At 45.9% G+C, this 288,358-nt stretch overlaps 1 protein-coding gene across 2 annotated transcripts; it reads right to left on the reverse strand.

Moving 5' to 3' along the window:
- Window positions 1-41,469: 41,469 nt before the first annotated feature.
- On the reverse strand, window positions 41,470-237,543 carry SMG9 (SMG9 nonsense mediated mRNA decay factor). Of its 2 annotated transcripts, XM_085615738.1 has the most exons (14): window positions 237,420-237,517; window positions 215,027-215,279; window positions 193,851-193,925; window positions 148,730-148,955; window positions 145,471-145,568; window positions 136,931-137,043; window positions 136,294-136,405; window positions 123,032-123,127; window positions 122,485-122,570; window positions 116,921-117,024; window positions 71,093-71,200; window positions 70,704-70,829; window positions 45,690-45,831; window positions 41,470-43,366 (listed from the first exon to the last, which is right to left on the reverse strand). In XM_085615738.1, the coding sequence occupies exons 2-14, from the start codon at window positions 215,177-215,179 to the stop codon at window positions 43,288-43,290; spliced, it is 1,518 nt and encodes a 505-aa protein (XP_085471864.1). In that variant the 5' UTR covers window positions 215,180-215,279; window positions 237,420-237,517; the 3' UTR covers window positions 41,470-43,287. The 2 variants fall into 2 exon arrangements, with proteins under 2 accessions (XP_085471864.1, XP_085471865.1); XM_085615739.1 differs by lacking the exon at window positions 215,027-215,279 and having other exon boundaries at window positions 237,420-237,543.
- Between the last annotated feature and the right edge of the window lie 50,815 nt (window positions 237,544-288,358).

Raw genomic sequence — 288,358 nt, forward strand, 5'->3', positions numbered from 1 at the left:
TTTAATACTATGCTCCAGCTTTTTATCGACCTTAAGTAGTGCTACTTTAGTGTTTTTAAAAATGGATTTGGAGGTAAGTGGGTATAATCCATTTGTTGTTAAGAGTTCAAGGGGGCCTAGATTATTAAGAATGGCCCTCTCAACCTCTAGCCATGCCGGGCTGTAGCTGGCAGGTGGAGTAATCCAGTAGGAGTCTTGTTTAGCCAGGAAAGCTAACTTATATAGCCTGAAATCCGCGAAGTTCACCCCTCCTAGTGTTTTATCTAGCCTTATTTTTTTTATACTGATCCTTGCTTTTCTCCCGCGCCAAAGGAAGTTGGATATGAGGTTTATCTATTTTGCGGTGGAAGTCTTCTGTAAGGAGGAGCGGGAGCATCCTGATGAGGTAGTTAACCATCGGGGTGATCATCATTTTGATTGTCTCTATTCTGCCCCACCATGTAATGAATTTTGGGGACCATGCTTCCAGAAGCTTCTTTATTTTCCCTAGTAGTGTTTTCTCATTCTGGTGTAGGGTCTGTATCATGTTGTTACCAAATTCAATGCCTAAGTATTTGATGTATCCTGTTTGCCATGTTAGCCCCGACTCTCCCAGGATATCTCTTGTGCAGTAAATGTTTAGTGGCTTAAGTTCTGATTTCTCTCTGTTGAGTTTGTACCCCAAGAGGCTGGAGTATCTGGGTACTGTGTCCATCAGGGCATCAATTGATGTCCTCGGTTGTTCTGTTACAATTAGTTTGTCGTCTGCGTAGGCGGCAAGTTTTATTTAAACGCCATTGAAATCCACCCCCTTAATGTTAGTGTCTGCTTTGATGTCCCTGATAAGAGGTTCTAATGCTAGCAAAAATAAGGATGGGGATAGTGGGCACCCCTGCCTAGTACCTTGTTGTAGCGTGAAAGGCTCAGAGACCGACCCATTAACGACAATATGGGCAGATGTATTTCTATGGAGGGCCATAACCATGCAAATATAGTCCTCTCCTAGGTTGAAGGCTTGCATGCAGCGTCCTAGGAAAGCCCAGGAAACCCTATCGAAGGCCTTCTCGGCATCTAAGGTGATCGCTACTACGGGTTCAGCCTTAACCGCGGCATGCTCTATGATGTGGTACAATAGGCGGGTGTTATCGTTAGACATGCGAGTACGGAGGAAGCCTACTTGGGAGTTGCTTATTAGTTTTGGGAGAACCGAGTTGAGTCTGACCACTAGGATCTTAGCGTAAATTTTGCAGTATACGTTAATCAAGGATATAGGCCTATAGTTTTTCGTTGAGAGATGGTCCTTCCCTTCCTTCGGGATGACTATTATGTTCGCTTCCGTCATAGTTTGGGGCGTGGAGCGTTTAGCAGCTGTGTGGTTAAACATTTGTTTCATGGTTGGTTCTAGGAAGGTTTTGTAAAAAAAGGCTGTAAACCCGTCCGGGCAGGGGACTTGTTGTCTTTTAGGGATCTGACTGCCATTTCAATCTCTGTGTAACTAATTTCCTGACCTAGCTTATTTTTCTGTTCTTTGTTTAGCTGCGGAAAATCGAGTTTTTCGAGGTATTTGGTACATTCATTTTAGTTCAGGGGCTGTTCATTCTTATAGAGTTCCTGGTAGAACTCTTTGAAGGATCTAAGTATATCTTTGTGTTTGGTATGTGTTCTGTTGTCAGGGTCTTTAATGGATTAGATAAACTGGTTGCGTTTGTGTTTGAGATAGAATGAGAGCAATTTCCCCGCTTTGTTATCTTCGAATAGATTGAGAGCTCTAAATTTATTAACCCATAGCCCTGCCCTTTAACTTAGGATTTTGTTGTGCTCCTATTTTTTTTGTGTTAGTGATGCGAGAAGCTTGCTATTCTGTATGGAAGTAGCGTGGGCTTGCTCCAAACTTTTGATCTCCTGTTCCAGTTGGTTTAATCTCAGGTTGGACCTATTACTGATTTGTGTCTTTATTCCAATTAGTGTACCTCTGATGGTGGCTTTTAGTGCGTCCCAGAGCGTATTAGTGTCCGGAGTGTCATTGTGTTTAAGGTAGTCTGTTATAGCCTCCTCGATCTTTTATCAGCAGGGTCTGAGAGTACATCGCTGTTAAAGCGCCATCTCTTTGGAACATCCTCATTATGACACCCAGCCAGTTTTAGGCTAATACACAAGTGGTCCGACACCAGTCTAGGGGCTAAGTCTGTGTGTTCGATTAGTCGTGTGTGTGAACCGGAAATAAGGATATAGTCTATCCCGGTCTAGGAGTTGTGTGGGTTAGAATAAAAGGTGTAGTCTCTGGTGTCTGGGTGCTGGAGGCGCCACGCGTTCTTAAGGTTATATTTGGAGCATATGTTTTTAAGTACAGCATGTGAACTCGTGGAGTGGTTATTGGCAGGTGTATTGTCTATCTGTTATGTGGTCTAAAGGGATGTTAAAATCCCCTGCTACCACGAGGTCGTTTTGGGGGAACCTTTCCAACGTGCTGGACACCTCCGACCAGAAGGCTGGATCGTCCGTGTTAGGGCTGTATATGTTTGCTACGTGAATTGACTTCTCCCCTTCTCAGGTGTGTGACCAGGAGTCTGCCCTCATGGTTATAGGACTGGGAATCTAGTGAGCTGTTGGATCTTTTCAATATCAGGGTAATTACCCCCCGTTTCTTTCTAACAGCAGGCGAGCAAGCCATCTGTGAGATTCAGTTACCTCAAAGGAGTTTTTCGTCTTCCCCAGTCAGCTTAGTTTCTTGTAGAAGGATTATATCCCCTTTGGTTTTGGCTAGGTAATATAGAATGTTCCGTCGTTTAATTGGGTGGTTAAGACCTTTAACGTTTAGGGACACTATGTTGAGGTCAGTTGCCAGGGTGAGTGTGTTATTGCAGGCCATCAGGTGGGATGTTCTGTGGTGGATACAACAGCACTATTCACCATGGATCCCCCATTGCTATATGGGTCCAGGAGAGGAAAAGTGATGCTAGGAGGCCGCTCCCTCTCACCCCGAGACCTGTTTCAGATGTGTTTTCCATATGTCTCAAGTACACTCTGGGAAGCCTTTTCTGGTACACTTGTGGACCGGACCTCCCTTCTTGGTCATACAATAAGAAGTGCCACCCACCGTTTATAGGAGAGAGAAAGGGGAGTAAGAAGAAAAAAAAGCTAGAAATATGAGCAAGTAGAGAAAGCACAGACTGAGAAGCACGTCAATACTTGAAGCATTCTGCAACCACTGGGATTCCTCCCCCCACTCCCACCCCTCCCCACCCTGCAGACCTCGTATGTCGGAGGTGCGACGGCAGGATCGTCATTCCGTCTCTCGGAGAATAGCTGATCGGTAAACTGTATCGTTAGTCTCCCTACGTGTGTACCTGGCATGGTTACCTGCAAGGCACTGAGAGCGAAGTAAGCACTCCGGCCCGAGGCTGAAGTGGTTTGACCTTTCACATCATAGATATCGCAGATACCTTGCCCTCTAACCAGAGTCATGTTATAGCCAGTTTAAAGGATATGAGTGTAATGACATTGAAAAATTAATAACTTCACTTGTCGTGGGTAAAGCATCGTAGATTGCATATTCACACGAGGTAGCTACTGAGGTAGTTCATGAGGTAGATGATAGGGTAGCTAAAGAGGTAGGTGTTGGTTTGGGTTCCATATTAGCTGTGAGTCTCGGTGATGCTATCAGAGGGCTTGGTCTGCTCAAAGGCGGTGGTTGCTGCCTCCACATCACGAGCCAGGGTCCAGAGACTATCTGCTCTTGCTAGAGGCGGATTGGGAAGCCTCCATATCTTGAATTATCGGGCCTTCCAGAAAAGACTCTAGCTCCCCAGGGTCATTGAAGTAGTGCTGTCTACCTCCGTCGGCTACCCTGAATTTTGTGGGGCCAACGAAGGAGAACTGCATATTCCTGCTTCTGAGTTTATCACGTAGGGCAAGGAACCCTTTCCTGGTGTCTACTGTTGTCTTGGAGTAGTCTTGAGTGAAGATGATCTTGTGTCCATTCCATATGATCTGGTGATTTTTCCGTGTGTGGTTAAGGATAGCTTCTGTGTGTTGGGCCCTCAGCGGCTTGAAGATGATGGGTCGGGCAGCTTTTATTGCCATGGGGTTAAAAGTGGGTTTATAGGTGGGCACTCTGTGTGCACAGTCTAGTTCAAATTGGCGATCAAACTTTAAATTGGTGAGTTTTGGAATCCAATCCTCAAGGAAGGTTAGGCATGAGCCTGCTTGGTCTCCCGCCCCTTCCGGGACCCCTAGTATCCGGATGTTCCCTCTTCGATTTCGTTCTTCCATCTCTGCTGCTTGACGCTGTAGTGTTGAGGTAATTTTTGTTAAGGCCTTCATCTCTTTGATCTGAGTTGACGGTGGTGTCCTCCATATCGCTAATTCTTTGTTCGGCCGCTGTTTGTCTGTTGTTCACTGTGGTCAGGTCTGCCCTGACAGCCGCAATTGCGAGTTGAATAGCATCAGTGGTTTGCTTTGTGGTTTTCGCTAGCTCGTGGACGTCGGCTCGTTTTTTTAATATCATGTCCAGGGTGCTGTTGAGGTCTGGCTTCATTTTGAGCGTGGAGTCTGAGATTGCCAGTTCCCCCTTGCTGTTTTTTTACTTGTTGTAGCCTTGCTTCCCTGTCCGCCATTCTTGCTTTCCTTGCACTTTTTCTTTCTATTTTTGATTCCTTAGTGTTTGCTTTATTCTTCCGGTTTCTCTGAATACCCCCTGCTGCTATCTCCGCAGCTGTTATCCTCCGGTCCGGCCCCGTGGTACCCCCTTGATGTGGATGGAGCTTCCTTGCAGCTATGGCCTTGCCCCAGGGAGCTCTTCGACGACACTTCTCACCCGTGCATGTCTCACTCTGTACACGTCTGTTTGTCCTTGAAGGGGAGAGCTTCTACTACGCTTGTCCTCAAAGCAGGGCCCGCAAAATCTCCGATTGTAGTAGTGATAGTATTTTACGTCTAATTGTAACTGTTGTAGCCAGAGTAGTGCCAGCCAGCCCCTCGTTTACACGGCCTTTGTTTTCCCCTCCCTACTGAGGGCTTATTGCAGCTTTCTTCCTTCCTCCTCCGATGAGACCTAAGGGGGTGCAGGTGAGCACAGGTGGGCATGAGCTGGGGCGGCGTGCTTGTCTAGCGCTGCTTGGTTAGGGAAAACAACTCCAATGCTAATAGGCCTATGTGAGAAAGTCCCCAATGCGGCAAAGCGGCAGTATGAATAAAGATTGGCGGGAGCCTTTTGCACGTTGAGCGGTGTGTAGTTCTTGTGGGCAAGCGCGGTCTGCTTGTGCGGAAATTTAAGAGTTGAAAGGCCGGTTTTCCAAAGCTGCTGGTGTGCGGTTGTCGCCATTTTGTTGTGCAGTCCCACAGTACCAAGCAACCACTTCACTTTCAGTTTCCCTTCTTTTAGACATACAACCTGAATGATCTACCAATGAGCTACAAGATCTCCGACATTTCAGCAAACTGACCGTTTCTTTTTTCTCTGTCTCCCTGTGTGTGCGCTTCGCCCTGCCCTTAGCAGATTATACCGGCGCTTTTGTGTTCATACCTGCAGTGCTCAGCTGATCTGAGTCGCCATTTGTGCTCCGCTATTCTGCTCCGAGCCCTGGGTTGGTTCTGGGCTGATTCAGGTGTAGATCGCAGGTCGCCGTAATCCCTTTAGCTCTTTAACACTATTTAGTGCTGATTGCGCTGACTACGTTGGCACTGGCGATGTGGTACATGCCCCTGTATCGTGCTGCAGTTTCACTTTCGACCTTCATTCTTTCTCCCTTAAGCGCTAGTCGTGAGGGAAGTCTAAAATCCCTGACCATCTCCCCTTGCATGGCAGACTTTGTACCTCTGTCTTCCTGCGTGCTGTCGCCTTTCTCCTTTTCAGCAGGTCAAAAACAGTTTTTTTATCAACGCCTTTGTGCCTGTGTCAGAAGCGCTCTGCTGGTCTGAGCCGCCATTTTACGTGCCGCTACTCACTCTTGGCTCGTTCTGGTCTAGTTCCGGGGGTAGACCGCTGGGCCCTTCCTGGTATCTCTTGGAGCTGATTTTACGTCTGCGCTCTGTGTGCGTGCTAGCGATGGTGGTTTACGCTAGCAGGCTCATTCTTTACCACGAGGGAGAGGCAGGCAGCATTGTCTGGACCTCACCATCTGCTCGATCGTTCAGCCTTCCAGCTAAAATTGTCGTTCAAGGTGCAGCGCGCTTTCTGTTACCTGCTCGCACCCTTCAGCGTGCCCCTCATCTGGCGGTGCTTGCGGTGCCCACAGCTCCCAGCGGTTTTCCTCGTAGGTTTCGGTTTCACATTTGAAAAAACTGGGTCACCATTTTCCTCAGCTTCTCGCTCTTTTTCTCCTGAGGGTCTGCCGCGATTTTCCTTCCCTCTCAGGCACTGGAGATCGTAGCGGTGTCACCCCCCCCTTGGCAGTGGTGTTTCCGAAGCACAGATATTCCATTTTTATGCTCCTCGCGCTTGCATACACATCAGGAGCGGTGTTTCTCTCCGATCCAACGGAGCGACGGGATCAGGCAGCCATTAGCTCTGCCGTCCAAGCCACGCCTCAAGTCTCAATCTAAACAAAGATTTTAATACAAAATTTCAAATGCAAAGATGATCACTTACACATGCAAATAAATATATTAACTTATAAATCCTTTATTTACAAATTTATAGTTTTTATTTATTTTTAACATATAATCAAGAAAAATATCCCACAGATTAGGATGGGAGGGCGGGATAATGTTAGCCTCCGTGTCTTTAATAAAATTCAGATTCTCTTGGCATTTTATTTGGAGAATGACTATTTCATTACAAGACGGAGGCTACCATTATGCATGTTGGTAGACCTCTAATACCACATCAGACATGTTCAACTGGCATTAAACCAATCTGTTCTCATTATATCTTCCAGACTACCACCTCTCCAGAAGGTTTGAGTAACCAAAGAGAATGAGTGTGAACCTTTTGCAAATGACATCAGTCTGCTGCATGGAACATTTCACCTATCTTGCAATATAAACTGTGGTGACTGCCTAAAACGGTTTCAGAAATTTAATACAAAATTGGTCAACACCATCAGGTCGACACTCATTTGAGAATCATATTCTTTCATGCAATCCACTACATACAATTTGTTGCACAGATCAACTATTGGATAAAGTTATCCGTAAGAGTTCATAGCACCTGTTAATTATCTCCAATGTCTAAATATCTGAAGCTCTGCGACAAGAGGTTAGACATAGCAATTCTTTTCCCCTCTAAATATCTTTTACCTGGCCAGCTAGTAAATGAGAACAAGAACTGAATTGACATCCCACAGGGTTTCATATTTTGGTCTAGTAGGCCTTCTCAATCTGATGCGCTTATGGACTCTGAAAACTAAAACATAATACCCTACACTCTTGCCATTAATCAGACTGTGACCCACAGTGACTGCTGATCTGTAGTAGAGAACATCTCTATTACAAAGGCCCCTTACAAAATGATCAACCAGAACGATATCTACTTCAACTATAGGACCGTCCACGGGACCCACATTCCTTTTCATGCACCAAGGTAACCAAATTCTTCAAAATTCTCATATACCAGTAACAGGTTCCTGGACCCCGACATCTGGGAAGATCTCCTGATACTTCAAAGTCCCTGACTGTACCAGAGGACGTTCCTCTCCATCTACGTCTTTCAACAGACCCTCCATAGCAGGAAGAAAAAAAGTGGAATGTCACAAGCGAGCTTCAAAATCATTGGAAACCACGCTTGAGAAGTCCAATGAATGCCTTCACCGCTAGGACTTCTGAATTTGGCATCCAACTATAATACTTGTTCAGTTAAAATGTCAGTTGAGCAGCTGTGGGAGTTCCTTGAACAAATTGAGGAGTCAAACATACAAACAGAGGTTTTCAGAATCCACATACTAAAAATCACCTCTCTAAAACCTTACCATGGCCGAAATCACAGGACTAACTTTCTCAGGAGAGGAAGTAGTGAGAATTTTAGCCACAGTTTCTCCCTTTGATGGGACAGCTACCTCGGAAATGGGTGCTGATAGTACAAGTTGGGACGAGTTGACAGAACTCAAAGAACACAAATCAAGATCATGATACATGGCATAATGACGAGGGAGTACCTATGGGTGAATGCCGCACCCCGGGGCCTCATAGTACAAAATTAGCCTTTTATCTTTCAGAATGATAAGATCTTTACGAAAGATTGGTCCCTAATATTGTGGCACTGTACTAGAGGTTGTCTTTTTTTTTTTTTTTTTTTAAACAAATTTTATTCGGCAAAATAACACTTATAATGCCGATCTCTGAATCCCAGAGACAACTGCCGCATGTACCATACAAGAGATATCGACTTTGACCATTTTACAAATTTTAAAACAGGAAAATATGAAAGGCGATACATATAAAATCAACCCCTGCAAACACCCAAATCCCCCCCTCCTGACCCCCCCAATGCACGGTCTCCTCATTCCGGAAAAAACATATCTTTAAACCAAATTGCCACTGCTCTACATAAAACCCCCATGTTAGAATATCGGCTCCTGGCGGGAAAATAGGGGCAACCCATGAAAGAGTAATAACAACAGAGAAGGCCAACAGCTCACTCCAGATCCTGGGTCCGGCCTCCCCGCGGTGGCACCAATTCCAAGCAGCGATAATCTGCCCAGCGCCTCCAGATCTTATAGTGCTTACGGGGGCACCCCCTAGCTTCAAAGATGGGAATCTCAAGACCCATACAGAATTCTAAACCTCTTTTCCAGGCCGAGACTGAGGGAGCCACCACCGCCTTCCAAGCTCTAGCTATATCTCTCTTTGCTAAGGTAAAGCCTAGTATCATAAGGTGGCGCTTATAGATGTGAGATGGTCTTGTTTTAATTATAAAAACGGCAGCTCGCCTTTCTCAAGAAATGAAAAGTGAAATACACACAAAAGAAGTGCGGCTGAAATCCTATCAGTCTGTGACAGAGCTAAAAAAAAAAAAGACTTGAAGAATGGAACAAGACGATGAGAGTATTTGAAGAGTCATTGAAACAAACTATGTTTCAAAAATTCAAGAGTGATGCAAGCAATTTCTCACATGAACAGGTGTACCCCTACATAAGGGATGATTACAATACCTCTGGGAGAAATCTGGGTTACAATACTGACACTGAAGGCTCCGACATAGGATCAGAAAGCTCTGACTTCAACACGAGCAGAAGAGGCAACCAAAAGGGGAGGAGGAATTACAGAAGAGCAGCAGGGCATATGTATGGCCATGGAAGAGGCTGGGCCCTATACAATGGCCCTCCATCTTTCCCTGTACCATTTTTCTATGGCCCTCCACCTATGTCACAGCATCCACAAGTGTACTGGGCACCTGCCCAGGGACAATACCCTGGGTATATACGACAACCCAGGCATTTTTTAGAGTGAGGCTGAGGACAACAGAGGGGGCGAATGAAGAAAGGAACCCAGGTGCACTGGGCCGATACACCGGAACAAACCAGGATGACTACCAGAAGTATGGATTCGACCAGCCATCTGGGCACAAGCCACCTACCAGCCTAGTGGTGAACTTTTCCACAAAAATCCTTTCAAAACCACAATTAGAGGTTCTAGAGAAAGGTCTTGGCTTTGTCCCTACAGCTAGCCTAGATAAAGTCAAGCTGAGTTGTGAGGTGAACAAATTCATTAGAAAGATTAAACTGAACGTTTTCATTGCAAATAAGACACCCCAGGATGAACATCGAGGGGATACTGGGGTACAACCAAAATCTTCATTCACCCCACCCAAATATGGGATACCACTGGAAGTTCTAGCATTTGAAAAGGCGGTCCTAAAGGAGGTTAGCGACAATGACTCCAGGACTATAACAGTCTTCCATAACACCACCAAAGAAGAACAAGCAGCAATCCACATTAGAATACGGATAACCAGCATGATTGATGAAGGCCTGGCACATGATTGGATAACACACAAGGAAGGAGACTTACTGAGCAGCAGCAATCCTATCACCCTGTACTTCTACACAATTCCCAAAATCCATAAATCCTTGGCCAACTCTCCTGGACACCCCATAGCATCCGGAATAGGGTCTATATTGGAACCTTTGTCTAACTTCACGGATGCCTTCCTCAGACCACTTATTCAGAAGACTAACACATATCTAAAGGACACAAAGGCAGTGCTGTGCCTCCTAAAAGATATATCTGTCCTAAATACATTTACTGATTGGACTCGATATCGAGAGCCTATATACGAGTCTACCACACCAACAGACTCTAAACATCTTTGAAGAAGTGCTTATTGAGGAGGAATGGTCCTTCCACACACCGAGAAATTTGGTTTTGGAATGTTGCAAGTGGGCCCTAACTTGAGGACATGCTGTTTCTTCAGCAACAAAGGGACCAGCATGGGGTGTACCTTCGCTCCAAGTATAGCAGACTTACATGTACACCATTTGGAAACACACAAAATCCTTGACCGGACCAATCCTTTTCTGCAACACATAAAACTGTTGAAAAGGTATGTTGGCGACATCTTGCTGATCTGGGAGGGTAACGAAACAGAAAATACTTCCCTAACTTGGCTCAATGAACAGAATACATTTTCGGAATTCACCTACACCTTGAGCAAAGAGGAGTTGGTGTTTCTGGTTCGTAATATAGTGGCTGATGAAGGGACATTAAAAACCAACCCCCATGAAAAACCCACAGCAAAGAACTGTCTTTTATTATATGACAGTTTTCTTCTTAGACACCTGAAGGAAAACTTACCCTCTAAACAGTTCCTAAGGATTAGGAGGAACTGCTCAGAAATCAGTTACTATAAAAAGCAGGCCAATCACCTTACCAACAAATTGATGGCTAGGAACTATCCTAAAAAGATTGTATCCCAAGCAAGGAAACGTGCACTGAATAACAACAGGGATGCTCTCTTAGAGCCTCGTCAGAAATAAAACAACCATGAAAAGAGACCAATTTGCATCACCACATACAGCATAGCGTCCAATCTCGTAACAAAAATCATCCAGAAACATTGGCGCATACTGAATAGCGGTAGCTTGTCAATACCAAGACCCACAATCTCCCATGAGGGAGGAAATAGCCTGAAAGACATGTTAGTCCATATCGCCCACGTATGACGAATAACAGGGCAATGATCCCACAGTGCAGTGACTGCAGTGTGCGCCATCTGACAAAAGTCACAAAAACTGTGGTTTTCAACAATGAGGTGACCTAGCAGCTCCGCAATTTGACCAGATGCAACACACAGAGAATGGTATACCTTATAACTTGTCCCTGCAACTTACACTATGTGGGAATGACAAGGAAGATCAGAACTAGAATATGCGAACATCGAAGCAACCTGAGGTGTCGCAGAGCGACAACAAACATGTCATCCCACTACCTCGAAATGAGTCACACAGCATGGGATTATAAGTGGGTTGTCCTGGAATACATAAGGGACATTGAAAACTCAGAAAAAAGGCTTTTTGAAAGAGAGCAACAATGGGTGTTTAAACTTAAAACGCACACCCATGGCCTCAACAAAAATATCCAGTGGGGCCAGTTCCTCCAGTGAGGAGTTTTGTTAAGCTTCATATCCAAACTGAGTTAATTCACTATCAGATTTTACACAAGTAGCCAGACACTCACACACACCGGTGTATTAATAGAGCAAACAAAGAGATCGGGTCTCCTAGAATGACGTATGTTTTTATAATCATAGATTAGTTGTGATTATCATTGATTATTCCTAGACCTCTATGACTCCCTTTTGCTAAAAACGTACCCTATGGCACCCTCAGACTGCTCGTTTTCCTTGGACTATTCATTTAGTGAGTTGGTTTTGACATCTTGAGTCATGCTATATAGTATATATAAAAATAACCCCAATAGACCCCGAGCATCTAGCCATGTGTACCCCAGCAATGCTTATCAAAAGAAACATTGGTGTAACTATGGATCTTGAAAACAATCTTTTTTTCGTATTAAATAGTACCCTAATGGAAGCTAACAACTGTTCCATTTTTGTCGGCCATTTTGAAAGATCAATTACGGTCTAGTTGCGTGTTTGGAACGTACGCAGGAACGTCATGCTACGTCCCAACAAATAACAACCGGGCAGAACGCGCATCGGCAAGATGTGGTCCCCGGGAGAACTGCACAGGTACACCGGCCGAAGGTTGGCCTTGACAAGGTAAGTGTTTTCTCAGAAAGGGAGGATGATTGCCCTTCTGCTTGACAGTCTTGATCATACGAGCACCGTTCTGCTGCTTTCTTACCGGCTTTATGGCTGCCCGCTGAATCACCCAGTCAATCTTCCTTTCTTACTTTCTTAGGGTGCGACTACAGGCCACCCTCCCCTCCGGAGAGACCATGACATAATATTACAACGTCATATACGTATGTGTTTTCTGTTTGTAAACGTTCCGTTTTGTAATGTAATATATATGTGATTTACCTAATTACCAAACTACGCCCCATAGTGTGTATTTCAACCGCACCTCTTGATAATTGGTTGTGGGCATTGTTCAATTAGAACAACACTTGAAGTTTTCAGTTACTTTTGCTGTGAAATTGCACTTTTGCACGTAAAGTGTTATCACAAATGCATAATGAATTAACGATAGCCTTAGGCTGACATTTTTTAGACTCTCCTTTTATGTTTTCACAGACAAGCAGTAAAAGAACACCATTTGGTGATATATGTATGTTATGTTTTGTTAATTGCATGGCATGCAATTTAACGCGTTCCTATTAAGGAACCCATAGGAGTGGTGCCAAAGGAACTAGGTTCATATGGTCCTGATGAAGAGCCAATAGGGGCAAGGCTCAAAACATGTTGACCCTGAAAAACGTAGGCACAATATAACATACTTTTTTCAAACCAACCCCTGATTTTTAACCATACCGACTAGAGGCAGTAATAAAGTAGATAGACCTACTAGTCAGGTATTTTAAATTTATTTTAGCACTTTCCTCCACTCCTCTCCTACAACATCTTCTTTATCATATTATAGAATACCATTAAGTGCTCCCACGCAATCATAGGTCACAGCACGCCCCGATCTGCAGCGGATTGGGAAGGACCCAATAATGGATCATAAGGACCTACTGCTATCGTTCTGAGTTTGACAATAATCCACCAGTTTTCCGTACACCCATCGCGTGCACCCCAACCAGTTAAACTTGCATCTGATTCCAGAATGTAGTCTGGCGAACATCCAAAGATTGCCCAGCTGTACCAGGCATCTAAATTCTCTACCCACCAAACCCGTTCCTCCTTTGCCTCCTGATCTAGAGATATCTAATCTCCAAACCGTAAAGCTCCCAGAAGGGCACTTGCCTTATCCTTTGCAGAAACCAGTAGTGTAACAGACCACAAAATAGTACCTGAATTGAAGAGAATAGTAGATCTAGCAGCCTTGCAAGCTCTCTTAGAGTTGTAGCCTGAAGCAAAACCAAGTTGACCGTTCCTATTGTGAACCCTAAAAATCTCTAGAGAGTGGGAAGGGATGAGGATTGATTTCTCTGTGTTCACTATGAACCTCTGAATTACCTGAAGGCTTTCGGACAATAATTAAAATTGGCATTGGAACATAAACAGAAAATTGTCCAATTAAGAAAGCCATGCTTACGCCCCTTTCTCTCCCTCATAGCGTTTGTGAAGGCCAAATGGAAGTGAACAAAATTGGTACAGTCCATTCCGGCTTGTGAACTAAAAATGAGGTTGGTAATCCTTCGCCATGGAGATTGTAAAAATAGGCATCCTTCAGATTCTACTTACCAACTAATTGTCGTTTCAGCAACATGCCTCTAAAAATATGGATCCCTTCTATCTTGTAGTATCTGTACACCAGGAATCGGTTCAAATCCCTTAGGTTAAAAACAGATCTTCTTTCCCTGTCATTTTGCTGTACTTGGAAACGTGTACTTACGAAAACTCTTCTTTCTGTGCACACGTCTAAGATCGCTACCTTTAACAACAGTGTATATCTCCTTGTGTACTACTTTTTGTTTATCTGCATTAAGAACCAACACCCTTGGAGGAGTACACTGAAAAAAGGGAGGGTTTCTGAGAAATCGAATCTGAAACCTTGGACGGTTTCCTAAAACCCATGGTTCCTGTGTAATGGCTTCCCACACTTAAGTAAAATGTTTGAGGTGACCACCCACTCTTCCCTAAGAAGAAGGAGAAAACATAGTACTCACCCTGGTAGCCAGTGTGGCCTTGGCCCCTTGCCCAGGGTTATCACCAGGTCTTTGCTGAATACAAGCCCTATATGGTTCTCTGTGGTCTCTTTCTCCGCTAAAGCTCCCAACGTTGAGTTGCATTTCTTTAGGGCCGCCTTGCGCTTTAGGCCTTTAGTCCTGTGTTGACATTACCCACGAGAAAAATAGCACGCAGGCTCCAGCCTCCAGGTCTAATGGAAGCCCCTAAAATATGCCTCTTCGGACATATCAATGATACTGGTCGGTGAGCCTCAAACATTCAGCCTTGAGGACATTCCTCTCTACTTTCTCTAGTGGAAATATGACCCACTTCTCAATGAATTTTCCCACATGTTCAACCGGCCATCTTTCAGCACTTCTAGGATGTTTAATGCTGTGGGTGAGAATATATTCCCTCCCAATGGATTCCTGAAGTCGTCTTTAGAGGCAAAAGGAACTTGATCCTCACTGAAGAGGTCATCAATAAACAATTATTGTTACATTAATTTTTGAATTCCTAATTAGTAATTAGTATATTTTATAATTCATTAATAAATATACTGTATATTTAGGTATTTTTAACATTGTATTGAATTTATTTACATTTTAACTATTTTAAATAATTTAATTTAACATTATTTCCTATGGGGTTTAAATTTAATTTCCCCGCTTCATCATTTTCTATTTTTGTTAGTTGAAACTTACACTAGGATTTTGAAAAAAAGCAAAGCTCTGTACACTTACTCAAAAGTGTAAGTTACCTTTGTGAATCAGGCCCTTAGCATTGTCCGCATATGTCATAAAATCAGCCCATTAGATCTAATTAAACAGGAAAGAGGGGCCTCAGAAATGTTGAAAAGAGGTGGGATCAAGAAGTATCCTTGAGGAACTTCATCTGAAACAAATGTAGATGTTTAGGGTGGTAACATACCTGTCTGATATCCGTCTTATAGAAGGCAGGTAAACCATTCTACTGCGCCATCTTTTACTCCAATTTAGCTTAAATGTGACATTAGTTTTGAATGCGATACAGTGCCCCTCAATGCTCATTTTCTTTACCCTGCCCCATAGAAAATGCTTTAAATTCAACAGCTCCTTCTACAGCAAAATGGTGTTCAGTAATGGTCATGAACACAGAATTTTAATACATTCTACCTGGGCTATTAAATAAAGGTAATTTACACTTCGAGTATGCTACGCATGTATATTTAAACATAACTTTTGAGTAACTTTACTACTTTTGTCGATCCACCATTTACGAGTGTATAAATAAAAGGTGAAGACTTACATGTCTTCACCGTCAGATATGGTGTGGCAAATTTAAGAGGAAGGTACTTCTGACAAAAAGGAGTTGTAGTATGTCCAGCACTACACATGGCCAAACTACAAAACTCTCCCATAGAAAATAATTGAGGCAGGGAGTTTAAAATAGAATCCCACAGAAAATAATGTTTGAATATATATATATAAAAAAAAAAAAATCACACAAAGATGCTCCTACCAGGATCCTTGGCCCTGAGGTGGGTGCGCAGTGTCTGTGGAGCCAGCCGATGAACAATATCCCACAAAAGAAATAATTTTCCGCGCTCTCTGGAAGTGCCAAAGTGAAGTTTATTACACCAGGTAACTCGTTTCGACAGACTCGCTGTCTTGGTCACACAAAGAGTAAACAGGAAATGTTCCAATACATAGGGGTCAATTAGAATGTCGGGCTGATCGCCACCACCCGCATGGCGGTGGTGATCCGCCCGACATTCTCTCCCGCCTGCATGCCATATCCCCGCCATATTACTATGGCGGGGGGAACCCCGGCAGACGGAAAGACCGTTAACCGGTTTTCCGCCCGGTCCATGAGTCGACCGGGCAGAAAAGGTTTTAATATGGTGGCGGTGTCTGTTAGACACAGCCATCCATATTAGGATACATGCGGGGATTTGCCTTTCCGCCACGGAAATGCATGCGGTGCTTGCCATTGGTGGCCCGTATTGGGCCCCCAGGAATTTTGGGGGGTGGGGGGTGCACACGGGGGGTACCTATGATGCCCTCCTGCATTTGAATGCACAACAATGCAGGCACCATGCGGTGCCTGCCACGTTGTGCATGCAAATGCACAACATGCATTTTTGGCTTCGCGGCGGGTGGTGCTGGAAGCACCGCCTGCCGCAATGTCTAAAATGCAGGATGCACCTGCCAGTGTGGCGGGAGCATCCTAATCTCCACAACGGGACCGCCACACTTATGGCGGGCGGTCCCATTTTACGTCTGGATGGCGGGATAGTCCCACAATCATAGAGAAAGGACAACAATCACAAGTCTGGCAACACAGTATTACTGCTGCAGCAATCTTAAAGCAATACAATTCTGAGTGAGAAAGCATTAACGAAGAACATGTTAGTTCAAAATTATATACTCTGAATTATATTATTTCTACTCACAATATAACAGATATGCATGTAGCTAATTATAGATACATATCTTGAGACGTAAATGATTATTAAACATAATTGTTGTATTCGGGTATATCATAATACATTATAAGGGATGTGAACACAGACAATATAAAGAATTTTACGCGCTCTCAGGAAGTGCCAAAGTGAAGTTTATTACACCGGGCAACTCGTATCGACAGACTCGCAGCAGTCATCTGGATAATCTGAAATGGAGCATACCATATGGAGAACTGCTGAGGGCAAGGAGAAATTGCAGTACTGAGGAATCATTTTAGAAGGAGAACATGATGACCAGGTTCAAGAATAGAGGCTATCCGAATTGGGTGTTGAAACGTGCCCTAGACAAAGTCAGCAAGATCAGTAGATCAGATACTCTGAATGATCAAGATCAGAATACTGAATCACAAGAGACACGGCTCATTACTACATACTATAGGAATTCTCAATATATACACAAGATACTTACCAATCATTGGCCCATACGAACGAATGATTCGATTATTGGCCAATCGATTCACACTCGTCCTAGAATTACCTATAGAAAAGGCCATAGTCTCCGAGACATCTTGGTCAATAATGATATTACCCAGATTGAAACCCAAGGAGATCACACCTTAAAGGTTTTTTTTGCCTGCGGACATTGCAAAGCATGCCGTAACAGTCATATGGTCAAAGACTTTTCTGTACCAGGTAGAACTAAGAAGAAAGAAATCACCCAATTCCTAACATATAGCACCACTTTTGTGGTATATGCATTAGACTGTCCATGCGGCTTAAGGTACACTGGCAGCACCACTGTAATGGCCAAAAAGAGTTTTAGAGCATATGCATGCTATAAACAATAGGGATGTACACTATCCAGTTGCCAGACATTTCCAGGAACATCATCTTTCCAACAGTGTCTTGTTGAGTTATTTCATCATTGAACAAGTACATACTGGCCCTAGAGGCGGTAATAGAGTTGACATGTTGCACAAACGCGAATCCAAATGGATTTTAGAACTAGAAACCAAACAACCAGGAGTGCACAACGTAGATGAGGAACTGAGCATACACCTGCATGAGAGTTAAACAACTATCTCCTCATTTCTAAATCTTCCTTGATTTATTGTACTGTGATGTAGAGTATTTATGTAAATTATGCAATTAAGTAAAATGCATCATCTTGATTTTAATTAGTTTTTTCTCGTTTATATTTTGACAGCAGGAAAGGAAGGGGCCCTCCGCCAGGGACGGACACTTTTTACGCGGGTTCCTTAACATTTTTGTACCAGGATACGGGCACTACGTAGTCAGATAAGCTTTATTTTCACTTTTTTCACTTGCTTTAAACTTGAGTGTACATGTTCCCTCGAGACATCTCATGTATCCATTTAGCCAGATTCAAGCAGAGTCTGATTAATTCTGTCTATATAGTTAATTCACTTAAAAAACCATAGGTTTCACACACGTTATAGTTAGGAATTAGCATTTAAAAAACCTTGCAAATTCACTTAAAAAACCATAGGTTTCACACATGTTATAGTTAGCTGGACATTTCCCTCGTAAAAAACCAATGAAATTCCCCCGTTATAGTTAGTGCAGGCAACTATAACTCACGCGACCACAATCCTCTGCTGATGACGTCAGATATTACATCACTGATTAAATATGTGTCTTTCTGAAAAATAAATATTTGTAATATATGTATAGCTAAAGATTAATGGAAGAAGACATGGGTAAATAGGTGTCTAAATACAGTGATGTAATATCTGACGTCATCTGCAGAGGATTGCGGTCGCGTGAGTTATAGTTGCCTGCACTAACTATAACGGGCGAATTTCATTGGTTTTTTACGAGGGAGATGTCCAGCTAACTATAACATGTGTGAAACCTATGGTTTTTTAAGTGAATTTGTACGGTTTTTTAAATGCTAAGTTATGTATTTTTTTTTTTTTTTCAGGTTCTTCACCTTTTGCTCACCGTGCGCGTACAGTGTGCGCACGGTGCGCTTCGCGCTGTGCACCGAGCACCCACGATGCATTGTGCGTGCCGTGCGTGCACCCCGCGCTTTTTCGAAAAAAAAATAAATGTTTTTTCCATCCTTGGGGGTCCTTCAGTGACCCCCTGACAAAGGCTAGGGGGTCAGGAACTGTCCACTCTGCCCCCTTTTCACATTCTCCACCTTTGTTTTTCACTGCCTCAGACTGCAAGAGACAAAATGGCGGCCGACACTTCCTGATTTCGACCGACTGGAATGTTTACTGTCATGTAACCACCAATCAAAATTACGCTCGCGCACGTCAGCGTGCGCGTAAGGTATGCTTACCGTACGCGCACGGTGCGCGCCTATAGATATATATGTACTTTTAACTGAAATTTTCTCAGGAACTACTGAACAGATTGACTCCAGATATTCAAAAGGCACATCCCTGACCTGAGGACTTTCTCTTTGCCAAATTTCAAATAATTCTGTTCAGCCGTTCAGGCTGTACCTTGGACTAAAGGTCCCTATGGAAAAATGCATGGGGAAAACGCGTTTTGGGACCCCCCTTTTTTCTCGGCCCCCGCTTGACTAATCACCCCGAGACTTTCAGGGTAGGAGCCGGGCGGAGCGCCCCACCTATTTTGAAAAATTCGCGAGGATTCGTCAACCGGTGCCAAAGTTATTCAAAATAGAATTTTCAGATTTCCTATGGAAACACGGTCCTAACTATAACTATCTACTGGCGACCGCCAATAGATAATATACTAGGTAGCTATATTTCATTCGGACTGTTTTTTATCCACATATCCTTGTGTTGGTACTCATGTCAGGTTTACAACAGTGGATGTGTTTTTAGCCACTATGGCGCTAAATAAGTTCCCGCAATTTAGGGTAGATCTGTATTGACAGATGCTTGCCTGCTATTGTTTTAGGCATGCACCAACCCACTATGCTGGTTATCAATGTTATTTAGACATTATGTCTCCTTATATTGTCTGTGTTCACATCCTGGTTCCCGCTATTCAGGGCGGATCTGTACTGACAGATGCTTGCTTACAATTATGTCAGACATACACCAATCTACTATGTTGGTTATCTAGTTTATTTAGACACTATTTCTCTTTATATTGTCTGTGTTCACATCCCTTAATATGTATTAACAACAATTATGTTTATTAATCATTTACGTCTCAAGATATGTATCTACAATTAGCTACATGCATCTCTGTTATATTATGAGTAGAAATAATATAATCAGAGTATATAATTTTGAACTAACATGTTCTTCGGTAATGCTTCCTCACTCAGAATTGTATTGCTTTAAGATGGCCGCCGCAGTAACACTGTGTTGCCAGACATGTAATTTTTGTCCTTTTGCTATGATTACGTGAGACTATGTAGTGGAACTGTTCCGGTTTACTTTTTGTGTGACCAAAACAGTGAGTCTGTCGAAACGCGTCACCTGGTGTAATAAACTTCATTTTGGCACTTCCAGAGCGCGCTGAAAATTATTACTTCTGTGGGATATATATATATATATATATATATATATATATATATATATATATATATATAATCAAATTAATGTTAATGAATGTTAACGTAATTAAACAATAATAAAATAGGTTTTTAAATTTAAATACACATGTAACTATTCATTCAATACACAACTTTTTGTAATTTTTCTTACATAAATAAATGAACATTTTACTTCAGGTGGAATTTTTTAAATAAATCTTTTAAAAATGTTATTTAATTTAATAGATTTAAATTAATTGAATATTCACAATTAAACTAATAGTGCTGTATCATTTTTGACACAAATGCACAACATTAATTAAAATTAATACTTAGGCACTGATTATGTGTAGCGGCACTTACACATCGGGCGCACGGTTATCATGCACCATGTCATGAATGGCACATAGTGCGCACACGACAGTGCTGGCATGGGGGGGGCATAAATTGCCCCCAACCACAACTCTCAATGGCCTAAAACGCCCTAGGGCTCTGCTTGGGGCCTATTCCCTGCCTTTTTAACAACCTTTTCATGACTGGGTCCCCGCCTTGAAAAGGTTGGCAGAAAGGCAGGTCGTGATCAGCACGTTGGTGGCGGCATCGCCTCTATGGCCTGCAGCTTTTCTCATCACAATGGGATCCAAGATCCTGGTACTGGCAGCAGTGCCATGCTTGCAATGGAGCGGTACGACTGCCGATGAGGTGGTGGCGGCAGCAGCGGTCGGACCGCCACCGACTGAAAGATGTTCTTGGAATACAAAAATATTTTTACTCATTTTTATTCAAACTTAATTAACCTTTTAACTTTTCCCTGTATCCCAGTAACAGAAATGTCCCCATGGGGAAGCTTAAGGTAAAGTAATAGAGTTAAACTTGAAAGACTTTTATGTTAAATATTAATGTAAATTAATTATATATATCTATTTTAAATGTTGAACAAAATATAAAAATGCTACAGCACTACTAACAATTTTAATTTAGAATGTGTTTATTTTGAATACATTCAATTAAAATTAGTTTTTTAAAGATTCAATAAATAAAATCCTCATCTACATAAAAATGATTGATTATGTACTAAAAGCAATAAAATTAATGCATATAATAATTAAAGGTAATTATATTTTAAAACAATATAGTGTTACATAAGTGTTTCAATAAAAAAGTTTTTTAATATAAAAGAATAAACGTGTTATTTTTAGAACATTTCTTCTGAGCTGGAGTACACTACTGTCTTGTGTCCTTTTTGGCTGTAGTAACTTTTAGCACTGCAGTTTATGAACGGCAAAGGGCTTACTCTTATGTGGGGGGTGCATGTCCCTCCTTAAACCGCTTTTTAATCCTCCCTAAACTTCCCTCACTTAGTAGTAAGTATGTCTCTTTTTCAAGCTCCCCCCCGTCCTAATGACTAAAGTCACAGATGCAAGGATCTCCGCGTATTTACACATGCGAGGATCTCCCTGTAAAAAAGATAGGAGAGATGGAGGTGGATATTTACATGTAGGTTTGTGAACTGCATTTTGTGATAAGTAAGCACTACTACTGTAGTAGGACTTCACGTATACAAAATGCAGTTTGTGAATCAGGCCTGGGTGTTCATGAGAGCTCTGCAGACTCTAGGTATTCATTAGTACTGTGTTGTGAAGCTACACTAAGGAATCAACTGGTACAGGTTTCAATAAGCAAACCAGACTTTATTACTAACATGGATGAGAAACATATTTTCTAGACAGAGACTCCCGTTTTAGCTGTCTGGAGTACTAATTAACATTTCTATGAGAAAATGAAGGAAGCTCTTGACTTTGTTGTAGTTTCCTCACTAGGAAATCTTTTACAGTTCCAACGCCAGTAACATGGCATTCATATGTACCTCCCTTTCGTCTTGAAGTACAATGTTAGCGCTCTAGTTGTTCATTAAAACTCTATGGAGAAGCTACATTAGAGTACTGGGGAATTAACTGACAGATTATTGCTGCTGTTGAAGTAGTTTAGCTCAGCATGTCAGTCTTTTTTCTCACATAGATGAGGAAGATATTTGTGAATTTACAGAAAAGTGCAGGAAAGTAAGACATGTTTCTCAGGCTGCAGTAAAGCAGAGACTAGGTGCCTCTAGGGAAACAGCAAGGTAAGCATCAATATTAATTGAGCATCTCAACGTAATGACTTACAGTAAAGTGAGTAAACATGGTCAGGTCAGTGGAGGTTGCAAGCTAAGTACTGGGGTGCAGAGGGAGAAATGTAGCAGAAGGAATTGGAGGCTCCATTAAAATAGTACACATCTCCAACGTGGTCACATCTAGACTGGTGGCAAGCTCCAAAGACTCTGGCAGCTCAGTCATATCTCAAGCAGTGGCAGTGAGGAGCTTTGACTTGGATGCTTCGCCCTTGTATCAGTCATAGCACTGTTTTGGTGCTAAACATTGACCCAGCTGTTAATGTAGGCAGAAGATCTAAGAGTTTGCTTTCTATAAGTGTACAGCTAGGACAGCAGTAGTGCAAGCTTCTCTCCCATGACGGTAAGCACAGACCCAAACTGGATGTTTCTGCAGAAAAGAAAGAGTTGTAAAGGAGAGAGCTGCAAAGATTTCTGATCCCTCCACATTAGAGGGCGCCCTGCAGCACCTGCAAAAAGTACTGCCTATGCCCTGGATGAAGCGGCTGTGCCCAGGAGGAGGATATGAATAAGGATGGGTTAGGAATGGACTCGTGCCTCATGAATACACAGGCCTAGTAGTTCTTGTCAACATATCACATAACTGAAGCTGCTGCTCAGGCGAGTCGAGCAAAACAGACCCCAACATTGATGATAATGTTGAGGCCCTTATCTACCACCATAGTCTATTTACTCTTTCTATCACACCTTTTACGTCACACCTCATAGAATTATTTATACTTCCGGGTTGGGATCCATAGCGAGCACCTTTCCCGCGCACCGCTGGTTGTTACGAAGACTTCACTAACACTGGGTAAGAGCTTAGCAACGGGCTTCCGCGTATTATCCTTTTAAGACCATCACGTCACGCTTTAGATTTCTATCTTCTTTCACCTCGTCTGAACGTTATCACTCGATTCTGTCAATTGTCACACATTCCGCATTTCTAATGTTACCTACCACGGGTGTTTACTAGTCACCGAATTCAGTTCACCACACAAGGGTTTCACCTTTACTAGATTGGTTTGTATACTTCACAGCTTTTTTCGGTAGACAACATTCACGTATAGGTTAACTTTATAACCATCTATAGCTTAGATTCCTACTGCTTTAAACTAACAACCTACAGTCCCCACGCCCGATTCTTATATTTACTTTTGTCCTCTTTAGATTTCCCCTGACGAAGGCATATAATGCCGAAATGCATTGGGAAACAAAATATGGAAATTCAAACAATTGTTTAAAACGTATATGAATTGCCACACGTTTTCAAGCTTTATGAAACCTCTAATGAACAATAAAGCTTTGAGTTTAAAAAAACTCGACAACAGTTTTCTTTAAATTTGGAAACCTCTTCCGAGGACTATTATCTGTGCCAGGGGGACACACCCCACGTTGGGGGTGCACCTCACAATGTTGAGGCCCTCACACTGCCACCACAGACTTTAACATGGACAGACAGTAACCCGGCAGTCAATATCTTTGTGGTCACTGGAGCCCAGCCACTGACAGAAGCTATTCACATGCACCAGGTACAGTGCAGCCACACAGCAAACCAATGCTTATCAATATCTCCTCATACTATGGCAATAATCTCTCCAAACAATCCAAGGTCACCACACTTTGCCACCACTAATACAATGTATGCCTGCCTGCATGCTAGGTTGTGAGCCCCTACATGCTACATGCTACAAGCATTGACCATGCACATACAAACTGCACAGCTTTATAGGGTTCCCCAGAGACCAACACATTTGCACCTTCGGAAGTTGAATGGGCAAGAAGGAATGTTACTCACCTTGTAAGCATCTGTTCGTAGCATGCAGCGCTGGAATTCACATACTCTGCATACCCCTGCGATCTAGTGTGGGCTTGACGTTTGCAACTTGTATTTCTTCCAAGAAGTCTTTCAAGTCACAAGGTACAGAGTCCTCATTTAGTTGGTGACACTGGCCCCATTGTTAGATTGTTTTCAGCACAGTGGGTGAGCATAAAGATAGAGGGTTAGAAGAGTGCGATGATCATGCAACAGAGTATACACCAAGAGTTTAAGAAAAAGAAATGCTCATCTGCAACAACCAAAGGCTTTCAGGGAGGTGACTGGGCGCATGTGCATCTACAATACTACATGATACAAAAAGATGTTCGCAAGGTAACATATTCCATTTGTAGCATATGTGGTTGTAGATACACGTGCACTGCATAGACTATAGAGCAAGAGTCCAGTAAGTAGTGGCTAGCTGGAGGTGGACAAACAGTTCTTAAAACAGCCTGGTCAACTCTTGCTTGTTGGCAGGCTAAGGCATCCAAACAGTAGTGTTTGGTGAATGTGTGTGGAGTGGATTATGTGGCGGCCTAACATGTCAGCTATAGGTATTTTTCCAAGGAAAGTCATAGTGGCTCCTTTTCTTTAGAGTGCTATCGGGCCTAGGAGGGGCAGGCACATTTCTTCTAGCCTTCATGTAGCAGGTTTGGATACATTAGACAATCCATCTACCTATGCCCGCCTTTGTTACAGCATGTCCTTTGGGCAGCTTGGAAAAAGCAACAAAGAGTTGCCAAAGTTTGAAAAGGGCTTGGTGTTATCGATGTAATACAAAAGTGAACGCTTGACATCCAGGGTGTGAAGAGCCCTCTCTGACAGAGAGTCTGTTGTGGGAACATCGAGAACTCAATGGTTTGATTACAGTGGAATGGGGATGCCACATTGTGAAGGAATTTAGATTTGGCTCCAAGGACAATTCTGTCATTATGAACCTGAAAGAAAGGCTCGTCCAGGGTGAAGGCCTGCAATTCACTAACATGCATTAAAGATGAATATCAATACACAAAAGAAAAGGGGTATAAGGCAGAGAATGATTGCACTTATCATCAAAATCAGGTCAAAAGTATACCTTTTTGGGTGCCAAGGATCATGAGGTTAAATACCCCTAAACCCCCTTAGGATCAAAGATCCTACAAATCGTAAACACATCACTGTGATCCAGCACTCCACATAGTCATTTTAGATTATGATCATAAAATATATCTGTCCATTCAGCAGGTGTTGTTTCAAAAAAATGTTTTCTTTATTGAGTTCTTCTCTTTTTTTGATATATAAAAGGACACATACAATGTAGCCGACGCGTTTCGTCCCAGAGGACATCTTCAGGGCAAGAATTGAAATATAAAGGGGCCTCGTCTTGTTCCCCTCCAACACTACAAGTTGTAGCTAAGCCTTCCTTTAATCGGCCAGACTAGATAGATTGCCTTTTATTTTTGCTTGATCGATCTTATTTTATTAGTGTGGTTTCACCCTATGTAGATTTTTAAAAAAAATATCAGTATAACGGAGCAGATTCCCCTCTTCCAACGGTCCATGCAGTGGATCACAGTGATGTGTTTACGATGCATTAAAGATGAGATGGCGACAAGCAAAGCAATTTTCCAGGAAAGGAATTATAATGGGCACAAATGTAGGAGTTCTAAAGGAGGTCCCAAGCGTCTTGTAAGATCAGTGTTAAGGTTCCAGTCAGAGGCGGGGGAACACTCAGCGGTATAACCCAACTGAGTCCTTCCATGGAAGCCTTGCTGACAGGGCTTCTGAAAAACGAAGAGTTATCTCTGTTCTGCATATAAGCTGTGATAACGGCTAAGTGAAGGCATAGGAAATTATAGTAGACAATGCAGGTTTAAGCAGATGCATGTGCTTAGGGATGCAGCAATGGACCAACCTCTTCCACGTGGCTGCGTAGCAAGCCTGCATAGCGGGTGGGTGTCCTTCTTTAAGAATGGACATACACCCTTGAGGGAGGTTAATTAGATGAAATCTAGGACCTCAGGAGATTGCTAGATTGAGTTCCCGATTGTGGCGCAATTCAACATGAGAAGGTCTGGCCTGTTGGGGAGTTTCTTGATAATCATCGAAATCTCCAGAAGGGCGGAGACTCATGTGGGAGCCACCAGGATAAGAGTGACGGATGCTTGCCAAAACTTCTGGATCATATACAGAAGGAGTGGAAGAAGAGGAAAAGCATAGGCAAATATTGTAGGAAAGTACCTCTTTTTGACATGGTCACCCACACCTTTTTCTCACTGGTACTGATGCTTTTGATCAGAAGTGCACTGGGTCCCTGCTAAACAGGCTCCAGTGCCAGTGTTCTTTCCCTAAAATGCTACAAATGTTGATTGCAACCCAATTGGCAAGGACTTTAGCTCCCATGTAAGACCCTGGTAAATGGCACCTGGTACCCAGGGACTAGGTACTAAAGAGGGTCCCTAAGAGCTGCAGCATGTATTATGCCATCCAAAGTGACCCACACAAACTGTATGCAGACTGCCTTTGCAAGATGCGGGAAATGGTGCAAGCCATCCTGAAAAAAATGACATTGCCCACTCCCTGTGGCAATGTTGAAGTACACCACATGTACTATATGTAAGTCACCCCTACAACAGACCTTTAAAGCTCAATGGCAGGGCGCATTATAGTAAATGTGAGGGCACATATGCATGAGCAGATATGCCCTGTAATGTCTAGTTCCATTGCTAGTCACTGCAAATGATCAGAAAGCCATTTTAAAGGTATGAACTGGGCACTGTTCAATATGACTTACCCAGCTACACAATGGCTTCACTGAAAATAATGGTATTTGGTATCAAACACCTTGTCTTAATTCGTACTGATGTCAAATGTATGTAGACATGCTCCGCGGGGCACCTTAGATGTGCCCCTTGTAACCCTACTAGTCTCTTAAAGTGTTGGCTGACTGGGTTCTCCAAGCCTGCCACCACAGACAAGTTTGACCCCTTGCAAGAGGGAGCCAGCACTTTTAGAGGTCAGGAACACTGCCTGCTCAGCAGAAGGTGTTCTGACCATCTCCTGCAAGATGGCTAGCGTTTTCGCATATTAAGGCAAGAGGCTTTAAATCCTCTCCCGCCTTTGAAATGCAACCCCGGCTTCCCCCCAGACATCCTCCCCGGCCCAGGGGTCCATTTGGCACCACAGCAGGTGGGAAATTAGATATCCAGGAGGCCTATTGCACCCAGAGGCTAGTCACACCCCTACGGTTAGCTACCTGAAGTAAACAACTAAAGAAGGGTTTCACCATCTTTATTTTTGGTGAAATAGGGACTTCTGGGTCATGTTTATTCCCAAACCCCACAGGAAGTGAGCACATGGGGGCGTTGTTACCCTAGTGGCAGATAACCCATTGGCCACTACGATATACTCCCCTAAATTGAGTATTTATGGGTCTCACTGGACTTAAGATGGGAGGTCATATGTGACCTGGGATTCAGTTTGAGAATCGCCCGGGCTGCTGAATTTTGCACTACCTTAAGGCGTTGAAGAAGATAGTCCAGTATTGCCAGATAGAGGACATTGACGTAGTCCAATCTGGACATGATCAGCACCTGCACCACTGTCTTCCTGGAATCCAGGGGGAGAAGTGGCAGGAATTTCTTCAGCATTCGCAATAAGCCAAAACAGGTTCCCACTAGGGCTTGAACCTGGGATCGCATTGAGAGCTCATTATCAATGTAGATACCCAGGTTTTTGACTGTAGATTGGGCAATCCTGGGAGGGGAGAGATCTGCGGGACACCACTAGCTCTCAGCGGGTAGGCCGAGGAAGACAAATTCTGTTTTGTTGGGATTGCACTTGAGCTGGTTCTTCTTCAGCCATCTAAAAACCTCAGTGAGGCAGGATCTAATTGCATCCTCATTGAAGTCTGCGCCTTTGTTGCATGTAAGAATCAGCTGTGCATTTTCAGCATACGAGATTATTTTGGCGCCCTGTGCCTCTGCCAATTATGCTGAGGTGACATGTATAGATTAAACAGAGATGGACTTAATGAGGAGCTCTGTGGGACTCCAACCTGCATGCTGGGCATAGTGGCTGAAAACAGGAAGGGGTCCAGTTGACCTGTACTCTGTCCTCCAAAAAGGAAGTAATCCAGGCTAATGCTCTCCCTTCAATGCCTATGTTCCTCAATCTGTCTAGGAGCATCCCGTGGGGCACTGTGTCAAATGCCACCGACAGATCGAGTAAAATAAGCATTGCTCTGCCCCCATGATCCAGCTTGTCTCTAAGATCTTCCATCACTTCCAGCAGAGCCGACTGGGTGCTGTAATTGGCTCTGAAGCCGGATTACATGGGGTGCAGAAGAGTGTGATTCTCTGCATACTCCATGAGTACTTTGTTAACATGTTTCTCCAATACTTTGGAGAATGCCGGGAGGAGGGAGATGGGTCTGTAGTTCGTGGGAATGTTAGGGTCCGCATTTGTTTTTTTCAGGAGAGGCAGAATTTTAGCTTGCTTGCAGAGTGGCGGCACAATGCCATTTTCAAGCGAGGAGTTGAGTACCTTATTGAAAGGTACATTTAAAGTGGCTGCAAGAGCTGGTATCAGTATATCTGGGCACGCATCTTTTGGTGAGCCCGACTTGAGGCCCGAGAGATATGCGAGTGAGTCCTCAAAGTTCGATGGCAGGGATCTGTAACAGTGGTGGCCATTGTGAGAGTGCCATGGGGGAGGGGTTGAGTGATGCTGCCAACCTGGGTGTAAGGGGAGGAGTTATCCTCCCCTCCTCTGTGGAGAATGACTGCTGGATCGTCGTTATCTTTTCATGAAAGGAACGGGCCACCAGCCAAGGCACTTGCGCCAGCCAAGGCTTGTTTGCATCCAGCCCAGACACCTCCTCCTTGGAAGCCTTCCTGCAAGTTGAGGGACTTCATGACAGATGAGAACCACGACCAGAGTGGGCCAACTGTTTTGTTTTTCTACCCACTGCAGATCTACCTAACAACCGTGAGAGCCTCAAACGCACATGGCCAACCAGTCAAGCACCTCTGCACCCGACCTGAGCCCCCTGCTCCCCCTTTGGTTTCAGCCTGACTTGTCCCCAAGTCCCTCATTGCAGCCTCTTTGTTTCAGGTCGCCTTGACTTCACTGGTGTAGCGCTCAATGCTACCTTCCTGACCAGCACCTTTCTATTGGAAATACATGGCGGTCCTGTAGTCTGCTTTTATCAATACTATGCTGAATCTGGTGAGGAATGACCTTGAAAGATAGCTGGATGGCAGGGGCTGAGGTAATCGGATGGAGGTCTCTTATGCTGTGACGACCACATTCACTGAATGGTCAGTTGCTGAAGATATGGTCCCCACCTGAGAGCGAGGTGTTTTGGTGATGCTCACCTGCAGAACAGGGACTGCAAAGTGTGATGGCTGCTCTCCCAAATCAACACTAATTCTTCCTCCCCGTGACCCTCTGCTTGTGATCATTGTGTAGAGAAATTGCTGAAGTGGATGCATGTGAAGCCAGGCGTGGGGAACTATGGATATGCATGAGGCCATCATTCAAAGAAGACGCATAACTGTTTAGACAGAAATTAACGATTTGGCTGAATAAGAGGCAGCAAATGCTAGTGTATACACTCTTGCCTGGCTGCCATACGCCATGCAGGTGAATGCATTCAGTTGGATCCCAAAAAGGGTTGAATCTAAAGAGGCTGTAGGTGGGACTTGACCTGGGATACACCTATGTGCCTCTGGAGTTACACGGTGACCTGTGAAGACTTGGGCAGCATTTCAGCAACCCCAGATGACTTTTCTCTGCTCTCTACTACTTCTGCTCTCTGCCGATGAAGGGCTAAACCCCAAAAACGTGTCTAGAGATAACAGCAATACCTACATCAACTTTGGTGAAAAACTACAGAAACTTTGAAGTAAGTGTACTGTATCCCATAATGCAATGGAGTGAACTGTGCTGGGATGAGAGGCATTGTGCTCCCTCCCAGCTTGTGTTTAAAAGGCTCCCTTTAGCTGACGAGCTCACCTGTGTGCCTGTGGAGTGGTACTGTGACCTGTGGGCGGCATTTCAGCAACCCCAGATTACTTTTCTCTGCTCTTTACTACTTCTGATCTCTACTGATGAAGGAATAAATCCAGAAACACAAGTCTAGAGATAACAAGCACTAACTGCACCAACTTTGATGAAAAACTACAACTTTGAAGTAAGCATACTGCATTTACCAGTATGCAATGAGGTGAACTGTGCTGGGATGAGAGACAGTGTGCTCCCTCCACCCTTGTGTTTAAACAGCTTCAAACTTCATGTGTATGAAAGATACCTAAATACAATTTTAACTGAGCCCCAAACGAATTCAGTCATCAGACTTGAGTTTTAGCTGGCACATGCTCCACAGATAAATGATTATAACACTTTTGATGCCACAATCAAATGTACCCAACAAAGAGCTTCCAAATCAATGTCCATGTGGGAAGCACAACTTCAGATAATAACGTCCTGCACCCAAGCCACAATCCACAATTAGTGCAGGTCAAACAGGAGCACAATTACTGATATAGTCGCAACGTACTGCGCTCAGTTACTGCTAGCCAGTAGTCCAAGAGAAAGCAATAAGCCTCAAATCACGTTATGCTCCAAACTGTGACTTCTCTACAGATTGTCACAGGGAATTAGGATATGCTCCCGGCCCTGTCCGCAATGCGAAGACTCCAAGAAGATTCCAAAATACGGTACCCAGAAATGGCAAGAATAGTAGATGCTCGCCTGTATATCTCCAACTTTTTTGTACCAGTGAGGTTGTCAACGCCACTTCGCTTTCCATTGAACGTCCAAGTAAAGGCGGCGGACATCTTATACCCAGCATCTCCACCACTTAGGGCCCCATGCCATATGTGTTTTCCCACATCTTGTTGACACTTTCTGCATCTGTGAGAGCGAGGAATGGGCACAACTACCGCAAACTCTGAGAAAGACCTACCTTAGGGGTGACTTATGCCATAAAGGGGGCGTTCAGGCTTTAGCAAAGGGGAAATATTGCCAAGTCGAATCAACAGTTTTAAACTGCATTCAGGATGGAATGGCAGGCCTGGACAGGTTTTATGGAGCTATGCAAGTAGGTGGTATAATAAGTACTGCAGACTCACTAGTAGCATTTATTTTACAGGCCCTGGGTATATGGTATACCACTTTGCTAGGGACTTATAAGTAAATTAAATATGCCAATTTTACCATGTTTAGAGAGAGAGAGAGAGCACAAGCACTTTAGCACTGATTAGCAGTGGTAAAGTGCACAGAATCCTAAAGTCAACAAAAATGAATTCAGCAAAATAGGAGGGTGAAGACAACAAGTTTGGGGGAAGACCGCCCTAAGGCTGATGGGTCTAACAGAGAGCAGTCATGAAGTCGGCTTGTTGCAGCAGAGGGATGACATCCTACAGTGACCATGTTGAAATGTGTGGAGAGGATGTACCTGTTAAGGAGCCTGAGGTTGAGTATTGGTCTTGGAGACCCATACTTTTTGGGGATGAGAAGGTAAAGGGAGTACATCCCCTTGCCATGATGTCCAATACTGGTTCTATTGCCTCTTTGAGGATACGTGCCTGAGCCTCCGCCTGAAGAAGGTGCTGGTGTTCTGCAGGGTGTGTTGCGGGCCGGGATGTTTGGTGGGGTTGTATTGAGCTCCAAGTAGTGACAGTGTTCTATGATGGGGAAGGCACATTGATTGGAGGTGATCTCTTCCTAGTGCAGGAGGAACAACTGTAGTAAAAGGTGTGGACTCTTTGGGGGAGAGTGCAAAGGAGTCCTTGCTTGAAGGAGGCAGCTCCTTTCACCTTCCCTCTGGTGATGTTACCTTTGTACCCTCCTCTTGAATACCAATGTGTTGACTGCTGGTGGTATTGTTGTTGTGCCTCTGATAGGAGCCACAAGAGTCTGGGGAAGTAGTACTACTTCCTCACCTGTACTGTGAGCAGCGATGAAATCCCCAAGGAGTGGCTGTCTGAAGGACACCAATCATCTTGGCTGTGTCCATGTCTTTTTAGGTTGAGCATAACAGCGCTTGCGCAGTTGATTAGCGACCTTTTGTAGATCGTTTGAGAAGTGAATATTCCACCCACTGGTTGCCTTTGCTTTTTATTTGTGTGTGCAAATGTCCTTCGAAAATCCTTGCTTGCTACTGGGCAAGTGCTTCTCTTTTCCCTCCTTTCGGTTTCCGCTTTGCAGTTGCAGAGCACCGATCTGGCACTATCTCCCTACCCTGTCACTGTTTAACTATTGCTCGGAGGACAACTCTTTTTTTGTTGGGTCAAGTTACCATCTATACAACTCGCACCACGATTCGCGCTTTCACTTTCAATAAAGGGGGAATACGTAATTTTTTAGGTGGAGCCTAGTGCAGCGCGCATGCGCTGTTCTAGGAGATGACCTTTAGAACTCAGTCAGCTCTTTTCAAGCACTCGTACTTGTGGTGGCATCCACCTTGCGGGAGCCAGCTGCAGCACGCAGGAGCCATCTGTTTTCAATTAGCATGGCCGCGTGCGCTTATTTACATTTGCCTGCTCGCGGTCGCTTTCACTTTGGCAGACACGCGATCAAAGTTCATGCCAGAGGTGAGCACTGGAAGCCTTCATTCCACTGGGCTATGACGGAGAATTTATGCTCTTACTGCGATAATAGAAAGAGCCTCGAGCTTTGATCGGGTACGGTGACAGAAAACAGACTTTGAACGCGCACCTTCAATGCCTGTTCAACATTTCTAAAGCTAGTGCGCGCTCGAGAGGTGCCATGGGTCACCCGACACAGGTCTGTTGCGGAAGACTCATTTACTGTCGCGCTACCGTAATACATTACCTAATCACCCCAAACACACAATTATGCTCAAAGCGGCCATGCGACAGACTATTAGTTCAATGGAGTAAATAAAGACATGCAACGCAGACCCACAATGACACACGGTGCGCATGCTGAGCTCGCCCCCTTCAGGTCTGCCAATTGAGGCTGCCATCGCAGAAAATTTAAGTGTGCAGGATTTACCATATACAGTATTTCACAGGGACATGTTATGAAAGCGCTCTGTGCTTTACTGTGGAATTGCCACTGTACCCTTATGTGGGTTTCTGGATCAACAATCTAGTAGCATCGATCAAACCAAGGCGTAATGGACGAGTGCTGAAGCAACGGCAGCACTGGGGCTGCCAGGCTCAACTGGCAGAGGAGGGCAGGGTTACAGGCAGCGACTGTGTGGAAGGGAGGCAAGCCTGCGTGGGGGCCTCTTACTCGGGGTGTCTGTGATTAGAATGCACCAATCCTCATTAGCAGTTATCTTTGAAGCCTTACTACAGCATTAGATGGCACTGCCGAGGCCATCTAGATCTGTGGTTAGTGGTCCATTTCCCGGAGTTATAGGCCCAAGCCACAGGTGAGGGACATAAAGAAAGAGGCCTTGAACAGCCACTATAGACCGAGGCAGAAGGGCTGGTGTACAGATGTCGCTGGTATACAAAATGTCAAGAAGCAGCCGCTTGCGAGTCCCCGAGATTTTATTTCAAGATTCATGTACAGAGCCCAGCTGGCCGCAGCTGCTCCCTCCGCCAACTGTCAAATGCTCACCCCTCCATGCACACGCTCACCTCTTGCTCCAACATTCTCATTCACTCACGCAGCCAACAGTCCATGCAGTGGCCATGCAGAAGCAGAGAGCAAAGTGGATGGGCAGCATAAAACATCCTCCCCCCCCCCCCTTTTTTTTTTTTAACATATAAATATATCAAATAACTAGGATATGTGTCTAACAGACAACTTGAAAGAAAAATATATATATCTCATGCGTATAATTCCAGTAATTGTGCTCTCAGGCCAATAACTCCAGAAGCATTCCAATTAGCAACAAGCATTTTGAATGCAATAGGTCTCGTATTTGCAAGAGTTTGACAATGCCTTTTATTTATGTGTTTTGAAAACCTGCAAGTGGTGCGTAAACATGCACTTTGTACTTATAGAACTTGCTTATGAGAAGCAAGGCTGGCAGTAAGTGCTCCTCTTTTACTGCCAGACTTGCTTCTCGTAAGCAAGGACTATAAGTACAAGTTGTGTGTTTACGCACCACTTGCAGGTTTTCAAAACACATAAATAAAAGGCATTGTCATTTACAATGCCAATAGCTCAAACCTTCACAAATGCGAGACCTATTGCATTGCAAATGCTTGTTTTAAGAGCGCTGCGCTTTTCAAAAGCGCTACTGTCTACTTGTACTTCATTACTTGTTATTAAGAGTGCGTCGATTCCTTTTAACCCGAACCTGGCTGAGGCTTGTAGGTGTCCCTATTGCCGCCTCCTGCCCCGGCAGGGCGTCGAACTCAGCAGACGGTGAACTGCATCACCTAGTCGTAAGGAGCAGCCTTAGGGCATTTAAAACCGTCAGCCTTTCTTGCGGCATCCTCTTTATTTGTGTAAGTGGTTGGGGTGATACAATGCCCTTACGGCAAGCCTGCGTAACCAGGTCTGATCCTCCCTAACTCTGTAGAAAGCCTATTCGAACACATTCTATGTGACACGCCAGGAAAAGCTGGACTTTTTCAATGACATGCCATTGCTTGGTCTGGTGTCGAGAAAAAAAAACTCTGTAGGCACAATATGCCTTACAAACACATGGGAAATGGGCAGTCGGAGTTTCCGGTTAAAGAAAGCATACCCAGTCTTAGCTGCAGTGTGACCCCACTCTCACGCCCCCTCCCCCCACGTACCTCAGGAGGGTTTAGGGTACCGGGAGCTGTACGGTTCACTTGTGCACCCTGTACATGGTCTAGACCAGTTTGCAGGACCTGCACATATTGCATTGCAGGTAGTAATTGCTGTTCAATGGTAATGCCCGGCTAGTGGATGGGAATGGCCCGCCGTTTGTGCCCACAATAACGAGCTCTAGTCTCTAAGTGTAGGAGAGTAGGGTCTGCTATCCTATGGTCACCCCAAATTTTTGCTTTTGCTTCACTGGTTTTTGACATATTGAGGCTGTGGGCCTGCTAATCAGACCCCCAGCCTGCTGTTCCCTCTGCTAACTTGACACTATGCACTTTAGGTGCATAACCCATTGGAACTGGATCACCCTGTCAGCCCCTGTACTAGTGTACCCTAGGTACCCAGGGCATTGGTGTATCTGAGGCCTACCAGGGGCTGAAGCATGTATTGTGCCACCCCTGGCCTGGCCTAGCAATTTGACACAACTGGCTGATCACTCAGCTGGGGTAAGTTGGTGTATCCACCTCTTACTTAGGTGTAGTATACCTATACCTAACCTTAAATGGGACACATGTTAACCTATAAGTCACTCCTATGGCAGGCCTTAACAATCCTGAAGGCAGAGTGCTTGGTTCCATGTGAGATGGTGCTCTGGCATGAGCTGAGCCTGTCTGCAGTGGTCGGAACAACTTCTTTCTACCGTTTCCAGATATCGCCATACCATATACTCTTAAGTGCATTATGAACCTCGTGGTTAAATGCTATCTTTGGTTTGGCTTTATCAAAACATGTCGAGTAAGGTGTCATACGAATTGGAATACTAACCCCTCGCCAATTCTGGCGACGGGGCTAGCATTCCACCCTCCTAGAGGGACACGACATGTACAGAACCTGAAACCCGGGTAAAATCAGACATACCCTCAGCTCCACAAAATGGACGCTGCCACCACAGACACAAGTCTGCCCTCCTGCTGCTGGGAGTCCTTCCAGCTTGGGAGACGTGGACAAAGGGTTTCCTGCCAGGGGAGGTGCGAGCACCACCCCAGACAGGATTTTGTGTATTGGTCAGGTAGGGCTTGAAAAAAAACAGACATGCCGGAGGCTCACAAGGAGCCTCGGTGCATATGCCAGTTCAAACCGGTCCTGGGGCACACCCTGGGACACACCAGCCCCAGACCTGGGGCGAGCTGGACAAAAGATTGGGGGTGTAACCACCCCCCTTCCTGGTCCCACCCTTAGGGAGGGACCTAGCAGGTAGTCCGGCCCCTAGAATCCGCTTAAAGGTAGGAGCTGTGTCCAAAGACTTCAGACATCCTGGAATCAACTTGAAACTAAGAAGAAGACGGGAACTTCGACGTTCTGCTGCACAGAAGACTGAAGGAAATCTCCCCTATGGTCAGGGAGTGACCATCTTGCTAACGCAAGCACCATCCAGCGAATCGACGTCTGCTTTGCCGCCGCCGCCTCCTGCCGGAGCCCGAGCCCAGAGACCGACAAGGACTGGACCTCCAGACCTCTCACCGCCCGATCCACAGTTCCTGCAAAGAAGGAACCCGTGGAGGCACCGAGACCCGTGGAGCCAGCCACCTTGGAAGACACTCGACAAGCTGAAAGCGCGACAACAGAGGCTCCCTCCAAGTTGTGCTTTGGGTCCTGAGAAGCCCAACACCCAAGCAGCATCTGCACCAAAGGTGAGCCTGCCAGCATCGCCACGATCTGCGTGGGGCCCCTCTGCACTTCGCGACTCGACGCGCCTAACCGGTTACTGGTCCGTTGACTAGTGGCCATCTTGGCGACCATCTTGAAAAACTACGACGCTGGTCTGGTTGCTCCAGACTGGCCCCTGCTTCCCTCCAAAGGAGCAGCCCCTCTGACCTTGCTGGTCAGAGCTAGAAGCTTTCTTCACTTCCTGCGACTCCTGCTTTTGCCAAGGCTTGTTTGCTTCTTCTGAGTCGCCGACACCGCCGACAGCGAGAGCCTGCGTGGGACAGCTCGTGAACAGACTCCTGGACGTCGTCGACCTTCAGGGACCACGTGGCTGCGGAGACAAGCTACACCTCTTCACCTGTTTGCACCCGACATCGCCTGGTACCTACTTGGTGCCATGCCGGTCACTGGCTAGTGACTGTGAACACTGTCCCCTCTGCTTACAGGTCTTCTACACTTCCGATCCATCCTTGGATCCACCGCATCTCTTCTGGACCAACCGCCTGCAGCATCTTTGTCATCAGGCTCCATTGAACAGATAGACGAAACCCGACGCACTTCGAGCCCTATGCACCCGCTTCCTGTGGGTGAGGTAAAGCTGGCACTCCGGTGCACAAGTGTAGAGTAACATCTCTAATGTCTAGGTTTGAAGTCTTGAATTCGTAGTCCAACCAGAAGACCCTTCTAGCAGTAACTTTTGAACAATTACGCACCCATTGAAAACCTATGGGCGCCCGCGTGTAACTTTCCTCACTGCACACGCGGCCCGTGGACCTCCTGGTCACTAACCAAAGTTAGCTCCTTGTAGGCCCAGCGATTCTAGAGGCCCTAGGCCTTCTCCCTTTCCTGTTCGTGGTACTTATACCACTATTTTAGTATATGGTTTGAGCGGCCACCAGGGCCTATCCATATAAAGTGCAACTTTCGTATATTGTGATACTTTCTTGTTTAACGATTTGTGCTCCTGTGCTCATAAAGAGTCTAGGGGATACTTTGAGTAATAAATACATATATATTTTGAATATATATCTGTGTGGTGTCCTTTCATTGGTATAAAGGGGGGTTACGTATGGTAAAACAGCTTGCTTAACATGCCTAAACGAGTTTAGCTTAAAAGACTGCTTAGCCTACGCTACCACTAGGGCAGCTGGTCCGAAAAGGTTGACTTACAACCACACCATAAGGGTTGCTTGGCATGGTACAAGGTGGTCACTTTAATTAGTGAACATCATATACCAGGCCAACTTCTCACACTAGGGGTGCTGCTGTTTTGGGAGGGGAGACATGTGGTGTTCATTACAGTCTCCTGGTCATTTTACTGCTCCTCGCTGGCAGCACTCTTGGGGTTAATAACAGGAATAACATTCAGCATACATGTGAACCTTAAACTAGAGGGGCTATCAGTGGCTGGCAGCATAGTTTTGGGATCTCCGTCTTGCTTTGCTATATTTGATATGTTCTTTGTACGATTTGTTTGACTGTCACCAACGTGTACAGAGATTTGGGTTTCACGTTGTACATATGCCTTTGTACGTCTAAGCTGGTCATTCTCTGGCAATCTTCACCGCCCTTCTTGAGACCTGGAAGTTGGTCCAAGTGTAACGTTTTCACTGCACTCCCCCAAAAATGTGTTATCAATTATATTCCTCCCCGACCTCAAAAGAATGTCCTTCAAGTTTTATTTTGTTTACAATATATTTGTGTTTTTTTCTGTTTATTATTTTTGTAGCAGTAGTGAAGTTTTGAGGTTGGATGTAGGTAGTGTGCACCTATGTTCCGTACATTGAAAGAGAAGCAGCATGAAGAACACACGTTAATGGGGGATGCGTTTTTTTGGGGGGAGGCCACTAAGAAAGGGTGAGCCGTAGTCACAGGTTGAAATTACCATGGCTTTAACCGTGAGTTTCAAATCCCAGAGGGGGAGGATGTTTTATCTTGACTTTATGAAGGTGGAATCTGGTGGACTGCAAGTCATAGTGACAGCTTGAGAGGTGCCGTTTAGATTTTAGCTGTATGTAGTAGGACACTTTTTCTTTTAATCTTGTGTGAGCTAACACTCATTGAGTATATAAGTGCTTTGCGATGCAAGCCCCTTTTGAATGAATCTTGGCCTGATTCCAAGAGGACGATGGCCTCAAATCTCGTACTGCAGTTCTTCCTGCAGCCCTTGTGTGATCCGTGTGCGCTGCCCACACAGGACCGATCTCAATAAAAAACAAGCATTTGCAATGCAATAGGTTTCGCACTTGCGAGAGTTTAAGCTATTGGCATTGTAAATGACAATGCCTTTTATTTATGTTTTTAAAATTAACACATAAATAAAAGGCAATATCATTTACAATGGCAGTAGCCCAAACTCGCATAAATGCGAGACCTATTGCATTGCAAATGCTTTTTTTTTTTTTTTTTTTGCTTTTGAAGCATCTGGTCTACTTGTGGTTCAAACTGGTGTTCACTGTCGAACAGAGGTTTGGAAGATGCTGTTGTAGTTCAGGCTTAAAGCTAGTGACAAAGCCAGGTGTGATGCTTGACCACGATGCTAGTATTAACACCGCTAGCTGCAGTGTCGGCTGCATCAAGAGTGCAGCAAATGGTGGCATGTGATATGGTTTTGCCTTCAGCAAGGTCTTGTCGATGCGTTCTATACTCCTCAGTGAGCTGTTGGAGGATTTCCTTAATCTCATCCCAATGCACTGTCATACCAGGAGAGAAGGCCAACGGAGTAGGCAATGCACCAGAGTGTGGCTGATTGTACTCTCACCCTCTTGCCCGCTTCATTGATCTTTTACTCTCCTTGTCAGGAGGCTGGGAGTCCCTTGATCCCCCGGCATTGGCATGTTTCTGCATTGAGTGGACAACAAGGAAGTCTGGCAGAACGTGGCAGAGAATGTAGGGCAGGTGGGGTTGTATTTTTATTCATGACAGAGCCTTGATCGGTTCTTTGAAGATCTTGGGCTTTGTTTGAGCATCCTTTTCAGCAAGGGGAGAAACTGGAGAGGGTGTTGTCTACTTTACGAAAAGTAGCATCCTTTTTAATAACCTTGAGGTACAAGGTAGTGTCATCAGGTGTGGAACGTTAGCCAGATAGAGATCAGGATCTGTATCACCTGAGGAGGGGAGGGGGTAAAAGAGGGGGGTGGCGGTCGGCTGACATCATAGTCATCCCACAGTTCATACCAGGGTTCAGGATCAAAGGGGGACTCACAGGGATCCCCTGGATACAATGGGCTGCCCTCTCTATATGAGGAGTGTTGTGACTGCTCCAGTGAAGCTGGAGGAGGTGGTACATATGATGTCAGTAAGGGAGGAGGAGGAGGACAACATCAACATCGAGCAGAGGCTATTGCCCCTGCCCTCATGTTTTTTGCACCACTAATACCACCACCAATATCACCACCACCACCACCACCTCGGCGCCTCTCGCTCACTAGTAATAGCAAAGGCACTGTATGAGGCCGAGCTGCAGCGGAGACCTTCCCTCCATGCCTGCCATAAAGCACAGCCCGCCCTACACCAGGAGATGAAAGCAGGGCCCTACTACAGCTGGAGTGTTCTTTATTAGGCCAAAGATAGCAATGACATTACGCAATGCCACACTGCACACTTAAATCACGGAAAGGGCAGGAAATAGCACCCCCCCCTCCCGCTCTTCCTCCTGAGCCGCGACAGTGTAATCACAGAGTCAAAGGTGTTGGAGATCTTGTTAGTGTTTATAGCTCGGATCATATGTAACTCTCACTTCACACTTTGTGTCTGTGTAATTTACAACGCTTACACATCTGCTTCACTGCACTATTTATCACTACTTTGAAGACGTTGCAGGCTAGTCTCTTCCTCTGATATTTACAAGCTAACAAGCGGTCGAGAAGGCCCTTTATTGTAATGCAATACGTATCGTGCAAATTTACAACGCCAAGAGATCAAACTCGCATGAATGCGAAACCTATTGCATTGCAAATGCTTGTTGTCTTGTATTTCCAGCCCCATGAAACCTAAGTATACTTGCGCTTAACAAATACTAAATACAAATAGACAATAAGCGATAGCGGCCTTTTGGGAAGGAGGAGGTTGACAGTGAAGGTGAAGAGGATGGGCAGTATATCACCTTCAGAAGAATGTGTGGGTATGATGGAAAAGCCTTGCTCTTATCCCCGCTCCCCCCAACATAAACCAAAACAGCATCCGGTAGCAAAGCATAAGAACACTTGTGGTAATTGAGTTGTGGTGCAAGGGTAGTGCTAATTGTTTCTGGGGAAGGGGTAGTACTAGTAGCTATCTTAGTGCTTTCGAGATTATCGCGTAAATTCTCACAAGACATCTTATTTTGGTAAAGTAGGTGAATCTGGGCTGAATACTCAATCGAGGGAAAGAAAGCGCATTTAAATTCTCTTTTCTTTGTTGCTGGAACATGAAGGTCAGGTGGTTTCTGTGGCACTAATATTCTGTTTCATAAATGTACAATGGATCTAGCGTTCGAGATAACACCAAAGGGAAAATATGTTGGCAGGAAGTCTTAGGTGTATATCGACGTGCAACAAGAGTTGCCATATAATCTGACATAGGAAACTGTAAATGGTTTGTTCTGGACAAACTACAAAAAAAGGTGTTAAGTAATACATTTGTAACTAGGTCTGATAAAAGGAGGAGTTCAATGGGTAAACACACTTGATACATTATTAAGGATGTAGAAAGTGTTTCAGCAGAGAAAAGTACACTTCAGGTTGTTCCTGGAAAGAGACACAGGCAAAAAATGAATTTGCAATATTTGGGAGTTTAGCTGCATTCTTTCAGAGATAGGAAAGTGTGGCTCAAGGGGCAACTAACTTTAGCAACTCAGAAAGTATAGGCCAGCATCTTCTCTGGAATCATATAACATGTAGACTCTTAAATGGAGCTATGGGCAAAGCTGACGATTTGCCTACACATCACCCTCCCATCAGCTATTTAAAAGAGTGAGCAGTCTGGTAACTCGCATGCACAAACAGAATTGCAGGACATCTTAATCTTGTTTCTTTTATCAGGTTTTATTTTTTGAAAACATACACAAGACTTTGAAAGATAATACTCTAGGTATATCGCTAGCATGCATTAGGACAGGGGTTCTCCATTGGTGTAGCTGTGCACGCCCCAGTCTCTCCACCTATAAAGATGCTTTCAGAATCCAGTTCATTCGAGGACTCTTGCAGGCTTGAAGAGTTTAGGCATTCACTGGTGGAAGCTGGATACCAACATGGATTCTGAAGCCCCTCAACGGTAGATGTTGAACGCAAGGTGTTCAAGGGCTCAATGACATTCTGGAAGTGGGCATGTACAAGGTCTGTGCCTACCTGCTCACTAGTGTTAGGCTCATGCGATGGCCTGCTCCTGGTCTCACAAGCACCACTGTACTCTGCTCCTGTTGCTTACTCTTACTGGGGTGAAAGCCCTTTTAAGGTTATCTCCTCTTTTCTATTTCTTGCTCTTACTGGTTTTGTCTAGATTTCAACCTTGGAGACATCTCCATTTTACTACTTTCAGCATCTGTAGAGGCCACTTTGAGATGAAACCCATTGGACAGATGATGGTATTGTGAAATAGTGCATCTGAGGCACTAACAGAACTTCATTCAGTTTCTCCTAGCACCTCAGGGGATTGTGAAAAAGAACATTTATAAAAAACACAGACTAAACGAAGTCCTGTGAAAGAGGACCTTTGAGAAATAAATGGTGTAAAATGGATACCCCCAACGTGAGGATCATCAAAATAACATACCTTCTAATTAACTATGAATATTACCTACCACATGTCATCTATTGTTATCTACAGAGAATATACTAACTTGAATGAATAATAACTTACACATGGTACCTTGTTATCTATCTATGTTTAGGGTAAACAGTAAAGCTAAAAACATTCAACGTGGTCTCCGGCCTTTCTCCAGCTGATGTTCACCTACTTTACACCAAGTGTGATTGGTCACCTCAGAGCTAAGTGACACTTTGAGGCAGGGTATTCTGCCTCACTTGTCCGCATACTAACCATATAACCATAACTCCAGTTCCCTCCCTGGAAATTCCAACCTGGAATATTACAGGCCCCACCAGATGACACCAGTCACTGTTACCAAAGAGGACCCCACAAATAACAGAAGCCCACACACTGAGAAGCCAAAACGAAACGATAAACATTTTTGTTTGTGCAAAATCGGCTAGGCATGCATCAGCTCATGCTACTGAATGCACTGATGATGCAAGAGCAAATCTTGGAATACACAGTAGTAAAGCTGTGAGGGCATCCCATTGCGTAGCCTCCCAGCATGTGGTACCACAACCTGCATTCATAATTTTTTTGAAGGGCATGTGAAAGGCCTTTACATTTTTGTAATATACTCTTAAGTTCTTGCTCTCATTATGCACCGTGACCCACTTGGATAAGCCTATGTCTTTTTGCTCAATCTGACATTCTCGCTGGTGTTTTTCTGACCAGTTGGGTAGTGAGCAACGCAAGGCGTCACCAACCTAACCCCAAAAACAAGGATTCAGCCTCTTATATCTGGCAGACGCGGCCATTCCCAGGTTCTAAACATTCAGTGGTAAGAATGTATTGTGTTGCTGGTGTACTTGTATCCTTCTCTCCTCCTTCCAAGACGAACACTGAACGTGGAACGTCCATTTAGAGCTGCGAGGCATCGAACAGCCTCATTCAACGGTCTCACTCCAACTATCTAGGGTATACAGCGTCTTCCACCATTCCCCTATTGAACTTGGCACACTGCCCTCCATAAGGTAGGGTGGTGCTCAATGTAACATGCCTTGTTACCGCAGGACCATAAGCTCTCACACATCTACCCAAGTAGCCGGCTGTATTCAGCAAGTGCAGAAGATTTCTTCACACCATCCCAGATCCGGGCCGCATAATGGAACCTACCAAAAAATAAAGAGAAATAAAATAAAGAAAGTTAAGGCTCAGTGGCAAGACAGCTAAATTAGAGGCATCAAATTATACAAATGCAAGGGAGCCCTGAGAAAAAAAGATAACGTAGGGAAAAATGGACGAAAATGAAGGCAGAGCAAAGTAACAGGAAACAACAACAAATGCAAAACAAAGCAACATGAGATGACGTTTTACAGCAAAATCATAGGAATCAACACAAACAAAAAAGATAATATAACATTAAAAAACAGAAGAAATGAGAGGCCTCACAAAATTGAAAAATGTTACCAATTCTGTAATTGTAGCCAAGTTCACTCATCGCCATTGACAGATTATAGAAATACTGCCACCAAGGTGCTACTACAGGAAACTACACACAGATGAGCGCACAGGGGTGCTGTAACTAGCCCTGGGGTTCTACGCATCTCAGTCATGCCTCACTTCAAAGTCCCTTAGTCTCCGGCGTTCAGTAGGAAGACTTCTCAAGTAAACCAGAGAGAGGGGACGGGGGGGGAAGCACAGGTGTGAAAAGCGGGGCCTAGATCTACAAGTACAGGCTTTACCAATATAGTTGTTCAATATCAGTTTTTATTTGCTGCAGTCTTTAGATTTTTATCTTAACATTACGATTCTGTTCTCTTTTTCTGATATCAGTTCTTCAATGCATTTCTCTGCAAATCTTTTTCAAAAGGATTACTGAATTAATGATATTTAACAAAAGACTTCACTGCATAATCCACCAAGGGAATCCCTCGTAATCCCCATTTTTCCTCCCCAGACAGTGAACTATGGGGCACATGCATCAAGAAATGCTTTTGCGAGTCCTTAATTGCGATTATTAAGGAATCGCAATTAGGCACTCTCAAAAGCCTATGCATGTAGAAATCGCAATTAAAATAGCAATTCCTAAACATTCCTTAATTGCGAGTCGCAATTAAGGAATGGCTTCCCATTCATTCCTATGGGCCTCTGGGTGTTTGTGCAACCTGAAACCTTGAAAAATGCACTTAAGTGTTGTGGGAAAATACAGATCAGAGTAATTTCTCTGTATTTTGTGGCACCAAATAGCGAATTCGCTATTTTTAAGGGGTACATGCATTGCATTTAAGCAATCGCAAATTGCGATTCCTTAAATGAAATCACAATTAAAGAAACCGCTATAAATTATGACTTCTTAAATTGCGAGTGCCTTACACTTGGATGCATCGCAAAAGGCCTTTTGCGGGCGCAAATGGGCGATTTTTGTGAATCGCACCGTTTACGCTCACAAAAACGGTTGATGCATGTGCCTGTATATCTGTAGCCCCACGTCTCCTTCACCACTTTCTTGTTAGTGGATTACGCATGAATACTTGTGTTGCATGCCCCAGGGCCACCCCAACAACCTCGTTACCCTCGATTCGGGAACAAACCCAGCAAATACATGCATCATATCCAGAAAATATAGAATAATGTATAGCCGTAGGTTTCAGTATCATTGTTGCTGGGAGCTCTACAGCTCCTTATGGCCATTAAAGCACTATATACATTAACCGAATGAAGGAACAAAATACGCTGAACAGTATCATAGCTCCTCGTCTGAGAGTTCAGAACTAGAAGTGCAGCCTAAAGAGAATGCAGCACTAGAAACTGCCCCAGCCCTAGACCCTGGGCCCTTTAACAAAAGCAGAAAGAAAAGTAAAACGTAAAACACAACTGATGCGAACTCGACTGTCACCAAGCTACCCTGAAACACTGCTTCTGGGTGGAGGACTGGCCAGGAATAGCATGAGATGGCAGTTTCAAACACAGCATGAGAGTCCAAAACATGTGTGCCCCAGATGAGATTATAATATGGGCACAAACCGAGGGTGTTTGCTCCCACAATCCACAGCAGGTGAACCTGCCATGGAGTGCTCTCTGCACTTAGTGTGCAGCCCCATCTCATCAGGATATAAATACTGCCTTTGTGCACGTCAGTAATGACCTCCAACTACAGAACTCCTGCAATCCAAGCCTCCAGCTAAATTACAAGCCTCACAAAAGGTATGGGCTGCAAGTTATGGGGTGGGCACTGATCCGGTGTGCAGTGTCCGAGTGGGGTATTTCAAAGACACCTCCTATGCATGAATGAGGCATCCCTCGTGTCTGTCCAACACCCTTGTAGGAGGATACAGAAGTGGTCAAAGCGAGACATCCATTTTGGCCACATATTCCAGCAGTGTTCACTGGGTGTACATACCCACTAGGAATGCAGGGGCTGTGTTACCTGTACAGCAATTTAAAACACAAATCACAGTACACAATGTGCGCCTTGAAGCCCTAAACACTCACCAGTTCTTCTCGGTGAGGATGGTGTGAGACAGCTGCGGCCGTGACATTGACATTATCTGGCTCCTCAGTTTGTTGATGAGTGACTGGAAACTGGGGTGTCCCTTGTACCCTGGCAGCATGGAGAACAGGGGGACCCCTGTGCCTGGAAAACAAAGACAAAGGCAATGAGAGAGAGAGCTTAGACATTAAGGGGCACCAAACTGATTCTTTATGACTCAGGTGAGCCAACATTCAGTCTTCCAACAGAGAAGGTTTTCGAGATCAAGGGAAGAAGTACACAAACTGTTCAACTAATTCTAAGCAAGTGTGGAGGTACATAGCAGTGAAACGATACAGGCCACATATCCAAGAGAACAAGTCATCACTAGATTAGCCATAAGATAAGAGATGAGGAACAAAAAACAAAAACTAGACCCTATCTGATGCAGCCTTCCGTCTCTGCTGAAGACAGGTACTATAAATAATGTGGCAGGTGCGGATCGCTGTGGAGTGCTTGCATCAAGACGAACTGATTGAGGTGCACTAGACATCCAATACAAAGTCCAAAATATTTCTCTTCTTTTTTTGTCTTTTATTTCAAAGACGATAAATATGCAGAAAACAGCCAACGCGTTTCGTTCCTATGTAGACAAATTGACGGAACTTCTTCAGGGCTTCAAACGTGAATCAATGGTTTATTAGGTATAAAAACCATTGTTTCAGAGTTGACAAGGCGTCAATTTCAAGCTCAGTCATCAGATTTATTTATAATTAAAATCGGCTGTGTTACACCCGCAAAATCTTGACGACGTAACATTTTGATCGATCGACGCTCCTCAGTAAAAACGAAATATAAACTGGTCACCATATTTCGTTTTTACTGAGGAGCGTCGATCGATCAAAATGTTACGTCGTCAAGATTTTGCGCGTGTAACACAGCCGATTTTAATTATAAATAAATCTGATGACTGAGCTTGAAATTGACGCCTTGTCAACTCTGAAACAATGGTTTTTATACCTAATAAACCATTGATTCACGTTTGAAGCCCTGAAGAAGTTCCGTCAATTTGTCTACATAGGAACGAAACGCGTTGGCTGTTTTCTGCATATTTATCGTCTTTGAAATAAAAGTAAAAAAAAGAAGAGAAATATTTTGGTCTTTGTATTGGATGTCTAGTGCACCTCCATTTGTAAAAATCTTTTGCTTGATCTGTTTAAAGAGGCGACATTAGGTGACGATTGCCGGAGTTCTAGTGCACAAACAGCCTAATAAGACGGCAGTATTATGTAAAGTATAAAAGCGAGATGCAACCATTTATGTCCGTCACCTTTTAGTCTTTTTTTGATGTATCAAGACGAACTGAGCCTGGGGGGCTGAGAAAGGGGAAATCACAAGTTAAAAAGAGAGTTACTCCATTTAAACTATTCCTCCCCAGAGTGGGTATCCTACCCACAGACTAGCGTATTGCCAGGCCACACCCCGGAAACACTTTATTTATTTTTTACATTTTTGAACAATTCCAATCACCAAATGAAAGCATGAGCCACACTTAAATGGAAACTTAAACATTTGTAAAATATTTTTTTCAAGCCCCACTAAGTGGTGTGTATCCATACTGTGTTTCACTTACTCTACACTGCAGGACCGAAAATCGAAAATCTCACTCATTGCTGGTCTTCAGGATTAAGCCCTGAAAGCTAGGATTATGCTGGCATCCTAATAACCTCCCTGGGGGGGGCTCGTTTCCTGACACGTTTGCTACATCTGGGGATATTCTTGGCTTGACGCTCTGAGACAATATCTATTTTATCTTAATATGAGACAATATCTATTTTATCTTTATTTCAGGTATTAATAGAGTACAGACCCAGCTGTAGAGGCAGGAAAGCATGCTACATTTAAAAAACACAGTACAATGATATTTAAGAAGAGGAAAACAAGGAAGCAATCGGAGCTACAGAAGCACTCTTGATTTGTAGCCGGGTCTGGTGGCTCAGTCGACTAATGCGTCTACTACAGGGGCCTGTGTTCGACCTCATGGTCACAGGTTCAAATCCCAGCGGGTCCACTCAGCCTTTCATCCATCTGAGGTCGATAAAATGAGTACCATTGAGTTGGGTAACAATAAACATCTGTTATTCAGCGCCAAGATACCCGTAGTGGTGAACGTGCGCTTTACAAATATACATGTTATGTTATGTTAATGAGAGGAGGTGACAGAGGGGAGAAAGGGTAGCAGCAGACTTATGAAGCGAGGTGGCGGGAGGAGGGGATGTGAAGGTTGTCCGGTGGATAGGGGTTTGAAGAGGTGAGTGTTAAGGTTTTTCTTGAAATAGAGGAGACTAAAGTTAAATCTGAATATTTCAGAGAATTGGTTCCATAATCTGGGAGTGAAACAAGTCAATTTCTCCAACTTTAGCGAGTTGTTAATCCTGGAAGTAGGGTGCACCTTATGTGTTATCCATGTTCTATGAAGTTGTGTCTTTTTAATGATAAACCAGCGGAGTTGTTTTAGGATACTTGGTGACCAGATTTAAAATGGAAATCTATTGTGCTGCAAAGTGTGGGAAAGCTTTGAGAGACACAATTGTAGATTTGGGTAGACCAGCTACCACAGCCTCAATACTGTCATGACGGAAAGCACTTAGCTTGGAATACTGACCTGAAGTCTTAGGGATGGTAAATGTAATCTTCCCTTGAAAGCGGAGTTGGTAAAAAAAACTCTTGCCAGTTTGTTGAAATATTAATTTATTCTAGAGTTCGGATCAATGGTGAAGCCAAGATATATGATGCTGGACCTAGCAAACTGACAACTGGAGAACGGATAAGAAGCTATTTTTGAACTGGTGAAAGGAAGGATCAGTTTAGTGCATTGGAGATAATTCGGTCTTGTTAGGGTTTTGTTTTAGAGAGAAGGCGGACATCCAGTCAATCAAGTTCTCTAGCAAGATGTTCAAGCTTGTTAAAATCAATAGATTGGAGAATCTGAAATTAAACTGAGCGTCATCAGCATTTGGTGGAATGGAGGTCTTTATCTTGGGCCACTGCTGCATTAGCTTCTCTTTCAATCTCCTGACTTCAGGCAAGAACTAAATGATACTTTGACGTTCGTCCAAAGTACTTCTGTCCATTATGGCAAAGACAATGTAAAGGCCTGTTGGGATCATCCAAGATCTGGTGAGGACTAAAAGCCAAAGTGTTAATCCAGTGGGAAAGGGCAGCAAAGAAAGAGTAAGCATGGCCCATTACCCACATGCTTACTAACCTCACCCCATTCTCCTGTTGCATGTTCTCAATTCTTTGTAGCACCCCATCATCAATAGGTGACCTCTTGGTACGGACTCCTAATTGTTGTGTACAGCGAGTAACTAAAGAGCAAACATTTGAGAGCACTAGAGATGACGAGTGACAGCAGAGGTACCTACATCTCAAGTCCATATGCCTGCAGACGAGAGAATAACACAGCCTTCATTCACAGCTCTGAAGACCCTCATTTAGGATGGAGTCCCATTTGATTCACTTCCTTGTAAAATATGCATCCAGCCAAGCCAATGACATTTAACCTAAAGTCTTAGTATCGTGATAGGGAACTCTCACATTTGAGACACCGAGTGCCCGTATCAATAATAACACTGGTAGTGGATTGAATGCACCTACTGTCCTAAACAAGGCAGCTGTAGTAAAACACTAAAAAACTCCCTACGCTCAAGCCAGGACTACTGGCTTTGTTAACACTTGTTTCAGTTTGAACTGTTTTTTTTTTTAAAAAAAAGAGACCGACTTTAGAATTAAATAAATATTTTGGAGTTCTGACTGTGAGACCCAGAATAGGTCCAAAGTAAAAATCTTGAGTGAGTGATAGAACTGGACTAGACTAGATAGACTAACACATTATGAAGAAATTTCAGAGAGAAATAAGCTAGCCAGTAAAACACACAAGCTAGCTATACCATCATGTTTTTCAATTCCATTCTAAAGGATAGAAGTCTTGTCACATTTCATTAAATCTCAGTTTTCTGTGACTGTGTTTCCTCTGAAGTACCCTTTGTATAAAAGAAAGGAATGATTTTTACAAAGTGTGGCTGTGGCTACAACAGGGGACCTTAATCTTTATACATCTCTCCACCGGCAACTAAGGAGATGTCTTCGTGCCTCAGAGTCTGTGTTAAACCCATGCAACTTAAAGATCGTTCTAGCCAACTGCAGCTTTATGAGGAAGCCCCCGATAACTGGCATTGGTGTAGACGAGTTAAGAGCTGCACGGCCACCACAGACCTAACATTATACAAATACTGATAGGAAGGATCTTCTGCCATGGCTTCGCCTGCAGTAAGCTGCAGGAGACAACTATTGATCTGTGGCATAAAACTCAGATCTTTATTCACAGAGGCTTAGGGAATTACCTGCATACAAGAAGACGGTGATAACTTAAGCTGGGGCAAAATGCAAATATTGACGAAAACTGGCAAGAAGGTAGAGCCCAGTGGTACGGCATAGCGTGCCAGGTAGAAAATGGAGCTGCGTGATGGCAGCTACACCATGAATTGTCTGTTTTACATGAATGGAATTAAGCCATAGGAGTGCAAGCTCCTTGATGCTCAACCTCTCAATCCTCATGATCAATACAGCATGGTCTACCATATCAAAAGCTGCAGAGGTCGAGCAGCACGTGGCATACATCGATTGTCCACCTCTAGTCTTAGAAACATAAGGACTGACAGCAGTGCCGTCTCTGTTCCACATCCTAGTCGGAACTACATTTGGGTCTCCACCAATAAATGCTGCTCTTGCAGAAAACTGGACAGCCAATGTAATACAAACTTCTCTCCAATTTTTGCCAAAGCAGTCAAGAGTGAACTACATCTGTAGATACTTACTTCGAAAGGGTCAAGATTAGATTTCTTTAGGACTACCAAATGTCAGGCACTATTCCCTTTGAAAAGAAAGCATTCAGGGGGGATGAGGTAAGGCACTCAAATACCAGACAGATCTTTCAAAACATTCACAGGGCAGATTTGCAGTAGAGAACCTGACCATAGATCACTTAGTATCCTCTTTACGTCCAGTAAGAGACCGAAAGGATTCACCCTACACAAATATGTCCAGTACCTGAATTAACCGCACAATGAGATTCTTTACACCTATACACACATATAGTCCGTTATGGAGGAGGTTAAACACTCTGGATTGGCCAATTTCGTAACAATCCGAAACAGATTTTTAGCACAATTCTCTGCAGCTCCTACATTATGGCAGAGATAGATGGCCTTGGCATTAAAGTGAGCCTTTTTATATCCTTTACAGACAACTTTTAAAGTATTTCTAGCATGAACCTCATACTTTTCCTACAATTGCCTTTCTTCCCGTCTTACTTTTTTAATTTTTAAGTTTGGATGTAAACCAGGGTGTTTCTTGTAGCTACTATTTGTTTTCTTACTAACTACAGAATGGCCAGTTTTCAGGATTTCTCCAGCCATTTCCGACATTTATTCTTTAAAGTCGCCACATTTAATAGTCACAGGTTATTCAATTATTAAAACAGTCATTAGCTTTAGTAATGTCAATTTTGCACAAGTCTCAGGATTGTTATGTCCATTGGAAACTGAACCACCAACGTATAGTTTATCATGTCTACATGTATATTAAAATCTGCCAACATTTTTATGCTGTCGCCTTCCGTTACCAAGCAAGCAAACTGTTCCAAAAAGACCAGGGCCATGTAATCTACATATCTATTTGAAACTGACCAGAGTGCTGCCAAAATGTCATCAAACTCCAGTGACAAATCACTAATGAGTGAGATCTTCTACTCGGATTTACATGCTAACATAACTATCCCACCTAATCTCTGTTCCGGTAATTACACAGGATTGAGTAACTAGGGGGATGGCCAAGACTGAGCTTGGCCCAGTGCAGACTCACAGCCAGCGAAAAAAAATCTACACCCAGAGATTTATCACCTAGAGATTCTGAGACTGCATTTATGTTTTAGTAAAGACATAGTACTGATCAAGATGGCAGCAAAATTATTATTGCGAGTAGTTAAATGGAAGAGTCCCCTAGCTAGAGTATTCTCCCTTTCCCTACAAAATATGTTAGGACAGCTGCAACTAGAACTGCTTCTTACTGCTTCCTCGTGCATGTCTGTTTTAGTATTAGTTCCCCACAGGGGAGACTGTTTGAGGCACTGACTGACCTCAATTCGTCCAGGGTTTTGGAGTTGCGCTGATACCTTCAGCCTCTCCTGCTGGCCCCCTCGGTCCGAGTGCAGACAGGAATTACTTTGGCGCACCCATTGCGTGGCTGCACACCTTGTTCAAATTTGTACTCCTCTGTTCCTTGGTACATCCCCAAGCCACTAGGCTGTCCTCCTCAATGAGCTTTTTACCCTGCCCAAGAGGACACCCACTCTGCTAATCAAGTAAAAGTACCAGACCAATCACATAGGCTTTGAAAGATGAAAGCGCCAAACTAGAAGACTTTTAGTCCAAAATACTCTAGTTATTTAATGTAAAATCTTAGACCCAACAAAATCTTTTAAAAAACAGAATAACACTGTGAGAAAGTGCCATCTTTCTTGCATGGTATGCCCCCACTTTTTGCTGAAAGTAGTTTGACTGAGTGTGCACTGGACTCCTGCCAATCAGGTGCCCAGGGCATATGTTCCTTCCCTACAAAAACCTCAAACCCAAATTGGCATACCCTGGCCACATGTCAGCCCCTGGTAAATGGTACCCTAGGTACCCAGGGCCTTGTGACCAGGGAAGGCCTCTAAGGGCTGCAGCACTCATTGTGCCACCCTTAGAGGCCCTGTACCCTAACACACACACACTGCCCTTGCAGGCTGAGTGTCTGGGCACAAGACCAAACAAAGAGTCGACATGGCACACATCCCTGTGTGCCATGCCCACCACCTACACTGCCCTGGCATACATCAGCCACCCCTCTAGCTGGGTGCCCTATGCCAGTGGTGTGGGCACAGGAGCATGAGCCCTGTGCCCCTACAGTACCCAGGTCCATTCCTGGGCCCTGTAAGTGCAGTGCTGCCATTTAAGAGTACATGGTGCTGAGAGCTCGTCAAACACGAACTCCACAGCACCATAATCGCAACACTGAAGACTGAGAAGTTTGGTATCAAACCTCTCAGCACATTAAACCCGCACTGATGCCAGTGTGGGATTTAATGTACCAAGCACCACAGAGGGCATCTTAGAGATGCCCCCTGAAACCTAACCTACAATCCACGTCTGGTCTGAGAGGCTGCCTAGACTACCACACAGCAGACATGTTGCTGGACCCCTTGGTAGGAGAGCCCCTGCTCTCCTGGGCCTGCACCAATGCACATCCTGGGCGAGGTGCTAGGTCTCCTCCCCCAATATGGACAGGGGGAAGCTTCAATGGCATGCCGCCTCTGTGAGCTTCCCCAGGCCACTTGCAGCCCCAACTCTGGCGGGAAGCCTGGCCGGAAACCCCAAATAAGGACAGGGGATGTGCCAGCGTGCCAACCCCACCCCTCAGGTGGGGGAGGCGAGGTGAAGCACATCTCCGGCCGCTCGCCATCTTGAAGATGGGAGGCCCTACCCAATCAGGACTAGGCTACTGCCCCTCTCCCACAGGAGAGTGGCAGAATAGGGGGTGTACCCACCCCAGGACAGGGACCCATTGGTCCCTGCCCTTTACCTACCCGTAACGCCCCTAAATCTAGTATTTAGGGGCACCCTGAACCTTCCTTCCTTGGATTTCAGATTCCGAAAAACTAAGAGCAAGAAGAAAGAAGACCTGCCGTGCAGCTGCTAAGAAGAGGAAGACACCAACTGCTTTGGCCCCAGCCCTACCGGCCTGTCGACCCTCGAACCTGCTCCTGCTCCATCCCGGCACCTCTTGTGGCCAGCAACCTCACAAACCCCGGAGGACCTGGCTACCTTTTGGCTCTAAGCACCTGGGACTCCCATGAGCAGAGCCTCTGCTCAAAATCAGCTTCTAATCCCTGGCATCAGCCCGGAACCGCGAACCCTGCACGCTCTGCACCTGCCAAGCCTGGCCTGTGCCGGAGTGAACAAAGACCACGAGGACGACCCCCCGGCGAGACTGTGACCCCGAGTCCGGCACCCAAGGACTTCCCTCAACGCTCCTGATGACGCCTGCAGCCTCAGAACCAGCTACCCCCCCAACCGCGATCAACAGAGGGTAAGATTTCCCGACACCAAAAGGCACCCCTGCGGCCCCCTGTGCCCAACTCCTGGTTACCTACCTATCCTCCAACTACCCAACTTACCTCTCAAAGTGGTGGTGGCACCTGAAGAATCCTCGTCCCCGAGCTTGCAGCCTTTTTCCAACCAGGAGCTTTCCCACTGAAATCAATTGAGCGCCCGAAGGCTCAAAAGCACCCTGCACCCAGCCGCCCGAGTGGCCCTGGCAGTGTAACCTCTACACCCATCTACTTCCCCATTTGCCCTGAGCAAGTGACATGGGGCACAGCTCCCACAGCCGTGTGGCCTGCTCTTCAGCAGCCACCAACCAAGGCCCCCCTGCATCCCATAGGATAACATTGGGCCTAACTCACTCTGCACCCGGCTGCCCCTGCGCCGCTGAGGGTGTAACAACTGTACCTACCTGACCCTGGGAGACCCCCGAGTCTGTGGCCAACACCTTAACTTTGCCAGTCGAGTACTTACCCAACAGCCAATAACTCAATTTTCTCCATAGGGTAACATTGAGTGGTTTCTTCCGAAATTTCTTCTAAGTGTGGAGTTTCTAAAACTTAAAATATTCACCAAAAATCAGCTGAGTAACGAAAGCGAAAATACTCACCTGCTTTTAGGAGACATCCCAGTGCTGGATCTTGGTGCCCAGCACTGACCCTGAAAAATATTCACAACTGTACTTATCAGTAACCCAATTTTCTTCCATAGGAAACCACTGACTGTTTTTCTGTGAAATGTCTTCTAAGTGTCGATTTTTGCAAACTTTAAATATTCTTTAAAAATCGTGCTAACTGTGAAAACGCAATTACTTACCTGTTTTAGATAGAGATCCCAGTACTGAGTCTAGGAGCCCAGTACTGGATTACAAAAGTAACGAGAACCTACTTTACCTGCAACTTGATTTTTCTTTCATAGGGAATCATTGAATGTTTTTCTATGAAATTTTTTTCAAGTGTCAACTTTTAAAATCGCTAAATATTTCCTAAAAATCACAACAGTAACTAAGTCGACTTTTATCACTTGTTTCTAAGAACTGTCCCAGGACTGAATCTAGGATCCAGTCCTGGAATTACAAAAGTAATCCTGAATGTAATCTATTGCAAATAACTTAAAATTTCCATTGAGCTCAATGCATTATTGTGTTTGAAATTGTGTTGCTTATTGCAACAACCTGTAACCAGTATTTACAAAACTCAATTGCATATTGCAAAAGTATTTACCTAAAGCATCTCATTCTGAGAAAGTATATTTTAATACCTATTGTTGGTTCTAAAATAAAACTGACATATATATTTTTTTATAAACCACTGGCCTAAAGTTCAGTTATTGAGTGTGCGAGACCATTTGCTGACTGAGTGTGTACAACAAATGATTTACACTGTCCTCTGATACTGCCTTACTGCTCGACCAAGCTACCACTTTAGAGAGTAAGGTTATATCTAACTTTAGCCTCTGCCAAACCCACACTTGTAGGAAACATAAAACAAGGCAGTTAAAAGCTCGGAAAGAATGAATTGTCTACCGGGAAAATCTCTCGGTCGGTGGCGACTTACCCAAGATCGCACAATATGTATTTTAGAGGTGGAGGCGAGACTCCGTTATAGGGCCTTCTCTGACTAGCTGCGCTAAACCATTTGCCAAGTTTGCGCAAATCTCGGACTTGGTATGTTTCAGATACAGTGTCCGAGTGAGTGTGTTTAATGAAACGTTGTTAGCTTCTCATAAATAAGGGGCGAAACATTTCCGAAATATGCTTATAACAAGCACACCACTGCCTTTCTCCGAGGCGAAGCAGAAATGCCTCGGAGAAAGGCAGCAGCGTTTCCGGATTCGGGGGCGTGTTTTTCTTTTTACTCCTCTTGCCATTGGCTGGAGGAGATAATGAGAAAAGTAGCAAAAAACACGCCCCCGAATCCGAAAAGGACGGGGCCTGTTCGGAGAGACAAACCTCTTCTCCAATGGCTGGCCAGCATTCAAGAGGCCAGCCAATGGAGAAGAGGGGAGAAGAGGGGCGGGTTCAAGCCCCTCTTCTCCAAAACATTAAATCTCGGAGCGAGACTTTGCAAGCGCAGCCTTCGTACCGAGACCTAAAAAGGCACCCTAGAGGGTGTGTCTTATTAGCTTTTACCTTTTCTGCTGTAAACATTAGCATTATGCAGTTTGTAGAATGATGCACCGTGTGCCAAAATGATGCTATACTTTATAAGATGTGAGCATTAGTATGCGGAGTTGCCTTTTTTTGATTGGTGAGAATTAAGGCACTTCTTCAGTGAAAGAATTTCACATAAGTATGTACAAGGTGTACAGTATTCTAGTTACTGCCTGTAACTAAATGCACCAAGAAGTGATTTCCTGAAAATAATTAGCTGCGCAAGGAATTCTAAGGCACGAATTTGGAAACTCTACCAAGTAAATTGTATATTAACAAAACAAATGTTTGCTAAAGGACTCTATAGTGGCACTTCATGCAAGCTACAGGTTAAAATAGCTCATCTGGACAGTTTTACAAACAGTACTAGTGTATCTGTGAGGCTTTGTTCTAGTAAATTGGGAAATTGCAGGTTTGCACATAAAGTGTTCTCTTGAAGGTTCCAAAACCTTGCTTTGTGTTTTGTATACTTTGGCATCTGAAAGCAAAACTCTAGGAAGGAGTTGTAACTGTAGCCCACTCACCAAAGCAGATGGCATGCAACATGCGTGAGAAAACCTTGCAGAATAATTTATAAAGATGTGTCCCTGGCACAAAAGCAGAAATTACAAAATGGGGCAATGTTGTTGAAAGTACTCAAAATGACTAACTCAGGTATATCTGTATGGTTGGTCCCTTAGAGCAGTCAGTTTTTTTCCCCAAGTGCAAGCTAACTACATATGGTTTTAAAAAGAACAATAGTATATAGCAATGATTATCAAGCTGTATAGTATACGTAACTCCCCAAAAGTAAATATATACTTTAGTAAACAATATAGCATAGGCAACCAATTATTAAAATACACCAAAGTGTGCTGAGGAAGCACGCTTTAATGTACCATCATTATAAAGAGCAACACTTGTTGTGAGCAACATTTGTTGTAAGGAAATAGCTTGGCATATGATGTGCACTATTTTAGTAAACACCTTGCAGTAGCTTTAATAATCTTTATTGCTGACAAGTTTAGGCAACTTTTATAAAAAAAACTTTGTAGTAATGGCCCTAAATGGAGCATTCAGGCTTAGTATTGCAAAAATGCAAAGTACCTTTTTCACTAATAAATAATACCTTTAATAATTAAATAAAAGCAGAATTAAATTAGATATACGCTGCGTTCGCCAGGCGAGGCTTAAGGAAGTGCAATAGTGCTCTTGGAAATTTTACAGTCCACAATATCAGGTGTATTTTTAAAGAAGATTCTTCATTTTTATCATATTCATATGCAAAATTCCCATTAAATAAACATCAAGCCAATTTCTTTTTATAAAACAAGCATTTGAACTTTGCTAGGGCTCTAATATTCTTTAGACTCCTGGTTGAAAAATTAGTGAGACTAGTCTGCAAATGTATTGGTCAAACTTAGTAGAAATTGCAATAAGAAAATCTCCATATACCCGAGTCTAATTCGCAAGACAAATATCAGCTGGTCCAATAATAAGTGGGGCAATAGTGTCCTCATATTATACCTGAATATGTATCACACTCGATCCTTTAGGAGGAATGTTGATGCAATATAAGGTTAACGATAGGTGTTACGACAATGACAGTTTATAGTTGGAGCTGTTGATCAAAGGTATTGTATCGAGAATCACTGGTCATTGGTATGTACCTTTATTCATTGCTGATACAGTCTTGAGAATTATGGACCTGTTTGCATGGCGCTAAAAGGGTTTAGTAGTTGGTGCTGTGCAGAGAGTATAGGGCGAAGTACAATTTTTATTATTCGGCACAATCTTTAAATATAATGTATTTTCTATTATCTGTATGTAATGACATTCTTGCTATTATAAGGTCATGCTATTTTGCTTTAGTTAAGCATTCGAGAGACTTATTCTACTAAAATGGATATTTCACAAACATTTTCTTTGCAAACCAGTGTCAAAGTGACTGTAAGAGAGAAGGAATCCCTTACATTCAGTTTCCATACAGCATATTTTGTATATATGGCAGCCAGTGTGCATCCTTTCATGTCATTGCCATAACAATCACACACATTTTGGGAAACAAATTGTAATGTTGCCCCTCCCTAGAGACTCCTTGGGAGTTGAGCCATGGCTGGGAGTCATAGTATAGGATGGAGTCACTGATCGCTCCGAAAGTTTGGAGAGCATCTGAAAGGTGACAATATCAATAGCCATTGATAAAGTATTAAGACCGTAGAAGTTGATACCCTGAAACTTTTAAACAGAGACGTTTTAAAGACCTAAACTCTGGAGGCGGGTCTCTCAGAGTGCAGGAACCAGACAACAAAAAAGCTGGACTGTATATTGAGAACAGGTTGCTACTATTTCTGTCCCAAGGGATTTATAAGGGTATTTAAAAGCACCAGTGAATGACGCACTACTGAGGCACTACTGTATTATAGCACCCTATTATAAAAGCCAAATTTATTCATAGGGTGTTTTAAATTTATTATATCTGCAAGCTACACACCAGGGCTGCTTTGTACTCTAATTTTGGGGAAAGTGCCTTTTATTAACAGGGCTTATTTAGAGCTAATTGACTGGCTTTGGTGTTGTGGGCGGAGAGTGTGGTACTATAAAATTTGGGACCACGTAGGAGGCATGGCCCTACCCTGCCTATTCGGTATCAGCGAACCGCGAATGGCTAACACAGCATGTACAAGTGTCTCGCATAACGTTTCATCGATAAATTCATCTTGTATACGATATTACACATTGACTTCGTGGGTTCCATTTTAGAGCGGTAGCCATCTTATGGTTGCCCTCACATAGGCTGCACATTAGGGACAGGCACAGGCCTTCAGAACACATGTACCTTCTGTTGACTTCTCTGTGACCTCTGTGACCTGTGCGAGCTCGCTCCACTGCCCGAGGTCAGTCCGGTCTCACGAGCTCCCCTTCCTACGGCCACCTGTGATTAGCATCAGGGTTTGACACACCATAAAGCCTTTCATCCCACACAAGCCCCCGACCAAATCTCTTTCACACCTGACTCTGCTTCCTGCTTTATTGCCTGTTTTACGAGGAGGAGGTGCCCGTGTTTATTGGGGTCTGCTGATATCCGATGAGGGATCTGAGCCTCGCTGGGTAAATAATTGTGGGCTGGCTGAACTGAAATGTGGGATGGTCATCATGACTCTGCCTTTTCGTTTGTAATGAATACATATGAATGACCATATCGTAAAACGAGGAATGTGTGCCTGAAGCATGATATTTTGTATATAAGGAGAAGACTGGTTTTGTAATGTTGAGCAGTCTCCTGAGAACATACCCGTGTGTACTTCTAGGAGTGCTGTTACAGGCTGCAGTCAATAATAAAACGATCCTTGACGCCACCGCAAGACTCTGTGTTTCTGTGGTCCAAGACAGGAAGAACTCGAATTCATAGGGTGTTACCCCTGGCACCGCTGGGGTCCTAAATAACCCAGTACTTCAAGAGATGTGACTGCTGGTGCACGTTTGTTGTTAAAATCAGCATAATGAAAAGCAGGCAGCAGAGACTGGAGTCGTTGCAAAGGAGAGTTACGAGCGGTCACGCGCTGCGTGCTACTTGTTGCCTGACAGCCGCTATCGTATTTAGTACTTGCCCACTTCAGGAAAGACATTGAAATAGGAGTTTTACAGGCAAGCATACTAATGAGCAACATTATGCGCACACATTCAAAGCAGCAATTTGTACGAGAATGCTAACACAGACACTAAGTGACGCTTATAATGGTGGCTGATTCAACGCTCGACATAAGAGCAGCTGCTGGGTTCACATGGATGCTGTAATTTGCAAGTATTGATTTGTGATAGACTAATTTTTTTGTATAATGTATACAGCTTTATAATGCACTGCTGCCAAAATGCCGATAATACTGCACAACAAAGTAGTTATGGTCCATAGCTACGAGCTAATGTGCATTTTTGTGTGCAATGTAGCAACATTTTGTGTAGACATTAAAAGCAGCAATTTTAACGAGTATGCGAACATTGATGCTAAGTGACGCTTACAATGGTGGCTGATTTGATGTTTGACATAAGAGCAGTTGCTGCCGGCACATGGATGCTGTATATTTGCAAGTATCGATCTGGATAGATTTATATTACCATTAATCAATATAGCTTTATAACGCATTGCTGTCTTTAGACATGCATCTATTTAGTGTGTTGCCGAAAGAGCAACATTTTATAAGCAAACATTTAAAACGCATCTTTATCTGCAGACTATTTTTGCTAAAAGAACGAGCATTTATTTCAAAGCGGTTTGCCACCGCTGAACGTATGCTGGACAAAAAAAAAAAATATCACGTGGTAGTACTTGGCTGTCGTGCTCGTGCACATTGCTGCTGAGAGCGTTTTGCTTTGGACGCCATACACGTTTACAATTTGAATGTTAGCCGGATGCGCACATGGAAGCTCCCTAGCGATGTTTTTTTTTAATGCTGCTAACTGTAAGTACCTTAATATATTATTAGGTAGTTTATATTATATTGTAGGTTTTAATTGCTATTGTTATGTAGCGTAATTTTCAAATACGAATTGCAATAGTGAGATTAAGCTAATGAAATAGCGATGGTTAAAATAGCAACAGTGAAAACTGCAGTAGCGTGCTTTTCAGGGTATAAGTTTTGAGAAATGGTTTTCAATTGTGCCGCAGTAAATATTAGTAGCAAAATATAAAATACCATATAATATATAATATGATATGTGGGAAATATTTTTCAACTTTGCATAGCATTATATGCGGAATGGTTTTGGTAAATGATGCAAAGTAGATGAAGTATAAGAAGACACCGCTCGACAAGTATAGCACGTGTATACACTGACATGTGATTATTAGAAAGATAAGTAGGAGTAGAACTCGGTGGTTAGATGTTTGAGTATGTTAGAAGAGTGATGGCGGAGGTCTAGGGGAAAGACGTGTGGCGCTAACGCGGTAAGAGGCATAATGGGGTAGAGCAGAGAAGCGCGTAGTGTTAGTTTGATGCAGCAGTTGTGGCGGCGGTAAAGCGGAGGAGTTTGGTGTTTTAGTGGGATGGAAGGTATGGTGGGGATAGGGCGGTGGCACTGGGGTGTATATGTATTGCAGGGGGAGAAGGGGATAGACCGCAGGGGCTAGGGGCCCTAGTTTGATAGTAGTGTTAGTGGGGGAGAGCAAAGGGGCAAGGATGACAGTGTGGTTGGAATTTGTGGCAGAGGTCATGTGGAGGTACTGGGGCCTGCAGTTTAATAAAGGCGTCCTGGTGAGAATAGCAAATGAAAGCGAAACTAGTAGTGAGATAGACCGTCCTATAGCGAGTAAAGCGGGGGATGCAGGGGTAGTAGTTTCGCAGCGCGATAGGAATTGTAACATGATGCACAATAATAGTTGTATCTGGTTTGTGTCTGTAGTGTGAAAGCAAGGTGGACCTGCGAAACGAACCCTCGGTATAGGCAGCAGTAAAAGGAAGCTTTGTATGGTTAGCTATATACACGTAATCAGTGGCTACTAAAAAGGCAGCGTGCACGGAGTCAGAAACGTGCAGTAAAACCCAAAAATAAAAGTAAAGCGGACAGCAAAAAACATACGGGAAAATGAAATGCATTTTGTTTATAATATTTACTAAAACTGGCGTACTCTTTTTGGAAAATGTATTTATACTGTAGCAATAACAGATGCTTGTTAACGTAGCATTGGCTACAGCATGCACATAATACAACAGTGGTAGTCGCAATAAAAAACTACTGAGCACGCATTCCTAAAGACACAGCATGCAGTTTTTTAGGTGTATTATGCTTTGGTTCTATAACAGCATAGGCCAAACCATGTACCTACTAATTAAATGTTTTTAGCATATTTTTCTGTAAATAGTTAAACGTATTGTTAACAGGTGCATTATTGTCGTTTTTTTTCTTTAAAAAGCTAATGGTGGTGCACATACATTTGCATAAAAACAGATGCTTCTAAATATAAAAGCAATCCTTTTTAATATCTATTTTAAAAACCATTATACATTGAAACGCATCGTTGCTGTAAGCAATAATATGCATATTTTTAAGCAAGCTCGAAACGTAAACACATTTCCAAGCAAACGAACACTAAAGCAGCATGCATTTCTACAGTGATTGTCAATAATAGAAGCACACATGGCACCAACAAGGCGGCCGCTTATGCCCTCTGTTGGAACTGTAGAACCACAATCGGTAAACAACAAAACAGGAAGCTAATTAACATACCAGGCGCCAGATAAACACGTGCTGTTCTACAACAGTAAACGCTAGCGCGTCTTACAGCGCGTTCACAAACAAACTACTGCCTAGAGCCTAATGAACACGGGACATGCAAGCGCGTCTTCACAAGCGCGTACACCAACTCAAACCGCGTCTTCACAAGCGCGTACACCAACTCAAATCCGCCAAGAGCCTGCGCGTGCCCATCTCCTGTCCCACTTCCGAGGCAAGTCAGCAACAATAGATCTCGCTGGCGACAGCAATGCTTTGCGCTGCGTTCACCAGGCGAGACCTAAAGAAAGGAGAGAGATGGGTTTAGCACCCATCAATGGTGGCAGCAATAATAAAAACAAGGATAGGGAGGAAACTTCTGATCCTAAAATCCCCAAAGGGATTGTCCCCAAATTTGAGGAAGGTGATGACATCACCAAATGGTTCACAGCCTTTGAGAGGGCTTGTGAAATAAGAGTAAAGAAACCTCTCTGGGGGGCACTCCTGTGGGAACTGTTCTCTGGTAACTGCAGAGACAGGCTTCTGACCCTCTCTGGGCCAGAGGCAGGATCCTATGACCTCATGAGGAATATTCTGATTGAGGGATTTGGATTCACTACTGAGGAGTATAGAATTAGATTCAGGGGGACTCACAAAACCCAGACCCAGTCCTGGATTGACTTTGTAGACTTCTCAGTAAAGACACTGGATGGTTGGTTAGCTGGACATGGTGTGCATGATTTTACTGGATTGTACATTTTATTCATGAAGGAACATATATTAAGTAACTGCACAAATGAAAAGTTGCATCAGCATTTGGTAGACCTAGGTCTAATTTCTCCCCAAGAATTGGGAAAGAAGGCAGACCACTGGGTCAAGACTACGGTGACAAGGACAGCCACTGGGGGTGACCAGAAGAAGGTGGTCACAAAACCTCCCCAGGGGAAAGGTGGTGAGAATCCCCAAGATTAAAAGTCTGAGTCTTCCAAAGGGCCCTAAAAACCTGTTCAGGGGGTGGGACCCAAACTACTCCCTATGCGCCTAAACCCTATAGGGGAAGAATTTTGATCCCTTAAAGGCCGGTGTAATAACTGTAAGAGATCAGGACACCTAACTGTAGATAAATCTTGCCCCCACAACAAAGCCCCTAAGGCACCCAGTACAGCACCTCCTGGGGCAGCAAGTATACAGATGGGATCAGAAGTGTACCCTGAGCAAATCTGGGAACACACTGAAGCAAGTCTTGTCTCACTGGGGGAAGTTGAGTTTGCCACTGTAGCTGTGTGGCCACCCAACTTAAAGAAATATTTGCAGTACCCCTGGGTGAATGGAACTAGGGTAGAAGCTCTGAGGGATACAGGTGCCAGTGTCACTATGGTGAAAGACACAATGGTTTCCCCTGAGCAATATTTGATTGGGAAGTCTTACCCAGTCACCAATGCTGACAGTGTCACCACTAGTCATCCCATGGCCATGGTGACATTAGGCTGGGGGGGGAGGGGGAATACTGGCCTGAAACAGGTAGTGGTCTCTCCAAAGTTGCCAGCTGCATGTCTGCTTGGAAATGACCTGGAAACCTCAGCCTGGGCTGAGGTTGAGCTAAAGGCCCATGCAGCCATGCTGGGCATCCCTGAATTGGTGTGTGTGCAAACCAGAGCACAGAGCAAGAGGAAGGGTGAAAAAGTAGGTCGGGAGCCTGAAATAATGGCCCAACCAACCAAGAGAAAAGGTAAGAAGACTGGGGAACCAGCTTCTATACAGCAAAGCATTCAGGACCCCTCTCCACAGGGAGAGGATTTGGATACCCCTGAGGGAACTGAGCCCATGGAGCTTGACCCTTACCAGGTTGAACTCTTGGGCCCAGGGGGACCCTCTAGGGAAAAGCTGTGCCAGGGTCAGCGAGACTGACCCACTCTTGAAAGCCTGAGGCAGCAAGCTGTTTCAGAAGCAAAGGGAGATGTCAGTGGTACCCACAGAGCTGATTGGGAAGAGGGATTACTGTATGCTGAGGCAAGAAACAACCCCACTCCTGGAACCACCAGGAGGGTGGTAGTGCCACAGAAGTACAGGGAGTTCCTCCTAACTTTGGCTCATGACATCCCCCTAGCTGGACATCTGGAGCAATCCAAAACTTGGGAAAGGCTAGTGAGTCACTTTTACTGGCCCCAGATGCACCAAAAGGTGAAGGAGTTTGTCAGCTCCTGTGTTACCCGTCAAGCCAGTGGCAAGACAGGTGGCCACCAAAAGGCCCCCCTCATCCCACTACCAGTGGTGGGGGTGCTCTTTGAAAGGGTAGGTGTGGACATTGTGGGTCCACTTGAACCTCCCACAGCCTCAGGGAACAAATGTATTCTAGTAGTAGTGGATCATGCTACTAGGAACCCTGAAGCAATTCCACTTAGGACTACTACAGCTCCTGTAGTAGCCAAGGCCCTCCTGGGTGTTTTCATCAGGGTAGGGTTTCCTAAGGAGGTGTTTTCAGACCGAGGTTCCAACTTCATGTCTGCTTACCTGACACACATGTGGAAGGAGTGCAGAGTGCAGTACAAATTTACTACACCCTACCATCCACAAACCAATGGCCTTGTTGAGAGATTCAACAAGACATTGAAAGGCATGATCATGGGTCTCCCTGAGAAGCTCAAAAGGAGATGGGATGTCCTGTTACCATGCCTGCTTTTCGCTTACAGAGAAGTACCACAGAAGGGAGTAAGTTTCTCACCCTTTGAACTTCTGTTTGGTCATCCTGTGAGGGGATCATTGTGTCTTGTAAAAGAGGGCTGGGAGAGGCCTCTTCAAGAGCCCAAACAAGACATAGTGGACTATGTGCTTGGCCTAAGGTCCAGAATGGCTGAGTACATGGAGAAAGCATCCAAAAACCTTGAGGCCAGCCAGGAGCTTCAGAAGCACTGGTATGACCACAAATCTGCACTGGTTGAATTTCAACCTGGGCAACGGGTGTGGGTTTTGGAGCCAGTGGCACCAAGGACCCTCCAAGATAGATGGAGTGGCCCTTACCTTATCCTAGAGAGAAAGAGTGAGGTCACCTATTTAGTTGACCTGGGCACTAGCAGGACACCAAAAAGGGTTATCCATGTGAACCGCCTTAAGCTCTACAATGACAGGGCTGACATCACCATGCTGATGGTGACTGATGAGGAACAGGAAGCAGAGAGTGAACCTCTCCCTGACCTCCTCTCCTACAGCCCACAAGATGGGTCAGTAGATGGTGCGGTCTTTTCAGACACCCTCTATGCCCAACAGCAGACTGACTGCAAGCAAGTCTTGCAACAGTATGCTAGCCTCTTTTCCCTGACCCCTGGTCTGACATACTGGTGTACTCATGATGTGGACACTGGTGACAGTGCACCTGTCAAGAACAACATCTATCGCCAGTCAGACCAAGTCAAGGAAAGCATCAAAGCTGAGGTCAGCAAGATGCTGGAGTTAGGGGTCATTGAACTCTCTGAGAGCCCCTGGGCTAGCCCAATGGTTCTGGTCCCCAAACCTCATCAACAAGGTGGAAAGAGAGAGATGAGGTTCTGTGTGGACTATAGAGGGCTCAACTCTGTCACCAAGACAGATGCCCACCCTATTCCAGGAGCAGATGAGCTGATAGATAAATTAGGGGCAGCCCAATTCCTCAGTACCTTTGACTTAACTGCAGGGTACTGGCAGATTGGCATGGCCCCAGGAGTAAAAGAAAAGACAGCATTCTCCACACCTGATGGGCATTATCAGTTTACTGTGATGCCCTTTGGGTTAAAGAATGCCCCTGCCACCTTCCAGAGGTTGGTGAACTATGTCCTGGCTGGGCTGGAGTCATTTAGTGCATCTTATCTTGATGATATTGCTGTCTTTAGCTCCACCTGGCAGGATCACCTGATCCACATTGGGAAGGCTTTAGAGGCTCTGCAAAATGCAAGTCTCACTATCAAGGCATCCAAATGCCAGATAGGGCAGGGCACTGTGGTGTACTTGGGCCACCTTGTAGGTGGAGGCCAGGTACAACCCAAGATCCAGGCCATCCTGGACTGGGTAGCTCCAACAACCCAGACCCAAGTCAGGGCATTCCTTGGCTAGACTGGCTACTACAGGACGTTTGTGAAGGGATATGGGTCCATTGTGACCCCCCTCACAGACCTCACCTCCAAGAAGATGCCCAAGAAGGTTAACTGGACAGTTAGTTGCCAAAAGGCTTTTTACACCCCGAAAGAAGCAATGTGCTCAGCACCAATTCTAAAAGCTCCAGATTATGCCAAGCAGTTCATACTGCAGACTGATGCCTCTGAGCTAGGGATAGGAGCTGTCCTATCCCAGACCAATGATGAAGGCCAAGACCAACCTGTTGCTTTTATAAGCAGGAGGCTACTCCCAGAGAGCAGCGTTGGAGTGCCATTGAGAGGGAGGCCTTTGCTGTGGTTTGGTCCCTGAAGAATTTGAGGCCATACTTGTTTGGTACTCACTTCCTGGTTCAAACTGACCACAGACCTCTCAGATGGCTAATGCACATGAAAGGGGAACATCCAAAACTACTAAGGTGGTCCATCTCCCTACAGGGAATGGACTTTGAAGTGGAACACAGACCAGGGACTGCCCATGTCAATGCAGATGGACTTTCCAGGTTCTTCCACTTAGACAATGAAGACTCCATAGGGCAAGGTTAGTCTCATCACCTTTCGTTTGGGGGGGTTGTGTGAGGAAGTGCCATATTTCTTGCATGGTATGCCCCCACTTTTTGCTGAATTGCTGAATGTACTTTGACTGAGTGTGCCCTGGACTCCTGCCAATCAGATGCCCAGGGCATATGTTCCTTCCCTACAAATACCTCAAACCCAAATTGGCAAACCCTGGCCACATGTCAGACCTTGGTAAATGGTACCCTAGGTACCCAGGGCCTTGTGACCAGTGAAGGCTTCTAAGGGCTGCAGCACTCATTGTGCCACCCTTAGAGGCCCTGTACCCTAACACACACACACACTGCCCTTGCAGGCTGAGTGTCTGGGTACAAGACCAAACAAAGAGTCGACATGGCACACATCCCTGTATGCCATGCCCACCACCTACACTGCCCTGACATACATCAGCCACCCCTCTAGCTGGGTGCCCTATGCCAGTGGTGTGGGCACAGGAGCATGAGCCCTGTGCCCCTACAGTACCCCGGTCCATTCCTGGGCCCTGTAAGTGCAGTGCTGCCATTTAAGAGTACATGGTGCTGAGAGCTCGTCAAACACGAACTCCACAGCACCATAATCGCAACACTGAAGACTGAGAAGTTTGGTATCAAACCTCTCAGCACATTAAACCCGCACTGATGCCAGTGTGAGATTTAATGTACCAAGCACCACAGTGGGCTTAGAGATGCCCCCTGAAACCCAACCTACAATCCACGTCTGGTCTGAGAGGCTGCCTAGGCTGCCACACAGCAGACATGTTGCTGGACCCCTGGGTAGGAGAGTCCCTGCTCTCCTGGGCCTGCAACAATGCACATCCTGGGCGAGGCGATAGGTCTCCTCCCCCAGGATGGACAGGGGGAAGCTTCAAAGGCATGCCACCTCTGTGAGCTTCCCCAGGCCACTTGCAGCCCCCACTCTGGCAGGAAGCCTGGCCGGAAACCCCAAATAAGGACAGGGGATGTGCCAGCCTGCCAACCCCACCCCTCATGTGGGGGAGACGAGGTGAAGCACATCTCCGGGCGCTCGCCATCTTGAAGATGGGAGGCCCTACCCAATCAGGACTAGGCTACTGCCCCCCTCCCACAGGAGAGTGGCAGAATAGGGGGTGTACCCACCCCAGGACAGGGACCCATTGGTCCCTTCCCTTTACCCACCTGTAACGACCCTAAATCTAGTATTTAGGGGCACCCTGAACCTTCCTTCCTTAGATTCCAAAAAACTAAGAAGAGCAAGAAGAAAGAAGACCTGCCATGCAGCTGCTAAGAAGAGGAAGACACCAACTGCTTTGGCCCCAGCCCTACCGGCCTGTCGACCCTCGAACCTGCTCCTGCTACAACCCGGCACCTCTTGTGGCCAGCAACCTCACAAACCCCGGAGGACCTGGCTACCTTTTGGCTCTAAGCACCTGGGACTCCCATGAGCAGAGGCTCTGCTCAAAATCAGCTTCTAATCCCTGGCATCAGCCCGGAATCACGATCCCTGCACACCCTGCACCTGCCAAGCCTGGCCTGGCCTGTGCCGGAGTGAACAAAGACCACGAGGACAACCCCCCAGCGACTGTGACCCCGAGTCCGGCACCCAAGGACTTCCCTCGACGCTCCTGACGACGCCTGCAGCCTCAGAACCAGGTACCCCCCCCAACCGCGATCAACAGAGTGTAAGATTTCCCGACATCAAAAGTCACCCCTGCACCCGGAGCCCTGCGGCCCCCTGTGCCCAACTCCTGGGTACCTACCTATCCTCCAACTACCCAACTTACCTCTCGAAGTGGTGGTGGCACCTGAAGAATCCTCGTCCCCGAGCTTGCAGCCTTTCTCCAACCAGGAGCTTTCCCATTGAAATCAATTGAGCGCCCGAAGGCTCAAAAGCACCCTGCACCCAGTCGCCCGAGTGGCCCTGGCAGTGTAACCTCTACACCTATCTACTTCCCCATTTACCCTGAGCAAGTGACCAGGGGCACAGCTCCCACAGCAGTGTGGCCTGCCCTTCAGCAGGCACCAACCAAGGCCCCCCTGCATCCCATAGGATAACATTGGGCCGAACTCACTCTGCACCCGGCTGCCCCTGCGCCGCTGAGGGTGTAACAACTGTACCTACCTGACCCTGGGAGACCCCCCCTAGGCCCCCCCCCCCCCCCCGAGTCTGTGCCCAGAACCTTAACTTTGCCAGTTGAGTACTTACATAACAGCCGATAACTCAATTTTCTCCATAGGGTAACATGGACTGGTTTCTTCTGAAATTTCTTCTAAGTGTGGAGTTTCTAAAACTTAAAATATTCACCAACAATCAGCCGAGTTTCGAAAACGAAAATACTCACCTGCTTTTAGGAGAGATCCCAGTGCTGGATCTTGGTGACCAGCACTGACCCTGAAAAATATTCACAACCGTACTTACCAGTAACCCAATTTTCTTCCATAGGAAACCATTGACTGTTTTTCTGTGAAATTTCTTCTAAGTGTCGATTTTTGCAAACTTTAAATATTCTTTAAAAATCGTGCTAACTGTGAAAACGCAATTAGTTACCTGTTTTAGATAGCGATCCCAGTACTGAGTTTAGGAGCCCAGGACTGGATAACAAAAGTAACGAGAACCTACTTTACCTGCAACTTGAATTTTCTTCCATAGGGAATCATTGACTGTTTTTCTATGAAATTTCTTTTAAGTGTCAACTTTTAAAATAGCTAAATATTTCCTAAAAATCAAAAACAGTAACTAAGTCGACTTTTATCACTTGTTTCTAAGAACTGTCCCAGGACTGAATCTAGGATCCAGTCCTGGAATTACAAAAGTAATCCTGAATGTAATCTATTGCAAATAACTTAAAATTTCCATTGAGCTCAATGCATTATCGTGTTTGAAATTGTGTTGCCTAGTGCAACAACCTGTAACCAGTATTTACAAAAGTCAATTGCATATTGCAAAAGTATTTACCTAAAGCATCTCATTCTGAGAAAGTATATTTTAATACCTATTGTTGGTTCTAAAATAAAACAGACATATTTTTTTTTATAAACCATTGGCCTAGAGTTCAGTTATTGAGTGTGTGAGACTATTTGCTGACTGAGTGTGTACAACAAATGCTTTACACTGTCCTCTGATACTGCCTTACTGCTCGACCAAGCTACCACTTTAGAGAGTAAGGTTATATCTAACTTTAGCCTCAGCCAAACCTCTGGGGACTGTGGACTCTGTACACACTGTACCTATTTGGGAACAGTATATACAGAGCCACTTTCTCACAAACACCACCCAAATGCGACCTTGAAATTTAAAGGCATTATATATAAAAAGAAAATTTAAAATGTAAAACCTTCAAATGACAGCACAAAAGCAATTTGTGTATTTTACACTAACAATTCTTGGTCGGAAACGCAGCCCGTTCAAATTCCTACCCCTCTGTTCTTCAGAACATGACCATGTCACTAGACTAAGTTCCGTAGAGAACTTTCTGTAGTGGGGCAGGTCAGTCATTTAAATCGTTTTTCTCAATTACTGTACCTGAAATATTCTCAGACTGTGATGGGAAAGGCTCCTCGCTGAGGTTGGAAAGGCACAGGATATACTGACGAAGCAAGTATGAATTTTATTCCCACTCAGAAAGGACTGGAATTAAAGAGACACTTCTGAATGGCTTTTATTTTGAAGGGAGGGATTCATCTTCAGCAGGTCACTGTGCCTACTTCTAGAGGCTATCTACAAAGAAGCCCATTCCTCATGGCCAGCTCTCAGATTACAACATAAAAATGATATTAAAAGTGGTGAAGAGTTTAGAAAGGAAGAATAGGTAAGGTAGAATATTGAGGATCAGAGCCTTACTTGCTCGAGATATGGCCTCATCGTTATCGGTGTCCATGCCGGGGATCAGAAAGAGGTTCACCTCACACTCCAGGAAACTGTGAGGTAATCCAGGAAATACATTGCAGTCCAGCATGGAAAGTGTCCCTGAAAACAACAATAAACACAGACCTGCTTAGGTTTGGGTCCCGAGGTTGAGAGGAAGCCATGAGAGAAAATATCATCTTGCACAAGATCTGCAGGTTCTGGTCTTTTCTCCCAGCCGGATACTCATCGCATTTTTTGAACGAGAATTCACCCCATAGCCCTCTTACAGAGAGAAAGAATATGTTGGTGCTTTATGGCATGCGGTTGTGTAATCGTGGCCTACTGTGGGAATCATGGAGTATGTGGTTGGTACATGGCATTACCTTTATATCTGAGATGAGAGTGCATCATCAATTTATCGATAACTGTGTGCATCTGTTTGAGACTGCGTGGACAGAAGTCTTCCCGCTTTGCCTTGTTCTGTAGGAAGACTGGAAAAAGAAAGAGAGCAGCACGTTAGTCTTAGCACAAGCAGAGACTTGATTAATCATGTGATCCATCTTTTCCTGAGCAGGTTTTCTAGGTTCAGAACACTTTGGATTCCTGTTTCAGACACGAAGTTCCATCTTAGCCTCAAATAAAGCGAGTTACTCGCAATTACTTGCAAAGCAGGTAATTAAAGCTAGTGAAGACTTATTGGGGAACTGCTCCTTCCCTTCTACTTGCCATCTGCCAGCCCTGCCACTAGGGCATCTAAGAGAGCAGCTCTCTTGTGTGACTGGAGCAAGTGAAAAACAGCACCAACTGCTTCCTTCTGATCCACTGCAAGAGGCTCAGCCACACCCGCAAACCTGAATTGTCCTACTAACAAGTTTTACTTTTAGGATGAGCAAATAAATAAAACATTTAGATTCTGATTGACCCCAGAAAGAGAGATTTTTATTTGCCCGTTTGCCCTAAATGCTTTGACACAAACAACAGGGGTCCTGTGAATCTGTAAGACGAGCCCAGAGAACGTTTACGTACATACATACGTTTTACAGTGTTGGATAAGACATGCATTACTGCTATAATAGGCATTCCTCACGCCTTTTGAAATGTCCCTGCTGGCAACAATCTTAAATGACAAATGCCAAAGTCCCACATGCACTATTCCACACAGAGACCCGTTCACTATACAGGCATTACAAATAAATCTGCTTGCATTATAAACATGATGGCAGCTGAATAAACGTCAGTTCATGGAGTTCCCATGCAACTGATGTCCGCCTCACTAAAGCGTGGCTACTGGGATTTCTGATGCACCAAAACAGGAATGTAAATAGGGCAGATCTAGTGATCACACTCCTGTGATCTGTTGCTGCAGGCGGAGTACCCTGAACTGGTGAGCTGCGAGAAGTGGACAAGCCAGGGCTGTACACAACCTAAGATAACATTGCCAGAAAGGCCAGTTTCCGGCGGGGCAATATGGCCGCAGGTTAGGGTCGCTCCGCTCGATCCCTCTCCCACCCGCAGATCCACTACTTAAATCCGCTTCCAGAGTTGGGAATGGGCCGTCGGACGCTTTGCTGATTGCAGCGAACCTAGACCTGAGCCTGCAGCACCTCGGCAGCCTCAGTTAGAGACCTCACTGGCTGCGGCCTTCCGCTGGGCAGAAGCCGGGACCTGGAGTGGCAGCCTGACCTGCGGAGAGTTCACAGACGGCAGGCTGAATCTGGTGTAAGCCCGTGGTCCGGGCCTGCGCCTTCCCCTCTGCCGAGATTTGGAATCGGCCGGCGACGACGTCATTGACCGGCCGCAACTGGCGCGAACTGGGACAGCGGGAGGCCAGCGGGAGAGGAGGCTGGCCTTGTGGTGGTGCGCGGGAGATGCTGAGATCCGGCCCAGAGATCCACAACGAGGGGGAGCACGTACCGTCAACAAAGACACCTGAGATGTGTCACGAGCCCCTGCGGAGACCGCTTTGACTCCGGAGCCGCACCCTCGCCAGAGAAGACAGACTGCGCCGCGCAGTACAGAGCGCACCTTCAGGGCCTAAACGTTGAGGGTTCAGGGGTCTGGAGGCCGCTTGGCACCTGCCTGATTGACGGAGGTGAGGACAGGGCTCCGGGAGCAACAGGGGGGTAGGAGGCCGTAGCCTCGAGCGACAACTGGAAGGTTCGGGGCACTTCCCCCCCCCCCCTACCCCTCCTGCATTCTAGACTTCCTTGAAGACACACTGTGGAACCTGGGGCCCTCCTCGCTCCCCCTCCCACGAAGGCCAGGGAACCCCGAGGGGCTATGATCGTGTGGGTACACAAACCCCCCCCCCCCCTCATCTCCGAGCTGGTGACGGGCGGTGACCAACGAGGCCGCTCATGGCAGGGTGAACCCGGCGCTGGAACCAGATGCAGCAAAGCAAACTGGACCGGTACACTCTCCCAGAGACGGCGCTCCCAGACCAACAACAACCGATGGATAAGTCACCTGGGGGCACAGTGGTGGACTTCCCAGAACATACGCTGCGAGATGTCATGGCAGCGATCACTGGAGTCAGGACCTCACTGGAGCAGAGAATGGATGCCATTTCCTCAGGAGTGATGCTGACAAGAGCAGACCTCGTCAAAAATAGAGAAAAAGTCAAACAACTCAAAATTACTACTGCAAGCTTGGTGGGTGACACCTCACAGTTGCAGACTGAGATCGAAGAACTACAAGCGTTTAGGAAATTTGCAGAAACTAAGCTGGATGACTTTGAGGGGTGCTCCAGGCGCAACAATATACGTATTCTTGGGGTGCCGGAGAAAGCGGAGGGGCAGGCCACAGATCTCTTCGTGGAAAACCTTATAACCGCCCACCTACAACCCAAAGGCCTCACAAAACTTTTCGGATATGAGTGGGCCCACAGAGTTCCCGGGGGACGACCGAGGCCCGGTGCTCCCCCCGCCCGATACTGGCCAAGCTGTTAAATTACCGGGACAGAGATGTCGTGCTACAGACCGCCAGAGTGGCGCCTCCACTTCGATACGATAATGCCGAAATCACCTTCTTTCAAGATTTTACTCTGTACAGCTTTAACTTTAAGCTGTACAGAAGCAGAGGCGCTCCTTCCTTGACATCAAGCAAAGACTCTGAGACAAGGGGCTGAAGTATGCAATGTTATTTCCGGCCCAACTCCATGTAGAGGCGGACGGAAAGGCCATGTTCTCTGAATTGCCAAAGACTGCGGCTGAGTGGCTTGACGGGTGGAGGGGAGCTGAGGAACACAATGCCAATTGAGACAGAGACTGTCCGGCTCGCATCGTTTTGACCTGAAGATCGCAAGATGCCTACTTCTGATCAACATGCATCTGCTTTGCTAGGTCGCACAGGTAGAATGGTAACAATAAATTGTGGGGGAGGGCCGAAGGGAAATATTTTTAATGACCCTAGGGTTACTAATCCCTAAACCTTACATATTATAACAAACAGAAGTAACCTAGGTCAAGTAATCAGAGCCTCAAACAAACAGATTCATAGAATTATTTTACCCTGGTATGTTATGTCGCTACTGATGAATTGAAGGTGGCTATAGGTTTAGAAGCAGTGCAAAAACAAACAGAAGTGTGTGCAAATGTTAAAAACAACTACTGAGTCAGTCCCACAATTTTATTCATGACTGACCGAGTGATGTGGTTAAAAACAGTGCAAAAAGCAGTTCGAAAAAATAACTGCTATTGTCCCAGAGGTGTTTGTTTTTGCACTGCTTCTAAACCTATAGCCACCTTCAATTCATCAGTAGCGACATCATAACATACCAGGGTAAAATAATTCTATGAATCGGTTTGTTTGTCCCTGATTTCACACACTACACATATCTCTAACATAAGAGTACTGTGTGTGGACGAATTCCATATGATGATAACCGCTATTTACAGTGGCTGATGGGATTCAACATTGATGGTATTACTCACATGTGCTTTTTCTCTCTAAATATGTTTTCAACACTATGAGGCTCTGATTACTTGACCTAGGTTACTTCATAACACGCACAGGTAGAATGCCTTCTGGGCGGTTGTGGACTTGATGGACCACTATTAACTGTTTAGTGCCGATTATGTGACCCGGCCCTTCTCGGGGCACTCCCTGAACCGATTTGATGGGGGGAGAGGGAGGAGTGGGACACCGCCTCCCCCGATTTTCTACTTTTAGTTTAATCGTTGAGCGACAGGCACTCTGCATAGGGGTATTCATGGGCAGTTTTGAGCCCAGAGTGCAGGGGAGCAGTTGGGTTGGGATTTTCGTATGGTTGTTTGTTTTGAATCGACGCAGTACTACCGCTCCTTGTCAGAAGATTGCTTACTACATGTAGGTCCTGATGAGTACAGGCTGGGATAAAAGTATCAAATTTAGGAGTTGGAACGTGAATTGCTTGGGGGACAAGATTAAAAGAGGTATGGTGTTTCAACACATAAGACGACATGCTCCGGATGCTGTCGTGCTTCAAGAAACACACCTGGTGGGTAACACCTGCAAGGCTTTGAATAGGTGGGGGTACAAGCTGGTGGCCCACTCTGGTTTTACCACAGGTTCAAGAAGAGTTGGCATAATGCTGCGAAATTCCTTTCCCCTTACTGTGCATTTCACGTGGTCAGATGACTTGGGTATATATATATATATAGGGATCACGGGACAGTGGGAGGAAAGCACGTTAACGCTTATGTCTGTGTATGTACCTCCTCCCACCTTTACGGACCTGGGAGCCATACTGTTAACAATCTCGGATAGTCTCCTAGTAGTGGGAGGAGACCTCAACTCAGTGGTTTCAGGCACACTAGACCGATACCCACCCCTCAAGCTTAGCCCGTCGAACCGCTGGCAACCAGATTTCATAAAGACCTTAGGCTTCACCGACGCCTGGAGGGCTTATCACCCAGACATCATTCAGCACACCTTCCACTCGGGGGCCATCATAGCCTGTCCCGAATAGATTATCTGCTCGTTCCCGCACCCCACATCACACACGTCCAGAAGATACGGCATATGGCGCGCGGCATCTCTGATCACTCCCCGATATGGGCCCAACTACTTATTGGTCAACACAGAGTGGGTAGAGTTGCTCCAATCAATCCCTGGCATCTCCGCAACCCAGAGGTCCGGAAGTCGCTAATTACGGCAATAGACCTTTACTTCCACAAAAATAAGGGCTCGGTACAGTCCCCCCAGATAATATGGGAAGCATTCGAAGCCGTAATAAGCATACACGCACTCTCCCAGATAGCCGGGGTCCGAAAGGAGAAATTAAAGATGGTGGTCGAGGCAGAAAACAATATCCTCAGATTGGAGGAAGAGCTGGGGAAGGAGATAACTCGAGAGACGCTTCACGTCCTGCAACTTAAAAGAGACGACTATAAGGCAATTGTTACTGATAGAGCAAGAGAGTTGGGGAGGGAGAGACAAGGCAGGATATATTACATGGGGGATAAGGCGGGGAAATTGATCGTATGGCTTGACAAGAAAGAGCTTGCGAGTAGACTAGTCCCGGAGCTAGTAGACAAGACAGGTCGATCGATCACCGACCCCCAAGAAGTTGCGAATGCATTCGCGACCCACTATGGTGAGACGTACAGCTCGACTACAACATGCACTGAAAGAGATTCTCTAATGCTACACAGGGACGTAACCCTTCCAACCCTCTCGACCGACGACCTAAAACTGCTGGAAGACTACTTTACCAATGATGAAATAGCCTTAGCCTTTCCGTTCTGGAAAGGCCCTGGGCTCTAACGGCCTACTAATAGAACTGTTCAAACTTAGACCAGACAAACTTGCCCTGTGTCTGCGAGCCATGTATGAAGAGAGTAAGACGCTGGGGGTGCTTCCGCGAGACCAAAGAATTGCGACACTGGTTACAGTACATAAGGAAGAATAGCTGGAAACACTGTACCTCATACAGGCCAATATCCTTATTGAACACAGAACTTAAGATACTGGCCAAACTCCTGGCCAATCGACATGTCAAGTAATCAGTGGATTGGTGCACCCAGACCAGTCAGGCTTCATGCCCCAGTGTAACACTGCATTAAATCTGCGCAGAGTGCATGGAGTGATGGGAAGGGTGGCAACGATCCAGGAAACGGGGATAATAGTTTCGCTAGACGCCACAATGGCATTCGACACTGTTGAATCGTCGTACCTTTTTGCAGTCCTCGCAAAAATGGGGTTTGGGCCTCAGTTCGTCCAATGGGTCAGACGCCTTTACACCTAGCTCAAGTAGTAGTCAATAACAAAAAGTCTGAAAAATTTAGATTAGGTCAGGGAACCCGCCAGAGCTGCCCTCTGTCTCCCCTCCTGTTTGCACTGGCGCTGGAACCATTGGCGCCCTGGATTCGCAAGGATCCGGTGATACAAGGATTGCGCTGCTCAGAAACCTGTGAAGACCGCATTTCAATGTACGCGGATGACATCCTCCTGTTCCTGGCCTCCCTGAAATCATCCCTGGGAAATGTGTTGGACATCTTCGCTACTTTTGGCAGGTACTCCGGCTATTCGATTAACTGAAGTAAGTCTATATTGCATGTCCTTAAGGGACCCCCACCTGCCTTACCAAGGGACTGCCCAATGCAAACAACCACACTGGGCTTAAAGTATCTAGGAATTTTTGTTACAGCAGACCCTAAGGGTCGGTACAACCAGAACCTGCTCCCTCCCCTGCAAAGACTGAGGCAGGACATGGCAAGCGGGAAGGCACTCCCGCACTCTTTGCTAGGCAGGGCCGCTTTTTGTATGCATTGCAAAATTCCCCCGACTTGGTCCCCGCGAGCTACTTTAGGGAGATTGAGAGTCTGCAGAGAGCTCTGTTGTGGAACAGAAAACCCTGTATAGCGCTAGCCAAACTCAACCTCAGACCTCAAAAAATATTATTGGGCAGCGCACCTTGCTGCCATCAACCACGGTACCTACCGACGCGCCGACAATCCAGGCTATGCCATGGACAGATGGCTGCTGCCAGGAGGGAATTACAACAGAGCACTATACTCTAAACTCCGGCGACTCTCCCTGACAGGACCAACTAAACACGCCGTTCAAATCTGGCGCGCCGCAACTAGGAGCTTGGGATGGGAGCAAAGACTAACCCTAGCGACCCCCTTGTGGGACCCTGAAACACTAGGTAACTTATGGAAGTCGAAAGGGTTTGATAAATGGGACCTAATCGATATCTCTAAAATAGGTGTCCTCTGGGTGAAGGGAGAAATTAAAACATTTGTCACTTTACAACAAGAATACTACTTGGCAGACTCAGAGCATTTCCGATACAGACAGGTGCGCCATGCCTTGCAGTCGCAACTGCTGAAGGGTGTCATCCCTCCGGATTCCTCTCCCCTCGAGGACCGACTGCTGGACGGCTACCTGCCAACGAGAGCCATTTTGTTGACTTATAGAAAATTGATTAATAATTCTATTGACCCTCTCCAGCGCACAAGAGAAAAATGGGAAAGAGCTGGGGTAGTACTGGATGACGAGGACTGGCAACAGAAGGTGGCCTCTCCCCGGGAGGTAGCCATCTCAGCCAGGTTGCGGCTCGTTCAACTTAAAATTCTGCCCAGAGTGTACATACCGGGGCCGTGCCTAGTGCGTATGGGCAGGGCGGAGAATGAGGGTTGCAGGAGACACTGTGGCCAGGAAGGGACCTTCATGCATATCCTGTGGGAATGTGAGCAGATTCAGTAACACTGGCGCAAAATACACAAGGTCCTTAGTGAAGTTCTCTCAATTACCATTTGCCCAGAAGCGAAGAGGTGCCTCCTGAATGTGTGGGAGCCCAAAGACCTCAATACCAAGCACGCACTTTGGGCAACACTGGGTTTAATGATGGCGAAGAGAAATATTGCACAATTGTGGGGAGCTGCGCACCCGCCCAAATGGACATGGACTGGTGCATGTTTAGGGAAAAGACAGTGTATGTAGTACTGGAATGCCAGCGGAAAAGGTTCTCTATCGGGAGTGATTGTAATGTTTACCGCGGAAATATCTGTACTCCCCCAAGCGTTCCCACACAAGATGATCCTACGTTGCCGTAAAGGATGTAATAACTCACGAGTAATGATTCAGAACTTGATTGCATTCTAGCCTCTATGTATATTTACAATTCATACTTCATGCTGTACTGTGTAAGGTCGATTCTTTATGTTTAATAAAAAGAATAATAATAATTAAAAAAAAAAAAGATAGCATTGCCAAGCCAGAGAGGAGGAACCCTTTGGGAGACATCGGATACCAAGAAGTGAGAAGAGCTATTGGTCAAAGGTCCAAAGAAAAGTCTATGGAAAGTATTGCAGACAGCATTTCTGTAGTAAATTGAGGGCAGCGAAGGACATGGGTATAAACGGATACTTAGCAGCTGAAGAGAGGATTGGCAAAGAGGATGCCCATAGCCTGAAACTACCATACTAAGGGCATGTGCAACTGATTCAACCCACCTCACTCGCCCCAGGGGGAAACATGCTGCAGCCCTTTCAAATATTGCATCATACCCATTGACTTAAAGAACATGGGCACACCTGGTAACCGTAAAAATTATGAAAGGGCCGAAAGATTACCCATAACTGTGACCAAAGCAAAGCCTTGAATGGCAAGAGAAAGAAAAAACAATAAAACGTCAGATAGCTTAGCTTGGAGGAGGTCGATCTGGCATTTGCGGCACCAAGCCACAAATGTTGTCCCAGGACAAGTATAGACAGTTTTTGTTGAGGGACTTCTGGCTGCCAAGATGACATCAACCACCGCAGGTGGAAGGTCAAAGGTGTTCAGTTGTCGCCACTCAATCTCCAAGCATGAAGGTGGAGATTGTGAAGGCCTGGATGCAGAACCCTGCCCTGTTGCTGCAACACCATGTCCTCCCAGAGGGGCAGCCTGATCAGAGGACATATGCTCCAGAGGACATATGCTCCAGCCTATGAGTACTTGATACCATACTCTCAGTGTCCGATTCGGAGCCACTAAGATGACTTGGGCCCGGTCTGTCCCGATCTTCTGGAGAATCCTGGGCATGAGTAGTATCGGTGGGAAGGCATACAGGAGTCCAGAGTTCCACTGAAGTCAGAATGTGTCTCCAAGGAAAAGACACGCCTTGAAAGCTCCACTATGCAGAAGTGCTGACATGGCATATTCTCAGAGGAGGTGCAAAGATTGAGCCAAGTTCTTCCCTTTCACGGAATAGACCTTGTGCCACCTCTGGGTGTAGCTTCCATTCGTTATCCACCAGGTGTCGACGGCTGAACTTGTTTTCTCTGGAAATCAATGAACCTGCCATGTGGTTCACCACCAGGAAAATTCCTTGGTTGGTCCAGAAATGTCCTGAGGCGCAAGGCTTCTTGGCACACGGTATATATCCTCACTTTGTTTGTTGCAGTATCACATGGCATTGGCCATGAGCACCTGTACCAGTCTCCCCTTGATAGACAGAAGGAAGGCTTTCAGCACCAAGCAAATGGCCCTAATCTCCAGAAGGTCGACGTGCAGCTGGGACTCTGCCGGACACCAGAGGCCTCTGATCTCCAACTCTCTTAGACGGCCACCCCAACCCAGAAGCGAATCCTCGATCACCACTGTCAGCTCTGGGTAGGGCAAGGATAGCGGACTGCCGCGAATCCAATCACAGCCACCACGGCAGATCTTCTGCAGTCTCCACCAAAATGCGAACGTGGTAGGAGAGGTCCCCTTGATATTGGGCCAACTGCGACTTCAGATCACACTGCAAAGCCTGCATATGTAACCTGGCATGCTTGACCAGAAGGATGCGAAGGCCACAGGTGCCAGCAGCCTCAGATTCGACCTCACTGAAATCCAAGACTGAGGTTGAAAGATCAGGATCATAGCCTGAATGTCCTGGGCTCTCTTCCCAGGGAAACAGGAGAAACTGAATGGTGTCCAGAACGGCTCTGATGAAAGGGAGCATCTGAGAAGGAGTCAGGTGTGACTTCGGCATGTTGAAGGTGAACACCAAAGATGACAGGAGGTTCACCGCAATTTGGAGGTAGTTGACAACTGTCTGTCAAGGGGCAAGACAGTCTTCAACAGTCTGTCATCGAGGCAGGAATAGACAGGCATCCCTGGCCTCCGAAGTTGTGCTGCCACCACCGCCATCACTTTTGTGAACACACAAGAGGCATTGGTGAGACCAAAGGGGAGTAGAGCAAACGGAAAATACTCCTCTCCCACCACGAATCGCAGGTAGCTCAGATGGGCCGGTAGAAGGTATATGGAAATAGGTGTCCTGTTGGTCCAACACTACCATCCAGTTTCCAGGGTCGCCCGTACGCGACCTGACCGCGACTAGCGCCAGGGACCCTGGATCTCCGACACTCCACCACTACGACCCATCTGCCCTCCTCGTACTCAACCACGGAAGGAACAACAACTGCCAGTTTTCGACACCAAACACCACCCACGGCCAGTTCTCCAGCCGAAGCTGCCGACTCTCCTTTACCACCAACAGCACCCCCGCTGGACGCCGACACCATGCTGAAGTGCATCCTCCTCAATGTGCGCTCCCTGCACAGACACCCAGTAGAGGTCTGGGACCTCCTCAACATCCTCTCGCCAGACGTCGCCTTCTTTACGGAAACCTGGACCAACGCCTCCTCCGCGCCCGACATCACCACCGCCATCCCCGAAGGATACAAGATAGAGGGAGGACCGTCCCAACCGCCCAGGAGGAGGACTCGCCATCGTACACAAGAGCTCCCTCCGACTCTCCACCTCCATCACGAAGGACTCCTTCCTCACCACCGAACACCTCCACTTTCAGACCAGCCCCAGAACCTCACTCCACGGCACCCTCACCTACAGACCCCCCCGGACCCTGCGCTTCTTTCCCCATCACCACCGCCGACCTCATCACACCACATGCTATCACCTCCACGGACTATATACTCATAGGAGACCTGAACTTCCACCTCGACAACCCCAGCAACCCCAACTCCACCACCCTCCTGGACAGCCTCGCCAACATTTGACTGAAATAGCTCGTCACCACTCGCATCCACAAGGCAGGGCACACCCTCGACCCCATCTTCGCTGGAGCTAACAACATCCACTTCAACCACATCACGCAACCCCCTTGGATAGACCACCACTGCGTTCACTTCCACGTCAACAAACCCACGCCGCCCAAACCTGCAACGTGCCCTCCCCACGAAGGAACTGGAGCAAAGTCACTGACGAACAACTCAACTCCACCCTCATCAGAGACGCCCCCACCTCACCGACCAACCCCAACCTTGCAGCCAAAGTACTCCACACATGGATCTCCCGCTGCGCAGACAAGCTTGCACCCCTATGCAAATCCGACAGACAACGCCCCAGAAAAGCCACCTGTTTCACCGCTGACCTCCAAGAATCCAGACGCACCTGTAGACGTCTTGAGAAGAACAGGAGCAACAGCAAAATGCCATAAGACCACACCACCTACAAAAATGTTGTGACTGAGTACCCCCAACGCATCAGATACACCAAAAGGACATTCATCCAAAACAAGATCCTCGTCAACGCCGGCAACTCCAAGCAACTCTTCAGCGTCATCCAGGAATTCACCAAGCCCCCCAGCGAAGTCAGACCCCTGCTCAAGAAGCCTCAGCAGACCCAATCGATATCAAGAACTACCAACCCATCTCCCTCCTCCCCTTCACGGCCAAAGTCACAGAAAAGACAGTCAATACACAACTAACCAAATTCATTGAAGAAAACTCCATCCTGGACCCCTCCCAATCCGGATTCCGCAGCAACCAGAGCACCGAAACTGCCCTACTCGCAACCACAGACGACATCCGTACTCTCCTCGACCAAGGACACACTTCGGCCCTGATCCTACTCAACGTCTCTGCAGCCTTCAACACAGTCTCCCACCGCACATTCACCGCCAGACTCCACGACGCCGGCATACAAGGAACTGCCCTCAACTGGATCTGCTTGTTCCTCACCGGCAGAACCCAAAGAGTCAGACTACCACCCTTCCTCTCCAAACCGACGGAAATCAACTGTGGAGTGCCCCAAGGATCATCGCTCAGCCCCACGCTCATCAACATCTACATGGCTCCCCTCGCCGCCATCGTCAGAAAGCATGGACTCAGCATAGTATCCTACACCGACACCCAGCGCATCCTATCCCTCACCAAGGACCCCATCACCACCAGACTCAACTTCCAGGAAGGAATGAAGGACGTCACATCTTGGATGAGCAGAAACTGCCTGAAGCTCAACTCTCCTCCAACTGCTACAACACCCTCCGAATCCTCCGAAAGACCTTCAAGTGGATCCCCCAATAATCAAGGAAAGCCATCACTCACATGCTCATCACCAACAGACTGGACTACGGCAACGCCCTCTACGCCGGGATCAACAAGTCTCTTTTCCGCAAACTCCAGACCATACAGAACACCGCAGCCAGACTCCTCCTTGACATCCCTCGACACGAGCACACCACCTAACACCTACGAAACATCCAAGGGATGCCCGTTGAGAAGAGAGTTGCGTTCAAGATACTTGCCCACACCTACAAATGCATCCACAACACCTGACCCCAATACCTCAACGAGAGAATCTCCCTCCACATACCCAAAAGAAACATCTGATCCGCCGACCTCGCCGAAATCCTGCGCATCTGCAGAGCCAGAACAGGTGGAAGAACCTTCTCTTATGTCGCAGCCAAGACCTGGAACGAGCTTCCGCTCATCAGACGTGCCCCCTCCCTGAACATCTTCAGGAAGACGCTCAAGACCTGGCTTTTCGACTGAACGGAGCTGCTTACCCCCCCTCGCCACCTCCCAGGGCCTTGAGAACCTCATGGGAGAGTAGAGCGGTTATAATTCCCGATTGATTGATTGTCGAGGGCGGACAAGATCAGGGCCAGGATGAGCATCTTGAATTTCTCCCAGAAAGTATCAGCAATAAACAACTGCGTCTTATTGGTAGATGTGTCCCTGCAAGGGCATGTAAAGAGGTTTGGCAAGAGGGGCCACGGGGTGGATATGCCTTGTGGTGTGCTGACCTTAGCTGTGGGGGCACTGGGCACCATGGCCTCTACTGCAAAAATGCTGTGTTCCCTGTGGGGATTGGACAGGACGGCGTCAAGGGACGCCTCAGCCAAAGCTGCAAAAGGAGCAATGGAACTGTTGCGATTGTAAAGGTGGGGCGGAGAGGCCTAGGGGGCAAGCGGTAGCCCTGCTCTCCTTAAAACGCTCGAGAGATGAATCTGCTTTGCTGCGGAACACAAACAGGTGATTGCTATTAAAGGTCATGTCTATGAGAGACTGGATATCATTGAAGAATCCAGCCGACTATCGCCATGCATGGTGACGAATGGCAACAGTGGTGCATATGGGCTGCCCCATTGAATCGGTGGTGTCCAAGCCACAACGGATCATGAACTTAACAGCATCATAACCATCTTGATTTGCCTGACAGAGCACGGAGTGCCGGTTTTCGGGCACACCTGGGACGACTTGCACAACTGAATATAAAATGGTGTGCGAGTAGCGTCCCAACAAACAGGTGGTGTTAACAGATCGGAGGGTCAAGCTGGTAGAAAAAAAGACACATTTGCGGAATGTTACCACTCGCTTCGATTCCTAATCCGGGGAGTGGTGGGAAATGTGTTAGAAATAGAGCGGCTGGTGGAAGCCTGCATCACTAGGCTTTCTGGTGAGAGGTGCTGTGACCGAAAAGCTGGGTCGCCAGGAGCAGGGCGATGGTGCCTGGTAATTTGTCTATTGAATAACGGGGCAAAGGCAAGGTTTGTCCCAAGCCCTCAATAATGTATCCGTTAGTGCCCCGGTTGGAGGACATATGTCAATACATTGGTGTTAACCTCAAAGATAAGGAGCTGGAGATCGTGTACTTAGGCCACCCTACGTATGACCAATGTGTCGGAAGCATATTTCTCTGTGGTTGGTCCTGGGGGAGAAAGAAAAAAAGAAAACTGTAACCAGGGAGGTATTGTTCTTGTACCAATTATCATCTTGGTCGGGCAGAGTGAACTCATCACCAAGGTCGCAATCATTATCTGAATCAGCCCCAGAAAGGGAATGCAGAGAATGTTGTTGAGCCTGTGAGAATTCAATTAGGGGTAGTGGTGCGAAGGGCAGATTCGGATGAGAAGCAAGATAGGTTTATGGTTTAAATTTCTTTATCGTAGTTTTCAATGTTATGTTATGTTTTATAGGTTTATAAAGCGCACTGTTACCCAAGGGTGTCCTGGCGCTGAGCACTGTCTACCTGGTACCCTCCACCCCTGAGCCCAGACTGAGACTAAGCTGAAAACAACCAGGTCTTCAGATCCTTCCTGAACGAAAGGAATTCCGTAGTAGTCCTTGGGTATAGCGGAAGGTCATTCCAGGCATTGGTGGCTCAGACGACAAAGCTCTATCCACCCCAGTTAGCCTTTTTCGCTCTAGGAACGATCACCTGCTTTGCTTCCATTGAGCGCAGCGTTCTCCCGGGGACATACCATTGAATGCGCCTTTTTAGGTCTTCAAGGCCAGTCCCCATCAGGGACTTAAAGACCGTACAAAGAGCCTTGAATTGAGCTTGTTGTTTGATTGGGAGCCAGTGAAGGTAACGTAGGTCATTTCTGACCGACATAAACCTAGGAGTACCTGTAAGCAGCCTGGCTGCCGCATTCTGCACCATCTGTAATCTGTTAAGATGTTTCTTATTAATAGTCAGATACAAGCTGTTGCAGTAGTCCAGACGGGACAGAATGAGGGCTGAGACAACTGTTCTGAAACTTTCTTCTGTGAGGAAGAATTTATTTTCCTCAGGGTTCTCAGGATGAAAAAGCTTGTTGACACCACCCCACTGACCTGGTCCCCAAATGTGAGGGTGTTATCCACGATCACCCCCAAGTTCTTAACTTTCCGCGAAGGGAGTGGGGGGAGGCCCATATCACTGGGCCACCATGCTGGAGCCCAGAGGTTGGGGCTGTTCCCAAAAATAATCACCTCTGTTTTGCCTGCATTCAACTTCAGGCAGTTAGCGGACATCCAGCCAGTTATTGCTAAAATGCAGTCATGGCAGCTGGGGGCCTTTTCTGGTTCTTTACCTCTCTGCAGGAATAGCACGATTTGAGTATCATCTGCGTAAGAGGTTAAAAGTAGCCCAAAAGATCTTATAAGGGCAGCCAGCGGTCTCACATATATATTGAAAAGCGTCGGACTAAGGGAGGACCCCTGTGGCACTCCACAGGGGAGAGAGAACGGTTTCGATCTGTCCCCTCCTAGATCTACCGTTTGTACTCTGTGGGCCAGGAATGATTTCAGTAGGTTCCAGGCCACACCCTGGACCCCAGCCTTCGATAAACAGGCCATCAGCACATCGTGATGGACCGTATCGAAGGCTGCCGACAGTTCCAGCATGATCAAAATGGCTGAGCCTCCCTAGTCCACCGCCTCACGAACCTCCTCCGTGGCTTTGATCAATGCTGACTCCTTACTGTGTCCCGCGCGGAACCCATACTGAGAAGGATCCAACGTATTGTTTTTCTCAATGAACAGACTTAATTGCATGTTCATAGCCTTCTCCAGTATTTTAGCTGGTGAGGGGAGTCGGGAGATCGGTCTGTAGCTATTAGGATCGCTGGGCTCTAGATTGGGTTTTTTAATCAGTGGCAGACTTGAGGCAGTTTTCCATGCTGTAGGGTAGTGACCTGCCACCATTATGAGGTTCAGTAAGGGGGTTAGGGTGTTAGAGATGACTTCCGGGGAGATTTTGATTACCGCAGCCGGACAAAGGTCCATAGGAGAACCGGATCTCCAACCCATAAGCAGATTGGTAACCTCCTTGTTCTCCAATGGGGTGAAACTGTTAAACGTGGGAGAGTTGTCGGTTACCAGTATCCTGGCTGCCAGATCACTGGCCTCACCCTGTTGATTGCTGAAGGAGGAGAAAATGACCTCAACTTTCTTCAGAAAAAAAGAGGCTAGGGCATCACAGAAATCTGGTCTGCTATGAGTAATAGGTTTGGGGGGAATTCATGAGACTGGTCACTGTTCTGAAGAGTTCCTTCGCAGAGGATTTAGCTTCAGTGATCTGTTCGAGGAAAAAAAGCCTTTTTTGCTTCCTGAAGTGATTTTTTATAGGATTGTAAGACTAGCTTTATATACTTCCTTGTTGGCCAAACTGTTCCCCTTTCTCCAGAGCCGCTCCAGCCTCAGTCTGATTTATGCTCTTGTAGGTTCTGAGTAAACCAGGGGGCAGAGGGAAGACCACGTCTGGGGGTACACCATTTGACAGGGGCCAGTCTGTGACAAGCGGCTTTAATCCAATTCGCATAGGCCGCTGTGGCTTCCTCTACGTTAACAGGAAGATTTGGGACAGAGTCCATCAGGGTTTTATCAAAATTGGCACTGTTAATATTCTTCCAGGCCTGTGTGGCTATCTTTGCCCTGGGCTTAAAGTTGGATAATTTAAGGGGGAACAGAGCGTTAGCGAAAATGATGGCAGCATGATCTGTCCAGTGAAGTGGCCGTACATCCAAAACGGAGAGACTGGTGGAATTTGTGAAGATTCCATCCAGGGTGTGACCAGCCTCATGAGTCGGGCCTTCTACCCGCTGCATGAGGTCACCTCCCAACATAAATTGCATCAGTCTTGAGGTATCTGGGTTGGTGGAGTCCTCCAGGTGGAAGTTAAAATCTCCAAGAATTGTAAAGGCTTTAGCACAAAACCCCTCCTCCAGCAATGAGCCAATGACTCCAAAAAACCACCTCGGGGGCCAAGGGGCCGGTAGATGAGCATAGCTTTAAACGTGTCTTGCGGCGCGAATAGCACGCTGACTGACATTGCCTCTCAAGCTGTATTGGAGGCAGTCTCGAATGAGGGCACTAGGCTCTTGTGATAGATAACAGCCAGCCCCCCTCCTTTCCTTAAAGGTCAATCCAGCGTGTGGCAAAGGAAATCTGGGGGAGAGGCCTTAATGTCAGGCCCAGAGGCGCTATCCGTCCAGGCCACCGTAATGAAAGCCATCTTGATGTTGTGTTCCTCTATGAGCAGTGAGCATTCCACGCTGTGTTTGACCAGTGACCTGGCATTTAAAAGAAGACATTTAAACTCAGGCCCAACCATCGGCTTCCCTGATCCCATTTTGACACTGGAGGGAAATTTACAGGGGAGCGCCAGGATGTGGGGGAGTGGACAGTGGCAGTTTATGCAGTATTTCGCCATGGCCACAGGTTTGGCACAAGGCAGAAATCTGGGACAGCACGCTGTAGTGCCTAGTGGGTCCAGTTTCCTCAGGGTGTCACTGGCATAAATCAGGCGATCTAGCAGCAAAGATCCAGGGGTCCTGGCCCTGAGCTCCGGCCGAGCGAGGACGGAAGCAGACGGGCTTGCCTTAGGCACGCCTTTGGCGCGCCAACGGCGCGACCATGCAGCGGGCGTGTCAGCACGTGTATTTATGGCCCTGAAACAGCAACTAGCCCGCTAACCTCCCAAAGGCCGCCGCTCACCGCCCCCAGCCCCAGCAGCAGTGCCGGTCGGCGTCCGGCGGCTTCTGCAGTCGAGCAATTAGTAACGGGCAGAATAGCCGAGCTGTCAGGTAGGTTCTAAAATAAAATACAAAATCAGTTTAAAAATAAAAATAAGCACCAGAAGGACAAGCAGCAATCTGAAATGTGCAAATGCGCAGCGTTTAAAAAGGATGCCAACAGTATTTAAATTCTTTAAAATCAACTTTAACCTTCAGCGCGCTCAGCCTCGGTCTCACGCTCCTGGAGGGTATTGAACACAACCCTTCCCAGGCATACAGTGCTGCGTGGTCGCGTAGCAAACATATTTATGGCCCTGAAACAGCAACTAGCCCGCTAACCTCCCAATGGCCGCCGCTCACCACCCCAAGCCCCAGCAGCAGTGCCGGTCGGCCTCAGGCGCCTTCTGTGGTCGAGCAATTAGGAAGGGGCAGAATAGCCGAGCTGTCAGGTAGGTTCTAAAATAAAATATAAAATCCGTTTTTTGAAAAATAAGTAAGCACCAGAAGGACAAGCAGCAATCTGAAATGTGCAAATGCGCAGCGTTTTAAAAGGATGCCAACAGTATCTAAAATTCTTTAAAATCAACTTTAACCTTCAGCGCGCTCAGCCTCGGTCTCACGCTCCTGGAGGGTATTGAACACAACCCTTCCCAGGCATACAGTGCATAGTAGATAACAATGTCTGAATAGCCTGTTGCAGGGTGCATTGCATACAGTTATACAGTCCCACAACTTCCCCACCCCAGGACCCAGTTCCTTTAGAGATAAATACATAGGGTATTATCTCCCGCAGGTTGTGCGCTCCTTGAGAACCCTTTAAGTGGTGTCTTCGGTGGTCTCTGATAGACGTAAGAGGCGTATGTACTTGGGACATGTGAGTTCGCGAAATTCAGATATCAAGAGATTAAAAAAGGGCTGCCAAAGCTTGGGGAATGCTGAGCTTTGGTTCATTTGTGTGAGCGTGATTCACTCCCTCCCCATTATGTACCACATTCGGTGCAGCCACCCCTGGTGTGTGTGAATAGGGCGTGAACCCCAGTGTGATAATATATTCTGCAGGGGCGCTATTAGTGCAAGTCCAATCTGTCTGCACCTACGGGATTGTAATGGAAAGGTAAGTGCATTAGGGAGGCCCAAGAGGATGTAGGCCGGGAATCTAGGAAGTTCTGTTTCAAAATGTGCATCAATATCGTAAGAACCTGTGTCCAGTAAGATGCTACGTTCGGACAATCCCATAGTATGTGTGGTAAAGTACCAGGAAACCCACATTGGCGCCAACACTCTTGGGGATCTAGATGGTGCGTATTTATGTATGCTTGTGGGGGTAAGGTACCAGTATGTTGCAACCTTTGACGCGGTTTCGATTCCCGGAACATTATAGGCCTTTTGTAGTGACCGGTGGTAGATATCCTCCCATTCTTTCTGTGTCAGCTCCCGCCCAACCTCCGTCGCCCAGCGTTTTTGGCCTGGGGATTTGATATCTGTGTTTTCAGCCTGTAAAGGTGTGCAATGAGGCATGAGTTCGTTGAGCTTGAGAGCAGCCAGCGCTCAAATGGAGTAAGGTGTCGCTGCGCTCCTGGGCGACCCAAAGGTTGCATTACCCAGTGATGGATCTGGGTGTAATGCCAGCATTCGCTTTCAGGAAGTCCATTCTCTGCATGGAAGGATTCAAACAGGATGGGGCCCTCGGTGTCGAAAAGGTGTCCGACGGATCTACATCCAAGTTGGTTCCAGCAATAGAACGCCAGATTTTTCAAGGCCGGAGTCAAGGGGGAGGGAAAGGAGGTGAGGTGCCTCCGGCTCGTCAGTTTGTCCCATGAAGTTAGTGTTGGTCTGATGATTGAGGAGAGGTAAAGGTTGGGGAAGGGAGCATTTTTGGAGAGAAAAGGGATCCTCCAGAGAGGTTGTTTTGCTAAAGCTCTATCCATTAAAAGCCAGTGTTTTTCAGATTCCGCACGTGACCACTCGACAAAAATTCTTAATTGAGTGGCCTGATTAAATCGAGTTAGGTCTGGGACTCCCAGGCCACCTTCGAGGGGGGTCAGTAGGCAAGGTCTCTGCGAAGAAGAGGTCTTTTGTCTGCCCAGATGTTGATCTGCTCTTGGAGGGAACGCAATAAACCCGGTGGAGGCTCTGCTAGCAGGACCTGAAAGAGGTACAGGATCCGGGGCAGGATCGTCATTTTTATTGCTGCTATCCTTCCGAGCCAGGAGAAGGAGTGTTGCCACCAGTGGCTGAGGTCGGAACACACCTGGAGGAGTAGAGCGTGAAAATTGAGAGCTAATGTCATGTGGATTGTTGGAGCGATTTAAAATCCTAGATAGGAGATAGGACGGGGCCCAGTAGAGAGGAAATTTTTGTCGAAGGGTGTCAAGCGTATGATGCTGCAGAGTCAGACTAAGGGCCAGCAATTTGTGGACATTCATTTTGATTCCGGCTGCTTGGCCGAATGTTGTTAATTCTTCTAGGAACACCGGTAGGGAGGTGGATCATGTCTCTAGAGTCGCCAATATGTCGTCTGCGTAGAGGCTGATTGTGTGATCATCACCTTCATATTTAATCCCTGTGATCGCCGGATTGGTACGAACTCTGTACGCCATGGGCTCCATATACAAAGTAAAGAGTAGTGGCGACAGGGGACATCCCAGCCTGGTGTCCCTGGCTATTGAGAATGAGGTGGATGTGTGGCCATTGACCCGGATGACCGCTGTGGGGTGGTCATATGTACTAAATATCCATCCTCGGAATCAGTCTCCTAGGCCGAAGTGTTTCAAAGAGGCCTCCAGATAGGGCCAGTGCACTTTGTCGAACGCCTTCTAGACATCGACTGCCAATATCATCCATTCTTGATCGTGTCTTTGCGCCTTGTCTATAAGGTGAAGCACCCTACGTTTGTTGTCACTACATTGTCTTTGCGTGATGAAGCCTGCCTGGTTCGGGTTGATGAGGTCCGGGAAAAGGGGTTAAGGCGGACTGCTAGGATTCCTGTGAAGATTCTAAGGTCAACATTTAGGAGGGAGATCAGCGTATACGAGGAGCATTGTGCTTTGTATCTCCCTGACTTTGGGATCACTGCAATAGATGCCATCTTCACAGATGGAGGAAGGGGTGAGTTGTTCCCCAGAGCGTTGAATAGTCAGGTGAGAAGAGGTGCTAGGATTTTGCAGAAAGTCTTGCAAAAGATGGCTGTGAAGCCATTTGGACCAGGGGACTTGGATGGCTTTTGGCAGGCTATACAGGATAGGACTTCCTCGATCTGGATAGGGTGGTCTAAGTCAGCTCTCTGTTCAGGAGTCAGGGTGGGTTGGTGTGTTCGCAGAGATATGCAGTTCTCCAATGGGAGATTCTGTGCTATATATAGTTTGTGGTAACAGTCCCGAAAGGCCTCTGCTATGTGAGGGTCTTTTTTCTTTATCTGGCCTGTGAGGTTCACCATCTCCCTGAACCAGCGCTCCTGCCGTTTGGTCCTCAATCTGTTGGCTAGGAGACATCCGGTTCTGTCTCCGCCGATATAATATCGGTGTTTGAGACGGAGCGCTGCATATTCTGCCCTATCATTGTCTAAGCCAGCTAGTTGGGTTCTGGAGCTTCTAGCTGTCTCCAGATCCTAGATGCCTCGGTCTGTTTGTGGATGTGTTAGAGTTTGACAACTTGAAGGTAGAAACTCTCCCTTTTGCCTCTTTGAATTTTATTTTCGGCTGCCGATATAGCTATCAGTTCTCGCCTAATCACCGCCTTCAAGGCATCCCACAAGGTGGAGACGGCCGTATCTGGTTTGTTATTAATGGCCAGATAGCTTTCAATAGGTTTGGATATTTGGTTTATATTATCAGGGTGTTGCAGGAGACTTTCCTGGAGGCGCCAGGTTCTAGTGTCGTGGGGCATCTATTTTGACTACCACTGCAGCGTGGTCCAAAAGGGATCGGGGTTCAATAGTGACTCCTTGTACCTGGGAGGGAAGTGCAGGTGAGCCCAGTAAGTTAGATAAACCCACATCTTTCAGCTATTTTACTCCCCCCTGTGGATAGGGTGCCTATCTGGCTGTGTCTGCGAGCTGATCTATCCAGCTCATTATCGAAGACGAAATTTAAATCTCCAACCACTGGAATTGAGTGGGACTGCGACCCCAGGATTTCTGTCACGGTTTTCCAGAGGAAGGGATCCTGACCCTCATAGGGCGAATATATGGTAGCTATTGTAATGGCGTTAGAACCTAACTGAAATGAGTGGGCTAACATCATGCCCTTTATTTCAGCTTCTTTGGCTAGAATCTTACCCTTGAAATGTCAGGAGATCAAAATCGGCACTCCTGCAGTTTTGTTCGGGAAGGATGAGAAGTACTGGAGGGGGATTCTGTTAGAGGGTAGTTTGTGTTCATCCTTAGGGAGGTGTCCCGTTTCTTGTAATAGGCATTTATGTGCCCCAGACTGCTCCAGATATGATAAGATGGAGCGTCTTTTCAGAGAGTGGTTAAGGCCTTTAACATTTAGGGTGAGGATTATCAATGGGTCTGGCATTGAGTAGTGGGGGTGTAATTGCTACTAGGGTCTCTTTTAGTTGTCTGGGCAGGTGTGTGGGCAGTAGAAGCTGTGAATTCCATGATTAGGGACGACAATGTCAAGGGCTCGTGTAGGTGGGTCCTGGGTCCAACATAAAGAAACAACAATTTGCTTACAGTTGTGGGGAACAACCACAAACTTAAACTAACAAGAGTTTTATCATTGTCCATATACCGGAAGTCCATGGTATATTCTGGAAACAGGGGTCGTGGGTGCGTCCCTCCTCACTCCCCCGCCCGGCCCACCCGCATCAGAGGATAGACCGATATGAAAAGACAGGTGGAAGAGAGAAAGGAGCATCACATTAAGAAAAGCATGCTAGTCGCCGAAGAAGCACCCCGCAGTGCCTCGGAGTGTAACTATGATGGCCTGTTTCTCCCCGACTATGGTCTGAGGGTCCGGGCGGTGTGCTGCAGATGAAGGTTTTGTGTTACTCCCACTCTTTTTATTACAGTCCTGCATCTCGCCTTGCATGGGGTCCGGTAGATTGTCTTCCAGGTTTAAAATGTGGCACGCCTCGTCTAATGATCGTTTTTGGTGCAATTTCCCTTTGTGGCGAAAGATTAGATGAAAGGGACGGCCCCATGAGTATCGTACTCCAGTTGCCCGAATACGCATAGTAATTGGGCAGAAGGCTTTGCGCTTCTGGAGAGTCATGGCTGCTAGGCCTTGATATAGCAGTGGGTGGTAGCACTGAAGCACTGATACTGTAGTGGTTGTTTGTCTCTCACCCACTGGAGGATGTTCTCCTTCAGAGGAAAGTTATGCACACAGGTAAGGATGCCCGGTGGTGGGGCGTTGGAGGATCACTTCAGATCTACCCTATGTGTTCTGTCTATTTATTTATTTGCAGAGTTTTATTTAGCGCTGGCTAGACCCGGGGGTATCAGAGCGCTTTACATGAGGATCAGCGAGTTACAAGTTACAAAATTACATCTGTTTCTGGAGCCTAGAATAACATAGGAAAAACACAGTGTTACACAGTAACACGAGTTAGTAGAGCATAGCATAACAAAGACACACATCATATGGGGCATAGAAGGTAGCGGGGGCAAGTAAAAAGGGGTAAGGAATGCAGATCGGGCCAGGCAGACCAGTAAGGGGGAAAAGTACTTCAGGGGGAACAAAAGAGTCAAAATAAAAGACAAACAAACCGGCTGGGAACCAGCAATTTCAACATCCAGTGACTCGTGAATGTACAGGATGAGAGGTGTGTAGGAGACCTAAGGGGGGGGGGGTCGAATTGAGGTAAAGGTCAGTCAGGCGAACAGAGAGCAGTCCAGCGGCAATGAGGATCGGACAAAACCGCCAAGATGGAGGACCCAGGTCACGGGCACTGATAGCATTATTAAACAAGCATTTGCAATGCAATAGGTCTCGCATTTGCGAGAGTTTGAGCTGTTGGCATTGTAAATGACCATGCCTTTTATTTACGTGTTGGTTTTTAAAACATAAATGAAAGGAATTGCCATTTACAATGCCAATAGCTTAAACTCTTGCAAATCCGAGACCTATTGCATTGCAAATGCTTGTTTAGAAAGGTGATATGGTGCTGGCTGAGCTCGTAAGTGTACGAATGCTCTGACCTCAGATTGATTACTTATGTATTTTTTATTTATTTTGCAGTTTTAGCGCGAACACAACCAAAAGGTTTGAGCGCTTTACATGAGCATCAGACACATTACAGAAGTACACATGGATTTTTGTGTGTGTGTGGGGGGGTAGGCATGGGGGAGAATAAGTGATTTGCCCAGAATCACAGGATGTTGAGCAGAGTCGGCAAAGTCGGCAGCTCTGGCCGCTTGAGGCGTGGAGCACTTTCACAGTAAACATGTCGCCATTCCATCAGTGGCGCGCACCTCGGCATCGTCTTACACCTTTCTGGACACATATGATAAAAGAAAATGCATTTCAACTGAATTAAACACCATTAGTATTACCTGGACGCCTCTTTGTGTTCTCGACCCGGGGCACGCTATTATCTTGGAAAAAAAAGCTTGGAGTTCCAGTTCTGCTGCAATAACTGCCAAAGCCGACCGTCCCCTCTAGTACATTAAAATACCATGACTACGGCCAGTCCACTACATTCCACGTTTAATCTGGATGCGCGCGTGCACAGAAATGTTAAGAGCAGAGGCACGGCCGTCCACTTCACTGAAAGATCATTCCTTGATAACTCCGGCGCACCCGCTTGTAACATAACAAGCACCCGCTTGTAACATAACAAGTCTCCGCCGAACAATTTAAAAGCCGAGAGCGGCCTATGTCCGTTTTCCATGCAGGGAAATATAAACACCAGCTAATGAAAACAAAAGACAAGTGGTGTAAAAAAAATCTATCTCTGGTGTTTCAAAATAACAATTTAGGAAGCTGAATTAAACCCCTTGAAAGGAGAATAAAACAAGAGGCGACGCTAGGACCGAAAGGCTCTGCGCATGCTCACATTGCACAAGCACATGCCATGACGTACTTGCTCGGCTTCTGCCAAAAGGTTTCTTGTCTTTATGGGGCCATGTGTGGCCCCATAAATATAAGAAACCTTTTGCGACCAACACAAAGCAAGCGAGTCCGTCCAAATGGGATGGCTCGAAAAGCCAAGCAAAAACGTCATCGACACCTCTGTTCCAATGGCTGGCCACCGTTTAGCATAAACGGTGACGCCAGCCAATGGAACAGAGGGGCAGGGCTTAAAGCCCCTTACAGAAAATACCCTGTTAACACTAAATCTCGCCAGCGAGACTGAAGCATGCGCGCAGCCTATGCCAGGCGAGACCTAAAAATGGCGGGATGTATAAAAATACAATCAAAGAAACCACAAGTGAGCTGACTCCACGGAGCAGGGCTGGAGGGGGAGGCAAGCCGCAGGATCTAGGAGGGCTGGAGATTGCCGATCACAATCGAGTCGTCAACGTGCATAGGCTCGGGGCTACAGGGGTAGCAGTGTCGTCGTTCAGCAAGCCGTAAAGTCCGGGGAAGATAGATAGATAGATAGATAGATAGATAGATACACATATAGCTGTGAATGTATGACATTCTGTGAACTCGAACAGTAACTCCATTCCCCTAGGCAGGGCCATGTGGCCCCCAGTCTCCTCTCGTCCTCATTGCTGTCCAGGAGCAGGGTCCAGTCCCGGGACCCCCAGAAGAGATCTAGCAGCGCCATGAAAAGAGCGTGCAGCCGGCTGTCTAGTTAAATGTCCATCTTTGAGGAGACTTCCAGGATAGATCTGAAGTGCTCCTTCGCAAAGGAAGCTATATCCGATCCCTCCATCCCGGGTGAGACCCCTCGTATGCAGATATTGTTCCGGCGTGATCTGTTCTCCAGATCCTCGGTGTGCGCTTGGAGGTCCAGTTGCTGGTCTCTGAGACTGAGTATCTCCTGCTGCACTTGTTCTATTTCCGCTTCTCCGCTTGTCTCATGATCTTCCAGCTTGGAGACTCTGTCCCAGAGTTCATCTATGTCCTGCCAGATGTCTTACAGCTCTTGTGTGATATCTTTCCTGAAGGACTGGAGGTTTTCGAATAGGGAGATGAACAGTCACTCCTGGTAGGGGTGTGTGATTAGTTCCACCAGGGAGCTCGTATCAGGAGCCCATCTGCAGGCTCTGTCGACTTTGCATCGCTCCCCTGGCCCCCAGGGGTCTTTAGAAGCATGTCTTTGAGATTACGGTCTTTCTTTCCTTTCCCAGACCCCATGAGTGGGGAAGTCCTGTAGGCGCTCATGGTGTAAGCTGTCGAGAAGTCGACAGGACAAGTAGGTCTGCTAGTCCAGTGAGTACAGGGTGGGCCTCTGTTCGGTTCTTGTTTAGATAAATTCTAGATCTGGCCAGATCTCTGGGCTGCTCCTCCCTAGTTTGTTATTGGGTGGATCTATGGTAGGCTTCACAGTAGGCCTGGGTGCGTTTTCGTCAGCGGGAGGTGCTCTTACTAAGTGTTAATGCACTCTTCGCTGAGACTTCTGCGATTGAGGCCGGCAGGCCCCGTGCGGTTTCTATTTTGGGCCTCTACTATCAGCATGACGTAGTAGATCTCACCCTTCTCCCCCAGGATTCCGGGTGCTGTGTCTCTCTTGCCGGTTCCAGTTAACACCAAGGAAGTGGCGAACCTGAGGCCTATGGGGGCTAGGCGGAGACCCAGCCCGTTTCGCCCACTCCAGGCCTCGGTGCTGGGTTTCTGTGGTGCACCGCTTCGGGCCTGTACTTGGCGGGAGCTATGGGCCCTGAGCCCTGTCGGCAGAATTCAGCACCCCGTAGTGGGTGCTGGTAGAGGTTTATGCCCACTGGATGGGTGGGTGGCTGTGTCCTCTCCTCCCTCGGGGTCTTGTACGCTGGTGTCCTGTCCCTGTTCCGGCCCAGGAGATGCTTGCCCAGCCGTGGCTCAAGGAGTCCACCCCAACCGTGTTTTCCGTGCTTCTCACAGGGTAAGCCTGGACCCCCCCAGAACGCTCTCACCGAGTCTCCACGGGCCGGCACAAGCAAGGGGCACTCCGCCGGGTGCAGCCGGGTCCACTTGGGGGCCTCGTCCTCCATTTGCGAGTTCTCCCCCTCAGGGGCGCAGCACTGTACGGCAGGTCTCAGCCGGAGAGTCTGTCTTTGTGGTGCACCTCCTCCATTCCACCAGCGTGAGGAAAGGTGGCGCTGGCCGGCAGACTTCGGATGAGGTAGTTCCTCTGCTCGTCACGCATTGGAGGCTAGTCGTGCGCTGGGCCTGTTGGGATGTAGGTCGCTGCGCCTGTGACTCTGCTCAGTTTCCCCCATGGTCAGGGATCACACACTCAAGCCTCTGCCGAGGTCCGGAGAAGCCCCCAGCAGTCCAGCAATGTGGTATCTCGTCTCTGCATATTACAACTCTTAGTAGCGTTGCTCTAAGTGGGTGAGCCCTAAGGCAGGAAGTGGAGATACCCAGGATCACGTCTCATCCGACCGCCATCTTGGCCACACCCCCAGGCAAGATACGTTTAGAGAGTCTAGCTAGCGCGGAGGGCGCATCTGACGGCGTTTCCCCGGTGGAAGACCTCTCTGCTTCTTGGGGCCAAAGGTGGGCCAGAGGGAGTTGGCAGAGATCCAAAGAGGTGGAGCATGGCTGCGTAGAACTCTTATCTGATGAGGTAGGCTGAAAGTCCCAGAAACCCTGGTTTTGCCGGACCCAGCTGTGGGATCGGCTTTGACGTCGGCCAACTAGACATAATATACACATTCATTAAGAGAGTACGGTTGATGGGAGCGAGATCGAGAAGTGGTGATGACACCGTACTTGCTCAGGCAAATGAGAGTGGGGCGAGGGAGCGGAATCTCGCTTTGACTTCTTGTGTTTCCTACGCTTACCTGAGGACTTGCAGTGCATGGAAGACTAACCTCTGGGGGGCATTCTCGACTCTGGGAACAGGACTAAGAGCGAACATTGGATGCAGGACTGGAACGGTCCCATTGCAGAGTCTTCTTACGCATGGCGACGCACAGTCTCACCTTGCATTTCCTGATAGCTTCGGGTTCATCAAAGTGAAGCCGCTGCAGGCCTTGGAGTCCTGGCTTGACCCCCAGGTACACCGGATGGGGCATGGTCACATAAATTTGTTTGCACACTAAAGAAAAATCAGCAAATATTGAATTAAGTGTCTGCGGGAGATGAGAGAAAGCTCCAGATCTGCTTCTGGTGGGGTGAAAAGAAAGAAACAGACGTCAGCACGCAAGAGTGGCACCTGTATTGGCCCCACACGTCATTGACAGAGCAGAATGGCGTAACTGCTGAGCCACAAGTCACCACCTTCTGGCACGCAGAGGTACTGCTGAAAAGTTTCCGGATCCAGTTCGACGCCTGGGCAATATTTAAAAGGTGACGAATCTGCAGCGACAAGTATTTTATAGAACAAAATTATTATTTGAGAAATGTGAAGGCCTTGCAATAGTTCCCAGAGGGACAGTACATACATACATATTCTAAAGGAATACAGAGGGAAACAACAGCAACAGTGGTTAACAGAACAGGTTTGTGGGTTCCTAAAAGCAAGCCTAGAATTCCCAATGGGAATAGAAACAGCTCATACAGTGCGGTCGAAACCTAGTGTCAGGGCTTTGATCGCCCAAGGGCAATGCTGCAGAAAATGATATCCTACCTGCTAAAAGTATCAAATGGCAATGATCAGAGGACTGATCACCTCACGAGATAACCTGGTGACACTAGAACAGAACTAGGCTACAGCAATGCTTAAGAAGTAATATTTTCTGAAGGTTCAGAAACTCAACAGGAGACAAAACAGTTATATGTGGCAGTTCACAGAGAAACGCAGTCTAAACGGAAAGTGAAAGATCACAATCATGACTAAAGAGGGCGCTGATTTTATATACAAGAAAAGAAGTACCAAAGGAGTCATGAAAAATTGTAGGCCAAAGGCACAAGTTAACAGACACAAGCGCTGGTAGGCGAATGGTGGCACTTCCGACAACCTCTGTGAAATTCGTGTGTCATATAGATTGAAATGTTTGTAAGTAGAGGTTATTTAGTGTAATAACTCATGCCCAAACTTGGTGAGTCATTGGTGGCATCTCTGATCGCACAAAAATAGCACTGTGGTCATGTTGTCCAGGGAGTAGTTAGTTTTGAGGGTTTTATAGCACAGGGAACTGAAACGGCTGAAGATGGGTGTACACAAACAGGACAGGAGCTGGGCAAATTGGAGACAATTTTGACTGGGTACACTACTTCATGCGAATATCACAGAGAAAGGGTATGAATTTCCTAAGTAAATAAGGGACAAAAGATATGGAGCGACTTGAAAATCAGGGATCTGGATATTCTATACCTTAAATTGACATTTGATAAAGACCCTCATGCGTCACAAGGAATACCCCCAACTATTTTAGGCCTAAAGTACATGGAGGAAATCGTCTGACACCATGGCCTGCACGCCTTACATATTAAAGTGAAGGGACCTGATGCGGGTACGTTCTCTTGGTTTTGGACTAGACAATTACACCTACAAATACTTCCATTACTAATTTATTGCATCTCGCCTTACATATATGATAAATCAAGTGTAGAGGATCTCATTATGAGTGCAGATTTCAATTCGGTAAGGACCCAGAAGTAGACAAAAACAATAACTGCTAAAACCTGCCTTATCCCACCCCCAAAAACAAGATAGCAAGCACGAAGGTTAAAAATATGTTTCGGGAATTTGGCCTTGTAAGTATGCGGAGATTCCGGCACCAGAGACAACAAACGACTCCTTCCGATCACATGTCCACAGGGTCTATGGGTAAATGGACCAGATTTGTTTGGTGCAAAGCAATCCGGAGGTATAGGGGAAGCAACACAGAGGACATCAATACTGACAACGGAGGGTGTGAGGGATAAAAAAAACGCTACAATGCATCCAAGGATGTCCATGTCATCACACTTTTTTTGTTGCTATGGTAGGTGGGGGAGTGGTGCAAACAATGACAGGCAATGGAAGGGGCAAGCAACAAAGACAAGGGAGGAGGGGTAGGGGCAAGCAACACAAAAAAAGAGGGAGAGAGGTCGGCTGAGTGTACAAGCAACAGATGAGGGAGGAAAGGCAACTGGGCGCAAGCAACACTGGACGTGGGAGGGCAGTTGGGGGCAAGCAACATGGAGGAGGGAAGGGGCAACCACTGCAGCACAGGGAGGGTGGTCGTAAGCAACAAAGACAAGGGAAGGGGGAGGTATGGGGACAAGCAACATGGATGATGGAAGAGAGGAACTGAGAGGGAGAAGTATACGAAGGAACAAGCTAAAAGGGACATACTCTTGTAGAGTGGTTAAACACAAAGAAAAAAGTAGTGCCTAAATAATAAGCAGTGGAAGTCATAAGTAATGGGTCTATGCTCCAGGGTAGGGAGAAGCACACGAAGAGGAAGGAAGCCTATGGCATCTGGCAATAAGAAGCAAGAAAATGAGAGTGGCAATGCAGCCAACCAGTGGTAAGCAATGGGCTGCCTCTAAGTTCACAGTTAGAAAACAAAAGCTCTTGGAAGAGACAGTTCATGCGCTGTCTGGGCAAGACCTAACCATCTCTGGAGGGACACAGGTCACAGACAAAGCAGGAAAAAGGAGACAATTTTCTATATATTCTATTAAGAATTGAATAAGAAACGGTTAAAAGTGGCAGCAGAAAATACCTCGCTGAAATTCAAACACAAATGAACTAAGCAATTGGTGACAAAGTTAGATATGCCTATAGAAATGTGATAAGGCATTTAAAGCTCAATAAGGATATTGGCCCAACGGTTAAGACAGCAATAGTTTACTAAACATTTGAAAACCTACCCTGGATTATTTAATCTGTTCATTCATGAATTTCTGCTTTCCTACCAAACTGGCTGCAATCTTTTGATGCCGGTCGCCTTACTTAATAGATATGTCACTCAACCATATTGTTTAGGAAGCAGCCCTTTCTGATAGGGTCTGGCCAGATGACCTTTATCTAGGGCAAGCAAGCACAGGGAGGATGGGTAGAAAGGACACCTAGTTCTATTCATGGAAACTGACACCGAGAAAGAGTTTCACAGTATGTGCTTTAATTGCTAGGATTGAAAAGGGCATCCTCATATTAGATTTTAATCATGGCCGAAAGCAAAAATTAGTGCCAATGGTCAGAAAACGAAGACGTCGATATTGAAAAGAGGCAGTTGACAGCGGGGTCCATTATCTACCATTCTTTTTCCTCTCACAATTGAACCCCATGATGATAAAAATAACAAATTTACCAACATTCAAAGACTCACTGTTGGCAAGTGTAAGGAAGTGAGTTATATACAACAAACCCTCAGATTTTTCACTTTGTACCTCAGATGTTTTTAACATTTTTGTGGGGGCGACCCCCCCTAATGAAGGCTTACCCCTGTAATGGGCTATGGAAAATTATTTTTTTGAGCTGCAGTCTTCAATGCCTACTATAAAATAAGGTGAGCTGCTTTGGACGGCAAGGGAAAGAAGCTGTAAGCAGGTTGTGTGTGCACACGTGCAGGCTGAGCAAGAAAGACTTTTCTGACTCAGGATGATATCTGCTGGAAACAGACTGACATTTGCACACAACACTGTGATGGACGGAGGCTCACTTAATATGATTTAATTGGAGACCAAAAACAATCATTTTGTGTATAGTGTATTACTGGTTCACCGTGCACTACATTTGTACATTTTCTTTTTGCTTCATCTTCAGGTTGATACATGGTGCAAACGTCAGAGTGTTTTCTTATGATATGCGGTCAGTTTTAACATATATTTACTCCTTAGCATATTTTATAATTTGCCTTATTTATTTGAACCCTCCAAATGACATTTGTGATTTGGAATGCCTTGCTTTGAGTTAATTACTTCGCTGCTCTCGTTGGTGGGTCAACAACCCAAGGAGACAAGCGGTTTAAGCATCTCCAACTGGAGCAAGTTGATGGGCTTACAATTTCCTTCGCCAGGGTAGAATCTCCATAACCATCCTCTTACCCTTAGCTAGCTAATCTAATTTTGGGATGCTCCAGAGGCTCAATATTAGGACAGCTGCGGCCCGTGCAGGTAAGAGCGGTGGGGCCGGGTGGGGGTTGGGGGGAGGACGATGAGGGAAAACTATTTATTTAATTTTCCCTCATAGTATTCTGCCAAACCCCTCCGACCACCCCCACCCGGCCCCACTGCTCTTACTTGCACGGGTCGCTTCTGCATTAGGAGGGCCCAGATTTCTGGTTCTGCTTCCCAGCAGTAGGTCTCTTTCAAGAGCTTGGGAGGGCAGGCCACGGTGATTGGAGACTGGCCCAGGGGATGATATACCTCTGTTTTTGAGACAGCTGCAATCTTCATTACTTTCCAAAATGCAGCACAGGAAAGGGAAAGCTAGTGAACCGGTTACTGATAATGACACGAAGAGGTGGATGGATGATATGGCAGCAATAGGTTGACAACTCCTGACTATTTATGTCTCTCCAGAGGCTAAGAGAGCAGAGATGGAATAGAGAGAAAAAGAAGAACGACTAGGGTCGCTGCCCAGGACCAGAGGATGGTGGCTTACTGGGGACCCTAAAGAAGGAGGTGCCCTGGATTTCACTTGAACTGCTGTAGGCGCCGTAGCAGTGGGAACTACAGAATCTTGTTATTGGAGACGGTTGGCCTAAAGTGGTGAAAGGACTGGGAAGTTCAGGAGTGCCGGCAAAGAGGGTGATTCGCTAGGGAGAAGAAAGCAACAAGGGCAAAGGTTCATGGAAGGGAGCAAGAAATTCTCATTCTCGATTCTGAGAGTCAGGAGGCATCTGAAGGGTGGCCCTGGTGGCTGGAACAGTTCATCAGGAGCTAACGCAACCCACCAATGTGAGAAATGGTCCAGCTGGGACTGAGCTGTTACATTTTATATTTGCTGCTTATGCCCAAGTTGAAACTCATGCCATGGTGCCCTGACGGCTGATGATACACACCAGGCTAAGAATACACTAGAAATAATTGTACTACAGTGTGAAATTAACGCTCTCTCTAGGACGTCCCGTTTCTCCAACAGGTACGCCCGTTCTTGAGCCTTAAAAGTAGGGGTGGGCGGAATTTGCGAAAGTGACTTTCGCAAATTATCGCGAAAATTTTAAAAATCTCCGCAAACACGCGGAAATATCGCGAAGATGCGGAAGGTTTTTCCCACCCGTTCGCGGTATTTTCTGTGTGGTCGCGGCTCGCCAACTTACCCATGCGGTTGCTCGCGGGCGCGGCCATCTTGTTTTCACTCTTCTCGCGGTGCATGATCGCGAGAAGAAAGACGTGATCGCGCGACCAATGACATTACTGTGGGCGCGAACTGTTGCGAGACAGCGCAAATGGCTACCAACAATCCAACATCTCGTGGAGAACGCGACCGGATCGGGAAAACTTGTCAGCGAACGCGGGGATTCAGGTAAGGTGATCGCACGCGCGCGAGAATGTATTATTTTACAGCGCAAGCAAGAAACAAATTATCGCTAAGCTGCGGAATGCGGAAATTTTGACATTTTCGCGCTCTCCACGGAACGCGAAAATGTCAAATTATCGCCATTTCCGCGAGCGGAACGGAAATTTAGCCCAGGTCTACTTAAAAGTAGAACAGACTAGAGGAACTCTCCTTCAGCCTAGGAAAGACCCAAGGCCCCACCAAAATAGGTCTGTGTGGAGGGGTCCCCTCTGAAGAACTCACGGAAAAACAAGGAGGGAAGGTTAGGGAAGCCAGCTCTGCTGCCCAATTCACTGAGAGAGTGTTAGGCCACATGAAATCCATCAGGACCTGTATGCATCTAAAGCGCTTGCCTAGAGTCCTCCCTTTGGCCACTCTGTGGCAGGTGTTTGTGTGCAGGTGTCCCATGAAGACAGATCACCCTCTCTAGTGGCTCCCCATGCAGGAGCTCCACTGGCACCCCATACACAAATGAGCACAATTCAAACTCCTCTCACACATTTTCAAGGCACTACAGGATAGATGTACAAAGATCAGAATAGTAATCTCCTAATTGTGATTTCCTGTGAATCGCAATTAGGAAATCGCCATTCCTTATGTATGAAACTCATTGAGTTTCATTTTGCTATTCAGAGTGGGTCACAAATAGACAAACCTAATGCATATTAATGAGGTAGGTAGAAATTTGCAACCCACTATGATCGCTGCCATCACAGGGATGGTGGTCTGCTGGGGTCAGCAGACCACCATGTCTGTGATTGCTTTTGAATAAAGCAATTATTTTTAAACGCAGCCTGTTTTACTTAAAGAAAAACTGGATGCGTTTTATATTAAAAAAAAGAATGAAAATTTGAAGTTTAATAAAAAATATTTTGCCATCCATTCTCAATGGGGAAAGGGTCTCTCGGGGGCCCATGCCATTTGCGAATGGGTCACTGCCTTTTTAGGTCTCGCTGAGCCCAGCGCATGCGCTGGCTCGGAGAGACATTTTGTATTTGGCTTTTTTAAGTGCTGCTGGCTGGCCTAGCGCTTGCGTGCACGTGAACATGCACGCCCACTGCCGCCATGCGCTAGGCCAACCAGCAGCACTCAGGAAGGCCATTAGCGCGTTATCGCGATCACTTTCGCTTTCACAGCGATCGCGATGACTTTCGTAGCATTGACCGCGCGCGCACACAACTCCCGCTTCTCCCCCTCCCCCACCACCCCGCGCGCGGCCAATGCTTGTTCTTACTGTCGTTCTCTGTCTCTCTGTGTCCCTTTTTCTTGCTGATTTTCAATCTTGCGGTCTGTTCTTCCCTTCATGTCTTTATTTGGTATTTTTTCTGTCTCTTCATATGGTTCTCTTACTCTTATGTTTCGGTCCCTCTTTCTCACACACACGCACACATGTACTTCTCTATCTCGCTTTATCTTGACCAATCGTTCTCGGTCTTCATCTGTCTAGCTTTCTTTGACGGACCCTTTCTTTCACTGTCTGTCATACTCTGTCGCTCCCTGACATTCTATTACTCTATATTGCTCTGCGTCCTTGTTTGAACAGCGAGCTATTTTCCGGGTCGGCTCGGTGATAACTGTCAGTGACTGGACCAGCTTTTCTGAGGCGGGTACTGTTGTTTTTCTTCTAACCAATTGCACCCTGTGTGGGGCGGCGCAACCACTCAGGACCAACCCAGTGCAGTTCGTGCGTCAGTCAGTATTAAGTAGTTTTCCAATTGGCTATCTTTCCCTTGATTTTTTCAAGCACCTCAGAGTCGGAAGAAAAGCAGATGACTTTTTAGCAGTAAGTCTCAGGTTCGGAATATTTTCTCCTATTCTGTTTTAGTGTGGGCAGCCAGTGTTCAGTGAGGTCACAACGCGTTTCTAGTGGGGTACAAGACCATTCCACTTGGCCTTCTGCTTACTTTCTTGAATAGTCACTTTACTTTTTTGTTTTCCAAAATCAAAAACACAGCAAGTCTACGGAGTACATAAAGTGAAGTTAAAGCACACGAACGAAATAAACTACGGTGCCTCATGCATTAGCCAAAACCGTTTGATGGTATAAAAAGTGTACGTATAATGAACCTATTTATTGGAGCTATTTAGGCAGCTATCTTTATGCTTGGCTCACCACAATTGCAATGTTGCGCTTTAAACAGTGCCAGTCATACTATGTTCGATTTAGCATAGCACCCACACACCTTTAGCCCAAATCAACTTTTGAAATTATTTGTTTTCAAAAGCGGAAAAATGCCAGTTTTAACATTGGCGCCCGTGTTCCCATTTTCAAACGTTTGGTGTTGCCGCTTTTCCTACGTGAGCATGGTTGTTGTGTTGCCTGGACTTAGGTAGCGCCAATATTCCTGGAGCCCCTGCAAACATGCAGTACAGAGGCAGAAGGTTTGCTCACTTAGCTGCTGCAAACCTCAAGAGTTTCCCACCACTGCTCCCTTTTCACAGTGTGGGCTCCAGCGCTGCTGGCTCACACGGAGCGGCACCAGAGAGTCTGCCCATCTTGCCTCCCACAGGATCCTCGCTCCACAACAGCTGTCATTGATCGTGAATAGCAACTGATGGGCTTATGGTTGGTGCACAGCACAGTAAACACCCCTTTTGTGAAGCCTCATTCGAGTTCACAACGGCGCTCGCATTCAGCACTACATGTGTTGTAACAGATTTCTTTAGGGATAGCTTCCGTAGCTGTTGGTGATCGCAGCTCTGCAATGGCTCTTACTATTTCATTAACTTTAAAAAATGTGCCCACGAGTCAAACCTTCTTGGCTTCCTGTCTGCTATCTGCACGCAAATGTCATGTTTGTAGGAAAGGTGCATTTTTTTTCAGACGTGGAAGAAACGACTTTCTTTGTCTCTGTTGCTTATAATAAATAAACAAAGACACGCACTTGCATAAGTCTTAAACCTTGTCCTAGTTTAGTGGCCCACAGCTTATTTGAAAACAGTTAATTTTTATAAAGAACTAAACTCATATTCTTTTATAAAACTGTAAAAATGCAACCTCTCTTCCTGTTCTTTGATCTTGCTAAATATAACCCATGTTTACCTTCAAGCTGTGAAAGGGAGTCTGGAGAAGTACTGAATAGATAAATGTTGTGAAATACAAAAATAAAGCACCACTGTGAACTATTTGTACAACGTTTTTAGGTCTCGCTGAGCCAGCGCATGCGGTGTTTTATTGCAGGCAGGAGTCGGTAGGGCAGTAAGGGTGGCAGGCGCCCTTGTACAAGCAGACAAAATGGACACCCACTCTGCTAGTGGGCTATAAAAATAAAACCATAACGGCAGTTCAGGTGTCGCCTAAGACTCCTGCTACCCGGTGCCACTGCACCTGATGCACCAAATATAGCTCCGCCCCGGCACATTCCCCCTCCCCCTCCCTCTCTCTCCCCCTCTCTCTTTCTTTTTCTCTCTCTCCCTCTCCCTCTCTCTCTCTCTCTCTCTCTCTCTCTCTCTCTCTCTCTCTCTCTCTCCCTCCCCCTCCCACAGTTGATGTTGTTGCACCAAGGATATTGTGCTGCATAACTAAATACTTATAAGGTCCCAAAAGCGAGACCTATTGGCTATGCCAATGCTGGTTTTAAATGGTGGTAAATTGTAAATGTTTTACGACCACATTTTGGTCGCAAAACAATCGGACGTACCATTTGAATTCGGTATTAAAAAGGAGCGCTTTCAACACGCTCCTTCCAAATACCGCATAGAAAAACCCAAATCGTGATTCAGTAAAAAGTTAATATTACTGGCCCAGCATACCTCAAAAATCACATATGCTTTCACAGATCTTCCAGACACCTCATCTCACATACTTGCACACATCCCACATATAAAGAAAAGCAGATCTGGCAGTTGAGCCATCTGCGAACACACAGCAATTGGCTCGAAAGGTGTGGAATAACCTGCTGCTACACATAACAGCCTCCACCTCACTTATGGTATTCCACAAGAAGCTGAAGGCCTGGATTTTTGAGCGGAGCAACTAGGTCCTAAGTTTGGCCAGACTCATGCCTGCTAAGTGCCAGAATACCTTTCTGGGTGGTAGTGCATTCTTACAAACCTGTTGTGCAACATAAAATAAGTGAAAAGACGTGAATGGCCGACGGGCTGAAGCATGAAAGTAAAACATTGAAGTTTTGGACAGCCACTGGAGAAGCAACATATCATTACAGGTCTGCACTCCTTAAGCCATTATGGAAGAGATTTACATATGCTACAGAGGGTGACCTGAGGCACCATGGCACTCACAAGACACCAGCTCTTGTTGGGGTGAATGCCTGGAGTAACAGAGTAGCCCATGAAAAGGAAGACATTTTCAACACTGTCTCCTAGGAGGAAGAATTGGGCACCCTGGAAGGACAAGGCTAGCTACACCAAGAAGCCACAAAGGCCTGTTGAAAGACGTTGGGGCAGAAGTGATGTGGAGTCCCGTATGATGGTCTGGGAACCAGTAAAGAAAAGTAAAATGTTCATGATGAGGGCTGTAGTCTTACTTTTGTATGAATGTGTGTATTATGATACAGGCAAAAAGCCCTTGGGAAGGAATATGCTACTTACCAGTATGCATCTGTTCTTGGCATGTAGAGCTGCAGATCTATAAACTGTGCATAGATCGCCATCTGGTGTTGGGCCCAGATGTTTGCAGTTTGTTTTTCTTCTTGGACAATGTTTGGAAGTTACGAGTTCGGTGACTCCTCCTTCGGTCCGGACTGCGCATGGGCTTCGGCTCCATCCTCAGATTGTTTTTCTCCAGCAGGGAAATGATGGAGCGTAGTGATAATAGTAACGAAACCCATGTGTGTTGTTTCTAAATAAGATAGACTGGAACGGATACAGGTAGCCGGGGAGGCGGGTGGGTGTGTATAGATCTGCAGCTCTACATGCCAAGAACAGATGCATACTGGTAAGTAGCATATTCCGTTCGCGGCATATGAGCTGCAGATTATACACTGTGCATAGATTGTATAGCAGTACCCAACCCTAGCGGCGACCACCGGTATCCGTTGCAGTGGTTTGAAACAGTGTCTTTAGTACAGCCTGGCCCACACTAGCTTGTTGTTTGGAGTGCACGTCTACACAGTAATGTTTTGTGAAGGTGTGAGGTGTTGACCATGTGGCTGCTTTGCAGAAGTCATCTAAGGGTATGTTCCCTAGAAAAGCCATAGAAGCCCCTATCTTTCTTGTAGAGTGGGCTTTAGGTGGAACAGATAATGTTCTTTTTGCTTTGTGATAGCAAATTTGTATGCACTTTACAATCCACCTAGCTATCCCTGATTTTGAGATGGGGTTGCCTTTATGCGGTGGAGAGAACGAGACAAACAGCTGTTTAGTCTTTCTGAAAGATTGCGTTCTTTGTATGTAGTAAAGTAAATCCCTTTTAACATCAAGTGTATGTAGAGCTCTTTCTGCAACAGATTGAGGTTGCGAGAAAAAAACCGGTAATGCCACCGATTGATTGAGATGGAAGGGGGAAATGACCTTGGGCAGAAATTTAGGATTTGTGCGAAGAATCACCTTGCTGTGATGTATCTGTAGAAAGGGTTCTTGTATAGTGAACGCTTGTATTTCACTAACCATTCTAAGGGAAGTGATAGCTACGAGAAAAGCTGTTTTCCAAGTAAGGAACTGCAGCTCACATTTATGCATTGGTTCGAAAGGTGGACCCATTAGCCTTGTAAGAACTACGTTTAGATTCCACACAGGTGAGGGTGGTGCCCTGGGCGGGATTACTCTTTTAAGGCCTTCCATGAAAGCTTTAATAGCAGGCACTCTGAAAAGTGATAAATGCTGTCTGTTTTGCAGGTAAGCAGCAATTGCTGCTAGGTGTAAACGGATGGATGAATATGCCAGGTTACACCTTTGTAGATGGAGCAGGTAGCATATGATGTGCTGTATGGATACATCCAAAGGGTTGATTGTATTGTTACGGCAGTAAAGAACAAATCTTTTCCACTTTGCGGCATAGCATGCTCTAGTGGTAGGACGTCTGGCCTCCCTGATAAAGTTCATGCAATCAGGAGGAAGGTTAAGGTATCCAAATTCTAAGATTTCAGGAGCCAGATCGCAAGGTTGAGCTGAGCTGGGTCCGGGTGTCTGATTTCTCCATGGTTCTGGGTTAGAAGGCATGGGGACAGGTGCAGTTTTTGGTGTGGTACCACCGAGAGCTGTAGTAGTGTGGTGTACCACGGCTGCCTGGCCCATGTTGGAGCTACCAGAATGAGTGTGAGAGAGTGCTGTTGTAGCTTCCTTACCACTAATGGAATTAGCGGGAGAGGTGGAAAGGCGTATGCAAATTTGCCTGACCAGTTCATCCATATCGCATTGCCTTTGGACAATGGGTGTGGGTATCTGGCGGCGAAGCTTGGGCATTTTTTGTTTTCGTGGGTGGCGAAGAGGTCTATCTGAGGATGCCCCCACTTGTGAAAGAATGGGCGAAGAACTTGTGGATGCAGTTCCCATTCGTGTATTTGCTGCGTTTGTCTGCTGAGCAGATCTGCCATGGTGTTTTGTATCCCTGGGACGTGTTGTGCCAGGAGAAAGATTTTTTGTGGGATTGCCCATCGCCATATGCTCTGTGCTAACCGAGAGAGCTGTGGAGAGTGTGTCCCCCCCCTGTTTTTGAATGTAGTACATTGCAGTCATATTGTCTGTGCAAATGAGGACTGCTTTGGCTGAGATTTGTTTCTGAAACAATCTCAGGGCTAGAAAGATCGCCAATAACTCCAGATGGTTGATGTGGAGTAGCTTTTGTTGTGGCGTCCATATGCCTTGCACTGTGAGGTGTAAGAGGTGCGCTTCCCAGCCGGAGAGCAATGCGTCCGTTGTTAGAATTACCTGAGGAACCGGGGCCAGGAACGGTTGCCCTTTGGAAAGGTTTGTGGTGTTCCACCACTGCAGAGAGCGATGGGTGCGACCGTCCACCAACACCAGATCTGTCAGCTGTCCCTGGGCCTGGTTCCATTGGCGTGCTAGGCACTCTTGGAGTGGGCGCATGTGGAGTCTTGCATGAGGCACTATGAAGATGCAAGATGCCATCATCCCTATGAGCTTCATAAACACTCTTGCTGGGAGAGAGTGCTGAAGGATGAATCTTTGGTGCAAGGCTTGTATGCTTGCGATTCTGGCTGAGTTGGGATAGGCTATAGCTTTTGAGGTGTCTATAGTGGCACCGAGGTATTGCTTTGTGTGAGACGGTATTAGCTGGGACTTTTGGTGGTTCACCGTGAAACCTAGCTGGTGGAGTAGTTGGATGGTAGTGTTTGTATGTTGCACACACTGGTTGTAGAACGCGGCTTTTATTAGCCAGTCGTCCAAGGGAAGACGTGGATGTGTTGTCTTCTGAGGTGTGCCACCACTACTGCTAGGCATTTGGTAAACACTCTTGGTGCGGTTGTGACCCCGAAGGGGAGAACCTTGAACTGATAATGTTGCCCGTCCACTACAAATCTGAGGTACTTTCTGTGAGAAGGGTGTATTGGAATATGAAAGTATGCGTCTTTCAAGTCCAGTGTAGTGATAAAGTCGCCCTGGCAGAGGAGAAGAAATTGTAAAAGTTATTTGAACTGTGTCCCAACACGCGTAAATGAAGTAAGTGAAAAACGCGTGAGATGGAAAGGTAAAAGTTCACACGCGCGTGTGAATATTTAAACCAATGAGATTCCACTTCATTGTATTTCCGATTTGGAACCCGGATATTCAACACCCACACTCGCTGTCGAGAACTTTGTAAACCCGTTTACGCTGCTTAACCAAATAAGTGGTTGCTTTTCAACATTTTAGGACTTTACTTTTTCTTTAACTTTTACCTTTCCATCTCACGCTACAATATTGCTACTTACACTGATTTTTCACCGTTTTAGGAACCACTCCGAGTCTGTTCTCGGCACTAGACTCGCACAAGCGCTTGGAACATCTTTTTGAAGCGAGTTTGTTGACGCGTTTTTCACTTACTTCATTTACGCGTGTTGGGACACAGTTCGAATAACTTTTACAATTTCTTCACTGCTTTGGGTGTGTGTACCATACGTCTTTCACTCGGTTGTTCCTTTAAGTTCTAACCACCATCCCTTTTTACACTGCACCACCATTTACATACTGGCATCTGTTTTGTTTTTTTCACCACGGTGATTACCCACTCACATCCACTCCCGATAACAACGCTAACATGACTTTGCGATTATGAGTATAACACAGACCCCCTGATACCCTGTTTCCTCATTTTCACCTTGACAGCCCCTGATGAAGGGCTCATAAGCCCGAAATGCATTGGGCAGCATGAACTGCATCAAGTTATATGTATTTACCTGGAAACAATGAAAGTTTTCTTTTTCAACGATTCAACCATGAAAAATTAATGGATTTAAACGTATGATCAAATAAAGGATCAACTTATAAAGAAAGACTGTTGAACTGTTATTACAATTCTTACGAGTGCAAAAGGGAGACATTCTTTACGATTTAAGGAGTGCATTTAACACTGGATGGATAAAGGTCATCCTGAGGCACATCTGGATTGTGATAATCCTCCCATGGGTCTGGTGTTCCCGGAGGAGTGGGGTCCTGTAGGGCATCTGTTGGATCATAGTATGGATCCCCTTGGTCATCAGGGTCTGGAGACGGGGTTGGAGAGCGATGAGGCAAGGGTGGAGAAGGTGGAGAAGGAGATGGGGGAGGTGGGGGAGGTGGAGGAGGTGGTGGAGGTGGTGGGGAGGGTACTCTGAATGGGGATGTGGCAGAGTCCTTTCGTTTTGGCGGTGGAGGAGGAGCTGGCTTGTCTAAATGTCTTTTCTTTGAAGACAAAGTCAAATGTCCAGTCTTTGGATCCTTTGTTAAAGTCTTTTGACGAGGATCTGGCGTGAATAGCTCCTCCGGCACCGATTCGTCTGTCGGCGCCGATGTTTTCGGAGCCGACGGCTTCTTTGGTTTATCCGTGCCATGCTTTTTCGGGGCGTCCGAGTGTTTGTTCGGTGCCGAGGCAGGCTTCGACACGGGAGCGTTGGTGCAGAGGGATTTATGTTTGGTCGGCACCGAGAGGCCAGGTTTCGACACCGATGGCTTCGGAACGGCGCTTGGTGTGGTTTTCTTCGGTGCCAAAGGGTGTTTTTCGGCGCCGCTAGTAGGCTGGCTCGAGCCCGAGCCGCCGGGAGACTTGTGATGCCTCTTCACCGGGCCCGAAGGTGGGGTGATGGAAGTGGTATGCTTGGTTTTGCCTAGGCCCGGAGGCGAAGGTGTAACCGGAGTCTCTTTCGGTATGGGCGCGGGAGTGGGTAGAGTACTCACGACCCTCTGCGCCGGTGTGATCTCCTCCACGTCGGGGTCGTCGGCCTCGGAAGCGCTGACGATGTCGTCCTCCTGTTCGGGGGGCTGCTGTCCCGAAGCTCCGGTGTCTTCTCCGAAGATGTCAGGTGGAGCCGAGGTCGATGAGTGCGCCATGGTGCGTCAAGCTCGTCGATCCCGAATAGTCTTTTTTGATCGAAAAGACTTGCAGGCGGGGCAGTCTCGGGCCTCGTGTTCGGGAGAGAGGCAGAGGTTGCACACCTGATGTAGATCGGTGTGGGGAAATTTAGACCCACATTTTGGGCACTTCTTAAAGGGAGTCCTTTCCATCGGCCGAGACCGGAGTCGAGATAGGTCCGATGGCCGCTGCCTGGAATCGAGGAAGTGCCGAAGAGAGAGATAAAGAAGATGATTCTGTCTGAAGAATCTGGATGGACGATGATTTTTCGTCGAAGGTCGAACTGGGAAGGTTCGAAGCCGGAGCACGAAGTATTACATCCGAGCCCGATGGCGGAAAAAAACAATCTGAGGATGGAGCCGAAGCCCATGCGCAGTACGGACCGAAGGAGGAGTCACCGAACTCGTGACTTCCAAACATTGTCCAAGAAGAAAAACAAACTGCAAACATCCGGGCCCAACACCAGATGGCGATCTATGCACAGTGTATAATCTGCAGCTCATATGCCTCGAACATAGCGGTTTAGTAAATATATGTTGTTTATAGTAATGACCTGCACCAACAGTGTATAAATGCAAAAAAAGCTAAAACGCTTATGTATTGAAATGAAGCATGCATTTCCAAAGGCCTTAGGCCTACGATATAGATTGTGAATATTTTAGCAAAGTCAGCTGACAATGCTTTTGAAATGGGCAAATCTTGTATGTTTTTGCTGCAGGCATGTATAGAAATATTGGTATTTTTAAGAATAGGGCCAGCAGTTGCGCAAAGTGTCAGATCGTAACTCACAGATACCAGGAAAACACAAGATTAAGGGTTAGTTGCACCAGTACCAATTTGTTAGGGTATGCGATTGGTGGAATGCTAGGACACTGAGGAATACTGAGAACGGATTGGTGGGCTGATTGGTGGGCCTTCTCTACAGAAGCCCGCTGATTGGTGGAAGCAGAGTGGACCAGAGAGGGAACTGTGTCTGCCAAAAGATACGTTTAGCATTGGTCTGGTCAGGAAGCACAGTAATTGGTGGAGTGCTAGGACATGGAGGCATACTGACAGTGGATTGGTAGGCCTTATTCTTTAAATCGGGGATGCCCGGTAGCAAGAGTTAGAGGTATTTTTCCATGTAACTCGAGCCCTAGTGCAAGAAGGCGGAAGGTGAGTGGAGATATGGGAGCTCAAGAGCATAGATACACTGGATTGAGTTAAACTATTAGGTGATTTACAGAACAGTTAATATCAGTAGTGAAGTGGGCAACAATAGAATGTGGATTCTGCACCTAGATTGGTAGTTAAATATTCAGATTCTCACAGGATTAGTGGATGAAATGGAGCATGAGGAATTTATTGATTTAAGGCCTTGACAGGGAAACCAATGGAGCATGAGGAATTTATTGATTTAAGGCCTGGATAGGGGAACCTTAGGGCGACTAAGAACTACTTTTCAATGAGATACAGACTATTAAATGTGATTTTGGGAGGAAGATAATTTATATTATGCTGATTATTGCCATGTTTTAATTATAGATGATTTAGGGGGGTACGACACCACCCGAAAAGGGATGTATTACCCATGAAGACACTGAAACAGGAGTCTATACTTCTTGCTTTTTTTAAAAAAACACAGGTGTGGAAAGCACAAGTGAGTTGAAATTCAATAATGGTTATGTGCAATAATTTTTTATTGGGAAAAGGTTTTTAAAAGAAGCTTTTATTGGGAAATGTTTGATAAGAGACCGACATTTAGATTTGACAAATTTAGGAAGGGTATTTATGTAATCTAAATTAAAATGTGAAAAAAGGTTAAAAAAAGTCCTAGGAAGGTTTATTACAATTAAAAAAAAAAGTTTTGTTAACAGGCAGGGAACCGTGGTGTGTAGGGCTATGTACATATTGCATTAATAAAAACAACAATGGAAAATGGAAATTTGTTTTTCTGTTAAAAAGATAGATTTCATTAATGTGTGTGGAGTCTTGGGGTGCCGAAGGCACTATCAGTGATTTTATAGGAATGTATAAATGTTTTTGTAATAATGTCAAATAGACATTACATATGAGGGATGTATATAAGCTTTTAAAATGAAATACAGTCCTGATGAAGTCCATAGATATGAATTCAGCAGCCCACATGCCTCGAACCAGAAGAGCGCTGCACCTGCAGTCTGTGACCTGGGAGGAGCCCTGAAGGACTGAACTTGCTTCCTCTTGTACCCAAGACAAAGAAGTAGACCTCAAGGGTCAGCGGGCTAACCTCCTATGTCTCCACAAGGATACGAGAAGCTGTAAGAGTCTTTTCCTGGAAGTACCCAACTGATTAGGGGTACCTGCACTGGACTTTGCTGATGATCTCTACCCAACACCTTGAGAGTCTCTAAGTTCCATCCCTTGGGGTCCTGTGGGGCTTAGACATGTACTCCTGTGGAAGTTTGGGCACCAGAAGAAAGTTTGGGAACTTTATATATCAGATATACCGATTCCTAAAACTCTACTAATTTTATCTGGGCTGGGACGAAGACAAGGATAGCCATGAAAGCCTTATTGGTCACAAAAGATGTAGGATGACTGGCTTGCCCAGATAGCTTAAATGCTACCAAGCAGCTTATTTATGTATACACAATAGGTGCTTTAATGAAGAAACAGAGAAAATAATGGGATATGGATCAAATGGTAGCCTGGAGTCTTAGGGTGTCGCAAAGCTACCTGGATAGCATTCACCTAATAATCTTTACTGTAGCCCGGTCACAAAGTCCACACTTGAAATCCGGGATGATATGGCAAACAAAAAGGGTTTGACTACACTCCCATTTGCACTCTCCCCTTACCTTTAAAACACACTTTAGAGCAGCAAAGAAGAAGCCATCATGTACCAAAGACAGTAACAATGCGGATTGCTAGAAGATGTGTACAAGGGTCTCGGGTAAATCATTTGAGACTTGTAAGTGTGACTTACAGGTTCCCAAACAAACAGCATTACCAACAGATAGTGAAGCATCAAGACAGTAGAGGGTCAGAGGATCACTGATATCATCAGAAAGGTTAATGAAGGGGGTGGGAGGGCTTAAGGGTCCGATTTTGTAGCTATATGAGATCCTCTCCGAGAGAGGGGAGGGACAATAGAAGGAAGTGAATCCTTGAGCACCTCCACCAATGTCACAATCAATAAACTGAGACTCATCTGAGCTCTACCACCACACAGTACGGTTACTGTAACTCTAGCTGCTATCTTGAGATAGGCCATAGCCACAGAAGGATATTTTGCTAAAATTAGAGTACAATACTCTATGAAAGACAATCGAACATTGACACCAATGATCAGTCTTTGCTGTGATAAGAGTTAAAGGCAGCATAATCTAGCACTACAAGTTTTAATCGCCAGAAAGCCCCATGGGGTAGCAGGCACACTTTATAAAAGTGTTAACATATAGGAGTACATTCTGCCTTGAAAGAATTAGACACTACCAGTCAAAGCCAACTTTCATAATAAAACTCCTCCCTAAGTTTGACTTTTCTTTATGCTTTCATGATAACCATTCTGGCTCTGTAGTAATGTTGCAGTCATCACTAAGATGATGACACCCAAAGCTGAAGAATAATTAGTTTTAAGACATAGACACAAACAATGAGACATCTTCCCTCTACCCGTAAAATTCCTACCCAGGATCGTTTTCCTACTCTGCCTGGATCACCCAGCAGCTGCTTTAAATGTAATGTTACATTCATCTACAGCAACCCATGAATTGCTCTGCAACTAAAAGCATCTCAGAGCTTTCTAGGACCACAGCAGTTAGCTATTGCCGCTGTACTTACCCACTTGCGGGTAATACTCGCTGCCATTGTCCCCACCAGAGGAGCTGCTCTCATGGCTGGGAGAGGGTGTAGAAGGTTTCAACATCTCTGCTGTTTGAAGGAACCTATACAGGAGAGACAAAAAGAACAATATTTCTGTAGGTACACAATAGTTATCTCCCGGTTCCTCCTCACAAGGCCACAACAGTAATTTACAACTTAGTCCCGATATGAAAAGGGTCATGGCCATAAGAACAACTCTCATGAAATCACTGTTGATGTCAACAGCTTCTAGACTATTTCCATAATCTCTATCAATAAAACAAGAAGCTTCATGCATGCACAGACTGGGAACTCTAGAGAAAACCTCTACAGAATGTAAATTATTAGGATCACAGTATACATGACAAAAAGGGACTCATAAATAGAATCCTATTAGTGGACAGGAGTGACACCCATAGAAAGTGACATGCTGAGGCTCATTTAAATATTTGCATTTTCATAAAGCACAGAGAAGATAGTTTGATAGACAAAGAGCTTTACATAGGAACAGAGGAAAAATACACATGAAAAATATCTGATGCCAAAGGCAGCAGCCTCGTTAAACATGCAGTAACATGCAGCATTCATATTGTAATGTATTGACAGTTAAGCTCTGTTCTGAGGAGCAAAGGTTTTATATCCTCCAGCTTTTTTTCCAAATGTCTGGTGTAGTAGCCTTTTTTTCACTTGACATATTTCTCTTTGTCTTGTCATTAAAAATGTGTTCTTGGTGGCACTTTTTCCTTGCTCTTCCAACAGACTCCTAGAGCTTTTTTGACAAAAGTTTTCATTCAGGGAATAAGAACATGAGAATGATTTTAAGAGCGGTCTTCAGCTCCGAGGGCTATCTCCTTTCTACGGAAATGTTTTGAGTGGGTAGAGCAGAGTGAGGCAAACTGCCTACAAGCAGAACCGATTAACTTTCTTGCCCATTCTAGCACCAGGATGGGGACCAGATGCCCCTCCTCCCTCGGTCATTAAGGCCCTGAATACAAGTTGCATGGTACTGGCAGGGTGCAAAATTTAAGTTACAGTGGAGTAACACTTTCAGTATTAGACAATTTAAAACAACATTAAACTCTCAATTTCGTGGGTCTTAACACAAACATATAACACCTGATCTCAGCAAGTGGTAAATGGCATCTATGTGGGAAAAGGGGGAGGGGCTTGTGGCAAGTAGGGTAAGAAAAGAAGAGCTAAGTTCTGGCAGAGAGAACATTGTATACCCCCTCTAACAGAAAAATAAAAAGGTGAAAGAGGCTCCGCTGATGCTGCAGCCAAAGTCTTGGTGGTTTTTCCAGATGGAATTACTGCCCAGCTAAATTGAGACCGTCGTTCCAACATCCGGAAAAGAATGGGTGCGGGAACACCGGCCCACTCTGAATCAGAAGGGGTGGAATTCTACACTGTAATTACGCTCTACCTGTTTCATACTCAGGTCGTAAGCCTTCTTTTGTACATCCTAAGAGGTCTGCATCAACTGCTGTAAAATGCAAGCAAAAAGAACTATTGATGGATGGAATGCAGAACAAATCAAAACATTCACCCCAAGTCAAGAGATCTGGGTTAAATCCATCATTCTTTTGCTCACCATGCCACCCCAGTTTAGACCTGGCCATATGCAAATCAGTCTTGACCCTGTGCCTCATGGGAACTGTCCAGCCCGAACTGCCAAGCCAGGTCCTCCCTGGACCGGAAACAAGCATCCTAGGGCCGGTTTCGGAGTTTGACCCCTCTTCAGCCAGGATAGCTTGATTCCAGTGGCATGGAGAGCATGGGACTCACGTTTGAGCGTACCCGTCCCACTTGGGGTGACAAATGCAAAAAGAACTATTGATGGACGGAATGCAGAACAAATCAAAACATTCACCCCCAGTCAAGAGATCTGGGTTAAATGCTCAGACGTGAGTCCGGTGCTCTCCATGTCACTGGAATCAAGCTATCCTGGCTGAAGAGGGGTGAAACCCCAAACCTGGTCCTAGGATGCTTGAGGCACAGGGTCAAGACTGATTTGCATATGGCTGGGTTCAAATTGGAATGGCGAGCAAAAAAACGATGGATTTAAGGCCCAGATCCCTGTACTGGGGTGAATGTATGACATTGTTCTGCATTCTGTCCATCAACTGTTGTTTTTGCATTCGTCACCCCGAGTGGGACGGGTATGCTCAGACGTGAGTCCCGTGCTCTTCAAGGAGCTCTCCACCAGCACTAAGAAAATGGTGACGCAGGCCCTGGTCAGCCAGCTGCAGCAACGCACACTATGCAGGCACCACCACCGAACTCATGAAGACTCCAGACGATCCAGAATGCAGCAGCCAGACTGATCCTCAACCTGCCCAGGAGGACCCACATCTCCCAGCACATGAAAGACCTCCACCTGGCTCTTCGAATGATACGTGCAGCATAGCACCTGGATACCCTCTCTGGTGATCAGCTGCGCTCTATAAGTCCTGCTTGATTGAATGAAATAGTCACAGGCCACCTGATTAGGTTAAGAACCGCTACACTAAATGGTTTATTCTGGGTTTTAATTCGGTTTGCATCAATATAAAGACAGGGAATCACTTTAAATAAGAAATTTTGAAATAACATATATGTTTTGCAAATAAAATGTTTCTGTGTAATATCTGTTACAAGGATCTCACAAACTGCTGGGAATATTGAATGGTTATTAATTTAATGAAGATTCCATGACGGATAACAACTAGTGGACCAAAAAAGAGATTGTGTAAAGAGTCCGGGCAAACCCCAAAGGACTTACGGAGCCACAAATGACCCCCCAAATGCTCTCTTTTTTGGTAATGTGGGTGAGTACTTGGGTATATCAGAGGTTAGTGCTAAGCATTTATTACATACACAAAAGCAGTAAATGAGACACACACTCCGAGAAATCTGAAACCAATTTATAAAAACAACATGTACATTTATATAAATTTAGATACCGAGATCAACAGAATCGGGTAAGCACTTTTCGAGCTATGGATTTTTACAATTTTCAAAAATGAACATAATGCAATTTCTTGATCTGTAATGTTATCATATGGAGGAAAAACATATATTGCATTCGACACTTAGCAGCGACGTACGGGACTAGTCTTCAGGACTTAAGATGAGTATGGGGCAAGGTCCAAGGCCACACAAACAGGTCCCTCGTGAGACTCTGGGGCATCCGGGTGCAGAGGTGTCTCACAACGTCGGATGTCCCATTCACTTCAATGGGAGAACGGTCTGGTACAAGGAGGCTGGAAACAGGGACTGGGGCACTAGTCCAGGAGGACCCAAAGGGGACTCGTCCCTGGAGATTCTCGGGCACTTAGGGACACAGTTGGTCCACTTCTACTCGGGCTGCGGGGCACGGGTGCAGTGGTGTCTTTTGGTGTGCTGGAGTTACTCACTGTTTGAGGGGGCCAGCAGAAAGAAGCTGCAGGTGGCAACTGGAAGTCCAGTCTGGGAAAACCCAAGGGTGGGTTTAACTCTTGTAGATCTGGGGACCTCATTGGCACAGTCACCTCCCTTAGACTCGGGCTCTGGAGCGCGAGTGCATAGGTGCTTTGAGGCGTTGGGTGGCTGCAGTCACGGACTCACTCTTTGTCTTTGATTGAAATGAAATGAATGCAGGTCAGTCTTCCTTGGCGTTGGTGTCCAAACTGGACACAACAAGCCTTGGTTGCTGCAAGGAGTCCGGTACCCAAGGTGTAGGTGTTGTGCGGCTCTGATCGGTCCTGGCGTCCCCACACTTGGAGGGAGGACAGATCTGACCTGTAGGCCCACTGCTACTTCTTCCTGGGTGGCTGCTGTGTCAGTAGTCCCCGTAGGCGGCAGGTCAGTGTACTAACTGTCACTTCTTTGGTGCCTTCAGATGCAGGGGAGCAGCTCCTCTACTCTTTTGGCAATTTGTGAAGCACTGGCAGTCCTCTGGGTTTCTTAAGGTCTGCACTGAGGCAGGACGAATCTGTTGCTCCACAAGGCAGGCAGGCTGGCAGGGCTGGCGCCAAGGCAGTCGTGCACCTCGATTCTCCGGTCAGCAGCCTTCTTCTTTGCCCATGTCTTCTTATCTTAAGGTCTGTAGAAATCTGAAGTCGTGGTATTTTTTGGGGGGTGGAGGGAGAGAGGGGGGCTAAATACTCAAGTTAGAGGTGTCAAGGGAAGTGAGGAGTAGTAGTCAATGTGCTACCTAACTCCTTTGGGGAGTAGGCATCACCCTGTTCCACATTTCCAAATTCCAAGACGGTGGAATCTCTAAATTTGCATTCACCTAGGGGTGTGTACACCCTGGCACTGCAACACACCTCCTGCATAGCTAATCTTCCCGCCTGTCCTGGTGCCAGATGGCCCAGGGCAGGGGCAGGGGGATCGGCATCCTCTCTTGTGAGGCAAGCTAGATTTGCATACCAAAGGCGTGGCCACTTTCAAACTTCCTGCCCTGGAACACTAATTTTACCAGGGTTCTTGGAGGAGGAGGGGATGACACCTCTCTCTCCAGAGCAGGCATTTTTCCTAACCTCCTGAGAGTGAAGGCTCTCACCCTTGGGGGGGGAGGAGAGGGGGTCAGAAACTAGTCTGTGGTGGCGCACTGGACTGGGCCGGTCAGCTAGCACACTAGAGGGCTGGTAGGTTTCAGTGGGTACCTCAAAGGTACACTCTGGGCGCATGTATTAATACATCCATCAATGGAATCAGGGTGGGTTTAATATGAGGTGTTTAATACCAAACACCATATGTTTCAGTGAAGACATTATGTGGGTAACTCGTTTTGACCAGTGCCCAGTACATACCTTAAGATGGCATCCCTGTTCACTTATACTGTCAGTAATGGAACTGGCCAGCACAGGGGCATATCTGCTCATGCAGAGATGTCCTTACATACAATATAATGCACCCTGCCGTAGGGCTGTAAGGCCTGCTGTAGGTGTGACTTAGAAATATTACATGTAGTGTTTTAGGGGACATGGCACACAAGTGTGCGTCATGCTTTTTTCCCACTTTTTAGAGCACCTTGTCACACAGCCTGTAGTGACAGTCTGTACGAGTTCGGTGCTGGGTCTACTAGAGTTGCACAAGCTATGCTCCAGCTCTTAGGGACCCTCTCTAGTACCACTGCCCTAGGTACCAGGGGTACCACTTACAAGGGGCTTACAGATGTGCTAAAGGCCTGGCAAATTGGGATCAATTGACCAGTGAACTTGTTCTGGGGAAAGAACACTGGCACTAAGGACCTGGTTAGCAGGAAACCAGTGCACTTCAGTCAAAGTTGCATCAAATACCAAGCACAAAGTGTGTGTGTGGGGGGGGGGGCTACTGCAACAAAAACCCAGTTTCCTACAGACAGTACTTACCAGTATTTGAAACACTGATGTCCTTTTTCAATGATAATACTTTTTGCAAGGACCAAAAGGTGGCTATACCTTGATTCACACTACCATCTTGCCACCACACAAAAAATTTAAAACCAGAGAAATTATAGAAGTTCATGTGGACAGCATAAGGCATTAGAAGACAATGGGGCGAAAGTAATGAAGACATCGATGCTTACAAATTCTCACCTGTACAAGTTGAGATCTGTGAACCAGTCCTGGACTACAATGACAACGTGGCAGACGGTGAAGAGGAAGGCAGCAATCTGCAGAGACTGTGGAAGAGCAGGAGTTGAGAGCTAGACGTTATTAGCAGCCCCCCTCATTGTTCCCCAAGGCACTGCTCCTAAAATGCACAATTCAAAACTGCAAACTTAAAAATCGGATTCTGGATGGCAAACCTGCCATGTAACCCCATACAATTAAAATACAGAACTGGGTATGTTCAGTAGGAAGAGTGTCTTCTCAATTAGGGTTCACTTACAGCTTGCTTTTCCCCACTTTCCACTGTATTGAATGATACTTTCACATGCCCCACCTCGTCTACTGTGCTATCCAGTTAAAGATATCCACTTTTGTATTTGTCTCGGTGCCCATTACACCACACAGAACAAGCACCTTTTGAAAGAAAGACCATGTTGATTTTCCTCAACTCTTACTCATGTAACCCATCAAGCCATCTCGATTTTCAATATAAAAAAGGCTGCGTCCTTGGTGGATCCCACACCCAGCTCACCTGCATTTCCACGTAGGTATGTGGAAGGTTATACTCTGGTGGCAGCTTCCGATCATTATTGATCAAATGATCCAGGATGGCAGGGCTCAAGACCGGCTGCAGAGAAACAAAACAAAGGCGTGATAAACAAGATACTTGTCAAGGATCCACAGAGCAAGTTCAATAATGTTTTTCATATTGATGGTATTTAGTTATTGCCAAACTAACATGGAGCTGCAGCAGAAGGCTGTGTGTGGCAACAGCAACACGCTGGTTGCAGAAGCAAAGTCAGACTTTGTTTTTAACTTTTAAAAAAATATATTTTTTTAAAGGGTTTGAGTAGCACAAGAGTGCCAGTGGGAGAATCCTATCAAAAATGAATGTGTCATTGTGTAATGTAAAGTGCTACAATACCTTCAAGTCGCGTTTGAGCTGTAAAAAAAAAAATGCATACAAAATGTAAAAAGCAGGCAAATTTACACACTTTAGGAGGCAAACAGAGGGAGAGAGTTGAGCTCTTCATAGGTGCGGGGAGGGGGCTGAGGGTTACTGGAAGTAGAGGACGTTTTCAGTTCTCCCTTGAAGGACCGTATCTGATGAATGGCCACATTATTCCAGCTAAAGGAGAGTTTTCCTCTTTGCTATGGAATTCTTATTCAGAAGCACTATGGCCAGAAGCTTTAGATGAGTGGACAGCTGTCGAAAACCCCACCTCCCCAATAATACTGCGCGCTGCCAAGAGTACTTCCTTAATAATTATTTAAGAAGTATTAAGCAAGTTCAGAAAGAAACACTGCAGAATAGTGTGTGAGATCAACAGTATCACTATAGCACTACTAAATTCCTAAGAAATGCGAGTACAGTATTCGAACAGTACAACTGAAAAACTGCATGCTGAATTCACAAAATCACCACAAACTGTACTACAGGGTGCTAAATCGGCATAATACAATGATCGTAGCAACCTTGCTCTGAAACGTGTCCCTCCAGTTCAAAAGCTCAGGATTCAAGAGTGGTCTCCATAGAGCCTCAACACCTTAGCTTCCCGCAAAAAAAATAGTAAAATCACCCTAAACCCAAAAAACAACCACACAGAGTAAAGGTCACATTAAGTAAAAGTCAAGGTAGATAGCACCGACAATCAAGTCTAACAGGAGTACCTATTTTTAACGTCCCATATCTAGCAGTCGAGTCAAACGTTTCTGGTGGTGTTGGGCACACACACAAGACTAAGGGAATCTCCAGGGTAAAAAAGGTTCTCTTTAGGTTAGGGATCATTTATTTCTAAATATATAATCTCTAGAAAAAACAAAGGTGAGAAAGAAGGCTAAAATGGTTCTGGAATAAGGATGACTTACAGCTCCTCTCATGTAGGGCAGATCAAAACTTATCTTCACGACTCGTAGAAGCAAAACATCTTCCAAGGAAAACTTTTACCAGAATAGATTCAAAATCTGGTAACACATTTCCTCTGGGATTTAAAAAACAAAATCAGAGCACTTTCGTCAAATCTGAAGAAGTGAATCTTTCTCTTTGTACTCTTATTGCAGCAGGTATCTGCAAAAAATGCTCGGGTCATATTCTTTGGAAAGTCGAGATGAGATTTATATTGGATTCAGATGGCGTTCAGGAGAATGCCATCACTGATAGGTGACAGCCAGGAATACAGGGGTGAGGATTCAATCAATCAATCCATTTGTAGAGCGCACTACTCACCCGTGAGGGTCTCAAGGCGCTAAGGGGGGTGGGGAGGGTGCTGCTACTGTTCGAACAGCCAGGTCTTGAGAAGTTTCCTGAAGATCAGCAGGTCCTGGGTCTGTCGCAGGTGGATGGGGAGGGTGTTCCATGTCTTGGCAGCAAGGTGGGAGAATGATCTGCCGCCGGTGGTCGTTCGGTGGATGCGTGGAACGGAGGCGAGGGCTAAGTCAGCGGAGTGAAGGTGGCGGTTCGGGTGTAGAAGGGGAGTCGTTTGTTGAGGTATGGTGGTCCAGCGTAGTGGAGTGCTTTGTGAGCGTGGGCGAGCAGCTTGAAGGTGATCCTCTTGTTGACGGGGAGCCAGTGCAGGTCACTCAGTTGGGCTGTGATGTGGCTGTGGCGGGGGATGTCTAAGATAAGGCATGCAGAGTCGTTCTGAATGCGCTGATGTCTTTCCTGGAGTTTGGCCGTGGTTCCCGCGTAGATGGTGTTGCCGTAGTCCAGCCTGCTGCTGACGAGGGCCTGGGTGACCGGTCTTCTGGTTCCAATGGGGATCCATTTGTAAATCTTGCGAAGCATGCGGAGGGTGTTAAAGCAGGAGGAGGAGGAGACGGCATTGACTTGCTGGGTCATTGATATTGATGAGTCCAGGATGAACCCCCAGGTTGCGTGCGTGGTCGGTGGGTGTTGGTGCAGCTCCCAGTGTGGCCGGCCACCAGGAGTCGTCCCAGGCAGAGGGGGTGGAGCCGAGGATGCGGTCCTCCATCTTGTCCGAGTTCGGCTTCAGGCGGCTATTCTTCATCCATTTGGTGACGGCCTTCATTCCTTTGTGGAGGTTGGTTTTGGCGGTGGCAGGGTCCTTGGTGAGGGAGAGATCAGCTGGGTGTCGTCGGCGTATGAGACAATGTTGAGGTCGTGCGATCGGACGATGTTGGCGAGTGGTGCCATGTAGACGTTGAAAAGGGTTGGGGTGATCCTTGGGGTACGCCGCAGGTGATCTTGGTGGCTTCGGATCGGAATGGAGGGAGGCGGACTCTCTGGGTTTCTGTCGGTGAGGAGGAAGGAGGCGATCCAGTCTAGTGCTTTGTCACGGATTCCTGCGTCATGGAGGCGCGTGCGTAGGGTGTGGTGGCAGACGGTGTTGAAGGCGGCCGAGAGGTCCAGGAGGATGATGGCCGTGGTTTAGCCGTTGTCCAGCAGGGTCCTGATGTCGTCGGTGACGGCGTTGAGGGCGGTTTCGGTGCTGTGGTTGCTGAGGAATCCAGATTGGGATGAGTCCAGAATGTTGATCTCCTCGAGGAAGCGGGTTTGTTGCCTGTTGACCATCTTCTCGATGACTCTCACCAGGAAAGGGAGCTGGGAGATGGTCCGGCAGTTCTTGAGGTCGTTTGGGTCCGCCTTGGGTTTCTTGAGTAGGGCGCTGATCGAGGCGTGTTTCCAGCTCTCCGGGAAGGTGGCGATCTCGAAGGAGCTGTTGAGGATCTTCCGGAGTTGGGGTACGATGATGGAGCTCGCTTTGTTGAAGATGTGGTGAGGGCAGGGGTCGGATGGTGAGCCGGAGTGGATGGTGTTCATGATTTTGATGGTGTCGTCGTCGTTGACGTGGTTCCAGGAGAGCAGGAGGCCGGTGTGGCTGGGAGACTGCGAGTCAGAGGTGTCGGGGGGGGGGGGGGGGGGGGGGGGTGACACCTGGGTGTTGAAGCCGCCGTGAATGTCTGCGATCTTGCTGTGGAAGAAGTTGGCTAGAGACTAGAGAGTCGTAGAGGTTTTGTGGCGGCGGGATGTCGTTAGAGCTGGAGCTGGGGTTGGCGTGTTCCTTCACGATGTTGAAGAGCTCTTTGCTGTTGTGCGCGTTGTTGTTGATGCGTTCATTGAAGAAGGTCCTTTTGGCGGTTCAAATGAGTTGGTGGTGCTTGTGGCTGGCGCTCTTGAAGGCTGCGTGGTTGTCCGGTGTCTGTTCGTGGCGCCACTTCTTCTTGAGTCTTCGGCAATTCTGCTTGGATGCCTTGAGGTTGGTGGTGAACCAGATGGCCCTTCTGTCGGTGCGTCTGTTTGAGGGTTTCTTGATCAGGGGGAGAGTGTTGGTGCAGTCATCGATACATTGCCTGAGGTTGCGGGCGGCTGTGTTGGTGTCGGTGGGGGTCGGTTGGTGGGTCTCGGGCGAGGGTGGTGATAAGATGGTGTTCGGTGACCTTGTTCCAGCTGTGGTGGGGGATTCGTTGCGGGTGGTTGTGTGGGATGTGTTTCTCAAAGCAGAAGTGAATGCAGCGGTGGTCGGTCAAGTGGAGTTCGGTGGTGTGGCCGAAGGTGACATGGCTGCTGGCGGAAAAGATGGGGGCGGAGTGGGTGGGTGTCGTGACGAGCTGCTTGAGTCCGAGGTTGGCGAGCAGGGTTGTGGAGTTGCTGTCATTGGCGTTCACGAGGTGGAAGTTCAGGTCTCCGAGGAGGATGTAGTCTGTGGATGCGAGGGCGTGCGAGCGGACGACGTCGGTAATGGAGTCGCTGAACTGTGGCAAGGGTCTGGGGGCTGTAGACGAGGGTTCCTCAGAGGGTGGTGTTGGGATCGATGTGGATCTGGAAGTGAAGGTGTTAGGCAGCACTGAGGGTGTCTTCGGTGCTGGTAGAAATTCTGAGGATATTCCTGTGGACAATGGCGATTCCTCCTCATGGTCTGTTGGTGCGGTCCCAGCGGGTGATCTTGTAGCCGTTTGGGATGGCTATGGCAATGTCGGGTGCCGAGGAGGGGTTCATCCAGGTCTCCGTCAGGAAGGTGACGTCCGGGGAGGATGAGTCGAGTAGATCCCAGAGTTCTATGGCATGCTTGTGGACGGAGCGGGTGTTGAGTAGTATGCATCTGAGATGGTTGAGACTTGCCCTGGTGGGAGGGGCAGGGCGTGCAGGTGTTCGGTGGCTGGTGAAGCTGCAGCTTTGGCAGGAGAAGGGTCCGTGAGTGTGCTTCGGGTGGGCCTGGAACGAGGTGGATGATTGGCCGGTGTTGAGTTCGTGGAGGATGTTGGCGTCGTAGCGGCGTCGGGCGTCATGGCACTCGCGGGGGTCAGGGGGTCTGGCGCTGGGCGTGGTCCAGGCGCGGACGCGCAGACAGGCTTGCGCCATTAAGAAGGGGAGGTGGGAGGGAGGACAGCTGGGAGGCGGGTGCAGGAGCGAATGGGCGAGCAAGGGGGTGGGGCCACAGGGGACGCAGCGGCAGGAAGGTGAAGTGGCAGAAAGGCCAAAAAGTACAAGAGAAGCTACAGAGAGAAAACAAGCATTTACAATGCAATGGTCTCGGCAATATTATAGGTAGAGCTATTGGTATTGCTCATTATTTTTTTATCATTTTTGTATCCCTAAATAAATGGCAGTCATTTCTATTGGCATTAGCTTTTTTTTTTGCATATGTGATACCTATTGCATTAGGAGAGAGAGAGTGAGGTAGTGAGATAGAGAGAGAGAGTGAGGTATTGAAATAGAGAGTGAGGTAGTGAGAGAGAGTGAGGTAGATAGAGAGTGAGGTAGTGAGATAGAGAGTGAGGTAGTGAGAGAGTGAGGTAGTGAAAGAGTGAGGTAGTGAGGGAGAGGGATGTTGTGAGGTAGTGATATACAAGCATAGAGTGATGTTGTGATGTAGTGAGATAGAGAGAGAGGTAGTGAAAGAGAGAGTGAAAGTGAGTTATTGAGATAGAAAGGGTGAGGTAGTGAGATAGAGAGTGATTGAGAGAGAGTGAAGTTGTAAGGTTGTGAGCTAGAGAGTGAGGTAGTGATGTTTTGAGAGAGAGAAGTTGTGAGATAGTGAGGTAGTGAGATAGAGTGGAGTAGTGAGGTAGAGAGAGTTATGGAAAACACAAATTATCTAAGGTGAAGATAAATATAAACGGGACCTGCAGCGTGGACTTAGATGGCCATAAGGATTTTTAACGTAGTTGTTGACGACTGTTAGACCTGGCATCCTTGGCGTGGGTTTTTCCCCTATCTTTTGCCTCTGCTACCTGGATTTTTGATGCTGTGCTGGATTTCGTTTTTGCTGGTTTAGATGCTTTGGACACTCTGCCACTGCTAATCAGTGCCAGAGTGTAAGTGCTCCCTGTGTAAAATATCATATTGATTGAATATACCCGATTGGCATATTTGTATCACCATGAAGTCCCTAGTAAAGTGCACTGTGTGTGCCAGGGCTGGTGATGACAGATGCTACTAGTGGGTCTGCAGCGCTGGTTGCGCCACACACATGAGTAGCCCTAAAATGGTGTCTCAGGCCTGCCACCGCAGGCCTGCTTGCAGTCCCTGGACTGCCATGTCCTCCTGTCCAGTGTCCCCACTGGCCGGGCCTAACCCTTCCCTTTTTGTGCACATCAGTCATCCCTATGGAAGGCCCAAGGTACCCCCCTGGGCAGGGTGCAGTGTATGTAAAAGGTAGAGCATGTACTGGTGCAGGTACCATGCTCTGGTAGTGAACAGCGGCCATTTTGTGTGTTCACTGCTGCAAGGTTATCTTGCTCCATAGGCTAACATGGGGGAGGCTGGTGCCAATGGCTATCAGCCTATCTTCGCATAGGAACAAGATAAGACATGAGTGTTTGATATCCCTGAGCTCAGCATTTAATAACACATCTTTTAGGAGAGGTTGTTTTTAAATCCTGAGTTGGAGAATAGTACTTTTTAGAGAGTAGCTGTTCTCTTGTCTGACCCTTCTGTGTTCCTGGGCATGCTTGTGGATTGACTGTCTGGTTTGAGAGTGACAGGGGCTGGGGATCCCCCAGGAGGTTGGCTGAGTCAGCCCTTTGCTGAATGACGACATTTGAAAGTAGAGTGGAGGGAGGAGGTAGCACCTGGGAGTGAATAGGGATGTGCCTGCCTGCCACAGTGCTGGCTCCACCTCCTGCTGGGCGGCTGACGACTCTGCCCCTCACTCTGAAAGGAAAGAAGAAGCCAGGAAAACAAAGTGCTCCAGCAACACCCAGAACTGGATCAGACCGGGCTCAGGACCCACTTGCACAAAGACTTCAAAGACTTTTAGGGGTATAAGTAAAGGACCCCTGACAACAGATTTTTAGATTCTACAATCAAGAGCAACCTCTGCTGAAAGACGGACTGCTGAAGGACTGAAGGAAGATTGCCTTGCTGTGTGCTCTAAGGGCTGACCTGTTCTGCTGTGCAACTGAAGCTGAGGAGGAGAAGGGGCCTTGCTGTGTGCTGTGCCTCTGCCTACTTGACCTAACAAGACTTTGCTGTGTGCTGTGTCTTCAACTCTGAATCTCCAAGGGCCTGAGAAGAGCTGGCATCCTGTTTTGCAACCCAGGGATAGAAAGGTTGCCAAGACTTTAAGACTCTGCTGTGTCCCCTCTGTGCTGCTGTGTGCTGCAAGGACCGTGGACTGTTCTACCAAGCGTCTAAACATCTGCCCCGGGAAGTGCGCTGGCTGCTCTCTGTTTTGCTGGAGAGTGCAGCGCTGATTTTGGTCTGACACCGGTTGCCGCCCTGAGAAGACCGACGTGCTCATCGGCACGTGTATTGCTGTGGCTGCAGGATTGAGGGCATCCCCCGTGCTAACTAAGCCGCTGTGAGGCTTGGCGGCGTCACGATCGACCCGCTGACACGGGGCGCCGTGGAATACCCTGCCCGCGATACACCGCCGCGGCCCGGGGGCCTGAAACTGATCGAAAGCTGCACTTCCCCGCTCTGCGAAGCCGCGGAAAAGAGAACGAGGAGGCCGCGACCTGATTGGCTGCTGGTAGGAGGCTTGGCTGGAGGAGCCGCGCTGCGAGTGGCTGACTCCGGTGACGTCGACATCGTCACTAGGGGCTCGTCGAGGGAGCCGCGACCGGATTGGTCCATCGCTCGGGAGCGGTGGAAGCCCTGCACTGAGCAGCCGGAGAGGAGCGCTTTAACAATAAGCGTAGAGGCACCGCCAGAGGAGCGTGGCTAACTAAACACCAAGAGCCTACGAACTGATTCTGTTTTGTTGAATACTGAATCCCGCAAGAGACTAGAGACTACCTTCTTACAATCCTAACAACCCATGAAAGCGAGTAATGTGCAACCGTTGATACTTGATTTACACTGCTGAAACTAGATAAAGATATATTTTTGATATACTCACCTGTGTGGTCTACGTTTGTGGTGTACTAGAGGGGTCATTGTAGATGTTAAGTGCGAATACTTTACACATTGACTTGGGGATAAGCCTGTCTGCTCGAGCCAAGCTACCTAGAGGGTGAGCAGGGGTTATCTACCGTGTGTGTCCCTGTACCCTGACTAGAAGCAAGGGTCCCTATTTGGTCTAAGGTGCTTCCCTCTGCCAACTAGAGACCCCCAGATCTAACAACGACTTAATCAGTATTGTAGAGTACGTCATCTGAGTTCACGTATCTGCATGTATAGCGCCAAAGAACATTCTTGAAGTGTTCGCAGAGAACAGCGCTTCTTCGTTCAAGACCTCTTCAGTTTAAAGTTATTTATGTGGCAGCCGGGAACAGAGGGCCACAGTTCCACAAGCTCTCAACGAAAAGCGCGCACAAGACACAAACGACTTCAAGATAACAAATACAATACATTGTGCGGGATTACCATAGCTCCTATGACCAGAGACTGCAACTCCTAAGCGCTGTACAGACAGAGCAATAAAGTGTCAGGCTCAGTGAATGATAGAAATGCCACAACCTCAAAAGGTATAAATAAAAACTATACCCAACTGAAACCTACTGTGCGTATACTTGTGAACGCCCGATGTAAGGAGATAGAGAGGGGATAGTAAGAAAGATAAGTAATGGGCTTGTACCCTGTTTTAACGAGAGTAATTGCCCGGAACTGTCTCTTATAAGTGTAGCATGGACTCTGCTTTAAACTGCATTATTCATCACTGGAAAGTAAACACAGGGCCTTCTATAAAGGTTGTCATATAAAGATGTGATAATGTTATGTATTTCGGATGTGGTGATCTATACCTTGATGTAAAGTCCAATGCATGAGGACATCTCGATGGTGAATAGTTCACGCATAAAATAGAGGTGGATGTAGTAATAATTTGTGGTAAGGTCAGGTCAATAATGAAGGATACTGCAATAGAAAAGAAACTGCTTAATGTTTGAGAGATGGCTACATGATGGGTCTATAACGAGTAATGGAACAGAATTCACCATTTGTTCTAAAGGATGCAAGAAAAAGATTAAAGGCCCCTAATACTTACATCGTATATTTTTATTTATGTCTGTGTAGATAAAATCGACATACAGGTGTCTGTTGATAAAAAAGAAGGAGCCAGAAAATTGGTTTTCTTAGAGATCTGCACTACTGGGCACAAAAATGCACTGTATTCTTCACTCCTCTTCCTGCCATCACACACCTTGGCTAATGACCCAAGACAACAGCACCAATCGGCTTGCTTACATAGAACACTAACATGCTTCCTATGCAGGCCAAACTTGAATTTAACAGTCTCACAACAGAGAAATAGTCTGTAGTGTAGCGGGGTACCCGTTTACAGAATTACTTCAGCACCTCGCCAGGAGGTGGAAAGGTTATATAAAGCGACTACAACACAATAAATGAACCTAAAAAAGGTGCTAGAAAGTCATTACACAGTATACTAGAAGGCAGCTTTGGCAAAGCAACAGTCTAGAATGCTACTTGGCCCTTGCCGAGACTTTAGGTCTGAAGCATAACGGATTACGATACAAACAGTAGCATGTAAAATGGGGTTACACGTGAGAAATGGCGCCATTTATAAATATGAAAAATGGTTGCATCCTTTGTTAGCTCACAACTGTTGGGTCTTGAATACGTAAATGAAGTGGACTGTTCAGTATTAGAAGTATGAGCCTGTCAGAGCTATGGTGGCAGAGGTAGGTAGAGGCTGTGCAAGTTTGCCCCACCTAAATGTAAAATAGGAAACGGAGGGTGGGGTGTAATCCGTCAGCATGACATTGCCTAGATGGACAGCATCCTTATAACTCACGAAGGTGGATTCCAGTTGCCACCGATGGTTGCAGGGGTCTTCATCAGTTCTCAGAGTATAACAACTACTACCGCTGGGTGCAAATGAAGACAGTAGTCACTGGATACAGGGCAGATTAAAGGAGGTGGGGATTTGAAGTTATTGAAGGAAACAGGCCATGGGTGCAATGGGGGAATGACAGCAGCAGCCTCTGGGTACCGGTTGTGATTCTAGGGAAAAGTTCCTTAGAGCAGGTAGTAGAGTGGTTATTGAAGGCAGCAACCCTAGGTGCAAAAAAAAAAAAATGGGGCAGGGGAATTGAATGCGGAGACCCTGGTGCAGAAAAAGGGGAGTGGGGCAACATTGGGGGAGGAGAATTTAAGGCAGCCACCCTGGAAGCGAGGGATGGGCGTTGATGGCAGTAGTCTCTGGTTGCAGGGGAGTGGGTGAACTGAAGGCTTCAGCTCGTGGGCGCAGGGCGGGTAATGAAAGAAGCAACTGGGGGGGGGGGGGGGGAGATGAAAGGCAGCAGCCCCAGGGTGCAGGTGTAAGAGGAAAACAGCAGCCCCTGAGCGTAGGTGGGAGGAAGTAGTAAGACAGCAACAACCTTTGTGCAAGGGGGAGGAAGAAGAAAGGCAGTAACCATCTTGGTGCAAGGGAGAGGAAGAAGAAAGGCAGTAACCACCTTGGTTGCAAGGGAAAGGAAAAAGAAAGGCAGTAACCACCTTGGTTGCAAGGGAAAGGAAAAAGAAAGGCAGTAACCACCTTGGTTGCAAGGGAAAGGAAAAAGAAAGGCAGTAACCACCTTGGTTGCAAGGGAAAGGAAAAAGAAAGGCAGTAACCACCTTGGTTGCAAGGGAAAGGAAAAAGAAAGGCAGTAACCACCTTGGTTGCAAGGGAAAGGAAAAAGAAAGGCAGTAACCACCTTGGTTGCAAGGGAAAGGAAAAAGAAAGGCAGTAACCACCTTGGTTGCAAGGGAAAGGAAAAAGAAAGGCAGCAGCCGCATTGGTGCAAGGAGGCGTGTGGAAGGCAGTCCCCCCTAGGTGCAAGGGTATAGCTGGAAAGCAGCCGCTCCTTGACATACAAGGGGGTATTCAAACCAGCTGTCACTGAACGCAAAGAGAGGCGAAACAAGGTCGCAGTCGGTGGGCGCAAGGTATAATGGGGGTGTGGAAGGCAGCAGCCTCCTGGGTCATGACTGGAGGATGGAAGGCAGAAATCTCTGGGTGCAGGAGAGAGGCTGAAAGACTGCAGCTCTAAGGAAGCATGAAGGGGGGGGGGGGGGGGGACGTCCAACCTAGACCGACCGACCCCCCCCATCCCCTCCCCCCTTCCCTGGGACGCAGACAGGGAGAGAAAGCAGCAGAACCCTGGGAGCAGAGAGAGTACAGCAACCGTGTGTTTAGTACAGCGGGCAGGTTCATGAGACAGTGGTAGGAACAGGTAGGACCCTAGATGGTGGGATGTTTGGTAGAGCAGAGAAAGATTTATCAGGATGAATAAGTCTTTTATTTATTCTCATTTTCCCTTCGTGGTGCCTTTTCTTATGGCCTCGTGACACTGACAGTAAAGATGCATCTTACAGTGAACTAACTGCCATGAGGAGGCGGCGTGCCCCGTCTGTGGTGGGCACGAGGGTCGTACCTTGCACACACCTCCTTACCTGCGGAAATCGAAGCCCATGGCGCCCCCTCTCTCTTGCCGGGTCTACTCCGCCTCTACCCGGATTCCCCTCTTCAAGCCTGCCGGCTACACACAGACTGCCGGATGTGACATCACAAGACGCTCGGCTGCCAGCCATTGGCCGGCAGTGATGCGGCCAGGGTGATAACTTCCGGCACTGATTGAAAGAGACTGCGGGAGGTCCACGTGGGAGCAGCCCATAAGGTACTGACAGAAATGGGCATGTCTATGAACAGGGGAGTTGAGGACTTTTCGAAAACATGTATTTACCTCTGTACAATTACACTCGGAGTTTACATTTAAACAACTTGTACCCTCGAGTGCATTGGTTGAAAAATAAACGATCGCTTTTATTTTAGATCTCTAATTACCGCATTTTCACACACGAGTATTCATCGAGTCCTGCTTTTATATTTCCATTGCCTTCTGATACTTGAATGGGCTGCGTTATAAATACAGGGCTACGAGTGAAGGAACATACAGGAACAAGGCAGAGCAAAAGGCAAGCACACCACTGCCTTTCTCCGAGGCAAAGCAGAAATGCCTCGGAGAAACGCAGTGGCGTTTTCAGATTCGGGGGCGTGTTTCTTTTTCTCTCCTCTTGCCATTGGCTGGAGGAGAGAAAAGCACGCCTGAGAAAGGGCGTGGCTAAAAAGTGGAAAGAACAGCACGAACACGCCCCCGAATCTGAAAAAGACGGAGCCTATTTGGAGGGACGGCTCTCTCCTCCAATGGCTAGCCTCTGTTTAGGAAGCCAGCCAATGGAGAAGCAAAAAGAGAGGCGGGCTAAATAGCCACTCTAAGAATCATTAAATCTCCGACTTCCGGTTCTGCCTTCGGCAGACCGGACGGTCCTCGACCTAAAGAGCAGAAATAGATAGAAATAGGTGGCTAGATTAGAGATACAGCAGACAAGCAAAAAACGGCAATCAGGAAAAACAGAGAGCAATACTGATGGCTCGAACTAGCGGCAGCAGCGAGGGCAGTAACACAGGCACAGTTAGGGGGAGCTTTGCGGCGTGGAGAGCGACCTGCCTGGAAACAGGGTCAAGGGTCACTCTCTTCACCTCGCAGCGGCCGCCATTAAGAAGGGGAGGTGGGAGGGAGGAGCAGCAGCTGGGAGGTGGGTGCGAATGGGCGAGCGGGGCCACAGGGGACGCAGCGGCGGGAAGGTGAAGTGGCAGAAAGGCCATAAAGTAAAAGAGAAGCTACGGAGAGAAAAAGAGCAGAAATAGGCAGATAGATTAGAGATACAGCAGACAAGCAAAAAACGGCAATCAGGAAAAACAGAGAGAGCAATACTGATAGCTCGAACTCGCGGCAGCAGCGAGGGCAGGAACACGGGCACAGTTAGGTTTCCACTAGAGCTAAGGAAACTTGGTTCAAACATTGGGAAGAGAATAGCAACATGGTTCTAATGAACAGAACCAGGGAGAAGTGGGTCCCAAACAACAAGCAGGATGGTGCACGCAGCCATGCCCACCCTGAAAAAGTGCAACACAACTTTTTCAAGACATGAAAATTTATTTTATCCCAATGCCTAGTTAATAAACAGAGTCATAGATAAAGGACGACATTTGATTGTTGAGTATGAATAATAGCAGAGCTAAAGAAACAGAATATAAAAAACGAAGAAGGCAAACCAGAAATCCGTTCTAGAAATTAAATCTAGGTTGGAAAACAAATGCAATGCATATGTGACAGCTCATGCGTATATAGTGCCTGTGGTACGGCCCATCTACCCAACCCCACCCCCAATCTATACATGAATCATGTGAATGACAATCTCATAATGGCCTTGGTACCAATTAATTTGTATTGAAGATGGTAAGCAAGCTACTTGGTATGGTCGGTGTAAGGATGCGCTGCTACTGGTGAACAGTAAATATCGCTGGAACTGTGTTATTGACTGTTATTGATCAAAATGAATAAAAACATATATATTAAAAAAATAAAAATAAACTAGTGACCCACTTGCGTGTCCAGGAAGATAATTCTTTCCTGAGTGATAAAGAAGTCAATGCCGCTTGTCTGGTTGCCCGCTCTCTCCTTCATCTCTTGGCTCTGGGCCCTGAACACATAACTCCTGTTGAGGGGAGGAAGAACACAGAAAACAGGATCAGTACAAACCAACTCTGAGGCATCTGTTCGAATACTACCATGGCAATGGCACGAAGCACTGACTTTCCACTTAATCAATAGCATACCCAGCTTCTGGAATTCCTAATATTCTATAGACAAAGGTACAGAGACTCCCAGGGCAGAAGGCAACACATTCTGGCAGCAAATTTTCAAGGGCAATGACCCCAGGTAGAGGGCAAGGAATACTGGCATCAAATATACTGCCCTTGGTATACACTAGAAGCAAATCTTTAAGTCTTTTAAAAAGAAGACCTACAGCAAAACTAGTTTTCATCATAAAGCAGTGTTCCTTTGTACAATAAACACCTTTCTGGAAAACAAAGTGTTGCAATTTCCAAGCACTAGACTGAGTAAGACAGGGAACTATAGACCCTGTGTGATCCAGCAGCACACACATTGCTCTGACTTTAACTCTTCACATACAGTCCAATCCCACAAGCATTTTAAGGAAGGAGTGGCAGGCTGAGACCTTTGATCCTCCTCCGGGACGTTGGCAGACAAGAGAGACATCATGGTAGATTTGCCAGTGCCTTGGAGCCCTAGGACTCCCACCACAAGCACGTCTGTCTGATCGAGCAGGAACTGGGGAAAAAACAAGCAGAAATCAAACATATGAATGAGGCTATGGCAAGTCTTCCTGTTCATAAGTAAGGAAAAATGCATCAGTATGTCAGTAAGTGACTGCTAAGGGTTTAATAGAAGGAACAGCTCTGAGACAGGAGTGAAATGCATCGACAGTAATTAAGATTGACTGATACAGCTATGTATGCTGATCATCTTATTGAAATAGAAAAGAGTGCTGTAGATTAGGTGTGGGCAATATATTCCTCTCTACCGACTGAGTTGGTGAAGTTTTGGCCACTCCGTGTCATGCTTGTAACGCGGAGTACAGGCCAAATTCTGCCAACACCGCATGGTGGAGTTTCTTCTTGCGCATGGCTCACCAACTAGAAGTTGGCGAGTGAGATTTGGCATCCCCAAGCACGATTTTTGGTTCCTAGGAGGGCACCCGGCAAGATTTCTCCAATGCAAACTTTTGCAGGAGGTCAAGTCAGTTTGCCATCAGAAAGCTGCAGCTCGAGTAGAAAATCTACACAAGCTGCAGCAAAATTAACTCAAGAAGCTGTGTCCTCTGGCCCACAGCATGGTGCCATTTGTGCTGATTATTCAGTGCGGAACAAGCTCCCGCCACTTCATTCCAGCACAATGTGCCTATTTCCACCCATTAGTAGAATTTCACGGAATCTCGCTAAGCAAAAGTGTACTGTACAAACATTTCAAAATAAAGTGCAGCAGTTATGAAAGCCCTTGATTTGTAATTCTGTGTGATGAAAAAAGATATTTCAATAGGGTAAAAACAAATCAGAACACTTTACTTGGTGATGTGCAGATGATAAATATGTTTGCTGAAACCCAATTTCCACAGAATGTTTAAATACTATATAGTTTTATAAGTAAAACTGCATGTATGTGGGAAAGGTTTTGGCCATTTTAATGGAAAATGTGCTGTATATAAAAGACAGTGTGCTCCCACCTCAGGCTTTAGTGATATATTATTTAAAAGTGAGCTTTTAAACATGAACTGAGAAACATTGTCCTGCCCTGAGGGCAATGCTATTAGAAAACCAAGAGGCAAGTCAGGGCTCATGTGTACCCTATATGTGGGCTAGACTCTTATTATGCATGGAGGAAACTTTTAGTCTACTACATCAAACCAAATAGGTATTTTTGTACGGCAGGTGCTGAACTCACATATTGGAATGTGCTCTCATGTGATAATGAAGAAAAAGATAGCTCTACAAAATAAAATATTCGCCTAGGACCACATGACGAGATTAGTTTATGGGTCAAGTACATTACAGTTAGGTCGAACAGAATATTCAAGTTACTAGACCTGCAGGCCTAGTAACATTTTTATGATTTTTAGAGGCCTGATTTTATACAAATGAAAGAATTTACCACGAATCACTGACAAAGCAAACAAAGATTTTAAATAGAATGTTAACATGTGCACACAGTCAATGTATTGGAGATGTGGTGAACTAGAAGCCATATGCGTCATATCCCAGTGATCTTGACCATTATGACATCACAGGAGTACAATCACTGAACACTGCAGTTACTGGAGGAAGATCTTCAGTAAAACGGTATCAAGATGACTGCAAAGTATAAGTCACCAAAAAGTAAAAAGTGCCAGCAGCACGACATCTTTTCAGTCGATAAAACAAATATATCAATGTCTTATTTTGGTACAGCTGTGTTCGAGTCCCAAAACTAAAATGGAAAGCGTGCTGCTGGTCAAGACGGAGGTGCGTTGGCAGACTTGTGTGAAGTGTCCAGTACTGCAGTAGCGAGGGTGCTGCACAGTAGGAATGCTATGCGTTAACAATGCAGGGTTGTACAGAATTGTGGAGTTAATTGGCAGAGCTATGGATAGGTCCCAGTGCTGTAGTGTAGTGCTGTATAGTAGTATTAAAGTGCATTCGCAGATGTGCAGTCAACATTACTAGGAGAGAACGAGATGCTTTGCTGGATTAAGATGCACTGGATAAATGCTGGTGGCCCAATACGGAATTGCGGAAGCTGCTGATTAGCAAGTGGCACAAATCTGCTCAGTATTTAGGAATGACTGGTATTTGTCAGGTTTTTGAGCACACTACAATGTTTGGGAACAGTACCCTACAATATGGGGCTACAGGCAACTCATTTTGAGGACTGGGCTCAAAAAGGAAAGGACTTTCCTACAAGTCAGGCACCATGCCTACAGAGAAGCTCTAGACAGAGTGCAGTGAACATTTACAACTTTGCCCAGAACTCTGATTGCCTCTCAAACTAAGCCAACATGCAGTGCTTCAACCTCAGCCAACATGCAGTGCTTCAACTTCAGCCAACATGCAGTGCTTCAACCTCAGCCAACATGCAGTGCTTCAAGCTCATCCAACATGCAGTGCTTCAACCTCAGTCAACATGCAGTGCTACGGAGGAGGAGCCTAGCGCGCAACCAAGATGGCCGCGTAGGTGCGAAGCTCCCGAGGACCTCCGCGACCTCCTGAATTAATCCTGATTATTTCCCTTTTTTGACGAGGGGACTGTGTCTGTGTACCCGAGCTGAGGCGGCACCCGTTTTCCGTTTTCGAATCGGACCCCGGACACTGGTGGGAGCACCGCTCGAAGATTGCGGCCCTCTCCGCGCCGGCCCCCCGGATTGGAGTTGTGGGGCGATCCGGGGACAAAGCGAACAACAGCGGCGGGCAGGGCTGGGCGACTCGCGTACCCCGCGCTTTCACTTTCGCTTTTGCGCCCTCCTTGCCCTCAAGCGAGGTAGGGTTGCGGAGCGGGGTGCGGTGGTGTGGCCTTGTCCCGGTGCCCGGCTGACCCGCCGGCTGTGAGTTGTCCTGCGGTCCAGTGGTCACCCCCCCCCGGAACCCGTGAACTGGTTTATCGGCCCTTTTGAGGAGATTGGCACGACTTTGGGAGTGCGACATGTCCACAAAGCAAGATGGCGACCGGGCAAAGGTGAAATCGACCCGCCGTGGCCCGGCACTTCAGTCAAACAGTATGGACCGCTACACCCTCCAGAAGGGATCCCCAGAGGCACAGCGTACATCCCCCACGGGCCCGGCTGAGGCGTCTGCTCAGCCCGCAGATCCTACCCTCCGGGACGTCATGGGCGCCATTGCCGAGATGAAGGCCTCGGTGGACCAGCGCTTTGATACTCTGGCGCAGAAGATAGACTCGGCCCTGGTGGAGGTGGGCCTGGTGAGAGCCGACTTGTCTAAAACAAATGACCGGGTCGATTACCTGGCCCACACCACCTCGAGTCTCACTACAGACGTGGCGGCCCTTCAAAAGGAGGTGCACCGGCTTGGCCAGGCGAGCGCCCTGATGGACCGTCGATTGGAGGACGCCGAGGGTCGGGCCCGGAGGAACAACGTTCGCATTGTCGGGGTTCCGGAGGGACGGGAGGAGGAGGCGGCAGATTTGTTTGTGGAAGACCTGATCCTCACCCGTCTCCAGCCCCGGGGGCTGAGTAAACTTTTTGCGGTGGAACGTGCTCACAGGGTCCCCGGAGGAAGACCTAAGGCCGGAGCCCCGCCGCGGCCTCTTATTGCCCGGATTTTTAACTTTCGGGACAGAGACGCTATCCTGCAGACTTCCAGGCTACAGGGACCGGTCAAGCTCGATAATATGGACGTGAATTTCTACCCTGACTTTACTCCGACAGTCAAAAGCAGAGACTGAGTTTTCTCGGAGTTAAACGTCGCCTACGGGACCTGAACCTTAAGTACTCAATGCTTTTTCCAGCTAAGCTGAGGGTGGAGGTGGATGGTCGCACGCACTTTTTTGACCGTCCCGAGGCGGCTGGGGACTGGTTGGATACTCTACCTGGGGATCGGGGCCGGGGGGGTGGGGGGGGTGCGGTTGGCGGGGAGGGCTCGCCGGATCAGAACCGAGGGGTGAATAGTAGGCCTTGCTCTGGACAACATTCCTGTTACCATTCACTGACCGTGTATGTTCCCCTCCCATGGAGGTCGTGCGGGGTCCATTGGGGGCTTTCCCTCCTCCTCTGGGGGACTAGTTAGTTTTTCATCTATGGGGCGACAGGCACACTGCACTTTGGGGGGGCTGTCTGGGCTCATGCAGGGGTGCAGGGAGGGGGGAGTTCTGTTGGGATGGGTGGGCGGGGGTGGAGTGTTGTTTGTTTGCACCGCAAGGCGAACCCTTTACTGTATTGTTGTTTTTGAGAGGCTCCTTGGGGGACGACTGATGGCTTCCATGTATGATGGGGGGTAGGGATTTGACTGTGTTATCATGGAACGTCAACGGACTGGGGGATAGGATTAAGCGTGGTGTGGTCCTGCAGTATCTGAAACGGATTTCACCGGATGTGGTCTTCCTGCAGGAGACACACCTTATAGGTAATTCCTTTCATGCCATGAATCGGCGAGGCTATCGCTTGGCGGCCCATTCGGGCTTCACCTCGGGCTCGCGGGGGGTGGGCATCATGATTAAGAACTCGCTCCCATTGGAGATTGATGAGGTGCGCCACGATGAGAGGGGACGTTACACTGTCTTGGTGGGTAGAATGGAGGGCAAAGTGGTCGTTTTTGTATCAGTGTACGTTCCGCCGGGGTTGCAGTCTACCACGTTTGCGGACCTGGGGCGCCTCCTCCTTGACCTCCCGGGTGGGCTTCTGGTAGTTGGGGGAGACTTCAATGCGGTGGCTTCTGGGTCTATGGATCGTCATCCCCCCAGGGACCTCCCCCGGGCACAGGCGTGGCTGTCCGGCCTTTTAGATACACTAGGATTGGTGGATTGCTGGCGACTAAAGCATCCCGCGCAGCTGCAATACACCTTCCACTCAGGTGCCCATGGTAGCCTCTCGCGGCTTGATTATGTCCTTGTCCCTGCGGCCTATGCTGGGAGAGTGGGAGAGGTGCGCCATTTGGCGCGGGGTATTTCAGATCACTCCCCATTACTGTTGCACATTGATGTCTTCCCGAGGGGGGAGGGCAGGGTAGCCCCAATCAATGCCTGGTACCTGCGCGACCCCACTATTCGAGCAGAATTGATCAAATCCTTGCAGCGGTACTTTGACGAGAATGTGGGGTCTGTCCCTTCGGCTATCTCCCTTTGGGAGGCTTTTAAGATAGTTCTCAGGGGGGAGGCCCTCTCCCTTATCTCCCATGCCCGGAGGCGCGAGCGGGAGGAGGTAACCCGGGTGGAGGCCGAAATTACTGAACTAGAAGGTGACCTGGGGAGCGGGGTGACGGATGCCACATTGCATGTTCTACATCTCAAGCAGGCGGCTTATAGGGCCCTCGTCACGGAGGCGGCCAGGGGCCTCAGTAGGGAGCAGCAGGGGCGACTGTATGATGTGGGTGATAAGGCTGGTAAATTGATTGCGTGGTTGGACAAAAAGGAGAGAGCGAGTCGTGTGGTTCCGTTGATCGAGAGGATGGATGGTGTGGGTGTCACCGAGCCGGACGCCATTGTCTCCTGCTTCGCGGATTATTTCCGCGAGGTGTATTCCCCGGTTTCTCCCTGCTCGGAGGAGGATTCCCATGCCCTGCTTCGGGATATCGCGCTGCCCTCCCTTTCGGTGGAGGACAGGGATTCGCTGGACGCTCCTCCCACCTCGGACGAAATTGCCCTTGCTATCCGCTCGGTCGCATCTGGCAAGGCCATGGGCCCCAATGGCATCCCTATCGAGCTGTATAAGCTGCGACCGGATGTACTGGCGCCCCACCTTCGCGCGATGTTCCTGGCGGCCCGCTCGCGGGGTTCCCTTCCGCCGGACCAGCGTCTGGCCACGATCGTGGTGATCCACAAGGAGGGGAGACCCCGTGAGCGGGTCACATCCTATAGGCCCATCTCGCTCTTGAATGCGGAGCCCAAAATCCTCGCCAAGGTGCTGGCCAACCGGCTGGTCGGCGTGGTGGGCGATTTGGTCCACCAAGACCAGTCCGGCTTCATACCCCATCGTAACACGGCCCTTAACCTGCGACGCTTGCACGGGGTGCTCGCGCGTGTCCCGTTCGTGCGGGAGCCGGCCATCTTGGCGTCCTTGGACGCCACCATGGCGTTTGATACGCTCGAGTGGCCATACATCTGGGCGATGCTGGCGAAGTTTGGCTTCGGACTGGGCTTCATCGGCTGGGTCAAGTTGTTGTATTCCGGCCCACTAGCGCAGGTGGTGGTGAATGGACGAGTCTCGGCTCCATTCGCACTGGGACGGGGCACGCGACAGGGTTGCCCCCTGTCGCCGCTCCTGTTTGCACTGGCCCTGGAGCCCCTGGCGGAGTGGCTGCGGTGGCATCCCTCCATCCGTGGTCTCCGCTGGACCCCCGAGCATGAGGACCGTGTGTCTCTCTACGCTGATGATATCCTTCTATATCTCGCCTCCCCGCGTAAATCACTGATCGTCCTAGTCGATGTTTTGCGCTCATTCGGTCGCAACTCAGGCCTCGTCATCAACTGGGGGAAATCCTGTGTATATGTGCTTGCCGGGGAGGCTCCGGTCCTACCACGGGACTGTCCGATCCAGATTGCTTCCCAGGGGTTTCGGTACCTGGGTATATATATTACTCTGGACCCGGTGGCCCGCTACGAGCGGAATTTGCTGCCCCCCCTCCAGCGCTTGAGGGAGGACGTGGTGCGTTGGCGGCGTCTGCCGCTTTCGCCGCTCGGCCGAGCGGCCTTGTTTAAGATGATGTCGTTGCCGCGCTTTCTGTACGCTCTCCAGAACACTATGGACTTGGTCCCGGCGCGCTACTTCCGAGAGGTGGAGAGTTTGCAGCGTCGCCTGTTCTGGGATGGGAGGCCACGTATTGCCTTGGCTAAATTGACGCTTCCGTGGTACGATGGGGGGGTCGCCCTCCCGGATATTAAACGGTATTACTGGGCCTCCCAGCTAGCTGCGATTAATCATGGCCTTTACGGGCCCGCCCTGAACCCGGCATTTGAAATGGACAAGATGCTCCTGCCCGGTGGCGACTACAATCGAGCGCTCTATTCTGGCGCGCCGGACCCTCGCCTGACGGGACCGACGCGTGTCGTGGTGCGTGTATGGCACGCGGCTAACGCAGCTATGGGGTGGAAGGACCGTTTGACCCCGGCGTCACCGCTCTATGCGTCTGCGAGGTTGGGCTCCCTGTGGACCTCGAAGGGCTTCGAGAAGTGGGACACGATCGGTATCAGCACCGTGGGAGATCTCTGGACGAGGGGGGGATTCAAAACTTTCGAGACGCTGCAGACGGAGTTTCAGTTGCAAGGCAGTGAGTACTTTCGATACTTACAAGTCCGCCACGCGCTGGGCTCCGTCTTCCCGGATGTCGCGTCCATTCCGGAGTCTTCCCCCCTAGAGGACAGAGTGCTGGATGGCCATGTCCCAGACAGCACGATCTCCCTTATATATAAAAAATTGATCAACGACCGATCGGGCCTGCTGACTGGCCTCCGCGAGGCCTGGGTTGCCGATGGGCTGGAATTGGATGACGAGGACTGGATTTCCGCGGTGGCCTCTCCGAAGGAGGTGGCCATCCCGGCTCGCCTTCGCTTCGTCCAGCTTAAGATCCTCCACCGGGTTTACGTGACGGGGCCAAGGCTTTTACGTATGGGCTTTGCTGAGGATGGACTGTGTAAGCGTGGCTGTGGTGCTTTGGCAACTTTCCTGCATATTCTGTGGGAATGCCCCAAGGTGGAGCGATTCTGGCGTGGTGTGCACGAGATCCTGCGAGTGGTTACGCGTGTCGCGTTGTTGCCTGAAGCGAGGAGATGCTTGCTGAATGTGTGGGAGCCAACTGACTACTCGGTTCCGCAGACGCGGTGGGTGACTCTGGGATACATGATAGCTAAGCGTGACATTGCTCAATTGTGGGGATCCCAGAGGCCCCCGGCGGTGTCGGCCTGGAAAGAACACATGGATTGGTGTATGTTTCGTGAAAAGGTGGTGTATGTTGCGAGGGGTAAGCCTGGGGCGTGGGTGAAAATCTGGGGCCCCTGGAACGCCTATCGCGGGGACATCTGCGAGCCGCCACTGCTGCCGGCTGCCTCACCAGCTCCGTCCCCCTAGCCAACCCCCTCCCCCAGCCATGGGCACGTGGTTCCCCAGTCCCTTATCTGTTCTCATTCCCCTCTTCGGAGTTTGGCGATTGGTTGGGGTCCCCCACTTAAGGAGCGCGTGCTGTCACTTGGGACTGCGGGTTGCCTTGCGGGTGTGGTATTTTTGTGTTGTTGTGTTTCAATAAAAGGAAACCGTATTGTGGGTCTGGAGTTATGTGGCCTGCACTGCTGACATCTCCTGATTTACCCTTTTTGCACCACCAAGAGATTTTTCTGTATGTATGTCATATGCTTCTGTCACTCTAGCGGCCGGCCAGATGGTTGTAGGCCCATACCTGTAACTTTTTGAGATTATTGCAATAAACGGTTTCAAAAAAAAAAAAAAAAAAAAAAAAAAAAAAACATGCAGTGCTACAACCTGAACCAATATGCAGTGATACGTACCTCGATGGCACTGTCGCACCAGTTCATCTGGTCGTCCACTAGCTTGATGCTGTGCTTCATCCTTTCGGGAGGCAGAAGCTTTGCTTGGCCAGCCACAGCTGTGGAATAAAAGACAAACCTCTTTTAAAGAGTGGACACGATCCAGCATCCACTGTCACTTCTTTCCTTTACAGACAGACTGCAAGGCATAGAGGGAAGAACCTTTAATAAGTCAGGGGCCCGGAAGGAGAAAGAAGGACAAAGGATGGGAGAGACTTCCATCTGTCTTAGAAACCTCCCTGTGTCAAAAGTGGTCTACTGTTACCGTTTAAAGAGCGGACCATGGGCAAGTGCGAGATCAGTTACATGGAAGACAAGGTACTGAAACACCAAGAATGTGAAAGAGCTGTGGGCCTCTGTGATTTGGGCTAAACCTAGTGCAACAAGGGATCCACATTATCAACACATGATTTTTACTTTTAAGATCAGATGTCCAACTCAGAACTCATTTCATCCATAAATGAACACCCACTGGGAATGAGCATGTGCCTGAAGCGGCATTTTGCTGTGCAAGATTTCTGCTGCTGTTCATGGCCTTTAGTCTACTAAGCAGCAGATAAGAACAAGGTGGCCCATTTAATGCATGCTCTTAACAAAACAGACTCTACAGTCTCGGGCATTTCTAAATTCTAATTTCTCCTTCCATTACTTATCCTCAGAGATTGTTTATGAATAGCCTCAACCATAGATTTTCAGGTGCACCTCTTCACCTGCTCCCCCCATTATTTAACCCAATTCACCTACTTTCGAGTCTCACATTTCAATTACTAATCCTACACAGGCTTCCACTGAAAATGCTTAGTTCTAGAGCTGGGATTTGTCCCTTTAAAATGTGAGTGTCATCATTTCATCGATCATCTGCCCGCTTTCCTTCGATGCACACACATTCCAGATTCATTCGCTTCTCTTCATAGGACTCCCCTTTAAACCAATCACTATTTTAGTTGACCATCTTTCTGATCTCCAGTCAGTCTATATCCTTAACCTCAAAAACCCAGCACAGAGGCGAACTCTGGAAGCTGATACAGTCGCCCAAAACTGTGCTCAATATCAAAGACGGGCAATCCTGAACTGGATAAAAGATACTACCATGTGCGGTCTCAAAAACGAAATATGCCAGAATGATCCTGTAGAACTTTACAATAGTACAACCTTCATTTCCATTGTAGCCAATACCAGCAGAATTTACACTACACATTGCTAGGGTCCTCATGCCCTGCCATTATCAATCAGTGACTCATGTCCTTTCAAAAATACCATATTACACCGTTGAAACCACTGCAGAACAATTAAAGTGGTATATTTTCGTTGGACACAGGATTACCAAATATCTATAGAAAGCCTGAAGGTGGCAGGATGAACATACTGGTCACAGTCTCCACAGTGATACCACAGCTGTTGTCTCACCCTGCACTGCAGATCACAGGCCAAAGAGAGCAAACCAGATAAGAAGGGAATGAAAAACTAAAGTTTCACCAAGAAATGCAAAGCTGAGGCACAGACGTCAGTCAGCTAGATATTTGACCAGCAACTCGACTGGCAGGTACTTCCTTCAGTAGAAGCCGCATGTATGGCCTCTCAGAGGATGCAGCACAAGACTGTTTGTGGGAAAACATATTCTAAATCGCCAAAAGATCCTAAAATGTGCATCCACACCTCAAGGCAAACACTTCTGGTGCAAACTGAATTTCTGAAGCAGCATCCACAGTTGTCCACTGCAGCAGTTCGTATCTCCCAGGATAATGTCCCCAAAATGAACCATTTATGTAGGACAGCCTCTCTCCACAGTACCTAGAGAGATGTGCTATTCCAGGATACAGTCACTGTTACAAACCCATTAGCATTCATGACCTTCACGAATAAGGGCTGTACTGAGATGAGCCAGAGGCTCTGGGCACTGCACACAAGAAACCTCTGACAGAGGGAGTAAGTTGGATATTTTAAAGAATTTAATTTAAACACTTTGGCACTGCAACACTTTACTGTTGCTGCTGCTATCTCACTGCGGCAGTACGCGGTAAACAACCTGAGCAGTTTATTTCCCTTTAATGCGGGAAATGGGGCAAAGACTGTGCTCACAACTTGGGTGGGACTAAACGTTCTAACCACTAATAAATCTCATCATCAGAGGGCCTTTAAACTTGTTATTCACTGTTAACCTCATCAAATATGGCAATCTATTTATATCAATAGGAGTTTATGATTACAGCCTTGACTTTAAGGGCCAGCTGTCCAAACATTAAGAATACCAATTTCCTAATTGCGATTATCTCTGAATCCCAATTAGGGCATCTGTAGTCCTAATATAGGAAGTACTTTCATTCGCAAATCGACCTACCTCATGAATATTAATGAGATAGGTCACAATTTGCGACCCATTAGGAATAGCAGCAATCACAGGGATGGTGACTTGCTGGGGTTAGCAGGCCACCATGGTGGCTTTTTAATAAAGCAACCTTTTTTGTCTGTTTCTTTTTTGTTATGCAGCCTGTTTCCCTTAAAAAAAAAAATAGGATGTGCTTAAAAAGAAAACATTTCACTTTGAAGTTTCTTTTTTTAAGAGTAGGCAGTGGTCCATGGGACCGCTGCCTACTCTTCAAAAATATTTTTTCAACATTCTCAAAGTGAAAGGAGTCTCAGAGGGACCCCTTCCCACTTGCAAATGGGTTACCACAACTTTTAAAATGGTGGTGAAGTAATTACTGCTTTGCAACCAGAATTCAGGCACAAACAGTAATCATACATACCGATTCGGTATTTGGAGGGGATGCCCAAAAGGCACCTCTTTCAAATACTGAATCACAAATTGTGATTCAGTAAAAAGTTACAGAATCGCATTTTGTACATTTGAAAAAGCATTTTTCTGGTCGCAATTGGCCCAATTCTGCCAATTGAGCTGTTTGCAACCAGAGAAAAGCTTTGTACATCTTGCCTTAAGCTCCAGGTCATGTGGACTGATGGTATTGCCCCACAGGCCTCGGTTCAAGCGTCCCCAACACTGGAGGCATTAATGCCTGTTCTAACCTCCTGCTCTTTGTTATACTGGCTCACACATAGGACCACAGTGAAAACAAAGTGGGTTCCAAACACAGGCAAAGTTATGAGAGAGACTAAGATGCGGTTAGCGAGTTCTACATGCAAAAGCTGAAAAGCTCTTAATGCAGGACCAACGCAGTATTAATATGTTCACATATTCAAGTCTAGGCCGCCTGGTACTTACGGTCCAGCATGCTGCCAGGTGCTGAGGTGCCCATGCCCCGGTTCTGGATCTGGTAGACTGGCTGTGTTGGTCGCTGTCCTTCTTTCTCCACCTTGGCTGAAGCTGCAGGGGCCTGGGATGGGCCCTCAGCTGTAGGCAGACCCTTTCCCTCCTCACGGGGTTTCATTAGCACGATGGGCTTCTCCATTGGCGCTGCAGGAGGCGCTGCTGCTGGGGCCTGTTTTGACTGGATGGGGAAATAAACAGTGTTACCTCAACCAGTACAGATCCTGTGGATGTGGAGAGCTCTATGGGTAGTTATAGACGCACCAGCTAATATTCAAGGGCTTAAATGCATCCACTTATGGAAAAGGTACTGCAGCTCATCCAAGAAGCTAACCAGGTACCTCATAGTTCTTCAAATGTAGTTTTTCTTGCCTCTCTGCTGTGATCCTGCTTGACATGTGAACAATGTTTCCCTGAGCTTCATTATTATTAAAAATGATTTAGATTTGATTTTTATGTGCATAGTTCTATTTTTTAGGTCTGGTAAAGCCATACTCAGCCTGATCCAAGAATTGCTAGACCTACTGTGTACAATGAACATAGTGGGCTTTGGATGCCACCTTCAGCCATTGACTTTAGAAACTGTTACTCACAACCTGGTACAGCCCAGTACAGTATGATAGTCGCACCATCACGGTGATGTGTGTTAGGGATTAATCCTTCTCCCTACAGGGCTTTCTCTGACATGCATGATGGACTAGTTCACATCTCAAGACTACATTCAATGATCACACTTTTGAAACATCTAATGAGTTATCTCCTGTTCATTTTAATAATAAAGCAATCCCTTTTACATGTATTTTCAGGGGCTTTTATTGGTGCTTGAGTGGAAGTCTCACTTTAAACTGGATATACCACAGATGTGTCACTTTTTTTGTTTGAACTCCAGGGGACCAAAGCCTAGTGACATTGCACATGTGCATTAGCAGGCTATGCTCACTCCACGTTGCCTTTCCATCCTGCAGCCAGGCTGCTGCAGCTGCTCTTCAGACGCCTGTCAGTTCCTTTTCAATTAGCCACTGGCCCCTGGAAGTCTTCAGGATGTGACTGGGGTCAGGACAAAAACGAGTGGCTGCTGTAGTCAATGCCTAATACCCTTGGCTTCTGGTAAAAGAAACTCAAGTAGGTCTAATATCATACCAGCTATGAAAATAAGGGCTTGGACTAGAACATTGAAACACCTGGAATCTTGTGTCAGGTAACAGACATCTTGGAAAGGAAATCTAAAGCTTGTTTCGGGTGAGGCTGAATATTTCTCCAGTGACCAGGGGGTTACATTACCATTTATGCATTTTGCTGATACCCAAGCACAGCTCAAGAGATGCATCTCGGGTTTGTCAGAAGCACTGCTCCAACTCTCGTCTTTAACTCGAAGACCAGCAAACACAGATCTGCTCTTACAGCAAACAGATCCTCTCAAATAGCAAACAAACCTATGCCAATCCTGATAAGTAGTGTCCCATGGTTATTAAGCACAAACAACCATACAGCCAATGCACCTCATTCCAAATCTAATATGTCATGGTGAAGGGTGGAAACATAATGGAAAGGTGATCGAATAGTCACAGCTACTGTTACTCTTATGGCGTTAGAAGACTGCAGAATGTGCTGAAAAGCAATATTATAGTTTCAAATTATCTTTGTTAACATACTTCTTGTAATCACACTCAAGCAGTTTGTATTTGTTTACCAGCAGTGCCTCTCCATTCGTTTATTCCAACCGGACCATAAACCACCATTACTCCTCATCTAGGTCTCAAACTGTGGTCTTACTGGCTTTCGATGTGAGATTCAACATGCTGGACACACGCCTTGAAGTCATGCGTGGACGGTTGAACCAACGCGAGAACCGGACCGACACTGCCGAGCAGCGCATCTTAGAAGTGGAAAAAACCCAGGCGACAATGGGGAAACGCCTTGAGCGGGTTGAGCGGCTCTTGGAAACGACGGCCTCCAAGACGGAGGATTTTGAGGTCAGATCCCGGCACATTAATATCTGCATAGCTGGGATACCTGAATCCACAAACACGGGCCCCATGGCGGCCTATGTTGAGAAACTACTGGCGGAACGGTTTGTCAGGGTGGCCTTCTCCCAAACGTTTGTGGTCGAGAGGGCTCACAGGGTGCTCGCCCTCGTTCAGCCCCGGGTGCCCCTGCCAGATTGCTGATTGCCAGGCTGTTGAACTACCATGATCGAGACACTGCCTTACGGATGGCCAGGGAGAGGGGTGAACTCCAACATCAGGGTATGACGCTTTTGTTATATCCGGACTTCAATCCCTTAATGCAAGAAGCACGACGTAAATTTCAAGAGGTGCAGCGTCTTCTATTAGTGCCAAATATACGGTATGCTATGCTTTATCCCGCCCGCCTCCGTGTTCAGGTGGAGGGGAAGACTCGCATCTTTGACTCACCCTGCAAGGTCTCTGGTTTTTTGAAGCACCGTAGGCTGATCTCGACCCTCCCTGCTGAGTAATGAGCCTTCGGCTCAGAGTGCTAGACCCGTGCGTTTTACTATAACTGATGCTTCTATGGTCACCTGGTTGCGATTTTCGTCCCGCCGCTGGCAGTTCCACTGCGCTTCTACCCATGTTGTCTTTTTGTTTCTCCTTATGCCTGCTCTCCCCTTTATATGCTGGCTGCATTCAGCTTATAACAGTATATTAAGTAACATAGACATGGCGGTCTCCTTTGAGCGTTGCCTACCCCCTACGAGATCTCCCAAGTTCTTTGCATTGAGGTGATTGGATAACTACCCAACCTGTATCCGATGAATCCCATGTGGGTGCGGGGTGAAGGGTTCTGGGTTATTGTTTATTGTGTTAAAATGTTTGAAGGTTACATGCAGAGTATTATATGTATAGCTACTCAGTCATATGCCAGGATGTAGGATAGCGCCACTTTCTATGTGCTGGGATGCCAGCGATGACGCAATCAAATGGGGAGGCGTAAAGCATTAGAGCAGACTTGTATATCCTGGAATGTGAGGGGCCTATTGAATCCTCGTAAAGGAAGGCAGATACTCGCCTATCTGTCCAGATATGCAGTGAAAATGTACTTCCTGCAGGAGACCCACTATGCCCCTATCTCTACCGACCATTTCGCATCCACCTGGGGAGACCGTTTCTTCGCCAACTACAGCACCTTTTCTAGAGAAGTGTGTATCCTGGTGCATGGGTCGTCCCCTTCAAGGCTCAAAAGGTGGTTAAAGACCCAGAGGGACAGTATTTGTTAGTCGCTGGGCATATTGGACCACAGCGTATACTACTGATCAATATCTAAGCCCCAAACATCAATGCACCAAATTTTTTTCCTGGCATCTCGGCACAAATCACTAGTCCACAGATCGACTCTATAATAATGGAAGGCAATTTTATTTCGACACTGCAACCCACCCTAGACACCACTGGTCCTGATCACGTCACCAAGCCACGCTCTGTAAAGGCATTTCAAGAGCTGCTGCAGGCCCAATGACTGGCCGATGCTTGGTGCCATAGACACCCTACTACCTGGGAGTTCTCCTTTTCTCCCAGCACCAGATGGCACACGGTCCAGGACAGAGCACTGGTACATTTCCCCTGATTTTCTCGTTCACACACTAACACTGGATTAGCTCGCTGGAACTTTGTCGGACCATGCCCCACTGATTTTGACGCTTACAATCCAAAGCGTTGTGAGACAGTTCACACTTTGGCGATTTCCGTCAGAGGCTTTATTGGATGCAGTCTTTAACACCAAAATCAGGGAGGCCATAGTTGAATATTTTCAGGTAAAGGTAGGCTCGGTGCCCTGTTATGCCATTGTATGTGAGGAATTCAAGGAATATATACGAGGAGTATGCATGGCCAAACAGGCAAGAATACTCCGCACAACTCGCTGGGACCTAGACACAACTGAAGGGAACCTTAGGGACATGGATATTTGGAGCTCAGCGGAACTTCAGGAGCTTGCCGTGCGTGAGATTAACAATTTGGGTAAATATAAACATGCTAGAATATATGGAGAGGGTGAGCAGCCCGGCCGGACCCTGGCTGGGCTCCTTAGACCGCGCCAGCACTCTTCCTACATCACACATTTGCAGTTAGATGACAGTAGTATTCTTAACCAGAGCCCTGAGATTTCCACTGCCATCAGCTCTTATTATTTTAACCTATACACAACCTGCTCCCCCCGAATGATACGGCCTTCACTGATCCCTGGCGGAGGTAGCAATGGTATAGATAGAGGGGGGTAATCACCAATTTCTGGCCAAACCCATATCTGCGGATGAGGTAACAAGCCAAAGAGGATCTGGATGGATCACGTGCCCCTGGCACAGATGGGCTCACCGGTATATTTTATAAAAATTGTAAAGCAATATTGATCCCTCACCTCATCGAGGTTTACGCGGAGGCCCTGGAGGCCAGTGTGTTGCCACCTACAATGCGGGAGGCTGTCATTTCTCTGCTTCTTAAGCCAGGAAAATCGCCTGACAGATGTGCATCTTACAGGCCACTGTCGCTGCTTAATCAGGACTACAAAATATTGGCTAAAATACTAGTCACCCGTACCTCTCTTTTGGTGGATCAGATTGTATCTCCCTTTCAAACAAAGTTTGACCCTAACCGATCTACAACCGTCAACCTCCGCACGATATTTGCAGTAATTAATCAGATTGAGTCAACTCTCCCTGCCGCCGCTGTATTACTGGACGCCGAGAAGGCATTCGATTCTTTAGAATGGCCATTTCTTCAAGCCACACTAGGCAAGCTGGGCTTTCCGTGTGGATTCCGGGATAATATGCGCCTTTTATATACCCAGCCAGTGGCCAGAAACCGAATCAATGGAGAACTTATTGATCAATTTATGCTAACGCAGGGTACCAGGCAAGGATGCCCGCTCTCTCCACTTTTATTTATCATCGCGATGGACCATCTCATGCGTCATTTGCAGGAGCGGCACCTACAGAGGGGTCTTTGGTTCCATAGAGGTTCATTGTTGGCTGCGCTATATGCAGACGGCAAGTTCCTCTTTGTCTGGGAGCCAAGTGAAAATCTCCCTCCATTCCTTAGAGAGGTGGTTCGGTGTTTTCTCCGGACTAGTAATAAACTTGGGAAAGTCAGAGATATTCCCCTTGACCGATGCCACCCTTCCGATACAGCTAGACGTCCCCCTATGATGGTGTGATGATCCCCCTCGCTATCTAGGGGTCTTTTTGCATCGTTCTCTCTCAGAGGTTATTCACATCAATTACGGTCCTGCTGTTGACTGTCAGCTCAAATCAACAGATGGATAAAGCTCCCACTCGGTGACGGGCAGGATGTAATTCTAAAAATGGTTGTGCTGCCTCGCTTTTTATATCTTTTCCTCACGGTCCCAATCCCGCTTACGATTAGATTATTTGATACACTGCGGAGCCTGCTTATCAGGCTAATCTGGGCTAGCGGTCACGAGCGTATAGGCTGGCAAGCACTGATAATGCCTTTTCAACGTGGGGATATGGGGTTCCAGATTTTTATTTATATTACTTGGTTGCCCAAGCACAGTATGCATACTTCTGGTATCACCCAGACACACAGCTTCAATACCTGAAGCCGGAGTACTCGCAGGTCTGCCCGGGCTCTTTGTCAACAATCCTTCCGCGAGGACTTCCACGGTCCCCCTCGGAAATCCGCACAATATACACCATGGCTTGTGAAAAATTGCAACGATATGTACCTGCAGACTCTCTATACTCCCCGCACTTGCCATTACACAACAACCCATGGATCCCTCCCGCTTGCAAGGCCCTGACCAAGCAGGCACTGTCCTGGGGTGTGAGCTGCACACAATGGGTGATCTTTTTCGGAATACCGAACTACGGGCCGTAGCGAGCCTGACAGACAGTCAAGCGATATCCTCGCTGTATAGGTTTCTATTACACAGAACACAGGTCTCTACACAAGCTGCAACAGGCTCCTTTATTTCTGAACCGTGAGAGTTTCTCCCACTTTCACTTAATATTACTCCGGCGTATAATTCACATTTAGTCTTCCACCTGTATCAAGTAGTGCAGACACTCCGTCCCCCGGTGGGAGGGAAGGCTCGCGCGGCATGGGCGCGAGATTAGGGTCAACCCATGACCGACAAGATTTTAACTTATTGTTGTGAACAGACACGTTATGTTTCCAATAACTATAGACATAAACCCCTCCATTTTAAGTCCCTGCACAGGGCCTACATCAACCTGCACACCTCACTAGGATGGACCCTTCCAGACCTCATAGCTGCCTCAGATGTGCAAGAGATAATGCCGATTTTAAACATTTGGCATAGCACTGCCCGACGATTCAGACCTACTGGACAGAAGTATTCAGTTACCTCACTTCCATTATTGAGACTGACCTGGCCCCTTCTCCCTTGATGGCGCTGTTCTGATATGTCTAGCCCTTAGCCACTGGAATACAACGCTTCGTAACCATTGCCCTCCTCCTTGAGAAAAGACTGGTATACAGAAGCTGGGGCAGCGCTACGACCCCAGTGGTAAAGGCTTGGTTGAGAGACTTAATTTACTGTGATATGACTAGTGATACCTATGCTTTATTACTGCACCCCACCTCTAGGCCTAAGAACATATGGCAGCCTCTTCGCTCTTATTTGTTACTTCACCCTGAGGTTACTGACAAAAATAACTCATTCATTTTTTCTTACATGGCATTGGATGTTACAACCTGGGAGTTGTTATATATCTGCGTACATTGGGGGTCTGTGGAGACAAGAGGAGAGGGCACTGTTGCCCCCCCACTGCCAAGAAGGGGGCAGATGCGTAGAGTTTCAGGCTTTCCTCCTTTTATTATCCTCCATGTTTATTCCTACTGGGTACTGGCAGTTCGGTGGTTAGACAAGACACAATCATGCTCAGGCTTAGATTGAAAAATGCGGTTTCCTGGCTGGCACCGGCTTCCATGCTGTTTATGTCCTGCCTAGTTAATTTATGGTCATTACCATTGACGTGATACCCTATATGACCTATATGACCGCACAGGCTGATTTATGTAGTTTCTGTCAGACTCTGCTGTATTTATTGCTTTGATTTGCATGTTCACTGCGGCTGCAGTTATGTACCTTTATGACGGATTCATAGTCGAGAAAAAATGCAAAAAAAAAACACGTTTAAAAAAAACACAGACTTAAGTCAGAAGGGAAAATCCTAGATCAGGTTGAACATGATTACAGTATCCAAATCATGCTCCATCGCGGTTAGCGTCTGACTGCACCTAGGGTTCGGTCTACCACGACCATTGACTATCAACTGCCACTTGATGCTTCTAGGTGTTATTCCTACTTTTAAAAAAAATTGAAAATCCTATCTATGGTACCACTTAGTGGGTTTTTGTTCTTTTGGTGTCGTTTAGTTTATTGCATTTGACCCTATTTTTCTCATTCGTTTTGGGATTTTTTTTATTGTGTTGCATTTTGACTTTAGTACTACTCACACACATTTGTTCTAAGAAAAGCCTGTCTGCTCTATGCCATGACTACCACAGGGTTGAGTTCAAGTTAACCGAGTTACTTTAATGGTTCACCCTAACAAGGGCTGCATTTATTCCTTTTAGGTGGGTAGTCACTGGTTCCAATTAATAATATAATGTCTCTTACATTGGGATTCTGTGGTGGGACCAAAAATGTACATTTTGCAGTAACACTTAAATCAAAAAAACACTTTAGTAACTTGGACATCAAAATCAACTTTTTTCTGTTGGAGAGGCATGTAGGAGTTGACTATCATTTGCATGGTGTACCCCCACATTTTTCCCTCGACTTTGTTTCCCTGGATTTAGAACTTTGTGAGCTTTACCTCAGCTAACCAGCGTTCAAGTGCCTGGGCTCCTCCTTTAAAAATAATTAAAATGCTATATACCTGAATTGCATATTTAACTTATCTGTAAGTCACAAGTATATGGTACCAAGGGTACCCGGGTACCCATGGCCTGCAAGTTGAATGCCACTGGTGAAACGCAGCACCCATTGTGCCCTCCACTGCACTGAAAGAGCAAACATGACTGCAGGCTTATCATTTGTAGCTTGGCTGCTACAGCATTTAAAAATGTATAAGTCACCTCCATATAGACCTTATTGCCCATAAGGGAGGGTGCATGGTATTTAAAAGTAGGGCATGTAGGAATTACATTTTTAAACATATTCTTTCAGTGTAAAATCCCTGCACACTATTTTCTCTGTAGGAAGGCTGGCTGGTCCATAGGAAAACACTGGGCTATATGATTATATTTAATAATGATAATTTTGTTTAGGAAACAGCTAGAAAAATAAACAACTTTTAATGGTTATTAAAAATTCAATTCAGTAGTAAAGTTGGATTTTTGATCAATATTAAGGAAAGGGTACTTTTAAAAAGTTAACTTTTTCCTGACGAAAGCATCTGTAGGCCCATTTGCTCTCCTACTTCTGCCAGGTAGTAACTCGCATTTGAAGGCGAGTGAAAACTGCTTTCAGAGCAGAGAACTAAGGCCTTGGTGTGGAGACGTGTTCTTCTCTTGACAGGATGACCATAGGGGTTGGGCCAAGGAACAGGACTTAATTCAAGAGACCTCCTTTGTTACAAGCAAATATTAACTGCCATCTGTGCAGGGCCCTTCCTTTGCCCTCTCCCAGGCAGCCAGGCCCTAATTACAGTGGGCCTCGCTGTGACAGTGTCAAATCCTGTTTGGCAGGTCTGCTGGAGTATACAAGGAACACTGCGGAGCACTTGAAAGTAAGGGAAACAGGATGTCAAAATAATTCTTGTGCATACACTGTCTGGTTGCTCAAAAACTCTGCTTTGTAGCGTGGATACTGAATATCGAATAGTACCTATTGAGGACCTTAATATGGACAAAATATCGGGGACCAAAATATCAAAGGTAAATATGTATAGATTTTCTATGCCTAACTCCACATTGCTGTACCTTGAAGAGATATACATTACCCAAAGGCAGTTGCCACTAGGTAGTTATAGTTAAGTCAGAGTTTCCATAGGAAAGGCCTTCTTTGTTTTGCTAAAATCTTTGGCACAGTTTGATGAATCTTAAAGAAATTTTCCAAAAGCTTTCTCTTTTTTGCCTAGTTAGCGCATGGAAGGTCTTGAGTGATCTATGGAGTGGGAGAGGAGAACAATTGTGGGGGTGGGGGCAAAATCCCAATGCATTTTCCATAGTCTTTTGTAGCAACGCTACAGCGAAATTCCTGAACGGAATTATACTAAATTTGGCAGGAAGCTAGATCTTGGTCCAGAAAGCGAACTTTTTTTGACTTGGTGTAAATCCATTCCGTGGTTTTTGAGAAACTAAGGATGAAAATATTAGCATAACTGGACGACTGGGTTCACAGGACTCACAAGAGTCCTGTTGGCACAAAAATTTAAAAATGGAGCCACTCGATTGGTTGAAAGGCCCTTTTTTCCCCCCCGTCAGCCATTTCACCCATGCAGGAAGAGGCTCCCACAAGTCCCAAGGGAATGAGCGCTCCGATTGGCTGGCAGTCGGAGGTTTAGGAATAAAATGGCCGCCATTACTGTTTACTGTGAAAATGTGCTGGTGTTGTCAGCGTGAAGAGTCTATATGAAAGAGGGCAGGATAAAAAGATCCTGTCCTCCTAGCAATTGAGAGGAGGTGTATTACACATATGTACTGTGATGAAACAAACTGTAAATTCTTTTTTTAAAAACTTTTGCGATAACACGGGACTCAAGTTTGAAATAGAAAGGGGTAGGCAGTCCATCATAAAACTCTACTACAGACAGTTGTCACTGTAGGGAGCAGTCTTAGGCGAGAGGCCACTCCCTCCCTACAACCTGCTATGCATGCATGTCAGCTTGGAAGGAGGTCCCAGCGGAGAGGCCAGTCCCTCCTCACACCCTGTATGCACATTTGTCACCCGAAGAAGGTCTCCCTCCTCACACTCTACTATTTATGCCCGTCACCCTGGGATGATGTCTCGGCGAAGAGGCCAGTCTTTTTCCATACCATACTACACATGCCTGTCACCCTGGGGAGAGGTCTCAGAGAGAGGTCAGTTCCACCCCACACCCTACTATGCTCACTTGTCGCCCAAGACGGCGGTTTCAGTGGAGAGGTCAGTCGATCCCCACTTCCTACTACACACGTCTGTTATCTTGCGATGAGGTCTTAGTGGGGAGGCCAGTTCCTACCCACACTCTGATATGTACACCGGACACCCTAGGGAGGGGTCTCAGCAGAAAAGCTAGTCACTGCTCGCACTCTACTATGCACACCAGTCAGCATGGGGAGAGGTCTTAACAGAGAGGTCAGTCCCTCCTCACAAACTACTATGCACACTCATCACTCTGGGGGAGAGCTCACAGCAGAGAGGCCAGTCTCTCCCCACACCATACTATGCATGCCCGTCACCCTGAGGAGAAGTCTCAGCACAGAGGCCAGTCCCTCCCTACACTCTACGGCCATCGCCCTGAGGACAGATCTCAGTAGATAGGCCAGTCTTGCCCCACACCCTACTATGCATGGCTGTCACCCTGGAGAGAGGTCTCAACAGAGAGGTCAGTCCCTCCCTACATTTCACTATGCATGCCCATCACCCTGGGGACAACTCTCAGCAAAGAGCCCACTCCTTCCCCAAACTTCACCCTGTGGAGAGGTCTCAGCAGAGAGGCCAGTCTCTCCCTAAATTCTACTATGCACACCCATCAATCTGGAGAAAGGTCTCTCCGAGAGGCCATTACCTGCCCCACACCCTACTATGCACACCTGAAAGCCTGGAGAGAGAGGTCTGAGCAGTGGCCAGTAGCTACCCACATTCCACTACACACAGCTGTTACCCTGGGAAGGGGTCTTAGCAGAGAAACCAATCCCTCCCCACACCCTACTGTGCACACCTGTCACCCTGTGGAGTACTCCTAGCAGAGATGTCAGTCCTTACCACAGCCTAAAATGCACACCCGTCATCAAAAAGAGAAGTCTCACTGGGTCAGGTAGTCCCTCTCCACACCCTACCCCCCTTAACTGTGAAGCAAAAGATAGATGTCAGTGGAGTAGACAGTCCCTCCTCACACTCTTACAGTCTCTCCTCACACTCTTAAGGTTGGTGTTGCATTTCATAATAAATTACTACTTTACATTAAAAAAACGTAAAAATTGTCCAAAAAAAATTAAGGTTAAAATGAGGTAAAGGTGGGAGAGGTAATATTTGGTACTTACTTTCATACCTTACATATTGTACAGTTTTTAAGTGTTTTGTCTAAAGAAGTAGCTTGGATGACATGATCAGTGAGGCCATCAGGGACGTCATCAATGATTGTCATTTGAGATTTCATCAGGGATGTCATCTATGATGTCATAGAACAAGTCATGAGTCATGTAATATGTGAGGTCATAAGCAGTGCATGGCGGGGAAGCAAGTTATAGTAAGCACTAATACCTATAACTGCAGAATATCCGCTCTTTGGTTTTAAATCTTACGTTGGAACTGAAGTTTTCACCTAAATATAACGTCACTTTAACCTGTGGTTTTTTGGGAGTGGAAAATATATATATACACACCACAGGTTAAAGTGACGTTATATTTAGGTGAAAACATATATTATCTACTGGCGGTCGCCAGTAGATAGTTATAGTTAGGACCTATTTTCCATAGGAAATCCGAAACATTCTATTCCCAATAAGTTTGGCGCCGATTGACGAATCTTTGCGAAATTTTCCAAACTTTTGGCCAGCTCCGCTCCGCTCCTACCCTGAAAGTTTTGTGGTGATTCGTCAAGCGGGGTCCGAGAAAAAAGGGTGGTCCCAAAACACGTTTTCCCCATGCAATTTCCCATAGGATCTGTTGTCGCAGCTACAGCCCGAACCGCTGAACGGAATGACACCAAATTTGGCAAAGAGGTAGTCCTCAGTTCAGACTCGTGCCTTTTGCATAAATGGTGTGAATCTGTTCAGTAGTTCCTGAGAAAATTAGGGTAAAAAAGTTAGTGATATCTAGGGCCGGGGAGGATCCGCGGACCCTACCTGCACCGTAAGCGCACGCTTCCCGAACCGAGTGCGCAGCCTCCAGATCGCGGACTGAATGCTAATTGGCTGTCGAGTGTCTCTCTGCATTCGAAACCAGGAACTGTTGGCGGCCATTTTCTGCCACAGTAGAAGCGAGGCTGAAGAAGCAAGGGGAATAAGTGTGTAAAACATATAAAGGGGGCAGAGTGGAAATACTCTGACCCTCTAGAGGTGCTTAGGGGGTCCTAGAAGGACCCCCTGGGGCCCCCTTTAAATTTTTTTTTAAAAACAGCTAAATACGCGCACGGTGCGCGCATCCTAACACGTTGGGTGCACGGATTCTCACACGTTGGGTGCGCGGATCCACGGCAATGTTTTGGGAAAAAAGACAAGAAATCATTGGTTGTATGACTACTTTCTACACTGAAAGGTAGGGTGTATATTTCTGTTTTTTAAAGGTATGATTATTATTGGTTAACAAAAACAGATTGTAAGGAACATTATATATGATAAGCTGATATGTTGAAAAGTCAAGCACACTTCCTGTCTTGATTAGCAACATTGTGTGCTGAACTTGTGACCTGTGAGCTCAGTGCAGTGTTCCATGACCTGTTTCTATGGTACCAGGCAGAAGGCAGATTGGGGGAAGGGTTGAAATGTATTTCAGTTGGAAAGGGTTGAAATGTTTAACCAATAGAAATGTGTGTTTGCTTTTGAGTTTATGTGTGAAGGATTGTGATTTGATGTTTACATGTATATGTGTGGAAAATGAAAGGGAAACTTTTCCATTCTTTGTTTTTGCTGAGAGGTGCACAGTGCAGAGATTCTGTAAAAGAAAATATGGTGAGTGATTGATATACTTCTTAATCTACAAAAGAACTTGAAAGATGAGTTATTTAATTGTGAGGGGATGTATGTAGACTATTTTGATTTTAATCAGACTAATGTATTTCTCCTGCTAAAGTGTAGGTAGTACATTTTTTCTCTACAATGTGTGTGCATGTAGAAACCATTCTGTGATAAGCCTTTGTGTTTTTCATGTGTTTGTAGACAGATAACTGTGCTGTTTTTATATTTTGGTAGAATTAGAAACCAGTCATTGTTTATGAATTTGTGAAATGAGTTATGTTAAGTTTCTATACTAAAATGTAGTACTACTTCTAGATGAAGAAATGTGTTTTGGTATAGTGCAAGGGATAGTGTTGTTTGTCTAGAATCACACAGTGAGTCTGTGTGCATTTGGGAACCACTGTGAGAGAAGCATTTGGTAACATTGTGTATTTGCTGACAGATAATGGTTTTAAAACCGGTCATGTTGTCAAGTTTTAGTAGCATTAGGAATCCAGTCATTGCTTATGCGTTGATTAAATGAGTCAGGCATTGACACTAAAGTGCAGTCGTGAAATATGTAGATTGTGTGCAGTTCCCTTACCACTTCCACTGTAGTGAATGAGTTTTGGTAATCTGTTAGGGATAGTGTTGTTTGTCTAGAATCACACTGTGAGTCTGTGTGCATTTGGGAACCACTGTGAGAAGCGTTTGGTAACATTGTGTATTTGCTGACAGATAACTGTTTTAAAACATGTCATGTTGTCAAGTTTTAGTAGCATTACAAGACAGTTCTGGCTTATGCTTTCATTAAATGAGTCCGGCATTGACAGTAAATTGCAGTCGTGAAATATGTAGATTGTGTGCAGTTCCCTTACCACTTGCACTGTAGTGAATGAGTTTTGGTAAACTCCTAGGGATAGTGTTGCTTGTCTAAAATCACACTGTGAATCTGTGTGCATTTGGGTAAGGATTGTGATAGAAGCATTTGGTAACATCGTGTATTTGCGGACAGATAACTATTTTAAAACCTGTCATGTTGTCAAGTTTTAGTAGCATTAGAAGCTAGTCATTGCTTATGCATTGATTAAATGAGTCAGGCATTGACACTAAAGTGCAGTCGTAAAATATGTAGATTGTGTGCAGTTCCATTACCACTTCCACTGTAGTGAATGAGTTTTGGTAATCTGCTAGGGATAGTGTTGTTTGTCTAGAATCACACTGAGTCTGTGTGCATTTGGGAACCACTGTGAGAGAAGTGTTTGATAACATCGTGTATTTGCTGACAGATAACTGTCTTAAAACATGTCATGTTGTCAAGTTTTAGTAGCATTAGAAGCTAGTCTTTGCTTATGCATTGATAAAATGAGTCAGGGTTTGACACTAAGGTGCAGTACCATGTACTATTCTGTTCACTGTGGCAGAACTGAAAATTTAAAAGTTTTACCTAAGCACTGTCCTAGAAGTAGTCTGATTATTTAGTCAGTTTCTAAGTACCAAATAGATTGCTTCAAATGTCTATGCAGTATGCATGTAGTGTTCTAACATACTATACACTTGTCTTTTACACCTTCAATTCCCTAGTCAGTATCCATACACTTCCAGGAAACATCCTGTCACTTCCTTTGCAGTCCTCTAGAGACCCATTCAACAGCATGTACTAATCCATTCACTGTGCCAAAACCCAAACACTTATAAATTCACCAAGACACTCTCTTTCCAGTACTCTTATGATTCAGTCGCTGCCTAAGTATTCATGCACTGAGCCAGGTCTTAGCACATGGACTTCTTCGAACCCCTATCCACTATGCATGCAGTCCTCTAACCACCTACACACTTGTCTTTCACACCTTAAATTCTCCAGTCAGTATCCGTTCACTTCCAGCAAACACCCTGTCACTGCCGTTGCACTCCTCTAGTGACCCATTCAGCATCATGTACTAATCCATTCACTGCGCCAAACCCTAATAAATTCACCCAGGCACTCTCCTTGCAGTACTCTAATCATTCAGTCAGTACCCAAGTACTCATCCAGTGACCCAGGCCTTAGTATATGGACTCCTTCAAACCCTTATCCACTATGCATGCAGTCCTCTAACCACCTACACAATTGTCTTTCACACCTTCAATTCCCTAGTCAGTATCCATACACTTCCAGGAAATACCCTGCCACTTCCTTTGCAGTCCTCTAGTGACCCATTCAGCACCATGTACTAATCCATTCACTGTGCTTAAACCCATACACTTATAAATTCACCAAGATACTATCTTTGCAGTACTCTAATCATTCAGTCAGTGCCTAAGTATTCATACACTGAGCCAGGCCTTAGCACATGGACTGCTTCAAACCCCTATGCACTATGCATGCAGTCTTCTAACCACCTAGACACTTGTCTTTCACACTTTCAATTTCCTAGTCAGTATCCATACAGTCCAGCACTTGTCACTGCCTTTGCACTCCTCTAGTGACCCATTCAGTACCAAGTACTAATCCATTCCCTGTGCAAAAAGCCTAGCACTTATAAATTCACCTAGGCACTCTCCTTGCTGTACTCTAATCATTCAGTCAGTACCCAAGTAGTCATGCAGTGAGCCAGGCCTTAGCATTTGGACTGCTTTAAATGCCTATGCAGTATGGATGCAGTCCTCTAATCACCTACACAGTTGTGTTTCACACCTTCTATTCCCTAGTTAGTATTCATACTCTTCTAGCAAACACCCTGTCACTCACCCAGTGTGTCTCCTTATAGTACTGTAATCATTTAGTCAGTTAGCATGTAGTCGTTTAGTGAGGTAGGCTTTAGGGCATGAACTGCTTCAAAGTAGTATGCACTATGCATGTAGTGTTTTAACGATCGTCACACTTGTGGTTCAGGGTTATAGTTTCTTAGTCAGTTTTTATATAAAATGTGTTTGTACAGTAATGGAATAGTATAAATTTGAAAGTTATTAATGTACATTTATTTGTGATTCTTTTTTACAGATACAGAACAGGAGTGTTTCTCATCCGTTTGCACTCTTCTCGTGCAAGATTGTTTGGATGAAGGGTCCTTAGGTGTTTCATCATACTTGCTGTGCCGCACGAGTATTTTTTGTTAGGAGCTCCTCGTAACAGAACTCTTTGGCAAATCTTGCGAGTGACGAAGGTGGCATTGGTCTTTGTTTGCCCCTTGGGAAAAGTAAAAAATTTCCTCACCACTAAAGAAAAACGTTGTGGGCGTGGTGCCTTCTGCAAAAAAATTTCCTCAGATTCGGTAAATATTTTAAAGTGGCAGCATTTACAGTTTTTGTAAGTTAAACTTATATAATTTTGTTAGCTGTATGCATTTTATATATTTGGGATTTGTTTCTTGTGGTATTTTGTTGAGAATACCATGTTGTTTTTTTTAACAATCTTTCTTATTTTCCAGGTCTGTCGTCGACATCCATGGTCCCCACAGGAGTGTTCCGCCTTGTTGTTTTGTATTATTGTTGTTACATTTTGTTTATTAGTTTATTGTTCATATATATTAATAAAAAAATTAAGTTTGAAAATAGTTTATCGTTTATATATTTATTATAAAAACTAAAGTTTGAAAAAAAAATTAATAACGTTTTTGGTTGTTCACTTAACTGCTATGTGACTCTTTCTTGTTCTTATTACTGTTATTTGATGGAGTCCACCATGGTGTTAAATTTTGGGACACTCATCGCTGGAATACTGGTGATATCTGTAGTTTGCACCAACTTCTGAATAGTGTGTTAGATTTATCTCAACTTTACTTCCGTTACAGTGCTGATAATGAAATGGAGAGTAGCCGTTCCCGTGAAAAAAGACACAAGGTGCACCTTTCCAATTTATTCTAAATACTAAAATCCTGTATTGAATTGCACTGAGGTATTGGCTGCACTTACAGTGTACACACAAACTCTATTAAGAAATCTCATTGTATTTATATTGATTGGGAATAGTGCGTCAGGTGCTGGATCTTGACGAGATACACTGCTCAGTTCGTATATTGTTCTGCACACGAAAAAAAATCACATCACATCTTTCACACCAATTGCAATGCGAAACAAATTCCGGCGATAAGACACGTTAGCACCAGGGATTTTACACCTGCTTTCTGCTGGTGTTAAGCAGAACAACTACCTACACCATGAAAGGGAACACAGCCAAGAGCCACACCAGAACACCCACAGGTGCCATAGAGTCAATGAGCATGATACAGGGATACCCATGAGGGCCAGAAGACTCATCTCAACAACTCCAGGACCGCCAATGCCCCCCAAACCCACATCTTAGTAAGTGTGTCCCTGTGGTCATTGTCTTAGCATGATAGGCACGAGCCCTGCAACATCACAGTGTGCGGTCACCTCAGCGTTGGCAGTGAGCCTGCTGCATGCACAACTGGCGTGTGCTGGTCTGGGGTTCACAGGTCAGTGCAGGGGTGTGCCTATCCGGCAAGGGGAACGGGGTGTCTCGGACATGTCCGTGTACAGGAAGTGCGGTAAGTGTGTGTCTGTGTTCTGGTGTGGCCTGCTACAAGAGCCGCAGCAGTCGATGTTGTAAAGTGGCATGCACCACCTCCAAACGGCACTGTGATGTTGTAGTTTGAATGTAGAAGGACATGCGCAAATAGGCATTACAATGGTGTGCCGTACGAGTGCATGAGATACAACAGCACACCGTACAAAAGTGTGGGGGCTCGTGGGAGGGAGGAGCAGCCGTTTGGCAACATAACACACAGTGAACTCGACCATGTGCCACATGCTGGGCATCTCATTCATGATGACCACGGTCGCAGACATCCCACAACACCAACGACTGGCCTTTGTACACATCCTGTATGACTGCAGCGTGGTTTTCACTTCGATGCTCGCTCAGTGGTGTGATGTTGGCGAGTTGTGTGACTTGTGCTGCTTGTTGGTGTGTTTCATTTTGGCCATTGTTAGTCTATATGTGTGTTGTACTTAATTGTGCATGTGTGCCATTCTGCCCATCTCCCCACTCCCCCCACTCCCTGCTTCTTCCTCTTCCTCTTCCTTGTGCTGTTGTGTCTATAATTTTGTTGCTGCATACATAAATACATGTAAAGAATAAATTAGAATAGTTCCTTGATTCTTTTAGGTTTCAAAACTTCTCAATTGGTTTCTTTTTAATTTTCAATATGAACCCTTTTTTTAATATTCAACAACACATAGAAGTCAGAAGTGCAACGTATTCTATCAACACACTTTCTAGAACATTCTACAACACGTGCAGGTTAAAAGTTCATCAATTTTTTAAAACTTAACAATATTTTTTTGTAACATTTTCTTGAATATTTAATGACACGTGCAGGTTAAAAGTTGACGATTGTTTTAAGTTCGAACAGTGCCTTCCAAATGCAAGTAGCAGGTGTGGTTGAGCTGAGCAAATTTTATCCTGATATGTACTCCACGTTGAAAGTGCTTTTTCTTAACCAATCACAAAGATGCTTTTCCACAAAACTAATGTGCACCCTACTTTTAAAAAAGAATGCTTTTCAGGATATCTTTAGAGATAAGTTATAGATAGGTATTAGCATTTAAAAAACCTTAGAAATTCACTGAAAAACCATAGGTTTCAAGGGCGTTATAGTTAACTGGACATTTCCCTCGTACAAAACCCTAGCAATTCCCCTGTTATAGTTAGTTCAGCCAACTATAACTCGCGCCCCCGCAATGCACTGCTGATGTCACATATTACATCACTCATGACATGGTCAGTGACATCACTGATGACATCTCAAATGACATCACTGATGATCTCACTCATGACATCATCCATTGAGTATGTGTTTCTGAACAGTTTTATTATGTTTAATATATATAGGGAAAGGCCTGTTGAAGAATAAGTGGGTGTACAAATGTGTGAATGGATGATTTTCTAGGTGTGTAACTGACTCTATAAGTGAGTCATTAAATGTATCTTACTGCAGACTAGTGACTAAACTGTGTGAATGTCTGCATGTGTCTGTGTGTTGGTGTAGAAGTGGCTGCATGGTTTTGTGAATAGCTATAGGAGTGTCTATATGGGTTATTGATTGGTTGTCTGAGTATCTGTATGGGTGCCTGAGTGTTTGTGTGGGTAAGGTGTGTGTGACTCTGTGACTAGTTGTGTGAGTGGGTGATTCAGTGGGTGCATGGTTTTAAGAGTGCATCTGTGATGGACTGTATGGTTGGGTGAGTGTACGTATGGGTGTGTTAGTGATTGAATGTATATCTCAGTTGTACATGTGTCAGTAACTACATATGTGAAACGCAGTGTATATGTGTGTAGGAGTATATAACTATCTATATGTGAGAGTGTGTGATTTTGGGAGTGGCTGTATGCGCCATAGTGCAATGATATATGTGTCATGTGCTGTTTATGTTTCTGCAGGAAGACACAGAATTTGTTAGTATTTTTAGGAGTAAGTGAACTTGAGTGTGTTTAACTGTATAGGTGAGTAAATCGGACTGTGATTAATTATTTGCATGACTGACTAGATGTGTCAGTACCTCAATGAATGATTGGCGGTGTGTGAGTGTCTATATAGGTATATAAATGCACAGAGTGACTGTAAGTATGAGTGACTGTACAGGTGAGTGAGTGGACATGTATGTAGACCTAAAAGTGAATGAGTGGGTTTGTAGTTATTGGTATTGGAGTATCTATGGTTGTTAAAATGGCAGTCTGAAATTTTGAGTCGGTGTATCAAAGGTTATATTAGGGTGTGAGAAGATGTACTAATTTATCACATGGATGACGTCATCAGTGATGTCATCAGTGATGTCATCAGTGATGTCACTGACCATGTCATGAGTGATGTAATATGTGACGTCATCAGCAGTGCATTGCGGGGGCGCGAGATATAGTTAGCTGAACTAACTATAACAGTTGAATTTCTAGGGTTTTGTACGAGGAAAATGTCCAGCTAACTACAACGCCCCTGAAACCTATGGTTTCTTCAGTGAATTTCTAAGGTTTTTTAAATGCTAATTCCTAACTATAACGTGCCTGAAACCTATGTTTTTTTTCAGTGAATTTCAAAGGTTTTTTAAATGCCAATTCCCAACTAGAACGTGCATGAAACCTATGATATATATATATATATATATATATATATATATGTTCCCAAGTTTTTGCCCTGCAATGAGGACGCACTCCGCAGCAGATGATTTTACAAATCCTTTATTGCAAAACCGCCATTTAATCCTGATCACTTCCTTTGCCTGACGCGTTTCGGGGTCCCAACCCCTTATGCATGTTTACAAATTTATGCACGTCTGGTGTGCCTCAGGTGAGTTCATTTTTAATTGCATGCCGGAACTTGTAGTTCATTATCATGACGATTCAAACCCTCCAGTGGGTTCTGTGTAATTCCAATGCGAATTCATTAATCATTTGTTCAAAAGCCCTCCAGTGGGCCTCAGGAATTAAAACAACCAGGTTTGTATTTCATTCTCTGCTGCGCCGCCGGTTTTTCAAAAATGATTCATGAGATGGCATTTTAATTACACAGGACCCACTGAAGGGTTGAATCGGCACGTAAGTGAACTACAAATTCCGGCATGCAATGTGAAATGGAACTCACCTGAGAGGCACACCCACGTGCATAAATTAGTGAGCATGCAGGGAAGCTGTTGGACTGTGAATTTTATGCGAGCCTATGAATAAGGGGTTTGGAACCCCGAAACGCGTCAGGCAGAGTTAAAGATCAGGATGAAATGCCAGTTCTTCAATAAAGGATTTTTGTATCATCTGCAGCGGAGTGCGTCCTCAATGCAGGGCAAACAACATGGTTACATTATTTACGGCAGGTCCAGCCGTAGAGGACTGCACCACTTGAAAACGTTATGCAAGGCTGCTGGGTTTTGAAATATTCTAATCACAAGCGGCGCAGCAGAGAAGAAAATGTAAACTGGCCGTTTTATTCCTGAGGTCCACTGGAGGGTTTTTCAAAAAGGATTCATGAGATGGCATTTTAATTACACAGGACCCACTGAAGGGTTGAATCGGCACGCAAGTGAACTACAAATTCCGGCATGCAATGTGAAATGGAACTCACCTGAGAGGCACACCCACGTGCATAAATTAGTGAGCATGCGGGGAAGCTGTTTGACTGTGAATTTTATGCGAGCCTATGAATAAGGGGTTTGGAACCCCGAAACGCGTCAGGCAGAGTTAAAGATCAGGATGAAATGCCAGTTCTTCAATAAAGGATTTTTGTATCATCTGCAGCGGAGTGCGTCCTCAATGCAGGGCAAACATGGATATATATATATATATAGATATAGATATATATAACCTACTGGCGGTCGCCAGTAGGTAGTTATAGTTAGGACCACGTTTCCATAGGAAATCCGCAACATTCTATTTTGAATAACTTTGGCGCCGGTCGACGAATCCTCGCGAATTTTTCAAAATAGGTGGGGCGCTACGCTCCGCTCCTTCCCTGAAAGTCTCGGGGGGATTCGTCAAGCGGGGGCTGAGATAAAAGGGGGGTCCCAAAACGCGTTTTTCCCATGCATTTTTTCATAGGACCTTTAGACAGGGCTACAGCCCGAACGGCTGAACAGAATTACTAGAAATTTGGCAGAGAGGTAGTCCTCAGGTCAAGGAAGTGCCTTTTGTAGGTTTGGTGTAAATCTGTTCAGTAGATTCTGAGAAAATAGTCTTTAAATCAATATATATATCTGAGCCAGCTTACGGTGCGCTTACGGTACGCTTACCGTACGCGTACGGTGGCGTGCGCGAGCGCGATTCTGATTGGCTCTTTGATCTTAGTAAACATTCGATTCGACCGAAACCAGGAAGCGGCGGCCGCCATTTTCTCTCTCGCACTGAGAGAGATGTTGAAAATATAAAGCACAAAAACATGTAAAGGGGCTGTTTAGACAGCTCCCACACACATAGCTATGGTGAGGGAGTCCCCAAAGATCCCCCAAGGGCAAAAACGGAATATTTATTTTTTCGCTAATTTCGCCGATTACGCTTACCGTACGCGTACGGTAAAAAATTATTTAAAAAAAAAAAAACTATCCACACTCTCCCCACCCCGTGAGCAATTGGTGCCCGAAGGGCACCAATTGCGCATGGCTTATTACTACGTAGATATACTAAAATATTTTTAAAAAAAATAATTAAAAAAAAAATTATCCACACTCTCTCCACCCCGTGTGCAAATGGTGCCCGAAGGGCACCATTTGTGCATGGCTTATGATTTTTATGAAAAATTAAAATATTACCTTTCAAAACGAAGTGCATCATATGTCCTCCATGTGCGCACGGTGCGCGAAGCACATCGTGCGTACATGGCCCATCTAGCGTAACGTGGGCACGCGGTGCGCGTAGCGCACCGCGTGCCCACCGTGCGTGCACGGCACTAACTGCGTAAAGTGGGCGCGCACGCCACGAATGGCGTAAAGTAACTTAGCATTTAAAAAACCGTACAAATTCACTGAAAAAACCATAGGTTTCACACATGTTATAGTTAGCGGAAATTTTACTGATAAAAAACCAATGAAATTCCCCCGTTATAGTTAGTGCAGGCAACTATAACTCACGCGACCGCAATCTTCTGCTGATGACATGTGTCTTTATGAAAAAAAAATATTTGTAATATATGTATAGCTAAAAATGTATGGAAGAAGACATGGGCAAAAAAGTGTCTAAATACAGTATTAGCATCAGCAGAGGATTGCGGTCGCGTGAGTTATAGTTGCCTGCACTAACTATAACGGGGGAATTTCATTGGTTTTTTATCAGTAAAATTTCCGCTAACTATAACATGTGTGAAACCTATGGTTTTTCCAGTGAATATATATATATATATATATATATATATATATATATATATATATATATATATATCTCTCTCACTTCACCTTGTGATACATCCAATTTGTTAGGAAGAAAAGACGAGTGCAGACCTCCAATTGTGCAACAATTATTTTATTCTTCAGTCTTCTGCCATTACGCTTTTCGGCCGTACAAGCGGCCTTGATAACAACACAACGCTCAACAGTGTGTCTCGCTTTTTAAAGTGCCAGTGCTTGTATAGATTCATGAAGATAGACAAAATACTCGGCTCCACTCAATATATATATATATATATATCCACAAGACTCCAATCTTCACTCGCTTTCGTAGAGAATGGAAAACAGGAGCACGGACTTCAGTTCGGTGCAGGTTTAAAGATTATTCAGTTCCACCAAACAAAGCAGCATGACGCGTTTCGACCCTGGAGGGTCTTAATCACATGACACGCTCTACAAAACCTGGTTAGTTTATATACCCCTTTTTTCATATACCTCTTTTTTCAGCATTTGTTTACTCTTTGCCGCTTTATTTGCTTTTTACTGCTCTTAAAGTGACAAGTGCCTTAAAAATGTGCAAGGAGTCGCATAGAAAGAAAAGATCTTGCACCCCGTCATAGTTATGTAGCATGGGTGATTGTATGTTCAGGTATACTCTAAGACATATAGTGTTAAAGCCATGGGTTTAAATAAAAAACAATGTTTCATGCGTAAAATAGCAGTTTTTTTAAAAGGCAATTCTTTAAAAAAAAAAAAAAAAAATTTTTAAAACATTGCTAAAACATAAATATGTGGTTGGCTAAAAAAAAGGGGGAAAAATTCTCACTAATTTTTGCCAAGTTGTAGAGTAACGATTTAAATACCTGATATATATACACATACATACATACATACACACACACACACACACACACACACACACACACACACACGTACGTACATACATACATACATAAATACACAGACATATAAATACACAGATGTATATCGTTAAGGTACATAGATGTGGAGTCAAGGATAATAAATCTACGATTGCTCTATATGCACTTACCTTTGGATATTTCGTCCACTAGATTAAGGTATCACAATATTACTTTTCTAAATATTGATGAAATGAATATGTTTTTCTATTTTTTTTGTGCATTGTTCCATGTAAGTTAGCATTTGCGGCATCATTTTATGTTTAGCCGCCATTTTTAATCAAGCCCTTAACTGCACATTCCCTCCTCGAGAAGCAGGCTGTGGAAAGTTTAATTTCTCCAAGGTTAGGCCTTGCTCTGCTAATGAATACACTGTTCTTATTAGCGTATACTTTCCCACTAGATAGAGGTCTTCTCCCCCCAGTCTAGCTGCAGGCATGGACAGCATGACCTTGGGTAGGAGATACTGTGTGCCCGACCTCAGAATCGTAACCCATCCTACTGTACTTCTTTGTGTTAGCTGCACCTGCTTGGAAAATTCCATTATGTGTGGGTCTTCCTTGGTTATGAAATGTACCTAATGTATTGTTATGTTTGCTGAAGTCAATCCTCTCTGCGGCACCCCTAAGCGACTGGGCAGACGGAGCTCCACTCGAGTGTATCTGAATAAATATATACTTGGTTTGTGTTCTCTACTGTCTGACCGACTCTTCATTTGCATGGAAGGCTGAGAGGTGGTCACAAGTGATCCGGGTGCCCCTAATCGGGTCACGTCCTTCAATATTCAGTAGTACAATCCTGCTTTGTTCTACCAGACTTCTGTCTTTGGGTTTATTGGGCGAAGAGTGAATGCTAAAAATAGATTTTAATGTTAAATCTTGGAGGATACGAGTATTAGCATAGTACACTTCACTATCACACCACCATCCATTTAGTGTAGCCAAAGACTTGTGCAATCTTGAAAACGTCCTAAGTAAGTAGGTTTGCCCTTGTAAACGTTTACCGCATTGGTTAGGGCGTTCCTAGGATTTCTTCCCACCTACTAACTCATGCTAGGATGAACGTTGACATACATGGCACTCACTTCAGAACTTGATGAGATCAATGAATTAGCTTAACGTCCCTCCCTCCTTCTCCTTGGATAGATGAGGAGGGTCAAAGAACACCAGCAGGGTGATAGATTACCTGATGTGGAAGTACTTGAGAACTTTTAGAAAGGATCACCATTTAAGTCCGTAGCACTAACTTGTCCGGGAAGAAGATGGTATACAGTTGTTGGACAAAAAGTGTGTGCAGCTCACTCAGGGGAGATCGCTATGAGGAATACGGTCTTCAGTGTTAGTAGCCTCAAAGAACAACTCTTCATCACTTCGTATGGGGTGCATATTCGAACCAAATTCAGATCCCTGTGGGGCATCACAAGGTTGAGGAAGAAACATGTGAATAAGCCCTTCCAAGAAAAGCATTACAACAGGTAATTTCAAAAAGATATCTAATCAGGCAATAGTAAGAAAAGCAGAGAAGGCCAACAAATAACCTTTAACTGTCACCACAGCAAGACCTAGCTGTCTCCATTCAATTTCCAAGCTTGGATGTTTAAGTTGTGCAGGCTCAGTTCCATGTCCTTGCCCTGCTACTATGACAGAAGATGCTCTCCAAGAGGCAGTCGGATTGGAGGACAGATACTCATGGCCACACACTCTGGGTACAACACTCATTTGACCAATTCGGTGCTGCAAGGATAACTTGGGCCCGTTAGTTCCTGATCTTCTTCAGAACTTTTGGCAGAGGAGGTAGAGGCAGGAAGGCGTACAGAAGTTGTGAGCTCCCGTACAACCAAAAGGCATTTCCGAGGGAGAGGTGCCTTGGAAACTCCAACATGCAAAAGGACGTTATCGGAAGTGACGAAAAGCTCGAGACAGGGTTTCCCCCCATTGGTAGATCATGGCCCATGCCACCTCAGAGTGCAGCTGCTATTTGTGATCCACTAGGAAACGTTGGCTAAATTGGTCTGTCCTGACATCTAAAGGTCCTGCCAGGTGTACGATCAGGAGGATGTCCTAATGACTCAGCCAGTTCCAAAGGCTCAGAGCATCTTCGCACAGGATCCATAACCCTAACCAGCTAGTTACAGTAGCACAAGGCGGTGGTGTTGTCTGTAAGAACCTGCATCCATTCCCCCTTGATGGATGAGAATAAAGCCTTTGGTGCCAAGCGAATCGCCCGCCAACAAGTTGTTGTGCAGTCGGGTTTCCGCAGCAGGCCAAAGTCCTCTGATCTCAACGTCTTCTACATGGCCTCCTCAACCCAGCAATTATACATCAGTCATGACCATTAGTTCTGGGTGGGGTAGGGGGAGAGGGGCATGCCGTCAGTCTAACTGTAGTCCAGCAACAGCCACTGCAGATCTTTTGCAGTTTACTCTGACACCGGGATGGAAATCTGAGAGGTTCCCGTGGTGCCGAGCCCACTGGGACTTCAGACCCCCCTGCGGAGCCTGCATGTGCTACCTGGTGTGGTCCACTAGCCAAAAGGCAGAAAGACATCAGAGCCGTTCTCATTGAAACCAAGGTCATGGATTAAAACATCAGGATCCTAGCCCAAATATCCTAGGCTTGTTGAGGCAGGGGAAAGGCTCAAAACAGCCCACAACCAGGATGGATCGTAGGAAAGAAAGCCTCTGTGAAGTAGTCAAGTGTGACTTTGGCACGTTGATGTTAAATGTCAGGAAGCTCGGCAGTCATTTGGAGGTTGTTCACCAGTGTGAGGCAAGCCCGTCTTTAGCAACCAGTCATGACAGTGTGGGTAGAATGGTAGTCCTAACCTTCTAAGAGGAACAGCAACCACTACCATCACTTTCATGAACACCAGAGGGTCATTGGTAAGCCAAAAGGGAGCACAGAGAACAAACAGAAACAACAGGAACAGCCACAGGAAGCATCTGTGGGATTGCAGGACAAGGATATGGAAATAGGCATCCAGCAAATCCAATGCAATCATCCAGTCATCTGGATCACAGAACTTGGGCTAAAATAAGCATAATGAATTTCCTTGAGGAAAAGGTTCAAGGCCGGAGGTCTAGAATAGAACAGAGTCCTCTTTCCTTCTTCACCAGAAAGTAGCAGCCAGTTCTGACCTCGGATGCTGGTACCCTCTCTAGGACTCCCTTCCCCAAGGGAGTGAAATTCTTGCCAGAGAATGGACAAGTGGTCATCTGGGAGCTATTATGGTGCAGGTGGCATGTCTGTAGGGGTGGACAGGAAGGGGAGGGCAATGGACAATTTGAACCAATCATCGGTCTGATATAATACTGACATCTGTGAAGGTAAAAATATATCTGACCTCTAACTGGGCAACAGTGAGCCACTGTGGGTAAACTAAAGAGGTTTGCAGTAGCACCAGTAACAGAGATGGCAGGGGACAGGATAGTTTGTTGCCCCTTGGGGCCTCGATGATGTCAACAGAATCCCAACCTCGAAAGGACTGGGTGGTATATTGCTGCAGAGGCAAAGTTTGTTGTGGCCTCTGCTGCATTCCTTTTATGAAGCCGCCTCAAAAGGGGTGATTTGGTTGGGAAAACTGCTGTAGACAATGGAAGGCCAAACGAGAAACCTGTTGCTTTGCTTTCACTAAAGTGCACTCATGTAGAGTCTGCCTCCAAAGAGAAGGATGCCAGCAAATGGCATCGCTATGAGGGACTGTTGGAAATCACCAGGGCGCCCTGTCAATCTTATCCTGGCATGATGCAGAAGCACTACCCTGGTATCAAGTACCCTACGCAGGCAGTCAGTAGTGTCCAGGCTAGACCAGATCACATACTTCACGGAGTCTTGACTATCCTGAATTATCTGTTGGTGGCTGGAACGAAGAAAGACTGGGGCTGTAGGCAAGATAACACTCGCCATGTGCCACAATGCGTGCGAGTAATAAGCCAGGAGGCAACTCTAACTGACAGATAGGAAGAGAATGCTGGCAGACGACAACATTAGTTTGCCGAATGCTTCCATGTTTCAACTCTGCATGGCAGGGTGGTTAGAAACGCATTTGGATTTTGTCAACTGATGGAAGCCTCAACAACGAAGCTCTCTGGTGTTGGGTGCCGCAGGAGGAACAGTTGGGTGCCCCGGAGTGAGTCTCTGCCGTTGGGCTATTTGTTCATTGATGGGGGATAGGTCCTGGCTTTGCCCAGGTTCCCAAGATGGGGTCTGTGAGGGTGTCATTGAATGGAAGCAGTGGTCCTTAAGAGGTCTTTCCTGGCTGCAGAACGTCAGTCAGTAAATGTGTTTTAACATCCACTGAGGTAAGCTGGAGATCAAGAATTTTTGCCATCTTTCCAATTACCATGGCAAAAGCGGCAAATAAGGAGTATGCAGTTCCTCAGAATAGAGGGAGAGTGAAAATGTAAGGAAGGGACCGTGTGAAAGAGGAAAGGGTTCGAGAGGCGCCTGGGTAGGTTCACGGTCCATCCCGGCAGCACCTAAAACGACACCAGAATCTTGGTGTCCCGGTGGCGCAACGAATACGGACAGAAGCAGGGATACACACCCCAATAGGTCCCCTTTGACATATGGCAAGACCGTTTTCCATAATACATGTGGCAGGTACCTATTGTACTTTCCACAGTGTGTAGATAGTTGACAGTTTAATAGGTCCTGAAGAATTGCCAAGGATCACTAGGACCGCAAGGCATGAAACATGTTGACCATCACAGAAGAGCATAGCTAAGCTGAACCCTCACGTCAGCTAGCTGCCATTCTGCTTTTGTTTTGTTTTTTAATCAAGTGGATAGCCATTCCCAATAAAGTTCTATTTTTGGATTATCCAACTTGTTTTAATCACCTACACGCATTCACATCTACACCACTAGACCCCTCACACGCACTACACCATACGGCCAGGAACAGAAGATCTCCGCAAAAGAGCCCCTTTAAGGGTGCCCGTCGGGTATTGCAGCGCCGACCCGACGAGGAGCAGGTCCATATGATGAAGCATGACACCTAGCTTGCTTGGTGTGTGAGGACCCTAGTTCCGACTAGAGGAATCCCCTTTCCTCTTTCACACGGTCCCTTCCTTACATTTTCACTCTCCCTCTATTCTGAGGAACTGCATACTCCTTATTCTCTTAACGGTTATTCGGGCCCGTATGCTGGACCTCCTCTCAAAAGCCCATTAGTCCCCCCTGTTTGAGAATAAAAGTGGCAAATTCCTCAATAGAGGAGCCTGGAAAGGAATTTAGTCCAGCACTTGGAGAGGTGTCAAAGCCATTGGCCTCCTGGCGGTCCAGAAAATTATTTTCGGCACTCTATGCTTGAGATTCGTCATCAGCATCATCATATGGCTCAGTGTCTGAGAATCTACGGGGAGGAAGTGGTGTCACAAGTATCAGAACGCAGCTGAGGGAGAGGTGAAGTTGGGTGTGACTTCTATGAAGGACGCAGCGGATTTGCTTCCGATTCCGAAAGGACTACGGGTTTGCCCTACGGTGTCGGCAGCAGAGCACAAAGAACTGGAGTGGTATTCAGCACAGGGGAAGGAGTTGAAGGCGTTGGTCTCGAAGTGTGGTCAAGAAGCTCAATCTGCACCAGGAGCAGATCCACCTAGAGTAACTCAACTGGAGACCCCCTCCAATCTATGGGGCCTGAAGGGTACCAAAAATGTGGAATACGGCCTCTTTGATGGCTTGAATTTCCTGTGGCATTGCTGATGGCCCTAGGAACTCAGGCTGGATTGGGACTAGTCGGCAGTCTGTTTCATGGTGGACGACCGAGATCTGGTGGTAAGCGAATGACAACACGACGTCTGACGAGAATGGCAGGAACAAGGGGTACTGTGTTTGGAAGTCTTGTGTTTTTTCCACTTTAATTTACCCAAAGATCTGGACTGGAATGAAGACCTCTCTCTGGAGTGGCCTTGGGACTGAGAACTCAGCTGTGCCCTCAACTTCAATTGGGATCAAGCCTTCTGAGCCTTCCTTTGGTGGCCTTGCGGTCCCAGATGGCCTACTGAATCATTTGAGTGACTTTGTTGTACAACTTAAGAGTCATGCGGATATGCCAGACACCAGAGAAGACATCATGCAGGCGTGTCACTGATATTTGTTTTGTGGCAATATTTATTGGATTTGAACCCTATCGTTTTAGTAGAGGACACATGTCCCTTGGACACTGGGAACATTTTAAAGGCAAATACTCTGTCAAGTGACAAAAAAGAAATCAATGGAGCGAACGTCATATCCACACAGAAAGAAAGAAACAGATGTTGATGTGCACAGATAGCAGTTATATTGTCAGGGATGTGGGATTTCTATTGCCCGACGCCCAAGACATGGAGAATTCCTTAAAGGGGAAGAAGTTTTACTTTCTTTTTTTGTCCATTAGACAAGTAGGCTTTAAATTAAAGTGAACATTTATCTAGCTACAGGACTCTCATGCTAACAGCCAATCAGGATCTCTAAAATAAATACAATCAATATACCAAATGTGTGATGGCCTGTGATTGGCCAGAAAACTACTCCTGCACTCTTAGCTGCGACTGGTTCTGAGAACCCTGAGCCCACCACCAAGTAAAACATTGGTTACTATCCGTAAAATCAGCCTGGGGGTGAGCTTGAGGGTACTACGCAGAAAAAAGAAAAATGCCCGTGCATTTCCCAAAGGCCATGAAATACAGGGAATGTCAATACAGCAGAAAGGTTGCGCATGAAGGAGCAGGAAAACATCGCTTCCCTCCAACGCCCTTCCAGCATTCACTGGTAAGAGTCTGAGAGGGGGTGGGGGACGAGAGAGGCCTTCATTACTGTCATTTCGCACTCTGCCTTTTGCAATTTGCTTCGGTGTCGTCCACACTGTAATATGTAGGGTCCTGTCCTTTCTTGTCTTCTCAGCCCCTTATTCCACTCAGTGTGGTCCTGTGCACAGAGATAACCCCCCCCCCCCCCAGCACCCCATACAGCGCTGCATGGTCATAAAGGACACGTGACAAGCTCCATGGTGTGCTGCCGGCATGAAGGCCAGTTTTCAGAGGGCCTACACTTCCCAGCTGTCTCTCGGATATGGCGGCTGAAGCAGCCAGGCCATGCATTGCAGGTTCACTTAAACTGCCTGCCTCTGATAAACGAGTGCCTGAGACACTGGCAGGTACTGGAACGCAAGTGCAGAGGCGCAGGCGCTGTATGTATTTAGTGCTGCAGCCGAGTACTGGCCCTTCAGCCCCATTGCTTCTGCACCGAATAAAACAAACATGCAGTTGATGCGCACGTGTGCATGGACCTTTCCGTCAGTTGCTAATGACTTTCTCTTTCTCTGAAAAGAAATGCTGTGCTCGGACCCCGATTCCTTTCGGCATTGGAGTGCAGTAGCCGATAAAGAGCTGGGCTGGCGGTGGGATGTTAAGAGCCATTCTGTGATGCGTGAGAGAAGAGCACATACTAGTTAGACAGCAAAGCCTGCGAGGGTACCTGCTGTAGGTCGAAGTACCTGGCACATCCCATCACTTATCCTTTCAAGATGCAGAACAGAGCACCTAAAGGAACGGGAATAGAGGGCGCACGAACAAGAAAAACAGCTCCCCCGCTGCCACCAGAAGTGTCATTGCCTGGTCCCCCCGCACGCTAGCATGGTGCTCCAACATTACTAATGTCTTTTTTCTCTGCCTTTGCCTGGATATGAGAGACATGATCTGGCTGCAGTTGTACTCGGGCATAAGGCTCACTCTGCGAGTGTGAGGAACTCGCGGGGATTGAGGCAACTAGGATTGCACCCATCTAGTTCTTGGGAAAATATCCAACAAATTGTGGTGCACAGGACCGGAGGTTCAATACCCTAAACCACCCAAGGTTAAGATACCTTTCAACAATAAACTTTCACTCTGAGGGTGTGTCTGGCAGCTATCAAGACCTAACCGGTTCCGAAACTGCTAGGGATCTTTTTTTAGCAACTTACCCCTAAACCAAAGCTGGATAAAGACGAGCCCCTGAGTGAAGAACCAGGAGCGCGTGTGTGTGTAATTGTAATTTACATTTGAACCGGAATGAAGGGTGGCGGCGACTACTGGAGGGTGTTTGTGTCTGCAGCCCTCAGCATTAGATGCTGCATACATTGCTTTATGTTCCTGTTATTAATACGGGGATTACTTTATTTGCTGTCAGTGCATGGTTTGTGTTTCTACTGCATTTGTCTGAAGTAGTGGGGAGGTTCGTGTTGAGAGGAGCTGTAGGTCGATCTTCATTGCTAAGGTATCAAAAGCACTATAAATGATGGGGTCTTGTGTCCATGAAGAACTTTGAGACCTCTTATGGCTAGAGCTAGGAAGCAGGGAGAGAGGGGCCTGCGACATGCTGGCATTCGCAGTGCGTTGGTCCCTGCTCTACGTGTGGTTTTGGGGTACCCCCTGCTCCCTTCTTCCTATAGCCATTTCTGGTTCTTCAGGGAAATACTAGTGGTGAGGCTGCAGAAGTGGTTTGGTGATCATCACGGACCACAATGACAAACAGAAAATGACATCGAATAATGGAGGGTGCTTGTTCAACTGAAAACCTAATACTGGATTCAGAAATCCCAGTAACTGAAGCATAAATAAATTAAATTCATCATCCTGGATTCCACACAATTCGGGTTTCGTGCAGGACATAGCACGGAACTGGCCCTGATTAAGGCGACGGAGGAGGGGAGAGAGGCGGTGGATCAGAGGGGTGAGGCAGTCCTGATTCTGCTGGACCTGTCGGCGGCATTCGACACGGTGCATCATGGTGTGTTGTTGGACCGGTTGGCCAAGTCTGGAGTGGAAGGCATGGCCGGGAGCCTCCTGAAGTCTTTTTTGGCTGATAGAACCCAAACCGTGGAGCTGGGTGCCGAGGTGTCCAAACCATTTGCCCTCCCTTGCGGGGTTCCGCAAGGGTCTTCCCTGAGCCCCACTCTTTTTAACATTTACATTAGTCCGTTGGGAGCCTTGATTAGATCCCATGGCCTCCAACTTACTTCGTACGCAGATGACACGCAAATCGTGCTATCGATACAAAGAGAGTCTAAAGTGGATATGACAACTAGGTGTCATGATTGTCTTAAAGATATCGCAAACTGGATGGCCGCAAATTGCCTCAAACTGAATGCCGGCAAGACTGAGGTCATGATATTTGGAAATAATCCAAATACCTGGTCGCCAGCCATGTGGCCCGAGACCCTAGGGAAGCAGCCAGTGCCTACCCCAAAAGCTAGGAATCTGGGTGTCATTATGGACCAGAAATTGGACTTTGTAGGTCAGGTCAGCGGAGTGGTTTCTTCATGCTTTCACATCATCAGGATACTAAGGAAGGTAAAAACATTCCTGCCCAAGGATGGTTTCCGGTTAGCAGTCTCAGCTTTGATCCTGTCGCGCCTCGACTTGTCAAGAATTCCTGTCATGCGAGGGGAGGAAAACGGTAACCAGCGAAAACGGACTACATCTCCCAGGATGCTTAGCGGTTGAGAGGTTATGTAAACAGGAGAGCTGTTACATAACTCAAGGAAAACACGCCCTTATGTAAACAGGAGAGCTGTTACATAACTCAAGGAAAACACGCCCTTATGTAAACAGGAGAGCTGTTACATAACTCAAGGAAAACACGCCCTATAAAGGGAGGAACCGGGAGGTACAACGCTGTCGGATATTGTGTTTACACCGACGTACCTGCTTAGTGAAGAGCAGTGTTCCGGAGTGGTGCTCCAGTAAGGCAAGAACGGAGGTAGGTCGAGTCGTTACTCCCTGGGCCGTGTCTTGCCCCATCGTCACCTGTGAAGGACCCGGAAGCTCTACCGGTTAACCATTGAGCTTCGCTTTTTGACTCGGCTGAGTCAAAGCGCAGTGGCGCTTTTGCTGGTTGGAGTCGTAACTCCCAGCCCGACCAGAGATACAGGGACTGCCAGCTGTAACGCACACCAGGAGGTGTTTGCCGCGTTACAGACTCGGAAGTCCACAGGATCGATCGAGCGGCTGCTCTCGGTTCAGTCTTCTTGCTTTTGATTGGGGTATCGGTGACGCATCACCAGGAGGTGACTCCGCGTCCCGGTGCAGTCTGAGGAAGAGGTTGAGCGGCTGCTCCCTCAGGTAGAGACCCCGGCTGGGTGTTTCCCTGACTCCTCGATTCTCCCCAACACTCTTCGTGCCCCTCACAGCCTACCGATTGGCATTGTCAGCCATTTCATTTCTGCCCTCTGTTGGCATACGCCGGGATCGGCGTATATGCAGAGGACGGTTAGGACCATCCGTGCTGTGGGCTGGTAACGTACTTAGCCTGGAGGATTCCAGTGGCTATAACCTTTGTTTATTCTTTGTATTATTTTTGCCTTCATTAAAATAACTAACCCTTCACAAGTGGTTGCGTCCTCATTATCGTGTCTGTTAAACGATCCTGAGACGTTCAGGGCGTTACACGACTACTGCAATAGTTTGTACCTTAATCTGAAAAAAAAACATCTGGACAGACTGCAGGTGGTTCAAAACGCGGCAGCGAGACTATTGACTGGTGCTCCTAAGTATGTTTCAGTTCGAGAAGGAATAAGGAAACTCCATTGGCTTCCGATTCACAGACGCTCTCAATTTAAGGCCATTTGTACGGTTTTCAAGGCCTTGAAAGGCACTGGCCCAGAGTTCATGAGGGATTGTTTTAGGCGGTATGTGCCAGGGAGGGCACTGCGCTCTGCTGAGAACAACCTTGTGGTTGTTCCCAGGATAAAAAAGGCTAGCTGGGGTGGAAAGATGTTTTCCTTTGGCGCGGCCTCCGCATGGAATTGCCTTCCAGCACATCTTAGGAGAGAGGAGGAACTTATGTCTTTTAGGAGGGGGCTGAAGACTTGGCTGTTCAGGGATTAGACCCTCGTTCTCTAGGGATGCTCAGCATGACAGCGCCAGGACACCCTCGGGTATTAGTGCGCTTTATAAGCTCCTAAATAAATAAATAAATAAATAAATCTAGCCTCTGACTACCCATCAGGCCAGGAAGGTGTTTCCAACTCTACTGTGACTGAGCCCAGGCATTCTTGCAGGTGTGACATGGAATGCCGAGTCTTTTTAGTGACTCACCACCCCTCCATCTAAATGATCCTCATCCCTCCACTTCTAGATGGACTGTTCCTTCCCTTTGCTGTGAGAATGAAGCTTGCTTTGCTGCTGTGTGAGTGTGCGGTAAATGTACTACATACCTTTTATTCTGAGTGAGACAAACTTGTACATCTATTGAAGAGTTGCATCTCCAAGTCAGTGAAGCGTACACTGCTGCTACCATTACTACACCTGAACTGTGCACAAAAACCTTTTACTTCCACTGCCAGTTTTGTATATCAACCTTGTGTGGGAGAAGAATGTGCGATGTCGCCTTGCATAAATCAGAATATAACCACGTTGCACCTGCCCAGCATTGTAAAAGGAAACATTTATTTAAATTCCTCATTTAAACAATAGAAACCCTTGTAAGAATTGAGGATAGCGTCTCAGTGAACCACAGTACCTCTGCTACGTGATTCTGCTGTCCCATGAACAGCTTATAAGCTCTGCCTAGAAGTGCAGTTATTCCCATCCACACATTTATCAGAAAATCTCGCAAGTATTTTTGAAGCTGGAGAGCTAGAAGTTGGCCCTAGGAAGGAGAAAACCCTTCTGTCCTACGGGTTCATATTCCGACAGAGTCTGCCCCAAAGACACAGCAAGAAATGTAGTTAATTACCGGTCTGCACTCTGCCTGTAGGCACTATTTCTCTACATATGAAAATCTGTTACCGGCACACTGGCTGCTAAGTGGGTGTGGTGAATGAGCCACTTTTGCGGTCTGACACCCTATGATGACCCTCAACCACCACCATTTTGTACTGACTTAAGTGTGTTATGTTACCTTAGCCTTAATGTAGGATGGGTTTGCATATGCCTGCTTTTCTTCTGCATTTTAGTGGAATAGTCTTTCCAAGAATAGAAGGTATGGGATGTTGAGGTGCAGTGTTGTGGGTGGTGGTGCACACATGTGCTCAATGTTATATACTGAGGGATTAAGTGTATAATGTTATTTGGGTTAGGTGAATTATGACTTTGACCTATTGGCTTTGACGTGGTCTAATGTCATTCTGCCTTTTTACTTTACCTTGCTTCAAACTTTTCTGTGTGCACAGTGGTGCTTGTAAGTTGTGTGGATGAGAATTATAGGTGCTCCTTTGACATGGTTTTATGTCATCCTTGCTTTTCTGATTCCATCTTGCTTTGGGCCTTTGTGTGCATGGCTTAACTAACTCCATTTTCATGCTGAAGCCATTTTCTGTGCCTGCACGAAGAGGAGGGCAAGTTCTCTCTCCTGTTTTTCGCATTTTTCGGACTAGAGAGAACTGGTTCTTATCAGAGGAATGTACATGGTTTGACTCGTAGCCATAGCAAGGGCCTGATCAACCATTGCTGTGACCTTGGAGCAAGCTGGTACGGGCTCTCATGAGAACTAGGGGCGGAGCTTGCTAGAAGCTTCGCTGTCTTTGAATGTGTATTAAAAAGGGGAGTCTACACTGGCCTGGTGGAAGTTCATCCGTCGAGCAGACGTGTTGTCACGGAAAAGTGGTGTCATCTCTGAGCTTTCGCCCGGTTCAAGCAATGGACTCCCCTTGATCAAAGTGGGGGGAAATGATGGAGCATTAGGTGAGGTGTCTCTGCTACTAACTGTCTCTTGATTCTTTACTGATTCTCTCCTTTCCTTCTTATTTCTGATTCTTATATCCATACATATATATTTCTACATATAAATATATTTGCATTGATTGTGTTTCAATCATACTATTGATCTGTTAGAGTCTGCTATGTTAGGTGCATTTGGCTTACTGTGTGGTGCTATTTACTAATAAATACATCCCAGATATACCAATTCGTCTTTTCCTTGTAGCAGGAGGTGTGGACTCTTCTTCGCCAAGTATTCTGTTGTAGAAGGATGGGTGAATTCCCTTCTAGCAGGTAATTGTGTTATAGGAAGTTGGTCTAATCCTGGCAAGTGATGTGCAATGTCTGTGTATATATTGTTTTCTTGCCTTGCCTTTGGGGGAGTGTTGAAAGTTTGCCCACCTTAGGAAGTGCTGTGTATATGTTATATTCCATAAGTTTGGAACTGATATTCTCTCCCTGGGAAAGTGACGGTACATTCCTTGGTCCAGGGGAGATCTAAATTTGTCATTAGAGTGGGCGCAGTGCACAATGACACATCTTCACACATACTGCATAACTAGCCAGAACAACATTTGCATATTAGGGTGCATCACCATTCACTGCATAATTGTACTGGCATTTGAAATATACCCTGCATGGTATGTTGCACTGTTTGCTGTGCAACATACCATCTCTGTGCAGACCTAGCTTAGTGATTTATGGAGAAGGTAAGGCAAGCAGATATTTACAGCAAGATTTCTGTAACATTTTCAGATTATTTAAATTTTTTATTTCCACACCCCTGATTGTGGCCCTGGCGTCACTTCCAGGGCAGGACAGACCAGATCAGACACGGAACTGCACGACACCACCTACTGGAGAGTGTGAGAATTGTATCCAGCAGAACAATAATTACACAGAGCGGCAGGTCAAAGAGATCAAGGGTGCATTGCCATTTACTGAATGTTGGATGATAGTCTCCCTAAAATTGGATCAAGCAAAAACTTGTTTAGGGAAAAAACGGAGTCTCTCCACCTCCCTACCAGAGAAACCACCCCTCAAGTTAAAGGGAAAAAAAGGCTTGAGACACATGCACATTAGGCATTTCATTCACTTAGATCAAAGAATGACAAAAATACAACTGCAGCCAAACCTGCAAAAAATGATTGCTGCTAAATACTCCACCTAAGAAAAATCATTGGACATGTACTTTCAAGTTTTACAAGTCCTGGAAGGGAAAAACTCTTAAATTCAATTTTCCCTACTGTGAGCCCTACCTCTCCCATAGGATAACATTGGGTTACCTTATTACAATTAATTAGTGCTAACTTTTGATTGAAAACAGGTAGAAATGTCATGTTTGGACTCAAATAAACTGTAATTTGAAATCCGCTTTAATGATAAAGTCGGACTTTAGATTACAATTTTGAAAATGCCAGTTTTAGAAAATTGAAAATGCCAGTTTTAGAAAATTGGCAATCTCCTGCCCTAAACTTTTCGAGAACTTCTAGGATGCCCAGATGATCTGCTGCAGCTGGACCTGCTGACCTCTGATGGAGTGAGTTCACGCTGCACGCTGAATTTTAAGGTTACTTTTTGAGCAGGACAAACTTGGCCACTATATCCAGAACGCACTCCATCCCGGTCGGCCTGAACTTGTGACTTTACCCCGGTCTAGCAAGCCCAGATACCCACAGTTAACGTTTTCTGGATCTTTACATTATTTTTACTCACACCTTTAAAATTGCATATCTCTGGTTCTCCTGATTGGATATGCGTTGGTATGTTCTTGGTTTATTTACTAAAATTTACTCTGATTTTCTTAATTAGCCTGGGATATCTATTGTGTTGTATATTTAACTTAGTTATCGGTTAAGTATTCATGCACACACAAACTACCTCTACATTAAGCCGGACTGATTTTGTGCCAAGCTATCAGAGGGTTAATCACAGGTTAATTTGGTGACTTTTGGGGTTCACCCTGACAAGAATTGCTTTTGTTGCTTGGGAAGGGTTTTATCTGTCCATCAATCAAAATCCTAATTTCTTACACTTACAGTAGGTCTGCCTGCATATTTGAACAACTAACTGTGTACCACAGAAAGGACACTAAAGCAGAAGTTTTCAAACTGGGATGTGGCCACAGAATGGGGATAGAGAGGAGTTCATTTGGCTGCGCATTCAGGGATCTGCAAGACGAGTTCCACTGTCAAGATGCTCTGAGGAGCAATGTGGACGCCATGGACCTGCGCCATCTACTGTGGATAGGTTACCCAACCCATAGACATGATGGTCCACCCACTACCATACTGTAATTTCATGTGAATACACAAAGTACAGAGTCTTACTGCCAGCTTTTTAAAATAAATTGTCGATGCTCAGAGATAGTCGCACCATAACGCACTCCAATGCATAGGCTCAGGTTCACAGTTTAGCAGTTTTCTTATTGCGCGATTTTCTCCTTCCAGATTTGCCTGCTGGGACAGTGAGTCCTCGTGGCCCCTGGCACCAGTAGGGTAGGTAAACAATATAATGTACTGCTCGTCATGTGATGCTAATCGTGTTGTTGTGCCTGTTGTGTATGAAACATTATAAAAAAAACAATAAAGACTGATATAACAATATATGGTGTGATCAGGTCACAGGGTTAGGAGAAGAAAACCTGCAGCATGGAAGTGCAACCTACTGCATTTGGAGAGGATGTCCAACCTTTGTTTTGCCAGGTATGCTTTGGAATTACAACAATCTGTAAATCTCACACTTTTATTCTGTAGTTGGTTTCCTTAATTGTGGGTTTTCACAAAACAAAGCACAGTAGAAAGAGGGAACCAGCTCCGGCAAAAGAAACAGGGCCAAAAATGAAAAAGGTAACAAGCTCAAATGCCACTCAAGATTTCAAGGAAGGTAGAGCGAGGAGGTGGACTTTATTGATCATGTGGCCCATTTTACCAGATTTAACAAGAAATGTTGTAGAGGAGTGGTAATCTGTGGAGGGATGGAAGTTGCCACCGGTGAGGTTGCTGTGCTGTGATATAACAGAAGCTGGGAGCTGACTGCTGGGAGCCAGCTGCTAAAAGCAACATGGCTGTGCAGAAGAGTGTCCGAGCCGTGGGCACTGACAGTCAGAGGATACGCCGAAAGGGTGAGATCACCGACTTGGAGATGCTGAGTTCCAGCAATGTGGAGACCCTTTCAATATGATGTGACGAGTATCAGCATAACTGGCGCCTACCTAGAATAGGTCCTGGGTTGCAGCTATGGCTGGCAAGTGGATACGGCAGCAGGAGATTTCCCCAATTAGAGTGACAGCAGACTTGGTCCTTAATAGAAGGTGTGTATGCCTTACACTTATGGTGCAATGGCAGGTAAAAACCCATGGAGATCCAAACAGAACCTTTTGCTGTCTCCATGTAGGAAAACAAAGATTATGAGGTGGGCATTATCATAGCTGATAAACATTTGGGATGATCCATTTAAAGGATAAAAGGAGTTGATTGGGGCATGAGGGGGTGCAGGGGGGTTTTGAGACTTTATTATGAGGAAATTTATTATTAAAGTGGAGAATTCAGACTCAGCAGTGAAGGGGAGGCTACAGGGAACAGAGCCTTAGCTCTCCCGGCTGGTTTGTTGACAGCAACAGTAGACATGTCTGATCATGGCCGAGGAGAGATTAAACACTTCAAGTCTGCTGGGGTAGAGGTTCTCAGTCTCTTATTTTCTTCATTTTCCTATATCCCTTTCACTGTGTTCTACTCAGTCACTATCTCACAATCACTTTATCCTATAACAATCTACACATTACTCAGCATTCCTTCATTCCTTCTCCCTTGTTTCTATTTCTCTGTAACATTTGACTACTCCCAATCTTTACTTTCACTCATCCTGTCTCTGATTCTGTCAATGATTCTACCTCTAACGCTTATTACTTAAACTTTTATTCACAACCTGCCCGCCACTTTCTGCATCCTTTCACTCTTTACTTGATCACAAGGTATTTGACACCAACTCCTCTCAACTGACCCTTTTGACCCTGCCCTCATCCTGTGGTTCTTCATAACAGCGCTGATCAGGTAAGCCAGGCCCCAAGTAACGACACTATCTGAATGGCACCCTCTCCATGGTTTTCCAGACTCCACACTGACACCCTTGGGGACATCCAACACGCTGAAGCATAACAAAATGTGTATTTGTAAAGGGGACGTTCACCCAAGGGTATCTTGGAGCTGAATAACAGATGTTTATCGTTACCCAACTAAATAGTACTCATTTTATTGACCTCAGAAGGATGGAAGGCTGAGTGAACCTGCCGGGATTTGAACCTGTGACTACAAGGTCAAACACAGGCCCCTACAGTGGACAAATTAGACCACCAAGCTACCAGAGCAGGCAACAGTTCTCATCCATCGCCACTTTTTTCCACCGCAAGATAGCAGACATCCACGACAGCTTCAACACCCAGACAGCCCCAACAGACAGCAACACAAGAGACTCTCCGCACACCATCGACCACGACCTCCTGCTAGCCTGGGCCAGCGTGAGCATCGATGACACCATCAAGACCATGAGCACAAACCACTCCGGCTCCCCGTCAGACCCATTCCCGCACCACATCTTCAACAAAGCCAGCAGCTCCATCGCACCCCACCTGCGCAACGTAATCCATCTCTCCCTCGTGACTGCGACCTTCCCAGAGAGCTGGAAACATGCTGAGATCAACGTCCTAATCAAAAAACCCAAGGCAGACTCTAGAGACCTCAAGAACTTCGGGCCCATCTCTCTGCTCCCATTCCCGGCCAAGGTCATCGAGAAGATCGTCAACAGACAGCTAACCCGATACCACAAAGAAAACAGAATCCTGGACCCTTCCCAGTCAGGGTTCCGCAGCAACTACAGCACCGAGACCGCCCTCATCGCCGCCACCGACGACATCAGGACCCTGCTGGACAACGGTGAGACCGCAGCCCTCATCCTCCTGGACCTCTCCGCCGCCTTCAACACTGTCTGCCAACGCACACTACGCGCACGCCTCCACGCCGTAGAGATCCGAGACAAAGCTCTGGAATGGACCACCTCCTTCCTCTCCGGCAGAACCCAGAGCGTCCGCCTCTCCCCATTCCGATCCGAAGCCTCCGAGATCATCTGCGGCGTACCCCAGGGATCTTTCCTCAGCCCGACACTGTTCAACATTTACATGGCCCCGCTCGCAGACGTCGTCCGACAGCACGACCTTAACATAATCTCCTACGCCGACGACACTCAACTGATCCTCTCCCTCACCAAGGACCCCATCACCGCCAAAGCCAACCTCCACGAAGGAATGAAGGCCATCGCCGACTGGATGAAGATCAGCCGACTGAAGCTGGACACGGACAAAACGGAGGTCCTCATCCTCGGCTCCAACCCTTCAGCCTGGGACGACTCCTGGTGGCCGACGGCACTGGGGGCAACCACGAACGCAACCTGGGAATCATCCTCGACTCAACGCTCTCCATGACCAAGCAAGTCAACGCAGTCTCCTCCTCCTGCTGCTGCTTCAACACCCTCCGCATGCTCCGCAAGATCTACAGGTGGATCCCGACATATACAAGAAGAACTGTCACCCAGGCCCTCGTCAGCATCAGACTCTACTACGGAAACGCCCTCTGCGCGGGAGCCCCGACCAAGCTCATCAAACGACTGCAACGCAGCCAAAACGCCTCGGCACAACTGATCCTCGACGTACCACGCCATGGCCACATCACCCCCACCTGAGAAACCTGCACTGACTGCCCGTCAACAAGAGGATATCCTTCAACCTCCTCATCCACGCACACAAGGCACTCCACAAGACCGGCCCAGCCTACCTCAACAGACGACTTTCCTTCTACATCCCCAACCGCCAGCTCCGCTCCACCGACCTCGCACTCGCCACCGCCCTGCGCATCCGAAGAACAACCACCGGCGGGAGATGCTTCTCCCACCTCGCCGCCAAGACCTGGAACACCCTCCCACTGTGCCTACGACAGACCCAAGACCTGCTGACCTTCAGGAGCCTACTCAAGACTTGGTGGTTCGATCAGTAGCGCCCGCCCAACCTCCCATCGCCTTGAGACCCTCATGGGTATGTAGTGCGCTCTACAAATGCTTGATTGACTGACTGATTGATTGATCCAGGACCTGATCACATTGTCCCCATTCTGATGGAACTCTATTGGCTCACCTTGCCGGCCCACACCATCCTCAAAACCAGCTGCATTATTTACAAAGCCATTACAACTAGCACTTCCCCAGTTTATTTTGCAGACAAGATCATCACTGGTGGTTCTCGGCACATCCGCATTCAGGACACCATCAGACTGCAGACTATGAAGTGAAAAAAGAAAAAACAAGACGTAATATTTCCATCTACGCATCCAGGATCTGGAACAATAGCCCCATATCCATTAGGACAGCCCCAACGCTGCTCTAATTTAGGAAAGAGTTGAACCAATTTAGGGAAGTGTTGAACACCACATCACAATGCATTAACCGTCCATAACCCAGCTACCTTTCTTAATCACTTGTTGACTTAATGCATGCCTTTTACCCTGTACAGCGCTCTGACAGTTTTCTGCTAAGTTGTGCTATATAAATATCCTACACATGTGACCAGTGGTTCTGGGCAGGTTGAATGCTCCCAAACATGCGTCTTCAAGGGACAAGTAGCCTCTACCAAGAACACAATTGTGTGAGGGAAAGCAAGGGTCTTAATTCAACAAATTGGTGAGATAAGCATAGTATAGAAAAGATGGAAGCCCACTACACTAGAGGCACATATTTTTTATTGCTGGAATAAAAAATAAATACATGAATAAGTAAATAGAATCATGGACCAGGCAATTTCGAGCCATGCACAAAGAATCTGGAATCAATCACTAGACAGTCATACGCACTACAAAACTGCCATGATTCCAGGGAGTATTTAAACAAAAAACAAGGGGACCCAATTAAGTACACAAGGACCTTGGGTATCAATTATTAACGTGGACAGTGGTCCTTGTAACAATTAATGCAAGTTAAATAAATATAGAATGCAATCAAATCTATATTTAAACTATCCAGCCGGATAGGGAAATAATCCGATTTATTCAGAATTCGCAAAGCACGAATTTAACCAAAGTGGGGTACAATCCTGTACCAACAAACATAAAAGTGAGGTAATGGGTAACATTAGGACACTGGAAACAAAAACATTTAAGGCAAACCAAAACAAAAAAGCTTGTTGTAATAATAAAGCATGAAACAAGCATGATAGTGAACAAAAACGTGGCACTTAGTATGAGCAGATTTAGTAAGTGTACACGTAGTTAACAAAGGTCGACAACGTTTCGATCCCGTTTACAGAAATAGAGGGATCATCATCAGGACTGACAATATTGCCTTGGGCCCAGATAGAAACGTAGGGTTCCGTGGTAGTGGCCCTAGTGAGGGACCTTCGATAAGGCCCTCAGTGATAAAGCCGTGTGGGAGGATGCGGCAAGGGAGGTTCAACACAATGGTCCCAAATAGCGTTGTGGGAAAGGGAAGGGTCCGTAGTTTCAGCCCCAGTAATTTAAGCGACTGCCGTATAACGGGACCTTGGATAAGGTCCTCAGTCACGGAACCGTGTGGGTGGGTACGGCAAGGGAGGTTCAACCCAGTTATATAGGCAGTGCGGGTTCAAACTGATAGTTGTGAACCGAAACCTAAAGGACGGTCCCAAGCAGGAGCTCAATGACTCTCCAGTGAGTCATTGAGCTCCTGCTTGGGACGGATCATCAAACTTACCCCGTGAATTCACCGTCCTTTAGGTTTCGGTTCACAACTATCAGTTTGAACCCGCACTGCCTATATAACTGGGTTGAACCTCCCTTGCTGTACCCACCCACACGGTTCCGTGACTGAGGACCTTATCCAAGGTCCCGTTATACGGCAGTCGCTTAAATTACTGGGGCTGAAACTACGGACCCTTCCCTTTCCCACAACGCTATTTGGGACCATTGTGTTGAACCTCCCTTGCCGCATCCTCCCACACGGCTTTATCACTGAGGGCCTTATCGAAGGTCCCTCACTAGGGCCACTACCACGGAACCCTACGTTTCTATCTGGGCCCAAGGCAATATTGTCAGTCCTGATGATGATCCCTCTATTTCTGTAAACGGGATCGAAACGTCGTCGACCTTTGTTAACTACGTGTACACTTACTAAATCTGCTCATACTAAGTGCCACGTTTTTGTTCACTATCATGCTTGTTTTATGCTTTATTATTACAACAAGCTTTTTTGTTTTGGTTTGCCTTAAATGTTTTTGTTTCCAGTGTCCTAATGTTACCCATTACCTCACTTTTATGTTTGTTGGTACAGGATTGTACCCCACTTTGGTTAAATTCGCGCTTTGCTAATTCTGAATAAATCGGATTAATTACCTATCCGGCTGGATAGTTTAAATATAGATTTGAATGCATTCTATATTTATTTAACTTGCATTAATTGTTACAAGGACCACTGTCCACGTTAATCATTCCAGGGAGGACATTAAAAAAAAACACACCTTTTCAGAATATACCTACATGACTAACACCTAGAGTCCTTATAATAGCAGGAATTCAACATGTTACACCTGTTCTCTGCTAACAGTTACTTCCTATGGCCAACAATGCATGTTCTTATCATAACTCTTCCGGTTACTATCTGAATTCTGTATTTCAGGTGCATGTAAAGCTCTCCATTACCATGTGGCACGGTTCATGCAACACAAATATCATGAATAAAATACATAAGAGATGTACTCGGACCTCAGTCGGTCATTATGAAGTGCAATGATTGAAAAGGCAGAAAGACAAACACACACAAACTCCCCTATCACCACCCCTGATTAAAAGCTACAGAAAGCTGCTTTTGCATCACTTTTACCCTCTCAGCCGGAGGCTTCGCAAGGATTATCGGGACCTTCTGCATCATGAAGCCTGGGGGGTCGTCACTGCAATCCTGGAAAGAGAAAGAGAACCGGATGAACATATGTAGTGATGTTACTGGACGAGCCAACCATCTTAAAAGCACTACTACAAGCAGAATTAACTACCGGTGATGATATGGAAGATGGAAAAGGAGACAGAGCAATGGAGAATAGCAGACCGAAGCATGCAAAAGAAGGTGTTAAATACAGTTGTTAGAAGTCTTTGAGCATGAGCCAAGAAAGAGGTTTCTGCACTAATAATTCGGTTTTGACGACTAGCAGCTTTAATTGTAACATAAGCAAAAGACATACAATTGATGGACGGAATGCAGAACAAATCAAAACAATCACCCCCAGTCAAGAGATCTGGGTTAAATCCATCATTCTTTTGCTCACCATGCCACCCCAGTTTAGACCTGGCCATATGCAAATCAGTCTTGACCCTGTGCCTCATGGAAACAGTACAGCCCGAACTGCCAAGCCAGGTCCTCCCTGGACCGGAAACAAGCATCCTAGGACCGGTTTCGGGGCTTCACCCCTCTTCAGCCAGGATAGCTTGATTCCAATGGCAGTTCGGGCTGGACTGTTCCCATGAGGCACAGGGTCAAGACTGATTTGCATATGGCCAGGTCTAAACTGGGGAGGCATGGTGAGCAAAAGAATGATGGATTTACCCACTCATTTCACGCAACTCCACTCAACACCACTCCACTTAACTCAGCTCCACAACACTCCAATCAACACCACTTCACTTAACTCAGCTCCATTCCACAACACTCCAATCAACACCACTTTACTTAACTCAGCTCCACTCCACGACACTCCAATCAATGCTACTCCACAAACCTTCATGCCTCTCCATTCAATGTCATTCCGCTACACTCAGTGACACTCCGCTACACTCACTGCCTCTCTGCTCAATGCTGCTCCACTCATGTGGACTCAGGTCCCCGAATGCACCCTCATTGGATGGGGAGTATTTAAAAAACAAGCGTAAAGAGTACGCAACAATTTTAGAGGTCTGGAAGCCCCAAACGCCTACATGACACCAAGAGCAAAATGCAAGAAACCCCAAACAAATGATCCAGAAAAAAAAGTATTTGTTAAGCCTGCTTGTTTGCAGGCTGCCTGGTGTGTCCCAAGGTCACAGAGAAGAAAAATTCTATACTGTGTCCAGCAGTTTATTAATTACTACCCACAGGGAGGGCCAATGTTCCAGGGAGGATCAGCCCATCTGAACATGTTGCACTCCACTCCACTGAATGCCCCCTGGGAGGGCCAGTCCCCAGACAGGGAGCCATTAAGAGTGTATTGCTTTGTCCTTCACAAGTACATGTGAACCAGGGAATCATTGTGCAGCAAGGCAAGGGCTAGCCCTGGGAGCCTAGCTTCTATGGCACAAGGACCATGAAGAGCACTGGACTCCGCTGAGTCGTAGTACCACTGTGTTTTCTCACAAGAAAGCAGGATAATAGAAAGTAGAGAGAGAAAGCCCAGATTATCTGACAGTACTGGAGAGTATGCAGAGCAGGAGTGAAGCTGGCCTAGCTGCATGGGCTCCCATGCAGCCCCAGAAAAGCACAATTTCCCCTTTTCTTTTTAAAAAAGAAAAGGGACAGCAAGTGCTCTCTTTTTCCTGAAAAAGAAAAAAAACGTTCGAAGAGCACCAATAGGCGTTATGGTTTTCAAGAAAGAAAAGAGCAGCACCAGTGCATCAAAGGCCCTGGAAAGCAGTCTATCGAGGGCAGAGAAAACGCCCCTTGAGGCCTGGCAACACCTGTCAACAAGCATTTACAATGCAATGGTCTCGGCATTGGTAAAATTAGAGCTATTGGCATTGCTCATGACATTATTTTTGTTTATGTTTTGGATTTTAAAACATTTAAAGAAACGGCATGGTCATGAGCAATGCCAATAGCTCTAACTTTAACAATGCCGAGACCGTTGCATTGTAAATGCTTGTCCTTTAATTGCAGACGTTATAGGTACACGTCTTTCTAAATGTGCTCGCAAGTAACAGCAGCTTTTTGACCATTCCTATAACAACTTTGGTGAGTGTTCACGTCCAGTTAGTTTCTTAAGCATATCTAGGTTACACATATTGTTATTGCTGTTAACTCGGCCACATCATTTTCATTTCTTTCGTCAGCGCTATTGAATCTCACTTTACACGAACGTGTACCATTGTACTCACCACGTGGAATGGTGAGTTCCCTATTTATTTTTTCATTCGGTTCCCTTTCACTCGGGTTCTGTTTTTTCTATTTGAGCACCTGACAGTTGGCATCTGTTTTGGCACGCACCTCTTAGTGTTCTTCACCATAACTTTATTCATCCTCAGATTTTACTGCACATTGGGTGTTTTCACTACTGCAATTGGTGCATCTCATTTGAGCAAACTAACAGTGTTTACCACAATTTCTTGTGATTGACCACGAAAGCATCATACTAACAGCTGTTGAGCTAATACTCTTCATCTGTCACAAATCAACTACCTTGAGTAATCTCATAATATTTGTTGTAGGTTTGCCCCTGACGAAGGGACCTGTTTGTCCCGAAATGCATCGGGCCGCACCATAAAAACTCGGATGGATCAAGATTTGCAACTTTATTTTCTTGTACTTATTCATGGATTTGCACATTGCATTAAGACTGATTAATGCTATGGAATTTAAAGCAACTTCATTTTGTGTTACATTGTGAACATTTTGACTTTATATTTGTTGTATGAACTCATGTATAAACCACAGCTAATGTTACTACGTTGAATTTCTTAATCTTGTTTATTGACTTTAATGTTGGGTTTGCAGTATACAAACCAAGTGAACAGTGCATGGTACCTAGTAGGTTTTCCTGCTACACATTCTTGCTTCATTATTTAAGTGATCCGTTTTGACAGCAGATATAGTACCGTAGCACCCATTATCATAGTTAACAAAAACATACCAGGTTGCAATAGATTAACACGGTGTGCACCTTCAACCCCACTTTATACCAGTATTGATGACGTCACTCCTACACTACACCTTGGAGTACTGTCGGATGTAACATTTCCTATACACTGATTTACCCACATGATTGTCTCTGTGCAATGTGTGTGTGGTGTAAAGAGCTCTGACACCTTACACTGGTATGAGTGGTGCTATCAAATTAAATGAATCTGAGCGACAGCGTTATGGAGACTTTGGGGGCACTGTGAAAGGGTGCTAGTGAGGGAATTCATGGCAGAGGTGGTCATTGGGGGGGGGGGGGGGGGCAACAGACACTGTTGCACAGGGTGCCGTCAGCGCTAAAGCCGGCCCTGTGTGCATTGTTTTAACCTCGACACTTGTTTTGGAAAGTGAACACATCTTGTCTGGGGATTGGAGCACCCGTTACAAAAGAAAACCTTGATCCGATAACAGATATATCTAAATCTGACATTTCCGTCCGTTTCAGCCGCCCATGAATCAATGCACGCCTACTTTTCCTTTTACAAAGCGTGGTTAACCCGACATGTTCAGTGATGAGCAATGCAGGTGATCCAAGACTACAACTCCCAGAATGCATATGATTGTTAAAGAAAACTCCACAGTGAGAGAGCGTGGGTAGATGAACTAGACGCAGGTGAGAACCATAATCCGTTTCTACACTTTCCTTTATTCTCACCCCACCCCAGAGCCACTTCCCTACAGGCCAAGTCAATAAACTGTGCACGAATACACCCCTCTTTAAATGAACCTTCGGACAAGTTAATGGTCCATAGTGACATGGCACTTACTCCAGGCATCAAAAATTCCTCTTCCGGGGCTGTTCCCTGCCACCCTCGGGTACCCAGAAGCCTCCGGGGCACAAAGAGAGCTACTCCATCACCCGAATACCACGTGGCCAATCACAGTCCCGCTCTCACTCAGGAGCCAATCAATGGTACTTGGATTGTGCACCTGGCTCCATCCCATCGAGCTCCCGCCTAAATCTCAGGGAGGCCTTGGACTGTCCATGAGATTGTTACGTGACCGCAATAGGCGTGACTTGTAATTATTGAAGAGCCGCTGATTTGTCCAAAGGTGGCACGTGACCAAATGCCGCATCTGCACTATTGATTTAAAAATGGGCAGAGGGGTCCTCTGTTCTGTTGGTAAGTTGGTTTGTGTAGTGTTTTCCTTGTTCATGTTGGATTTAGAATGTGTGTTTTTCTGTAGCAAGTACTAGTACCCGAAGCCTCCGGGGCACAAAGAGAGCTACTCCATCACCCGAATACCACGTGGCCAATCACAGTCCCGCTCTCACTCAGGAGCCAATCAATGGTACTTGGATTGTGCACCTGGCTCCATCCCATCGAGCTCCCGCCTAGATCTCAGGGAGGCCTTGGACTGTCCATGAGATTGTTACGTGACCGCAATAGGCGTGGCTTGTAATTATTGAAGAGCCGCTGATTTGTCGAAAGGTGGCACGTGACCAAATGCCGCATCTGCACTATTGATTTAAAAATGGGCAGAGGGGTCCTCTGTTCTGTTGGTAAGTTGGTTTGTGTGGTGTTTTCCTTGTTCATGTTGGATTTAGAATGTGTGTTTTTCTGTAGCAAGTACTATTTATGTGTTTGTGTTTTTTAAGTATAGTGTTATTATTGAGTTGTATTATTTAGCGAATATTCCCGGGTAATTTAGGTGCCCATAATTTACTTGTTTTGTAGTTTAGAACTTGGGTTGGAAGCGGGCGAGGTGAGGGCCAGGAACACCACAGCCTTTCTCCGAGGCAAAACAGAAATGCCTCGGAGAAAGGCAGCGTCGTTTTCGGATTCGGGGGCGTGTTTTGCTGTTATCTCCTCCTTGAGACTTCTTGCAAAAAACACGCCCCCCGATCCGAAAAGGACGGGGCCTAATCGGAATGACTGACCTCTTCTCCAATGGCTGGCCAGCATTCAAGAGGCCAGCCAATGGAGAACAGGGGAGAAGAGGGGCGGGTTCAAGCCCCTCTTCTCCAAGTCATTAAATCTCGGAGCTAGACTGCGCAAGCGCAGGCTTCGCAGCCGAGACCTAAAAATGTGCATGTGCAGAGCGTTGAGAGGCCGTCTTAAGATAGCTGCTCGAAGTCTCCTGGGTCCTAAAACAAGTGGTCAGGTGAGAGTTTTGCTTGTTTGTTTTTTTGTTAAACACACCTGGAGCTAGGAATCTTGCAATACTTGAATACAGAGTCGGACTATGACATAAAATAGCCTCGGCCACCAAAATAAAAGTAGCCCCATTAGCGAACCAGATCAATTAAAAAGTGGCAAACATTTCAAAACTGGCCTTAGTGCCACTTCTAAAGACACGGTATGGGAGGCTGCGTGCATTAGTGCTTGCCGCAGGCAACGTTTGGAAAAATATTAGTGAAATCACAGGAAACAAAATAATAAATCGGCCCACCAGCCCATAAAACAGGCCAACAGATTGCTGAAAAAAACTGGCCCACACGCTGATCTGTCGGACCAGCCCATCGGACACTGCTCAATTGCCCTATATAAGTCAGACACTGCTTGAATATAGAAAACATCTAAGCATCTTAAGCAGTTTAAATATAATATTTATTCATACAAAGGACATGCGATTCCATCTTTGTTTAGTATATTAGGGCTCGTACGTGAATAGGTCATTAAGGGGTACCACTGCCTGCACAGGAGGCTCGGGGAACACGGCTTTCTTTATTGTGCGCACCCTCAATGAAGGTTGTGGGACTACCTAAGAGGGTGTCATTATAGTTATTTCCATCTGCCATTTTTTAAGGAGTTCTTCATATATGCTTATTTATTTAGTAGTGTGCGTAATTGTGGTTTTCGCAGTGTCCTAGGTGGAAGTAGTTATCTGTGGTGCACAACAACGGCTTTCACGCGGGCTGTTTTTCACCTCAGACAAGCTGAGTAACTGTGTGCTTCTGAGACCGGCAGGAGCATCATCTCTTCCAGGCCTCAGAATGATGTTAAGTAGGGAAGGGAGGCGGGGCATTTTCAGCAGTGACCCCTTCAGCCTGAAATGTCCTTCTTTCTGTCACCATTAAACTGGACAACAAAACAGTGATCGGTTCCGGCAGGAACATTAACAAGACATGGAACTGTAGGAACGTAGTCATTGAAAGGTTAGGAATCATGTCGCAGTCAGGCAGTAATTGCTTTGACAGTCGTGAGACCACTACCATGCAGAGGTTTTGGTTTTGCCTACAGTCAGCTTTAGCTGTCTATTTTTGAAGACCTACTGTTGCTAACAGATTAGAACACCTAGGGTAGGACTTTTCCCCAGGATTGAAAGGCGTTCTCGTCTTTCACATTTCCAGGCTTCTTGTTCAATGGATTTTCTTCCTATTCCTAATTTGTGCGGTCTCTGGAACATTTCTTCAGCACTATCTTGCGATTGGATGATTTGTGCCATTTACGCTACATGAATTCAGAGACTACTTTTCTTTTCGGAGTCCACCGAACTGACAGATTTAGTGCCTCTCCTGCGTGGTGATTCTTAGTTCATCTCCACTTCTGATTCTGGCAATATAGAGATGGGGTACCAATGGCCTGATGAAGAATCGAAATCCGTTTCAAAGCCACCACAGTTGTGCGGTTAACTCGATATGAAAGCATGTCCCTAGTTTGGAACAAAAGCAATCTGCGCCTTCTGTCCACTGTGGAAATCACTCATGCCACTCAACAACTGCTGCTAAAGTAATTACTGCAGTGAACTTTGGTTGCATGTGAGGACTGGACAGGTGGATCCACGGGTTTATTTCCAATAGACCACAGGTCTTAGTCAGTTCTTCGAATATCTGGTTGTAACACTCTGTGTCTTACTGTACTGCACCACGCCATTGTGTTACATCCCTCAGGGGGTCTCCATGCAGCCTAACAGGAGGGGTCATGCTGTTACAGTCTCTGAATCTTGCTGCAGTTGTTAGGGATTCGTGGCATGAGCCTATAATGGACGGCTCCATTGCAGGTCTGGGGCACCAAAATGCAATTCAAGTAGCAAACACGAAAGAGAGTAAAGTGCCAAATATCGGATATCTTGGTACAGGCTTATAGTAAAGGTTCTACAGGCCAATACAAGATTTAACTTTCAGGGCATCAAACAGGTTAGCTTGTTACTATGGTGGTGTGTGGGTTTAGTTAATACTACCTGAAACTACAAAAGAAAAACACACAAAGATAAATTAAGTCAGTCCTACCGATTCAGCTTTTTTTGCTATTAAATTAAATGCCCTGGGAGGCCAGTCACTGCATAATAAGTAAGGCACTCGAAAGGAGTCATGTGTAACTTTGATACCAGTACATGCGTCCAGAATGCAGACTTCAAATGGCTCATTAATATATAGAGTTCCAACCCCACTCATTCCAGGGCACAAAATGTCACCACCCGAAGTCTCTGATTTTCTCGGACCAACAGAAGGGCTCCTTATTCTGCTGATCCTGCAAAAATGAATCTTATAAGGCTTCCTAAAGAAGATCTTCCTAAATGCAAGATATCTGTATATGCTACAGCAACACACTGAACAACACATACAATTCCCTACCAGTAATGGAAGACTTGCCAGGGAGTACGTTTTAAGCTCATCTAAAAGTTCTGCACACATGGAATAAAGTTAAATCACTTGCTATACTTGTTAAAATGAAATACTAGCCTACCTCAATCGCGATTGGAATTCAAAACACACATGCAGATACAGGAAACAGCCGCGGTCTAGATCATTTATTTTTTAACTCTTATCAAATTTTGTTAACATAAGAACCAAAGAAGAGCTTCCAGGTTTGGCAAAGTAAGATTTGACCTCCGAGTGTACAAGATAAATACCCACTGAGCTGCAATTTGCATTTAATCTTCTGGAGTTTGAAAATCAGAGCAGGATTCCCATTTCGATGGTCAGGTTAAATACCTGTAATCAAAAATCTCAGTCTGGAATTAACAAGAGTACTAAACGAAAGGACACAAGTTCACCAACAAGCACTTGACTCTTGACATTAAGGCTTGGATAGACAAAGCTTAGACTTGTAAGAGGAAATTGTGTCAGGGATGATTGATCCGAGGAGGAATGCTCTTGGTCATATACTAGTTGGCAAGCAACAAAAGTGTTAAGGAATTGATGGACAATGCCTCGATCATCTACCCCTAAAAACGAGCCAAAGAGTTGTACAGACTAATATAACTGAGTCATACAGGAATCTGAAGTGCATGAAAAGAGAGGCAAGATGATATATTCTGTGATACTAAGATGTTGAAATGTATCCCAGAAAGAAACGGAGTCCAGTGAAAAGGAGAAAAGTGCCGGGAAAGGATTAATAAACAATAGTCCCTAGAAAGGAATAAATAGAAACAGCAATAAATAAGGACCCAATCAGTACTTATTTTTAGAGACTTGTCCAGCCGGACAGTGGTCATGAATTTTACTAATATGATAATAGAACAAAAATATCAAAAGGATTCACAAAGTGGGACACAAGCCTGTGTCCATTACATATAGCTAAACAAAGAACAAAGAAACAAAGGTTCAGGCAAAAGAGGTGTTTGTTGCAAATAACAAAGTTAGGAAATGGACCAACAAACAATTCATGGAGCACCCTTATGTATCACACTTAGTATTTCTAAAAACATATAGGGTGTTTACAAGTGTCGACGGCGTTTCGATCCTATAAAAGGAATAGTAGGATCATCATCAGGACAACAATAATTATGCCTGTACAATATAACCTGAATAGCCTTGAAGGAGAGAGGGGAGGGAAAGAAAGAGAGAGAGGATATCAATTAGAGCAATAGTAAATCAAGAAGGACACGATTAAAAAGGACAAGATTTAAAAAGTCTGAACAATAGCAATTCCGTACGTCATCTTATATCAAGGAGGAATGCACGAACAACGAAGGCATGGAATAGCATGAAAAAACATTAATTCACAAGCAACAAACAGACATTGGGTTGTCAATTGTATTACAGAGTAGAGTTCGTGGTAAATGGTGGCAAGCAGCAATACCCAAGAGTGAACATGCCTTTAAAAGGTAGCGATAAAAACCATTGGGCAAGAAGCTTAAGGTACGCGCGTAACGATCTAGAAACATAAAGTAAATGTGTTGTGCTAGGAAGGAGAGATACTGACGAATGTCATCATATACCGACGAATGTCATCATATACAAATGGGAAGAATGCAGTGACATCATAGGTATAGAATTGCGTTGTGACATAATTTCACATGCATTCAACAAAAACTTACATTGAAGGTGGGTCCAGAGCGTAGTCTATGTATAAAGAAGGAGAAATAGTTAGGGTGTAGTTACTGAGACCCTATTGTAGCTTTTCGAGTGATCTGACTATGGTTTAATTAGTGCTTAAACCACCAAATTCTTCTGTCTCAGTAACTACAATGGTTTTTCATTCATCTCTTGAAATTCTGACTCTTCTAAGATGGCCGCCACTATACAACGCTGTCCTTTCTCTTTTCACGTCCCCGCATGCTGCCGACCAATCAGGCTCTCCCCCCGTCCTTAACACACTCCTGGTTCCTCCTCCGGCAGCTGCCGTATTATCGGATGTTGCTCCCCGCATTGACGGACTCTTACAATTACCCCCTAACATTGGTGAGTCTCCCCACTCCCTCCACTCCTATCCGCTGCTTTAATTTTAAGTCGCTGAATTTCTAATCACCGTATCTCTTTCACAGCGCACCATCGCTTACTTCTATTCAGCCTTTTGGGGATTGCTCCTTGCCACCATTTACCACGAACTATACTCGGTAATACAATTGACAACCCAATGTCTGTTTGTTGCTTGTGAATTAATGCTTTTTCATGCTATTCCATGCCTTTGTTGTTCGTGCATTCCTCCTTGATACAAGATGACGTACGGAATTGCTATTGTTCAGACTTTTTAAATCTTGTCCTTTTTAATCGTGTCCTTCTTGATTTACTATTGCTCTAATTGATATCCTCTCTCTCTTTCTTTCCCTCCCCTCTCTCCTTAAAGGCTATTCAGGTTATATTGTACAGGCATAATTATTGTTGTCCTGATGATGATCCTACTATTCCTTTTATAGGATCGAAACGCCGTCGACACTTGTAAACACCCTAAATGTTTTTAGAAATACTAAGTGTGATACATAAGGGTGCTCCATGAATTGTTTTTTGGTCCATTTCCTAACTTTGTTATTTGCAACAAACACCTCTTTTGCCTGAACCTTTGTTTCTTTGTTCTTTGTTTAGCTATATGTAATGGACACAGGCTTGTGTCCCACTTTGTGAATCCTTTTGATATTTTTGTTCTATTATCATATTAGTAAAATTCATGACCACTGTCCAGCTGGACAAGTCTCTAAAAATAAGTACTGATTGCGTCCTTATTTATTGCTGTTTCTATTTATTCCTTTCTAGGGACTATTGTTGTTTGTAATTACGTAATTCCCAGGGTCCCTGGTCGACCTTCTATGGGTGCTCTTGTTGTTAGTTAAATATGGGAAAGGATTAATAGCCATTATAGATTTTGTCCCAGAAGGTCTACCCCATCCTTCCTTATACACTCACCTACCAGCATCCCAATAGTGATTCAACTGGAGTTTGAGAAGCAGAAGACACAGATCGGGAGGATGTGGCATTCCATAACTTGAAAAACTTAGTAAACTCTGGGGCAAAACTAAAGCTAATGATAAGGCTGATTAGAACATTGGAATATGGAGCACTCCATTGAAGACAATGGAGTGCTCCGTACTTTTACGGGCCAGTAAAGGCCCGCAAAGCAACATTCCAATGTTGTTTTACAAAGGCCTCTCGGAGCCCGAGGGAATTTAAAACCCCTCGAACTCCGAGAGGCCTTTGTTTATTGTATAGAACATTCTGCCCTCTAGTGGCAGAATGTTCTTATAGCCCTTCGTAGCTGGGCTATACCGGCTATTAAAAGTCCCGCTCCCTTGTTCAAGCCCCTGGCCTTCAGCTCGGGCCTTTACCGCTGGAGCGGGCCTTAAAAGCCGGTTCAGCCCGCTACGGCGGGCTATAAGGGTAGCCTTACAGCCTGCCGTAGCGGGCTAAACTAGGGACTTTAACAAGGGAGCGGGACTTTAATAGCCAGTATAGCCCAGCTATGAAGGGCTATAAGAACATTCTGCCACTAGAGGGCAGAATGTTCTAAACAGTAAACAAAGGCCTCTCGGAGTTCGAGGGGTTTTAAATTGCCTCGGGCTCCGAGAGGCCTTTGTAAAACAACATTGGAATGTTGCTTTGCGGGCCTTTACCGGCCTGTAAAAGCACGGAGCACTCCATTGTCTTCAATGGAGCTCCCAACATTCCAATGTACTAATAAACCATGCACAAATTAAGTAATGTTTACTAGCCCAAGCCAGGGTGCGGTTTGTGATCCGAGTGGTTGCACATACATGGTTGAGAGGTTCAGTTCTAGGTCACACCATCTGGTTTCGTTAAGTAAAAAGGCTTCTCTAAATAACCACAGTGTTTTAATTCAGCGTGGCAAAGCTGGCCAGAGAACATAGAATTATCTGAAGAAGGCCACTAAGTTAATGCCGCTAAAATTATTCTTTACCTTAGTTTGCCCCGCTCTCTGTAGTGCATGCAGTATGAGGAGGATGAGGCAGGCTACAAATAGTGGAGAAGTCCACTATACCATGCAAGTAACCAGCAATTATGGAAAACACTGGACATACAACCCACATTAGTATATAACACCGCCTTTCCAACAACTAAATCACCTATTGCAAAATACATTTTCCAGAGAGTTCTGGGAATGGAAGCTGGTTATTTCTTTCTATCCTATACTCCTGAAAGAGGAGGCCAGACTGCTGGTACACAACACTACGGTACAGACAGTGATACTCTCATCTATGCAGAGTGCAAAAGCAATGGACCGCCACTGATACACAAAGAATGGATTTCCTTCAACCTACTGGGCAGTTCCCCAACATGGGGATAGGCAGAATGCTTCCCAGAGTACTTGATTCCAAACACTCTCTCTGTCACAGGTACTGGGTGTAGGAAGTGTCATTAAGCATGCATATAAGCGTCTTGTGAGCTTCCACAGCTACAGTTTCCTTAAACGATTCATCTGTAGTGAGCAAGGACACCGACTTTTATCTCATAAGCAAACACATGTTTGCTGCAACAAGGGAAGTAGCAATTCTCTGTTTCCAATGCAAGGTCACGACTAGAACTTTGGAGAAATTATGCTGCATCTTCATCTGAGCCAACAGGTGGAAAGCTTATCCACAGGTGGACTTCATGCCATAATTTACTGCATGCAAGTGGGACACAACCAGGTATGATCATAAGATACATGATAGGGATCCTCCTTTTTGACCTCATCTCCAACATTTAGAGTGTGAGTACAAGTTGAAAATGTGCTGCAGTGGCAACTTGTGCCAGGTGTGTATTATCTGGCAAAAACTCAGTTTTAAACATGCTGCTCTCAAGCCATCTCCCCGTGGCTCAGCACATTAGCCTGCTCCTCTGTTGTGTATTCCTGTGAAAATCGCCAGGGCAGTCTGAACAATTCTGCAGAAGATGCAGAAAACAATGGCTCAATAATGGTTCTATACAGACTGGAGACAATTTCCATAAACCACCCAAAGGGTGGCCTATAAAGGAGCAAAGGGTGGGTCATATGGTGGTGCACCCCACGCCCCCCAACCCCAGTGCGGACTTCAAACAATTGGTCATTTGAATGTTGACATCATTTTAGAGGGAGGTTCAAACGAAATTCAAGTTGCAAGTCTTCAAAAGGATTTGAGCAGACCCCCCCCCGATAACAATTTCCTCAAGCACCATATACTGCCTCGGACCATTCAGCCCAAAAGATCGAAATACCGCCAATGACGATTCTTTTGTTTCTCCATAGTGGGCCTTCTGATTTAGGATGCAGGAAGAACTTCAGCAGTTTATGAATTGGCGCCCAAATATGTTAACTGCAGCTAGGTAAGCGCCGCGATACTGAGGCTGCTCCTGTTAGAATTTACATGCTGCTACTAGCGCGAGTATAGCGCTTTTTAAATGCGGAAATAATTAATTAATTTGCACTTTTAAAATTTTTCGAAGGGTCCCGTTTTCTGGTGGGGTTTGAGTTAGGATATACCCACACTCTAATCGGAGATTGCACCGCTGTTGAGCGGGTCTTTAGCTGCTTTCTTGGGTTCTTGGGGCGGGAGCCATCTTGGGGGAGGAAGCGCCGCTTTGGGACGCCATTGTGGTTGACAGCCTAGTTGCTGCCTGGCCACCTTGCACGCTCGAGGCTACTTAACCCTGCCACCATGCAGGCGCGCAGCGTGGGCGCGCCGGAGGCTCGCCAGAGGCAAGCCCATCTGTGCCCATCAGGGACCAGACGGGACCCGGGGCCACGACCCCTGGTTCTCGCTTGGTATACACCAGAGGTGAGTTGGAGTCTTTGAACACCTGCAATTTTGATATTAGCCCAGATTGTGTTGACATTCTTGTGCGTGAGAGAATCTTGTCCGCCCCCACTCCCCAGCCGGGTCGTAAGGTTATGAGTCAGGCCCGCGGCTTACGCTTTGGCCTCCTTAACACACGCTCCCTGCAACGACATAATTTAGAGGTGTTTACCCTTCTTGAAGAAGGAGAACTAGATCTCCTGGGACTCTCCGAGACATGGTTAGAGGATTCCTCTATGCCGGATCTCGTCGCCTCCCTACCATCCGACTTTTCGGCACTTTTCTACAATAGATCTGGAGCCAAGAGGGGGGGAGGTGTTGCCCTCCTGTACAACTCACGCCTATTGGTTGAAAGGGTCTTGACAGAAAATTTGGCAGGCGCGGAAGTGATGGGCGTTAAGTTGCAATCAGGGACGGATTGTCTGCTGATTCTGTTAGTCTATCGCCCTCCGTGGACCTCGCCTGATTTCCCCGACTTGTTCATAAGACTGGCCCAGGACATTCGCTCAAGATATGACAAGGTAATGATAATGGGGGATTTTAACTACCATTGGGAGAAGGTCCCAAAAGATGGTCAGGCGTTACAGATCGATGAGGCGTTAACCTCATTAGATCTGGCTCAACAAGTAAGAGGCCCAACACATGCTAAGGGACACACCCTAGACTTGGTGTGGACGACAGTTCCTGTCCAGGACATGGCTGCGGCTCTGCCATGCGTATGGTCTGACCACCACTTGGTGAGAGGCAAGGTTTTGGCGGACAGACTGAAAACAATAACCAAAGGAGGATGGAAGGCAGTTAGGAAGTGGAATAAGTTTGATGGGGATAAAATGATAAATTTACTTCGCACCAACCCCCCTGCCAACAATTGCCCCCTCAACCCAGAGGCCCTCTGTGGGGCACTCATGGACAAACTTCAGAATGCCACAGACAAAGTTGCACCAATCTGTAGGGTGAACCGTACGGATAGGAAACGAGGGGCCCCGTGGTATAATGACTTACTCAGAGCTCAGAAACGTGGGCTACGCAAACTGGAAAGAACCTGGCGGAAAAACTACAGTCCTGACTCTCGTAGTAACTATCTACGGGCTCTCGCTGGTTATAAGCAAGCGATTATAGCCAGGAAGTCCGAGTTCTACGAGGAGAGGATTTCTACGGCCACGAACCCTCAGAAAGAAGTCTTCCGAGTCCTCACGGAGCTCAGGAAGAACAAGGAACAGCCCCCGGACTTTAGTCAGGAGGACTGTCAGAAGTTCCAGGATTTCTTCACCAACAAAGTCATTGATTTGGTCACTGAAATTACGGCAACCTCGCAAATTGACTGTCCACCGGTGGATATCCCAGCCATACTGCCAATTATAATCCCGCTCTCTAATCTACCCTTGATTACAAAGGAGAGTTTAGTCTCCCTCACGGGACGGGTCAAGTCCGGCTCTAGGGCGGATCCATGCCCACCTGAAGTCTTCAAACTCGCACTCCCGGGCATTGAGGATGACGTGCTGAGTCTCCTGAACCTCTCTCTACAAACTGGTCAAGTGCCATCTGCCTTCAAGGAAGCCCGTCTGATTCCCTTGCTAAAAAAACCGGGGGCAGACGCAAAATGTCTGAAGAACTTCAGACCAATTTCCCAGTTACCATTCTTGGCGAAGGTCCTGGAGCAGCATGTCCTTATCACCCTTTCAGAACATCTGGAAAGCAACACGCTGCTAGAGCCGAATCAAGCAGGCTTCCGTGCGAATCACAGCACGGAGCTGGTTATGTTGTCAATCGTAGACGAACTTAGGAACAGAGCAGACAAGAAAATCCCGGGGGCCCTGGTGCTGTTGGACCTCTCCGCGGCATTTGATACCGTGTGTCATGCACAACTACTGTCGCGGATGAGGGACTTCGGCATTCAGGGCATAGCACTGGCATGGTTCACATCCTTCCTTCAAGGGAGGACGCAGAAAGTGCAATTAGGTGACATGCTCTCTACCGCAACCTCGATCACTTGCGGAGTCCCACAAGGGTCTGCTCTGTCACCCCTATTGTTCAACATATACCTACAGCCTTTGATTCGAATGCTTAATCAAATGGACTGTCAGGTATATAACTACGCAGACGACACCCAGATCATTATCCAGCTGGAGGATAGCCAGAATGCCTTTACCAGACTGCAAAACATTTTGAGAAGTACAGCTAACTGGATGTCCGGCAACTCCCTAAAAATCAACCCGGACAAAACCGAGGTGTTGCCGATTACCATCGCTGGCAACCCTTGGTGTGACCGTTTCTGGCCTGGGGAGTTGGGCACGCCTCCAGAACCGGCTGAGGTGGTTAAAAGCCTGGGCATCCAGGTGGACAGCAAGCTGTCCATGAAAAAGCAAGTCACAGCTGTGGTGGGCTGCTGCGTCGGTCTCCTTCGCCAACTCAGGAAAGTTTCCCCGCTGCTCTCTTTTTCCACCCTAAGGAGCGCGGTTTCTGCAATGATTTTGGCTAGGCTGGACTATGGCAATTCATTGTATATAGGACTCCCACAGGGCCTCTTAAACAGAATGCAGACGGTCATGAATGATGCTGCCAGGCTCATTTTCAAGAAACCAAGGAGTACCCAGGCATCCCCCCTCCTGTGGGAACTCCATTGGTTGCCAGTTAGGCAGAGGCTAATGTTCAAGGGGCTCTGCATTGTACACAAAGCGCTTCATGGCAGAGCACCCACCTATCTGAAATCTCGCCTGTCCCTTTACAAACCAGGGAGGGTGCTTAGATCTGCTGATTCCATATGTCTGGTTCAGCCACGCTGTAGACTGACCACTGTGGGTGGGCGTGCTTTCTCACATACTTTGCCAGCTATGTGGAATAAACTACCGCTGAAACTCCGCAATGAAAAGAAACTAATGCCCTTCCGCAAGCAATTAAAAACTGTGCTTTTCCAGCAAGCGTGGGGTGGCCGCTAAATTTTAATCTGATGCATCTTTTTATTGTATAGCTGATCCTAACAAAGCGCTTAGAGACCCCTGGGTTATAGTGCGCTATACAAGTCACAAGAAATAAATAAATCAGATAGGATTGTGGACACCATCATATCATTGTGATCCGGTCCATATACAGTATTCTCATGAGACTATTAAAGGTGTTTCTTGCAATCCTCAACCAGGCAGATGTGGAGCCACTTGAATGAAATAACAGAGCCAGCTGCACCAATCTACATACCATGTAATGAGACTACAAATAGGCATTCAACATACTGGAGCTGAGGTTATGCTAGGACAGTCCGTACCTACCCTATTGCAAGGGGCGTTACAGCAACAGAGGGAATATCAGTTAGAAACAGGTAGGCACAGAATACTTGTATTGGAATCATAGCCTAAAAATAAGCAGTGGCACAAAACTTTACTTTATACAGGCAGGCTAAACTCCAAACACCCACAGGGAAACCAGAACCATCCAAAAAACAACAGATGCATGAACCAGGAGTCATTTGTGTGCGTTTGGGCCCACCAACAGGACAATAGTGCCCATGTATAGAGTGACCCAGCGAAGGGTCATTAGACATTCATGGGACCCATATCAAAAGAGGCTGGCACTGTTCCAGATTATAGGGAGGAAGAGACCACATTTTTACATTTGGCATGGGCATGCAGGGAGGTTTTAGCGTACTGGGCAGAGGTGGTAGCAAGGACTGAGATAGCTGTGGGACTCACAATTCCGATCGCACTGGGGGCATGCTCTACTGGGTATGGTGGCGAAGCCAAAGGTCAGGAAAATGGTGTATATATTTATGCACCTTGCCCTCCTCCTGGCAAAACTATGTGCCCATTTGCTGGATGGGAACACAGCCCTAAGTTGGCTTATGGGACAAGGATGTCCTGGAGTGGACGGTGGCAGAAGAACAACATATTAAACTGTCTAGTTTCGATGAGAAAGCCCAACATGGGTGTTGGTAATAGAAAAGTTTCAGAGCTATGGTGACAGTGAAAACGTTTCAGACCCAGACACTGATGAAAAACTGATGAAAAAGAATCGGACACTAATAGGCAGCAGACCTGGTTCATGTTAAGGTGACTATCGTACCTGTACTGATTCCATTACATGTAATGGATGGTCATGTGCACAAGTGCAGCATGCGGCATATTTGTTTTGTCATTTTCTTTCCTTTTTATAATTTCTCTTGGCTTTGTAACACTGCACATTTTTACAAATAAGTGTTAAACAAAAAGAAGAAAAAACAAAAAGACGCTGGCGCCATCCCATAATAAACTAGAAGCAATCCGCAACAAGCAACAGGTACTCAAACATACTGGATTTAGGTGGCCCAACTGCACAGTCTTCAACCATAAAGGCACTACAGGTTAATGTTGAAGTTAAAAAGTATATTTGTGTCTTCAATAGGTACCTATATTTGTCCCTGCATCTGCCCCATAGTGCATTCTGTGGTCTCGCCTTGCTGGCACAATGCCTTGTGATTAACTCCAGTCGGCCTCTTTCCTCGTTAGCGGTGCTTGCAGTTATCTTTGTACTGGTGATCCCTGGGTCCATTCTACACCCGCCCCCGTATCCCCCATAGTCAACCACCAGCCTAGGATGTGTTTATAGCTGCGCAGTCCAGTGCGTAAATAAATGTCTCAAGAAACTTCTCCAGGTCTTGCCTGATCCGGAAATCATTAGTGAACAACACAAAAGCTGGCTTCATGAATCTATCTCTGATGTTCCATTTCTTGGGCTGGCCCTGATTTCCTCATAAATTTCTGCATATGAAGACTGGACAGTAAAGGACCATTAGGCATCTTGGCCATGGTGCGGTGGACAAAACAGGTGATGACTGATTTCAGGTACTCATGCTTAGGGGGACAATTAACATGCATTCCATTGTACCTTGCGGCATTTCAATGTAAGGAGAAATTGAAATGTATATCTGGGAGGACTGAAGCCAAGAACATAAGCATGTCCGTCCATTCCAGCATCTCTGGAATACCCATGATGCGTAGGTTGTTTGTCAACTCCTGTCCTCCAGATCCACCAGTTTTCCTTATACATTCTAAAGTTCCTAACTCGAGTTCGGGCTTTCCCGCAAAAGTTCCAGCTGTTGCTCCACAGCCTCTAGTCTCTGATTCAAAGCATAGACTCTGGACTGAAACATGAGTTTACTTTATCTACCATTTTCACAGTACTGTCTTTCATGGAGCAAGTAGAAGATTTTATTGAGGTATGGTATAACATCAAAGTGTTCAATGTGACCAGTATGATTTCACCATAAGGGAACTGTCAGCCTTCTTTTGAGCCCACACCTCAGCCTCATGCAACAGTAACTGTCTTTGAGATTTGGGTTGAGGCGTAAGTAGCTTTGGCCTACCTTCAGTATCTTGGCTAGCAGGCACTGAGCACACAGAGAGTGGGTGAAGTATCATACATAGTAATGCCACACTCAGCATTCTATATACACCTACCATGACTAGCTATGCAGATGTTTTTTCAATAGGACAGCAGGAGCTCGTTTAGAGAGCCCCGCCGCAGGGCGAACCAAAATCCGAATCTACACAATGTGTTTAATTTAAATCTGCAGTGGACACGGTGTCTCGCAATTTTGCAGGTTACAAAGCGAGCAAGAGGACAGCTAGCAGAGATTACCGAGGTACGAAAATCAAGCTATATTTGGAAATGGTATACTTTCTGCAAAGAAACAACTTTGACCCAGTATAGACCAACACAATAAATCTGTAAGTGCAAATTATGTAGGAATCAACTCTAATCTATCAGGTTCGGTCTATTTAAAGGTGGTGTGTTCCATTCCTGCCCAAATCAGTTTCTCTCACCTCTTGCACACCTTCACGTCATGTCTGTATGTTACTGCTCATATCTTTCTCCCACCACCATCATCAACTGGATGTTAACATAGAAAAAAAAGAGGTGCATAACTAGAGTTACACACACTTAAATTCCGACTGGAACATGATTCCAGAAAAATAGGCAACAAAAAAATTTCTCTCTGGGTTCCGAATTACCTTTGTTTCGCATAATGTCCAAAAGTTGTGATTCGGCTTTAAAGCATATTAACAATGGCTGTTTGGGGAAATGTTAGACAACAATAGGTTATACAAAGTAAAGTACATTTCAGAACTTATAGTTTCTGGCCCTCTTCTACAGCAAAAACCCATGACCATCTGTCCCTACACTCAGCATTGTATTTTTCATAGAAATGGTTGCTATGTCGGGGAAAGGGGGAAAAAGGCCAGTGAAGACATGCAAGACAAGATGGTCTTCAAGAATGCAGTGTTGGCTTAAAGCATTGTTCAAGCAGTGCTGAACAAAGATACTTTAATTTTTGGGGGAAAGAGGCAGACAAAGGGAAGACGCAGGCATGGAAGAAGAGTGGTAAGTGAACATCAAGAACGGGTAATGGAATGAAAATGGAGAAAGAATTTAGGAGTAGCATGCTATGAGAGTTAGTTTACTTGCAGATGGAACAGGAATATGAAGGCAATCAGTAGTTGTCAAACATTCCGATTTTATGAGATCGCTAATGGATGGCTGCATAAATCCGAGCTCGTTAAGGTCGCTGCAGTAATCTAACGGACGAGATGACTGTTCATAATACAAAATCATGAACATCTATAGGTCCAACAAATATCAATAGCCTTCTACTTGCCCAGAGTAAGGAGGTGTATGGAACAGTCGAGCCCCAAGTATACACAGGAGATGTCAAACAACCCTTAATATTAAGTGGAATGAATACCCCCACCTTTATTTGCCATGCATATTAACGTTTACTTGGCTCCCTGCTACAAAAGATGGAGTACAAAATCCAGCAATTATAACAAAAGGCAGACTATCTGAGCAAAGAACAGCCGAATATGAAAACAGTGGGTGTTCTGTGGCGTAGTACTACATGTATTTTGAATAAGATCACTCTTTTTGTGGCATATTATTATTAGAACACATTCCCAAGTGTCTCAACACATCAGACTCAACTCGAAGTTTCCAACTGGAAGTGTTACCTCCACAAAAACTATCCAAAGTAGTTCTATCAAGATGCTGAGTCTTAAGGTTCTTAAAGACTTGAAAAGTGACAGCGTGAAGTTAACAATGATGTACAAGGGGAACAATAGAAAGAATGGTGGCATCCTGTTGGGCACAACAAGCAAATTTTTGTTGGCCATCACAAAATGTTCCTAAATATTATGGTGGATCTACAACATACTTGCAGTAATGGTTCTCCAAGACTGTCGAGGGCACAAAAACGCCACTTGGTAAAACACAACAGCAGTTGTGGTCAAACTTTCAAGGTGTCTTATATTCCAATATGCAAATAGGTTTACAGAAAATATACATAAAGTGTGAAATGCAGTGCTGCAGGCATCGTCAGAGGCTTGTTAGCTGTGGTATGTCATTGCCTGTCTGCTGACTAACAGAAAACAAGACATCTGAGCCAAGAAGCTAAGCATTGGTACAGATACAGGGGGTGCTTCATGTTGGGAATTTCCAAGTGTTGCAATGGATATTACTGGCTATTCAATTCTCCCTATACAGATTTCAAACAAAATTCCTATTGCAAGTCTTTGTGGCAGAAAAATTATTCATGGCAAAGCCAGGTGGAAACAGCGTTTCAAAAACGTAAGAGTTGAAGTAAGGTTGGGCAGGAAGATGGATTCTAATCTCCGTTATCATTTTGCCCTTGTGCATGGCCAAGTAAACGTGAATACAATTGTGGAAAAAGGTTTGAGAGCTTAGTCTATTTCCCATTAGGGAAAAATGTCCCCTTCCATCCCCCCAGGAGAGCGTGCACTTACCCTTCCATAGGGATCCCTATCTCGGGGAATGTAATCTCTTTCCCTCCCATACCCCGACAGGTTCAGGTTCCCAACGAGTCCTGGCTCCATCCTCCGTCTCCTCCTCCGGCCGGGGCCGTACATTCCGGGTTGGCTGTGGCCTGACTCAGACATTGTCGTTGTAGAGGGAGGGACAGCGTTACAGTGGACCCAACGAAGACGACGTCCAAATGGCAATGCTTTAAACTGGGAAGATGGGGCGTGTCCTTGCTTGCTAGAAGGGGATGATGACAGGAGGGTAAAAACTATTATTGCAAGGGATTTACAACTATTTGTTGTGGGATGGGGAGGGAGGGAGGGTTGAAGACATGGAAAGAAAAAACAAACGTCTGTGACTGCAAACAGACCCGAAATGGAGCGATAAGAGTTTGACGTACAGAACTGCCTTCAAATGAATTCATTTTAGTATTACTCTTTACAGGTCTAAAAGGGCAAGTATACACAACTGACAATATGCAAAGAGCTCCAGGTTTTCGTTCCTTTTTTGATGTCGGTTTTAATCGGAGACTAAACTATCACCCACGAAGCATACAGCTTTTTTCTTTTTTTAATACTCAACACTTATATTCCCCAAACACGCATATAGAGAGCTGTGACTACCCTAAAGGATTGCGGGAGCATTAGTGGTCAACCTGATGTCACAAGTTGAGGCTAGGTACATTGGCAGGTGTCACAGTCCCACACAGACGTCTTGGTGATGTCTTCCATAGGACAGTCTACCATGGGGACAAAGCAAAAACATTGTTTTCTCAATTGGAGCACATTTTTTCTCACGCAGAGCCCGCTCTCACTTTAAGCCTGGACATGCAGGTGCCGCAATGGCTGTCTAAAGAGCAGGCAGGACTAATACGTGTATATGTTCGTTATCACAGTGGATGTGTTAAGTTCAATGGTTTTGAAAGTCGGAATGCTACTCCTGTAGATTTACTACTAAGCTTGAAATAAGGTTCCGACTTTTCAATAGCAGCCATAAAATTCCCCAAGTATTCAAATTTGCAAAATGTATTCATGAAGACTTTCCACTCTGTAAATGATGCAGGTATGTATGCATGTCTGCATATTGAAATGTGCGTGCATCTCTAAGTGAGAAACTACTGGTAAGGTGTATGCAAATACACACAAACTTATCAATTTGTGTGTACTCACCTACTTCTGAAGAATGGCTCACCCACACTGTCCGTATCCCATCCTAAACCATCATCTACGACATTTTAAATACGCAAGTTAGCTGATTCTCCACCATTGCAAGTGCACTTTAAGACTTCAAATTTCAATTGGTCCAGATTCTGCGACTCGTGTGGTAAGTATGATTTTTTACACATGTATAACAGGGCATTATGGAAAGTCATGCTTCTATTCGCTGACCGCTTGTATGGCCTCACCTGCCAATGCTCGGCCGTATAAGGGCATTGGTGGTACAAAAACATGAATACTAATTGCTTTATGCACTGCACAGCAGCTCCCTATGAGGAATGCTTAGGAGTGATGCAGAGTTCGGATCCTGCCCGCTTTCAACCAGGGGTATCTGTCCCTACCTAGTGGAGAGCGTCAAAGACAACAATCTGGCAGGCTTCTCAGGATATCCAGAGTGAGAAGAGTGCTGGGAAGGACTGTGGAAGATTATTTAACTATGCAGCACTGTTGCTGATGGTTCTGAATTACATGAAAGCCAACGCTCAAATACACAGCAGGTTGTCGCTTGTAAATGACAAATGTAGAGTAGCGTTTATTGACGCTGCCAACAAATGATTATTTTATAAATACCTACTGTAAGTTTGATGTTACACCTTTAGCCTGAGTTTCTTGACCCCTTTTCAGTGCTTAGAACCTACTGAGAATGACCACAACAACGCTGAGCATGTAATCGGAAAGTTCACCTTGACAGTGTAACAGTCTAACTATCCCACAGTACCATATTGTATTCCTGCTATCACAGTGTGAGGTCAAGTATCAGCAATGATATCAATCCGATATTGTGTTTCTGGAGCAAGTACACAATGTGACATCAGGTCACTTGAATAAAATGAGCTCCTCAGGCTTGGCTTATAGAGTTACGATGTAATGTATATATCATGATAGAAAATGACTCCATGAAATGGACATCAGTGACCCACCTCCCCTCAGAAGCCAGGCTTCCAACTCTTAGATTACAAAACATTTCAAAATAAATACAAAACTTCAACTTTTACTGAAAACAAATTAGTATAAAACAATCACAAATGGGAATAAAAAAAAAAGATGTAAGAAAGGAAGTTCTCACCTATTTGCTCAGAAGCCCCATTAAACACTTAGGCCCGTAAGCATGCATTCAGAATAATCACAACTCAAAATCTAAAAGCGCTCAGAACAAAAATAAAGAGAAAACATTGTTATTAGGATTCAGATTTCCATGTTGTGATTTCACCCAAGCTTATAGGGGAGGAAACTGTTCTGTGGGACGAATAAACAAGATTTCTAGAAGCAGAAAAAACGAATGTACTCAATGATAACAAGAAAGGCGACACTGTAAGTCAATCCTACAACAATGCTTTAACTGGATGCGTTGTAAAGATGTCGAATGGAATTACAAAAAAAGAGTTCTAAAAAGGAAAGCCAGTATGATAACATATCACTCTAATCAAATAGAAAACTTATATATAGACATAGATATAGACATAGAGAGAGAGAGAGAGAGAGAGAGAGAGAGAGAGAGACAGAGACAGAGACAGAGACAGAGACAGAGACAGAGAGAAAAAATGAAGTAAAGCCTATTTTTCAGAAAGAATGTCAAAATGCAAAAATAAAGCACAAGACTGAAGAACAAGATCGGCCACTCATGTTAAAAAACAGGAGCAAAAAGCCAGGTTTTAAAATCCGTTCTGAAACAGTGTTCAGGCTCAGCCTAACGAAGATGGATAGGCACGGTCGTCCAAAGTAGCCCATCAGTACCAAAAAAGATATGCCACCTTTGCGAACCTTGGCAAGCCTCGGGATATGCAGGAGTTGCAGGTGATTTGATCTCAAGGCTCTCACCTGCTGGTATGGACTAATCCCATTTCTCAAGTATCTTTAACCTTTGCCCCTAATGTCTGTAAATGCCAATGTCAGGGCTTTAGGCTCATCCCTCTAAGCAACCGGTAGCCAAAGAAGCTGCTTCAAGGATGGGATGGGGGTGGGGGGTGGAGTAAGTGATGACGAAAGGGTACCCGTCGAATCAATCTGGCTGCCGCATTTTGTATTATTTGGAGTCTATGAGTCAGGAAGGCCGGAAGACCCAGATAGAAGCTGTTAGCGTAACCCAAGCACGATGTCCCAAGCGCATGGACTACCATCTTTCGGGTCTCTACCGGCAGAAAGTGCAGTCATTTCCTGACAGATCCTAACTTCACAAAGCAGGACAATGAGATATGCCGAATGTGGGTAGCGAAGGAAAGGTCAGAGTCAAACATGAGCCCTACGTTTCGAGCTGAGGTGACCGGTATAGGAGGCTGGCTTAGTATATGGTGCACACTTATTTAAGTGATGCACAAGGCACAAATCCAGACAACCCTTATGGTGAGTTTAGTGGTCATAGACAACCATAGAAAGCTCTCCAAGTGGTAGCTAGTGAGAGCAGCATTCCGGCTTAGTCCAGACGTAGTATTAAGGAGCTTGTTTCAACAGAAATAATCATATAAAGTAGGTTAAATCAAAAAGAAACATATTTATTATACACACTCGCTAACACATTGGTACATCTCCTTCCCAGAGATATCAACACAATACACACTATACTTTAAAAGTAAGCACAAATACACAGTGGTCTCTGGGAGGGGGGGGGGGGGGGGGGGAGCAAACCATATACTAAAGAAGTGAAATGAAAACTGCGACCGAGGTCGAGACTGGGACCAGAAGACTCGGAAGAGCTGGGGGACACAAGGAACCACCCGAGGTAATTACACAGGAACCCCATGGAGGCTCTGTACAGAGTGGAAACACAGCTGAGTAGTCCATGCAAATCAATAGGAAAGTCGCAGTTGCAGTTTAAGACGGAAGACCGACCCCGAAGAAAATCCGTTGAAGACAGAAGGTTGGAGAGTCAGCCCACCCGTGGATACCCCAAGAATCAGTATACCTACACCAGGGATGTCGGGCGCATATGTGCGAAATGATGTCGGAAACCGCCGTAGGCCACAATTGAGGACTTTAGGAAAAATGCCGCTGGCGTAAAAGGTGAAAGAGTCCAGTGGAATCCAAGGATGAAAGAGCAATGACCACCGATGACGGAAGATGCAGGAGTGATGCCGGTGACCTTGCCACTGCAACTGTGAGGACCAGGCGCCGCTCATGAGCTGTCCCACCCCGGGAGTCAAGGGTTGTGATAACGTGTCCCGCGAGAGCACCAACAAGCCTTGGCAGCAGACGTGGTCAACAGAAAAAGGTGGGACCAGCAAGGTCCAAGGGACTCGCCAAATGCAGGAGAGTCAGAGTAGGCTTGAGCAAGCAGGGGAGCCCACTGTAGCCACAGAAGACCCTCAAGAGGACCCACAGGCCTCGAGGGAGTTCCAGTACCACCACCTGTGTTGCTGAGCCTTTCGGAATCCATGGGACGCTGGGAGCAGCAGACCGGTCAGCTTCGCTGCGGTGCCTGCAGATGCAGGGGAGTGACTCCTTCGGGTGTCTTTGATGCCCACAGGCCTGGACAGGATCCTGGATTAAGCACAGGCACAGACGAAGAAGGCGACTTGCCGAACAGCAAGACCAGGAGCAGCAAGAGTCTTCCTTGGCGCCGTCTCTGTTCCAGGCGAAGTCCAGTGAAGTCCAAGGTGCCCGGACGGTTGAAGTGGTTTCGAGTTTGAATCTTGTCCCACGCCGAATCTGAAGAGCCACCCACAGGTAAGCCCTTAAGTATCCTAGCGAAAGGATTGGGACGAATCATAGATCCCTCCCAGAGAAGGGGATGGACAGAGGAGAGGATACCCCCATGTACTTTGTACAGTTTCGTGCCAGAGTGGGAGCCAGGGGCTCCCTGAACTGGCTCACACTGGAGTATGCAAGTAGGGCACCAAATGTGCCCTTCAAAGCAGTCTGGTGGCACTGGCAAGCGCCCCCACTCCAGCCCAATACACTAAGTCCTGTATCGGAGGTGGTCACACCTCCCTGTGGCAGGAAACCCATTGTTCTCCCTTACCCTGCTCGAGGTTGGCTCACCATTAGGAGGGCAGAAACGTGCTTGTGGTCGGCAGCAGCACCCTGAAACGCTGGTACCTGGAATACAGGGGGGCACCCTAGGAGAGCCCCCAGTACATAGGATCCTACATCCGACACTGGAATCGGTGTTGGGGTAGGATTCCAACATGTTTGACACCGGTTTTTCTGCAGCCAATATATAGACAGACATCTCATAATTGACTTGATGTCCACTGTATGTATTAAATGCGTGACCGTACTTACAGGCGAATCGACTCCGGTGTTTGTAGGAGTGCCATGCTCATGCCGGTGCACCCCCACACTTGTAACCAAGCACCCTGCCCTCAGGACTGAAGAGCCTGCCATAGGGGTGAAATATGTTTTAAGTGTAGTGACCTCAGTTATAAGGAAACTTATATCTGTGTTTGGAGTGCAAGCACCCACTCACACAGGCTGCAATGGCAGGCCTGTAGTCACAGTTTGAGTGGTCTCTCATGGATGGCATAATACATGCTGCAGCCCATGGGAGACCCCTGGTGTACCTATGCCCTGGTTACCTGAATACAATATACTAGAGACCTACAAGGGTACACCAATTGCCAATTGTGGAGATACCAAAGTACTTACCATTGTCAAATTTAGGGTGAGAGCACAGTGACTGGGATTCTGATTATCAGGATCCCAGCCGGACTAGTCAGAAAACATCTTGTATACCAGCAAAAAGTGGGGGTAACCATGAAAGCAGATCCTACTTTCCTACAACGTGTATTCATTTTATTTTTATTTATTATTGGTGGTGGATTCAGGTTTAGGTCTTCGAAGTATTCAGGGTAGCCAATGTGCGTTTTGTCGAGAATATCGACTTCATCAGGGCAACAAATATCGAGAGAATAGGATTTTGTTTTTTTTACATATAAACAGTTCATATGACAATGTCAAGGCACACATTATTGCCACCACCAGTGACTTATGGTGCCAATAATTTCAGAAAAAAGGATTTTAACAGTAAAATTATTATTAGCTCATTGTGGGCATGCACATGAGCAAAGAAGACATTTCACCTGCATTCATTCAGTTCATTTTACAGAGGTATCAAAACACATATTAATGCCACCACCAGTGACTTGGTGTACAAAATGTTGGCTTTTTTGTCTTTATCATTTTTATATTAACTCATTTGTGGGCAGGTTTGTGACGGAGAGAGCCATTTCACCTTATGTTATTATCCTACGTTCGTATTACCCTAGGGTTTGCAAGTACATCGTGCTTATATAGAGAGATTCAACTGTAAAAAATATATTTTTACAAACAAAATCATATTAGATAAAGATCACAGGGTCAGAGTTATCACATATTGGGGCCCACATGTAAAAGAAAAACATGCAGGAGCCCATAGCCTATTACCTGGTAATTTAAACTGTATCTGATCAGCAGCAAAGTCAAGCCGTAATTTAGAAGACGCATCAAAGATCCACCTATGTATAGAGGGTTATTGTCATTCAGCCGTTATCTCCTAGTCCACATCAAAAAATATAGTTATGTTCCATTATATATATCTAACCTCGGAGAAGAAGACATATAAGTAAGTGCAGTTCACCTATTGGTAGTAGTGCTGATAATCTGTGAGTTTAACCAATAACAGCAGTAACCTCTAATAACATTGTTAACACCATGAACAGTCAGAGTGTGTCCAGGCAGCCAAAACCCACTACAGACCTGTGTCTCTGTACATAAGGTCTTAATATTGATGCGAATAATGAAAGTCCCATAAGCCATTTGGGCTGCGCCGTGGTATTTTGATTCAATAAACGTACCCCCGTATTTTAAGAAGGCGACCAATCCGCCAAGTAACTAATAGTGCTTGTAAGTAAGGTCTATTAACCTGTAAGGCCACGAAGCGTTATTCTAATGTGGGAAGCTCCACATTATTATACTTTGTTAAATCTCTCAGAGTGAACACTAGAATAAAACTCACATATAAGAACAAACAAGAGGACGGTCAACCGTTGCTAGATATACAACGGATGTGGTATTATTTCCGTAATGTGTCCAAAGAGTGCCATGTAGAGAGTGTGGGATAAGTAAAGAAATAAGAGGGGTTCGTCAGAGTAGACATCCCAATCTATCACTTTAGGCAGAGCACCTAAATTAATCAAAGATCCGAACTGGCCTAGTGCCACTTACTTAATCTAGTCGGTATCGGAGATGACTGATGTGCAGCGCAACTAGCATTCAGCACGGTCGCCATCTTGAAGAATGAATTTAAAGAAAAATCTAAAACTGACTCACCCAGTAAGGGGAGTCTGTTTCAAGTGCATCGGAGCGCCATCTTAGTATGTCGGCTGGTATCCAATACCAATTCCATCTCAGTACCGGCATCCACCAAGGAAAGAAACCGGGAGCTATCAAAGTAAACATGCCTAACTCTCACTGTAAGCGCTAACGTCTCATAAGATCTTGGAACCGATATCCGCCGAATAATTTTCCAATTCCTATCAGTATCAAATCTGACTGCAAGTACACAGCGCAGAATGGAATACAGCATGGTCGCCATTGCGGTTAAAAAGAAATTAAAGTTACGATAAATTATAATGGAAGTATAAGGTGGACCTAAAAAGGGGGGCGAGTCCAGATCATATACCTGCAAGCATGGTTTTGGAATACCATGTCCAAATTCAGTTACAGTAATAGTACTATTGATAACAGTGCAGTGTCTAAGAAACGTTATCAATGCTCGGGTGACTTCTAGGGAAATTAGTCAAGAAAATCCACCACTATTTAGAACCCTGTTGACCCTGTGATAAATCTCTAAAATAATAACATATTTGGATGAATACAAAATAAGACATTAACATGTTGGTGAGATATATTCACATCAAAAGTTACAGATGATAAGCAAAGAATTATAATGGGGATGTATAACATCATCTGTTATATATTCCAGCACTCCCTCAAAAAATATTGTAACTCATGGCCAATATTTAATCTCCTTTCAACGGAGTGCAGGCGTAAAATCCACATTGCCTCTCTGCGTCTGAGGCCTAGTTCCCGATTTACCCCTCTGGGGTCCCAGACAACATGATTAATTCCACAGAATTTAAAACTTATGTTCAGTTTGCGCCGCACATTCAATCGTGTGAGTCGCAATGGGGTACCTTTCATCATTCGATTTGAGAGCCCGCATGTGTTCACCCACTTTCCCTTTCAGGCACCTGATAGTACTCCCAAAGTAAATTCGTTCACATTTACAATCATAGACACCACGAATTTAGTGTTGCAGGTAATATTATGGGAGATATCGCAAGGCCCCGTCTTTCACACACTAAATGTTTTTGATTTATCCATTGCCCATTTACACATTCCGCAGTGCCTGCACTTGTAGAGCCCTGCATGTGTTTAGACAGTCAGTTGCCCTTCTGCCTGCTATTAAGGTAGCTGAGGCTAAGGAGATTTTCAAGTGCCTGTCCTCTGAGAAGCATTATATCTGGTCTGTCAGATATATGGCTTCTCGGGAGTTATCTGCAGTAAGTGCCAGTGTTTCTGCAGGTATTTATAGAACTTAAACGAGAGTTCACTACAATCAGTCACTAGATGCACTTTTTTTTTTTACTTGTCTCCTGTTCTTTTTGTCTCTTACTCAATGTGCGTTCCCTGCTAATTTTAGCAATCCGCTGTCTAGTAGTGTCTACCACTTGTTTATTGTAATCTCTTTGTAGAAACATCGTTTCTATGTCATTGAGAGTCCTCTCACATTCCATCTTATCATTACAGTTATGCTTTGCTCTTATCTCCCCGAAATGGATAGCATTAACCTGACATTTCAGATGTGCACTCCGTACATGTAACACTGAGTTGCATGACGTCTGTTTACGATGGAGTTTGTCATATATGTAATTTTTTTTTAAACTGTTTTTATTGATAACAAATTGCAGCATTAAAAGACAATATACACACACATCTTTGGCAAGGTTACACAAGATTGCAGCATTGTTTCACAACTTTCAAAGAATCAGGAGTACATAAGACTACCATCTTCAGAGGCATCGTATTCCCATTATGGTTACAGCCGTGTACTTAGGTCAAAACTGCGAGAAACCCCGCCACTGGTCCGTATGTCATTGCATATTATCCTCGGCTGCCCGGTGTGGGGGCTTCCATTGTCTCACCCACCCTCCCCAACAAGGATTGTCTCTCCCTCCGCATTTCCACCGTAGGAGAAATGCAGATCTCACCCCTAGATTTGTTCCACTTTCCTCACTTATGGTCCCATTTTCGTGGGCACCCTCTCCCTTTATACACTATTTTTTAAGCAATCATGGCACGGTCCATGTCTTTTGCCCAGTCAGGTATGTGTGGTGTCGTGTCCACCCCCCACTTCTGGGCGATATTTCTTTTAGCTATAATCCAGCCCATCGTGGCCCAAGACTGCTCCGCCCACGAGAGGTCAGTTGCCTCCCAGATATTAAGGAGGCAAAGTGTGGGAGATGGTGGAATGGGTTTGTCACATGCCCTGGCAAGTTGTCGGGTGACATCCTTCCAATATTGTTGTATGTGGGGGCAGTCCCAGAGAATGTGTATGAATGTGCCAGTCTAGTTACATCGCCGGAGGCAGAGTGGATCAAGCCTCCTACCCAACCTAAATAGCAAGTTGGAGTCAAAATATACTCTGTGGAGAATCTGGAGCTGGACCAGTCGAAGTCGCATCGGAATCGCCACCTCTCAGGGAGAAGCCAGCGCCTCCCTCCAGTCCTCGTCAGCTATCTCCCCCAGATCAGCCTCCCAGCTCAACCGTAGTTTCAGCATTGGGTCGGTTTGGTTGTGAACTAGCTTCTTATACGCGAGGGAAATGGCCTTACAGTCCATTGGGCCCAGCAGTGGTCTGTCCTCTAGCGGCGAGGAATCCGGAAGGGGGGTATCCTTAGGGAGGGCCGAATCAATGGCATGGCTGATCTGGAGATATCGAAAAAGCTCCGAAGATGCTAATTGGTACTTAGTTTGAAGGTCCGCGAACGTTGCCTTTTTTCCTTTCACCCACATGTCCCCCACGGTAGAAATTCCAATCATGTCCCATTTATCAAACCCCGAACAGGTACTGAGGCGGCCCAAAAAGTCCGGTTCCCACAAGGGGGTAGCTTTCGTCAGGCGTCCCTGCCATCCCAGCCTACGCTGGACTCCATGCCACACTTCCACCGTACGAGCCGTGGGGCCAGTCATACGTAGCTTCCGATAGTTTGTATACAGTGCCCTGTTGTAGCACTCCTTACCCAATAGCCAATGGTCTGTGCGAAAACTAGGATCGTCGTACCATCCCCTGGTGAGTTTATTAATGGCAATCCGGGGCGGTCGGTTCTCCCACAACAGTTCCCGCACCACTGCTTCAAGCTGCAAAAAGTAAGAGTTAGGAATTGGATAAGGAGCATTTTGCAGGGCATAGAGAAAGAGTGGTAGGGCGAGCATTTTAAATAGGGATGCACGTCCCAAGAGAGTAAGGGGCAGCATCCGCCAATGGGTGACGTCTGACCTAAACCGCTGTAAAGGTCCCAGGATATTTTGTTCGAAAAATAGTGTAGTATCGGGAGTGATAAAAATCCCCAAATATCGGAAACCCTGGAGCGCTACTGGAATGTCGTAACCTCGAGGCCTCTTTGGAGGTTCTCCCCAGAGTGCATACATCTGGGATTGGGACCAGTTTATCTGATACCCAGAGTGCGCCCCAAATATATGAAAAATGTGTAACACCCGTCATAGCGAGCGCGCTGGAGAGGCAAGATAAAGCAAAACATCATCCGCATAGAGCGATATACGGTCTTCATGGTCTCTCGTCCATTTGAGGCCTCTGATGCCCGGGTCTCCCCTGATCCAAACTGCAAGTGGCTTCAGCACCATGGCAAAGAGGAGCGACGACAGCGGGCATCCATGCCTTGTGCCCCGACAGAGGGGAAAAGAAGTGGAGCGATGATTGTTCACCGAGACGTGCACCGTGGGTTGCGCATATAATAGTCTGATCCACCCAATCAGTTTGGGTCCAAACCCCATACGGGCCAGCACAGCAAACAGGTACTCCCATGCAATAGTGTCAAATGCCATCGTGGCATAGAGTGACAGTAAAATAGCTTCCTCTTCGAGGGTGTCTATTCGCCCCAGTGCTAAGTGTACACATCACAGATTCCATGCCGTATTCCGACCCGTCATGAATCCCGACTGGTCTGGATGAATCAAATCCTTGAGATATGGGAGCAATCGATTAGCCAACAGTTTGGCCAGACTTTTGGCTTCCACTGTTATCAGAGAAATGGATCGATACGATGTGCAATCTTCCGCCGGTTTGCCAAGTTTGTGAATAACCACAATGGTGGCCGTGCGAATATCAGCCGGAAGAAGCCCAGATTCAAAGCTTTCATTATATAAATTAAGTAAATGGAGCGCTAACTTCGTTGCCATTGGTTTGAGAAATTCGATAGGAAGTCCGTTAGGACCCATCGCTTTGCTGGCTCGAACACCCTGAATGGCCTTCTGGATCTCATCAACAGAGATGTCTACATCCAATGCCTCTCTACCCTGTGGGGGGATGCATACTACCTCTATAGTGGCGAGAAGATCCGCTGTCATCGAGGCTTGTGTAGCTTGCGGAACTCCATACACATTCTCGAAATAAACCGCAAAGGTGTCAGCTATACCTTGCGAGTTAGTGATCAAATCATTGTTTGGGCGCTTTACTGCTCGTACCCATCTCGCGGACTGTCCCTTGCGTTCCAGCAATGCCAGAAGTTTACCCGTACACTCACCCTGGTCGTAAATCTGGTGATGAGAAGCCAGGGAACGCATAGTGGCGTACTCCAGAAGCAGCTGCCTATAATCCTGTCTTTTAATATTAAGGCGGTGCTGAGCGTCAGGATCAGGGGCCTGAGAGATGGCCCCCTTCATTTGCAAAATATCCTCCGGTTACGCTCGGTTCTGTGGCCCACCATCAGAGATAACGCCCTCCCCTTGATCACCGCCCCGTATGCACCCCAAAGTGTCACTGCCGACTCGACTGATCCTACATTTTCTTCAAAATAATAATCTGTGTCCTGTCGCAGGTTTTTGATAATGTGTGGTATCTTCAGTGCCCATGGCTGTATCATGATTGGACTGGGAAATCTAGTGTGCTGCACACAGAGGACCGTCAGAACAGGGGTGTGATCAGAGTTTCCCCGCGCCAAGCAAGTAGAGCAAGTGAAATCATGTATGTCTTGGGTATGAGTGAACAGATAGTCAATCCGTGATTGACTGCTATATACACCTGATTGAAACGTAAAGTGTGTGTTATGGGGGTGCGACCATCTCCATTTATCTACCATCACCAAAGCATTAGTAAAATCACGGAGTTGTGAGCTTTGTGCAGGGTCACGTCTGGGTGGGAACCGGTCGAGTAGGCCGTCCATCGTCAAATTAAAGTTGCCCCCCCATTACCAATGATCCCACTGGCAAGTCTAACTACAACGCTCCCACATCCTTCAATGTTAGGCGCTGCAATCCTGGCCGGGCATATACTGAAATAACATTAATGATTCTACCCTCCCACATGTCAGTACATGCTGCATACCTATCCTGTGCGTCTGTCCAGGTGTTCTGTATCACATATGGGCAGCCTTTACTTAGGAGAACCCCCACCCCTCTTGATCCTGTAGTGAAGTCCGAATGTGCCACCATGCGGTATCCCTTCCTATTCAGGGCCATGCACAAATTTCCTATCAGGTGAGTTTCTTATAGCAGTATTATATCAAGTGCATGCCGATGGATATACTGCAAGACAATACCCCTTTTAATTTTGTCCCCCAGCCCGTTGACGTTTCAGGAGGACAATTTAATTCCTAGACCCATTACCATTAGCATATATCAATAGTACAATGATTACAACAAATAGTTTGTCACATCCAGCACCCCTAGAGTCACCCTCCGGAGCGACCCCAAGACAGCCACTATGCATTAGAACGCCTTGAAACACATTGTCCATAACTGGGATTTTGATGCCAAAGCAAAACATTCCAATTGTCATTTCTTCCTGCTGCAATAAACCAAAAACCCCGCCCCCCGCCCCAACAGATCAAACCCACTCTTACCCACCCCATTGAAGTCTCTCCCCCCTCCCTGCACAACGGGACTAGAACGCCCGCCACCCCCAACATGCAGAGTGCCTGTCGCCCACCCATAAACAACTTTAGGGAACGTGAGCTACCCCACTCCCAATCCACTTACATATAAACATCAAGCGTTATCCCACCCGGCCCTCCCCCCTCTCCCCCCAAGGTAAAGCACAAACCAGCAGTCCCACTTGGCACCAAACCGTTATCTAGTGGTGCCCTCAAGCAAACACAGGTGCGCCTGTGGCCCAATCAATAGAAATAACAACTGTAGAACTATTTGAAGTGAAAAACAGCATGAAAAAAAAAATCTTAAGTGGCTCAGTAGGGCACTGGGCCGACACATCAAACTCTGGCTCAATGCATTGCATAGATATCGGGACCCCCCCCCCCCCCCCCCGGCCGGCGGCCGACCCAGCCAAACCATTAGTCATTGCACCAGCACACAGGAGGAATCGAACGCGTGTAATCGCATTAAATCGCTCTAGAGGGCTTCCAGTGACCGGGATTAATCCGACATAGTCTTACCAGACTCCGAAGTCAGCGCCCCCTTGTATGTCCCTGAGAATCGGATTACGGAGGAGAACGCCGCTGCTGGCGCCAGTCTTCAGCATCGTCAGCGGCAGAGAGTCCTTTGTGCGCCTTCTTTCCGACCGTGCGCCAGCCTTCCAACCAGTCCCAGCCGTCCTCCGGTCGAGTGAAAAAAACACGATTTGCCATTGGCCTCCACCCTCAAATTGGCAGGGAACATCATTGCATATTTAACCTCTTGGTCTCGGAGGGCCCGCTTCACCTCCAAGAAACTGCGGCGTTGTTTCTGCACTCTCAGAGTAAAGTCCGGAAAGAAACAGATTTTGCTGTTCTCGAAGGTAAGTGGGGGGGCCGCTCTCGCCGTTTGGAGAATGACATCACGATCACGGAAATTAAACACCTGGGCTAGGAGCGGCCTCAGGGGCGCACCCGGTTTCGGCCGGCCTCCCGGCACACGTTGAGCCCTTTCAATTGAAAAACATTTGAAGAGTCCACGTGGTTGCAGATGTTTAAGAACTAGTTCCTCAACAAAAAGGTCAGCGGCCTGTCCCTCTGCGCGTTCCGGCACACCTAGAATGCGTACGTTGTTACGCCGCATTCTTCCTTCGTAATCATCCAGCTGCAGAGCCATTGCCTAGTGGGAAGTGCGCAGCTCAGTTACCTGCCGCTTAAGAAGGGTGGTATCTGTGACAAGTTCCTTGGTGGTACTTTCTACTGTCCCCATGCGCTCCACCATTTTCTTCATAACTTCCCGAATCAGCTCCACTTCTGTTGCCACTGTATCGATCCTCACCTAGAGGGAGGTCCTAATCGCCATGATTGCCTCGAGAATATCGTTGTTCATAGGTTCCATGGCACCGCTCGGGCCGCCGTCTCCCCTCGGTCCACACCCTGTTGCTTTTGCCATGAAAATTTCTCTAGTTTGGTCTGCGTCGCCGTCCGGTTGGTGCGTCCAGACGCTATGGTATATTAGTTCCGGTGGTTACCACTCGATGTCGGTGTGCGACCGCTACTCCCCGCCGCCTGCAGTGGAGTCGTCCACTTGGCCTGTCGGTTTTTGCATGGGGCACCCCGTTTACAGGACGTTTGGTCGGACTCACTGCGTGCACCTCGTCTCGATGGTGATCACACAGACTGGATCTGCCCTGATCGTTAACTGGAGCCGGGTTAAGCACCTCTCTATCTAGTTACCAAGGCTCCACCACTGCCATTCCTCACACTGCGTATCATGGAGACTAAGCCGCTGTGCGGGGAGATCAGGAATCCAGGCCCCCCGCATGGTCGCTCCGGCTCCACAATATACTTTGGAGGACAGAGATGGCCAATCACACTTTCTCTTCAAGCAGCGCGCAGGTGCCTTAAACTCCTACCTCGCTATCTTCAGTCATTACCCAGATCTCAGAGGGTCATGCCGCAAAACATTTCCAGGCCCCAGTACTCAGGTGGGAACGAGTTGCTCAATGGTGCTCACTCCAGTCACTCTGGGCTGCCTCTGGGGCGGCTTGCAGGCCACGGCATTCGCAAACTTTCCAAGGCCACCAATAGTCATAACGAGGCCCATGGTAGCACAGTGGTCTACGATGCAGCCTGTCGGATCCAAATTAAAGCAAGCCCCAGGGCCGCCGGGCCGCTTCCGAGCGGGTGCGCACCATCCACGTTGAAGCTTGCACACGATCTTGCAATGGGGTCTCAGGATCAACGTCTTAACTAATCCTCTCCACTATCGTCAGCAGCACGGCAGGGCGCTGCTCTGGCAACGGGCACTCACCGGCGATATACCAGATCAGGTCGCAAACGCGGTATTGCGTAGCGCTCTCCCACCGCCCGGCCTCAATTCCACCGGCAGGGCCTCTAGTTCCGATCCGGTGTGTGCAGCGCTCTCTGAAAGACTGCACCGATCCACCCCAAAATTGGCCCACACCTCGTCGGCCACCACAGCTCACCAAGGAGTCCCTCGGGCGAGAATCGGACCAGGGGATCCTGAATTATACAGATAGTTTGGGAGTGGTGCTCCGGAGCTGAGCTACCACGCAGCCATTCCCGTCAGCGGTTGGCCCCGCCCCCAGATCTGTCATTTTTGATGTACAGTTCAAGGTCAAGGAGGGTGTTTCTCTACGAGCTATAATGGTAGGTAAACTTAATATTATACTTGTTGTGAAGCTAGGCACAAAAGTTGTTAAGTCGTTCAATACTACATGGCCACACCAAAAAACAGTTGTCTATATATCGACCCCAGTATAGTATGTCGTTCTTCCATGGTGTACACTGTGTGCCTCAGAGCAGCTCCTCCTCCAGCCCCCTCATAAAGAGGCAGGCGGACGAGGGGGCAAATTCTCAACACATTGTGGTCTCCTGCAGTTGTCTGAACCACTCATCCTTGAATAAAAATACACTGTTTTTCAAACTTAACTCAGTCATCTCAAGTAACATCTCTGTATGTTCCCAGAAACTTGCTGATCTCTTTTTTTAATGTCCGTCGTAGTAGAGAGAGTCCATGTTCATGATCAATGCTAGTACAGAGGGATACCAATAGCACATCCAATGTTACCATTGTCATACCAGGCTCCCAGTTTATGTCTCCTAATAGGTAGAGTATGTGTTAAGTATCCTGCACATATGAGGGCAGGTTCCTAACAAAAGGCTGTAGGAATGAATCAACAAATTCAGAAAGTCGTTCTGTCCGTCCCCCAATGGCAGACATTATTGGTCTCCTTGTTGGAAAAGGTAAGTTGTAATGTACCTTTGGAAGTATGTAGATGCAGGGGTATCTGGGCGGTCTATCCTTAAATACATATAATCATCATCATTTAACAAGCTGTTATAGTGCCATTTCTTCAAACTTTGATTAATCCTGCTAGTTAATACAAATGTAGGGTTCCCCACCACCCTCTTATAGCAATCACGATCATTATGTTGGGTAAGTATTTCAGCATCATAATCCCATCTGTTCATTATCACAATGAAACCCCCTTTATCAGCTTCTTTGAGGATAATATCATCATTCGCCTGTTGGGTTTTAAGGGCTATCTATCCTCTCTCCATAGCCGAGGTGTCAGTACCCCCACCACGTCTGATCCAATGGGGCTCTTGATTAAGTCTATCAAGATCATCACAAACCTGACCAAAAAATGTATCAATATTATTAGTGCCCGTGACCTGAGGTGTCCACCTTGATTTACGCTTTAAACCACTATCTATACTCACATCAGGTTGTACAATCAAGTCATCCAGAACCTTGGACACAGTAACTGGATCTTCTTCTAAGTTCAAGATTGACATCAGCAACACAGTATTGTGTGCATCTTGTATGGATAATTCACTACAAGCTGTCCTATGTATATATTTATTAGCAATCGGATTCAAATCAAAATATTTCTTACGTTTTAGGTATCTGATATATCTGTACGAATCAATTTTCATTTTACTGATGTCCCCCTTGTCTCGGGGCAAAAGCCCTTACCCTTCTTGATTAAAGTTTACATGTCCGGGGTTGGAACAATATCAGATAGGTTAATTATGGATACATTTTGGGTTGAGGATTCAATTATCTCTTTTTGTCCCATGATCTTGTGTGCATCCCCCTTCGCTCTCCTGTCTGTTCCACCCCCTCTTTTGCCCCTTCTGGTTTTCTTATATTCTCTGAACCTATTGGTTGCTCCCGAATCCCCATTTTTATTCTCAGGACTTACTTTAAAAAAGTGTTCTCACCCAGGTTCTGGAGTGAGGTTCCTTCTCCTGCATCCAATTCGCAATCGCTACTAGACAGGATACTAACTGAAGTGCTATGACTAGCGGGGAGTTCATCCTGCTGTCTACTGACAGGATCTTTCCTCATTAGGTGATCATATTTCTTTGCAAAGGTAAATACCCTTCCACTCCTGTAGTCCACCTCATTTCACTTGGTTTTTCTCACCATTCTTTGTTTGATGCCTATTGATCATGTTGTTCAAGATATCATAGTTTTTCGTGGTAGGTTCTGGTAAATTCAACTCTAGTCTCCTTTACCAATAGTTGGATTTCAATTTGTAGTTTATTCACTTTGTGGTCGACGTTTTCAATTAGTATCCCCATTAGCTTCATGAAGCTTGAAGTGAGTTCCTGCTCCCAAATACAGAGCAGGTCATCAAGGTCATCATAGGTGGGGATTACCTGGGATCTGAGTCCCCTGGGGATTCTATTGAGTTTAATATATTGTTTAAGAGTAGTCCCATCCCACCATTTAGAGGTCTCCCTTTTCCTCCCTTGTGTGCACCACCCTTATTCCTTTAGATCTTGATACGTGTTAAATGTACCAGTTAAGCACAGTCAAGTCCAGTCTTTCACCCTTCCTTTAGCTATCTTTTGATTTCCTATCCAATGCTTTCATTTTAAGATGACAGTGGTATTGCCTTCCTATGCAAAAATAAACATTTATGTTCCCCCCATGACAGAAAATACAATAAAAAAACAATACAGCTAAACTCCCCACACGTGGCTGGATTAAATGAAGAGAAAAATCGATATGAAAGCAAAGGACACTAACATACAGTGATAAATTAAAAATACTCAATACAACAGTCTCTCTGGGTAAAAGAGGAAACCAAGAGCTTTAATGAAGAGGATCAGGTTAACACCTCACCTTAAGCAGTCAAAAACAATTTTTTTTTACAACATCAATAGTCTCCAACAGTCAATGAGTCTGTATGCTACTTGCATTTCTCAGATTAAAATCTCAGCCATTCGAATCAAGTCCTTCGTTTGTTTGAAGCTAAAAAAAATTGAATGTAATACTATTGAGGTGGTAAATAATACCCGTTAATGGCAGCACCACAAAATTGTAAGACTGTGTGCAAATGCTATAAGCTATTATATACAAAGAGAGCACTATTTCTACCAACCACAAAGTAGCCATCTATGGAGGTTGTAGTCTTAGTAAAGGATGGACCAAGATCTTATGAACTTCAAGCAAGAATCGCAACGGAGTAGGCAGGGGTGTCACAAAGACAACATATTCCACAAAGGATATGGCAAGTTCCTCAAGGACCACAAAGAATATGTCTGGATCTTCAAACTCTGCTTTTACCAATCTTTCGTCATACATTTCCAAGTAGAAAATATCACTACCACTCAAAGAATGAGCACAAAGGTGACAAAGTAGGGTCTAATTGTTTCCCCATTCTTAAAATTCCGTCTCATGCTGTCTCCTGTTAGCAGTGACACACAATATTTATATTGTTCTCACCTCGAAGATATTCACAATCAGTTCCAAAGGCACACATTTTCATAATTTATCAGGTTAGAGTAACTCGATATTGAAGTGTCTGAAGTAGAGTAGAGATATGATCTAAGTGGAGGTCTACAGTTAAAAGTGACCATTTTAGGGAGGAAAGAGTCACTGGGGAACATGTCCCAGCTCAGAAAGGAAGTGATATAGGTTAGCACTGTTCCTATTCTCCAACACTCCCTACTCCACCGCGTGATGGCTGGCAGAAGACAGGCTGAGTACCAGTAGAGGATTTATTTGGCCATTCTCAAAGGTAGAGAGTAGCCCACTTTGGATGATTAACAATACTGGTTTCGGTCCATGACCAACAGCCAAAACAGCCAAACCGTTACAAACAGGCAAAACTACCTGAATTTCTGGAAACGTTTAAGAAATGTACTCTTCACTCACAAGATTGCATATCTGGTATTACTAAAATCTGTTCAATAAGCAGCAATATGTTTCATTCAGGCAATTTAAAATTGACTGCCCTGGAACACAAGCTTGTGTGGGAGAGGGGTCTTCCACGGAACAGGAACCCACTAGTTCTAGCCTTTTCCATAGTAGATTGTTTTATTTACTTTGTGTAGCACTGTTCGTTGCTTTGGTTGTATTGCACGTCTCTTCTATGTATTCCACCAACTTATGCGCGAGAATGTAACCAACATTGCAACAGTTGCGCCAGAATGTGTCCTGCTGTGAGATTTTTAGTCAAAGGACACACCTGCAGACTAAATGGCCTTGGATCCACAGACTAAACACAAACTTAATATGCAATTAACTGGCTCTTAAGGCTTACAGCAGCCCTTGTTACTCTCCGCTACTCAACACATATATACCTTCACTAAGTAAAGGCCATACCTACCAACCGAGGAAGCCCGCAAGTAATTTGGTACAGCCCTCCGGTCTCACCCATCAAAAACAACCAATACACTCAACCCTACCAACTGCACAATGCCACAAACCAAATCAGACCCTGGTATGTAATAGAAACATTTGGAAAGTCACACACCAGACTACCGAAAGATCCTGTAATGCCAAACTAATTACAGACTTTACACTACACATGTGATAAACAACAACAACAACATGTGGTTGGGATGTGTGTGTCTATCAAGCACTTGATGCAGAATTTGAAACATCCAGCTCAGGTGCGTCATCTTGATGTACATGCAGAAGAGTCATTCCCAACATAAGCATATGAATGTTTCCGCAACACATTCCACAAGCACAGGTGAGACTAGAGTTTGGTTTATTACATCAAGACCCGATAAGGATGGGTGCAATCATCAAATTGTGTAGGAAGCTCAGATCAGCTCTACCCGATTCACTTACTGCTCTGTGAGGGTCAGAAATAGAGAACCAGTCCATATACAAAATGTCCTGGTCAACAGTAGTCCAGCAAGCACTAACCAATTTAAACTTGTCCAAAGCATGGGATTTAAACAACGGCTTCACCGCCTTTAAAAGAAATTGCAACAAGGTGTTTAAACTATATTATTGGAAATTTGACAAAGCAGAGATGGCACGTACGAGGCACGAATGGTAAGTTTCTCTACTCTTATACCAACTGGAGCCCAAAACCATATCTCATTAATCACATTTTACAGCCCATACAACACTCTCTTCTTTTAATACGTATGGATGTATTCCCATCGAAAGATCTGGTCCCAGTCTGGAAGCAAACTTGGCCGGACCCCCACTGCCGGCTATGCGGTATTTCAGAAGAAAGTAAATTACATTTTTCATGCATCTGTACCGCCGTCGCCCACCTCAGACTGAAACTGTTATGTCCTAACCTGAGGGCTCTTCAGATCAGATCCTGCTGTCCCACAATGATGGCGCTTCTAAATGGGCATAACATACAGCTTTCCTGCAGGGCCACAAAGTTTCTACTGCTAGTAAAAAGGTAGCTTTTAATTGCAGTTGATGACTCCCAGCGCAACATATTTGTTCTTTTTATTTCTCTTTTCTGCATTTTAGAAACTGTCCCTTGTTCATTGTTCCAAAACCTTCTTGTGAAACATGACTTTTTGCACCCTATTGCACCTAATCCGCACAGTCAGTACTGTATAGTGCGAGCCCTTATTCAATAAAATCTTTGCCTTACATTTGCACATTATAGATTGCTCCCTGATGTTATTGTTTCAGGTAGCTAATCCAAGTAGGAGACTCTTAATCAAAGGGCGAATTGTGAATTATCGTGAAATACGACTCTTGGCATTACACTGCAATTTTATCATTGGGCAATCACTGTTAGCGCTTCCTTTATTTACGTAGTTTTTAAAGCACACGGTTTATTTAATTGAATTTATTGTGGATTCTTTTAACTTGCGCTAACATGCAAATTTTAGTTTTGGGGGTGTTTTTTTACAATGATTTTTAATAATCTGTAATACAGACTTAAAAATAATCAGCACGTTAGGACTATTTTAGACAGATCCAAAACAGACATTTAATGGAAACTAAGATTGTTTCAATGGAAATTGAGATCACCGAGTCATCAGTATTGAGAAGTGGAATTTCTAGTGTACATAGAGGACTATCAGACATGCACAAAGACGTTATCAGCGAACTGCATACCTATGATCAGTGTACAGAAGTAGAATGGATAGTAAACCTGAAGGCATAGTTAGCGAACATGCTGTCCATTTTCAACTCACATGTGGAACAATCTTGATGGAAACTAAAGTCGATTTAAGTGAAGTGCGGGTAGGGCTGCATAGTGAGTTGGGCAATCACAGGTAACAAATGCAATGATGCGAGACTGAATCCCGATTAGGGAGACTCAGCCAGAGTACCATACATTGGGTGAAGGCAGTGCTTAATTGCTGCTGACAGTGAGCGTCGCAAGCAAAAAAGAGAGAAAAACAGCGACAAATGGTTAAAGAATGGATGGAAAATAACCTGCAGGAGTAAAATAGACAGAAAGTGATGGCTGGGCGTGCACCTGCAAGGAGTTCTCTCCTGAGAAAAAAATCCGGCTCCTCCAATTATTTTTTTAAGCAGTGGTAATGGTAACATCTGTCACTTACAGCCCTTAGAAACGTCATACTTGCGGCATGAAGCACTATACGTATAAAAAACAGTGCACACAAGGCGCACTATAACGATGAGCATTTCAAGCAAAGAGTTGTGGGGGCTGATGCACACTGGACGAAGCTTTACGTGTATAAGAGCGCTGCCGTCAAGAAAAGTAGCACACAGGGCAGGTACTAACTGATAGTATCAGCACAGATCCCTCCACGATAAATCGCTACATTTGAGAAGTAAAACGGCAGTCTCACTGTACCTCCCCGCGGTCACTTACCTCGCCTGTGTCCCGGGCTGGCACAGATCTTCACTAATTCATCCCCTACTGCGCGTATTCAAACCGAAAGTCAGCGAAGGCCAATCGGAAGGACACATGGTTTAGACTGACACGTCTGTGGGCGAGGCCATGTGGAGCTACGTGAATATACTAAGCTACAATTGGCCGGAAAAAAAGCCCCTCCCCCAGCGACGGCACGCTACCCGGAAAATTAATACAAAGTTGCTCCGGATGTGATATTCCAATGTTGCCCCGGAAGTGGCGGTGAGCGACAGTGCTACTTGTGTGATGCGTGACTGTCCTCTTTACACCATTCGCTTGTGTTGTTTTTTTTGTTGCATATTTATATAGCGCGAACTCGACCCGAAGGTATTGGAGCGCTTTACATGAGCACCGTATTTTACATTACACATTCAGGCACGGGGGAGATTAAGCAAACGCGACCTCGAGGCTCCAACTCTGGTTTCCAACACCAAAGTCGGCAGTGTAGCCAAGGACCACATCCTCTCCCAAGAAAGTTGTTCTTTCAGAGAGACTGATTCCACCAGTAACCTCATCGCGTTCCGAGAAGCGGAGTCGAGTTCGGCACTGCGAACTCAGCTATGAAACCGATCTGATTTACATAGCTGCCTAGTTTTGAGACTGCTTATGTGTAACGTTTACATTGTTTTAGTGTACTTATCACTGACATTCAACGACCAAATGTGTGACACTAAAAGTGATGCTTTCTCGCAAGTAAACCAAGCCACGAAGTCCATGGAAAAAGATAAATATCAGAAATGATTCCCTTAAAAGTTAAACTTACAAAAGTGTTTAAATGACATGAAGCAATTTGACAGCTGTGGATGATGGATCACACATATTACTTGGTGCCTTGATCTGCCCAGCCTGAGCCCCTGCCACAAATCATCTCATACCACTGGTGGCCTCCTTCCCACCACTGGTGGCCTCCTTCCCACCACTGGCTTGACTGGGTTAGTATCCAACTGATCTGGGAGATTTCTTACCACAACCGCTTCACCAGCACCATAACAGCCTGAAAAGCTCCTTATTTCATGGGTGAATGTTGCATACATGTCAACATTTTAGAGCAGGCAAATTGCAGATTAAAAAAATTATTTGGGAGAATGCATTTTCCCCACTGACATATTGAAGCAATCTACCTGAATCTAGTTGATTGGTCTGTAGGGTGACAGACAATCATTTCATTTTTGGTAATTTAATAACAGCGCAAACAAAAACAGAGTTCTAAACTCTGTTTTTGTTTGTGCTATGTAAAACTGCCAAAAATAAAATGTCAAGGCTGAAGGAAGTGGCCCTTAGGGGCCACCCGGGTTACTTACAACCACCTGCTATGCCTTCCCAAGAATGAAGAGTCGGTCAGACAGTAGAGAATACAAACATACATTTTATTAGCAATACTCTTCAGAGAAGTCCATCCTGACCTGCACCCTAAGATGTCTGCCGAGGGACTGACCCCCAACGGACTACAACACGTAATGAATCTTCCCAACAGCCTCCAACAACGCCCACAGTGGAAAGTTACCGGCCTGGGCCAAACATGATCAAAGAGGGCACAGAGGGATACGCTACCACCTGCCAGATGGGTACATATTATTGGCAACTCAAGGTTGCCCTGCTGGGCCTCAGCGTCTCTTAACGTGGGAGCAGAGCTACACACTCTGATAGGTATGCGAGGGCAGAATGGCCTTTTTTTAGGTCTCGGGACCATCCGGTCGGCAGACCGGAAGTCCGGAGATTTAATGACTTGGGAGAAGAGGTGCTTGCACCCGCCCCTCTTCTGCCCTGTTCTCCATTGGCTGGCCTCGTAAATGCTGGCCAGCCATTGGAGAAGAGGTCCCGTCACTCCAATCATGCCCCGTCCTTTTCGGATCGGGGGGCGTGTTTTTTGCGAAAAGTCTCAAGTAGGAGACAACAGCAAAACACGCCCCCCGATCCGAAAAGGACGCTGCCTTTCTCCGGTGGTGTGCTTTTGCTGTCCTGTTTGGCACTGACTGGTAAGTTTTCCTTTTAATTATCATAGTATTCGACCCCCGCGCGTGACCCCCCCGACTGCTCACACGTTCGTTTGCTTATTCTCCCGTGCGACCCCCCTCCTCCCCCCCCCCACTCCCCCCTCGCGACTGCTCACACGTTCGTTTGCTTCCTTTGCAATCATTTTACGCACCGCCAATTTCAAATGTCACCAGTCGCCCCTGATTATGGTCTGTTATTGGGACTGGTATTGTGCGCTCCAGGATGGGGGCCTGAGTCACAAAAAGGGTGCGGTATCGTGCTGCTTTGCGCAACTGTCTGATTTTTTTAGTTGTGCGTCTTGCACGCAATCTGTGTGGGATCGGAGCATTCAGAAGCGGACTCCCCTTTCCCCTGTGCACACTTGTGTGCTTCCTCTAAGAAACAAACCCACCAACGTGCGAGGGAAGATGACAATACATTTTTCGGACATATGGAAAGACTTCCGCCTTAAAGCGCACGTGTGTGTATGGCGTATGCGTACACACGCAGACACGGTACACAGACAGAAATGTTTATTTGGGCAAAAGCGTTTTTGTAGCACATCACACCAGATTTCTAACCACCCCTACCTTTTAGCTGGGTGGCCTAATCCGAGTGGTCTCTCGCTATACCACAGGTTGGTCAAGTGGGGGAAGAGGAGCTGGCTCGTCCGGACACATCTGCAGCTGGGCACGGTGTCCAAGCCCACGCTCGAGTGAGTCCACATTGGCATCTCGGAGCCTGACCCCTTAAATGCCTCGCTTTGGACACGTTACAGCAAGAGGAGGAAGCAGAAGGCCGCTTTCGATGGTTTCTGTACACAAACCGACAGAGGAAATATTGCAAGTTCACACACAGTTACGCTGTGTGCACATAGGATTTCATTGTACAATTTTATGTTGCGAAAGGAAGTTATTCTGTTTTTAAGAGCTGCCTTACACTTATTGACACTATGGAATTGCCTTGAATTAACTCCGTCTCATAGCAGTAACTCTGTCTTCCCTACAATGGTGTTTAAATACACATGCCTAGCACGAGAACCTTCTGCTGTGCCCCATGCTGATACTGGCATAGAAGAGACTCGGGATGCTGAGGTGGGAGGATGAGTTGATGTGGGAGCTATAAGCAGCCACCGCATCAACAGAACCTTTTATGATGTCAGGAAAGTTCATTCATCTCGCACTGGCTGCTCTTTACTGAATACAAATTCATTTTTAACTCTATTTTTCTCCAACCTGTACACATTCAGTATTTTTTTTTTTTAAAGATGGAAGTAGTAGTCCACCTTATGGTGCTGCTATGGAAATATCAAAAACTGAGGGTGACCCTAAATATCGGGGTGTGAGGCAGTGTTCACATATGGCAAAGGCGTGGTGCTGGGAGATTACTGCTGGCGGCTGCAGATGAGCGTCTAGACCTCATTCCAAGATGGCGACTATTTTGCGGCTGATCAAAGGCGACTGCTTCCGTGGGTTTGTGACAGGTACGTCATGAGCTGTCGAGGGCCAGTAAAAGCTGATAGCTGCAGCCGTGCAGGACAGCGGCTAGTGGAATGCAGTAAATTATGCGAGGGAGCATTCATCAACCAGACTATTATAAACAGTGATAATGCGTTGCACTACTGCAGGTTTGATGTTAAGTTTTGTAAAGGGCAGTTGTTTTTACCCAATTTAGTGGTACTTCTAGTTCAACTAATAATACGAAGGGCAACTATAGAGCTCATGTCCGGTGCATGTAATGAGGAATCTATGAGGTCATCTTGAATGAGCTGATGTTACATTTGTGTAATATCCCTCTCGCATCTCTAAGGGGGTTTATCTGTATAATTTTTCTAGTAAAGAGAAGTGCACGTTTTAATAAATTGTCTGTTCACACTGTCTAGTTAAGCCTGCACAGTAGTGTTACTTTGACTAGGATGTTAATGTAACTATTACCCCTGTTAATGGAGCAGCTCGTGTACAGGGAGAATTGCTTTAAAGTAATGGGCATCAGAAGTGGCACAGGAACACCATGTCTGGTGAAAGGCGCCCTTTCCAAAGAGGGTCCGTGGGGAGCAGCCCATCCTCTAGAGTTTCATGTAGGCCCAGATTTTCTTGTAAGTGACTGTCTTTTTTTTTCCTTTTTTGTGTCGTCAGTTTTTATTAAAGTAAGTTTCACAACACAGGTACATTATAGCAGAGAATAGAACAATTGGTGCTATACAATGCAACAATGGGGGTGGAGAAGGGAGAAAAGGAGATGGGAAAGGGGGGGGGGGTGGTAAAACAAACAAGCATTTACAATGCAAAGGTCTCGGCATTGGTAAAGTTAGAGCTATTGGCATTGCTCATGACATTATTTTTGTTTATGTTTTTGTTTTTAAAACATTTAAAGAAACGGCATTGTCATGAGCAATGCCAATAGCTCTAACTTTAACAATGCCGAGACCGTTGCATTGTAAATGCTTGTAATTAGTAAGTCGTGAAACATCATGAATCAACCATGGAGGGGCTGATAGTCAAAGCAAGAGGTTTGGAAATGGGGCTAACAACCGGCATGCCTGAAAAGCCTACCAATACATTATTTTGGCTTGACAGAGCTGCCCCCGGGACCAGTGAACGGGAAACAGAGCTATTCATAGCCCCTGTATCAACTAGAATTTTTTCGGTTGCACCCTGCAAATCCACCGTAACATAGGGTCCGCGCTGATCTTCAGGCACCGGAACTGGTCCCTAACACTGGCTGTCCTAGCTATGTGACAACCCCGTCACCTCATCCATGTCGTAGTCATCGTGATAGTACTGTCGGCCTCGAGAGTCATTAAAATAGTTCCCGCTCTGTCTATTGTGTGATGTATTCTCTGACTGCATCTCCCCTCGGCCTCCTCCTTCTCGTCCACGTCCTCTAAACCCTCGACCCCTCGGGGCCTCTCCTTTCTGCAACAGCTCTGGACACTCAGTCCGCCAATGCTCCTCCTGCTTACAATAAGCACATTGGTTAAGCCCAAGGGGTACACTCGAAGCACCACCCCTATTAGACCTGGGTAACCGCTGAGCTGAACCTGAACCTCTGCCTCTTCCCCTCGCAACCTGCTGCATCAACACCCTCGTCTTCAAAACCTTTGACTTTTTCTCCACCTTTTCTTTGTCCTCATTCACTCTATGCTCGTTGTATTGTGCCATACTCAAAATTACTGATGGGGATGAGGTTGTCCAAGTACTTTCCGAGGCCTGCAACCTAGTTGCGATCTCGGGAAGTAGATTAGTGACAAATCTATTAACAAACAAACAGATACTACCCTCCTGTGACAGGTCCTGACCACTAAAATCTAAAAACACCCCTTCAAATCTAGTAAAGAAATCAGACACACTCTCATCCTTCTGACAACACACAGTCAACTCATCCCAATGTACTCTCTTCGGCGGGATAAGGGAGTGCATGTAAGTGATAATATGCCCCGGGCACAGCTAGGAGCTCCGCTTTCGGCTTGTCGCCAGGCTTTCGCTCCTCATCCCATGCCTTGATCTCATCCCATGTGCCACCCAACTCCAGCGCATGATCCTGAGTATGCACCTGCCTCATATATTGACCGGTACCAGCAGACCAAAGAACAATTCAATATCAGCTAACGTCATCACTGTGGAGGAGGCCGCCTCGTCAATTCTTTATAATATGCAGTGGTTTTTTTTCGGGGATCTGGCAGCTGGCTCTTTAGGGATAGGACCTCACTCCTCTTCCAAGGAGTATAGATCCACTGTTCCTGAAACCGAGCATCAACCCGTGGTCTAATTACATTATCTGCGGAGTCACGCAGTTCTGGTATTTCAGGATGGTAAATGGGATGGACCTCCCTCATGGGGTGCTGGGTCCCTATTGTCGGATCCTCTTGGAGCAATCTGCTTCGGTCAGCCACCAGTATCATTACATTGCTAAAAACCTCATTGGGAGACATACCTGTAGCGTATACCCTGTCCCGTATGTCATAGATGTTCTGCGGTGCAACACCCTGAAAACACTGTTCCCACAGTCGATTAGCATGGCCGACATGTGCTTAAGAGCATGCTGCTGTATGAAGGGCTCATAATCTTTCATCACACTCCACACATCTTCCACACTATAGATCGCATTCCGGGCCCACTGAGCTGCTTGATTCGCCACCATTTGTTTTTCCTCATCACCCACAGTAGAATGCACCAACACTTTCTCCATGCGGTCTCGCGCTGCTGCCCAATTCACCTCATGCATCCCACACACAGGTGTTTCAACATTTGACAGTGTTTGAGGTGTCACAGCCAAGGGGAAAGAGCAGACGCAGAGACAGGTACCATCATGTAGGGAGACAGTGTTGTAGGGGCGAAAGGGGGTGTAGCAGTCGAAACTGAACTAATAGACAGGATAGGAGAACTAACGGCTCCCGCCCCTGTGACAGGTGCTGGTAAAGGAGAAGCAAGTGGGGCCGGGGCTGAGGCAGTAGTGCTAGAAACAGAAATACTAGAGGGCGGCACTAGGGGTCGAAACCTGGGATGTCGGAACAGTCGGGTATATCCGTTCAGTGGGATAAGGTAGGTAGGGGGCAAGAATCCATTAGCTCTTCAACAAAATCATCACCTTCTTCCCTACTAACAGAACATTTATCAGTCTGTAATTGGAATTTCCTATCTGTACATTCTATGCCTTTCTCTATCTTTTCCCTTTCATACGCCACTGCTTTCTGTGTTATAGTTTGCGTCTGTCTCTTCCGGGCCTCTTTCTCTGCTCTCATACAGCATTGCTTTGCTTCTTTCTGCCACACTCTTAGAGAATGAAACATCGACTGCCTGCTCTTTTTAGCAAACAATTTGTCCTGCAGGAAATGTAATTTTTGTTCATCAAACGAACCAGTAAGTGGCCACTGCAGCTCAGCATTGTCCCTCGTATATTTATGCTACAGAGTGCTACACATAATAGGGCCAATACCATGCTTGACGTATACGTCGAAATTTGGGGAACCCTCCGGAGGCGCAGGCTGGCTCTCTTTCAATCGAGCATCAGTAGAACAACATCCACATCCAAAACATCCTAATTTACTTAAACAAGGCATCTTAATATAAGACACATACACTGTCCTCAAAGAACAAATACAACATCAACGAAAATAATAGAAGGAAAATAAACAAAACAAAACGGTCCACAAACCGCCCACTGCAGTCCGGAGACTGTACCAAGTTCAAGAAGACAGGCTCTAGCCCCAGACCTTTTCGAGGAAAAAACAAATTACCAGTTGGCCTGGCAGATTGTTCGCAAACACTCTGTGTCTTTTAAAAGGGTCCGCAAACCCACCAAGTTCAAACCAAAACAGCCCAAAAGACCGTACCAACACACAGCCCGTCGGCTTGTGCCGTTCAAGCAAGGCAGTCTAGAAACTGCACCGAGGCAGTCAGGAGACTGTATCAGGACATAGCCCACAGGCTCGTGACATTCAAGAATCGGGCCATTTTTCCAAGAATTCAAATCACTCACCTGGTGCACTCAGGTCGAGTCAAATTATTCTCCACAGCTGACTCTTCGGACCAAACGGTCAACTCCAAGGTTTCGCCTTCTCAGGACCCCAGCCGGTGACCACTAGACGAGGAGTCGCCCGATCAGATGGGCGGAGCAGCTGCGAGAACCAAGCTCGATCGTGTGGGGTAACCCAATTCGCCGACCGACCAGACAAACCCCGACCCTGCAACCCATTTTCGAGTGTCTCGGGTCACCTTGCTGGGTCCCTGTTCAGACACCAACTGAAGGAAGTGGCCCTTAGGGGCCACCCCGGTTACTTATAACCACCTGCTATGCCTTCCCAAGAATGAAGAGTCAGTCAGACAGTAGCGAATACAAACATACATGTTATTAGCAATACTCTGCAGAGGAGTCCATCTTGACCTGCACCCTAAGATGCCTGCCGAGGGACTGACCCCCCCAACAGACTACAACACGTAATTAATCTTCCCAACAGCCTCCAACCATGCACACAGTGGAAGGTTACCGGCCTGGGCCGAACATGAACAAAGAGGTCACAGAGGGATGCGCTACCACCTGCCAGATGGGTACATGTTATCGGCAACTAAAGGTTGCCATGCTGGGCCTCAGCGTCTCTTAACGTGGGAGCAGAGCTACACACTCGGATAGGTATGCGAATGCAGAATGCCCTATTCATTAGTAAGTCGAGAAACAGCCTTGAACAGAAGAGAAAATAATAACGAAATACAGTGTTCTGCTGAGGCTAGCAATACGAGTAATGAGGCCTAGTTCTGGCACAGTCAAAGCAGACTAATAGGGTTTACACATTGCAAAATGGAGTCACACTAGCTAACTGGAGCCTGCACATTACGGGGATATCTCAGTGAGTTGCATAACATGAATACAAATGGCCTCTATTTAGCCACACACTCCTAACCTAATATAGCATGAAAAGAGCGCAATGCAGGAATGGGAATTTCAGACCTAACAAGGCCTGTCACAAGCTCTAATCTCCCCCTCCAAGAAATAAAACAAACCGGGTCTCAAACATTTTCTGTAGTGAGAGCTACTCCTGATGAGTAAAAATCATTGTGAGCTACTGATGACTAAACTACTCCTTCATTGTTACCAGACACCCCCATGCCCAGCTTCACTGACTTTAAGCCTAATGTCCATAGAGCCAGATACTATGTGTTGGATTTGGCCCTTTTTGCAGGGTTATTCCCAAACCTTTTGCTTCTTCCTCATATTTTTTCCTGACCTGTGTTTGTTGGTTTTAGGACTCTGGGAACTTTACCACTGATAATCAGTGCTAAAGTGCATATGCTCTCTGTGTAAAGTGTTATTATGATTGGTTCTCCCTGATTGGCATATTTTGATTTACTGGTCAGACCCTAGTAAAGCGCACTGGGTGTGCCGGTAAATCAAATACTACTAGTGGGCCTGCAGCAATGATTGTGCTACCCACATGAGTAGCCCTGAAGAGATGTCTCAGGCCTTCCACTGCAGTGCCTGTGTGCAGTTTGCTAACTACCATGTCGACTTGGCAGGTGCACCCACTTTCCAGGTCCTAACCTTCAATTTTCTTACATATAGGACCCCCTATGGTAGACCCAAGGTACCCTCCTGGGTAGGGTGCAGTGTATGTGAAAGGTAGGGCATGTACTGATGTGTGTAACATGTCCTGATAGTGAAATACTGCCAATTTCGTTTTTTCACTATTGAAAGGCTATCTTGCCCCATAGGACAGAATGGGGAATGCTTTGTAACATTTTACAAGCATATCTTCCCATAGGGATAAGATTGAAAAATAAAGGTTAGGCTCTCTGAACTCAGAATTTAATAACACATCTTTTACTAAAGATGGTTTTTAAATTGTGTGTTTGAAAATGCCACTTTTAGATAGTAGGCATTTTCTTGTTTAACCATTCTGTGTGCCTCTGCCGGTTTGTGTATTGACTGTCTGGTTTTGGAGTGGCTAGGGAGGTGCATTCTCTCAGACAACCACCGGGGGGGGGGGGAGGTTGATGTCTGTCCTGCCTTTCCTGACTGAGTCAGGGCTGGGCTGAATAGGCCTGGGCTGCATTCAGAGTAGGGGGAGGAGGTCTCACAAGCACCTGAATAGGCCCGGTCTGCATGTAGAGCGGTGGGAGGAGATTTCCCTTGCACCTGAATAGGGCCTGTCAGCCTTACACATTGCTGTCTCCACCTCCTGCCGGGCAGCTGCACAAGAGAGGACAGAACTATTTTGGACTGGGCTCAGAGACCCTTGCACAAAGAGAACTAAGACATTTTGGTGTATAAGTATTAGACCTAAAACCCTTGAACTTTAGACAACTTCTGGAATCAAGAGGAACCTTTGCCAAGGAGAAGAGCTGGAGAAACGGAGGAGAAGTACTGCCCTTGCTGTGTGTCTGGGGTTGGCCTGCAGTTGCTTTTTCTGTTAAGGAAAGGAGAAGGACTTTACTGTGTGCTGTGTCCCCTGCTTGAGGAAAGTCTCCAAGGGCTTGAGTAGAGCTTGCCTCCTGTTTTGAAGTCTCGGGACAACAAAGACTTCACCCCCAGCTCCCCTAAACTTCTTGTTGAGAGTTCTGATCTGCCAGGAGTGCCTGTGACTGTGTGTGGCCTCTGGAGGTTGTTTCTGCTGCTGGGAGCTGGAAAGCAATGCAACATCAAGAAAATCGACGTATCGCTCTTCTAGCGACAGTTTTTCCGACGCAACGCTGTCATGCGAGAATAATCTCCCTGCACCACTGCGCCGCTGCTGACACCGACGCAGAGCCTGTCGCCGCTGCAAGAATCGACGCATCCCGACTCAAGCAATCACTCGACGCCGCCACATCGTTCGCTGCCACATCCCATATCTCCACGCATGGCCCCTGTGTGGCAAGTTTTCCCCGACGCATTACCCACGGATCGGAGTAGTCTCAAAATCGACGCAACGCTTCCCCCTACAGACCGGACCCGGTGCACTGCTCCCCTGTGTCCAGGGGAACTGTCGCATCGCATCCACGAAGGTCTCAGGAATCGACACATCTCTTTGTTTTTCGATGCTTCCCATCGCTGCAGCTGTTTGGCTTGGTGAATTTTGTCGCAACGACAGGTACTTTGCAAGAAATCACGCATCCATAGTTTTCTATAGACTCAGTTGCTAAAACCTTTTAAAAGTCATTTTCCTTAATATTGTATGTTGGATTTTTGTCGTCTTGGTCTTGTTAAGGTTAGATAAAGATACTTTATTTTTCTAAACCGGTGTGGTGTCCATTTGTGGGGTTATCACTGTGTTATTGTGAGTGTTGATACAAATACTTTACACATTGCCTTTGGGATAAGCCTGTCTGCTCGTGCCAAGCTACCCACGGGGTGAGCAGGGGTTATCTAGAGTGTGTATCCCCCTTACCCTGACTAAAAGCAAGGGTCCCTACTTGGACAAAGGTACCTACCTCTGCCAACTAGAGACCCCCATTTCTAACACTATGGTTTGAACAAAATACTTTGACTAGGAGCACTATGACTGGGCTGCCATGTGTCAATGAGAGTGAGGTCTTTGGGGATGTATGAACATGTGTGCGCATGAATGGGATATATTTGTATGGGTGACTGAGATTCTGTGTCAAATGTACATGCAGTTCAGGACATACCTTTCACCATATGTGGCACTGTTACATGTATAACACAAATATATAGTAATTTTTTTTACTGGGAGAAATGTAAGGTGTAGAAAAAGGTTCTGCAAAAAAGCTCATAATATGTAAAAAATGTCTGCACTTTAAATTATTCCTATTTCAAAAAAATGGCTGCTAGGAGCAAGAGGCCTGCCATTAGTAAATGCGACACTTTCAAATGGGAGAAAATTAAAATGAAGGATCAACTTAATCATTAAGGTAAGATTTCATTGTTATGTTCTCCCATTTAAAAGCATTCAGAAGCATCATTTGGTTCACAGCTCCAATATTGAGTTGACAAGGAATTATATTTAAAAGTTAAATACCTCAGTGGTTCAGGTGATTCTTTTCAAGTCCCCATGAGACTTAGGGGGGACTTCCACTTTCGTGCTGGGGGAGACTGTGTTGCTCCTGCAGCTCCCCCTGCAACTGTACACACATGTGGTGGTGACCCTGTTCTCCTAGGGCCATCGCAAGCAAAGAAAATGCTGACTTTTCCTTGCAGGCCGGTCCAGGCCTGCAAGGCATTATGGGTGCTTTTGCATTTTAGAACAGCGGCTCTCCCGCTGCTTCCGGGGAGAGCCGCGATGTGGGCCTCCGACCGCGTCCTTCCTCGTGGGAGGGTCCGGTAACACCCGGAGCCCCAGGGGAGGGTTACAGCTCGGGGAGCACAGACCCGGCTGTTTTGCCAGTTTTTCGAGGGTCCAGTCCTACCCGGGCCCCGTGCAACACTTCTCTTCTCTGGGGCCCCGGTCCCACCCGGGGAGCCCGTCTTGCTTCCTCAGTGGAGAGCCACCCGGGGAGCCCCAGCCTTGGTCATAAATCGACTGCGCACTGCTGATTATCAGACTCTGCTGTCTACAGCCTGATGATAATAATGTAATATAGACACAGCCTTCCGTTAACTTTAAAAGGAAAAGATGACCTTGATATGATTCTGACGAAAATGAACTTAAAGCTGTGAGCTACTCTGAAGGTGTCTGGGAGCCACTGGTAGCTCACGATCGACTTGTTGGAGACACCTAAGTTAACTTTTGATATAAGAGGAAATTCTTGGCGGGAGTGATTGGAGCGTGCATGACAGGCATCAACACTTTTTTTGGGCAGTTCTACAAATTTCTGAATTGGAATTAAGGAACTGAAGGCGGGAGGCTAGCCTTGAAATCAGCAGTCTCCCACCTGAATCGAGAGAGTTGGCATGTATGATGATGGATCCCAAGTTACATAATGTAATCCTTGGTACCATGATCTGACACTGAAAACCCTGTCCAACCCTCTACCACAATCACATGATGACACTCGTGGCCTCCGACCCTTCCCCACCACTGGCCTTAACTGAATGGGCTAGTAGCCAAATGCTGCATTAGTGCTGTTATGTCATGCCATGCTATGCTATGTCGATTTGTATGCCCGCAGCTTATCACCTCTGAGGGTGTCCAGGCGCTGGAGGTGGAAAGAAGGCCAGGCAGAGCTCCAAGTTGAAATGCCAGGTCTTGAGTTTCATGCAGAAGTTGAGAAGTGAAGGAGCTGTCCTGATGTGATGAGGAAGTTTATTCCAGTACTTGATGGTAATGAAGGAGAAGGCGCGCCATCCTGACTTGCTTCCGCGGATGGGGGGACCAGTGCGAGTGTGGGAGAGGGAGAGCATAATTGTCTAGAAGGTTGGTAGAGTGGAAGCTGATCGTTTAGATAAGCTGGAAGGCTTGGTAGGCATCAATGAGCAGCTTGAATTGGCAGCATTTCTGGATGCGTAGCGGATGCAGTTTAGTGCTGTAGAGGGTGATGTGAGCTCTTCTGGGGATGTTTTAGATGAGTCTGGCAGTGGTGTTTTGGATGGTCTGAAGTCTTTGCATGAGCTGGTAGGAGATGCCAACGTAGAGCGCGTTGCCATAGTCATGCCTGCTAGTTATGAGGCCCAGGGTGACCGTGCGTTTTGTGTGCATGGGGAGCCATTTGAAAATTTTGCAAAGCATTCTGAGACTGAGGCAGCAGGATACAATCACACTGTTGACCTGTTTATTCATCGTTAGTTTGTCGTCTAGGATGATGCCGATGTTTCTGGCGTGGTCTGTGGGGGTAGGCGTGGGCATGCAAAATTGTATGTTAAAACAATGTTGCGTAGGATACTAAAGGGATGACAATTACTATTCCCACTCCAATTAAAACCAATATGGGGAAGGGGTTGGACACTGAGGGGGTGACATTTACTATTTCCACTCCAATTAAAACCAATTTGAGGAAGCTGTTGGACATTGAAGGGCTGACATTTACTATTCCCACTCCAAACGTAACCAATTTGAGGAAAGTGTTGGACACTAAAGGGGTGACCATTTACTATTCTCACTCAAATCTAAAACCAATTTGAGGAAGTTGTTGGACACTGAAGGGATGACATTTACTATTCCCACTCCAATGTAAACCATACTGGGGGAAGGTGTTGGACACCAAAGGGTGACATTTACAATATCCACTTCATAATATAACATTTTATACAAGATAATACAAATGAAGCATTTATTCTCATTACTCATTCTGTGTAAAACCAGGGTTTTTATATCAGATAAGTTACGTTTGGTACCACTCTTATTATGGGTTAGCGTCTGGACAAACCCAGCAGCAAAGCTTTGCAGGGATATTATAATCGATTGTCTACCTTTGGATAAGACCTACTCTATTCCATGGCTAAGTTATATACGGGACACTCTAGGAGCCCTGTGTTTATCCTCTTGGTTTATCGAACCTGGCAGTATTTCAAAAACTGTTAAGGCAGTGAGTGAAGGCATCGTTCATTGAGCACTGTGATGAATACAGGCCCCAGCTAGGCCCGCAAAATACAAGGGTTCGCTCTCCTGTAACAAAAGCTAGAAGGAAGTTGGCACGGAAGCTGCAAATACAAAGACAAAGTTTATTAACCCTTAAGGGTGGTCCTACAACCTACACAACACTTCTCCAGCATTGCATAGAGTAGCACAAAGAACTTGCGTACGTGGTCCCCTTTTATACACAACAGAGGGGCTCATAAGTGGGTGGATACAACATAGAGCAAGATTTGTTACCATTTATGGACATTTTCGATACAGGATCAATATGTGGGCGGAGTTAACACATTCCTGAGCCCGCGAAAACATGGTCAAACAAGGACTAACTGATAACAGATGTGGTCAAGTCTGGACATGCGCCAGCCGGACAAAGGAGCTATTTATAGACTGTTACTGGGCAGATTACAAGAGCAACTAGCGAAAAGGTAGGACCCTTCTTGTGCAAAGCACGTGGAGACATGACAATACAAAATGGAGTCCGGACATTAGTCAACATAAGACAGGAAACATGTTTCAACTAGAAAGAAGTCATGTCTTTAGTGAATGCTTAATCACATCGCTGTTTTAGTTTTCAACAGACGACCCTTTCAGCATTTACTGAAGACATTCGGCTTATTAGGATAATCATCATGTATGTCAATTTTCATCATCTCTTCCACCTCTTTGGTTAAATGTTTCTGATAAGAAAGCTATTGCCAATGTTACCTATCAGGAATACAGAATGACACACATAAAGTACAGAGTAAAGGACCACACTGAACACAGATGCAACAGGAAAACAGAATTGCTACAATAATACAGAGACCAGTTAAAACCTTCCATCCCCATGTAGTGATCAATGCCCCAAACCATCCAGAAAAGGTCCAAGTGCCATTTTCTGTATGGATCTCAGCTGCGATTTTATGCAATTTATTAATAGCGTTATAGACTGATGGCGTGTGGTCAGGAATGAACACACAGCAACTACTTCCGATAATTTTACATGCTCCACCTCTGTCAGCTAACATGACATCTAATACCATACGATTTTGTAATGCAACAATTCTAGTAATTTGTAATTCTTCCGTAAGATTCCCAAGAGCAGCAGCGGTTTGATTCGTCACAGCCTCTACAACTCTTGTTAATCTACGAACCTTCCTACTATTTAGGGCAGCTCCAACAGAGAAAAACAATCCTAAGTTAAAATCAACATACTGCTGTAAGCTAGTGTCAGTTTGATCAACATCATCAATAGATAGAGTACGTTTATACCTATTTACAGTCACATTATTCAACAACTTCAAATCTTTATGATAGGATGCAGGTGCTAAGAATACAGGGGGTAATACATAACATACTCCGGACCACCCGGCTGGTAAACGATAATAACCCTTATTCCCACATACAAAGTATGTGTTATGGGAGGCCAAGAAAGTACTATTATTTAATCCGTCGATGTTTAAAACAATAATACAGTCGCTAACACCAACAGGAATATAACCCACACTCTGAACACACAGATCCGCTTGAGCTTGTGCCACTTGAATCACAAAGTGTTCATTCCCAGCAGTATCTCTAGTGTTCGTGAAGATGTAGGGGATCGATTCATTGTCTGGTCGATATTCTTCCCACTCCCATATTGTCCCATTCGCTTGTGGATAGCCTTCTTTATCCTGATGACATTCCCTATTAAGTCTGAAAAGTAATCGTCCCACTGTAGGTTTCCGTGTGGCAAAAAGCAAAGTGTACCATGCTCTACAAGAGCCATAATGAGAAAAAGGAAGAGGTATAAACGGCGTTCCTCCTTTCTTCTGATGAGCTGGCATCATACCACATATCCAACAGTTCGTAGCATTTGTAGCGACATGGGTATGATGCAACATCTGGATAAAAGTGTTATTCAAATAAGACTGATGATGCTTCAATTCTTGATACGGAAGTGTATAAAAGTAGTGCTCCTCAGGCACTGGAGTGGTCAAAACAAGCAACTCACGGGCAGGAGTCACATCCTCAACAAACCATGTGGTTATACCAACAATAGCCACAATGATAATAAAGCTTGTCGCACAAAGAATCTTCTTCTTCTCCATCTTACAGTAAAAAGTCAATATCTTCCTGAAACTAAAAGGTTGTCAGAACTCTTCCCCTTAGGCAGCCGTTGATTTCTTCACCAGCGGGCCAAGACGGGTGTCACTACACTAATGCAGGGCTGATCCCCCCCCCTTGCCTCATTGGCTCTCCGTTTCACTAACCTAAGGGCCGTTCTGACAACGTCTTTGCATACAAAAAAAATCACTTCCTCGGTCTGAGGTTATATCTTCTTCCTCCAGGAATCGCTTGGTCCGGGAAGAGCTCCTCAGTATCGTCCGGTTCCACAGCACGGCCTTTCTCCGCAGTCAGGATTTCTCGATGGTAGGTCAACACAGCAAGCTCCACCAATCCAGGCGGCACTTTACGACAGTGCAAAGAATGGATCCAGTTCTTCCGATTGGAAACTCGCACAGCTGTCCTCGTTGCGAGCAGGACTTGCTCAGGACCAACCCATCTCGGCTCCAGACTGTTCGTCCTTTCGAACACCTTAATCATAACCTGATCGCCAGGTCGGAGATTATGACCTTCACCTGTGGACCGGTCAGGGAGCGCCTCTCGAACCTGTTGATGAATAGAAACCAAATTATCCGTTAACTGTGCCAGATAATCATTCATCATTACACAAGGTACATCATACACTGACTTCGGTTTTGGTGGACCCCAAATATTCATTGGGCGTCCGAACACGATCTCGTAAGGTGTGAGACCGGTCCGAGAATGCGGTATCGATCTAATTGACAATAATGCCAGCGGTAAAGCGTCTGGCCAAGTCAAAGAAGTCGAAGCTTGGATCTTAGCGATCTTAAGCTTCAAAGTATCGTTATATTTCTCAACCAATCCCGCAGACTGAGGGTGAAACACTGCATGGAACTTCTGAGTAATGCCTAGACCTTTCAGGACATACTTGATAACGTCTGTTATAAAATGAGGTCCGTTTTCACTCCACAACAATCTACAAACACCATATCGAGGGAAGAACTCCTTCAATAGCATCTTGGCTGTAGTCATTGCAGTATTGTCTTTCGTAGGGTATGCCTCAACCCATTTACTGAAGGCACAAACCACTACTAGAACATACTTCAGATTGTTACAGCGCTCAAGCTGAATGTAATCCATCTGCAAAACCTCAAAGGGTGCAGTAGGTGTTGCAAATCCTCCTGCTGGAGTTCGTGTCCCCTTTCCTGGGTTGTACCTCAGGCAAATCATGCAGGTCTGCACTACCCTCTTTGCCGTACTAGCGATCTCCGGATGCTCCCAAACTCGTGTGAGTAATTTGACAATTGCGGAAGCTCCGACATGCGCTAGTCCATGTGCCATCTGAACCATAGGTTGTACGAAGGCAGTGGGTAACTTCCATTTATCCATCTGCTTACTTCTCCAACACCCTTCATCATCTAATTCTCCATCATTGGACCACTGCTCCTTATCGGAGGCGGTCCTCTGTATCTCCAGCACTTCTCTCCTAGCATCGTGCCATCTTTCTGCCTGCGACTTCACAACATACATTGCAGTAGCACCAGGCTGCATCGCAGTCTCTCGTGCCACCCGGTCTGCTAAGGCATTCCCTTCTCCAACTTTATCAACCACCTTCTTATGGGCACTACATTTAATTATAGCAATCTTCTTTGGATATGTTAATGCAGTCAAAAGGTTGTGAACTAACTCCCCGTACATTATCTGTGCTCCATGTGACGTTAGGAACCCTCTCTCCTTCCAGAGTAGGCCAAAATCATGCGCTTCTCCGAAGGCATAGCGGCTATCTGTATAAACATTCACACACAATCCTGCACTGAGCTCACATGCTCGTGTTAATGCTATCAGTTCCGCTGCTTGAGCTGATTTCTGCGGTATGCGTGCAGTCTCCACTATTGTTTGTAATGTGGTAATTGCATACGCTGCTGAAGTCGTATCATCTGGTAGCTTCAGGCATGATCCGTCCACCCATAGTTCTCCATCTACATCTGTAAAGGGCGTATCCTGGAGATCAATACGACCCTTTGTCTGTTCCTCAGTCACAAGAATACAATCATGTGCTTTCCGTGCTTCAGACTGAGTTTCCGGGAACGGCAACAATGTGGCTGGATTTAACGTTGCACACCTCTTTAACGTAATATGAGGAGCCAAAAGCGTCAACTCATATCCCGTTAAAAGAGCACTGGTCAAATGCTGCATCTTTGTCTGATTAAGCAGGGCATCAACAGCATGGGGAACTAATACCAACAGTTTGTGAGATAACACAATTCCCTCACTTTGGCGTATTGACACAGCTGTCGCCGCAACCGAGCGAAAACAACCAGGCAATGCTCGGGCAACAGGATCAAGTACAGCCGAAAAATATGCACAAGGGCGCTGCTTGTCGCCGTGCATCTGCACTAAAACTGATAATGCACATCCATCTTTCTCATGCACATACAGTGAAAAGGGCTTCGTATAATCAGGGGTACCTAATACTGGTGCTGAACAAAGGGCTTGTCGTAATTGCTGAAAAGCAATTTCACACTCATTTGACCAGGGAAGAGGAATCGGTGTGTCTTTTGTCAAAAGGGCTAACAACGGTTTAGCTATGTGTGAAAACCCCAATATCCATTGCCTACAGAAAGAAGCAAGGCCCAAAAATGCACGCACATCCTTCTGTGTGGAAGGTACTGGCGTGTCCAAAATTGCTTAAATACGATCTGGTGTGAGTGCACGCCCCTCCTTAGACAAAAGGTGACCCAAATAAGTCACCTTTGGTCTACAGAATTGCAATTTCCTTCTCGACACTTTGTGATTATGAGATGCCAAAAAGGAAAGCAAAGATAACGTACACTTCTCACACAGCTCAGGAGTGTCGGCCGCCAACAAGATGTCATCGACATACTGTATAAGGGCGACACCCTCAGGCAAAACAAAGGAATCCAATTGCCTTTTCAATGCTTGACTGTAAATACTAGGGCTTTCGGTATAACCATGAGGGACTCTACAAAATCTATAAGACCTATTATTAAAAGTAAAGCCGAAGAGGTATCGGCTATCAGGATGAATAGGAATCGAAAAGAAAGCATTTTTCAAATCAATAACTGAAAACGTGGTCGCCGTTGGCGGGACCAAAGTGAGTAACGTCGTGATATCAGAAACCACTGGATACTGAGGTATCACTATCTTATTCACTTCCCTTAAGTCAATGATAAAACGATAAACCCTGGTATCGGTATCTTTCTTCAAAATGGGTAAAATAGGGCTGTTGCAGAATTTGAAGGGAACTTCCTCCACTACTCCCACCTTAATCAAATCCTGCACAATCTGTATGAGTGCCTCCTCCCCCTCCTGGGAAATACGATACTGAGGGAGGCGTGGTAACACCGCACCCTCCTGGACACTAATGTGGACAGGCGGAATCACCATCTGTCCCACATCAGTATCCGAAGTAGCCCACAAAGTACGAGGGAGGGAAGCTAAGACAGTATCCTCTGCAACCACACACATCCGTTCTGTCATGGGGTGATTATCATTTAAGATCACACGTACTCCAGTAGGGGAACAGCGGATCGTTGCTCTGAAGTGCTTGAGCATATCAAGACCCATAATGTTGTCAGGCGTGTTCGGGGCAAGCAAAAACGGACAGGGTGCAGAAAAGTGGTCAACATGGAATGCAAGGGGTCGGGAAAGAGGGCTTCGAGAGAGTGTACCATCAAACCCTACCGATGTAACCATTAAGCCAGATGGGGGAGCCCTCGGAACCAATTGTTTGGACAGCGCACTACGAGTGGCTCCTGTATCAACTATGAACCGATCAGTAGAACCCAAAACATTTGCTGAAACATAAGGACCCTTCTGATCAACCGGCACTTCAACTGATTCCAACCCCCATCCAACGCAATCCTACGCATGCTGTGAATCATGGTACCCAGAACGGTCGTTCCCAGACATTTGATACTGATGATTCCGATCAAATACATTAGGTCTATCCCGTTGCTGCACGTTAGGGTCAAATCGAGCACGATCATTAGAGTGCCCTCTAAAATTCGAAAAGCCCCCTCTACCTCTCGGCGGTCCTTGACCACGTCCCTGACGAGATGCATATAATACCGGACAATCTCTGGCCCAATGACCCGACTGCTTACAATACGCACATTGATTCCTATTAACATCTGACCGACCCGAAGGGGGACCATAGAATCCTCCTCTACCTCTTTCGACACCCCGACGAGGCGGACCATATACTTGTGCTAACATCACCTTAGTTTTCAAATCTTTCGATTTCTTCTCCTCATTCCCCTTCGCTTCTTGTTCCTGACGCTCATAATACTGAGCCATAGTCAGGAGGGATGCCGGAGACGAGGTGGACCAAGAACTTTTACTCGCCTTCAATCGAGCTGCTATTCCTGGTAATAAATTCGCCACATATTTATCAACAAAAAGATGTCGACCCGTATCATCCGTAAGTGACTGACCACTGAAATCATGAAATGTCTCCTCAAAGCGCGTAAAGAAGTCTGAGACTGATTCATCAACCTTCTGTTTACACGAGGCTGACATATTCCAGTCAATCTTTTTAGGGGGAATAATCGTTTTCAACTTAGTCAAGATAGCAGCGGGGAGATCTAAAATAATCTGGGGCGGTTTTTGCGCGGGTTTTCTCTCCCTATCCTCATCCTCAATCTCAGACCACTTGGCCTTGAAAGCGGCTTGATCATCCACCTTCCGCACAGATCGCCACATATCCGGTGGTAAAATGATCCCAAAGAACAAATCTATATCCGCTAAAGTCATAGTACAAGAATTCAGGGCCCCTTCGACCTCTTCGTAAAAGGCCGCTGGATTCTTGCGGGGGTCAGGCAATGCATTCTTTAGTGCCATAACATCAGCCCTATGCCAGGGAGTATAAACCCAATTATACACAAAATATCCCCTAGCATCGGGGGAAGATATATCTGAACTGTTTCCCGCTCCTTTAGGAGGAACATACAAAGGTGCCGCCTCTCGCATCGGTTTAGCATGCACTAATTCGCTCTTATCTGAATGGGAAGTAGACGGTTGGCCGCCGCCGATATGTGAATCCGACCACTCCTTCTGCGCTGCCAGTAGGCGCGCTCTCTCTTTAAGTTCACTCGCCGCGTCCCGCAATGCAAACAGCCGTCGGACCGCATCGGGTACCTCAGAGGGAGAAAAAACACCGTTACGTAATGCTTTAGAATCTGCTACTACATCATCAGGCTCAAAAACGTCTGAATATTTCCGAAAGGCAGTAATCACTTCATCAGAAAAGGTTGCAGCAAAATACAGCTTCTCTCTATCCTGCCAACTTTCCAAAGATTCCAACAATTCAGCAAGGGATAGCTTGCCTTTAAGCACGCGCAGAGAAATTTTCCGAAGCTCACCCATACGCTCAACTGATAACATGGACAGCGTGTCTACCTTATCCGAAACCGATCCAGAATCCTGTGATCTCGGGGCGGACGCGCCAACATAAGGGGGCGGAGAGCGATCTAATAAATAAAAATCATCGTCAAGATTAGTAAGGACAGGATAAAGTGGCTGGCGGACAGCATATTGACCCGAGACTTGCAACCTACGCTCTTTCTCTTGTCTCTCCGCCAGTTCTCTTTCCTCCCGCCGCTTCGCTTCCTGTGCTCTCACATGATCATTTTTCCGTTGCTCTTTATCAAACAGCGCTTTCTCACGTTTCTCTCGCTCACGCACTTCCTTCACCCATAACCGTACACATTCAAACATGTCTTGGCGAGCATGCCGTTTACACATACACTGTTCCACATACTCAATCTTACGCATATCAAACGATCCATACAAAGGCCATCGTAACTCAGGATCCTTTTTGGTGTATTTCCTCCACACTGTGCTGTACATTATAGAGGAAAGACCATGCTTCACATACATATCCCTATTAGGAGTCCCCTCTGGGGGGCTGGAGCAGATTCCTCGAGATTTAACCGGTTTCCAAAACAGCAGCACCACTTACGGAGTGCGCTAAAAGCAGGCATGTTCAAAAATAATGCAAAATATGCAGTATTATCAAAAAAATGGCACTTAAACTTTGCGCCGTTCAGATTTAAGCAACTCCGGAGAAATATCTCCACATTACCTGCCTATATGTGTTGCAACGCATATATTCTCACAATAATCAATACAAGATATGACCGGTCATCACAAATCAAACTCAAATAGCCAACCCAGGCTTCAAAACTCGGAGCAAGTACCGTACAACGGTTCTTACCAATCAAGAGTGTCCAGATTCCAACTGCCAAGTTCCAAAATTCGCCCAAACGGCTGTCGCGACAGACCGACAGAAGAGGTCTCAGTCGAGGACCGGCGCCACCCAGAAGGTCAGTCCGGAAGGGAAGGAAGAAAACCTCGGGATGCCAGGACTAAAACGCCGCTGGCAGTGATCACATCCCCGGCCAAATTCCTCACCTTCGTCACGACCAGTCCTTCGAGCATCCGAGTCGCCGATGAGCCCCACGTGACGGGCGCCAATTGATGAATACAGGCCCCAGCTAGGCCCGCAAAATACAAGGGTTCGCTCTCCTGTAACAAAAGCTAGAAGGAAGTTGGCACGGAAGCTGCAAATACAAAGACAAAGTTTATTAACCCTTAAGGGTGGTCCTACAACCTACACAACACTTCTCCAGCATTGCATAGAGTAGCACAAAGAACTTGCGTACGTGGTCCCCTTTTATACACAACAGAGGGGCTCATAAGTGGATGGATACAACATAGAGCAAGATTTGTTACCATTTATGGACATTTTCGATACAGGATCAATATGTGGGCGGAGTTAACACATTCCTGAGCCCGCGAAAACATGGTCAAACAAGGACTAACTGATAACAGATGTGGTCAAGTCTGGACATGCGCCAGCCGGACAAAGGAGCTATTTATAGACTGTTACTGGGCAGATTACAAGAGCAACTAGCGAAAAGGTAGGACCCTTCTTGTGCAAAGCACGTGGAGACATGACAATACAAAATGGAGTCCGGACATTAGTCAACATAAGACAGGAAACATGTTTCAACTAGAAAGAAGTCATGTCTTTAGTGAATGCTTAATCACATCGCTGTTTTAGTTTTCAACAACTGCGCAGACACAAGAATGAAAAACAAGTTAGCAAAACCCTCAGTTTCAAATTATTGCAGATCTTTATTCACAGGTGAACCCGTTATGTATTTATCGTCAGATCTCACAAGCAGTGGCGGCTGGTGACATTTGAAAGTGGTGAGGCGTAAAATTATTGTCCTAATGCTGCGCAACGAGCGAGCGTAGTGAGGGGGGGAGGGAGCATACTGATTATTACGTAATAGAAGCTCTGTAATTTACAGCACTAAAAACGGCAAACAGTAGTAGACTGTAGCATAGAAAAACATGCAGATTTGACTGTAACCAAATGTCAGCAGTGTTAAGTATTGTCGTAATATATAGGAATATGTGAAAGTGTGCGCTGTCCCCTCACCCAGCACAACTTATGTTTGCATTTCTCAATGTGTTGCCTGAAGCTTGGACGCCTCTAATGCACCGAACAAAAACTATAACGTGAAAAGAAAAGAAATATTTCAAACTAAGAGCCTAACTTTGCGTCTCCAGTTCAGTAAATGAATTACACACTGTCTGTGAATGCCAGGCGCCCTCTGCTTTTTTTCGTAAATTGTTTTCAGCACCTGTCTCACCAACAAGAACGAGGGAGGAAAATAGTTGCGGCCTCGGTGCACCCACGGCTGCGGGCATGCAGTGAAATTACAAATTGGAACTAGCGAGCACAAGTTAGGGAATCCTACACCAAGGAAGGCTGCGCGGGCCAAATTCTACAGTTGACACGAACACTCCCTCCTTCCGCTTTACACCATATATACAGTACTATCACTCATGTAAAACATACGAAAACTAAAAATGTCACTGCGGCGAAGACTATGCAATCAAAACTACATGTCCACAGACAACCAAGGGCAGGTCAAACGTCAAGCACAAGGCGACATGCAGCCTCAGCACAACATGAAAACACCATTAGCCAAGTCTGGCTGCCTCTGTGGGACGTGCCTCGAAGCCTGCGCCGAAAATAGATAATGATACGAAAGCGATGAGTTCGGTAAGCAGTCATTTCCTCCCGCTACGCCTCCCACTTTTCCTTTCACTTGGGAATTTTATTGTGATGTGCTTATAGGTTTATGGTGTAGCTACAGTTAGGACAATGGGGCGATATCCCAAATTAAAATAAAGATGTGTACAGTCGCGGCTCGTGGGGGGGGGGGGCGTTTTGTCGCCGACGGTGTAGATTAGCTTTGTTCCACTTACAATTTTTAAGTTCACCTGAAATTTCCTACCATGTTTGCACCTTTTTGAAAGCAGCCAATTGGGCTGGAAAAACTATGATAGGCTAACTTCCTGAACTATATGCATGTCGTTGGTCATTATCTAGACGACAATATACTTTTTTTCACATGGGTGAACGATTTTCCGTATTAGTTCTTTTCCCTCTTTGCTATTCGATCATGTTTAAATAGGCATGACTCGTACTAAGCCTGCCTTTGATAGGTGGAGTTTGGCCGAGGTCCCCTTTTTAGGCTGAGCCTCGACAGCGCTTGCACTGTCTGCAAGACCTGTTGTATTGCATTCTGTGGGTATTAAAAATGTAAGTGGTTTTGATTGGCTGTTGCCTGTGCCATTAAGAAATGCAGCCTTTTCATTGATGTAGTTTTGCAAGTGTCCCTCCCTTGTGTGCTTGTGGCTATATCACTTAGTGACCTTGTTGTTTGGATATCACACTGAGTTGCTTATGATGGCCCCTTCTTATTCTTTTCTTTCTGTTTACCGGGACATCTGGTAACAATTATCAGTGCGACCTCTACGGTGATCTCCATTCCCTGACGTCTCAATCTACCTGGGCCCGCGCATGGAAGCCATTGCGTAATCACCGGGAAAGGAAATACATTCCAGTGAACGGTTTACAGCCTGTCCGAAAAAACGCACGTGTGCACGATAAAAATGCTGGAGCTGTGGGATCCGTCAGGGGCTCGGGTTGGCAGGCGCTGATGTACACAAGATACGGAGCTGTCTGTCTACTGGAGATGAATGCGCGCGTGCAGCCATCGATTCGTTCTCTCTTGCTCACAGCTCTGCCTGTGCTCCTCACCGAGGGCGTCTAAGCTATTTCATTCCCGAGTCAAGCTTTCTTTTGTGTTAGCAAACACATTTACCATGCGGCAGAGGCAGTCGAACAGGACACGGGGCTGCAATCATGTGATGTGTTTATTTTATTCACAAGTCGCCACTTGAGGCCAAAGCCCGCAGACCCTCGGCCATTATGGGGCTCCCTTACCCAGCCTGTAAACTGTGGTAAAGAAAAACTGGGCAGGAATGCAGCTGAGATGGAAAACTATGTTCCACGTGCGATTTTGGTATTCCGAAAATACAGCCTTAGAATGAGTGATATTTATTAGTTAATAAGTCGTAATGTGCTAGTTGTGGAGAACGTTTCTGAATGTTTTCTTGAAAAGACAAACCCTCTTTGCAATCTATATGTTGAAATACACAAATACAAATATGCTCCTTGAGCGATGGCCTCGTAGGGCATACTTTACATCAAAAGGCACTGCAATTGCATCGGACCTAGCGCCAAGACGCCTTCGGGCAATCGCGCGCTTTATAAATTTCTAATCAAATCAATTACATGTTTGTGACGTGGTGAGGCGCTAGGCTGTAGGGCCACTGCAGGTCCTGTCATTTTCACATTTCAATGTTAGCAACCGATGACCTCGGAACAGACGGCCTACCTCACAGCAGGAGGATGCTCAGCTTGGTTTCCTAGCCAAGAGCGCTTGTTAATGTCATTTAGTAATTCTCTAATTGTGTAGTCTGTTCTTTTAATTATGCATTTTTGGATTGTTGTATTCATCAAATTAAAATGTGCAGGTGGCAAAAAAAACTCCTCAGAGAATCAACAATCGCCCAAAAGAACGGACACCACACATGTAACTCAATAGCAGAAAAGGCCACTTTATTGGACGAGGTAACTCCTATTACTTCAGGCAACTTAATTTCCTAGAACAATTTCACAATTTGGGCCAAAACCATTTTATTATCACTATGCCTAACAAACTGTACATTTTCCAAGCAAAACCAATGTTTACTTTTGCATTTCCATATTTTGTTGTCAATCCTTTTTCTTCCCTTTCCTTTAACGACTTACCAATAACGAGGGTTGGGTAAAATCCGCTCCAAATTTACCCTCCCCCATCTTGCCTACACAACTATACGTGCCTGAGCGAGTACCTGTCCAACTGTGGCGAGACACACCTCCCCAAATCCAACCCGCATGGTCCCCTCATGTAGCTATATATATATATATATATTTTTTTTTTGGGTGGGAGGGTGGGAGAAAACAAACTTCCCCCACCTAACTGCTTCTAAAAGCGCTGCGCCACTCCACGCTCGCGCCCCTGACCTCCTTATATAACTTACGCCTCGCGCTGCACGCTACGCCTACGCCGCCTACCTCTCTCTGTGGCCGTACCATTTGGGCGAATGACCCCGGGGGGAGACCGCTCCGCTCTGCTCCCCCCCGAGGCCCCCATCGCCCAAAATAACGGACACCACACATGTAACTCAATAGCAGAAAAGGCCACTTTATTGGACGAGGTAACTCATATTACTTCAAGCAACTTAATTTCCTAGAACAATTTCACAATTTGGGCCAAAACCATTTTATTATCACTATGCCTAACAAACTGTACATTTTCCAAGCAAAACCAATGTTTACTTTTGCATTTCCATATTTTGTTTTCAATCCTTTTTCTTCCCTTTTCTTTAACGACTTACCAATAACAAGGGTTGGGTAAAATCCGCTCCAAATTTACCCGCCCCCATCTTGCCACCCCAGGAAAACCGAAGAGTTTTCCTGGACCCCCACCTTCTCAGGGAAACAGACCCCATTTTTTTTTTTTTTTAAACATTTCCCCATAAATCCACTGCTAACTCCGTGGCCAAACAATCTCTTACTTCAAGTAAATAATACGCAAGGCCCAATTGTGATAGGTGTACCCCGTCCGAACGAAACAATTGGCCATCCTTGCCTATAATGTCTGAGTGGCTAACATACTTTATGTCCATAGCACTGCAGAATGTTTTCATTGCGCGATTCACCTTTTTCCGGGCTTTGTCCACTGCAGCCTCGTTTCTTGCATTCCTCCAACGCCGCCTGTAAATAAACTCAGTCCATGCAATTCGTGTACCAAGCCAATTGTTCTTCAAAACAGTTAAATCGAGCTGCATTCGCTTTATTAATGACAACCCAGAGAGCGATACGAGGTCATTTTCCCCAAGGTGCAGTATTAAAAACGCTGGAGACCCTCTAACACATTTCATGCTTGTAAGAGTAGGAAACAATTCATCCCACCTCATGCCTCCGCGTCCTTTCCATACCAGCTCGTGCCCACTGCTGGGTACTCCAAGATTCCTGCCGTAAAGCTGCTGCTCCGCAAATATAGCAGCCCATTTTATAAAGGAGTGGCCTACCATCCACACTTGCTGCTTGCCGGACAGGCCTCGAACATCACCTATGTGGAAAAACATAATGAGCAAACAGCCTACAAATGCACATCATTTACGAACATAACTGGTGCAGCAACTTGATCTCCCCCTGCCTATATGTTTGATGGCGTCCCAACCCAATCCCAAACGCGCTGCTTCAGTTGCCGCCCCTATTCGAAACGAATGTGTCCCATAATCCCCGGGATGCTCCCCCACCCACAAAAGTGCCTGCCTCAACACGGCCAATACCTGTGACGCCGACAGCCTCTTCCCCGTCGAGTGTATGAAAATAAAACCCTTTCTCATCTGTACACAGGTTTGGAAAACTACCCATTCCTGTACGGGGCAACAATTACTGCTGCCACTGCCATGAAGGAAAATCCACACTCCCCTCCCCAACTGGTCGGTTTTTGATTTCCATAGCCAAATTCTCACTCGATCAACCTCGTGGACCACTTCATCCCACCTCAAGCCTCCCTGACCCTTCAAACCCAACAATTCGGATACCCGAAAAGCCCCAAAAAAGAGCCATATCATACAAATGCGGAAAAAAGCCACTTCTTGTTGGCTATAACAACATGCTGGGAGTGCCCTCAAAATCTTTTGTAACAACAAAAATGTAATAGGGGCTCGGCCACTCTTTGCTCCCACCGACAATCTCCCCAACCCCTTTAACATGCGCTTAACTAAAATGCCGGCCACTGGGTCAAAACCCCAATATAACTGGCCAAAAAATGAAATGCCTGCTAACTTTCCCCCAATGGTGGACGGAGACAAACCTTTGTCCACTAAATCCAAAACAAAATCCAACACTACAGGTACATTCACCTCATGTAACTGATTACTAGAAACCAACCGTACATAACTGGCAAAATCCGCCCATGCTCTTCGGTATGCGTTCCTTGTGGATGGCGCCACTGAGCTTTCAATCAGCTGAACTATTCTCCCACACCTAGCTCCCAAATCCTGTCCGGAATAGGCGTTTTGCTGTCTGCTGCTCCCGGCGCCAATGTTCGAAAACGCTGCCAATCGAACCGGGACAGTGCATCAGCAATCACATTATTTGTACCAGGTATATATTTTGCCCTAAAAACTATATTTCGCCGTAAGCAAAGCAACATGAATGCACGCAGTAACTTCAACACTCGCACATCCCTGGCCTTTTGGTAGTTGATGAGATTAACCACTGCCATGTTATCCACATTAAAAAGGACAGACCGATTCTGAAACTCCTGCCCCCAAAGTGTCAACGCAACCAGTAAAGGAAAAAACTCCAAGAAAGTGATACTTCTTCCTTCACTCAACCACTGCGCGGGCCAAGGTTCTGAACACCAACGCCCATCCCAAAAAATGCCAAAACCTTTCGATCCAGCCGCATCCGAATAGATCTGAATCTGCCACTGATATTGATCGTCAATGAACTGCAGAGGGACACCATTGAAGTCGTCCAAAAATGACAGCCAAATCTGTAAATCCTTTTTGACCAATCTGGACAACCTCACTCTATGGTGGGGCAGCAACGCCCCCGACAATGCCATACCTAGAGCCCTAGAAAAGGTACTGCCCGCCCGCACCACTCTACAAGCGAAGTTCAGGTATCCCAACAACCTCTGGATTTGCCGGAGCTCGAGCTTATTATGGTCCAGGGCACTGGCCACGCAAGCGCGTATCTCACCCAACTTATCCGCTGGTAATCTAGCCATCATGTCCGTCGTGTCAATCTCTATCCCCAAAAAAGTAAGCCTGGTCACTGGCCCTACGGTCTTATCCTGTGCTAAGGGCACTCCAAAATAATCCGCCATACTCTGAAATCTGTCCAGTGTTTGCTGACAGTCCTGTGTACCAGCACGTCCCATAAACAAAAAGTCGTCTAAATAATGGCATGCCACACCTCCTACTCCACTTGAAGAAAGTACCCAATGCAGAAAAGTACTAAACTGTTCAAAAAGTGCACACGACACCGCAAATCCCATAGGGAGTACTTTGTCCACATAATAGCATCCATCAAAACACATCCCAAATAGTTCAAAATCTGTTGGGTGGATTGGCAAAAGTCTGAAAGCGGACTTAATGTCACACTTTGCTAGCTCTGTCCGCTCCCCCAAGGAATGAACCATGTGTAATGCCTCGTCAACCGACGTGTATGTGACCGCAGTATCCTGCGTCGCGATGTAATCATTAATAGATTGTCCTTCTGGCCAGGATAAGTGCTGTATCATACGATATTCCCCCTTTGCCTTTTTGGGAATGATACCTAATGGTGAAACAATGAGGTTCTCCAAAGGACAGAATTCAAACGGGCCCGCTACTCTGCCCAACTCCACTTCCTCTGCCAACTTCTGACCCAGAATGTCATGAAACTCTTCTGCTGATCTTAAGTTATCTGCCCAATGCCGACTACGTGGCCCTTGGTAGCTGATCTTAAAGCCTTCCAAAAAACCCCAATAAAGTTTAGCCGCCGCCCTTCGATCTGGATATTCGTTTAACCATGGAACTAAATGTTCCAAACTAATTGGGGTAGGCGCCATTTGGAACCAATGGGACAAGTGCTCCCCTACCTCTAGCTGACCCCCCGTGCTTCTGCCCTCTCTGGCCCCCTGAGCCCACTGCCGTACTGAAACACTGGGCGACTGTATGCTTTCCCTCACATTGTGAACATTCGTGGCGAAACCTACACAATTGCCTGGAACAAAAGCCTCTATTAAAGTTCCAACAAGCCCCGAACCCTGCTGCCTGCCCTCTACCAACCATTCCCGCCCCTTGAAGGGCGGGACGCCCAAGAAAAGGCCGATAAGCCACCGGTAACCCACTTGCAGTATGTGTCATTGTGGGAGGATTAGCGGATGACATCCATTGGAGCCATAATTCAGAATCTATTTCACCCCAAGTTTTATCCACGCAAACACTCATCCGGGCTCTAAACTCCTCATCTTAATTTAACCATGAGTACCCTCCAAAATTCATCTGTGCTTTACGCACTACGTCCATATATTTTAACAACGATGCCGCCCTCTCAGGATAGCGCTCCACATAAATGCTTGCAAAGATAAGGAACGCTGATGTCCAATTATCCATGTTACGTGGTACTCTGGGACGCCGGGACAACTCCAATTCCTTCTCCTTAGATCCCTCCAGGGCCTGTACGTCCCTATGTAATAGCCGAAATACATCCACAAAATCGTGGTTCCATATTTTTTGTTTTGTCTTACCTGCTAAATGGGACCCAAGGGGCATCGCTAAACCCATATAAGGAAGCCGAGTCTGCTTAGCCACACTTACTTCTTTCCCTGCGGCACCAAACCTGTCTTCGTTCTTTTTCCCCCACCCCGGGACTCCCTGAGAGACCCCCACTACCCCTTCACATGAACACGCCCTATTGGGAACGCCTTCCTGTCGTGACATCTCCAGATTCTCCTGTCCTCCCACACCCACCACCCCAAAACCCGGTTGAGCCCTTTTCCTCCCCCAAACCTCCCACCATTTCGCCCTACCTTTAGGTAGCTGTGCCTCTCTGTCCCGCAGTTCCGCTAGCATACTATGGTGCTGAGTCTTCTTTCGCTGTTTCTCCGTCGCCTGCAAATCCACTCTAGACTGCTGCAAGGAGGAAACAGAAAATGTTGCACCCCCCGTGCCCTTTTTGATCCAACTCTATCCTGGGCCATGTCTTTGACCACATAGTTCACCAATGAACCCATATCTCCTACACTCCTAAATACCTCCCTATCCTCTTCTCTCTCCTCTCTCCTCTTGTTCAGCTTGTGCACTACCACTAGGGCGCGCTCCATCTCCAACCCCCCCATCGTAACAACTCCAGTCAACATGCGGCCCCCGCTCTAAGGGACAACTGCCAACGCCAAAGTCCGCACATGACCCGCTCCTCACTTCAACATGCCTACCGGAAGCCACTCCAGCTCCCTTCGCCGATGCCAACTGCACCCTCGACGCAGCCGTAGGCCTGGTTCCACCACTAAACGACGTCTCCTCTGATCTGGATCGCCCCCAGACAGCCGTATGAAAGCTCACCGTGGGATGACCTTCCGCGGCTGCCTCCAGCGTCTTTTGCGCAGGCATCTGTGAATGCGGCACCCATACCCACTGACTGTCCTCAGGACCCTCCCCAACTTCATCCTCGCCTTGCATTAGACCCGGCCTCTGCCGAGCCTTAGGAAAAATATACTGCCTGCCATAACGACTCATGCAGTCCTGGCCCTTATGACTCACTGCCAAATCCGACGAGTCACCAACCGGGCTAAATAAGTCACTATCTTCACCATTATCGCCCTCACCACCTTCCTCCTCCAGCTCTAGGACCACCCCATCTAGTGGGTCTCTTTCAACATGACGGTCCACCTCCATAAACGGCCACTCTGCAGTGTTGCGGCCTGCCACCTGCCCACGCCAGGCTATCACTACCGGCTCCCTTGCCTCCTCAGAAACGCTCTGCCGACCACCAACGCCCCCCAGCCCCTCGTGCACCTCATCCTCCTCACTGTCAGATGAATAAGCCACCAAACCCACACACTCCCCTGGCATTGGTATGAGAGGAGCCGGCTGGCACTCCACATATGTGCGCCGGACAAAACGGGGGGGGGGGGGCCCGCTCGGTCAGTGCTTCCTCCTCCCCCAAGCCCCTCCGGCCTTGCTCCTCACCAAACTGTGCCGCCCTCGTGACAGCCACTGCCCTCTGCTCTGTGCCAACACGCCTGTCGTGCCTGGAGGCACTCCTGCCCCTTCCAGACTTAGTTCTGGTCAGTGCGCGCCCCCTCACTATGGCACTAAGAAGCCTCCCAACAGCTGTGACATACGGGGCCTCCGCACACACACTCAAACTTTTCGAGCGCATGCCCCTTCTCCCGCCCATTGCAGCAGGTCGCCTCCCAGCTGACCTGCCCACCCGGCGAACTGGCTCACCTAGACAAGCAGCCACCGCCGACTTCACTCCCAATGACGCCTTCCGTGGTGTTCCCCTCGGCGCTATCAACGCGGAGCCCCCAGCGGCCGGAGCTGCACCTGACAGCCAGTCCTCCTTCCCCGCCTCACGCAGCAGCTGAAGCGCTACGTGTAACTCCGCCTCCGACGCCATGAGGAACTCAAAGGAAAACCGGCAAGTCGCGCGCTCCTTCACTGACTAACGCGCCTCAGAAAACAAACTTCCCCCACCTAACTGCTTCTAAAACCGCTGCGCCACTCCACGCTCGCGCCCCTGACCTCCTTATATGACCTACGCCTCGCGCTGCACGCTACGCCTACGCCGTCTACCTCTCTGTGGCCGTACCATTTGGGCGAATGACCCCGGGGGGAGACCGCTCCGCTCCCCCCGAGGCCCCCAGCCAAGCGCCCCTAATGTCCAGTGTACTCCAGCGCACTAGACTTGCAGTCGCGCTCCGGTCTGCACTGGTGCAAGGACTTACGTCGCCCCCCCCCCCTCTTCGGTTTGGGCACCCCGTTACTTTAATAAGGGCTATGCACATTTCTTTCCCTGCCATCTTGTCTAGCTGATGTGTATGTTCCAGGCTTGAATATCAGTCTCCTGTGGTTATGTCTGAAAAAAATCAACGTGCAACACGTATTCAGTAAAAAACTGGAAATACTTTTTCAAAAAGACATTGCTGGGTTCAGTTTGTTTGGAAGCAATTTAAACAGAAATGGGTGTTAATTTAGGCTGATGTGCTGGGAAGGAAACTGAACGTTGTAGCAAAACTATTGTGTTATTCTGATGTGTTTCTTCATATGCTGAGTGTAGGAAAAAAGGGAGAAAAAAAAAAAGTGTCGCAATTGTAAACAGCATTCATATGTTTTTCTCTTTTGATTCCTAATTTATTTCTGTCCACAGAGAGCCCATTTTTCAAATTCTATAAAACACCTTGATCAGAGTGGATTTACCTCCGTTTTTAGGTCTCAGTTCAAAACGCAGCTGGCTGCAAAACGTTTTGCTTACAAGCATTGGAAATGCAATGAGTCGCTTAGAATCCAGCTGCTAAGTACACCACGTGGAAGCCCGAAGCCCTGGTGACATGCCTTCTGCGAAGGACTGACTGACTAAATAAGACCGCACTTAAAGGCAACTTTTAGAAAATGTATTGATTTATTTATTAATTTGTTGTATTTATGGGTCTCTTGACATGGAAGGAGGGGAGAAAGTTGACAAAAGTGACATTCAAGCGAAGTGAGGCAGTGACCCGTATGTTATAAGGCACACAAAGTGCAGAAAGAGCCCTACTCCATACTGCAGCAGTGGTCCGAGACTGGAATGTGTCCACTGAGGCTGTTGATGGATAAGTATATCCAACTTCTAAAGCAGCCCCTCAATCCCAGAGGCCAACTGGAGCATGCAAGAGTGGTGCAGTGGCCAGTCCAGCCATGTGACTATGTTATTCCCCAGTAGTTTAAGTCACCTCTGAGTTCCCTGCGCTCATAAAAGGATGCGCCTGCATCCTACTGTTTCTATCTAATTGCTTAGGTAAGTAAGTGTCGCTTCCTGACTGCCTGAAGAAAGGCCGACGCCTCTCAGTAGCCTCACTGCACAGCAGATCTTATATACGTAAAGGTTGACAAGTGTTCTCTCAAAATTTCTCCAGCTAACAGGAAATCGCTCATAAAGGGTTCAAAAATCCTTTTTGTCAAGTCTGATTGAAGATGAATATTAGTACCAAAAAGAATAGCGAGGCACCAAACTCCTGCTAACATCAGAAAGGAGAAAACAGTAATGAAAAGGTATTGAGAAGAGGAATGTTGTAGAGTGTTCTAACTTCACAGAGCACAATTCAGGGGCAAAAAAGGTATTAAAAGGGTGATGCATGTGACAAAACAAATGTGAACAAATGTGTTGTGATTGACCCTTGATTTTGTAAGTGCCTCATTCTACATGGTACTAAATGAGACATGGCTGGAATATATTCTGCCTTTCCTTGCATTGGTAACCTCTGTTAATATCCACTAGGCAAACCACCATCATGGAGAAGACAAATTATAAGGTTTTTCTAAGCTCCTTTTCTGGAAATCATGATTCTTACATTGCAAACAAACAAGCTCAAGATTGACATATTTCGACCAGTGTTGATTTTCACAATCCAAACGCCACTCACACCCATACTCCAGGAAGCTGGAGAAGCACCCCTCTGGGTGACCGTGAGCATGGTGAAAACATGGTGGTTCATGTGGTGCAAGCGCTCAGTACTTTGCTGAGTCCAGCGTCTCAGAAACATGTTGCCTGACAATGGTAGAATCACTTATACTTCATCAGCTCACAAACAGCCGCCCAATGCAGCAGCAATTCAATGCATATTTTAAAAATAAGTATGTTGTTCGTAAGAAGTCATATATGTGTTGAATGGCTAAACACTTAGAAGATCCAAAATGCGAGACCAAGTGCATTGCAAATGCTTGTTAACTCCTGTATTAGTAGGATCACAAAGCGGACCCTATTTGAGGTTTTTGTTCTCCTTCTTTTTCCCTTACTCTCCTTTAACTTCGGCCAATTGTGATAGGGGTGCATTAATGCCTTAAATCTTGATTGCAAATTGCACATCTCATTCTTTCATAAACTTGGCTATTCGACAAAATGTGGAGTCTCAAAGCACGTTAATGCATATACATTTTTAATCGTTTTTAATCTAATGTAAAATTGTTTTTTTAAACTTTTGAGAGATCATGGATATGTATTATATTTTATATACTTTTATGGTCTATTTCTAATTAGCCCGAATAAAGAATTCGAATTTGAAAATAAACATTTAAAATGCACAATCAATACTCCATACCCACACACATTTTTTTATTATAAAATTTAAAATAAACTTTTATCTAAAAATACACTAACTGAAACTACAAACCTATATATACATATTTAAATGTTAAAATATTAAACTATTTTAATTACTATTAGCAATTAATATATTTTTCAAAATATTTGCTACCATTCATAAAGTCAAAACCATAAAATTACAATTTGAAATCCCCAAAAATTTAAAATATTTATACAATGTAAACTTTTTTTTTTTTACAAAATATTCAAAAATGTAACCTAAAAATATTTGTAAATATTTAACTTTATTATAAGTTTTGTGTTATATATTTTTAAATGCATACTATGTTTAATACCATTAATATATATTTTCATTAATGTGAAATTAAAATGTATTAAAAATATTCAAATAAAATTAATTTAAGATTCTAAATTATTAGTCTGACCATTACCCCACCCCCATAACCTAAAAAGCTCTTTACCACATTAGCAGCCTTTCAAATGCTGCAGGCAGGTGCCATCTCTGTACTTCAAAGAAGCTGTTAGCAACCTGTAAGTAATAGGAGTACTATGCAAGATATGAGCGGTACAAGTGACATAACTGTCCTAAGTTATGTGAGAGGTGTGGATAGTGTAAGTGGTTATGTGAGTGGTGTGGATAATTTGAGCACTGTAAGTGATGTAAATGATTGGCTAGTGTGTGGTAAGTAAGCGGTGTGAATGATGTGAGTGATGCATGTGATGTAAATTATATGGCAGCAATGGGTCTCTTCATATACAAAGAAGTTTGTTTAGTTTATCCAAATCTTTCAAAATAAAGATGGGATAACAATATATGTCAGCTGCAGTAAATTAGTCTATAGCTATTACTCCAGTTCCATTGTGGGAAACACAAAAGGAAAATAAAACATACAGGGCCAAATGTGCAACCCGTTTTTGCATGCGCAAACGGGTTTGCGACCCGTTTGCGCATGCAAAAACCTACAGGGCCATGTACAAACCCTATTTAGCGAGTCACAATTTATTTACAACTCGCTAAATAGGATTTGCGACTCACAATTAAGAAGGGGCGTTCTAAGGGCGTCCCTTCCTAATTGCGACTTGCTACCCTATGTAAGAATGTTTTGCAACCGCAATTGCGGTCGCAAAACACTCACAATTTACTGCCCTATTCAAGAGGGTGGAAATGCATTGGCAAATGGGAAGAGGTCCCCAGTGGACCCCTTCCCCTTAGCAAATGCAGGAGAAATATTTTTTAGGGGCAAGCACTGGCCCCAGGGACCACTTCCTGACCTTAAAAAATTAAACGAAAACTTTTAATGCATCCCTTTTTCCTTTAAGGAAAATGGGATGTATTTTTTTTTTTAAACTGCTTTATTTAAAAGCAGTCCCAGATATGGAGGTCTGCTGAGCCCAGCAGGCCACCATAACTGGGAGGGCTAGCCATTCTCAAAGGGGTCGCAAATTACGAGTGCCTCATGAATATTGATGAGGCATGCAATTTGCGACCCGATTGAGAATCGTTAACAGTGTCTCCGACACTGTTGTACATGTCATTTTGTGAGTTGCAAATTCCGACTCGCAATTGAGCACAATTTGCGATAAGCAAAATGACATGGTCTTCCATCTGGGCCACAATGATTTTTCCAGCTTTTTTATGATTCATTTTTTGAGAATTAAGAAAAAAGGGTTTAATCATAATATCCTACTTGTAAAACACAACGATGCCTCAGAGGCTGCATCTAAACAGTTACAATTGATGTCAACCTAATAGTATTTTATGATGCAGTGAGGATGTAATAGTTCAGGAGCCATGAGACCTATATACTTCATTTTGGAGTCAAAACATAGGTTTTGGGGGTCAAGTAGTCTTATAGAGACAGAAAATAACTCCTCAGAGCAACCCTTCTGCCATTTTCCAAAACGGTGGCTCTATAATGATGTGTTTTAGCCATTATATTGGTAATCTATATTAATATTGTTTTTGTGTTAGGTTTCCCGTTGATCCAAATTCATAAACCTGAGGGAAGCTGGTGGTAGCAGAGGATCTTTACCCCCTGACAGAGTGTTGTTAACTACAAAATCCAAGGACCCCTTCAACAAAGTAAAATGTGTCATATGCCAAACTAATCCAAAAGAAAAGCTAATATCAACTGCAGCTGGACAGAGGAGAGTTTGAGATGCTGCAGAAATATGGCAAGACGAAGTTCACAAAAAATTGAAACTGATGGGTGAGATGGATCAAATATTTTATCATTATAACAACAAGTGCTACAAGTCATATACAATGGAAAAAGCCTGGAAATAATTTGCCAAAAATAGCAGAAACCAGTGAAGCACAAGAATCTGAGTCTACTGAGAAAGTGACGACAACCAAACCCAATGCCCATCCACTTAGAAGATCAATGGCTACCCCTCGTCCACCTCCAACAGCTGATCAGAAAGCAAAGGATCTTCAATATGTTATCTGTGAGTTAGTCAGAACAAGGGCCAAAGGGATTGACAATAGAACAAAGTACAAAGTATGTGAGTCTCAAAAGGCAATAATGTTTTTATTGGCAGCTAGTTTCTTCTAAGATGAATTGTTCAGACGAGTAGCTGATCTAAACAGCGAGGTGAATGTATTTTCAGCGGATGTATATGCCCACCCAAATTGCATGCATGCATACGAAAATATGAATGTACAGTGAGCTCCTAGCTGCAACTGGCAGCCTTCAGGTAAGTCTGCACTATTTGAAAAAGCAATTTGAGTTTTAAAGCCACTCTTGAGTGCTGGCTAAGGGTTCAAACTCAGTGAGATCAGATAAATAATGGTCAATATTGATGAAACTGTATTGACATTAGCATCACAAAGAATGAGATAGTTTGTCTCTGTTAATCTGTTTAGGATCCCCAACATGATTGAATCTCTTCTGTGTATGAGCGCTAGTGTGAGTGAGATGGTTTGACAGGTGAAACTGAAGTGTTGATGGTTGAGTGCGGGGTTATTTATGTCGCCGTCCAAGTGTCCTCAGAGTCGCACGATGCTGTAAGGGGTCCACCTCCCGATAACCCCTTGGTCTGATATATATAGAACAGACACAGAAGGGTGATCAGGCGAGGGAAGGAAAGGAAGGGGACAGCAGGGAGGGAGATCTGAAAGAGAAAGAACAATATGCAATGGTTAAATCAATCCCTAGCTTTCTATCACCCTGTTCTTCCCTAACTCCCCCTTTTACCTGTAAAAGAAAGAATGCACTCTGGGAACAGGAGACTGGAAGGACCTGATCGCAAGGCAACTGGAACCCTACAGACAAGACACTAATCAGCAGATGTCGTAATACTCTTACTAGCACACCTCGTATTTCCCCTCAGCTACTGGACCTACCATGAGTTCTGGATTCTTCTCTGTACAGGGGGGAAGGACGTATGCCAGCAGTCACCTTTCCACCCCTGTAGGGAGTACAAACGAACACACATAAAATGCAGCAGGGCACGTGATCAGATACTTCTCCTGGTCGCCCTACAAGGTTTTCAGGACGAACCTCTTTCTCACTGTTACAATACTCTTAGGCAGTGTTTACGAAATACAGAGATGAGACCATAAGATCCCTGATGCGTCCATACTCCAATGTATGGTTTGCCAACAACACCACCGCGAGTATATCGCGCTTGGAAAGTAAATACAGCCCTCCGCCCTATTAAATGTCAAGAGACGGGTTCGAGCAGCTGAGAGTAATGACCGAACAAACACTGATCCTAGGTGTTTGCGACCCCGCACGCCTCAGCTCGGCATCCAACGGGGCCACCAAAATCAGGCATGGAATAACAAGGCTATACTCCGCCTTGCTAAAACAGAGGGACTGAACAAACACTGATCCTCGGAACTTGCGACCCCGCACGCCTCAGCGCGGCATCCAACGGGGCCACCGCAATTAGTCACGGAATAACAAGGCTAACCCCGCCTTATTAAAACAGAGATACATGCGAACAAAGAGCGTAAGAAGTCAGCGAAGAACTACAGGTTTGGTGCAGAGCACCCCTACCAGAACGCTGTTCTCCGTCCGTACTTCCGACCTGGAATCAAAATAACCGGCACCTGACTGATGCCGGATGTTCCCTTTTCTTCGACTATGCGTCCAGCGCGCTGACGTCACGAGCGTCCGCACGCATTGCTCCATGGCAATGGTAGTTCCCATTATGTCCGCCTACCGTGGTTGGTTGCCGCTCTGAATGGCAGGGCTCTCTTGCGCAACCTGCGAGCCACAACAATTTATACATTTATCAATTGTCTCTTGATTTTATAGTGAAATGCTTGTTACCTGGCCTTCAATACAGTCACTGATGAAGAGATTGTTAGAATCTGCAGCAATTTTAATCTGACCTATTGTTCAAGTGCTAATCCACTGTTCAAGTGTTGATATCAAATGTTTATAATGTTGGAGAATTGTTGCATACTAAAATGTTAGAGGTGTGGTTGGCACTTTGGCAACTGTTTGTCTATTTGTCTAACTGTCATATGTATGTGTAGACAATGAAAACATCTTTTTTTATAAATAACGAATAGCAGTAAAATTATAAAATAAAAAAGCACAAAATATTTTTATATGAAGAAATAAATAATAAAAATATTTTTTTTTAACTAACTCTGGTGTATGACACTGATATTGGGGATCGATGTTGCAAATGAGCCCTAAGAGGCCATGTTAAAAAGCAATATAGATCAGTTCAGAGGCTCTTTTTTCAATATTTGCTGTTTCCCCCTCAATTAGGGGGTAACCTTTAATTTTTGTAATTCCAGATGTGTGACATATCCTGCCTTTCCACACTACAGTAAATTATGTGTTGTTCAATGCTTGAAGTGCTACGAGGATTGTACTCCGGAATTTAGGAATGACATAGCAGGACAATTGTTAATCTAACTGCAGAAACCTTTTCGCCCAGTCTCTTCAGTGACTTTAGCCAGGTGGGTTAGTTGGTTGTTAAGTCAAGCTGGCGTTGATACTTCTGTATTTGGAGCTCACTCTGTAAGGGGAGCTATGGCTTCTAAAGCCCTTTTAACAGGTTCTCGTTTGGAGGACATCATGACTGCTGCGGATTGGCCCTCTGATTCAACATTTAAAACTTGTTATCATAAACCAATTGTTGATGTGGCATCTACGGTGGTTGCTCAACTTTGAACTAGCATAATACAAAGCCTCCGTGTACTGACATATAATTAAAAAGATTCTAGCTGACGGGTCAAGAATTTTCATTTCTATTAGGACACGGAGGCGAGGATTATCCCACCCTAGATTAGCATGTAAAACATGTGATGAATGGTTATGTTTTTGACAGAAGATTGATATATTGTATTAGTACGTGTTAAGAGAATTGTTTATGGGTTTCCCGCCCGATGTTGTTGAAGTATGTCCAGATATTGGAATGTTACTACTTATGTTCTCTTTTCAAGAGATCAGAGCAAGACGACTTGAAGGATCTTGAGGAATCACTGACGAGTTTTGTCGAGAGAGTTATCTTCATTTGCGTTATGGTTCAGGTCGATGGAGTGAATCGACAGAGTTTGGATTCGGTGATTCAAGTTTATGGACTGTGATTAATGGTTCGCAAAGAAAGAGGACGGACTATTGAGTTCAGGACATTTATACCCATAGGGGGCGCTGTGATTGGTGTAAACAGGGAAGGGGCAGTCCTTCCGGGTTATGCTGTTTAAACTTAATTGGCTGCTGTATTTGCTTCAGTAAAGAAAGAGAAGCATAATCCTCGCCTCCATGACCTTAATATAATTGAAAATTCTTGACGCGCCAGCTAGAAAAAATGTTATGCTTGTGTGGTTAACTTTGTCAGCACTGTTACAGTGATACTGTAGCAACTGACTTAATTTGTATTTAAAAGCACTTGGTCCAAATGCAATCTTTACTACAACATTGCTTTTATATCCTCTAGGGCAACACTAGCCACAGACTTCTTTAATCTTTAAAAGCATTTTCTTTCTTTTCAATATGCAATTTTACTTTGTGCTAAAGCTGTTGGTGCAACTTGTGGTAAATAATTTAATTACCGGGACTTAATTTGATACAGAAGCATAATAAAAATAGCTCAGTAAATAAGAGGCAGAATCCGTGGTATTAGAGGTTCGGAATGGGCTTTATTCCAATGGATGATTCGAATCGGTTGCTCCAAGTTCCATCACCACGAAGGTTCAGGAAGTGAAGTACATACATTATTGATAATTATTCACTTTTATACACTAGGCATTACAGTGAAGTAAATGCAAGAGGCGTAACAATTGATAGCAAAGATAACATTTCACATGCGTAGCTGAAGGAGGCGTAAGTGGGAGTAACAAGGAAACGTCATTGGTTGTGATGTCACATATGGGTGGACCTATGAAATAATTTCGCAATGTCAGCAGAAATACTTGGCAGAGATGTGCGCGCAGCAGTATGACGTGTAATTGACGTGCAACTAGGGGGTGAAGGGGACTTGACATTTAGCTCTACATGTGGCGACAGAAGTCTGGAGGGTCAAGTCAACCTAATCCCAAATCATATCTAACATCCTATGTTTAAAGAACTATGTTATCCAGAAGAGAGGTCTCTTAGAGTAGAATCTTATTCTATACTGACTATACTGACTGTTAGTGCGTGTACAAGCGTCTAAGTGTCTACACTAGATGCGAGGGCAGGAATCTTCCATAGTAACAGGGCTATGAATTACTTGCATAAAGACGGAGAAGCCGGGCCTTTGCTCGGTAGCTGGAAGAATGTTTACTGAAACTACTAGACAGGAATGCATTGGGCAGGGGGCGGAGCAGATAATTTCGAAGGTGAAATACAGTTTCTTGGCAGGCAACAGGCTGATGTCAGGCTTCGTGAGCCGCGCAGGGAATGAGACAAAGTTCATGGTCACAGATGCAGGCTCAGACTGGAGCTTCAGAGGCAGAAAGCAAGAAAAGCTTGATGACAGAATCAGGGCCTACTTGCCTGGACTGTAAAAATGGCATAAGTGAACCATATAAAGGCGGTGGCCTTTTGTACTTAGGAATGGAATATCCGGCCCATTCATGGCGGATCTGAAAGAGGACATGTTAACGGTGGACGCACATGTATTTGCGTCTTCATAACTGGAACTGGAGGAAACATACATGTACTTGTGATTCATACATGAAACCGTTGGGGTCCAAGATAGGGGACATAACTGATCAGAAAAATCCATATTTCCACATTCCCTCCTTGTCCCCTACTTGCCCGTCAAGAGATATCAATCTTCATCAATCCATTGATCTGTTCATATAGCATCATTTGTTCTTCTTTTTTCTTCTGGGACGAATGAAATCTTGGTGATGGGACACACGATGTGGCACACAGACCACAAATCGCTGGTCCACATTGTAGGCATAGACAGCAACTGAATAGTATGAGAAAGCCAATACCTAGGAAGGATAGGACCTTCCATCCAAAGGTAGATAATACATTCCAAAACCAACCGGACCAAGTCCAGATGCCTGGATTCTGGTGTATCTGGCTTACAATCTTATGAAGGCGAGTTATGGCTTTATATACAGATGGCGAATTTTCTGGTATGAAAATGCAACAACTTGATCCGATGACCCTACAAGCTCCGCCCCTATCGGCCAGGATGACGTCAAGGACAAGACGATTTTGAAGCACAACAATCCGCATAGCAGACTGCTCTTCTGTTAAATTGCCTAAGGCGGAAATAGTTTCGTTCACTACTGCTTCAAGGGTTCTGGTTAATCTACGTATCAGCTTACTATTAGTAACTGTACCTATATAGGGAAAGAGACCTTTATTGAAATCTGTGTATTTTTCCCATGCTGTTTCAGTGTAATCGACTATCGGGAGATCTCTCCTTACTCTAGTATATACTAAATGAGTATTTCTGTGATAATCAGGAGGAGCTAGGAAAACAGGTGGCAAAAGAAATCCAATGTAGCAGGTACCATCCCAATCTAGAGGCAAACGTACATAGGCCGTCTGACCACATATGAAATAGGAATGGCGGGAAGCTCTAAATGTAGACTTGCCTTGATCACTAAATTCTACTACAGTGGTGCATCTACTATGGCCCATATGTATGGAACCATTCTTTCTTACACATAATTCACCTTTTACTGGAAATATTGACATAGCGGGCAAAATTGGAGTAGCTTCGGATTCGACATTTAGGATCATAAGATTAAGCGTAAAATTACCTAATCCATACACTTCATTTTCTAGATCAGTTCCTGTTCTCTGGGGAAATCCCTCCTTGTTAGGATAGCAGACCTTAAGTAAAACTAAATTCAAATTTCCCCATACCCAGTTATCTTGATAAACTGCAGAATTCGAATCTAGGGAATTGATTAAGCTAAACCATGCTCCACAGGAGCCGTTGTGTGTGAACGGGTATGGAAAGAGAGGTAGAAATCCTTTATAATTCTGATAGGGAGGGAGTCGGCCACATATCCAACAATTTGTAGCATTGCTAACCTGATGGGAATGATGTAACATACTAATAAAAGTGTTATTGCGCAGCGCAAATCTATAAGACAACTCAAGCGGAGGTAATTCACTAAAAGAATGTTCAGCAGTAACATTATAAATGTGTCTAAAAATAGGATAATATATATGCAACAATATACTTGCAGTAATTATTAAAAGACTTAAGGAAAACAAAATTAATAACGTCACTGTACAATGACTACGCAGTGATTTACAGTACGCCTGTCGTTTCAACATTTTTCGGGTGCATTCTCTATTCAGGTCCAAGGGATACATGTCAGAGACAATTCAACCGCTTCACCTCGGAGAGGACTTAAACAATCAAATTGCTTGACTGATTGGACCTGAGTTTTAGTTTATAAAGTTCGGAATTACTCTTTTCAACAAAAGGAAGTTTTGAGTCAATGGGTGAAGACACACAAGGTGTGGTATTCACATCCGCTGGTAGTCCATGAAATTTCTTGATATGACTTGAATGAATCCAGCCTTTCCTGCCCTCGATCTTCACGGCTGTCCTTGTGGTGAGCAAGACCAGCTGCGGCGACTTCCACCTAGGATCCAGCTGAGTCTTTCGATCAAAGTTCCTCACTAGGACCAGGTCGCCTGGAATTACGTCATGGGGCTTCACCTCAGTGTTGTCAGGAAAAGCTGCAGCTACCTGTGAACGACAAGATTGTAGTGCAGACATCAAGGAAGCCAAGTAATCTGTCAGCATATTACAGTCAATATCAGTTATTTTGCGTGGTATAGGCGTCCCCCACATATTTGGTGGTCTGCCGAAGATCACTTCATACGGGGATAGCCCTGTTCGAGAGTGTGCTACCATTCTTGTGTAAAAGAGTGCAACTGGTAACGCTACTACCCAGTCGACACCTTTCTGTCTGCATATTTTGGACAATCTAATTTTCAGGGTCTGATTATGTCTTTCCACGAGACCTGCTGCTTCGGGGTGTCGGACACAGTGGAATTTCCACTGATAGCCTAACAAAAGTGAAACGTGTTTCATTAATTCGGATGAGAACGGCTGGCCGTTATCTGAGTGAACAACACGTGGTAAACCGTATCGTGGGAAAAATTCTCGAACCAACTGTTTGGCAGTAGTCGGGGCCGTGTAATCTGAAACCGGGTATGCCTCCGTCCAACGGGAAAGAGCACAGACAACTACGAGAACATATTTGAATCCTCGACATCGTTCCATCTGGATATAATCCATCTGGAGGACTTCAAAAGGGTGATCAGGAGGCTGAAATCCACCCTGTTCTACGGGAACGCTTTTTCCTGGGTTGAACTGACAACAGATCATACAGGTACGAACTTTTTGTTTGGCTGCTGCTCGTAAATGTTTATTGAACCAAATGTGTTGAATGCTATCTAGCATAGCTTTTTCTCCTAGATGTGCTGGACTATGTACAGTGTTAATTATAACCTGGACCATTGAATCAGGAAGGAACCACACAGACTTTTCCTTCATCAACCATCCTTGATCCGTTTGGATCCCTCCTAATTCAATCCATTTCTTTATTTCGTCTGGTGTAGCATGTGTCTGTATATCAATTACGTCAAGAGTAGGATCTTTAACCGTCATACAATGTGTTGGCGTCAGGACTATTGTCTTTGTCATGTCGGATGTTTGAGTTTGAGCAGTCTGTTTAGCTGTTCTGTCAGCTAAATCATTGCCTTGAGAAATGATATCAGTAACTTTCGTATGAGCTTTACATTTCATAATCGATATTGCAGTGGGTAGATGTATTGCATCTAATAAAGCATGAATGAGGGGTCCGTGCTGAATGTGGGCACCGTGAGAAGTTAAATAACCTCTCTCTCGCCACAGCACGCCGAAGTCATGTACAACTCCGAATGCATAACGTGAATCAGTGTATATGTTGACTTTTTTATTTGTGGCTTGAATACAGGCTTGTGTCAGAGCGACGAGCTCTGCTGCTTGAGCGGACAAGGTATTTATGCAATTTGTTTCAATGATTTCAGTGTCTGTTGTGACTGCGTAAGCGGCCACTAACTCTCCTGTACTTGTTCTCATACATGAGCCATCTACATACAACGTCAGGTCTGGGTCTGACAATGGGACATCTGTCAAGTCTTGTCTGGGTTTCGTCGTGATTGTAATAACGTCAATACAGTCATGCGCTAGTGGGTCCGTTCCAATTACGGGTAAAAGTGTGGCAGGATTCAATGTGTTACAACGTCTGATTTCTATATGTGGTTGGAACAATGTTAATTCATACCCTGTAAGTCGCGCTATAGTTAAATGTTGTGTTTGCGTTCTATTCAAAAGAACCTCTACTGCATGCGGTACTCGTACTGTCAATGGATGTCCTAACACTATGGCATCGCTTTGTCTGATTGCTAAAGCTGTCGCTGCCACTGATTTTAGGCACGCAGGCAAAGCCTGAGCTACGGGATCTAATGTACTAGAAAAATAAGCACACGGTTTGTGTGATCCTGCTTGTTCCTGTGTGAGTACTGACAAGGCAGTACCTTCGCGTTCTGTAACAAAAAGTGTAAACTGTTTATTGTAACATGGTGTTGCTAAAACCGGTGCTTGACATAAAGCTTTCTTTAAGCTTTCAAAAGCTTGTGTATGTTCCTGAGTCCAAGGGAGAACAGTCGATGTGGCTGCCTCCTGTGTTGTCAACTGAATGAGTTGTTTTGCTAGAAATGCATACTGAGGGATCCATTGCCTACAATATGAAGTGAGGCCTATAAAAGCCCGCACCTCCTTTTGTGTCTTGGGTATTGGCATGTTAGCTATTAACTGAATGCGGTCGGGTGTAAGCTGCCTTCCCTCCTTGGACAGCGAGTGTCCAAGATAAACAACTCGCTGGACACAGAATTGCAGCTTAGAAGGGGACACCTTGTGCCCCTTTTCGGCTAGAAATTGTAAAACTGTCAGCGATGCTTTCTCACATTCAGGTTCGCTTCTAGCGGTGATCAGTAGATCATCGACATATTGAAGCAGGGCAGTGTTTACTGGCATGTGGATACTGTCGAGTTCTCGTTTCAGTGCTTGGCTATAGATGCTGGGGCTTTCTGTAAATCCTTGAGGTGCGCGTGAGAATTTAAAGCTACGTCCATTTAAACTAAATCCGAATAAGTATTGGCTTTCCGGATCTATAGGGACGCTGAAAAAGGCATTTTTGAGATCAATTACAGTAAAGAATGTTGCTTCGGAATCAATAGCTGTCAGTAATGACGAGATATCTGGGACCACAGGGAATTGTGGCACAATGCATTTGTTCAATTCGCGCAGATCAATAACCAATCGATATACTGGCGGGGCCTTCGGATCTGTTCGTTTAAGAATCGGAATTATCGGTGAATTACATACATTGGAGTCTGTTTCTACAACCACTCCTTGGGCAATGAGCTCGTCAATGATTTGTAGTAAAGCCACTACAGCATCTGGTGGTAACTTGTATTGCCGCATTCGTGGTAGTACCACTCCTGCCTTTAGTGTAACTCGATATGGTGTAATATTCATGCAACCAACATCAGTAGGGCCTTGTGCCCATAGATGTGTAGGTAAAGTCTGCAGTCGGGGATCCATGTCTCGAGACACATAGTGACCTTTGAAATCACGTAAAAACAATCTTACTCCTTCCGGAGAACAACATATTATAGCTCCTAGAGCTTTCAGTGTTTTTATACCTAACAAGTTTTCTGGACATGATTTAGTAAGCAATAAATCTGTAGTTCTGGTCAAGGGTCCTATCGTAAGTGGAAGAGGCTGTGATACTTCATTAACAATAGGTTTTCCTGAAAAACCAAGGGAAATATTCTGTGAGCCTGAGAGGGGTGCCCCTGGAACTTCACTACGTTTTATGGTTGTTCGACTTGCCCCTGTATCTAGTAAAAATTTTCTATCTTGACCTAATAATTCACTATGTACATAAGGTCCTTCTTGGTCTACAGGGACCTCGATAAGGGGTAAGTCAACTTCCCTCTCTAGGCTGTTTCATGCATATCGTTGATAATCAGGATAGTCATACTGTGCGGTCTGGTACAGCTGTCGTGTCGTGGTTTGTGTGGCAGCAACAGGCAGCGCAGGTGCAGCTGGCACAAACTGTATAGACTGTTGTGGAGCTGGCATGGACTGTGCATGCTGCGAGGCTCCTTGTTCGTTCTGATCCTGTCTAAGTGGTCGTGGTCTTTCTTTTGTAATACCTGTGGCGATATTACGCTTCAGGACTGGACAATCGTGTACATAATGACCTGGTTGTTTACAATAGTTGCATGTCCCTTTTACAGGTCCTGCTGAATCACCGGAATGTGTCGTACCCTTTTTATGTCCTTCAGCTGGAACTGTCTGGGAGACTAGCATTTTCATTTTCGTGTCTTTCATGCGTCTTTGTTCATGATCTTGTTCCTCTCTAATTCTATTGTGATGATACTGTAACATTTGTAACATTTGTGATGGGGTGTTACCTTGCCAGGTACTCTCGAATTTTAATACTCTATTCTTCACTTGGGGCAAGGAATTTTCAACTAATTTTGTCACAAACAGATGTGGGTATGATTCGCTACTTGCTTTTATGCCACTATTTATACCAAAACATTTTTCAAATCGTGCATAGAAATCACTAGTGTCTTCATCTTGCTTTTGTTTACAGGCTGAAATTGCACCCCAGTCTTCCTTTTTCGTGGTTAATAAACGTGGCAGTACCTGTACTAGTAAACCTGGTAGTGCTTTAGTTTTGTCCCCAAGCCCCGAACCTGGACCTCGGGCCTTTTCTTCATTTTCTAATGCTGTCCAGTCTATCTTTTGGTCTCCCACCTCCCACTCTTTTTCCTTGAGTTTTTCATAAATGCCAGCAGGCATCAATACCTTTAATATGGTCATAATGTCGGGATAGGTATACTCTCCCATGAGTAACATGTCTTTAATTTCTCGGTGGAAACCCGCTGGGTCTTTGTCATGACTGGGTACCACTTTCTTCATTTCTAACAACTCTATTTTCGATATGGGCGTATATACAAATACACGTTTAAACTCATTGTCCTCGCCCTTTATTGGGTGTACTTCTCGTAAGGGATTCTGTCTGTCCATGTAATACATCGGTCTTTCCTTGATGGGCAGTGAGACATGTTCTGGACATACGAAAAGAATGTACTGCTTTCTTGATTCTAGTATTTCTTTAATTAGCTTAGTACCTGAACCTCTCCATCTATTCGTGAGTAATTCAGTCAATATATCAGGTAAGGGACCAGGATCTGAATGTTGGCTTTTATATAGTATAAGAAGTTGTTGAATCATATAAATCCCAGCTAAACGCTGTTCATCTGGGGTGAGATTCAAAAATGTGTGTGCTACTGTATCATCATCATACTTTCCGGGACTGTCAACCCAATGAACGGCTGACCTGGCTAATTCTTGTTCATCCATAGAATCGAGAAAATGATAACCCCTTCGTTCTCGCAGTAATTTGTCAGCGGCTTGGAACGAATGCTCGGGGGACCTTATATTTATTATAGGTGTTTGAAAATTCCTGTTATTTTCTAGACATATCGGACGTATCGGGTCAGTAAGACATCTAGTACTATTACAAGATCTTCCTCTACCTACATAGGCTATGGTTTCTGACTGTCCTGTGGGCAGTCCTGATCCTTCCTCCTCCTCATTTTGTTCAAACTGGTCTACCGCTAATCTCTCTTCGTGTAGGCGTTCTATTTCTTTACGGATCTTTCGGCACATGGCTATTATACAGTTTTGCTTATCATGTCTCCCTTCTGATATATTCTGGCTCCATCTGGTAAGAATTTGCATTGCTTCCGGGTCTACCCCCGGTCGGTCTTGATTTCTGATCACACAATTTATGAGGAAACGTAACAGTTCCCCCTGTATTTCCACTTTCTGGTATTCCATAGCTCTGTTAATACATTCAGAATCTCGCCCTGTTTGGACAAAATGGTATATATTATCTAGATGCATAGTCATTCCTGGTAACTTCCCTAAATACACCGCGGCTCGTCTGATACGTAGTGATGCCATGATCATTTCGTCCTCTTTTCCGGGCACAGGGTCATATCTACAATCTATAAGAAGTTCCTTAAGCGTGCGGGCATTTATGAGTTTGGGGGTACGTGGATGTGCTGACTCTTGAAAAGTAAGTTTATTTATTCTGGGTGGCGTAGAAAAAATATTGGTAGCACCTCCCGTAGCCCCGTCTGGGGTATCGGGCGTGAAAGGATTCGTTGAACGCGATACAGCAACTATAGGTGTGGACACAGCTATAGAAGTAGCTGTAGGAACAGATGTGGAAACAGATGTGCTTGCCGGGACTTGTGTCAGGATTTGGTGCTGTAGAGATATAGATACAGGATCTTGGCGTTGAACCTCCCCGGCCAACGGTCTATGTGGGGCGGGGTTAGCATACTCGGGAGCTGCGTCATCTAAATATGAGGAAAGAAAAACATCTTCTGCGGTTCTAGGATGCCCCTTGGGATGTACCTTTATTGGAAATAATGGGGGTGGCAAGTCTTTTGGTATCCCCGCAGTAGCCTTAGGTAATCCCTCGGCCAGAAGGGGATACATACCCTTCATAAGGGCATTTCTTTGTCTGTCTACTTGTTCTGATTTCACTCGTGCACCTTCTTCAATTAATAGATTTTCTCGGACTTCATTTGAATTCTCTTTACTCTTCTCTTCCTGTCTACGTGCTTTTTCTGTACGTCTATACGATTCTTTACGCCATAATTCAATGGCGTCTTTCTGTGATTGTCTAGCTTTCTTTTTCCATAATTCTTCCTCTACTTTCACGATGCACTCTGCATCCCAGGTCCCAGCCGCGGGCCACCTCTGACTTTCTGGTAATTCCTTAGTGTAGTCTACCCATAAATCAAGAAATAATATAGCGTCTAAGCCGTGTTTATGATACATGAAGTACCCTGGAGTGTCCCTAGGAGGAATAGGAACAGCTTCTTCGAGTACCCCTTTTCTAGTTGTGATCTGTCTTAATTTCGAAAAGAGCGGCATATTGAGAACTGATCTGATACTTGATCTTGAACAAACTTAATACAATAAACACGATAATGAACAGTCATTCATACCACAATATGCAGAACGTATTAACACATTTAACATTTAACATTTAAATGGGCAAACAATGATGATAACGATCTAAGGAAACTTAATCATAAAACATAA

This window comes from Triturus cristatus, chromosome 7, assembly GCF_964204655.1.
Source record: "Triturus cristatus chromosome 7, aTriCri1.1, whole genome shotgun sequence".
Classification (NCBI taxonomy): Eukaryota; Metazoa; Chordata; class Amphibia; order Caudata; family Salamandridae; genus Triturus; species Triturus cristatus.

What these genes read in the sequence shown, in the direction of transcription:
- SMG9 (XM_085615738.1), bottom strand. Translation starts at nt 215,179, where the DNA reads ATGTCTGAGTCAGGCCACAGCCAACCCGGAATGTACGGCCCCGGCCGG. An exon ending in ACCTGGCAGCATGCTGGACC is followed by an intron (nt 145,569 to 148,729) that starts GTAAGTACCAGG and finishes TTTATTCCACAG; the next exon opens with CTGTGGCTGGCCAAGCAAAG. An exon ending in CTCTCATCTCAGATATAAAG is followed by an intron (nt 70,830 to 71,092) that starts GTAATGCCATGT and finishes TGTTGTTTTCAG; the next exon opens with GGACACTTTCCATGCTGGAC.